At 42.3% G+C, this 288,358-nt stretch overlaps 2 long non-coding RNA genes across 2 annotated transcripts; both read right to left on the minus strand.

Annotated features, from left to right (window-relative positions):
- Window positions 1-29,831: 29,831 nt before the first annotated feature.
- On the minus strand, window positions 29,832-166,262 carry LOC140685668 (uncharacterized). The gene is made up of 4 exons (XR_012058933.1): window positions 166,081-166,262; window positions 72,644-72,744; window positions 52,076-52,177; window positions 29,832-29,966 (listed from the first exon to the last, which is right to left on the minus strand). It is a non-coding gene; the product is annotated as an uncharacterized lncRNA (long non-coding RNA).
- A 58-nt stretch (window positions 166,263-166,320) lies between these two features.
- LOC140685666 (uncharacterized) lies at window positions 166,321-204,447 on the minus strand. The gene is made up of 4 exons (XR_012058931.1): window positions 204,371-204,447; window positions 193,021-193,163; window positions 190,620-190,813; window positions 166,321-166,462 (listed from the first exon to the last, which is right to left on the minus strand). It is a non-coding gene; the product is annotated as an uncharacterized lncRNA (long non-coding RNA).
- Between the last annotated feature and the right edge of the window lie 83,911 nt (window positions 204,448-288,358).

The raw sequence follows: 288,358 nt of genomic DNA on the forward strand, positions 1-288,358 counted from the left end.
AAAGAAATGTTGACTAAAAAGGGAGGAAGAAAAGAAAGTCCTCTGCAACAAAGGAAAACATTTCGTAATAGACAACAATGCACCTTCCTCTCCAGGGTGGCAAGGACTTGTTCACTTTTATTTCTAAATGGGTTGTTTGGAAACTAGACAAAGAAATGTCAAGCCAACCTCAAGTGGCGAGCTTCCACAGAGATCAAAATGTCCCAACAATTCTTGAATAGCAGAGAGAATGAAAGAAATCTCCCTAAACATTTTCATTTATCCCCTTTCTGCCAAAAATACTCACACAGGAGCTCTCTGAGCAGCATTCCTCTGAAAATTGGGTTCTTAGTCTTCATATCTCATACAATTTAGAGGTGGAAAATGTTAAGTCTAGACTATATTTAGGCAAACGACTCATTATTTCTTTACTAAGCAATTACAAACTGAGTTCATCCAGTTTTTCATTCAGGTTTTGAAAATACCTAGTTATTTAACTGAGTGCAATTTTTCATGCTTCTTTCAACATTTAGAAACCCAAAGGATTAAGAAGAATTATCTGAATAATTTTTGCAAAACAACAATTTACTTCGAGGATTGTTGTACTTAGATATTGCTGGGAAAAGTTATATTGATATGTAGCTTGTTTGATCTCAAAGATAAACCCAAGGAAGTTTCTAGTGAAAAAGAAAGCAATTTCTAAGACGTATATCTATCATTACAAACATCTGGTTTCAGAGCTTAATGAGATTTGAGCAAAAACTCGGTACCCACACAGCCAATGTGCATTTTCTACTAGTAGTTAGGCTAATTCATTCTGCATATTTTCTAAAAATAACAATGAAGAGCGGTGAAGGGTATGTGCCCAGTCATGGGCATACTATGTGAATCTCCTTTCCCACCTCTCATCTCAAAACTCTCCCAGGTTTCAGGCTTCCATTATGGTTTTAAGTGTGTTTAGGTAGGAAAAAATAATCAAAGAGAAGCTAGGAGAATTCAGAATTAGCATAGGGATTCAAGGATGGATCAATTACCAGTCTGGTTTATGTCCCACACATGAGTCACAATCACAATCAACCACAAAATATGCTTATCAAAGTCACTGTCTTCCCCAAGAATTCACTTTCTCTTCCAACTTTCCTATTTGGGCCAGTGTAATCATCTCTCTTCCACTTTCACAAACTAGAACCTTGAAGTCATCCCTGAAACTCCCGTCTCCTCTGCATTTTGACCTGTTCCCAAGTCTTATCATCACCTACCAAATTACTCCTCAGGTTCAGCCCTTTCTCACCATTTTCATGGCCACCTGCTGGTCATAACTGAGCAACTAAGATAACCTCCCAACTGGTGTCCAACTTTACTCCAGCCTCTGCCACACTAATGCAGAGGCTACCTTGCTGTTTGATCAAATCCTAAAACCCTGTTGTCTTCAAGTCTGTCTGTAGAATCAATAAAGGACCCTGATCTAAATTCCCTTCTCCTACTCTAATGTTACTCCAGTCTTCCCATCTGTGGGAGACACGACTAGATGTACCCTGAAATCCACTGTCATCTTCTTCCTTTAAAAATATAACCCTAAATTACAGCTGGGAACATTACCACCTGAATAAAGGCTAATTTTTGTACATTCCTTTGCAACCACCTATGCCCCTGCAATCAAGCTCTGGCCAATATGATGTGAACAGAAGTATTACGTGCAACCTCTAGGTCATACCCTCAAAATGACATAGTGTGCATTGACATTCCTCTTTTGTTCTTGACTGGGATGCAGATGTGATGGCAGGATCAGGAGCAGCCACTTTAGAGAAAGAAATAGAAGCCATATATGGGGGAAAGCAGAGACACTCTATCAGCCCTACCAGTTCTCTGCTTTAAGATGGTTAAGTAAAAAGAAATAAATTTACATCATCTAATCCACTGTTAAGTTGTGCCTTTGTGAAAGTACTCTAACCCATGCCCTAACTTATACCCCAATATATATATTATATCCTCAACTGTTTGATAAGATGAAACAATACATATTTTCTCAATTTATTTTTAGGCATATAAAGCCATGGATTTTTCATTCAAAATCACAATCACTTTTGGCACATAGCCCAACACATGCCAGCAATATGGAAATAGCTTCATCATTCCAATCTATTTTTTAAAATCTCCAGTTGAAATGAAAATATTTCTTTCTATATATTAGTTAAACTTTTCTGGTAGCAATTGTCAGGAACTTAACTTGAAGAAACTTAAAAAAAAAAAAGAAAATATTACAAAAAAATACACAACACACAAACACAGTGGTATATAATGGCTCTCAAGAAACTTCTGCCTCTCCATTTCTCAAGTTCTTTTCTCTGTATGTCTGTTTTATTCTCCTTTCTCACTATAAACCAGCTTCCTATGCTCTTCTGTTTGAAGGTGGGATACAGCTGCCTACTATTCCCAAGTTTTACATATTATAATCCAGGCATCCAAAGAGAGAAACCCTTATTGCCCCTTATGAGTTTTATTGTGTGTTAACCTAGGCAGACCCTATATAAAATAAAGAAGAGCTATATAAGATAAAATTGGCTAACCATTGTTTATATGTTTGCTTACAAAAAAAAAAACTGCTGACCCTCTGGTACATGGGGAAAGTTGCTAATAAGTGCATTCTATCTTAATGGTTAAGGGGCATGCACCTGGACCTGCAGTAAAGCTGAAATGTTCATCAAAGAGTTCTATGAGCACAAATTTGTTCAGAGTGCAAGTTATAGTGAGATTCACTCCCTTCTTCCACTGGCTCCAAGAACCACAAACTCAGTGTAGAAATGTAAGGAAGCAGTCAGCCAGGAGACATCAATAAAAGGCATAAAAATATACTCAGCATCCTAACATCCTATTTGCTAACACATATTGCATGTTCCATTCTCACAACCTCAAGGGACAAGGCATTTCTTTATCACTGGAAGCCACAGAGAAACTAGTGTGGACCAGAATGGTCCATTTCATTCAGATTCTTATCTGAAGTGGTTTTACAGAAATGGCCAGTTGCAACAAGCTAGTTATTTATAGGTTGGTTAGGTGTTTTTTTTTTTTTTGAAGTTCCTCCAGGAAAACCTAGATACAACTCAAAGTCTTCTTTTTCTGGCCCTAAGTTTATTCTTTAGGTTTTACTTGATTTTTCTTAAGCCATAAATATTGCGGGGAGTGTATAGCTCAATGGTAGAGTGCATGCTTAGTACTGACAATGTCCTAGGTTCAATTCCCAGTACCTCCATTTAAAAAAAATACACACACACACACACACACACAAAACACGTTAGAAACTAAGAGATCAGCAATTTAAAACAATCACATAAATACAGACCACTATATATAAACCTCATGGTAACCACAAACCAAAAAAACTGTAACAGATATACATATAAGAAAGAGAAAGGAATCCAAATATTATACTAGAAAGAATCAAAATCACAAGGGAAGAGAACAAAAGAATAAGGAAGGAACAAAAAAAAACTACAATAACAGCCCTAGAACAATTAACAAAGTGGCAATAAAAACATACATATAATTACTTTAAATATAAATGGAATAAATGCTAACAACAAATGACATAGAATGGCTGAATTGGTATAAAACCAAGTCCCACCTATGTGCTGCCTACATAAGACTCACTTCAGATCTAAAGACACAAACAGATGGAAAGTGAGGCAATGGAAGACAGTATCCCATTTAAATGAAAATAAAAAGGCATCTGGGATACCAATACTTATATCAGACAAAATAGGCTTTAAAACAAAGACTGTAACAAGAGACAAAGAAGGACATTACATAATGATCTAGCCGAGAAGAAAATTTAACAATTGTAAATATATATGGACCCAACATGGGACCACCTAAATATATAAAGCAAATACTAACAGACATAAAGGGAAAAATTGACTGTAACAAAATAATAGTTGGGGACTTTAACATCCCACTTACATCAACGAATGGACAGATCATCCAGACAAAAATATCAATAAGGAAATACTTGCCTTAAACGACACATTAGACCAGATGAAATTAATACATAGAGACAATATTTCATACAGAAGAAACAGAATACACCTTCTTTCAAGTGTGCATGGAACATTCTCCAGGAGAGGTGACACAGTAGTAGGCCACAAAACAAGCCTCAATAAATTTAAGAATATTGAAATCATATCAAGCATCTTTTTTACCACAATGCTGTGACACTAGAAACCAACTATAAGAAAAAAAAAACTACCCAAAACACAAACAATTGCTTCTTTCTTGGGTATAATTAAAAAAGATACATACACCCCAATGTTCACAGCAACATTATTTACAACAGCCAAGATACAGAAGCAGCCTAAGTGCCCATCAACAGACAAACGGATAAAGAAGATGTGGCATCTATATACATACCATGGAATATGGCTCAGCCATAAAAAAAAATGAAATTTTGCCATTTGCAACAACATGGATTGACTGGGAGGATATTACGCTATGAGTTACAAGTGAGATAGAGAAAGACAAATCCTGTAGGTTATCACTTATATGTAGAATCCGAAAAATAAAACATACTAGTGAATATTAAAAAAGAAGCAGACTCACAGATACAGAGAACAAACTAGTGGTTACCAATTGGGAGAGAGAAGGGGGAGGGGCAAGATAGAGGCAGTGAATTAAGAGGTACCAATTATTAAGTATAAGTAAGGTTCGAGGATATATTGTACAGCACAGGAAATACAGCCAATATTTTATAATAACTATAAATGGAGTACAACCTTTAAAAATTGTGAACTATGTGGTACAGTGGAAACTTATACAATATTGTAAATCAACTATACCTCAATTTTAAAAAATTTGAACTCTATTTATTATGAAAAATAAAAATAATTTTGATGAAATCCACATTTTTCTCTATTGTTCATATTTTTCTCCTCTATATAAGAAATATTCGCCTAATCCAAGATGAAAAAGATTTTCTCTTATTTCCTTCTAGAAGTTTCATGATTTAGCTTTTTAAAATTTCCTTAATTCATGTAGGGTTAATTTTTACACATGATATGAGGCAATGATCAATATTCATCTTTCCATTTGGAAATACATTTATACCATCACAATTTTTTTAAAAAATTCTACTTTCCCCAATTAAATTTTCTTCCACCTTTATCAAAAATCAATTGACCACATATGTAGTAATCTATTTTTAGAACTGCTGTTGTGTTTCACTGTCTGAACACGTCCATATGTCTGTCCTTATGCCAATATCAGACTGTCTTGTCTACTGTATTCTTACAGTCAGTCTTAAAATCAGGTAGTTATAGCTATGTTTCAAAATTACTTATGATTCAGTAGGTATTTTCCATTTCCATGGAAAAATTGTAGAATCAGTTTGCTATTTTCTATTTTTTTCAGAAAAGCATACTGAGATTTGATTGAGATTATGTTGAATCCATAGATTAATGCAGAGAAAATTGACATTTTAACAATATTGAGAGTCTGATATATGAACAAGATAGATCTATTTATTTTGGTTTCCTTTAATGTCCCTCAGCATTTCTTTAAGTATTCTATAGTGTTTAGGGTATAGCTCTTATTCATATTTTGTTAAAACCTTTCCTGGTTATTTCATGGGTTTTGATGTTATTCCAAATGATATCTTTAAAATTTTAATCTCTAATTGTCTGTTGCAAAAATATAGAATTTTTATCATGCAACTTTGCTAAACTAACTTACTAGTTCTAGTAATATTCTTGTAGATTCCTTTGGATTTTCAATAGATATGATCATGACAGTTTTATTTTTTCCTTTCCAATTATATGTGTTTTATTTCTTCTTGTTTTATTATACTGGTTAGGATGTCCAGCACAATGATGAACAGAAGTGAAGAAAGCAGATATCCTTCCTTATTCCTGACCTTAGAGAAAATGTCTTCAATCTCTTATCATTAAATATAACACTAGTTGTAGGTTTTTCTCAAATGCTCTTCATCAGGTTTAGGAAGAGTCCTTTTATTACTAGTATTCTGAGGACTACAACTAATTTTCCAATATTAAACCACTGTGCATTCCTTGGGATAAATCCTACATTTATCATACATTTTGTTACACATTTTACTTCTATTTTATAAGCTTCACAATTCAATATTATTGTTTTTGCTTTAAACGAGTCAAATATTTTGAAGGAATTTAAATATTAGGAAAATATGTTTTATATTCCCCACATACTCATCATTTGAGGGCTTTTATTTCTTTGTGTAGATATAAGTTTCCATCCAGCATTCTCCTTCCACCTGAAGTAGTTCCTCTTACATTTCTAATCATGCAAGTCTGCTGGCAACATATTTCCTTGGCTTTTGTTAGTCTCAAAACATCTTTATTTTGCCTTCAATGTTGAAGGATATTTTTTCTGGGTAAAGAATTCTAGGTTTTCAAGTTTTCCATCTTTTTTCTTTTAGAACATTAAATATAGTTATATTGTCTTTTGTATATGTGTATTATCTATTTTTTCTCTGTGATCTATTTCTGTGGATGCTTATAAGATTTACTCATTATTACTTCTTTTCTCCAGTTTAATTAAAATGTGCCTTGGTGTGGTTTTCTTCATTTTAATTAGAGTTGGAATTTAATACATGTCTTGGAACTCTGACTTTATAGCTTTCCTCAAGTTTGAACATTTGTGAGCACTGTTTCTTCAAATAATTTTTATGCACCCTCCCCACTTTCTGGGAGTCCAGTTATATCTATGATAGAACACTTGGTATTATGCCATAAGTCACTGAAGTTCTCTTCATATCTTTTTGATTCTATCCTGTGTTTCCTTTTGGCTCATTTCTACTACTATGTCTTCAAATTCACTCATCATTTGTCTTTTTTAAGTAAATAATCTGCTACTGTCATTTCTATTTTTATCTCTGAAAGTTCTACCTGCTTCTTTTAAATATCTTCCATTTCTCTCCTCATCATGTTCATGTTTTCCTTTAAATATTTGAACACAGTAATAATAGTAATACTTCAGTATTCTCATCTGCTGTTTCCATAATTTCAGTTTCACTGACTGACTTTCCTTCTAGTTATAAGTCACAATGTCCTTTTTTCCCATGATCAAGAAATCTTTTAATGAATGCTAACAGACATCGTACATTTTACATTTTTGAGAATCTGGTTGTCTTGCTTCAGAGATCTTTGGGATTTATTCTAGAAGGCACTTAAATTACTTGCTAGGTTTGATGATTGTTTTTAAGATGTTAAAATGTGTCTAAAGAAGCCTTTCTTCTAGGGTATATTTTAACTCCACTACAATGGTCTGACCTTTCTGGAGCTTCCCTGAATGCCCTGCATGATCAACAAAGACTTTTCACTCTCCCTGGTCAGAACCTGAATACTTCCTAGTCCTAAGTTATCTCCAGGGAACATTCAGCTCACAGCTCACCAGTAGCTCTTTGTGGTATTACACCCTATGCATGCAGATCATAATTTTCAGCCAAGAGTCAAGACCTCTACCCATATTCCTGGAGATATTTTTCTAGGGTGCACTTTCCTCTCCGTAACCCTGCCTTGTATGTTACAGACACTTCAGCTTCCCTGAACTGAGATCTCTGTCTCCTCAACTCCATAGAACCGACATGCTTTGCTTATATCCTTCTATCCTTCTATCCCTGTCCCATGGTTCAGAGTGTGCTTCCAGGAAGAAAGCTGAGGCAATCACAGGGGTCACCTCACCTGTTTACTTCGTTCAGCAATCACAGCCCTTCACTGCCCGTTGTCCAAAATATAAAAGCAGCTGTTTCATATGTTTTGTTGTCTTTAGATGCTTACAGCAAAGGGATAAACTTTGTCCCTCTTGTTTCATCACAGCCAGAAGTGGAAGTCTACTATACACTTTTATTCTAATTACTATTTTGCTCTTAGATTCTAGTTTGGGACAAATATAGAGACAATAATGATTGATGTGTTGGTTTTTTGGGGTTTTTTTTTGAGTTTTTACTGTGTTCTAGGCATTAGGCTAAAAAGTTGTACTTTAATTGCCTCATTTAATCCTTATAATAACCTGTGTACCATATAATACTTCCATTTTATAGATAAGGAAAATGAGACTTACAAAACTTTCCTTCACATAATCAGTAAGTGGTGGGATCGGATTTTCAGCCCAGCTCTGTTGGACTCTGCAGCTGGACCCTAAACCAATACATTTGGAAAACCCTCTGCTATACCCAATATACTCACCACATATGACAATATCTCAAGCATGCACACTATTATACATGCACACTAACACCAAATGGCATTATATGCTGCCAAAGTACTTACACCAATGCCTGTAAATTAACCGCACAAACTTTTTTTTTTGCAAAAATGAATACAACTCACAGTATCCTCCCGCAGACAGCTGAAGTATTCAAAACTGAGGCTGTTTATCGGTCCTTAAGTCCCTGAAGATGCTAAGATGAACCAGTTCATAGTAGGTTAGAGTCATCAAGAGAAGGATTTTTTTTTAATTTAAAATATAAAATTTATCATCTTAATCATTTTTAAGTGTACTGTTCAGGGGCATTAAGTATCTTCACACTGTTGTGCAACCCTCACCACCAACCATAGGAGAAGGAATGTTTATTCCTTCAGTCGCAGTGTCTTAGCTTTGGTGCTTCAGTTTTATAGTCACCCAATATAAAGTGGTTGGAGTCATGCCTTTTCACTTAGCCACATAGATGAGAAGGATGAACACAAGCAAGTGGCAGCCTAGATTAAGAATCTGTTCAGATGCTGATATAAAAATAGTTGGACAACAAAGCCCTGTTTTAGCACTTTCTCTACAGTGATACACAAGAGGCACCTGTGGGTCCACAACAATTTTGAAGGCCTAGTTCCAGGGAATAGTGCTATGTAACCATAAAATTACACTTGAGATAAGATTTAATTATCATTTTTCACCTTTCCAACACCTTTCCCAGAGTAATGCTTAAAAGCTTTGCAAGAAAGAATGTTACCGTTAAAGTGGTGACATGTAACAAGAATAACAACAAAAAAAGCACAAGAAAGAACAACCAACAGGCCAGGCTTTTATGAGAGCTTAGGTTCAGGGTGTTATTCAAAGTTATTACAAGTGACTGCCATGTAAGGGAGCTTTTGGATTGGCTTCAAAGGGGACGCCACTGGGAAAAATAAATGGACTCTGTTTCCTACAAGAGATATTTTCATTTCTCCAGACAGAGAGCTAATAAAAGCTGCTGGCTACCATGATAAGCAGGCACAGATCACAAGGTAAGACTCATATCCTCAAAATCATTCTGTTTCACTGTGAATCACAACACACTCGACATTATCACTGATAGAGATGTGCAAGGCAGAGGGTGGACGCAGGTGGAGGCCTTGACCTGATCTCTAAGGGGGGACCCATAGGCTGACAGCAGCTTGAAAGTAATTCTTATCTATCCTGGATAGGGATGTAAGACTGTATTTGGTGTCCTAACTGTATTCATGAATTTCCAGCTAACTTTAAAAGTGATGAGCGAACTGTCAAGGTGATGAAAAATAAGGAAAATCTAAGAAACTATCCCAGATTAGAGGAGACTAAGGAGTTATGATGACTAAATGGAGCATGGTATCCTAGATTGAATCCAACAACAGAAAAAGGATATTAGTGGGAAAACTGGTAAAATCTAAATGATGTCTAGAGTTTAGCTAACAGGAGGATGTCAATGTTCATGTCTTAGTTTTGACAAATTAGCACTGTTACGTAAGATATTAACATTAGGGGAAGCTGAGTGAAGGGTATGTGGGAATTCTCTGAACTCTATTTGCAACTTTTCTGTAAGTCTAAAATCATCCTAAAATAAAAAGTTTCTTTTATGAAGAAGTGATAAGCAAAGTCCACTGGCTATTCTGGTGGTTTTATCTCTTGGATAATGACAAACCGAATCCTTCTTCCTAATTTCCAACTTTCCAAAGAGGAAGAAGCAAATCCATCTGTCAACATGGACTATGGAAGGAGCATGGCAGGCATTAGCTCCTGAATGACCCTGCAAGTCAAAAGGAAAATCTGCCACCATTAAATTTTGAGTGATGGCTTCCGCTGCTGGGACTCCCAGAGGGATCTAGCTAGCCCGAGGTTCTCTATGGACTTCCTCCTTTTGCTGATCAATCAAACCACAGTCATCATGGCATCACTTAGAAATGAGACCAAAATATTCCTTAATTCATTTGCATATATGTATATATGCTTTTTCAATGTAAACAATTTACAAGTGTGTGTGCTCACTTTCTTTTCCCAGAAAACTGAAAACAAACTGCTAAGAGGTATGTCCCCAAGATTTGAGAGACTGTTCTACCTTTACGCTTAAAGGGGAAACCCAAAACTGAATTTCAGAGGCATACAGGGCCTGGTAGGAAACAAATGGCGTCATCAATTTGAGGAGAATTGAATACAGGGACTGATCTCAAGGTATGGACAAAATTTGGAGAAATCAGCAAGGTGCAGTGCAGCTATTGTGAAGACCCGCTATGACGGCTCTTATGAAGACGCCTTTACATCAGAGGGACAAGGGGAAGAAGGTACTAGAAACTGAGAGGTGAATATATGTAGGGCCACCTGTAGCTCATCCAGTGGACGCAAGACAGAGGAGTTAAGACCCTGACCTTACTCTTCTCTTGCTCTCTGATTCTCTGCTGATGCCTCCCACTGGCCAAATCCAACCAGAAACCAAAGCCCAGAAGCCCTCAGCTACACCCCACACAGGGCAGCCTTCTGGAGGCTCAGAACAGAATGGAGAAAGGGGTGGTGAGTGGACCTGGAGGGACAATCACGTTCCCCCTGCTCACTCTGTTGCTGGCCGCATCTTGAATTTTCATTGCTAGAGCACCTAGTTAATGTTATTCTATTTGTTGCTCAGCTGCAGAATTTTTCTGAATCCAGCATGGCCAAATAATTTTGCATTTTGTAAACTCTTTGATAGAAGTCAAGCCACACTGATAAGATGCAATCACTTTTTAAGAAAGGGCATTATTTGCCAAATAGCTCAGGGTAGCAAGGTACAAAGACAGCTGGATGCTTTCGGCAATGGGATGCGTTTGGAAAGGACCGTACCCAGATTCCCTAAGTGGCCCCATCTGGCTTCAGATAATAGTTTTCCCTCTTTCAAGTCTGCCCCTTATATTCCCTTCATTTGTGAAACCCTTTAAAAATGCCAGTAGCAAATACTTCTCCCTAGAGACAAAAGGGAGCGATGTGGAAGAGGAACAGTGAAAATACCATTGGTACACAAAAGGAAAAATGCCAATAACTACAGACTTCTGGCACGCAGAGATTCTTTGGGGTTCGTACTATTTGTCTTTTCTTCATCACTTTTCAAGTTCTCATTATGTGTAAGAAAAACTCTAAAATGGAAAAATATGTAAGGCAGTTAAAAGAGAGAGAAGGGCCCATGAGCTGAATTTAGCAACTGAGCTAAGGGAAAAATGGCCAAGGAAGGAAAAATGGGTAGGATCTAGAGCAAGGAGACAGAGACAAAAGATGAAGCCTCATGCTGGATGTAGGGTAATTGAATTCTCACCTCCAGGGTCAGTGAGGCACAGGAAGATGTGTGCCAATGAGCTGGCCAAGTGATAGGACTGACGTGCCCAGAAAACACATGTAAAAGGTATGCCCTGCTTTAATAATTCAGATACTAAGAAAGTCACATTTCTTTGATATTCAAATTATAAAGACTCCAAGCCTTACCTGCCTAAGTTAGCAGTGCTTCTCTGTCCCAGACCATCCCAAGAACACACGAGTGGCTCAGTCCACGATGTTAATGTTGGTTTTTTCATTTCACAGAAGAATCTGTGTTCATTTCACCACTCATTCACCCACCCAACAAGTATTTGGAATTGTTAAATATCATACTGTTCTTAAATTGTTATCGTGTTTTGTATTTTTTAAACATTTTTATTGAGTTATAGTCATTTTACAATGTTGTGTCAAATTCCAGTGTACAGCACAATTTTTCAGTTATACATGAACATACATATATTGATTGTCACTTTTTTTCCCCACTGTGAGCTACCACAAGATCTTGTATATATTTCCCTGTGTATCATGTTTTTGTATTTTCACACAATACTGAATGACTTAGGCACAACAAACTACTAAGACATCAAATCTGCCTCAAGGCGAGAAGGGGTGAATATAAAAAAAAATTCACCCCAGAGTAAAGATGTTGACCCCCAGGGCAGAGAATTTCAGTACCTGTAATTCAAGTTTGTTAGTCTGGTGGCAGACAGAATCCTGCCATCTTGATTATCTGATCCCTCCATGTGCCAATATCTCTCTGAAGGTTAAAAAGTTTAGAGAATGCAAACAAGCAGTATTATTTTGGAACCAAGGGATGTTATGCTCAAGCTTAAACTTCTTTACCCTCATCACATCTGCTTCCCAAAATATCAAAAATATTGAAAATCAGGAACTGTCAAAGGCAAATCAACTCAGATGTGCCTATTCCGAGACTAGCATGTCAATAGTGTTTATACCCCTTCTTACACCACATAGTCTAATTACCTCTGATTATATATTTAAGGAAACTTTCAGGCACTGTAAACACTGCAAAAAAATATATCCCTTTAGGTTTCTATTTCCTTCACCTGGCAGAGACTGGGAGTCCCCCAGTCAGCTAAAGTCCTTGACTAGGACACTTCAACCCATGGCTTAAGGGACAGGGAATAAAAAACAACAACAATCTGTTATGCGCAATGTCATATTTCTCTTTTACTGCCCATCTTGTCCATCTCACCATCCTCTAAAAATCTCAAGCCTAGGTGGGGGTGTTCTTATGGCAAAATGAAAATCCAGATGGCACCTGCACTACCAAATGCAACCTCCCCCCCAAAATGACCTGGGCACCAACGTTGCCAAGATTTGGGGGCAACTGCTAGGAGTGGGAAAACTACAGCAAAGAAGTAAGTGAGCAGACTTTGTCCCCAGCGTGGCCCTTTGCAGAAGACTGTTTGGTTGGTTTCCTCCTCTTCAGGTGGCTTTCCAGGGAGTCCCGGCAATTCTTGCAATCCAGGTTCCCATTTATTTTCCTCTGTGTTCCTGTCACCACAGTCACAGAGTCAAGTGGTTTAAATTCCCAGTGGGCAAACTCCAACCATTTCAGTTTGGGTTTTTATTTCCAAAATAGACTAGGCTTCAAAATCACCCAGTAAACAAAGGCAGAATTTTTAGAGGGCTTCTCTCATGGGAGAGTTCATGACGGAAGATTGGAGCCACTGGGGAGAGCTGGGGGCCCCAGGGAGTGCAAGGAGAAGGCACATATCTTCAGACGGGTGTTATGTTTTCATACAGAGAGAGACTTTCTTTAGAGTCCTCTCAAGCAGAACAGTCAGGAAAAAATGATTGTCATTTTTCTCATATTTAAATGATGCCAGTGATAAGCCCAGCAGTGAACTCAGCATTTCAAGAAAGCAATAAAAAACAGACGACTGACACTGGGTCCCCAAGATGCTTTGAACTTCAACTCCATAAAAATGGATTATCAAATTATATACCCATGTGTCTGTACATTTATTCACTTACTGGGCACCTTTTACATGCCAGGCACTGTGCTAGGTGTTGAGTGGCCATTGTTGAGCATAGAAAAAGACATGACCACTGTACTCCGGAAGTTTATGGTCTAGAGGGGGAGAGAGAAACTTAAATGGACATGGGGAAGGATGGAGAAAGAGAGATAGAGAAATAAAAAGACAGAAGTAAATAACTGATAGCTTAGAGACATTTGTTTTCAAATGGTGTAAATAACTCAGTCAGGGAGGCCAGAGAAGGCATCTATGAAGGAAGGTTGATTGAACCAAATTCCAAAGAAAGAATCTGTGGGTTACCTGGGGGCTGGGGAGTGGGGATAACACACCAGAGAAAGGGAAAGCCTATATACAAAGGACTGTGGCTGAAAAGGAGAACAGCACGTTTAAAATACTGAAAGATGACCATTAGCGCTGCACGGAGAAGATCAAGAAGCCTGGTGTAAGAGAAAGCTCTAAAGAGGAACAGGGGGCAGACCACACAGGGCCTTCCAGACCACGCATGCAAAGGAGCGGGTCCATACCCTAATGTCAATGGGAATCCATCAGACGGTTTTAGGGAAGAAGCAACACAATTAGATTTTGTTTTAAAGGCACCTCTTTGGCTATAGCCTAGAGCAGATGGCAGGAAGGTTAGAAGGGACTTAAGTGAGAGATGGACGCCTGTGCCGGTGTGGTCTGTGGGCACAGAGGCCAATCACTGGCCTGCTGTCACCCAGTCTCACACCTGCCTTTACATCCTCTGCTCTTTTCTGCTAGGCTGTGAACCCCGTCTCCCATGTTCTCTTGTCCACCACCTTCCTGGTAGGTTGCATCAACAGAAGCCAAAGGCCGGGGGGCCAAAAAGTGGAAGAAAGGGAAGGTTCCCACTTTCGGCTTTGCCGTTGTGGCCACTGCCATCGGCTGCAGGCGGTTGCTGCAGTGGCAGCAGGGAGGGGGTGATTCTGACGCCTCTTCCAGGCCCCCTCCACCTCCCTTTTGCTCTTGCAGCTTTCTCTACAGACTTACAACCAGTTGCCTGCATGTAATCTAGAATGCCTTCCTTTTCCCTGGTTAAACCTAGGCTAAAACAGCTCAGAAATTAAAGGCTAGAAGAAAATTCATTGAAGTCAACCTGTTATCATTAAGTCACCCTTCCTAACAGAAGACTATCTCCTTGACCCTGTCTGGAGAATTTCAGTGGCAGAGAACACGCTCCTTCAGAGGGAGCCCTGCCCACCGATAATAATCTTACCATTAAAGTCTCCCCGAGAATGACCCCAAATCTACCCCTACTCACAAGGGTCAATCACTGGGAGCTATTCAGCAGGAGTTCTCTGTGTACCCGACACTCTTCCAGTCAACTGAAGACAGGGACCCAGCCTTCTCACGTGTAACATCTTCTCAGACACACCTGAATCCTCCTCGCGCCTCCAACACCTCCTTAGATTTCTGAATTCCTCACTGCCTTTGTCATGCTCCTTCTAATTTTGTTTCACTCACTGAACTATCCAAATGAAACTGCACAGATTTCCCTGATAAGGTGGCAGAGCTGGGAATCCATGTTACATCCTCCCCTGTCATCCTCCTCTCCACCCACTGCACAGGACCCGGAGGTACGGCCTCCGAACCCATCACTCCATGATTTCTCATTTCTCCATGATATGTCATTGTCCTGGAACAGAGCACAATGCTCACGACATGGCTGGCGTGGTTGAGTGGGATCTCTCTGGAACTGAATGGACCGCAAACATAACACAACCTACATTTGCATTGGATTTTGTCATTGTTGTTTGTTTGTTTTGGAAGTTGTTGTTTTGTTCTTGGCTCGTAATAAGCAACAAAGAGATTCTGAACATACGCTGCATACCATAGGTCCTAAGGAGAATTAAAGAAGGAGAAGGAAGAGGAGGATAAGAAAGGAAAAGAGAATAGGGTATGGTCCTGTCCCAAAGGACCTTAAGGTCTAACTAGAGAAATTATTTATAAGCCCACAGAGTGATGACAAACCATTGCAACTGGTAAATACTGAAGGCTGTACAAGTAGTATAAACAATGCACTATATTGGCACTCAAGGTAGGAAGGGATTGCTTAATTTGGGGGTAAGTGGAGAAAGCTCCGGCAAGCAGCAGCATTTGAACTGAGTCTTTTAGGTAGAACAGAATCTGGATAAAAATGTAGGAAAGGCATGCCTATCTAGGGGAATGGTGTCATTCACTTACTCATCGATTTATTTTTCACATATTTATTTATTAAGCAACTCTATATTCTTAGCACCGTGCTAAGCCCTGAGAAAACATGGCTGAAAGAATTACTCAAGGATCTTACAATGTAATAGGCAAAGATGTGCAGAATGGAAAGTATAAGTTTAGTAAAGAAGCTGGACTTTCAGCAGTGAGTTCATACCGGAATAGTGGAAAAGAAAGGAAGGTAGTTTGGGACCATAGTGCAGAGGGCCCTTTTAACGTCAGGTTCATAACCTGGAGTTTCACGCTTTTGGTCCAATTTCCATGGCTGTGTTACAAAGTACTCCAGAATATATTGCTGTAAAACAACCATTTATCATGTCCGTACTTAGTGTGGGCCAAGAACTCAGACAAAGCACAGTGGAGACAGCTTGTCTCTGCTCCACAGTGTCTGGGGCTCATCTGGAAGATTCAAAAGCTGGAATATGGAAACACTGAAAGTCTTACTCCCTCACGTTCTAGAAGCTGATGCTGACTGCTGGCTGCAGGATGGTGGTGGTGGGGTAGGGGTAGGGGGTCCCGGTTCCTCTTCACAAGGGCCTCTCCACGTGGGCTGGCTCAGACTTCCTCCCAGTACAGTGGCTGAGCTCCAAGCAGCAGTGTTGAAAGAGACGAAGACAGAGCGAAAGGGAGAGGTAGAAGTCATATCCTTTACATGACCTAACACTGGAGGTCCCATGAATCACTCTCATGTACTCCTGATGGAAGAAGTCACCAGCCCCTTCCTATTTTCCAAGGGAGGCCTCACTTCTCGGTTGGAGAAGTGTTGTCATATTCTAAGAAGTGCACATGAAAGGAGTTATCTGTCACTTGTAAGAAAAGAATAGATGAACGGACAGACAGATGGGTGATAAGTAGCTAGACAGGTGGACAGATGGATGATAGGTAGGGAGATGTGTAGATAGGTAGGTAGGTAGGTAGGTAGATAGATAGATAGGTAAACAGATATGGGATTAATGTTGGAAAACACCATCTGCCTCACGTTTAGATAACACAAAGTCATGTGGACAGAAGAGCAATCCGACAAAACCAGATTTTAGAATAATTACTCTGATAGCAAGCACAGCATGCAGATGGAGCACAGAAATGATGTAACGATTACCAAAGGAGAACTAAAGGAGAATTTGGCATCTTGGCTTTCAGTGTATAAAGTCCATTATTTGGAGTTTCATTCCTTTCCTGCCTCACTATTCTCTACTGGAAATTTTAATACCATACGTTCCAAAATATGTTCTATAGAATATCAGTCCCAGAAGATTCTCTAACAAAAGAAGACTCTGTTCAAAAGGAGGTAGACATACTGTCCACTTTGTCTCCCTCTTGGAAATTCTCAGTCCTTCTTAGCATGGAAAAACCTCTCAGGCAGCAGTAAAGGAAAAAAAATCTGCTTAACACTGTTTTATCCAGTGTGTTTCCAACTTTTTTGACCACTGAACCTTTTTAACTTTTCGCTAATTAACGTCCTATGGAACTAGCCTAAAGGCCACAGTCCTGGCTGCCCCTGGGCAGAGCAGTGAAAGGCCAGGCAACTAATCAATCAACAAGTACTTATCAAATGCCTAATTAGGCATAAGACGCTGAAAGTAAAGGGAACATGTATTACATTGATAAGTTTTTAGTCCAATAAAGTAAAGCAAAAATAAATAAATAAATAAATAAATAAATAAATAAATAAATAAATAAATAATCAATGGAAATGTTGAGTTGTTTCAAGAGAATCTAAGATCTCAATGAAAGACACTCGCATGAATTCCTTGAGAATTTAGATTTCACCAAGTGAAGCTAGTTCTTGGATATCGACACACCTCTCAAACCTCAGGCAGGGCTACACTATTGGGAAGCTCTTTTACTTTTACATGAAAGACTGAAAAGTGTTCCTTTCCAAAGGCTGCTTTGCATTAAGATGTGACCACTGCCTGCACAAAAAGAGAATGGCAAAGAAAGTGTGCCAGCGAAGAACCCCATGTGCAGTGAACTGCCAAAGAGACCAAGAACTGTCCTATAAATCACCACTGTTGTGTCCTGATGGGGTGTCAGCTAGTAGGACGGCAATGCTCTGGGGGAAAGGCTGTGTCACAGGCCTCTCTGTCAGTGTGACTGATCACACACAGTATCGGCAGCTTTCCTTTGTGAAAGCCTCCTTTCTTCTGGCCTACTTCCTTTCACCTTTTCCTTACTTCTCTCTTTCCTCCCAGATCCTTGATTCTGGCTTTTCCCAACCAATACTCTTGTCTGAAGAAGGTAAACCCACTCAAACAGACCTCCTTAATATCTCCTGGCACCTGGCAGGTGCCAAGCTAACATCTGGAACTCAGGCTGCTGTTTCAGGATTTTAAAAAAAGTTAAAAATGAAAACTCTATTGAACAGTAATTCTACAGGTGCCGTGAATCTCACAGTGGAGTCCTGAGCTCTCCCAGGCCCCTCGCAGGTGCACCTCCAATAGCCTCAGTCCTTAGCTTGATCTCCACACTACGTACTCACCTGCAGTCTCTTTTCTTTTGCATCTTTACCTTTTCTTCTGAACCCATTTGGAAAAACATCATCCTCAGATCAATGCAAGGATCAACCTCTTCTGGTCCCACCTACAGCACAGCTGGCATGATGAGGGCTCCTGCAAGCTCCGATCCCAGCTGCACAGCGGCCAGAGCTCCACCCTCCAGTCCTTACCCTTGTCGGTGGTCGGCCCCACAGCTCCCTCTCCCTGCTCACCTCAGTGACTGTCCCAAAATGTCCCCCTCTCCTTACCACCTATACAACCCCCACCACACACACCCCAAGTCTAAGAAAGATCGAGCTCTCCTTCAGCACAGAAATCACAGCCATGGGGTGAGACTTCCTACCAGCCCCACATCTGCAAAGCTGCACCGACATGGGGCTACTCTAATTTCATACTACTCTCTTCTGTGCCCTACAGTCTGGCCACACTGGCCTTTATGATCCTTGCACAAAACAAGCCCACGCCCATCTCAATTCCCTCTGCTTGGAATGCCCCGCCCTCTGATCTTCACCTGCCAGCTCCTCCTTCATATTCAAGTATCTGCTTAAATGTCTCCTCAAACTAATCTGCATAAACAGTTAGCCAAGCCCTCTATCGATTCCCCCAAATTCCCTGCATATTTCTTAGTGAGTATTATTTGATCTTTACTTGTGGATCATCTGTTTGCTACCTTAAGTGGAAACTCCAGAAGAAAAGGTATCTTCCAGTTGTGTTCATTGTGGTGTCCCCAGGACCTGTAATTGTGCCACACATAAAGTAAATGCTCCCCAAATGGATGTTGAATGAATTACTGAAATAATCCCTCAGAGAGTGTGAGCATGCACAGGCTGCTAGGGGAGTATGGCAGAGGGAAGGGCACTACTGAGTGCCCACTTGGGACGTGTTCTCATGAGCCTAAGGTGTGGCCATGCATTGTTCTCCTGCTTGTACAGTTGTGTGGATGCATGTACGGAGGAGACAGGTAGATGGTACTAAGCACAGCTGGGGTTTTGCCAAACGAGTGTCATGGAGTGAGAAAGGGACCAGAGAGTCAAGGTCTTTGCAAAGCAGAGCTTTTAATGTTGCATCATGGAATCTGTGCCGGGAAAGAAACTAGTTAGGATAAGGGGAGGGGATGGAAAGTAAATAAGCGGTGTAGGAACAAATCAGGGGCCTAGATGAAAATGAAGAGCTGAGAGGTTAGGAGGTGCCACTCGCACAATTATTGGGAAGGAAGGGAGGGAGGGAGGAAGGAAGGAAGAGAGGGAGGGAGGGAGGGAGGGAGGAAGGAAGGAAGGAAGAGAGGGAGGGAGGGAGGAAGGAAGGAAGGAAGAGAGGGAGGGAGGGAGGGAGGGAGGGAGGGAGGAAGGAAGAGAGGGAGGGAGGGAGGGAGGAAGGAAGGAAGAGAGGGAGGGAGGGAGGAAGGAAGGAAGGAAGAGAGGGAGGGAGGGAGGGAGGAAGGAAGGGAGGGAGGGAGGGAGGGAGGGAGGAAGGAAGGGAGGGAGGGAGGGAGGGAGGAAGGAAGGAAGAGAGGGAGGGAGGGAGGAGGGAGGAAGGAAGGAAGAGAGGGAGGGAGGGAGGAGGGAGGAAGGAAGGAAGGAAGAGAGGGAGGGAGGGAGGAAGGAAGGAAGAGAGGGAGGGAGGGAGGAAGGAAGGAAGGAAGAGAGGGAGGGAGGGAGGGAGGGAGGGAGGAAGGAAGGGAGGGAGAGACAACCATGTCCCGGCCTAAGCTCTTCCTCTGGCCATCACTGACCACCTCTTGGCACAACTCCTGTGCATTTTTAGGTGCAAAGAATCTTTGTTCCGTGTTCTACCTTGTGTTATATCTCCATCTTCTATTTCTCTAACTTTGAAACATGTCGGGCCCTACCTAGAAAGGGCGGTAACAGGAAGAAAAGTAAACAGCACCCTATTAGGTATCCATTAGGATGCAGATTGCCTGTCACTCTCTCAAGGAAGCTTCCCCCATCACCTCTCTCCACTGCCTTATCAGAATTAGAGGACTCTGGTTATGTATCAGAAAGCTTGGGGTATTTATCTTTGGTGCCCTGCTGCACTGCTTCACAGCATTTCTGAAGTTCTCATTACAAGAAAAAAATTTTTCCCTGTTCCTTTAATTTTGTACCTAAATGAGATGATGGATGTTCATTAAACTTACTGTGATCATCACTTCATGATGTATGTAAATCAAATCATTATGCTGTGCACCTTAAACTTACACAGTGCTGTGTGTCAATTATATCTCAATAAAACTGGAAGGAAAAATGCTTAATAAATAAATAAATAAAAATAAAGGGCAATGGGGAAAAAATCAGCGAATGGGTCTAGTTTCCCCAGACACTGGAGTCGTAGGAGGGCAGGACAACATTTCACTTATCCTTGTTTCCAATCACAAAGCCTAGGGCTCGGCATCCATTCAGCAATCATTAACTTTCACTGAATAACTGGATCAGTAAACCAGTGAATGAATTATACCAGAGAACAGCAGACTGACTTGAATGCCATAGCAACACACGCCAGGCAGCCTCCCAGGGCACTGGGTCTCCCCTAAGGACCAGGAGTGACAATGTTCCCTACTCACCGCTGCACCATAGCACCCTCCACAGCAGGTGCCACTGAGTGTCAGACAGAGATGAAAGGCCCTCTGAGATGATGTGGCCAAACATGGACACACGGGCCACCTCTGAAACACTCGGAGTCGTCTGGCATAGACCATATACAAACACGGGTATTACTGATGAACTGATATTTGCTCAGTTCCCAAAGGTCTTTGGGGAAAGTAAAGTCTAGGTAGCTTCAAAGTATAGGTCAGCTCAATGGGACGCAGCTCTGTTTGTTTCTCCAGAGACAGGTCTCCGGCTCCTACTTGAAGCTTGACTTCCAGTTGCTAAATCATTACTTTCAGTTATGAGCATTTATTGTTAGAACTAATGAGGTGCCTCCAAAAAAAAATTTTCACAACTTGCTTTTGAACATTCTGAGAAGCTCTTTCGTGGAAGCTACAAACAGGGTCTTTGTGAGAGAAGTCACCTCCTGCCCTGACCAGGTGTGCCCGCCCAGCTCCGTGCTGACAGGAGCACCGGCCCTTCCACCAAGGGGGACCATCTTCTGCAGTGAGAACTTGGAAAGGCAAAGCCAGCAGGAAAGCCGTTTTCTTCGACAGGGGCAGACCTGCCTCACTGTTCTCAGGAAACTCAGCTACTGCTAAGGTTCCCTGGGATGGAGACAGTGGCCATGTCAAGGCAGTTGGCCCTCTTAGAGCTTCTCCCCACCTCAAGATGTTTTCTAGATTCTTCCCCACAGGGTGCCCACTCCACTGTGATGGCATGTGAACACCCGGGGCCAGAAACCAGAAATGTGTGCTCTAATATTTCTCAAACTGGAGGTGGAAATGTTAGTAAAACCTAGGGAACTTTTTTAAAATGTACAAGTCTAGACTCCCTCCCAAAGACTCCAATACACCCTCTTCTTATGCGGAAAACCATAGCTATTTTGTTATGTGTCTGTTATATTTGTCATGCTAATACTAAGAGTGAAGTTTACAGCAAAGGCAGCTGTCAGCAGGAAATTACTCTGATTACTGGAGGCAACAAGCATGTTGCATCCAGGAGTCAGCTCTACTGGTCAGCAGTGGCCGCTACTCATGTCTGCCAGGGGGTAGGGATAGGACAGTGACGGTAAGTGGGCCGCACGTCTGCCTCTGCAGCCCAGGTCCTCTACAGAGCCGGAAACGAGGCTCAGGGCTCCAGCTTCTTTTACTACAAGTAAAACCCCTTCTGTGAAGCCAGTGAAACAAGCCCTGGGGATGCATCCGCTAAACAGTGCTTATTTAAAGATGCAGTGGGTGGGGCTGGGATGAAATTTAAAAAGGAAGTCAAACCATGTGCTTCCTGGAAACAGACCCCAAACACAAAGCAGAAAACACCCTTACAGGGAGGAGAAAGGAGGTTTCCTAGGAGAAGCATAGCTAGGATGTAGCAAAGCGCTGTCTGCCAGTTCACAGGGTTGTCTTTGCATTGCTCAAAGGTAAAGGGGAAGCTAACAACAGTGTTTTGAACATGTTTAGATGTTTTGTTACCAAAGGCAGCCCAGAAAGCCTGAATTCTCTGAAATGGAAAAGAAAGAACAAAAAGGCACATTGTGCATTTTCCTTACTGTCAGTTACTTCACAGCATTTCTTGAGAACCTGAAGCATGATTTGATAAAGAGGGGTTGGCTGGCAAATATTTTAAATGAAGGCAGTTTTCAGATTTTTTTAAAAAATGCCTTCAAATAAAGGTTATTGGGAAACCCCAAGGTCAATGTCAGGTCTGATCTTGGTCCTTTGAGGTCTCCGCTCAGTCTGAATTGGCTGGACCAGAGCGGGCAATGGTGCCCAACTGTATTCACCTTTTCCCCATCGGACAACTCTGAGGACCCATCCTTTCCAGCCTCCCCCTCAGCATTTAGCAGCCATGCTGTGTGAATCCAGATCCACACCCTCCTCTCTCTTAGGTGTGTGGGTGCATATTTACTGGCAAGGGTGACCTGTGCTGGGGGAGTGACAGACTCCTCTCGGACTCCAAGGCAGCCTGAGTTCAGACCCGGCTCCGTGAGAACTTCCCAGTCATTTCCCCGCCTGCGCTCAGCTTCTTCTTCTGCAGGTGAGGATAATAACGTCTTCCCAGGACTGCTGTGTGAGAACTAAGTGACTGTTAAAGCCCTTTGTGCATTAAAAAGCAAATGCAAGGCATCCAAAGCCAGATGTCCCCAGCCTAAATGCCACCTCCTCAGAGGGGTCTTCCCTGACCACACTATGATAATGGCCACTCTTCTCCCCCTCTGCTGCCTTTCCCCGCCTTCCTTTACACGGCTCACCACTCCCTGACATTATAGTTTATTTAGTTAGTTGGTAATTTATTTATGAAATAGAAATCCATGGACAGGAACCTCCATCTGTCTTGCCGCCTACTGATTCCAGACCCCAGAACTACACCTGATCTAAAATAGGCACTCAATAAGTATTCTTTTACTAGATGAATGACTCTTTGCACCCCATACCACCTAGCTGATGAGGACAAGGGCAAATGACTCTTCTTGGTAGACCATATATCTCCCAGCTAGCCACCAGAAAAAAAAAACAGTAGACACCTACTCAAAGATATGAACCATCTTTTTGCTTAATGTAACTGGGACATTTCACGTAACAAGGAAACAAGATGAAAAACTCACTTGAATAAATCCTCAAATGAAAAGATTTTAATGTCTTGGGAAGTTCTAAGTTCAGCAACTATAAAAATCAAAAGAATTTCTCCCTAGAAGGAAAACGGAAAACAAATTTAAGTATACCCCATTCTGTTTATAAGTCTGCTGCATAAGGGAAAAAAATTCACTACGAATGAAAGAGGCCTAACTGAGGTCCAGCTCTATTTGAACAATAGCTGAGCACTTTTTCATAATATTTGACTGAAACTGGCCTCAACTAGTCCCTATGGATCTCAGTCTCACAGATACAGTTCTCTGGAAACCAGAAAACATGACATCAAGAAGCCTGCTAATCACTTGCTGATGTCAACTCTTTCTTATTCATGCATAGGAAATAATTCCATTCATAGTGCCAAGGCCCATTAAAGGTCTTCATAGTGTCCCATCAGCCATTTTTTCAAAGTTCATAATTAAATATGCCCAGCTTAAAGGGCACATGAATTTTAGTTCAAGAATCTGGAAATCAAAACAGTACAAATTAAAATGAAGGACAATTATCTTCAAAAACCACTGTGCCAATGATTGATTATGTTCTAACTGGTCTACCACAGTGAAAAAGAGGATGAAAACTTATTTTGTTTTCTACAAAACTCAAAACCTATCCCCTCCGCTAAGAGAAGCAAGAGCTAACACTTCACGTTTCTCATTTTAAATAAATGTTGATTCAGGATGTAAAAGAATCATTTGAACTGCTCCTGAAATACTTACCAAGCTCAATCCCAGTTCTTCGAGAAAGTGAACATCCCCCAGTATTGATCCCAGCAGACATGAGAAAGCAGTGGAGAGGCTGAAAACTGTCATATTTGTATTGACTTGAAGGCAATGAGGAGGGAAAGCTCCGCCTGGGATAAGCCTGAACCATTCCCGAATATCCACTGTCCTTTAATTGGATCCTCATTTCCCCTGGCAACCCCTCAAAGCCCACCCCTTCCCACACCCCCAGGATCACCACGGGAGACGTCAATACGGCACTGGCTCTGCACTTCCATTTCCAGGCCTCTCTCCCAACACATCCACTAAACAACCCAATGTCTCCTCAAGTCCACACTTCCTATTATACCAAACTATCCTCATTCTGTTCATCCGTGGCTACTACCTCCAGGAGACCCTGCTTTGATGACATCAACTTTTGGCTTCTGGTTCTTCTCACCAACGCGCCCAGGCTTTGGTGCTAAGACCTGCATTCGCAGCCTTTCTCTAGCACATCTACCTGGAAGACTTGGGCCACACTGAGAGGCTTCCTTTCTCATCTGCAGAGTAGGTGCACTACCACCTACCATGATGGGGCTGTTGTGAGGCTTAAATACTAGAAGAGATGTGGGAAACAGGTGCATACTGGCACGTAGTAGGCCCTCAATAAATAGTAGCTTCCTTCACTCCTTTTCTGCCCCTGGCCTTTAACCCTGGTGGGTTCAGAACCCATACTGATGATCCTTTCAGTACTGACCTAACCTGTTGGACTCCATAACGTCAACCCCATTGTGCTGCAACACATTCTCCATCATACCCTGGGATGCTGCATCACTGGAAACTATCCCAGCTGAAAAGTCCAAAGCCCTGAACTTCCCTTCTCCAAGTAGCCTCTGCTTCCCCACCTGTTCATTCCTACTGCATTTGTTCTGGGCCCTTATCATGGCAGCCAGCCATTCAGCCTCTCCCTACTCCCCTAGAGCAGGGTCTCAGTCCCTACCCAGTTCCATTCACCCTACTGCCCAAGCCAGGCTGCCTCCAGACACTTCAGCCTCCTACCCTGCAAGCACCCTTGGGCCCTTCAACTTCTTGACCCCCTGCTGAGACTGCCTTGTCACATTCTAATCCCGCGAATACTCACCATCTACTTTCATCTAACAAAATCCTCCAACCATGCTGACTGGGTCCATTCTCAATGCTGGTTCACTCCAGCTGGCCCCTCACTACTGATGAATTTTCTCCCTCAGCTCTTCTGAACTTCCACAGACAGCCCCGTTCTCGTCCACAACCCTCTGACTCCCAGCACTGGCCCAGGCTCCTGTGCTGCAGAGATGTTCAAGTTAATGTGACAGGAGCTACCACAGCATCTCTCTAAATGGACCTGCTCGTTTAAGAGTCTCTGGTGGCCTCTAATAGCCACATCCTCAACCACTTCCCAGCACTCGATGCTACTGCTCACTTCTTCCTTCTCGAAGTTCTGTCTCTCCTTGTCATCCTTTACACTGCACTTAATTCTCCTGTCTCTCTCCTCATGGGTTCAGCTTCCTCCTCTAAGCCCTAAAAGCATAAATTCCTTCAATTCTGAACCACGGGTCTTGACCCTCTGCCCTCAATACTCTCATTGGAAATCTCATTTATCCCTATTATTTTTGCCATCTCTTCCAAGAAATTACTTCAAAATTCCATCCTTCAAATCTACTAAACACTCCAGAAGATTCCATCAGGAGATTCCATGGGCACCTTGTTTCTTTCTCCTATTTCTATTATAATACTATCAACCTTCCATTCCCTCAATCATTCTTGGCTCCTTCTCTCATCCTTGACAATCTAATTATGCCAGATCACACCTATTCTAACTCTTGAATCCATCACTGCCTCCAGTTCCCATGTGCACCTACCTGCCTGCTTCAGGGCCTCAGAACTCTTACCTGAAATATTACAAGAGCTTCATAACTGTTTTTCCTTCCTCCTAAGTCCCTGGGTCCCCACCACCAGATTAAGTGGCTAACAAATTAAATCTAAACCACAATTTAGCTTGGAATTCCAGAACCTCTTGGGCCTGGCCACAACGGAGCCTTCCAGCTTAATCATTCTCTGCTTTTCTCAATGAACCTTAAACCAACTATAATTGTCCTATAGTTCACTGTTCCCCAAACATGTGCTTCTGTTTCCCACCTCAGCACTTTGTTCTCATCACTCATCCCAACCCATTTCATTCCCATCATATCATTTTCCCAAAATTCTAGCTGGGGGGAAAAAATCTATTCATTCTTCTAGGCTCAGCTCAAATGTCATACATACCTTGAAGCCTTCCCCAATCCACCATCAAATGTAATCTCATCTCTTCCTGAGCAGGCAGAGCACTCTGTCCGTCCATTGCTTGTGGGATTGAAAGCATTCTGTATGCCTTCCTGATAAGTCCTGCTTATAGAAGCATCTCCCTCAGCGGGAGGCTTACCTTCCCCTTCCTGCCAAGCTCCCAAGCCCTCTAGGACTGTCCCCTCTACACCACTGCTGCTGCTGACGTGGGCCACTTCTTCCTCTTCTCCTCCTGCTTCGTTCTGCTACTTCTCTGCAGCCCAAGGCTCCAGCCATCACTATCACCATCCACCTCTCTCAATTAAAGAGTTAAGTCCCTTCCACCCCATGCAGTCCCAGTGCCTCCTAATTCCACCTGAAATGTCCGAAGGTCAAAGGTATGCAAGCCAAGCCATAAACTTGCATGGAGGTTCTGTTCTCAGAGAGCTAAAAATAATCTTATAGTGAAATAAGTAAGAGAGAGAAAGACAAATCCTGTATGATATCACTTATATGTGGAATCTAAAACAATACAACAAACTAGTGAATACAGCTAAAAAGAAGCAGATTCCCAGATGTGGAGAACAAACTAGTGCTCACCAGTGGGGAGAAGGAAGGAGGGACAGGAAAGAGGGGTAGGGGATTAAGAGGTACAAGCTACTATGTATAAAATAAGCTACAAGGATATATTGCACAACATGGGGAATATAGTCAATATTTTATAATAACTATAAATGGAGTATAACCTTTAAAAATTTGTGAATCACAATACTGCACACCTGTAATTTATATAATATTGTACATCAACTATACTTCAATTAAAAATAATAATCTTACAGAATTCCTAACTATACCTTGTCTTTCATACACAATTTTAATAATCTATTTCTATCATACTGTGTGTCCTGTCGCTTTCTCCTTTCCTCCTCCTTTGCCTGATTTAACAGGCTGAAAAAGGCTAGAGATCCCATATACTATGTGCTGAAAATGATTCAACCTCCCCCACGTACATTCAGTTGATGAAACCTACACTTTAAGTCACACCAAGTTGACATTTTCATTCTCCTGTTTCGGATTCTTTTTTTTTTTCAATCATCAGGGAAAAATAGATAAAATATTTAAATAACTGCATACACATTGTACAACTAAGATCGAATCATTGAAAAACTGTTAAAGGCTGGTAGGCAAACATCGAAATTTTGAAAATCCTATTGGCTGTTGTACGAAAGCCTAAATCTGGCCCACAAAAGACAGTCTGAAGTATTGAAGACAATATGCAAAAGTAAGGGGTGTACAAAAGCTGGGGCCACTATGGTATTCCTCACAACACTCAGGATCATTCCTGACACTTTGGTAATCCCATGTCACAGCAAAGTGGGCAAAAGAACGCTCACAACCCCAATGGTGAGAATTCTGGGTTTTAGCAGAACTAGAAGGGAATGCTTCAAATGGTTTCCCACTGCATTGTTTCAATTACATAAAGAGTTAAAGGGGCTTTTTTTTTTGTCTTGCCCAAGATTATAACAGTATTTTATAAATGACAGAGTGTTATATAATTGCAATGTGTTAGAACCTTGTTTATATGGAATTCATTCCATAATGACTTCAAATTGCATTTTAAAATGTGTCTCAGTGTAAGCTTCTAGAAGGCAGGGCCCATTTCTTACCTCTCTTTGTATCTTATATTTCATAATATTTTTAATATAAATGGTCAAAAGTTCTTACCATAAGCATGACAAGATGAATTGATATAAAAAGAAGAAAAGCCAAAATTAGCCAAAAGGCTTTTAAAGATGTAATCACTGGGCATCACTGTAAGTTACTTCAAATGGGCATATTTAAGTCAGACTCTTTCCAAATAAGAAACAGAAAGCCTGCAGATAAGAAAACAATCGTGTCCATCTACATCGCCATCAGATTATATTTCCTTTCATGCAAATCAGTGGAATCAACCTGCATGGAATTTGACAGCAAGTCTCTCGCAAAGGCAAAGGAAAATTATTCAGCTTCCTTGGCTCAAAAGCCAGCTTAAGCTGTGGCTAGAATGGAAAGGAAATAAAAAGCGAGAGGCATCCGTAGAATGTGGGATCCTTTCACTGGAGGTTTTCATTCGCTCCCTCACACTGGCCAACACGAGAGCAGGAAAATGTTTAACTTCCGCCTCAAATGGTGTTGCCCATGGTTGCTATTCAGGAAATCAGCTAGCCTGAGACCCAGCCTCCTCACCACACAGTGACTGTTAACACACACACCACACACACCACTCACACTGCCACTGCTTCCTCTGAATCCAGAGTTGGCTCCTCTACTGAGAATCTCTTCCCTGGGAGAGGCATCAATGGAGCAAGGAAATTGTCTCTACCTCTGGGTGGGTTACCAGGGCTCCCTCTTTTCAAGCCTCGCCACAGCCGTGCTCTGAGGGACATTGATCTGCGCTCCCCTCATTGTCCCGCTGCACCAGAAACAAGGAACAGCAAAAGAACAGTCATTATTTGTACTTGGCAAAAAAGGCGGCAGTAAAAACTGAGAGGCAGTGGGCATGAAAATGTCAGACTGAGGATATGAATGAAGCAGAGGCAGCAAGCACGGAGGAACAGTCTCTGTGGAGAGGAGCCTCAACTACAGACAGAGAGGTAACTGATAGAGAAGAAATGAGAGAGAGAAATGGGGGTGGGCAGGCCCACGACACCTAAGCGCAAACACACTCAGGTTCAATGCTGCTGCCGCCTCCCGAGGTGGCTAGTCTAATGGCTGAGGAGCACCCAGACTCCAGAGTGAACGTCCACAGTTCTAATTCTGGCCCTGCCTGCCATTTACATGATTTGTAAAGGTCAATTATTTAATCTCTTTGTGCCTCAGTTTCCTTATCTGTAAAACAGTGATGATGATGATGATGACGATGGTGATTACCTATTAGAACTGTCATGGGGTTTAAATGAGCTAACATTCAGAATGGTAAGGTTAGAACAGTGTCTGGCAGGTAGTTTGTGTGAGTTATTGCTGTTCTGATGATGATCTGGTAAAAGTCATTTCAACACCCCTGACTTCCCTTCCTTATGCAGAAAAAGAAAAGAAGCTAAACTAGTTACTTTCACCTTTAATATTCTATCATTCTACCCATGTTATTTGCCACATGCCTTGAGGGAAACTGCATAACCCTGCAGGTGAGCATCCTGTAAACCAGGATACCCAGTGTCACTTGACACAAAATCAGCCTCCTCCTGCCGTGGGGGCGCTGTCCCGACACAGCAGGCATTGTCTCCTGGACCACATTCCCAACTGGGGCTGAACTCCAGTCTCTGGCAGACAAGGTTCTAGGAGGTGGTATCACTCCCAAACTAGAACTCACCTTCAGTAAATCCAAATGCTACTGCACAGAACTCAATGCGAAATTTATTGGGTGTTTTCTTTTTCCTTCAAATTTGGATTCAAGATGGGTCTTCAGCCAAATCAAGCAGGTAAAATGTCTTCAATGAACTTTCTTCGGTTCCCCACCTCAAGTCCATCCCATGCAGAGCTGCATTAAACAGCAGGATGGGGTGAGTGGGAAGTTCTGCAGGAACCAATTCGTAAGGGGCACTGAAACATCACTAGGACACAGAATGTTACTAACATGCCAAGCTCTTGCTCCTAGAACAGAGGTGTGAACCAGGATCAGTGTGCTCTAACTGTCCCCTCCACGTGGTTTCACATTTACTCCTCACAGCAACTCCTTGATGATGAGACAGTCACTTCACAGAATCTCCAGGAGGCCTGGAGAAGGAGAAGGGGTGGCCACACGTCTAAAACAGCAGCCACGATCTCCCTGCAGTCCTACCCTCTGCGCCAGATCCCGCCCTGGGCTCTGGGTCCCACGGCACTACCGCCACCCTTGCTGCTCCTGGAAACTGCAGCCAGCTCTGCAGAGACCCCACTTCTTCACCTCACTAGCCCCCAAGCCAAGTCCCTGTGGGTGTGTCTGGTGGGCAAATCAGGGTCACAGGTGCCAAGGGGTCTGAGAAAATACAGGGTGAGAGACAGTCTCTGACTCCTAACAAGACTGAGGACCCGAACTCCTCAACACGAAAGGGAAGCTCCAGCGCAGGTGGTGGCAAGGAAGGGCAAACCTGCAAACTCGGGCTCAGAGAGAAGACTTCATCTTTGGGACTTCACTGCGGTCTTCAACTAAGACGACAGTGACAACTTATCCTGCCTGCTGGGACCATCTCACTTACGCCTGCTATCCTGGCTCCACTATGAATAACATCTTTTTCATTCTTAGAAGTGTTGCAGTTTGGATAACAAATGATATTGTCACCCTCCCTGAGACTCACACCCTGCTCTGAGACTCACACAAGACCTGCAGAGATTCGCATGCATGTACGTGCACATGTGTGCGCGGTCCCAAACTGCCGGGAACCGTGCTGCAGAGACCAGGCTCCGATAAAACGGACTCTACCTCCACTTTCAGGAACTGCTTCGGGCAATTTAAGACTCTAACTTAAGAATGATTCACAGGAACCACTTCCCCAATAACAGAATTGCCTTGAAAGTTGGTATATGATTTGTAGCTTTGCAGTTGGAAAACCGGGAAGTGATCATTCCTGGAAAAGATTCTTTTTACTGTGTCTGTTAAGTGCCTTTCTCAGACTCCGTTATTTTATCTCACATCCCTCAGGACCCTGCCCTTTGCTGCCTTCCAAGTAGCAATAAAATTCACCTTTTTGCTTCAACTTTAAAATGCCAGCATATTTTCAGTATTCTAGCCCTTTGGGGATGAGTGGCTGGGGGAGGAACAAGAAAAGAAACAGAGAAATCCGAAAAAGGAAGGTTGAAGAATAAAGTAGAGAAAGGATGGAGAACAGACAGAGAAAACTAGAAGAGAGAAAGGAAGTAAAAAGGAGGAAGAAAATTAAATGAGAGGGAAGAAAGAAAAAGAGAAATTCATCTTATGAGATGCATTACTCAGATGCTTATTTCCCTTGTACTGTAACATCTGTTGGTAAAAGCTAGCAGTTCATCAAGCTTGGTGGTCTCAGCCTGATTCCAATGGGTTTCTCCAGCTAAACTCACTCCCAGTGTCTGAGCCAGCAAGCACTTCTGCCACACATCGCAGGACCACAGCATCCTCCGGGAAGGGCCAGGCTCCATGCAGCAGACTGCTGTAGAGTGGGTTGGTTGGATATCTGGGTTTATCCAAGCTAACGCTCAAAATAAACCCTGAACACAGTCCCTCATGTTAATCCCGAGGGAAAACAACCCCAAATGTTATCCAACCCTGATTTCGAGTCCCAGCAAAAATAAAATTGAGAAACCCTTCCCAAGCTACAGATCAACTTTACCCGGAAATATTAGCTTCTTGAGGAAAGCCTTCCTCGTCCTGAAAAATCCTTAGGTCGATTCCATTTAAGTCATCTGTCCTTCCCAGTGATGTTTTAAAACAGTGGTATCCAAATGCATATTCCTAAACCGATAGAGGAGAAATCACACCTCACAAATTAAGACAACGACACTTCTCAAAATAAAACATACCCTACCATCCTGCTATGTTACCAAGTGGCAGAGCCAGCACCTTCTCTCCCTGTTTACGGGTAATTTAGACCCTCTGGCATGTTGTGATCCCTAAATATTGAAAGATTTTTAAAGCTTCTGTTTTAACTCACAACCTTATTCTGATTTGTACATGTCTACAAGGATGGAACAGGGGAAAATATCACTTCTTCTGAATGATCCAGCCTCACAATTAATAATTGAGAATCTCTTTCTCTTTCTCCCTTGCCTTTTTTCTCTCCGAACTAGAGTGCACTCTTCAGCTTGTTAAGCTCAGCGCACTCCCACTGATAATTCACTAGAGATCATAATTTATGGACAATTGAAGCTGCAGAAACATCTCTTAGAAGGAATAGAGCAGATCCATAGCAACAATTCTTCAGGGGAATATTAATCCCCGGCTTTATGTAGTGCTAAGTGTACAATAGTAATCAGAACTTGAGTAGAAGCTGCTAATCATTGAGGGAAAAGGCTGTATAAAGAATTCATAATGGAATTAGCCTGCGGCAAACAAAGAAAGACAAAATTAAATCAGCCATCAAATTGCACCAAGGAATTTTAATTTACAGGTTAATGTAGGATTATGTAACTAATCACAGCTAACATTTTCAATGAACAACCAATAAAATTCTGCTCTTTCTTCCCCCTCTCTAATCTTACTAATGGTATTCCAATAACTTGCTTTTATTACCTTATAATATGTTAGAAATGATTCTCAAAAATTCTAAAAGTCTTTCCAATTGTCAGTATCAGTGTAAAATGGTAGATTTGAAATAGTCAGTTAAAAGCGTGGTTCTAGGAAAATCTACTCCCCAGTTCAGTCCAGACCCAGTAATATCTGGGTAAGTCTGCATAAAATAGATTTACATAACCATATAGCTTTAAAGTATATGCATGTTTTTCATGCAGTGCAGGGAGCTAAAATGGGACAAAAGAGACTAAATTAAGTATGTGAAACTAATTTGGAGCACAAAGTGTATCAGCTAATTCTAAATAAAACCACTGCCGTAGATTTATATGTCAATATTGCAGACATATCCAATGACATACACACCAAGGACTGCTCTAACGGAGTTTTCATGGTTTATAAATGTGAACATCATAAAAAGAAATAAGGTTTCTAGGATAAAAAGTTGATTAGCATTTCCCACGGGAGGGGGGTAGAATCTTGTATCCTCCCCAGTTATATTTTGATATCAAGCAATGCATGACAAAGATGGGAAAAAAAACCCTCTACACAATTTGAAAAATTATATGAAACCCACTGCTTCATAAATACAAATATATAAAAAAAAATAAAGACAGCATAACTCTTTGCACATTGGCAAGGGGAAACTCCAAAATTATACTGTATGCTTAAAAAGACATCAGTTTAATCAAAAAGATCTTTTTCCAACATATGGCAGAAGGGAAATTATTATAAATGGAGTAAAAAGTATGTTCATAAGCTTTACTTCATGAGGGAAGAATGCTGGGGAGAAAAGGCGACGGCATTCTTCTTGCATATGTTTTTCTTGTGGAGAACAATGTGGGAAAGTCTCATTTTCCTTTAATCTAAATGTTCATTTTATGGAAGCAGCAACATTCAGCCCAGTTATTAGCAAAGGAGTTGTGTTGCTTTATAAAGTCTAATTTTAAGATGCTCACTTCCAAAAAAACATTATGGTGTCAACTGCACTACCCTTCAGCAATCCTGTAATAACTTTATTCAACCATTTCTAATTATAATTATATTTTCAATTCCTTTTAGCTATAGAAACTCTTTATCAATCAGAGCACAAGACAGAAAATTACTTTATTACAGCTACAGCTCGTTAGGCTGAGTGCTCTTAATGAAGCAGCCTCATAATCAGATGAAAATCATGCTGGAGAAAACTTGCATCATTAGTCTGGGCCTTAATTACCAAGAAATATAGTCACTAACAATGATATTCCATTTCATGATATGGTGCATGCACCTTCTACACTAGTTGCAATTAATAATTCCACCGACTGCTACAGAACCGTCTCTATTTATTCATAACAATGGAGGGGGGGGAAATTCTAAATTTAATTGAGCGCTTCAGATTGAGCTCTTTCTCCCTCTCTGGCACGTTCAGATTAAAATGTCACAAGGCTAATATTCTATCTTACAATAATTCATCATTTTAATTACATATTTTATGTATGTGAAATGTCTTTTTCAGCTTTATAGTTGAGGCTGACATTTTTGGGGACGCATCTAGGAAAATGGGTGGCCTCTCATGAAGGTGGTTCCTACCACCCGGGACCACATCCAGGAAACCTGGGGGGGAAAATATCATTGCCCTCAGTCCGTCAACTCCAGCCATGTTGGGGAAAAGCTGCCAACAAGAACAGGGACATTCATTTAAATCAAAGTCCGAGTCTTCTGATAGGCTTGGGATGCGAGGCTGGCGATGTTCTGGGAGGAACAAGGCCCTGTGTCATGGGCCTCTTTGTTAAGCGTGATTGATCACAGACAGAATCAGCAACTTTCCTTTGTGAAAGCCTCCTTTCTTCTGCCCTGTTTCCTTGCACCCTTTCCTGCCTTCCTCTCTCGCCAAGATCCTTGTTCCTGGCCTCTCAGAAACACCTTCAGCCAGGCGAGATCCCCTGACCCGCCTGCTGGGTTCTGCACCCTGCCGGATCCCTGCTGGCCCACCCGACTTCTCATCCTCTCTCCAGGCAGGCTTAACGCTGGACTCTGGGTGCTGATGCAACCCCTGCTCTTTTTCAAATGCAAATTAGGCGACTGGGTGAGGTCAAAGAGCACTTCGGGAAGGGCAGAGGGCAGTAGGGTTGGCACAGATAAATGACATCCCCATTTGACCTCCAAACCCAAGTGTGCCTAGAGCTGAACTTCCTGCCTGACATCCCCTTTCATGGGAATCGGTGCCCAACAGCTGATTTGATTAATCTGGCCTGTGCTTTCCCCAATCATCTGCCTTATGAGCACCAAGCAATTTGATAAATGTTATTGATAGAAGAAGAGAATGACTTGGAAAAATCCACAAGGCACAAGATGAAGAGTTGGCTATAATAAAAGACAAAGCTAATTTCTTTTAAGACCTTAGCATCTAGTTTCTATGTCATGAATGTAAAGATCCCAACTTAAAGATCCTCAGCGTCTCCCTAATTAATGTTGAGCAAGCAGGCACACAGTTCCTGAGGCAGAATCAGGAGACAGACGTTCTTTCCACCCAAGTTCAGATCCGCAGTCAACAAATGACTGAATGAATTAAAATATGAAAAACCACTACCTGAAAAAAAAAAAAGAGACCCATTGACAATTAGCTTGAAGATGGTAAGGAACTGACTATATCATGGGTGAGTCTTTGTTCCTTCCGGCATGGCTAAGGTCTGCAGGGAAGCAGTGGCAAGCAGCATCGTATTTCACATGGACTGTATACGAAAAGTGGGCTCAAAGGAGGGATTTGGAAGATGAGAGCCAGGAGGACCAGGAAAGTCATGGAGCAGAGCAGGAAGACACGGCTGCCGGGAGAGGAGTGGTAGGTGGACCAGAGGAGGTGGATCTGGACCAAGATAAAAAGCGACAGGAAGCAGCAGGAAATGAAAGCTGTCCAGAAAGACAGCAGGAGAAGGAGGGCATTAATCAGAACCACACAGAGCACATTTCCATGAGAAAAATGTTTGGCATTTTGAACAGCCCAGTGGCTTGCAGAACAGCTTGAGATGCACAAGGATCCCCAAAGACAACTGATTTGCAAGGCCCAGCCTGATACCCTTAGAAGTAGCCTCTAGGCAGCCTTAGAGGAACCAAGTAAGAGTTAAAGGGAACTGGCTGCATTTCCATGTTCTCCCATCGATGCAACATCAGGAGAAGACCTCAGCATCATTGTTCTTGCCTTCAACTACTCCTTAATGTTTCCTCCTAATAGCACTTCACTTACGTACGCAAGGCACTGCGGGTATTTCCATCTGACAGTGGCTGCCCTCAGGGACATGGGAGAGGCCCTGGTGGACTCTAGACCTTCGTCAGGGGCTGCGTCCCACATTCTGATGTTCCCACTCTCCGTGCCTGGCAATGTTCACATCCATTTCCACAATAAGACAACAGCACAACAGCTGTATGTGAGGAGACAGGGGACGCCTCTACTATGGAGGCACTCGAGGGGAGGCACTCGAGGAGAGGCACCCAGCCTAGCAGCCCAGTCACCCTGCATCACTACAGTGGCCACAGCATGAGATCTTCCCGGGCTCTGCTGCATACTAGCTGGGGGATCTTAGGAGGGAGACTTAACTCCTCTGCACCTCAACTTTCACATCCCCAAATAATAGCTTCTACTTCATAGGGTTAGTACAAAGGAAGTCTGAGATGAGGCATGTAAAAGTGCTCCTAGCACCATCTGGCACCTAGTAAGTTTAATAAATGTTAGCTCTGATCAACATCGTCATTGTCATCATTATCATCTTCACCACAGACAAGAGGCAGGCACGGCTTGCTCTGAAAGTAGTTCAAGGATTTCAAACAGTGGTTTTCAAACCTGGCTGTATGTGGAAATCACATTCCTTGAATTCCCGCACCCCAGACCAATTAAGTCAGAAGCTTCCAGGTGGTATTCTTTAAAGCTCTTTGCATGAGTCCAGTGTGCAACCAGGACTGCAACCCAGTGATAGGGAGTCTCAAGGCCTCTGTGTAATATTTAGAATATGATGTTGCCAGCTAAAAGGCCTGCATCTTGCAAAGTGGCAAAGCCCTCATCTCAGTCTTCCAGAGAGCAGTGGGAATCTTGCAGCTCCACTTTGAGATGTGATGGTTTGGAGTGTTTATGGCCCATGAAGGAACAACCACAGCCTTGGCTGAAGGAATGTGCCTGGTGGCTTTTCCAGCTGGCAGAGTGGTCCATTTCCAATATACAGAGTATAATGCATGCGGCCAAGTGTTCCCACAAGACAGCCACCTGTGACTTGCAAACTCTTCTGTCTGGGGCCAGGACACACATGTGCCACAAGACCAAAGGGTGCCCGTGCACACCAGGGAAAGGACTGTCTTCCCCTGTGGTTCGGTAAGAGCAGCCCACGCAGAACCTGCCCAGAGACGTCATATTAAGGCCCCAGGGGAGGAAGTGACTGCCAACCAGATCCCTGAGAGTGAAGCCGAACCTGTCAGAATGTATGGAGTTAGACTCAGGCTAATCCGGAACGACTGTGACAAACCGAACTCAGCTATCTTGATGACTTTGGCAGCTATCTGACACTTGCATTTATGGAATCTGGGAAAACTAAAACTTTCAACTACTTAGACTCTTCAAACCTAAGTAAACCTGCCAGATGCCCAAAAGACAATCCTCTATTTACTTATTTGCTTTTAGTATTTAAGACGCTTCCGCCACAGAAAGACCTCCAAGACCATGTATGAAATGATAGAAAAACCACAATTAAAAAAAAAAGGAAATTAAGAACACTAAGCAGCATCTAAACTCATCATTCATTTCAACTGTTGTTTTTCTTCCGGCAGGAAGGGATTTCCTTAGACTGTGGTGGTTACTGGAAGCTTGCAAGGGGATCAGTTCATCCCAAAGAGTACAGGTTAGCACAGCCCTCCTATCCTTGCAGGGAGCCGGAAGGAGCAGAGGGTTCAATCTCCCTCCCAATTACAGACATCAAACCCCCTACTTTGCTGAACTCTGGCTGTTTTTTCACCCCACAAAAGGATCATGAGAGAGACACGGGCACTGCAAAGAAGTGAAAATAACCAACAGCGGGTGAGAAATACAAGAAGACTCACTTATAACCACGAGGTTTAGAATGGAACCTTAAAACAGAAACGGCACACCAAAAGAACTTAAAATCGAAACAAGAAGGAAAAACAGTGTATGATCCACTTATATGCAGCACCTAGAAGAGCCAAAATCAGAGAGAGAGAAAGCAGAACAGCAGTTATTAGGGACCGGAAGCAGAGGGAAATGGGAAACTATTATTCAGTGGGGACAGAGTTTGAGTAGGAGATGATGAAAAGTCCTAGAGATGGAGAGTGGTCATGGCTGCAGGACAATATAAATACATTTAATAGCACCAAACTCTACAAGTGAAAACGGTTAAAATGGTGATTTTATGTTATGTATATTTTGCCACAATAAAAAAAAATCAAACACAAAAGAACATTTATCTTGAGGTCATAATTATTTAACATTTCATGAGTTTTTCTTCAGTGATTTAAAAAAAAAGCAAAACCAAAAAAATAAAATAAAATAAAATAAAAATTAAGAAGCAGATCTGAAAAGGAAGCTTTGAGGCATAAGAGACCGACTGAGTCAGGAGTCCTAGGTTGAAGACTTCTCTCTGGCCCTAATGAGCTAGGTGACCTTGGGCAAGTTACTGCACCTCCTGGGGCCTTGGTTTCCTGGTCATTAAAACCAGGGCATTAAGGAGAATCACCAAGTTCATGCAACTCTGAAGACCACAATTCTACATTTCCTTTACTTTGCCTCATTCTCCAACTCTACCTTGGTATTCACAGAAATAAGTTTCATAGGAAAACCAGACCAATCACAATGGGCAGCATTCTCCTCCCTGCTAGTTATATAAAGAGAAGAGGGAATAACACAACATTGTAAATCAAATATACTTCAATAAAAATTTTTAAAAAGTTTTAAGCAGTAAAAGAAAAAAAAAAAGAAAAAGGGAAGAAAGAAAAGAGGGACAACTTGGGAATGATTAAATAAAAATAACTTTGTGGTCAAATTTATAGGTAAAGAACCCACAAAAATATGCAAACCCCAACAGTGAATACTGTTTCTGAATGTTTTACTCCTTTGTCAGGAAATGTTTTTGTCTGATGAAAGTGGTCTTTTCTCCATGATTGTAGATCATCTAGTTAGAAGCTGTTGGGTCCATGCCTGCCCTTGAATGAGGGGCTGAGCCTGCCCTTGAGACATGGGAGCCTGGTAGTGTTTCAAGTTCACCAGCAGCCAGGTCATCACCACAGCAGAACGTGAATCATCCCTCCATCACTGGGCTGTTTCTAAACTTTCACTCCTCCCTCTGCCCAGCAATCTTGGCAATCAGTGCCATGATTTCAAGGGACTGATATCCCAGCCAACCATTGCTAAGTATCTTTTCGTCCAGCTTTGTCCCTTCTTTCCACTCTGATACTAAACTTTCTGGAGAGCAGGAATCTTGCTATGCATCTTCTTGCTAAGCCCCATGGCATCAGGGGAAAGTAAGAGTTCACTTCAACCAGTCTCTTTCTAAGTGCCACAAACTATGCAATCTGCATTCCAGTCTTTAGGTCAGCAATTCTCAACAAGGGACAATTCGTCCTCTTCCCCACTCCAGGGACATTGTGGAAACATCTTTGATTGTCACAAGTGAGGACAGGGGAGCTACTGGCATCTAGCTGGCAGAGGGCTGGGGTGCTGCTAAGCATACGACAATGCCCCGGACAGCCCCCACAACAAGGAATTATCCCACCCAATAAATCAATAGTGCTGAGAAACCCTGCTCTACACCACTGAAAATTCCACAGAAATTGTAACATAGGTTTTCTCATCCTCATTTTACAGATAAAGCTCAAACAAGGTAAGTAACTTCCCAAAGTCACCTAACAAGGAAATAGAAAGGCCAGGAATGGATCTCAAGTCTCTGGGTCCAAAGCGCCACTGCTTCTTCCTGAATAAATGAATGAATGAATGAATGAGCAAAGCACAAATAAAGTCAGCCTGGTGCCCTTTGCTGGGGAAGCTGCAGAAGGGCAGACTGCACTGCGACAGATGCGGGCTGACCTGAGACCACCTCTGGTATCACAGCTGATGCCCCAAGACAGATGCTCAGTTAAGACATACTCATGGCCTCTCCATCCCTGCTCATCGGCGCTGCCTGCCCCAGTGGAGCAGAGACAGTGAGGTCATCCAACAGGACCTCACACCTTCGTGATGCTGCCCAGCTGCAAGGGCCTTCTGGGGAAAGCACAGCTACTACTCCCAGAGTGGCTCATGAGGAAGCTGAGAATCGGGGCTGCAGAGGTGCACACCCAGAAATGTTGGCCAAGACCGTCCTCCTGGGGAGGTGGTCCCTACCAGCTCAATGGACCCCTTAGGTCCTTTATTTCAGGAAATGGAGTTGGATGGGACAACAGTGATTGGGACTGGTCCCTGAGTTTCCCCTGTGGAAAGGCCACCTCTGTACCAGCTAACTGCATTCAGTTTCTTTGAAAATTAAGCCATTCACTCAGCAGAACCGCACGTCAGACGGTGGTGGTGGTTTTAAATGATAACACCTCCCCAGTCCAGCGCCTGCCCTTCAAAAGCCTGCTTCACACTAACTGAGGTTTCCACAGGTTGACGACAAGCGCCGGCTTTCAGGGTGAAGTGCGGTGGGGAAGGTCGGCTTCCAAAACCTGGTCACTGGAGCCCAGTGCCTCCTGGCCCCTCACATCCCCACCAGCCCCCTCAGAAACAAGGGCCCACTGTCTGAGGCACTGCAGACCAGGGAGCTGGATGGAGTAATTAAGGGCTGCTTCTGTCAACCATTTATGCTAAAAAGTCTTAAGAATATTTAACTCTCTCAGGCCCCATGCATTAATTAAATCCTTTTTACCTGCTGTCCCAGACTTTTCTGGAAGCAGAAGACTGCTGGGGGAGAAGAGAAGTCCTATAGGATGTCACACTACAAACATTAAAATCCATCCGCCAGGGGTTTGGGAAGTGACTTCGAGGTGCTGAGTGCCTCGCCCACTCACAAGGGCCACTCTCCCAGGGACCAGACCACAGAGAAAGAGATGGATGTGAGTCTAACGTTCCTGTGGTTCTAGGGTCATCCCCAAAGCACCCATGGCTGGGGGAGCTCTCCTCTTACTGTCAATCAGAAGAATCAAAATGTATTAAATAACACATGATGAGTTCTTTTTAACTATTAATTGAAATTCAGACTTTATTTGGATTTTACTAGTTTTTCTATGAACGTCCTACTTCTGTTCCAAGATCTAATCCAGAGTAATTCTCTGCATTTAGTCAACTTAGTCTCGTCTCACCTATGTCAGTTTCTTCTCAGTCCTTCTAGGCTTTTCATGACCTTGACACTTTTGAGTACTGGTCTTTTGTAGAATGTCCCTCAATTTAGGTGTGTGTGATGCGTTTCTCATGATTAGACAGTGGTCATAGGTTTGGAAGAAGAATGTTGCAGAGGCGAAGCACCTTCTTATCATAAATTTTATAAATATACAGCCACACATCAGCAGAGATGTTCACCTTGATCACCTGGTTAAGGTGGTATCGACCAGGTTCCTCCACCGCAGACTATTTTTCCCCTTTCTGTATTCTATTTTCTTTTGAAGCAAGACATTAAGTCCACCCCACATTCAAGGGGGAATTAAGCATTTTCATCACATTCTGCCTTAGGACAGACTTCTCAATAAGAAATAGAAATCAATGTTAAAAAAAAAAGTATAACCTGGAAGCCAGGACCTCGGGCTCTCGTCTCAGCTGTGTGACCTGGGATGCGTCACTGCTACTTGCTCAGCCTCCCCTCTGTAAGACAGGCAGGGTGGCCCTGCCTTTGCCAGAGGGATGCTGAGGGATGGGAGGGGCAAGACACGGAAAAGGAGTTTCAGCTGCCATGCTGCACCCCACGGTGTAGCACGGAAGTTAAATCCTTGCCATCTTCCTGGCTTTTCCCCTGTACCTGCACACACCCAGCACTTGCCCACTTCTGGCCTCTGCTGCCTTGGCCAGAAATGCCCTCCACTCCCTCTCCGCTCCACCATCACCCTCCAAGGGAGGCCTTTTTTGACCTTCCTGCTTAAAATAACATCCCCGTATACTCTCTATCCCTACACCCTGCTGAGGGGTCTTGTGTGGCTGTCAGCACCACCTGCCTTATTTTCTGTTTCTGCCTCTATTGTTTGCCCCCTACACTAGGTTGTTTGCTCCTTGAAGAGCAAAGACTTGGCATGTTTTATTTCCCCAATGAATCCCCAATGCCTAGGACAGAGCCTGGCCCAAAGTAGGCCCAAAGCATCAAGACATAGTTACTGCATAAAGGAACATGTGGGAAGGATTTTTTTTTTCTGTATCTTTACAACACTTGGTGTCCTTGTAGATTCATGAACCCTTGGGATAACTCTACAACATCACACAACCTTCCACCAGGCTTAGAACCACTGTCTAACATATTATTTATTATATTATAATTATATTATATTATAATGTTGGATGGAGAGACATCAGACAAGAGAAAGACTACACTATAGGTATGGGAAAATGGTTTCAGCGGCCACAATATGTGTGGTCCATGGGCAGTGGCTGCCTAGAAATTGTTTTAAGAAAGATTCTGAGACCAGATCTGGGATCACTAGGAGAATATGCCATGACTGATTTGTAATTTTGTAATGTATACAGTGGATAAAAGAATGGGAACAGTGATGCACATGAGATTATATATATATAAATATGTGTATTTTTATATATGTGTATATATAATACATACATATATAACATGTATGTGTATATGTATATATATATAAAATTCCTGATCCTCAAATCATTCCACTGAGTAGGCCTGGTTTTCTAATACAAAATGATTGCCATTTAACCAAATTCCTGTAAAATGATTACTTATATCAAGGGTTGGCAAATTTTATATGTAATTCAGAATAGATTTGTTGGACCATAGTTAACCAACTTCTGACCTCCATGTATTTTCCTTCAAAGAACACCTTTTACCACTCTACCCTCCCCATCACCCCCACAAAGCAATAAGATCTTTAGAAAACCCAAAAATTATTATTCAGCATTTTCTAGAGCTTCTGACTTCCACCTAGGGTCCATGGAGATTATTTACATGTCAACATCTTCTGGCACTTTAAGAGTTATCAAAAATGTCACCAGTCACCAAATGTTTCATTAATTATTGCAAACATCTTTAGAAAAATACCACAGTGGGTTTCTTTCACTGAGTGATGTGTTTCAGATATAATTTCAGTTTAATTAATAGGGGATTTTGCTGTGACCCAGAGGGTGTGAGAACCAGCAGAGAGTCTGTGGTTTGGTTAGGAGAAAACTAGAAACCTGTCTGTGCCTGTAGAAGGAAATTTTTACAAAAAAGAAAGAAAGAAAGCTGGCATTTTTTCAGCTGTGAACATCCAGCCGATACCCTCTTTAAAGGCACCAGCGGAACATCTTGGAAAAGCAAACTAAAAGGAGGTTAAGGAGGAGCCAAGAGGTACAAATTAAGGAGTGGGGGTGGGGGTGGGCGTGGGATTTGGCTTAGGTATTCCCTGAAAATAATTCTGTTTTTTAGTTGAATTGCAATCTGAATCTGTACCACACATCCTTAAAAAATCCTAAATCAGCAAAAGCAACAAATCAACAGTACGATTTATTAGGCTCTCCCTGGCACCATACAGCAAAAGTCAAGAGACATGGTCCCTGCACTTGAAAAGCCGTCTTCCTTAAAGTGGCTTCATTTGAACTTCCTGGCATTCTCAAAACGTATAATCACTTACCTAAGCAATGAAGCTTATTTTTTGAGGGGTACATTTGGAGGGGACAGGGTTGTTGTTTTCAATTAGCAATAAGCAAAATGCCTCGTCCACATTTCCCAAAACACCAGGTTACATTAGTTTCAGTTTTAATATCCTGCCAAAGAGAGAGAAAAAAAGGCCCCAAATATGAAACAAATACAGCTGTCTAATATTGCTGTTCAAATGCCACTGCATTAAGTAAAATTCCATGCTGTAAAATTTTGCAAGGTGATAAAACAAAAATGATATAATAAATATAAAACATCTGCTTTTTTTTTTAATAAGACATTTGGAAACTGATTTCAGTTATATTTAAACTTGTTTTGAAGTGTTCCTCATTTTGAAAAACATCCTAGCTACAGTATATTAGATTTTTTTCCCCCAGGCAAAAGATTAAAGGGCTGATGCCCAAGTGAAGGAGGACAAGGGGAGGAGAATCCACCATTTTCCAGAATGAAGCCTGTGTTTGAATCTTCAGCCGGCTTTCGGTCATAAAAAGGGGAGATGAGTGCCTTCCATCAGCAGTGCTGGAAAATGGATTCTCACATGTGCACAAAAATGCCTTAAGACAACATTAAGGTTCTGGCAACAGCTCAGGCACATATACCCCAGGAAGCAGAAAGTTTCACAGAGTCTGCCTCCCTACATGTGCCTAGGCAGGGCAGTTCCTAAAACACTGGGAGAACACCAGTGTGGGTGACCACCCACCACTGTGGGTTCAGGCAGGCTTTGGTCTGGAGGGGTAGAGTTCAAACATGGGGAATTCTGCCTCCTACCATCAGGCTGGGAAACCCAAGGACTGAGCATCTGAGCACTGGACCTATAACAGCTCAAAAGGTCTCAGATTTCCTTTGGTTTTCCAAAGAAGCACAAATGACACTTGAGGAAGAGGGGACAAAATATGCATCTGTTTGCTACAATTTTAAGCACCCTTGCTCTCCACTGCTAGAGAGAAGAATCCAGGGATAATGGACATGTGAATTCGGGAACGCCACCATCACTCTACCCAAACACCATTTTATCTACAACACCCATCTTTTGACCCAAAATCCAGCTATAGAGCTGCAAAATTAGGAGCGAGTTCTTTGTTCATTTCATGGCATATTGTAGCAGAATGGATAAATTGTGCTTGGAACAATCAAAGGGGGAAAGTCTGGCCTGAGGACTACTCATAAATGAGCTTTCAATATTAATATTAGCTCACTTTCGTTGAGCACCTCTTTGTGCCAGGAACTTTACAAACACTGCCACATTTCATCCTTACAACCACTGCTATTGCATGTGATCTTTCTTGTCACCTTCCAAACGAGGATGATGAGCTTCAGCAGAGCCGATTAAATCGCCCCGGGTCACAGAGCTGGCCACTGGCAGAGCAGGAAATTGAACCAAAGTCCAGACAAAATCATTACAGGTCACTCCCCAGCATCTGGTAAATGGGGAGTGGACTATAGCCCACGTTTTACAGTAGGAAGTATACTGATTTCAGTCACTAAGAAGAGGACCTTTGAACCGATCAAAATTCTGTTTAGCAAAGTATATGAAGAGAAATGCAGTTAACATTTTCAGCTAAGACCATTTGGAACTAGGTTAACCACATATCATCGAACTAGAAGACCATGCCTTGATGCACAGTTAATGGTGGTCTGGGAACAACACGTCACTTACACATAAATGATCTTTCAACGCCCTTCGCAAATAATCTGCTCTCGCAAACTCCATCTTTCCTACAATCTTATTTATTAATTTGTTTGGGAAATTTTTTCTTCATAGCTAATTTAAAAACTATCTTCATCCCAATCTCTGTTCAATTCACACAAATGCTTAATGAACATGTTCCCTCAACACCATTCCACATACACAACTGTTGATCACAATTCTAACTTGCCCTCCTTACATAATATGTTTTCCCCAATCACATAAATAATTCCAAGTTCTGGGGTTTTGTTGTTTTAGGGTTTTTTTATGTGACTGTGATTATCTCCAGAGCATCTATTCTCCGCTCCCAATGAGGCGTGAGTGGACTGCCCAGACCCCAACTCCAGGACTCTGTTTCAGGCTGTCATGCTAATCTCACCTCTCCTGGCATTGTCAACCCAGGCCTAAACCAGACAGCTCAGGGCTCAGAGATGATCCAGCCAGGGTGACGTTCAGAGTTCTTGTTTGATACTCGTGGGAGAGGACTTTCCCTCTTCCCGGGAGACAAATTAGGAAGCAGGTAGCTCCAGTCATGGCTGTCTGCTCTCTTGCAGTCAACAAAGGAACCAGCCTGAGAATGAACTAAGAGTGAAATCCAACCCACACACAAAGGGGAGAGCTGAGGAACCCCAGTAGGAGAGCCAGAGCCCTGGGTGAGCTACATCCTGAAGTTCGACCTCACGCTAGACTTCTAAGTTACATGCAGCAATTTATCCCCTTCATCGTTCAGGCCAATTTGAGCTGAGTTTTATTTTGCTGGTGAGTAAAAACTTTTTAACTGGTACACTGAGTTTTCTACAGCACTCTGAGAATGTACTAGGCAACCTTGTATCACATAGCATCCACTCAACACAATGAAGTTGCATCTTAATTAAGTCAAGAGAGTTTAGAATCTAGTATTGTGATGTAAGAACATCATACACAGTAAAATTCACCATGGAAAATTCCCTAAAGATGCAATACAGTAATTCTTACATACATTAAAGTTGGAAATTCAACTACAGGAAGAAGCTCTTAAACGTATTCTGTTTGACATATTTGTACCCATGCATTAATGTACTGTAGATTCAATCTTCTCACCTTGAAACCCACTCTATAAGGAGGCATTCAAGGTCCTTCCCAGTCAGACCCCACCTACCCTAATTGCCTCACCCCATTTCATACCTTCATGCTTTAGCACATGTTGTTTCCATTAGAGTGCCTTTTACATTTTCCCTCACCAAGCAAACTTCTACTTATACTTCAAGGCCCAACTCAAATACTACCACCTGCCTTCAGTCTCCTGACTCTTCCTGGGAAACTTAATCACGCTTTGCTCTGGACTCTCATAGCACTTTGTTCAACTCTCTTTTAAAGCACTCACCTTGTGGTTTGAGACTGAGCTGTTTACACATCTCTATCATAGATCATGAATAGTTCTAGGGTAGAAGCACATCTTATAAGGTAGATAAGAAGTAAGAGATAAGAGATAAGAAGCAGTATCTCTTGTTCAGCACAGAGGGCTGGCTCAGAGCATACAGTCATTGCATTTGCCAAATAGATGTTCTTAATTCAGTTGACATATCCTAAATCCATCCATTTCTCTCCACCTCCACTACCCACAGTCTGACTCTATCTTAGCTGGGTGACAGCAGGAGCCTCCTACATGAGTTGACTGCTTCCATTCTTATCCTTTTCAATCTCTTCAGAGCAGGGATGCCTTCAGAAGAACTAGAAAAAGGCGCCTTCTGAGAGAATACATTAGGAAAAAAATGCCCCTTCTATGCTGATACAACTTACTAGGGAACTATTGAAAAAGAGGCCATCTCTTTTCAACAGAGTTACTAAATTGATTGAATGAAAGTCTGGAGCTGCTGGTGGTCTCTGCCACCACATTAGGGGGTGCATTCTTGAGACTGAAGTCAACTAGGAGGAAGAAAGATGGAAAAGGACAGACTCTTGTGTTGTGGAGCACCTAGGTCCAGCCATTCCTGAAAGAGTTATCCCTGGACTTTCCAGTTACCTGAGCCAATTAAGTCACCTTTGTGGTCAAACTACTTTGAGATACATTATAGACATCTACCACTTACACAGTTCAGAATATGTACATTGCTACATGCTAAAGCATGACAGTAAAATGTAACTCAGGGAGTGTTTCTGCAAAGCCTAAAGTACACAGGACTAGAGACCAGACTTATCGGTACCAGTACAGGCCTAGTATCTCCAAGGTCTCTAATTCAAACCCATTTGCAGAATCTGTTTAAATTAGGCTCTACTATGTTAATTCTGCGCTTTGAGTTCAGTGAGTGAGCTCCAAATTGGAATACACTGATTCACCTTATATTTTCAAAATACTTTTGTCATACATATCAGAACAAAGAGGAGACGCTCATGAGAGGTCATCCTAGGTATCTCTCTATCTCCACATAGTTCTGCCCTTAAGTCACCCCCAAAACAGAGCTGCTTAACACTTTTTTCAGAAAGGAAACTGCTTGACCTTCTGAAAAGAGTCTGAGTGTTCAGATGGTTTCATATCATTTTTTTTTTAATGCTCAAAGATACCAGTGCAATCCTATGAAATATTGAACAGAAAGCCTCGAGGGCAAGTCAAAAAGCACCCAACATCATCAGATAGCTTGCCCTATTCTAACCAAGGTTATAACTGTTGCTAAAAAAGTGAGAAATTGTACCAACTATTTATTTATTTATTTACTCACTTACTTACTTACTTACTTACTGTTACAGGCGCACCCATTGCCCCCTCCCCACTTACCATCCTCATCACACACAAGGTTGAGTGATTTGATTTAAGAAGCCTGTGGCATGGTGGATGGGATTTGAGTTCCTTTGGTTCCGACACTTACTTTCCAGGTGACCCAGGCCAGCCAATTACCTTCTCTGGGACACAGTTTCCCCTTCTGAACAGATGGAAACAGTAACAACACAGAGGCTCCTGTGAGGAGTCTCCCAATTCAGAGAGCACCTAGCACAGTATCAGAAACGCAGCAGCTGCACCAGACACATGTGTTTGCCTGCTTTTTACTGAATTAACTGTCTTTCTCAAAACCAGCCAGCTATTTTGGTATTAAATAGGGTAATTCCACTACTTCTTCCTCAAAGTGTTCCCCGGCTGGTAAATTCCAGCAACCTTGAGCGACTGCTCAGGCTAAAAGTTAAGCAGTATCTCAAATCTTTGTTTCTCTTGCATCCCACATCCTACCTACCAGCAAGACTGGCTGGTTATATCCCAATAAATATCTCAAATCTAACCAACTCTCCCCTCCTCCTACTTTCCCATCCATTCCATCCCCATCTCTCCGCTGGATATCACAGCAGCCTCCAACCTCCTGCCCAGGTCTCCTGCCTCCTCTCGTCTCTCTACAGCCTCCATGAGGCACACAGGGTGACATTTTCTGAAGTGCAATCAGACCACATCACTCTCCCACTAAAATCCTCCCATATCTGCCAATAATATTAATAACAACAATAATATCTACAATTTATCGAGCACTTATTATACAAAAAAGGGCACAGGTCTAAGCACTTTGGACATATTATATCATTTATCCTAAAACAACTGTCCAGCATCTGTTGACAGATGAACAGATAAAGCAAATGTGGTATGTTAAGCCAGACACAGAAAGACAAATACTGTATGACGGCACTTCTATGTGGAATCTAAAAAAGCTGAATTCGTAGAACCAGAATGCAGAATTGCCAAGGGCTGGGAGGTGGGGGGAAATGGGAAGAGCTTGGTCAAAGGGTACAAACTTCCAGTTAGAAGATGAGTAAGCTCTGGGGACCTAGTGTACACATGGTGATTATAGTAACAATGCTGTACTGTAGCCTTGAAATCAGCTAAAAGAGTAGATCTTAAGTGTTCTCACCACACACGCAAAAAAATGGCAACTACATGAGGTGATGGATGTGTTAATTAGTTTGACTATGGTAATCATTTCACAATGTGTATATTAAATCATCATGTTGTATACCTTAAAAAAATCATGTTGTACAATCTAGACATATACAATTTTTATTTGTCAATCATATCTCAATAAAGCTGGGAGAAAAATTAAACTGTACAAGGTTGGACTGTTACATCCCCCTTTTCTTTATTTCCTATTTATTTTTTACCAGAGGTACAGGGAATTGAACCCGGACCTTGTGCGTGCTAAGCATGCGCTCTAACACTGAGCTATATTTCTCCCCCCACGTCCCCGCTTCCTTACAGATAAAGGTCATACAGTTAGTGGCACAGGAGCCAGGACACGGCACACACCCTTACCCTCCCTCAGAGGCTCTGTAAGACTAAGCCCTGCTCTGTCCACTTCCTCACTTCACCCCCTATCACTCCCACTCCCTCTTTATTCCCTAAGCTCCAGCCACTCTGGCCTTTTTTACCCCCAAACATACCACCACTCATTTCTTTCTCAGGTTCAAAGACTCTTCATGCAGGCTCTGCTCGAAGGTCACCTTCCTGGAGAAGCCACCCTTGACCACACTGACGGGTGAAGCAGAAATGAGCACTGGTCTGTCACTGCCACTATACTCCCCAGCATCTCATGAGTCCAGAAGGGTGTCCCTTGAGGACCTCTTACTGTTTTTGCTGGAGGTTTAAAAACACAGGGCGGATAATGACTTCGAGGGCCATGGCTTATCACTTACACCAGGTGGTTCATAAGAAGTCCCCTTGAGTCTAAATTTGATTCTAAACAGAAAAATGCCTATGAAGAGAGTGGAAAGTCTATGGCCCGTTTTTGGAAATTGCTTCTCAGAACCCTGAAAGTTAAAGCCCCCTCAGTGAATGAACTACTCCCTGAAAAACTCTGAAGGCTGAAAACTGGTGGTACTGAAAACACTCTCTCTCACAAAAAAGGGCTTATTTTAACTTTTTAAAAAATATTTGTGTTTCTTCAAATAGTCCTACAGTTCTTTTTTTTTTTTTTAAGGCAATTCAATTTTGGGGAAACATTATGACAATATGTGTCTTCGTGCCAAAGAAAGCTTTTCATTGGCCTCTCTCGTGTTTCTGGCTTTCTTTTTCCAGCTGTTACACCAGATATAATCAGCCTAAGCTGCAATTTGTCATCTATATCAAATTGGGTTTATAATTCCAACACCGCAGTGTATATGAAAACATTTACGGATTAAAACTCAGGGAAAAATGAAGATTTCACAAATTAGAGACAAAGTTAATAGTCCTCAAAAGCCTGGATTACAAGCAGACCTGAAAAAACACTCAAGTTTAACCCAGATGTGCAGTACTGTTCCACTGCAATGGGGTGGAGCAGAGACCATCCCCACTGGCAAGCCAGCCTGGGGATTTCTTCAAGTAACTGGATGGTCTAAAGGAGGGTGGTGAATAAAAATGAGTTCCTAGATCACCTGACCTGTCAATTCAGACAGAAGAAGCATCACTTTTAGGCACTGGATTAAAGTTGACTGAATGGTTACTATACACTTCCAACCTATAATCACTGCCCTTGGTGGCAACATATTTTCAAAATAGTTACCATTTATTGAGCAATTACTATATGCCAGGTAGTGTGTTGGGGAATTTGAACCACTTTATTTTGTTGAATAAATGTTTGCTGCACAAGTGGAGGTTCTTTTAATTAGGGTGAATAATACAAAATTGACACCCTTGTAGATGAAAATGGTCCAAGAGTAGCAATTTCATGTAGTTCATTCTAATACTTGTTCTGCATCTCCCACCTGACCCAGCACAATGCTTATCACACACAATCGAGCTCAGTAAGCTCTCATTCCATTTACTCTTAGTTTTACACAGAAACAACCTCCAGGATGGGGGAAATAGCAGTATTTCAAGCAAGATCCAATCTAGCTGCCTCCTCTATGTTACTCTCAGCCACACAGGTTTCATCTGAAATGTCTCAGGCCTCCCACCTGCCTCCACCCCTAAAGCTCACTCAATAAAACAGTGAACCCTGCCCGTGTGCCCAGCCAGTGGAATCGCAGGGAGCTATCGGACACTGTGGGGAGCTACTCTGCTACAGCTCTCCCCTCCTATCTCCAGGCATCCTGCTTTGCCTCTCCTGAAAATCACCATGAAAGGCAATGGATGGTTAAAAAGCTGCAGAGGAGCTCCCAGGAGGACTGAACTCAGTGTAGAGATTAACCTTGAAAGTTGAATTCTAGAATCAACGTGTGTCTCAATTAGGAATACTTATCATTCTTTACGAGGTAAATGTGATCATGAGAAATGAGTGGCAAGAAAAAGATTCCACTCCTGAAGTGGGGCTGGAAAGGAGTGGGAGACGCTCAAAAGCCCCAATCCAAACCCTAGAAATTTAAACTAAATGTGAAAAGAATAGCAGATGAAGCCAATCAGACAAGGGGGTATGGAAGTTGTTCCATCTGAAAAAAACACTGCCTGAAGGACTGTCTTTGCCAAGCCCCTTCTCCCTCGACCAAGAAACAAAACTAAACAAAACATGCCAGAATCGAGAGGTTCCATTCTCACCAGAAGTTAAACTGAAACCAAAGACCAATGGTTGAACAGCAGAGCACATTCCCATGGCTCCCACCATCCTCCTGAACAGTTACAGCTCAGAATCCTAGAAGATGAAGATGACAGTCGAGATTTGGTGCGTTCCGAACGAGGGATAATTTGCCATTTGGGACGGGGGGATGTTGAGAATGTCCCAGGCCAATCTCTCTAGCCCAGTTTGTTTTGAAACTAAGACAGGGAAACATCTGCCTGCCAGCTGTAAACATGAACCAGCTGATTCATCGGCAGCCATCAGACACCCGACCTCCCCAGCTTGGTGTGCAGGACCACTGGAGCAGGGAGGAGAGGAGAGGGCTGCGAGGGGAGCACTTCTCAGAACCGGGAGCCAAGGAGAAAGTTCACATAAGGACTCACTGTGGCCCACATATGTTTCCACCGCTTTTCTCCTCTGCCCTGTCCTACCTCTTACCTTCACAGGTTCACCAGTGAAACTGGTTATCTTCCAGGAGACCAAATAAGAGATGTGTGTTCAGCCCCAGTGGCAGCAATAGGCATGACCAAATGATGTTACCTGAATTTTGTGAAAGAAGAAAAAAAAACAGCAGTTGTGGCATAAATCAAACGTGGAAATGCGATGTAGACTGAAAGCTGCTTCGTGTGCACTAAGTGGTACCCAGAGCGCCCACTGTTCTGTAAGGAGAGGGGCCACTCCCAGCCCAGATGGGATTCGAGATGGTACAGATTAGGATATATGCTCCACCAGCCCAGATACAGAGCTGATTCCGGGGGGCAGGGGCCAGGCTGGGAAAGGCTACGTCCTCTTTGGCAAAGCCTTCTGCCTTGCAAGCTAGGGAGTGGCCCAGCGGGAACCAGGATGCAGCCTTCCTGCACGGGGGCTCACACTGCAGCAGCTCTGGGGCGAAAGCCCACTCCCACCTCCCGATTTAAAGCCTCTGAAATGCCTGAGCCATCGCCTCTGAGCTGTAAGTCAGTCAGGTGAGGGCTGCACTGGAAGAAATCTTAGAAAAGACCCTTGGGCCTTGCTCTTTTCTGCCAGCTCACTTCATCCTGTACTGTATCCCATCCCTCAAAAGGACAAGAAATAAAAGGACTTCATTTTAGTCTTCTCCGTGTTCAAGCAAGAAATCCACGGCCCAGTCTAACAAGCATGAAAGAGACTGAGACTGCCATTAAGAGCATAGACTTCTGAGATCGATAACCTGGCTTGGAATGCCAGTCTACCCCATATGTTAGCATGCTGCTTCTCTGTGCCTAATTTCCTACATAAGATAGGGAAGATAACTGCATCGAGCTGCTGGGGTTGTTGTAAGGATTAAACGAGTTACTCTGTCTAATGGACTCAGAAAAGTCCCTGGTACATAGTGAGCAAGAATAAATGTTAGCTGCAATGATCGTCATCACCTTTCCAGCTCCCATTTTTAAAGAAGTGAAAAACTCTATCTTTGGTCTCCTTGTATGCAATCTAGTATAGAGATAAAGTTGACATCCAAAACAGGAAAGTAAAACCAACCCTGAGTTAAGTCAAGCACTGATGAGGTTGACACAGGACATATACTCTGTGGGGGTCTGGATGAGGATGGAGAAGCAGAGCAGGAAGAGCCAGGAATGAACAGTTCACGAAGGAGGGAGGTTGCCATAGGGCACCTGGACCAATGCAGCATTTTGATGGATGGATGGAAAGAAAGACAAGAGGGCAACTATAGAATTAATTTTCTTTTAAAGATTCTCTGGGAGGGGGTCCTTCTGTTATTTATAAGGGATGAGAACTGTTTAAAAAGCTCTTCTCTCAAGTACCTCTCGAAAATTTTGACTGTGGTAAAACTGCCCATTTAACACAAGCCCAACTGCAAACAACCAGGGTAAATTCCCACAAAAGCAGCCCCCTCCCCTGCCCCAGTCAACACTGCAAACAGAACTGCCACGTTATTATTGAGAAGGGTGGCAGCTCCCATGCAAACTACATATTTGATTAGGATCTGAACTCTTTGCCGCACCATGAACTCGAAATAATTTAGGTGATACATATAAATTTAATTTCTTTGTTCAAAAACTCCACATCTGAAATGATTCCCTGCAAAATGTGGAGCTCTCACTGAGGTCTACAAAATGAGTCTCCTTCTAACTTGTCTATACTGTGTGGAAATAATCTTCAAGGAAAGGAATAAACCTATTTTAAAAACAGCTGAGTCCTTTAGATCATATACCCTAACCAATTTATGGAGATAAATAGAATTCAGTATTAAAGAAATATATTTTTCCACTGCTCCAGAAAATGTAAATTCCAGCTACAAAATAGAAAGAAAAGAAAAAGACAAAGAAATTAGGAATAAAGCAGCACAGAAAGAAAGCCAGAAAAACCAATTCAAGGACAACTGAAGAACCCCTGACTTATTATCCTTTCCGGCCTCATCTCTCACCCCCAGCTCCCAAATTGACCCGAAGGAATTGTATATAAGACTATCACAGAGGAGAGGAACCCAGGGAAAAACAACTGCCAAAGAAAACAGAATTCATTTCTACCACCAGGAACCAAAGAAGGCAGAGTTCTCTATGGAAACAAACCCCCTCTTTCTACAGTGGGGCGGTGTCCGCTGCTGGCCATCCTTCCTGCATGGCACACCATTTCGGTCACTCTCATGTTAACCCTGAGCTAATTACCAGGATGGACAGATGGAAAAATAACAAAGGAGAAAGAGCAGGAAACGGAAAACAAAGTAACACTGAGTGATTGCTCGTGTCCTCTTAATATAATGAATACAAAATACTTTTAAAAAAATGCATTAGGCAGATATTGGCTTATGATGGGGTCAATATCACGATTTATTTAACTCTGGGGACAATAAATCTTGATATTGACTGAAAACATAAGTCAATATGTGTACTGTTGTGTGCATTCTATTACAAAAATTAGGTTTTTAACTTTAATAGCTCCTTTTGCAAAGAGGAAAAATAAAAGAACTCCCTTCAAAGGCCCTCAAATCACAGTCACACCAACATGCTGGAAAGGGACGCCCTGTCCAGCTCAGCCACTCAGCATCATCAAGTGATGACTGGTCAGTCAGTCAATTAATGTCGTAGACTGAACTGCTGATCCCGATTTTTCACCCCTCCTGTATCCACCATCTTTGGTGTTCATCCTACACAAAGCAAAGGCCATTCCCTGACCTGGGCCTTAGCTTGTGACATTTTTGCCAATGAAATACGGACAAAATTGAGATTTTGCCAGGTTCCAGTCTAATCGTTAACATGCATCTTATGTTCTGCTTGTCTTTTTGTGACTCTGCCATCACAATTAAAAGAGATTCCCTTCAAGTAGAAGCTATCTCTTCAGCCTGAATTCCAAACTAAATCCACATGAACAGACAAGAGCCCATGCCAGTGTGAAGCCAAGCCCAGCTGGACCTACAAATGGAAGCAGAGTTACCCATTCAAGCTCAGCCTAGATCAGTGATCTAGCTCACTGCAGATATGTGAGAGATATATGCTTACTGTAAATGCCACAAAGATTTGGTGATTGGTTGTTATGTAGCAGTAGCTGACTGATGCAGTTAGCACTGACTTAGTGATAATTATTCACAGACTACTATACTTATTTTCTTGTGAAATCTTCAAAGAAAGTTGGCCCTGACTCTAAGAAATTCACAGTATGATAGGGGAAGGAGGATACACACATGATGGACTGTCTCCCTTTACAGTAAGCTCCCTGTAGCCCAGACAACTGTTAGATGTCTCTCCTTCCCTTAGCCAGGGGTAGTAACTTCCTTGAATTCACACATATCCAGAAGTTGGACTCAGCCCACTTACTAGTCTCCAATAAAAATACAGTAATTCCTCACATCAGGGATATTTGTAATTTTGAGTTTTTTTGGTTTTGTCTTTTTATTTGTTTGTCTTCTGAAGATCACAGAGACATCATGAGAATGCTATGTAAGGTTGCACATGGTATTCTAAATGTTTTATTTTCCCCAAATTCCTCCTCAGTCATATCATAATAGGGCTTCTCTCTTTCCCCTCTTTGGTGACTCAGTGGCAGCCTCCCCAGTTAATCCTTTATCCTTCCAGATCACTCTCAAGAGCTCCAAGCTTCTTAGCTGCAGAAAAATTCAACTATGCCCCAGCTTATACTCCTGGACTTGTATTACCCAACTCATTCTGTTATCAGCAAATATTGAGCCTTAACAACAGAACTGCCCTCTTTATAAGGCAGTTCAACTATATAAGAAGATTCTTTGGTGTTTCATGTCCCATTCCAAGTGGCTGATCAAAGTCTTTTTTCTTAATGCACATATAAAACCACCCAAAGTAATTCTGATTAGTAAAATTATCCTTCTATCATTATAATCATTCATTCATTTTTTCAGTAAGTATTTATTGAACCAGTCGCTGTTCTAAATAAAGGCTGAGAATTCAGCTGTGAACAAAAAAGAGACCTCATGGAGTGCTGTCTCAGGAGCAAAGACAAACATTAACAATTAAACTCACAGAAGAAAGTCATGCTGGGCAGCGGTAAGTACCATGAAGGAAATCAGCCCAGTGTAAGGGCTTACACACACTATTTTAGACAGGCTGGTCAGGGAAGACATCTCTGAGGAGGTGACTGTTGAGCAGTGGCCTGAATTGAGCCTAAATCTTGCGAGTGCTTACTTTATCCATCCATCCAATAAGTATTTATTGTGTACCCGCTGTTCTGAAGGGTTAGTGTTTGGTTGCTGGGGGGCCCAGAGAAGAATTGTAAGTGGGTACTGTCCTCGAGGAGATTTAGTCAATAAAAGAGATACGCATACATTAAAAAAAAAAAAGACAAACTATAGGTTTCCCTTGCTACCTGAAAGTAGTGTGTTCCTATGAAATCTTTCGTAAGCTGACATGGGTAAAGAGAAGACGCATTACCTTAGGGCACATCTTGCTAACGAATGCACAAAATAAATCAAGATAAAGCACAGATGCTCACAGACACAGTTCAAAGCTAAGGTGGCTGGAGGCTGTGATGCTGAGTGTGGTTCCCGGGAAGGAGCTGGGTGGGGCCTCTCTCACTGCTCGGGGTGCCCTGCCTGTGTAACGACTTACTGCAAAACACACGCTGAACACTACTTCCCCTTTAAGCCTGTCTTTGTAAAAGCAAAATTCCTCATCGGATTTCTTTTGGTTAACAAAAACAGATACTAATGCAGATCTTTTGTAAAAGCCAAGTGGTATAAAGCAAACTTTTCAAAAGCAGGGGTTACCTGTATACTTTAAGAAAGAGAATAACACATGCTGTGTAGACAGGATACCAGGGAGATTTGGAGAAACGAGAAACCACACCACGAGAAATCAACATGTCCTTTTAAAATTATAAATTTTAAATAAAAAATATTTTTCTGAAGAATCTAAGGTAATTTTACTGGAAGTGGAAGGACTGTTCCAGCCCAAACTTCCAGGAATTTTTAGATCCTTCACATCCAGTATATATGCCTTATATGGTAATTTCATGTGTAAACCAACCATCTATATTTTATGCCCAAATCTTATGATATATAAAGAAAAGTAAAATTTTTTAATTTTCTTGTGTTCTTGCTCACTTATTTATTGAGTGCCATGAGCGTGGCAGATAATTTAGTAAAATAGGATTTTTCTACCCTGTTTTCAAAATTATTCTTACAGTGTAAATCCTTATACTTGGAAGCACAGAATAAACCCTTAGACTGCAGATTCAAGCAGAGGTGGGGTGACTGCATCCAAGACATTAGAGGATGCTCACATAGTAACTGGTGGGAGCCTTAGATGCCCACCAGGGTCTGTGACTGGTAGGCTGATAACACAAAGAAGGTAGAGAGACCACTCACAACCAATACTCTGAATTGTCTTTTTTTATACAGATTTCTATAGATTTCTACTGATTTGCCATATCTCCAGCTCAGTTCCCCGTGTCCTCCTGGGAAAGGGTTTACATTTCCCTGCTGAATTTGGAATATGTGGGCTATGGGGGAGGACTGGGTTTAAGGAATGTGATGGATACTGCTAGTTAACTGTCAGTATCCTTTTTTATTTAATAATAAAACTCTGGAGTTTTAGCTGGGTCCATGGCTACCTAGCAAAACAGCACATTTCCCAGACATTCTTGCAACTGAGGATGGCCACGTTACTACCATCTGCTAATGACAGGTGTGCAGATGCAAGACATCCTAAGGCCGGGGTGCACCCTTGAGAAAAAAGGGCATGCGCTCTCCTCGTTGTTCCCCCTCCCCGCTTCCCCCTAACGGGAAATGGACCGAGACAGAAACCATGGATCAAGGATGGCAAAGGCACCCTACCAAACCCTGGTGCACTGACTGTTATATCAGAGAGAAGTAAATTTCTACCACGGTTAATCCTCTATCGTTGAGTCTCTTTGGTACAGCAGCTTAGTCTGTACTCTAAGCCACACAGGAGAGAGAGCTATATGGGGGCCATTAAACTCACAAAATCAACCAGCCCAAGTGAACGCGCTCTTGGCCAGGTTTATGAAAGTAGTGCTAACCAATAGAAAAACGAGTTTGTCCAAGTCAGGGCTTTGCATTAATCACCTGGCTATATTCTCCCCTGGACGTGGCCATGTACTCAGTTTCCACCCATGGCTTAATGTCTGCTCATGCTATGTGGTCCCTGACAACAATACTTTCCAGACCAGAGGAACCAAGTCATTCTGCAACACTGAACGAGAAGAGCGACCATTCCAAGAGCCAGGACAAGGGCTTTTAGAGACCAAAAAAGCGGGAGCCTCTCTGTTGCTTCCCAGATCTAAAAACATAACGCTTCTTGAGTTTCCTAGCTGACCTGCCCCTCCCATCTTATTTCCTAATACAGAAGAGAAGTTATTTTCTAAGCTGCAGCTTCACAAAAACCATTCCCTTTAGATGATGAGGGAAGTAGCAGAGAGTAAATCCGGGGAACAGGGGTTTCTTTCCCTTGAGTAGAGCCTCTCTGTGGGGGGACCTAAGAAACAGAGGATTTTCGTATTTGATTGTTGAGACCACCCAGATGCTTGATTTGGAAACCTGAACAAAGTTAGATTTCAAGAAATATTTAAGTTAGTTCAGTTAAAGGTACAGGGCTGGGAGCGGGGAGGAGGGCACAACCCCGATTAGAAATACAGATATCTCCTGAAATCTGAGTTCAGGAAACAGAGTAGAAGTGGAAGGCAGGGAAGTGTGAGCTGAACACAATGAGTGGTTCCAGGCTTGGGGTGGTTCCTGGGACCCCATCAGCAGAGGCCTCTGGACCTTCATTCTACTGTTCACCATTAAGCTGATGCAGCTACAGCCACAGGAACTCATTGTGTTTTGTCCTGCTATCCACCAGCTTGGGCTCTGAATATGCCAATTCCTAGTTCCTTTCAACAAAGACCTAGAGCACAGGCAGTTTCCAGAGAAAGCGGACGAAGGGTGAACCAGGAATCCCCAAACAATCCCACCGCTCCAGTGGTTGGGAGGACAAATTTTCAGAAGTTGGAGGCAGAAGGCTGAATTCCTGATCTCCTTCCTAGCTCTGTGATAAATACCTTTGGCCAAGGTCAGCTAAGCAAAGAGATCTTAATTCATCTATTTATTTATTCATTCAAACATTCATTCAATAAACATTTATGAGCACTTGCTCTGTGCTATGGACTAGGAAAACAAAGCTGAATTTAAAAAAAAGGATCTCTTTCCTCCAGAAGCTCACAGGCAAACACATAAACAGCTACTTCCCAGAGAGCTGCAGTATCTGAGGAAGGTCATATATAACTCAAAACATGCATTTCAAAATAACTGGTTAATATATGGTTTAAAGTGGTTTTAATGTAAACTGATGTTTAAACTAAATGTGAATTCATTTACATAAGTAAACGTATTTGCACAAAAACCATCCACGTTTCTTAAAGAGGTCAGCCGGGAGTAGATCAGAACGTACCAGGAGGATCTCACTTGTGCCAGCAAGTCCCTCCCTCCTGGAGAAGGTATCTGCCATCCACCTGCTGTGTCACTGTTGCTAAGGGTCCCAAGTGCCAGTCTTAAATCCCCTACCTCTGTTTAATATTGTTTAACCAGTAAAAGATGAATCACAGATACCTTCTATTCTGAGAGCTTCAAAGAAACGTTTTCCTTGTCTGACAGATAGATTCTTTTCTGCCCATTGCCAATGGATCTAAGCCAGCATTGCCTTATCAGGGTTGTTATAGTAAGATCTTTTCCATGGTTTTCCCATTTTTTAAAAACAGTGTCATGGATTCACTGAGGATGCAAAAAAAAAAAACTTAATTCATCTTTTTTCTTAAACCTTAAAGCATTTACATTTCCCTGATATGTGTAATTTAATTTGTTAGGTTTTTGTTTTATATTCTAGCCTTTTATACATCGTTTCATATTTTAAAGTTTTTGTGGTATGTTAAGTATGATGTAGAATTTTTTCCATTCCAATGCCTTCAATTATTGGGTAACTTCATTATATTTAAACATTCAACTGTTCACTAACACTGCATTCTTACATGTTGCACAACTGGCTGCCAGTGATGTGCATTGTCCATTTAACTGGATGTTGTTATGTTACAGTACACAACTGTACCTATATAGTTTCAAACAAGAGAAATCTACAGATTCATGGTAATTTCAATATTTTTACAAGTGTGTTCAAAATAAACACAATCTAGGGAGGATATAGCTCAAGTGGTAGAGCACATGCTTAGCATGCATGAGGTCCTGGGTTCAATCCCCAGTACCTCCTCTAAGAATAAATCAATGAATAAACCTAAATACCTCCCCCTACTAAACAAACAAAATAAACACAATCTACAAACTGGTCGGGGCAAATCTGGATAACTGGAAGCAGACACTATGTGTATGACAAAACATGAACGTAGCACATTTCCAGAACAAAAGAGGGAATGGCTACTGTCACAGTGTCATAGTGGGACTAGGTGGGACACTCTAGGGGAAGGTATGCACACCGGTGTTGAAGAGAAGCTTCACAGAAGAAATAGCTCTTGTGACATAACTATTAATGGAAATAAAAGGGAAACCACGTTTCCTTAAAGCTAATGCATGGAGAATACAGGATTGCCTAATTGCCTTAAAAACTGAGGCCCTCTTACAAGAGAAGAGATGGTATCCATACCATCAGTGTAAGGTCAGCCAGTCTCCGTGCCAACCCTCTGATAAGCAATAGGGTAAGTCTTGCTGTTGAGGAGTATTCAAAACAAGAGCATTACTATTATTTTCATAAACCCCTCCAACCAGTCATCTCTCAAAACGATCTAAAGGCAGTATAATAACAAATTGGCCTTTAAGAAAACAGATCCAAAGATCTATGTGGCCAACTTTTACTGTCTTCCTGTATAAAAGAACAGTGTGTGGCCCATATAAGAAGCAACTTTCAGCCTCCAATTCAAGTTAGCTACACATCTTTCAAAAAAAAGTTACAAGTCAAAATATTGTTGCTTTCCTTTAAAGAAAACAAAAATACAGAGAATAGCCCATTAGGATTTTTCCCTGAAACAACTGAGGAGAAATAACAAAGCAAAAGAAAATAACCATGAACAACCTACCATTCTTTGCAATACTTTTTCTCATGTTTAGGCCACCATCACTGATTCTAAGTCATCACTCACTCAAATCGCCTGGCAGAGCATTTCCCTTGGTATACCTGTGAACAGATGCGCAAAGAAACAACCTAACAGCTTACTTCTCCCCCACCTCTTTCCCAAGATGCCGAGATGACCTGAGGACGAGAGGTAGTGAAGAAAAGCTCCTTTTCTATTACCTTTTCTTTTTTCTCTTTCCCTTTTCTTCCCTGATACCTTTAAAGACTTCCCTTAGAACGAACATGGAAGTCATCATTCGATGATGAATTTGCATGTCGATCGGCAGCCAGGGTAGCAGCCTCAGATTAGGGACATGCCGCTGCACACTAATAGGCACAAAGAACAAGAAGTGCATTTCCATCTGCCCTTCCTTTCCAGTCAGTGCATTCCCAGCCGTGTCTATTGATGAGCACTTGGAACAATACCAAAATGCAGTGTAAGATCAATCCTGCTGTTTACTTCGCTGAGCTAAAGGAACAAAGAACAGAAGAAAGGCCTTAAACTCAGACATCGTAAAGAAGCGGGATGAAGGATGAAAAATGGGTCTGATGGGCAGTTGCACAGAGTAAACGTATTTGGAGGAGCAGCAGCTCCAGCTGAGATAAAACCAATGATGATTTGTATTTTGCACTGTATCTTCAGGGGATAAAAGCATTTCTATCAGATAGCATTGGAGGCAAACTTGAAACACTGCAGTCAAGGGCGATGTTCCCTGCCAGGGAGAGAATAAAACCTCCCATAATTGCTGAGGAGTGTTAAATATATGATTGTGCATGCCTCTCTCCTCCCATGGTGAGGCAACTCAACCAGCTCCTCTTTTTAACTCCACCAGCCCCTGGTAACCCAACAGTTGGCTGGGCCCTGCTGTCAACAAAGCAACAGGATACTGGGTTTTACTTGGGTAAATACCAGTAATTGTAATTTGTGGGATTATTTGTCTTTAAGCCTTTTTAAAGTTATTTCAAATAGGAAGCCCAGCAACTTCATTGCTGCCAAAATAAGAGTTGGGGGGTGGATGGGAGGATGAGTGTGGAGAGGCAGAGTTAGTATTCAAATGCAAATATTTGGAGAAAGAGAAGGCAGGGTCACAAAGCCACTATAGCCAAGGTGGGAATTTTCTTTCTGAATCAAGAGGAGATGCAACACGTTGCTTCCCCATTTGGCAAAACCCCAAGAACATCGGCCAACCACGATGGGGGCGGGGGGGGGACCAGGTAAAGGGTATGAGAAAGGCAAAGGCCAGAAATACACGGGCCAAACTGGGCACATCCTCCTTGGGTGCCCTGCTCTCCCCTCCTCCCAGAACTAGGTCCAGCTCATCCCTTAGCCTCCCAACTCCAGTGTGGCCCACAAGACCAGCTGCAGCAGCTTTACCTGCGAGCTTGTCAGAAATGCTGAATCTCAGGTCCCACCCCAGAGCTGCTGAATCCAAATCTCAAGAGTAAGAATTCCGAACCACATATCCAAAAAACAAAAAACAAAAAACAAACAAACAAAAAAACCCTTTCCTGACTCCCTCAGCACTCAGCAAACCCTCTCTTCCCTGAGTCCTGTATCCCTTACTGCTCTGCCAATCACAAGCCATTAACATATGCCTTTGCACACAGAGGGGATCCAACAAGCACATGGTGATTGTTTTGGCCTTGATGCTGCCCTGTGTATTTATGTGCCCTGACTCACCCATTAGATGTCAAATGCTTTGAGGACAGGGACCGCCTAAGGTCTTTGAACCCTTCTCCATGCCTGGTACACACTGGTGCTTATTGATTCTTGAAGGGATGATCTGGGCACTGGGCCTCCTGTTTCGACTGGGGGATAGTGTAGTAAATAGCATGAGTAGACAGCATTCTCCTAGTTTAGTTACCCTGACAAGAATACAAGGCAGCCTCGACAGAGAGCAACTGGGCTCTGATCATCTTCAAGTGACCATCTGGAAAACAGGCCTGGAAATCAAATATGCATAAGTAAGTATTTTACAGAGGTATTAAACATTAACTGAAAAATATTTATCCTTGGGGGGAACAAGTCCTGAGTAGTTGCAATCTAGCATAATCTATGAATTTGCAAAACATTAAATGCACCCTTTTAACTTAGCTTTTTATGATAAAGTCTATCACTAAGTTCTAAGCACTGTATGGAGGTGATCTAATTTAATCCCCCAACAACTAAGTGAAATGGATATAATTTATTCTAAAGTAGGGTAAGGAAACTGAGGCCCAAAGAGATGAAATAATTTCCCCAAAGCCACCAAGTTACACACAGATTCTAATACTGGTAGACCCCAGGGCCCAAGCCTGTTCTTACACATCCCACTGGAAGAAAGAAACAATGGGAAACAAACAATGGCTCGAAATGTAACCTGAAGGTCTTTCTGTGCACTCACAGGAATGGAAATGCCTGCCAACTGGCAGGACCTATGTTTTATCTACCAGAAGACAGAAATGCTCAGTGTGGAAATTTTGTAATTATATAGTATAGGTAGGTTAAAAAATAGCATAGCATAAAACCATGTCTACACAATGTCACATAGCTTAATTTTTTAAATGAAAATATTCTATCATCCACCAATCATCAAGATGCTTATAAATAGTGAGTCCCTGAAGTTTTCACTTTTTCCTAAAATGTCTGGGAGACATACAGACTTAAATTAAAAGTTCAAAACTCCTTAAGGAGATTTGCCTCCAAAGAATTTTGACATTAACAAAAAACACATCAAGAATCTAAGATGTTTCTTATTGTTTGCATTATCTGAGCACAGAAAACACACTAGACACCATACAGAACATTAAGGGAGACTCAATTTCAGTTGAGAGGGTTCATAATATAAATTAGAAAGACACAATCTAAATTAAATAGACATAGTCTAAATTAGATAAACACCGTAAGAGTTCTGATTCCTTCCCAGCAGGGACTACAGGAGAGGAAGTTTCCCAGGGTTTCAGACACACAGAGAGCTCTGAGTTTCCCTGGTCAACAGATCATTCTGTTATATTTTACTGTGCACCCACTGGATCCAAATACTGACGTTGGTAATTTTCTGACTGAGTCTAGCATGGCTGGAAATAACACTGACTTCATAAGGTGGGGTGGAGGCATTAAGGATGAGAATTCTACAGTCTGTCTGTCTGTTTCATAAGAATTGTATTCTTTTTAGGAAATTTCAGTTTGACTAGAAAGTCTTAATTATCATCCACTTTGCCACAATGTGCAGAACTTTCGCCCTGCCTGTTCCACATTCTTCCATCAAAGAGTGAGCCTGGTGCAGACAGAAGGTGCCCTCAGCGTATTCTCCCAAGAATCAGGAGGGAGTGGCTGCCTGCACCCCTCGACATCCCCAAAGTGGCTTTATGAATGAAAATAAGACAATTAGCATCTTGTGACTGTGTAATTCTCTAACACTTTCTTTCTTACCTACCAAAGCCTCTGAGCAGTCTCTTCAACAAAGATCTAAGGTGCAGAATGGTTGGATGGCTTGTTCAAGGTGACATACTGCACATTAGTGCAGAAGCAAGACTGAAATCAGCTCTTGGGATACCTGGTCCACTGTTATTTCCTCTGCCTGGCCCTGACAGCATATCACCTTCTAGCCGAACTGGTCCAGGGAAATATAACACAAGCACAAATGCGAGCCACACGTGTCTTTTTAAATGTTTTAGTGGCCACATTTTAAAAAGTAAAAAGAAAAGGTAACACCAGTTTTATCAATAGATATTACTTAACCCGATATAAACATCATTTCAACAAGTAATCGGTGTTAAAAATTGTTAATGAAATATTTTACATTTTTTTTCATATGAAGTCTTCAAAATCTGGGGTATATTCCACACTTCCAGCACATCCCAATTTAGATGAGCCCCATTGCAAGTAGTCAATGGCCACACGTGGCCACCTTATTGGATAAGACAGCATTATGGCGTCTGTCTGAAACATTTGAAAAGCACGGCCCTGCCAAGTCCAGCCCTGGCTCAGACAGCTCCTTTGCAGTCAGGACTATCGAAGTGAGAGCCACACAACAGCTTCACTGGGAAGTGGGAGAGAGGTTTCCAGGCAGCCTCGAACCCTAAGGAGACTCTTACCCCTGATATAAAGCCCCAGAAGTCTATTAACCCCTCCTCTCCCTACACTGCCAAGCAGGCAGCATTCTCACCCAGAGAACCTCGCAGGACCCAGGAACAAATCCATGGACACTAAACTGCCAAGAGAGTAGATTTAGCTCAGACCCTCCTGGGGAACATCTTACCAAAACTCCGGTGAGGTGGGCTTTGTAGTTGACAACCAAGTTACACTCCAGTTGTAACTCATTTGTAAATTGCCAATGATTTATTTATTAATTTACTTATGGGTAAAATGTTAAATCTACATCAAAGTGTACATTTAGTCCCTTTTCACCTATCATTTTGCTGTATTTTAAAAGCCTCAGATTAAAGGTATTCCTTTCAGGCTACGTAAGTACACATACCTAAGCACACAGAACCAGTGGGTGTTTCCAACCCAACGCTGAGGCCCCCGGTGGGTAGACACGACTTGAGGTGAGCAGTGTCCACGCGGGACGCTGAACTGGGGACAAGCTAGGTTACCCGTGCCATCTCTCTCCCGAAGGACTGGTTTACTGAGGCAGAGGAGGATTTCCGAAGACCAGAGGCATCACACACAACATGACAGCACCCCCTACACAGCTGGTCTTCCTCCTCCAGCCTCTCTAATCCCGGAAAATGGCTATATTGCCTTCCAGTGGCGAAGAGACCACCTCAAAATCTTCCGCAACTCCTACCTTGCCAACCTAAACCCTGATATTACACTGTTTTCCACAACAGTCGGTCACGGGGAATGTGAAAATCTCTCTCCCTTCCGATTATGGCACAGTCACAGGAGAACATAATCTTTGGATGAGCACGCTTCCTCCTCAAACAAAGGAACATTTCTCCCTGTGCGGCGGGAGACATTTAGCCCTTCTAATATCCCCTGTTGTGGAAGGTGAGCCTTCCAGGCTTCGGTGTTGGGGATAATTACAAGGGGATTTGCAGTCAGGGCCTGCAGGTGGGAGGGAGGGAGGGCACGAGGGAGGGAGGGATGGAGGCAGAAAAGCAAGGATCCCAACAGCTTTTTCACGTCAGGGAAACATCTTCATGCTCAAAATGAGCACAGCTTCTCGATCACTGACCTCCCTCTAACGTAAAAAGTCTTCTTATTTGTGAAAAGGTGCTTATAAACATGGTTCCCACAGTCCAAAACGTTGACGTGTCTGAGAGATCGTAGCACTTCTCAGCCAGGCCCACTGCCGGGCAGACATTCCCACAGCCTCTGCCATCCTTACTTCACGTTGTCTTGCAAACTACCAGGGGACACGGCGACAGTCATTCTACAGCTAAAGCTGTTCACACACACACACACACACACACACACACACACACACACACAGGGCAGAAAGCCTACTGCTCGGAGAGTCCAGGCACCCACCAGTCCATCTGCTTCAAAGACCAGGCTACTCAGAAGCCTCATTTCAAGGGCAGAACATTAGAAAGGAGGAGAGATGTGAATGGCGAAAAGACAGCTGACTGCCGTCTAAGGTGAACATCTCTGTGGACAGGTGTGTTTCTGGTTCAGTGATCTGAGCTGGAAATCAGGCCATGGGCTGTCCTAGAGAGCTTGTACAGAGCCATCTGCTCCAGTGAACAAAGGGACATCCCGCCCTTGTCTAAGTGTGCAGAGAGATCCCATCAGCCTCTCTACCACCTGGAACTTCTGCAGTGTCTGGGTAGGGGGCAGGGCACCCCTCCCCTCCTGGACGAGAGTCAGAATGTATTTGTGGAACACCTCACGTTCACACAACACTAGATGCATTTCAAAACACACACAACATCTCCATATTCCTTTATTTTGGTTGGTTGGTTGGTTGGTTGGTGAGTTGGTTAAATTTAACCCACCCTCCTTTACGCCCCTTGTGACCAGACATCCTGCCCCTCAGTGGGAAGAAACAAGAAGAGATGGTTCTTCAAAGGATGGTATGGTTTGGGGTATATTATTTCTGAAGTAGAGCAGTGTGGAGTAATAACCTGTAATGTTCTTATATTACTCAGAATAAAAACCCACTTGGCCTCTTTTTTCAGAAGGTAGAAGATCCTCCCTGAGCCCTGCACCCCAGAGAAAGGATCAGAACTCACACCTTTCCCTGCTCTGCCTCCAAAACACCAGGTGACAATGAAGTGATCAGGAAGGAAGGAGAACTATCACCTTCTGCTGTTTTATAACACATTTCGAAATACATTTAATTTCATCTAGTTCTGTTTTTCAAAGAATAACTCTCTCACAAATACACACACACAGTGTTTAACAACACAAAGAATGCGTCCTTGCCGTTCCCTTCCCCTGGTGTGCCCTTGCTGGAGGATGGAGTATTGCAGGGCTCACGTGACTCGCGCCCACCGCGCAGGTGAAGGATGGCCGGGGCTGGGCACTGAGAGACTTGCCCAAAGTCAGAAAGGCACTTTCGGCACTGGGGCTAAACTCCACTGAAACTTGTGAATACAGAGGTAAAGGAAGGAAGAAAAGACAAAGGAAGTAAAAAGGAAAGAAAGGAGCGGCTGACCAGAAGGAGAGAATGATCCCAGGGCCTTCCAGTCTTCGCTGCTCCCGTCCGCCCTTCTCCGGCGCCAGTCCCCGCGGAAATGAGAGGGGGCAGGGTGGGGGCGCGCAGGACCCGCAGAACCCCCTCCTCCTCCTACCCTGTCACCCTCTCTGCCACAAATATCCTCCCCAAGCCTTTCTTTCTCCACTTCTCTCTCCCTCTTCCTCTCACTGTCTCAAAAAAGCGTCTCCTATCCTCTTGCTTCCCTCCACGTTTACTCTCACCCAGTTCTCCTTCATATTCCAATTCAAAACTAGTTGCTTTTGACCTGGACACAGAATAATCGTAAGAATTATCCACTCCTCTGCAGACTTTTCCTCCTTTACACCCAACATTCCCCCCCCCCCACGCCACCGCCCCCCCCCCCCCCGTCTCCTAGCCCCCGTGACAAGTGCTTCCCAAGTCTCCAGGCTGAGAGCCCACCTGCTTCCCTCCCAATATCTCCCTGTGTGCCTCAGCGGGGCCCCACCACCAACCAGAACAGATGTCCCCCCTCCTACAGGTGTAACAAACGCAAGCTGGGATCAGAGACGCTATTAATAATAATACCATTAAACAGGCCCTGGCAGGCTGGGGTTAATCTGGAAACACGTATGCTCATCACACATGAAACCCATAATACACGATGAGGGAGAAACTTAATTCTCCAACTCACTAGCTTTCATTTATATTCCAAAGTCTCCACCTCTCCCCCAGTGGAATCATTCAGCACAGTAGGATTTTCTCTGCTCAAACCCACCTTCACTTTAAAAGAACTGAAAAGGCTGGGCTTAGTTCCTGTCGCTAGCATCAAGGCTTTTTCTCTTTGACAACGGGCCCAGGGATCTGCAATTTCATCGCTTCATCTTTTTTTTTTTTCCTGTACACACATATGTAAAACCCACAGCAGCTTTACTGAAAGTGGTATGTAAGCAATATACATAAAGGTTCACACTGACCTAGCATTGGATGATCTTGCAAGCTAGGAGAATGTGGATATTAATTTTGGACCAATATGGGTTGAAATGAGCAGGCACCCCCTGAGAAGGAACCCAGAGGCTGTCTTGTCTCACCTCTGGTTTGACTGTTTAATAGAATCTGCCCCATGTAGAAGTCAGGGTAGTGACAAGAGCTTGGCTCCATAGCTGCCACCCCAGGAAGCTGCTGCCCTTAGCATTCCTTCCAGCTGGGAGCAAGCAGGAAAGGTCTGTGCGTGTGATGTCAACGGGAGGCACTGGCACATGCCCGTCTCCCAAGCAGCCTAGAGCTGAACCCACGGAGCCTGCTGACGCCTGCAGTTACCAAGTCCCACCTGGAATCTCCCTGAACCCAGGCAGGAACCATCTGGGTCAGCCAAAGGATCCATCTGTTTTCTTCAAAAAGCCATCACCTCTTAAAAAAAAAAATCTGCCTGGGAGCTCCTGGCACCACCCCTCGATAACCCAGAAACACTCCCCTCCTTATTCCATTGCTTTTCAATCCTGATTTTGCAGAACTGCAGGTGGCTCCCCTCATCTCAAAGTATACTGAGAAATACTTAGATACAATACTCAAGACAAAACTCATTCCATTCCCTTTCATTTGAAAATGTCTAGCACCACATTTCAGATGAAAAGGAGAGTAAATTAATCAAAGGACTACTAATACTCTTTTATGTCACAAAATAGTGATTTCCTTAAATGTACTACATGCAGGACAAAATTATTCAGGTCACCTGATTCACTGGGGACCTTTTAACTTCAGAAAAGTGCTGGACCCAGGGGGTTTTAAGCAGCACCTCTGATTTGTGCACAGAGATGAACTCTGGTTCAAACCACATTTTCCCACCCAGCCCAGTCCAGCCATTCCATCACAGGTAGGACTTAGACTGGTGAGGAGCTGCACCATTGCCTTCTGTGTCCGTTCACCAAACTGGCTTCCTATGAAATGTAGTCAGAAATAGATCTACTCCCAGTTGTGGCCACTGCCTATATGAAACAGTGGCCGCTTCACAGATGAAATATAATTTTGGCTACTGTGTTCACAGGCACACCAATCTTTATATTCATTCATGCGTGCATGAAACAAGTAAGAAAGGAGCCTCTATTCTCTACCAGGTCCAATGCTAGGTGACTGAGATACAGAAGTGAACAAGAGTGACCTATCACTCCTCCTATAAAGCTGATATTAATTAGTAATACATGACTAAAATCATTGCAAATTAGAATAAGTGACATGAAAAGAGAAACAAGGATCCAAAATAAAGACTAACTAGTAGGACCAACTTTGAACTACCTCTGAGGAGGTAGCATATAAGCATAGAAGGAACACAACAATGCTACAATCCAGGCATTTCCTTCCAGTTACATTCAAGGAGAGGAAGAGCAAGTGCAAAAGCCCTGAGGTTGGGAAGAACTTGGTGAGCTCAGAGATTAAAAGCTGGATTTGCCTGGTGCGTAGTAACCAAGCAGAGAACAGTGCAGAATGAGATGATGGCCACCACCCTGTTATGGGTATACCCAACTCCCTGCCTGCTCCCCCTTTTGAAGGAAGTATGTTGGAATGCAGTCAGGAAGAGTAAGGTGGCCTTGAATCTGTTCTAATTTGTAAAAAGAAGTAACCACAAACGTTGAGACTCTAAAAAACATGGGTAATATATTGTTGGTGGTATACATCAGTCCTGAGCATACCACACCATCATTTTGGAATACCACGTTGGAAAGTCTGGGGTCCCACAATCCTGGCTCCTAATCCTGATCCACACTTCTTAACCCCTGTGAGATTCAGTCTCCAGCTGACACTTGGTGAGTGTCACTAATAGGACTGACTAAAGAAGACACATCTTCACTAATGCTACACTTCATAGTCCTTTGGATATTTACTTAAAGCTCATTAACTGATTGAAACTTGGTCAAATAAATAACTTCAGTTTAATCCAGTCTTAGAGCCCACAAAAATGAATGCTCTATAGTACTGGCATCCAACAGAAATGTAATGCAAAACACAAATGTGAGCAATATGTAAATTTTAAATTTTCTAGAAAAAAAATTATTTTAATTTCAAAATCAATTTTATTGTAGCCAAAACAGTGGAATTAACTGTACATAATAAACTATTTTATATATATACACACACATACACATCTTATAGGGAATTAAGGTTTCTTTGACAGAGAATCTTAAACAAAATTAAAGTTATATACATTAGTGACATAACTCAACATCTTTAATTTGGTATAAATGTGACACATTTGCTTGCTTTCCTGTGCTCTGCTGAATCACCATAACCTAAACTGCTTTATAAAACCAATATGCTGAAATTTAATTTTACTGTTTTCACTTACACTCTGATTCCAAACAAAACTTTTCGTAAGCTTCTTTTATGTGGGCCCATCTCATCATCAATATCATCCAAGTATGGATCACCAGCCCCATTGGAAAAAGTTTTTTAAATATAGAAGGTAGATTAATTTATGTCATTATAATTGTAATATGTTATCAATATTTTTAAAATTATTAATGAGACATTTTACATCCCTTTTTTTGTACTGTTGAAAACTGGGTATGTATTCCACACTTAAAGCACATCTCAATTCAAACTAGCCACATGTCAAGTGCTTAACAGCCCCATGTGGCTACTGGCAACTATACTGGATAGCATGCAGTTATATAGAGATTATCAGATTTTTAGATACTTGTGCTCTATGAGCTGTCTCAAATATAACTGCAAAACTCATGAAGGTTAAGAAAAAGTAAACAAGACAGCAAAGATAGAGCCAATCTCATACTTCGAAGTCCATTCTGGTTTCTGAGCGTTGATGAAACTTTCAACTTTCCTGACTCCCTGAACTATTATTTGTGGAACAATCACTTAATGATCTATGTATTCATTCATTCAACAAACATTAATTGAGCACCTTCTATTGTCCAGGTACCAGGGGCTAGGGATGCAGACATGAACAAGCATAATCCTTGAACACAAGATGCTCGATATTCGGGTAGGAATCTTCCAACCCAATGCGTGGTCAGCACTCCTCAGGATTTCTCCCTCCCAAGCTAGAATTTGGGAGAAATGGGTTCTAGTTTTGACTCCTCTACAAAAAAGTTGTGAATCCCAGAGAAAGCATTTCCCTATCAAGCTTTTGCTTTTGATCTGAATAACTGATAAGCGTCCTTTCAGTCGGAGATTGCAGCTTCAGCGCGAACCGCATTACCCTGTGTCTTGTCCTAATGATGTGTGGGAACGTGGGAACGTGGGAACGCAAGCTGAGAAAAGCCTCCTCCCCTGACCTGCACCCCCAGGGGAAGCAGCAGCTTTGTTTGCTTCTGAATCCTCTCCCTCCTAGGCCTTTTGTAGTTGCAGGAGTGGGCTAGCTTTGTTTTACTTTGCTTTGTTTTAATTACATTCAAAATTAGCAAAACAATCCCCATGATTCCCCTAGAAGAATAATTGGCCCATTTGGTACATCTGACTGTGTGGCGAGACCCCCTTGTCATTACACCAGAGCCCCACACGTAGTCTGCTCCCAGGTAGACGATGGCTGAGAAACCCAGAGAGCCCATCGAGCCCATCATTAACCTCATTTTGAGACAGCCCCAGAGGCAGTCCTTTCGCCACCGGCACAGCCGGCTGTCAATTGTGTCAAGCCAGTAACATATTAGTTAGCAGGGGAGCAATCCAAAGAGGTAGCCATAGATCCAAATGCCTAAAAGATATTCTGGAATGTGGTAATTATGTCCTGCAGCTGCCAAGGGTGTCCTCTGTGAGTTCACAGATAGTCATTGTACCAGGGAGAGAAGAGGACGGGTAACAGCAGCCAAGATGTTAACAACAAACAACAGGTCTTGGTTCGAACTTACCCAACAGTCCTCAACGCTTTGGTTCCGACTCATCTTCAGGTTTACAGGACTGTTCCCAGGAGACTCTGGTCCCCTTAATACAAGTGCTGCATATTATGTCCCTGAACACAAGAGATAAGGGGTGGGGGGAAAAAGGGGCAGAGTTATAATTAAATAATAGGAGGATTAAAAGGAGAATATTCTCGCTGTTACTATGGATTCTGCAGCTCTATTCTTACAAGTGAAATTTCCTAATTTCCATGTTTCTAAAAAATGGGCAATTTTCATACTTTTTACAGTTCATTTGTTCATATTACTAAGTAGTATTCCATTGTATGAATATACTGCAGTTTTTTAATGCATTCACTTGTTGATGAACATTTGAGCTGTTCATAGGTTTGTGCTGTTACCAACAAAGCTACTGCTAACATCTGCATACTAGAGAGAACGTGGCAGATGCCTGTTAATATTTGGGTGAATTTGGGTGATGTGTATGTGAGTTTGTGGTACTGTTCTTACAACTTTTTTCTATGTTTGAAATTGTTTCAAAATAAAAACACACAAAATGAAGTACAATTTTTACTGAACCTGATTTTAAAACACTTCAAATTTTTAAAATAATTATCATACAGTAAAATTTACTTTTAGTGTACAGTTCTGTGAATTTTAAGACATGTGCATATATGTTAACCCCTACCACAATTGAACATTTCCATTGCTCCATTAAAACAAACAAACAAACAAAAACCTCTGCTATGCTTTTATACTCACACTGTCTCCCTAATCCTAACCCCTGGCAGCCACTGATCTCCACACCGTGGTTTCTCTTTTCAAGAATGTAATATAAATGGAATCACACAGCCTGTAACCTGTGAGACTGGCTTCAGCATGACGTCTTTGAGATGCTGCATGTGTCAACAGCTCACTCCTTTGGGTTGCTGAGCCGCATCCACCTGTTGGACCCTTGGGTTATTTCGAGTTTGGGGCCATTATGGCCAGAGTTTAGATGAACATTTGCATACAGATTGCTGTGTGAGCACAAGTCTCATTTCTCTAGGACAAATACACAGGAGCAAGATTACTGGTCTTCAACAAGTGTATCTTTTACATTATAAGAAGGCCAGTTTTCTGGTGAGGCCAGTTTTGAAATCTGCCAGCAATGAATGAGAGTTCCCAGCTGCCTCTCTTTTTTTTTTTTTTGCTGAATAAATACTTATTAAGTGAATGTTGACACACTAACATTGGCAGACACTGCTATGGCTGTTCCTGTGTTCCAGGAAGTATTCTCAGCAGTTGGCATATACGAATTCATTATTCTCCATGACCACCCTAGAAGGTAGGTATTGTTATCAACACTTTACAAACAAAACAAGTGAGAAAGGTTAGGTAACTTGCCTAAGGTCAAAGACAAGATTTGAACCCAGGCAGGCTGGCTCCGGAGTCCTTAACCTTAACCATTATTTATTAAGTTCCTACTATGTGCCAGGCCCTATGGCAGTGAATAAGAGCTACAGGGCCCTAGGTTCCAATAATCCTGCTCAGATACAGAAAGATAGCTCTGTTTCCAGGTGCAGATGTTCAGGCACAGAGACGCTCAGATGTTGAGCAAGGCCACACAGCCAGCTGGCAACAGGGCCATTTTTTAGTTGCCTGTCATCTTAATCAGCACTTGGTGTTACCAGGTTTTGATGTGTACTGGTATTGGATTGCGGTTTTTTTTTATTGAGGTATTGTTGATTTACAATAATATATTAGTTTCAGGTGTACAATATAGTAATTTAAAATTTTTATAGCTAATACTCCATTTATAATTATAAAATACTGGCTATATTCCCTGTGCTGTACAATATATCCTTGTAGCTTATTTATTTTATACATAGTCGTTTGTACCTTTTAATCACCTACCCCTATCTTGCCCCAAGCCCCTTCCCCCTCCCCACTGGCAACCACTAGTTTGTTCTATCTGTAAGTCTTTCTTTTTTATTACATTCACTAGTATGTTTTATTTGTTTAGATTCCACATATAAATGATATCATACAGTATTTGTCTTTCTCTGCCTCACATATTTCACTTAGCATAATACCCTCCAAAGCCACCCATGTTATTGCAATTGGCAAAATTTCATTCTTTTTTATAGCTGAGTAGTGTTCCAGTATATATATCTTTTTTATCCATTCAGCCACTGATGGACACTTGGGTTGCTTCCGTATCTTGACTATTCCATAATGCAGTTATGAAGGGGTGCATGTATCTTTTCAAATTAGTGTTTTCATTTCCTTTGGATATATATCCAGGAGTGGAATTGCTGGATTATATGGTAGTTCTACTTTTAGTTTTTTGAAGAACCTCCATACTGTTTTCCACAGTGGCTGTACCAATTTACATTCCCACCAACAGTGTACAACGGTTCCCTTTCCTCCATATCCTCACCAACATTTGTTATTTGTGGTTTCTTTGATGACAGCCATTCTGACAGGTGTGAGGTGACATCTCATTATGGTTTTGATTTGCATTTCCCTGATGATTAGCGATGGCTGAGCAACTCTTCATGTGCCTATTGGTCATCTGTATGTATTCTTTAGAAAAATGTCCATTCAGATCTTCCACTCATTTTTTAATCAGGTTGTTTGGACGTTTTTTACTATGTGCTGTTTACATAGTTTGGATATTAACCCCTTCTTGGTCATATCATTTACAAATATTTTCTCTCTATCAGTAGGTATTTTTTGTCTTGTCGATGATGCCCTTTGCTGTACAAAAGCTTTTCAGTGTAAATAGGTTCCATTTGTTTATTTTTGTTTTTATTTCCTTTGCCTCAGGAGACAGATTTTTAAAATATTGCTATGATCTATGTCAAACAGTGTTCTGCCTATGTTTTCTCCTACGAGTTTTATGGTTTCCAGTCTTACAGTTAGGACTTTAATCCATTTTTACTTTCTTTTTGTATATGATGTCAGAGAATGTTCTAATTTCACTCTTTTATATGTAGAGTACAGTTTTTCCAGCACGACTTACTGAAGAGACTATCTTTTCCCTATTGTGTATTCTTGCCTCCTTTGTTGTCAATTAACTGACCATAAGTGTGTGGGTTTTTATCTGGGCTCTCTATCCTGTTCCATTGATTTATGTGTCTGTATTGTGCCAGTATCATACTGCTGTGATTACTGTAGCTTTGTAGTATAATCTGAAGTCAGGGAGTGTGATACCTCCAGCTCTGTTCTTCTTCCTCAAGATTGTTTTGGCTATTCAGGGTCTTCTATAGTTCCATACAAATATTTAAAGTATTTGTTCTGGTTCTATAAAAAATGCCATTGGTATTTTGATAAGGGTTGCACTATATGTGTAGATTGCCTTGGGTAGTATAGTCATTTTAACCATATTAATTCTTCCAGTCTATGAATACAGTGTATCTTTCCATCCATTTGTATTGTCTTCGATTACCTTCATCAGTGTCCTATCGTTTTCTGAGTATAGGTTTTTTACCTCGGTAAGTAGACATTTTATTCTTTTTGATGTGACTGTAAATGAGACTGTTTCTTTAATTTCTCTTTCTGATAGTTCATTGTTAGTGTATAGAAATGCTACAGATTTCTGTATATTAATTTTGTATCCTGCAACTTTACTGAATTTACTGATGAGCTCTAGCAGTCTTTGGTGGCATCTTTAGGATTTTGTATGTATAGTATAATGTCATCTTCAAACAGTGACAGCTTTAGTCTTCCTTTCCAGTTTGGATTCCTTTTATTTCTTTTTCTCGTCTGCACTGTGGCTAGGACTTCCAATAATATGTTGAATGAAAGTGGTGAGAGTGGGCATCCTTGTCTTGTTCCTGATCTTAGAGGAAACACACCTGCAAAGTCCGTCTTGCCATGTAAGGTAACATATTCACAGATTCCAAGGATTAGAAATGTGAACATCACTGGGGCCATTATTCAGCCTACCATACCATGTCTTACAGAAAATTCCCTTTGAAACCACAGAAGAGCTCTTTTGGTAAGACTTCTCTGTGGGGTCTGAGTATATAGCAGTATGAGCTGAGAAGCTTATTTCACCCCAACTTCCAATTATTAATGAACAACAGTGATCCTTCAACCAAATTCATAGTCAAAATATGTCTTTGGACCAACCATCCCATACAGTCCACTAAGATAAACAATTAAAAAGCCAAAATATTTTTCTACCTGCAGGGCATTAGCTGGATTTGCCCTTTTTCTGGTCCTCTGGTCTTGCAGCACACACACACACACACACACACACACACACACACATTAGTTATATATTCATAAACATAATAATTAGTTATAAGTGTTCCTTTAATGTACAAAATTTGAAAAAGAAATTGTAACTGAGCCACAGCTCAATGCCTTGTCTTTTGGGGCTGCAGTAACTACATGACAATTTGCCATGACCCAAGGCAAGTTGGATACAGCTCTTACTGTGCCCCTTTCTTGTTTAACTTTTTATTAAGATTCCTACTTTTATTATATGTAATGGAGGTTGCTTTCATTGCTGCCAATCTGCAAGCTGCCACAGACAGTCTGGGAGACATTAGCCTGTCACCAATGAACCAGCTGGGTCACAGAATTCTGCAATAGGTCTCACTTCTTAGCTTTAAAAACAAACAAAAAAAATTAACCACAGAAAGAACAGCATTACCTGACTTTCAACACCACCCCCAGGACAACGGCAGTGATAAATTGACATCATCCAGTGCCTGCAGAGATGCAATACCATGACCAAAGGACATGTCCACTTGGCAGACCCAGAGCAATTTTCCAAAGGAACAGCCACCACCGAACTTGAAACTGGGCTGAAGTGCCCTCTAAGAAGATGCTTGCCGAACAAGACTACTATGACATGGAAAGATATGGCCAATTTTCCACTGTGGGAAACAATGCTACTTTTGCTTAATATGTGTGTAAATAATCAGAAAGAAAAACACCAAAATATCAATGATGAGTAGCTCAGGGATGCTGTATTACAGTCCCATTTTAATTATCTATGTTTGCTTGTTAGTGTTTTCCAAATTTTCTGCAATGAAAACATTAAAGCTTTACTTTTATAAAATTTTTAAAAATTTTAATAATGATAATAATCAATGGTATTAATGCTGGCAACAAGCTAACCTTGAGCCACGTATGAGGCTTGAATAAATCAGAGGCAAGACGGTGTTTGAATTTGTGTAAGCTTAGGTAAAAATTTGTTCATTTTTTGAGCCACATATTAGGCATGTACTAAATGGTAGATACTGCCTCTAGTGATGAGAATACAGTGTTAAACAAGGTAAGCTAGGTCCCTCGTGGGGACAGAGGGAAGACAATGAAATACACTATCTAAAAGTCAAGTCGTTCTAAGCGCAATGATAAAGACAGAACAGGTGCTGAGAGCGAGGGAGGAGGGGCCTCTTTACGTTGGATGGCTGAAGGAGGCCTCTCTGAAGAGGGAACATTTGAGCCGAGACCTGATTGGGAAAAAGCAGCTGGCCATAAGGAAAGCAGGGAAGAGCATTTCAGGCAGAGGGAACAGCCAGAGGAAAAGCCCTGCAGTGGAAACAAGCCAGAGGTGTTCATGGACAGGAAAAGGGCAATGCGGCCAGAGCTTCCTGAGCCAGTCAGAGAGGGAAGTAGCGGCCAGGACACAGAGGGCCCTGCAGACCTGCATTAGGATGGGAACCTTATTCCATGTGTAAAGGGAAACCGCTGTGGGGCTTTGACAAGGAGAGTGTGATCTGATTTACATATTCCAAAGCTCAGTCTAGCTGCTATGACAGGATTGGGTTGGAGGGTGAAATAACATAGCAGAGTCCAGATAGGAGGCTACTGCAATAATGCCATTGAGAGCTGGCAGACGTTGGAACCAAGGTCTTATAGCAGAAGTGGAGAGAAGTAGATAGACTACCGTGAAATGGAGCTTAGACGGCTTACTGATGGATTAGATGAGAGAGAAAAAAATGATTCAGAGATAACACCTATTTATTCAAAAAGTATCTATGAGCTCTTAGTATATGTTAGGCACTCATCTAGTGCTGAGCAGTGATGGACGGTGGCCCCATTTACTGGGATGGGTGAGACTGGGGCTGGAGCAGGTTTGGGATAAAGGGAACCAAAAGTTCTGCTTGGGGCAGGTTAAGGTTAAGACGCTCTATTCATTAAGGTAAGTCTAGCTGCTCTTACAAACACCAAAATCCAAATGCTTAATACAATAAGATTTAGTTTCTTCCTCAGTTAAAACCCCCATCAGTTATTCTTCACTGGCAGGCAGCTCTCCTGCAAGTTGTGATTCAGAGTCTCATGTTCCTTCCACGTTATGGCCCATCTATCTTCAACATTTGGCTTTAGAAGTCACCGTGCTCATTCGTATCCATTTGAAAGATAGAGTACAGACAATCACATGTGGAAGGTTTTTATGGGCAAAACCTAGAAGTGATGTACATCACTTCTGCCCAATGCCAGGATAGAAATCTGTCACATGGCCACACCCATCTGTAAAGGAGGCTGGAATGTGCAGTCCAGGTGCACGTTCAGGAAGAGTAAATGAGGTGGGAGACCTCCCAGCAATGTTTTCTACAGATGCCTACTAACTCATCCTACAGAGAGCTTAAGGAGCAGTTGAATATACAGCTGACACTTGAATAACGTGGGGTTAGGGGTGTGGATCTCTGTGCAACTGAAAATCCACATAAAACTTGTAAGTCGGCCCTCCATACCACAGGTCCTCAGTATCTGCGGTTCTACATCTATGGGTTCAACCCACTACAGATCACATAGTATTATAGCATTTACTGCTGAAAAAAACCTGCATGTAAGTGAACCCGTGCAGTTCAAACTCACGTGGTTCAAGGGTCAACCATACAAGTTCAGGGGAGTGATCTGAGAGAGAAATAAAACTTTGAGCGCCATCACTTTATAAATGATATTATCAAGCTAGAATGTATAGCAAGAGAAGTGAAAGGCCTTGGTCATGCGATCTTTTGGTGGTCAGCCAGAGGAGAAGGAGTCAGCAAAGGAGGCTAAGACTGAGCTGCCGGTGAGGTGGGAGCAGAACCAGAAAGCAGCTGTCATGGAAAAGATGAGAAAAACTGTTTTCAAGAAGGAGTGTGGAAGGTTGTATCAAAAGCTGCTGAGAAGACAAGTAATCTGAAGACAAGATATTGACCACAGAATTTTAAAACATAAAAGGTCATAGGTGACCTTGATAGAACAGTTTCAGGGGAAAAACAGAACTGGTAGTCAACAGGGGAGAAGTGAGGAAGTGGAGAGAAAGACTACAGATGACAAGATCAAGGTGTTTTGCTGCGAAGAGGAACAGAGAAATGAATGTGGTACCAGCCAGTTTAGGCGTGTGTTTTAAGACAGAAAATACTAGAGCACGTGTAGCCACTCACAAGGATGACCCAGTTGAGAGGAATGGTGATACAGAGAGCAAAGGAGAAAACTGTGACACAAAGACCTGAGAACGGTTGGGGATAGGATCCAGAACACAAGTGGATGGCTTGGATGTAAATAAGGGCAGAACACTTCACTGCAACAAGACAGAAGATGGAAGGTATGAGTATACGTACAGATTCAGGTGATGGGAAGTAGGGAGATTTCTTAGCTGACTTACTTTATTCTCTAAATAAAGTACAAAGGAAGCTCCTCAGCTGGGAAATGAACCAAAAGAAAGTACAGTTTTGAGGAAGGGAGGTGTTAAGTAACTTGGTGAGAAAGAAAGTACTTCCCTATGGGGTAAGTGCAGTGGAAAGGCAATGCGGATAAGAGCTCATTTGAGATTTGTGGCCTGATTTTAATATGTGATCAGCTGGCCCAGTTGTATGTTTTCTCTAAGAAGTTTCAGCTACTCAAGTACAGACATGGAGGAGATGGCTGGATGGTGTAAACCAGAGCTAGGTCTTATCAGGAGGACCCTAGAGTCAGAGAGGGGCAAAGGAGTCAGGAGTGATCCTAACCAGCTGGGGACTCCTAGCTGGGACAGGTAGGAAGTGTGGACATGAGGACAAGAAAGGATAGTGAACCAGGGGGAGTACCCCTGGCCTGGAGGTCTCAAGGTAGCGATAAGATTATGAGTATGAGTATGAGCATGACAGAGAGAGTAAGCAAAGAAGCTGGGAGGAGGAAACAATCTGGGGGATGACGAGGTAAAACAACTGAGAGGCCACAATGTTCATGGACCAAACACCTGCATGTTGGAGTCCCCATTACCAGTCATGGAGACAGGACTAGGGGAGGAGAGGTCAGCAGGGAGCTGAATACTAAATGCATCAAGGAGTTTGGCAGATGTACTAGACAGTTTACATGTGCACCCTCATCACCCTTCTCCACCCTGCACCATATAGAAACAAGAACAAGCTCCCTGGCTTCCAAACGGAAGGTTGGAGAGAGAGAGAAGTGTGACATGGGGATATTTACCTCCTTTGCTCCACTGCTTCAGGATTGCTGTGGACCAAGCCTATCCTTTAAGAGAAAGACTCAACCCCTGTTGACGGCATCCTCAAACAGCCTCCCCATCCCCACACACACTCCCTCGTTCCTCCTTCAGTCTTAAGACTTGTAACAAAGGAACTCTACTGTTACTAGCCCCAGGCACACCATGCGTGGGATTTCTCTCACTCTAACCACACTTTTGTAAATAGTCCCTTTATTAAACTCTGCGAATTATTCTAATTTGAGTAGACCACCTGTTTCCTGCTGGGAGCCCCCACCCTGCCACACGTTAGATGACAGCAATATGAATACCGACCTTGCAGGGTCCTTGTAAAGAAGAGAAAAAATATAAGCAAGGCATCAAGCAGTGTCTGGCACATTAAAGACACTCAACTAACAGTGGGGGGTCGGGGGGAGGTAGCCACTGTTCTAGTTACTGTTGGTAGAAATGTATATGCTCAGATCCAATCAGGTCTTCTACTTCGTAACTAGTCTCTACTCAAGTCACAGTTAAGCACCTGGCTTCGGCTAGAACTCTCGGGTCTAGCAGCAGCCAGACAAGTCACCGAAAGCAGTAACATGAACAAATGCCTCCAAAAAAAGAAAGGAGGAGGATTTTAGGAAAAAGATTTCAACGAAAACAGTTGGCTTCTACTAGAGCATTCCCCGCAGACAGGCCGGCTGGCATGATGGTAGGTATGACTCTATCCTGTGCGAGTGAGGGCAGTCCCTGGAGAATCAGAGCGAGGAGACGGCCCACCCTTGCACCTCCCGCACACTTCCCTGCTGCTGCCCTCTGCAGAGGCAATCTCCTTCCAGGGCTCAGCAGTACAACGGCCATCTTAACATGGCTTAGTAATGGATTTTATTTTTTAATCACAATGCATTGTAAATGAAACTACTTACAAACTAACAAAATCTACCTAAATTGTGTTAGAATGGCAGACCCAGGCCCCAGAACAGAGCTGGGTGTTTCAAAAAAATTCACAGTCTGGACTAGATGGTGCTACAGACGTTGTCCAGAGGCTGATTTTACAGAAGGACAGCGTCCCTCTTCAAAACCGGACCCCCATTTCTAGAATGGGGAATGTGGAAACCACCAGCTCAGGACGTCCAGGGGCAAAGCCCAGATTTGTGCCTCCTTATACTGGTGACAAATCTGGACAAGTCTGAGGGGAAGAAAAATCAAAATGCAAAAAGCTCAGAGAGGATTCAGCTCATTGGTCCATTTTGCAATACAAAGGGAATCCCATGGGTGTTGCCTCCACCAACACTCAGTATAAACCAAATCAGACAAGACTGCTTCCTTTCCTGTGGCTCATGTGATCAGGCCACACTGCCCTGCTTATAACCCTCAGTGCTTCTCATTGCCCTTCCGGTAGAAACCAAAGCCCCTCATGTTGCTTCGCTCTGTATCCCTCTTTGTAACCCACCTGCACTCAACTTGACCTGGCTTTCCACACTTGCAGCCCTCTCTCTCGGGCATCAGAGCGCAGCTCGTGCTCTGCCCTCTTACCACCCCCCTTACTGACCACACCACCTACTGCTCGGTAACTCTTATTCATACCTTAGGACTCAGTACATTTTATTTCCTCCAGAAATGACTTGCAGAATAGTTATATGTCAGCCTGTAATAGACTTCTTTAGCCCTCTGTATTTACAAAAATTCAGCATTTTTAATTACTCTTTGGTGTCTGTTTTCCCCACTAGACAATGTACTACATGAGGGCAAAGAATGTGTGTCTTGCTCTAAACTAACACCCAAGTATCTGGTACATAATAGTCCCTCAGTAAACACCTACTGAATAAATGTATAATGGGTATAGAAAAGATTGTGCAGAACTGCTAAAAACCTGCAAATTGTATAGTTACGTTCTTAAAAAAGGCCATGCTGCTATCTAGAGTATAAAAATTAGAAGAAATTGCTTTTTTGTTTCCAATTTTGGTAAGTTTTGTTTGCTTGTAAAAAGATAATTTCATTTATAACGTGTTGCAACTAAAAAATAAAACCTATTACCTGAACAATGGTATAAGGGTCCTTAACAAAGAAAGTGGTGAATACTGGGGGATCTAAAGGATTCACCAACAATGAATCACTACTAATCAGTCCTTTATTTTTTAACGGGGTTAATGAATGGTATGTCAAAAAAAATGTTACGGAATTTGGAAGGCATTTTATTCATTCAACGCATATTTATAGAGACTTCATTATGCATTAGAGACTTCATTATGCATTAGAGACTTCATTATGCATTAGAAACTGCAAGACTCATGATATGGTGGTGGGCAAGATCCTTGTCTCCATATAGCCCACAAATGCTCTCCTATGTGGAGATGAGGGCAGAATGACATTACACTGAGTTGAATCGGTAATGGCTGATTCAATAACCAATAACTAGTCTTGGCTCTGCAGTCACAAATGAAGGTGAAGACCTAGTTTGTCACATTTCTGGTACAAGTGGCATTGGATTTTAGAGAGCACTGCGTTTCAACAACCATTAAAACTTTGCTTATCTTTGACCTAGTAATCTGACCAGGTGAAAATAATTCAAAAGAAAAAAATTTAAGTATGCAAAAAAATCATTGTTGCAGTATTTTTATAACAATATAAATATAGAAAACAACCCATTGTTCAATGATAGAATAATGTACAGTATATTGTGATATAACCACAAGATAGAATATTATGCAACAGTGTTAGGTTTTTATTTTGAAGATTGTGGCAATCTGAAAAATACTTAAGAAGTGTTATTTTAAAACCAGACTACGAAATTTTACTTGTTTTATGATTATGAAGCCATATAGGTTTTTTCTGCATAGGAACTCAGACAAAATAATAACACTATGATTTGTTAGGACAATTGTGTTGGTTATTTTTTTACCTTCTACATTTTTACTTCCAATCTTGTTAAAAATAAAAATATTTTAATTATAAAACTCCATTAAATGCTATATGGCTTATATTTTGGGTAGATACATCAGGATTCAATAAGAAAAAAATTAATCACTTTCAAGATTCATTAAGGGTTAAGCTCTTAACTGGGGTACAAAACCTCAGTTGTATAAAAAGACATAGTTGGCTTCCTTCCTATCATTGAAATGAAAAGGACCTGGAAGTTTTCACCCTGAAAGCTTAAGATCAGCAAACAGTGCGATGAGGCTGTTAACATGGGTAATCCAGAGCGTGCCGGCAGAGCAAGTTGGGACAAATCCGTTCCCTACACCCCCTGACAACAGACCACACTATGGGAGTGCTCTAGCTTTCTGTGTCATGCCTTGAGCAGAACTCTGATAAACCAGGTCATCTCCACAGGGGCTAGACCAAGACAGCGAGAGGTCTGAAACACCTCCATTTCAATACGAAGAACTATTGAGGGAAGTGGGGATATCAACCTGCAGAAGATGTCATATTTTTATGATTCTCATCTTGCAGATGGAAATTTTATTAAAAGGTACTTTTTTTTTATCCAGTTAAAAACGATGAGAGGTGGATGCCTTCTCTTCTAGTCAAAAAGCTTCATTTCGCCAAAGTAATTTTGACACATTTCCACCTCTACCAAAGTTCCAAATGTCCAAAACTGGCCTCTGCCCTCCCCTGCTGCAGGCCTCACCCCGCCTCTATATGCCACCCCTCATCAACGTGCACCCACAGCCCGATCTAGCCAAGCTGCTCACAGATCCTCAAGTGCACACTACCTTTGCAGGCCCCCTGCTCCTTCCAGTCTCCAGAACTTCCCCACTGCCCTGGGGATTCTGTCTGCAAGACTCACTCCCCCTGACCACTTGGGAGAGCTTAGCCCTTCCCTCTCTGGGACCCCATGGCAGCTGGTATGTGGCTTCACTGGAAAATAACCACCTTATAATGGAGTGGTCTGGTTACTCATCCACCTTCACCAGTGACTGTGAGTTTCCTGCAGGCAGGACCTGCCATTTCATTGTTTCATCCCAAGCACTTGGCATACTGTCTTACACTGAATAGATGCTCTGTTCCTACTAGTCAGTGAATTAACCTCCTCTTCCTTTGTGAAATCCATTTTAATCATTTTCCCAGTGAACAGATGTCTCTAGTTGCAGAATGCCTTGGGCAAGTGTTGGGAAAGCACTGTCTTTGTTAAACAGGTACAAGACTCTTTCTCCATCTTCGTACTTCGTGAACAAGTGTCCCTCTGATGGCACAGCCCCTGAAACCACTACAAATGTGTGTAAATCCCATCAGCTTAAAACACAAAACACAGGCAAGCACTTTAACTCACACTATGAACTCTGCCATTGTTAGGTTGTTGGTTTAAAAAAAAATCCCATCTGCCATAAATCTACATTCCCCCCCAAATGAAATATAATACCCACGCTTTCCTCTAGCAGTCAGATAATCATCTCCTTGTTTTATGGGAAATGATTTAGAAGAGAAAAGAATTGGTCTGACAGTCTCATAAGTTTCAGAAAGCGCTTACCCTGACAGTCCCTTTCTTGCTTGTCCTATTTCTTCTCATGCCTATATATATATATACACGCATGCACACACAGGTCCACATGTGCACACCCTTGCACACATGCATGCACACACCTGCACCCGCTCACATTGAAATCTGGGTCTCTGCTTTATTAAGCCAAGGCTGGGATCACATCATTAATAGCCTGTGTTAGATTTGAGCATATTCTTCTATCTCTAAATTGCTTCCTGCATATTCTTTGTCTGCTGACTATTTTTCCAGCTCTCCATCGCTGACTCAAGTCCAAGAAGAAAAAGAGAACTCACAATATTATGCAGCCCTTCAACCCTGACAGGAAAAAACACTCACCTGGTACTTCCAGCATGTTTGGGGAACAAGGAAACCTACCATCTTACTTTTGCCCCTTCCCTCCACGTTTCCCCCTGAGGCCACAGACACAGTTGTCCATCTGCCTTCCAGCCAGCACAGCACATCTCTAACAAGAGGCAGTCATATTCCTAAATGCTCCCTCCAAATCCTCCTTCAGCTGATGCTTAACAGTGTTCACCTTGAGCAGGCAGGAGATGATACCGTGCAGGGGAAGGGAACATGACAGAGGCCACCACTACTCATCACTTCCTGAAATGGAAAAGCCCTTGGGGTACTCAAGAGAATGAGAAACTTTTTTCTTTACCACTGATGTTTATTGATTTGTCCAGTTCATAGGGAGCATCCCTTAATGTTCGGCTTTCATGTTTCTGCTTTGTTGCATGGGTGCAGAAAAGAATATTGCAAATTGATCCGTCTTCTCAGCCTTTGTTGGAATTGAACTCCTATTAACTTTAGTTTCCCAGGCCTGCCACCGCGTGCTCACTTTCCAGGGCTTATATAATCAGCCTAGCTAAACACTGAGAGTCGGGCTGATTAATTTCTAAGGTTCTCACCTGAGTCCATTGATAGCATGCCTGTTTGATGATCTTCACAATAGATGGCCACTTCTGATTGTTTGCCCTTTGCCCTCTACCTTGGAGCTGTCTGTTCTAGTACCTGTTTAAGCTGACAGCACATACACTGCATCTACATCATGCCTGAAGAAAACCGTAATGTCTTGGTGCTATGAAAGCCAGAAGAAGGGCTTTTAAGGGAAACCCGTTTCCATTACCAGGTGAACAGCCTTTGAGAACCAATCATATATCCATTAAACAAAAAGGAAAGACATTATCCATAACCTACAATATTATGCCTGTACTTTAGAATCCACCCATTCATTCTGATTTAGCTTATGTGCTAATTATGATCAATGGATTTCCATAAGAACGTAAAACTGTATCACAGCTTTTAATTTTTCATTCCACCATTTCCCAGAATTCTGTTATTTTAATTACTTTACATTTTGCTCACTTCTAATAGCTCAGAACAAAAGGGTCATCATCACCATCACCAATATATCTCTCTCATAAATGTATAATTTTAGGCTTGTCCCATTTCTAATGTAACCCTAATATTAGGTTAGACAGGTTTTATTTCTAGTTTTTATCATAGAAGGGGAGGCTCTTTAACAATTTCAGAGACGTATTTCATTTATCCTAAAATACCTTTGGTTGTAAGATAGGTTGGGGGTCTATTTATAGAACTAAGTTCTCAAAAATGCACATAATTTGCATCCTCGCTCACTAAGAACCTAGTTAGAGAGCTAATGCAGGTGCACTTGGCAGCCATTTTCTTAAGGTCACACCAATGCTCAACCACTCCACAGGAAAATGGAGGGTTATGAGAACACCAAGGTCACCCAAGGACAAGTCATATATGCATTAGCTGAACAAATCAAATACATGTCCTGGATTGAGCACACACTGAATAGTGGACTGAAGTGAGAAAAGTCGAGCAGAAACGTAGATATATTGAATATTCAACATACTACTAGAGGTCAGCTTACAGAGGTGGGCATAAAATTGCAGCAAATTATGTCCCCTTTTTAAAAACAGCATGGAAAAAGAACACGTGTGCCGGTGAAACCATAGAATTGCAAAGCTTCAAGGGACTACAAAGACCATGGTCCATCCTGCTATTTATAAATGAGAAAGCATTCCTGTCACTGCCCGGGGCCATTATCCTTTCCTCCCCAGGTTCCCTGAGCACCTTCTCCCTCACCCCAGCTCTCTTCATAATTCTTTTCCCATATTTCAACTTGCAAATACTAAATACTGCATGCGAGTTTGCCATCCTTTGCTCAAGTTATCTCCTTGAGAAACAGCAAAGGGGCATACGGCTCAGTTCCTGAGGTCTCGGCATCACTGAAACATAAACACACTGTGATCAATCTGAGGAGTAAGATTCACTCATTGTGCTTAAAGGATTAATGACTAAAGCAAGGGAAAACACCTTAAAACAGCCTAGTTCTTTGCTTGATTCTGTGTCCTGGAGTCACGTACGAGCTGAACATAACGTTGCTGTAAAGGACCAAACTCTTAACACATTTGTTATGTCCTTTAGATTTTAGTTAATATGCTATAAATTTTAAAAGAGATGGATCTTTAAAAATAAATGTGCATGTGAATATATATGTATATATACATATATGTATTTGTATGAATGTCAATTTTTTTATTTCACAATATATTTCAAACACACAGGAAAACTCAGAGAACAATGGCACAGCTCTCAGCCCCCAACCTGAACAAATGTTTACATTTTGCCATATTTGTTTCAGACTTTTTCACTTTATTTCAAAGAAATAAAAAATTATAGATACACTTCAAACTGCCTGTGTACTCATATCCCAGTCTTTCCTTTCCTGCCCTCCTCAGAGAAAACCAGTATCTTAAATTTGATGTTTATCATTCCCATAAGTTTTTCTTTCTTTCACAACTTACAAATATATCCATAAATAATATATATTAGTTCTGTATGTTTAAAATTCTTATACAGATAGTATCCAAACTGCATCTTTAGCTTGCTATTTTAAATCATCTTTAAGTTTTGAGATTTATCATGAGATAAATGTAGCAATACTTCATTTTAGTGATGAATTCTGTATTTTATTTTTTATATGAATACACAACAATTTATTTATCCATTCCCCTCTTAGCGGCTATTTTTTTCTGGTTCTTCACTGTTACATACACGACTTCAGGAAATGTTCTTACACATGTCCTTGCACACATTTGCAAGAGCTTCCCTACAGCACATTCAATGGAAACTCTGAGTTGTTAAGTATGTGCATTTTCAGACTTACCAAGTATCACCAAATTCTTGTCTTAATTGTTGATAACCAGTTTTGAAAACTATACTCACATCACCAGTACATGAGAGTTCATACGGTTCCACATGCTTGCAATTTCAGACTTCTGGATTTCTGTAACCTGATCAGTATAAACTTACACCTCACTATTGTTTTAGTTTGCATTTTCCAAATTACCAGGGACATTGAGCATCTTTTCATGTACTTATTTGCCATACAGAATTCCTCTAGTATTAATTCTTATCCATTGCTCATTTTTCTACTGGCTTGTTCGCTTCATTGATTTAGATTAATTTTACATACTATGAACAATATTAGTAATAATAACTAACGTTTGGGACGGTACTTATTACATGTAAGACATTACTCTTAGAGCTTTATACATATTAACTAATTTAATCTTCACAACAACCCTACAACCTGTCAGGTAGGTAAGACCATTATTTTTAAAATGAAAAAACGGAAGTCAAAAGAGGTTAAATAACTTGCATAAGGCCACACACAGTTATTAAGTGTTGGAGCTAAGATTCAGACCCAGGAATCTGATGCAAGATGTCATGGTCTTCTGCCTCTCTTTGTTTCAAAGGATGCAAATCGCTCATCAGCTTTATGCATTGCAAATATCTTCTTCCAGTCTGCAGCTTATCTTCTCAATTCATTCACTGTGTATGTTGTTCAGAAGCATACACACATGCACAGCTATGTATGTACATGTATGCCTGTGTGTGTGTAAATATGTGTGTCAAATTATCAATATTTATGATTTGTGCTTTTTGTGTACAGTTTAAGAGACACTTTCAAACCTCAAAGCCACAAAGATATTCTCAAATATTTTCTTTAAAAATTTTGAGAATTTTTCACTTGTTGGAGGATTTTTCATTTTTGAATAAAAGATTTAATTTTACTTTTTACAATATGGATAACCACTTGCCCTAGCATCATTATCTGAATATTTTTCCTCAATGATTTGAAATATGACTTCTGTCAAATGTCAAGTAGCTATTTATGTGTCAATCTGTTCTGAATTCTCTATTCTATTCCATTGATCTGTGTGTCCCCATGCCAATACCATACTGTCTTATTACTACAGCTTATAATAATTCTTGATATTTGATAGGCCATGTCTCCCTACTTTATTCTTCTTTTTAAATCACCTTTGACAAATGCAGGATCACATTGTCAAGTTCCATCAAAAAGCCCGACAGAATTTTTATTACAATAGTTTTGAATTTATAGATTCGGAATAAATTAAGATCTCTGTGACACTAAACCCTCCCACCCTGGAACATGGTATAATTCTACATTTACTCAAGTCTTCTATGTCCTTAAATAATGTTTGGTAAAATTCTTCATAAAAGTCATTTTTAATTTATTCCTATATATTTATATTTATTCCTAACTCACTGATATTGTTGCTTTTATAACTAGGAGATTTTTTCCAATTATATTTTGTAATTGGTACTACTGTTTCATGACCTCTACAATAGATGATCTCTTCTGACAGTTTGACTTTCGCCCTTTCCTCCAGAACCATCTCTTCTAGTACTTTTTTAAGTTTACAGCACTTACATTGCTTCTACAATACTTTTAAAAGAAACCATAGTATCTTGGCTCTATGAAGGCTCATGAAAGAATGAAATTTAGAAATACTTTTGATTTTGTGTATAGGTGCATGATTCTACAACTTTAACTCTCTTTAATATTTCTAAAAATTCTTTACATATTGTCTTAAGTTTTCAATGTAGGCAATCACATTGCCTTGAAATAACAGTTTCATTTCTTTCTTTTCAGCTGTTATTTAATTTCTTTTTCTTGTTTTATTGCATTGGCTATGACTGTAGCACAATGTTAACAGAACCCAGAAAGTAGACATCATTGCTTTGTTCCTTACTTTGATGGAGACATTTCTAAAGTTATACCATTAGATATTAAGTTTACTGTGAGTTTTTAAAGACAGCCTTTATGATGGAAAGGAAGATTCCCCTCTTTTCCTAGTTTTCTTAGAATTCTTATCATAAATAAGTATTGAATTAACTGAATAATTCTGTATCAATGGAACAGACTAAATGGCTTTTCTCTTTTTATCTGATAATAGAGTATGTTACATTAATAGATTTTTCAATGATTTTTTTCATACCAAAGACAAACCTTACTTAGTTATGATGTATAATCATTTTTAAAGATTCTGTTAAGTTCAATTTAAAAAAGGCTTCTATATTCTTATTTTTAAAATGGTCTACAATTCTACAATTTTTTCTTGTTATGCCCTTGCCATTTTTTGCTAACAATGAATTGTAAATGCATTCAGTAGCATTCTGTCTTTTATTATACTCTGAAATATTAACATAAGGTAAAGATCATCCAGTCCTTAGAGGTATGCTAAAATTCACCTCTAAAACTATCTGGCCCTTGTACCAGTTAAGAAGAGATACTTGTTATAGTTATTGATCTCTATGGTTTATATATATATATATATATATATATAAACTTCATTTACATTTTTCTAAAAAGTTATCTATTTTTCTAAGTCTACAATTCACCACCATAAGTTGTTCACAGAACCCTCTTATTTTAAATCTCTACTACATCTATAGTAACAATTCTTTTTATTATCTTTTTACACTTTTTATTTTATTTTATTTTTTTTGCAGAGGCTTGACAAAGGTTTCTGGTGCAACTGAGCTTGAGCCTTCCTTCTAAATAATGACCTCTTTTATTTCCAATTATCTTTCTTGTATCAGCCACCCTACTTTAAGTTTACTCTATTGTTCTTTTATCGAGCTTTTAGAGTTAATCACTTATCTCACGTATTTTCAGTACTCCTTGGTGGCTAACGTTTTGAAAGCTCTAAATTTATCTCTATATACAAATATTGCTGTTGCCCACAAATGTCACATGTAGCACTTTCCTTGTCCTTCATATTATGACTGCCATTATAATTACTTCTGAGACATGAGTTACTAAAAGGGAGTTTAATTGTTGCTATATTTACTATATTTATTTAATTTCTAATTTAATTTCATTGAGATCAGAGAACATGATCTGCATCATATTAATTCCTTGAAATCTGTTGAGCATTTCCTTAGAAATCTAGAATGCAGTCAATTTTTGTAAATGCTTGATGTGTAGTATATGATAAAATGTGTACACATCTCCTACCAAAATGGCAGATTTATCAAATTTCTCTCATATTTGTTAACTTTTGCTTCATATATTCTGAGACTATATTGTTAGGTAACACAAAGTCATAATTATTACAACTTGTTGGTAGACTGTTCCTTTTATTATTAAGCAATGTTCATGATTACACCTATTTGTGCTTCTTTCTTAAATTCTACTTTGCTATTAATATTTTTAGACAAGATTTTTTTTTGTTAGTATTTGCCTATTTACTTTTTCCCATCTATTTTCAACATTTCTGTATGGCTTTACCTTAGATTTCTTACAACTGAATATTGGTTCTGTTTCATTTGGTTTTTAATCCAGGCTCATGTATAACTATAAATTTTTTAACAGATTTCTCTTTCCCAAACATACAGACCTTAGCCTGATGAATTGCCTATTGAAACAACCCCCATATTTAATTGTTGTCCAGTGCTCTACTTTGACCTGTTTTAAACAGAGACACACAAAATGAAGATTTTGTTTTAGTCAACAGTTAAGTAAATTTACCAACATATTTTATCAATTTCTATATTAACCAGTATTTCTTCCATCCTATGTCTTTCCTCTGGTGCACTTTTTGTCTTACTAAAGCACAACCCTTACAAGTTCTGTGGGTATCAAACTTTCTTAGCCTTGGTATGTCTGAAAATGTCCTTGTTTTATTTTCACTTTGAATGATATTATAGCTTATATAAATGATAGATGGATAGATATTTTCTCTGAGCACTTTTGAATATAGTAAGTGTCCTCTGGCACCTAATTTTCCTGATAAGAAACGTTCCTTTAGTCTAATTATCCTTCCTTCAAATTTAATATTTCTTTTCTTCCCTGTAGTTCCTAAAATTTTAATTAAATCCATGATGTTCTGCAGACTGAACAGGATGTTTCTAGATGTGAGTTTATATTTACTTATGTAGCTCTGTTCTTGGAGTATATTTTGATCTGAGTACTCTTGTCTTAATTCAGTACTGAAAATTACCAGCTATTATCTATTGAAACATTGCTTGTCCACCTTTCCTTCCTTTCTTGTCTTTCAGAAATCTGATTAGATGTATATTAAGCTTCTCAAGTCATCCTTCATGTCTCTTTTCTATCTTGTTTTAATATTCTTAACTTTTTATTTCTCTTTCCTACATTCTGGGTGACCACCTCTGTATTGAATTCCAATATGCTAATTCTCTCATCATCTGTTTTATCTAAACTTTATCTCATCTACTGAGTGTTTTATTCTGATGGTAATAGTTTTACTTCTAATTTTGGCATTGATTCTTTTTCACATTCAACCTTTCTTTCTTTCTTTCTGCCTATTCTTCTTATGTAATATCTTATTCTTTTAATGGCTATCATTTCATCCCTAATTAGTATAAGCTCTCTAAAATTATTAACTTAAAGAGTTATTCTGGCCATAACATAAAATTAATTTTATTTGAATAAATTAATCTGATTGTTGGTTTGTTGGCTATCTTCCTTAGCTTTTAGTTTCATGGTGTGATTTGAAATTTAGCTTTTGAGGTTTTTAAGTGAGAGGATTTTCATAACTGCTTTGTCTTCATTCCTTCTCTATGTTATCTGCATCTGCTCTACTCCTATGGCCAGAGTTCAGAATCTGGCTTGACAAAAGCAGCTTGAGGTCCCTACCCCTTGGTGACCTAAGGGCATGAAAGACAAAAATATCAGCCAAAAAGGAGTTTGATCTAGTTCAGGATCTCAAGACTCTAAGTGCCCTACCTTTCCTGGGTTTGTAGATTCTTTGAAGCTACAGTCCAGCAGCAGCTGACAGCACTGCTTTTAGCCATAGAGGGAACTACACCCTTGCCTCTGGCTTCCAGCAGTAAGCCTGAATCTAACCTCCATCCTTCCACTGGGCACTCTAAGTCCTGGTAAGAGTTAACCTCCTAGCCACCGCTCCTTGCTTCTCAGCCTGGAACCCAACAGACCTGAGTTTCATTCAGCCTTATCCACCCCTTTAGAAAGATGTTATATCTCTGATCTACAGATTGTTTGTCTTGTTCTGAGATCAGTTATGTTTTTCTGGTTTTGTCTTTTATAGTTTACATATAATGGTTATGTGCATACACATCACTGTTACAATGAGACAAAGCATGAACTTACTATGCCATCTTGGCCTGTGGGCCCAGCTTCATGCTTCTAACCCATTACAACATATGCAACATGAGGGCAGGGCCCCAAACTGGCTCATCGACTACTGTATTCTTCATAGTAGGTGTCAATAAAGGTACATTGAATAAATGAACAAATATAAATCATTTTCTTAGAAAGACAGCAAGGCCTTCAGACACCAGGTTTCAGCTTTCTCAGTAGACTAAAAGCTCTTGAGGGCAGAACCCATGTCTGATCTATCACACTGCCTAGTTTAGTAGCCTGTATGGTAAATGGTCTGTATTTCAAAGAGCCAACATATTTCTCCTGCTGATTTTCCATACAGCAAAAAGAAGTGACGTCCAGGTACATGTTGTTTTAAAGGATTAAAATCATCTTCTGAGCTGTTTTATAAGATGCTGTTCTTCACTTTAAGCTATACTTTTAAAAACAATAAATGCTTCCTAATGAAAAACATTTCACCCCAGAGTAGAGAGGGTCACATGGAAGTGGAATATTTTCACTAGAATAATATAAAAATGTGACATGTCTGACTTTAATTAATCAAGAAATCAAATGAAAAACCTTTTCCTGCTATCTTACAACACTATCAGGGACCAAGTGCAGAGAGAATGCTAAGTGAACATAATTCCTCTAGCTGAAATAACATTTTTCACACCACAGACCAAAGGACAAGGGGACAAAGAATATGTCCTTGTTGATTAATTACCTTTGGAACCAGGCCCAGCATGAGGAAAGAATACAGACTAGGTAAAGCTACAGGTCTGCTCTCTGTTCCCTCTGCCCTCCCAAGAAACGATTCTCTGGTTTTCTGAGAGACAAATGCACTTACATGCTTTAAACCACGATGTCCATAAAGAGAAGACATTTACTTATACTTTCAAAATGAATTCACATCCTCCCAATCGACCACCTCTTCATTTCTATACATACTGAGTACCTATTGTATGCCAGACACCCTGGTAGTTCCAGAAGAATTAGAAAACAGCCCACTGAGGGGAACAAGCTACATTCAAACCCTTCCACCTAGGTAGTAACTTGACAAGTGCTGCAGGTAATAGAGGGGCAGGTCCAGGGGCAGAACAGATGCCCAGTTCTTCATGAGGAGGCTTGAAATTCAAAGGCCTTGAAGGTTGGGTGGAATTCCTGTGGGAGACACAACATCTCTAGGCCTTGGTTTCCTTATCTGTTAAGTGGAGGATTTGGGTTAAATCATTTTATTAAGGTTCTTTCCAGTTGAAACCTTAACTAGTCCTCTTCTGTACTCTCCATAAAAACTGATACCCCTCAGGGGGGCATTTGTAACCTGGTAAACAGCCTCTACTGTCTAGAAACTCCTTTAGAACAGAGTGAAAAACCTAGAGACATCTGCCTCCTAGCAAAGAGAAGCTTCTCTCCTCCTTCAGAAGGTCTCCCTCCTTGAAGTAAAATCTTTTCTAAGAGAAAAGCAGGATTATCCAGAGCTCCCTGAAGGACAAAAAAATGGTACCCCAGGGAACCAGTGAGGGAAAGAGAGTCAGCCCAAAGCAGAGCACACTTTCAAATAGGTAGGTTGAACCCTTGCTTCAAATCTCTGGCTCTGATATGGCTGGATGGAAGGTGCCATCTGAAGAAAAATGGCATTTGAGATTGACAACTGATTAATACACAAGCTTGATTATATGCAAATCATCACTTTCTGTTGACTTAATTGTGATCTGATGTAACATGTATAATTAACACATGTATTTAAAATAAATGTATATTTAATTGATATGCATATTTATAAAATGAATATTTACATGTATATGTTGTCTTTTTTTTTTTAATTGGGGGTGAATTTCTTTCCCACTAAAGTGAGATGTTTGGGGGCCCCACCGTGAACTAAGACAGAAAACAGAAAGGAATGAGAAGTTGCCTTGGATATGCGTAGTAGAGAAAGCAGTGAGCTAGCAGTCAGAAAGCCTGATTCCAGACCGGGCCCTGCCTCATGCCGTGTGACTTTCATCTCCGGGCCTCAGTTTCTACATCTGTGAAAAGGCAGGTTGGGCAGACAACTTCTAAGTCACCATCCAGATCTATGATTCAGTTATTAGCTCCCAGAACCACCTTCCACTTAGTCTTGTCAAGATGACTGGACTCCAATCACTGATAGCCCAGAGTCTCTCCAATGGAAATTAATGTGCCTAAAAATTGTACTCAGAAGATTCCAGCGATATTCTGGAGCCTGAGCCTGAGATGCCCCATCCAAGCCCACAACACTCAGAGAGCAGAAGTCCCGAGAACTGCCTACATATAAACACACCTGTGGAAGAGGAAGGGCACGGAGAGTTCACCAGCAGGGGCAGGAGGTCGGGGAGTGGGACCCAGGCCTGGTCCGCTTCTAAAGGGAAGAGGAAAGGAGGAACTGGATACGGTGTAGGCATTGTCCTAGAGACACTGTCTAAGTAGATGGGGTTTCTGACAAGTGGTTCTGTGAAGAACAGCTTAAAAAAAAATACAATGGACAAATGTATAACATCCATGCCCTCTAGCAGACAAAACTACACAGAAAAAAAAAATGAACTCCACTTTCATCATTAATGTAAGTTAAGTCTTTCTCAGTCTTTCACAAGTGAAGTAACTTGTCATATTCCATGGGCCAACTGATTAGGAAGATTGTTCTCCCAAAAAAGCTCTCTGTATGCTATGGTTCTGGATATTTCTTGGCAGCATGGTGGAGTAAAAAGAGCCAAAAGACCTGGGTGTGCCTCTGTTTCACTCCCAGCTAGGCAGCAATCTTGAATACGTTACCTTTTTCCTTCCTGATCTGTCTTCCTTCCCTCAACTACTTTCCTTTTTTTTGGAAAATATAATTTAGACGTCATCAAAAAAAATGAATCCAAAAACTATCCTAGATTCAATGTTAGAAATTGCAAACATGAATAAAACAGGACATCCAAGGAGACTATGATCCAGTGAAGAGACAGTAGTATATACAACGAACTACAATGCAAAGAAAAAACGTCTGCCTTAGCAGTGATGGTGTTTACAGGGAGAGCAAAAGAAAAAGTTAGCTTACTAAGAGAGGGACTGTTTAGAAAGTTGAGTCTCTAAGAATGAGCAACTTTTCAAAGAAGCAACTGTCAATATAGTAAGAGTAGTAGTTATTTTTGTTCATCTCTAGACCTCATTGTTCTGCCCATGATGCTTCTACTACTGACTGGGCAGTGGGCAACTTCCCTCTGCTCCGGGTGTATCAGCTCCTCTCTGCATACCACACTGTCGTCTAAATGGATGTGATCCTTGGCCCAGCCCTTTCTTTGCCTGCTGAAATGCATCAGACTCACTAGGTATGCAGAGACGTTTTTTCATGACAATTGCCTACACAAAATGAAATCTGTGTTTTAGCCACAAAGCCAGGCAATCCTTAGGCCACTGCCCATGTTGTGGAAACCAGGCTTACAGATCAAAAGAACCTTAATAACAAATGCCATTGATCAGTTGAAACCTACACATTACTAACTGGCATGGCCTCCAGGAAAGCGCTACACCCGAGCTCAGGCACACACACGTGCACACAAGGCAGCATTTTACTGTCTGTCTCCACACATGCATTTCAACTGAGTAATAGTGCCTTTTGCAAGCAGATGGGGGAGAAAGAGACTTTAAAAGATGGACTTCTATTGTTCCACCAAACAACTTAAAACTGATCGAAGCCTCAGAGGAGAGAAAAACAAAGCCAGCTCTCTAAGGCTTTCTGTCTACCCCTTCAGAAAATCATTGGCGTCCCGGGCAATACTTAGGAAAGTATTAAAATTTGAGCAACACTGGTATACTTGTTTATATGCATCCCCATAGAATCCCCCACCATGTCTACAGAAGCTTCAAAGTCTCCACAACGAGACCCGTCAGGATGTGGGGAGAGGGGGAGAGAGAGACGCGCTCAAGCGTTTGGAGACCCAGCCTGGGCATGCGGGCTCTCAGGCATCTGGTTATCCCTGCCTGACACCACGCCTGTGATTTCAGACTGTTTAATTAATTCTGATAATACCATATCGCAGGTGCTGCAGGAAGTATGTTAATTTAAGATCACATCTTACCAATTCCCACAGGTTTCATTCAAACCTAATAAATGAAATAATCTCCACTGTGAGCGCCTTGCTTACCTAATTAGGCGTGGGGCGACGAGGCAGTCACACGTGGGGTACATCAGTGCCACTGGTCACCTTCAAAAGCGTAACTGTGACCTGCCTACGAGCTCTGTCCCCCAGGCTTCTACCAGATACAGATCAAAGCCAAGCAAATAAGGGACCACACTGCCCTTTCTCTACCAGCAACTCTGTTTTTCCTTCTCTCACTTAATTTCTCTTCTCATCTTTTTAAAGTTCCTCTAAGAGTGCTGGATTCTATGAGATCTCATCATGTTAACTAAACTTTTAACTCTAATTTCGTATTAATTCAGTTAACAAATACTGTAAGGGTCAGATTATTTTTAACCAATGGGTAATTTCTCACTGGGGTGTTTTTTCTCATTGATGTGGCATTAAAAGGAACTGTCTAATTCTATCTGAACCAGTAGCAACACGAATGCCATTATGCCTCCCCACATCTCTCTCTCCCCTAGAAACTAGCTTTTTGTTGTGGGGTACAGAGCAGCCTGGAATGATCTCACTCCCACCCCTTGCCTGGCTCACCCCTCATTTCCTTCATGTCCATGCTCAAGCATTACCCCATCATCAAGGCCTTTCCTGAGCAGCCAAGTAAGAGAGTGACTCCAACCCTAAAAGCTGCATCCTGGCCTCCCTACACAAAATGAAGCCTTGGTCACTGCCGTGCCTGGCTGATGTGAACAGCACAGACCAGCGCTTATTAACCCTGCTCATGAGATTCACCTGGGGAACTCTGCAGTCAATGTCCAGCCCCTACCTTTTCAACCAAGATCCTAATTCACTTGGTCCAGTGTGAGCTCCAGACAACAGGATGTGTTAAATCTCCCCCAGACAAGAGTGGAGAACCTCCGATGCCCAAAGTTAAATGGACTTAGTCTGGCCTGAGGAGTCACTTAATGGAGATGGTCTATTTTGAGTATTTATATGATCAAATAGATTAGTTATTTCTAATCCTCAGTGGACTGAGGCAAATGTCCTCTTTTTTCACTTTGTTCTACATAGACCGCAGCATTCGAGCCCCCAGGTGGGAAGAATTTATCCTAATTCCTGGGTCCTACCCGGCTTTCCAGTGGCCAGTGAATAGTAGTGACATCTGGCCAATGGGTATTTTCCTTTGCCCCAATGTCAAAACTCACTCAGACTGACTAAACTGAGACAAGATACAAAAACATGGCCTCTGGCCTTGCTGTGGAGGTAAAATACAGAAACGGACAAGTTGCACTCAAGACTTTCTGGGTAACTTCAGGCTTCTGAAGTGCCCCTTCCTCTCAAGTGCTAAGATCTGGCTCTTCCCCACCCTTGGCTCCAACCCCGATTCTCCCCGCTCCTTCGCCGAGCACACCTGAAGTGGGACCTGACTGGGAAAGACAGCCTTTCCTAGGTGCAGGGCCCCAGACACGGGTTTTCCAGCAGGGACAAGACTGTCAGAGCGACGGCGTTCAGCAGCATCCCTGTCCAGAGATCTGTGTCCTGCCAGAGGGTGCTGAGCTGGGCCCAGCAGGGCCCCCCTTCCATGTTTCCATGCCGTTTACAGGAGCATTGCCCGGCAATGGCCCAGCTATCAAGTTTCTATGTTCAGTTGGCTTCCTCTATTTTCCATTTTCTGAGCTTGGCTTTGAACAAAAGTTGAACAAATCTCCAAACCTCAGAGGGGAAACCCAGAAAACACTGCCAGGTTTCTCTAACCCCTGCTTGAAATCATCAAACCCCCAGCGGATGCCCGAACTCAGCCAATGCTGGCTCAGCCGCCAGCCCCAGCCTCGGTAAAAAATTCATAAACCACAGAACAGCTGGGCCACAGTCTGCTTTCAGAGCAAAGTGTCCTCTACCAGGTTTTCATCTAGGCTCTACTGAAGAACTAAGTATTTATTCCTGACAGAGACTTGAAAGGGGAAATCTTACTGGCTGTCTGCTAAGAGTCACATGAGGACAGATTTGATGGGAATCCCATGCATATTCCACCTAGATAAAAGATATTATTCATTCCTAAAACGTCTCCAGAGACTCCATTAATGGAGAAATTCCAAGTGACAGAAGTAACCAAAAAAATCCCCCTAATATCTACATACAACTGCATTAGGATGGATCAGGGAAAGGAATGCTTAATATTTAGGCCCTCCCTAAAATCAATTTCTTTCCTTTTCATCACAAAAGATAAGAACTGGCTGAGGGAAGTGACAGGGCAAGAGGTGCCCCCTGGAAAATATATGGGACCAGTTAAACACTCCTTTTTCCGAAGAGGAGAAATATCATTAGGGGGTTGCCAGATTTTGACAATTTCTATAGAGACTTGTCCTCCCATGAATTTCCTTGGTAAATGGAAAAGATATCTTGTTATTGTGCCATCAATATTCTACGCATGGGTGAGATGCAGCTTAAACAGGCACTTAAAAAAATTTTTTTAACTTTATCCTTTCTCCAAAGACTATGTCTAAGGAAGACTATGGAGAAGCCAAACCCCTGAAATCTTGTCCCCAACCCAATGGGGAGCCCAAATTAAGATTCTCAGATTCAAGGAAACTTTTTTTTCTGTTATAAGCCTTTTTTTTTAACAATAAAAGCAAATTTTCTTGTACTCAGACCTATTGCATCTCTCTGTTAACCAGCACATCTGTACATCTGTAACAGTGATAATTACTGCTCACAGTGGTGCTCTGTACATCCTTCAAGACTCTTCATAGTCATAACAATGAGATAATGTTCTGTGTTTTTGTGATCTCAGTCTTCGGGAAAAAAATTATCTAACAATAATATACAATGTGGTCCTAAGTTAATTGACTTTCATTTCATTTTCCTTATATGCTAAATGATATACCCAACTCAACAAATACTGGATGGATGGATGGATGGATGGACGGACGGACATATGGATAGATGGGAGGAGGGGGGAGGGAGGGAGGGAGGAAGTTTTCTACAATCTAGAAATACATTCCCTGCCATAGATAAACTGGTTCAGGGGAAAGCTCGTTAATTCATAGAGCAGAGGTTCCATTCCCCATTTTCTTATTTCTAGTAACCCACATAAATTCACTGTTTATTTTCACAATCTACAGAACAGCCCTAATAGAAATAAAAGATGAAGCAAGCAGGGCATAGGATTTAAATTAGACCCAGCCCCAGAGTGAATGCCATAGATAACGCTTTGCATTTGTATCGAACTTTCGTGTCTGATTCAAAACAGCTTCACAAACACTCCTCTGGACCTCGCCACAATCCTGTGAGGCAGCTCTGGCAGGTGTATCATTGCCACGTTCAGATGAGGCAGCAGAGGCCAACAGAGGTTAAATACCTCATCAAGTCACATGGCTGGTTTGATGGAAGCAGAATTAGACACAAGAACCCTTTCAGCCCACTAGCCTTCTCCATCCTGAGGACATTCTCATGTTAATTAGAGAATACGCCCTCTGGCCAGGAATGAAAACAGTGGTTGAGCATCAGCTGAGAAGTCTACAGAATCCAAGGTACACAGAAAGGCAACCAATTTTCCAGAATTAGGATAACATCACATCCTCCCTGATTCTTCCCCAAGCATTGTTCTCGCTCTTTCCCTTCTGCTTCCGTCTTCCTTGGTCTTTCATCACCTTCCCAAATTCTTCTATGAGGTGTTCCCAGTTCCTCCGATCCAGTCACTTCTTCCTCCTTCAAGCTTACAGTTTGTACCTCTCCTGGCACTTGTCACGTGTACCTTTGTCCCATCACTCACCTAGCCATCTTGAATTTTACTCTACACCTTGAATTGTCATTTCTTTAACTGTAAGGATGCCCACAGACTGCACCACCTACCAGCACAGGGAGAATGTGGAGAGGACACCTGTTGTCTCCAGTACACAACTGATCATTCCACCTTGACTAGCACTGGAGCCCCCTTGTCCTGGTTACAGCATTGTTGAGAATCATCCCTTTCCTTTCTCAGTCCCCATGGCTCAGGAGTAGCCAAAACCTTTGTCCTGCCCAGGGATGGATACACGATCCAACCAACCTACGAGGCTCAATTCTGAGATCTGTGAGGACAGTGGAAAGAAGCTCGGTTTCTGCTGAGACCGCCAACAGGGAAGATGACGTAAGCCTGGACGTGCTGGGAGCCCCACAGGGAGCCTGAGTCTGAACTCAGCATGGAGAAGGAGAACCAAGGGATGAGCAATTCTAGGTCCTGATGAGAACATCTGAGATCCAGCTACCTAACCCCTGGACTTCTGGGAGGACAAGAACTATGTGTTTTCTTTGTTTCGTTTAAGTCAGTTGGAACTGGGTTCAGGCAGGGTCCCCTCACTTCTTTAAGGGAGATTCTTTGGAGGCCAATTTGATTATGAAAGAGACTATGGAATTTTCTGAGAACTGAGTATGCACAGCAATCTTGTTTATTACAGATCAATAAAAATGGGAAGATTTTTAAGACGCTTTTATTTACACATTACAAAAGACTGAGAAACATTCCACTGTCCACAGCAAAGGCAAAGGATATTATATAAAAGTATATCAATACACTCATCATAAAAATCATTATTATTTTTCACCAATTCTTAGATGTATATTATTCCCATATTGTAGCAACCCTGAAATCAGAACGTGTCATATAATCAATGGGCTTATATAACCCGCCGGCTTGAAATGAAGTTGAATTCTTCCAGAGACGACTGGCATTTGTTTCTGCCAATCAGAGCTGGCTGAGCCTGCTGGGGATTATTTTCTCTGCCTTAGTGTTTGGACAATATCACCAGCACTCCTCAGACCTGTGTGACCACCAACTTGCGTCTCAAGTTCTTGAACCGGTTCAGGTTTTCTTCTCTCTGCAGAGGCCCAAACCTGGGACGTGCGGCCTTCCTTGCTGGCCCTCACAGGAAATTTTCCTTTACTCTCTCTCTCTGAGTGAGTAGCTCTTTGGTATCCTGCCTTTATGTAGGGGTCTCTTATTAAACTTCTTATCTTGGATATTTTTCCTTTATGCAAGTTGTACATAAAATAACGGTGCTTGTTACAATAGGTGGCATCTTGAATTTCATGAATTATAGTTTTATTATTAATACTAAACTTGACTTGGGAAAGCAATGGTGATTATAAAGTCCCTTGAATTCCCCTCCTGATGCTTTCAAGGGATGTCTTTCTCTCACTGGGAATCACAATCAGGACTAATAGAGACCAGGTTGTGAACATCTTCCTAAATCTCACTGAGTCTAGAATAAAGCCAGGAACATAGTAATTGCTCAATAAATAAACATTTAGTTTCTGAACTAATGAAATTAATGACTGATTAAGATTTTATGAACCTAAACCTCTTCAGCAGCAACTGAAGAGGCAGAGAAAACTGTACCAGGGCAGCTCTCGGGCTGAACGCCTTCTAAACATGAGCTCAAGATGTGGTCCTATAAATAAAGGGATCTCCTTTCAGAAGAGCCCAATTATATGTCCCTCCACATTATGTCACACCACTGGGAGCACCAGTACCCACATGTCTGGAGGCACTAGATGTTGCAATTAAAATGGTTTTCTGCCATTTCATGTGAACGTCACTGGATACTTGAGTAGTCTTCTAAGCACCCACTTTGGTAACAGTGGTTTAAGTACCAAATGAGATTTCTTTTCATTCAGTTGAGCTTCCAGAAATGCCACAAAATTACTCTCCAGCATTACAGAAAACGATTCCTGAGAAGGTTGAACAAGATGTAACCTTTCACCCTCTAACTTTATTACCACTGGGGTGAAACCTTTGTTAAATCCAGATTTATAACCCTTCTCGGTTCATACTGCCAATGGTTCTGCGAGCACGGAGCCTGCATTTGTTGCCAGAGAGAAAACATTTGCTCAGTGAATTCTCTTGGTCTTTATCTCCTTTCTCTTGAGGATTGTTAGAAAATACAGCATTGACTCTCGCTCTCTTTCTTTCTCTCTCTTTCCCCTCAGAGCCTCTTGCCATATAACAAGATTGTTAAAGACAAATTGCTAACCATCCCTCTTACACACACACCTCATTAAACTGGTTGCACAATTTTCTTTCATTCTTTCTCCAGGGTTGTTGTAGGAATATAGCCATTTATAATAACCGCCACTGTTGAGTGCAACTGCTGGGTTCAGGTGAGCGTATGTATACATTCTTTGTTTTGCAAAAGGCTTTCTTTCAGGTACAAGTAATTTAGTTCTGTTTCCTTAGATGAATGACTGGCATATTAGAAGACCTCGGGTCACCTGGGTTTCAGGTTGGTGTTTAATGAGTTCTGCTGAAATTCTGAGAACTACATGAGAGACTTCTGAATGGGCACCTTATAGGTGATTTCTCATCATCCTCCTCATCTTCAGCATTATTGAAAAGCTAATGTACAAAGACATGAGCAGGCCTCCGTCACCACCTCAGCTCACCCAACTGAGAATCCAAAAGGAGAGCACATATGTCAGGCAGGACACATGCCCACGAGTCAGGAGGTCTCGAGAGAGACTTACCTCTGCTGCCCTCCTGTTTTATGACCTTTGAGCCTCAGTTTCCCCATGTATGAAATGAAAATTAAAATACCCTCCAATCTACCTAACAGGGATTCTAAGATCATTCCAAATAATTGATGTGGAAGTGCTTTGAAAGTATAAAGCAGCAAACATGTGGAAAGTATTACTATGGACATATTAATGGGCTCTCACACAATCAGGCCAACAGCACTTTCTACGTGACGGGGTTTACTCAGGGATCAGATACAAAACGAACAGGAAGGGAAGAAAGCCAGTAGCAACGTGCTTGCAGAACTCTTGGAGGCTCCAGAACCGACTTCTGAACATCACAGCCCATAACGCTCGGTACCCTCTATAGAACCTAGTAAAAATATCAAGTCATCAGCTAAGCTGCTTATCAGGATGGTCATGGAAACAAAAAGAGTAACTGCCGTTTATGAGAGGGAATAATCTCAAAACCCAAGGTTGCTAAATGCAGGGACCCTGATGAACACTGCAGGAACAAAACAAGGAGGGAAGCAAAGCTCTCGGCTCAGCCCAGTAACCAGGGCTCTTGACCTTCCCTGGTGCTGCCCACTTGCACTGAAGCCCTGCATTCACCCTCTCAGCTCTGCCCTGTGCCTGAGCCAGGGTCTTCATGTCTGACAGCAATTTGGGAGCCCTGCCTGACTAGTTGGTGAGGCTGGAGTCAGCCTTGCTGCCCTGGATTCTCAGACAACAACACACTCACCCAACAGCAACCCTCCCCAAATCTCATCACAATTGTCTTCCATGTGATTGTTGCTGAAGCCATACACCGGGCTAACCCAACCAAGACCAAGTTGGCTACGTTCTCTGGACACTCCTATTAAGGCCACTCTAGAGCTTGTTAGTCCCCCTGGCAAAGCCCGCCTTTTCCATGCCCACTGCCCTCATCCTCCTCAACTCACCAGTAAGATGGCCTTGGCCCACTGCCAGCACAGTCTAGGCTTAGAAGAGCCCATGGCCACTCTTCTTGGACAATGTAATTTTGTAAGCAGCTGTCTAAGTGTGGAGAACCACCGCTCTCAGAGTCAGAAAGCCCAAGCTCAATTCTCAAACCCCACCATTTATTAACTGGTGGGAATCTGGGTGAGTGCCTCTCCAAACTTCATTATCTTCCCTTGAAAAAGTGGAGTCATAGTACCTTTCAACACAGTTATCCTCAGGTTGAGTGAACACTGTGTAAACTACAAGATGCTTTAAAACTTAAGGGTTTTTTTTTCATTTGTCCAGACATAAAAGATGTAGAAGCTATGTTATTGGAATCTAGGCTCTCGATAAAAGATTTGTTAAATGACTACATGAATGTATAAAACCTATATTTCACATTCTTAAAATAAAAGCTATATCTTGGATTAAAATATACATTAATCTCAAAAGAGAGCTCTAGATATCGAAGATCCTACAAAAGCCTTCAATTTTTTTAAATAAAAACCTTTTTACACACTATGCTAACTGTCTCTTCCTCTAAAGCCCAAGTGTCAGCACCTATTGCTGGCCACTGCCACTTTGTCATCTATTTTCATGGCAATTACCTCTTAACTGGTCTCCCTGGCTCTGGCTGAGGCAGGGGAGGGCAGGGGAGGCCACCAGGATTGCAATAGACCAGAGTAACAGATAGGTGGGAGCCAGCTGAAGAAGTGGTCAGAAGAGGAATGCCATGTCGTGAGGCTAACATCAGTCTGGGCGAGGAGATAACCAGGAACACCAGCGCAGAGGGAGCAGTCAGAGCAGGAGGGGACGTAACTGTCCACATGGAGAACATGGGACTGGGTGGACGTGGGGGGCTGAGGTGGAACATGGAGTTCCGGTGTCCTACGCCCTAGGCATAAGCCGCTGTCACAGCAGCCTCAGCTGGATGCTTCTGCAGCCCTTCACTCCACCTCTCCCCAGGGTGAAAACGTCTGCCTTTCACAGTGGGTCAGCAAGCACCCTCTGACTTCACTTGTTCTCTGATCTTCAGTTTATTAATTTTCTCTGTTTATACCTTATTAGTGAAAATCTTATCATTATTTTTTGTATTTTCAAGTGCCTAAGAATGATGCTTCAATTATAGAAAGCCCTTAATAAATATGTATTAATTTCTCAACTGAAACTGTTGGCTTTATACTTACTCTAAAGGCTTCCTTCTATCAGTCCTCAGAAAGCTAATTCTAAGGCAAGACCCCTCACTGTAGAACCACGGGAGGTCTTTCATCAAAGCAAAGTGTCCTAAAGCAAACTTTCAAAAAGGCAGGACACCTATAGTGGTAATGGGCATACTTTAGAGTCAGATCATCAGCATTCGAATCCTGGTGGCCCCGCTTACCAACCCGTGTGACTTCAGGGTATTAAGTAACCTCTCTATGCCTAAACCCCACCCACAGAGCTGCTATGATGCCTAAATTAACTAACCCACAAAAACCTCTTAGGTTCTTACCTACATGTACCTACTTAATAAAAAGTAACTAGCAATCGCTTTGGGCAGCACATATACTAAAGAAAGAAGAAGAAAACTATTATTAAAGTAGATGTCAAAAATACATTTGGGGAAGGTGTAGCTCAGTGGTAGAGTGCGTGCTTAGCATGCAGGAGGTCCTGGATTCGATCCCCAGTACTGTTAAATAAATAAATAAATATAAACTTAATTGCCTCCCCCACCAAAAGAAAAATTACATTTGATGAGTGTGAGTTTATATCTTCTATTGGACTAATACTATGAGCTGAGAGAACCTATGAAGTGTGAATAATTAATGTGTATCTTTGAACGCCTAAATTAACTCAAAATGTTTTCCCTGCATAGGGACTAATGTTCTATAATTTCGTGGGGGTCATTAAACATATTTTGGTTGACTCTTCTGGATTTGAATTTATGTTTTACAGTCTTGGAAATCTTTTAAAGGAACTGAAGTCCTTTGGTTGAACAAAAAAAGCTAGAAAGAGAAAGAGAAAAGGAGGAGAAACAGTCTGCACTCATACTATCCTCCAATTATTCTCATTCCTCAAAATGGGGTTTGATTATTTTTAACAGAGAAAATGTTGCCATAGACCAACTCAAAATCGATTTATTAAAATTGACAGATTATCCAATTCCTTACCATAAAAGGATGCACCCACACTCTCTGCATGCTTTTCTCCAAGAAACCTGGGGCTGCAAATGCCTTCCTAGAATGCTATCAATTTAAATGACTGAAAACAATAACACATAATAAGTGACAGATTTTTCAAATCAGATAAAGATGGGAACCAGATTATCTGTCTGGGGGTGATAGATTGCAGCAATAATAAATTCACTTGAAGACACTGGATCAATTTTTAATCAAGCCAAGAATTATTATTGCAGAAAGATAAAATGACCCATGAGAAGATGCCTTAATTTTCCACCAATCAAATTATAGCCTTTCTAAATAAGATGTAATGAGATCCATGGAATATCCAGGTTACACATCCCACCTAATTACCCATGTTCCCTGTCATGTAGTGATATACTAGTGGTAAACTGACCTCTGAATTTGCCCAGATGAAAAGGTAATTAGTTTTTCCACCAAGCTGTAGTGAAAATAACAGCGGTGACACATGTCATCTTCTTCCACCAAGTCACAGTCTCTGAGGTGTTTGTTCTTAAAATATACAGGATATGACCTACTGGGTAATAAACTACACAGTCATTAAGTGAAGCTTGTGTCTGACAGAAAAACAGCCGCCATCTCTAAATTGAGAAAAAAGGGCCTGGAGGTAAAGCAAATCAGTCTACACTTGACATTAAACTTTATCAGCAGGGAACAATGCCCTCTCCTCCAGGAACAACCAATCAGGAAATGGAACTTATAATTACTGACGATTGTGAAGACCCTGTAGAGAGACCCGTATGCTCTGTCTGCCTGACTTGTTCCCAGCTCTCCTTTCAAGACTTGGGATCTCTCCCAACTCAGCTTTCCTCATTCAAAGGCTTATGCTAAGAAAGAGCATCAGCATAAATCTAGGCATCCCCCCAAACTAACCCCAAGTGGCTTCCCTCCATTGTCACTCATTCCACAAACCCGCCCCCCTTCTTTCCCCTTCCTCTCTCCAATTCTCAAAACAGACAACCCCGCTTGGCTGGATCAACCTTCTTCATCAAGTCTACTTGTTCTTCATCCCTATCTTTGGACACAAAACTGAGCTCTTCCAGCATCAGAATTTCCTATATTTATTGGAAATTCATTCAATTTATCACTATTTCAATCCCCTCTTAATCTCCTACTAATGCTTATAATGTGCCTATAAAGAGACAATTAATAAATTAGTGATCCAGGGTCATGTTTAGGTTTCCAATGTTAATGATTATCAGTTGTTGATTTGAAATTAAGTCTCTTGAATTTATCCCTGTCATTAAACCCTTTCAAGTAGTTTACATTTCGCAAAGAGTATGAGAATTGCAAAGATCTTGCATTTTCAAACAGTGCAAGGCCAAGCCAGTTTCCCATCTGATAGCTCTCAGAAAGACAGACTCTTTTAAGTTAATGAACAGTAATCCTTCATGATGAGACTTACCTCTCAGTGAATGCATTTACTACTAGATTTTTTCCCAATTGATGATGTTTGTACAGTTTGTCTTTTTAATCATTGCATATACATTTAACCCTTTTTCATAACGTATGATCATTCAAATCATCAGTCAAGGCATACTCACAGTAAGAGCAAAATTATGATTAAAAAATGCCAATTATTCTAATGTACCACCAGATAGTATTTCATGCAATTGCAGATCTCAACAACAATAATCCCAAAATTTATTTAATAATAACTAACAAATTTTAGTTGTTTTGTTATTTTTATTATTTAGTATATTATACATGTTGATATCTGAATGTTTATATGCCCCTGGAAGTGTTGAAGCCCTCACCTCCAGTGTGATGGTATTTGGAAGTGGGACCTTTGGGACGTAACTAGGTTTAGAGGCAGTCATGAGGGTAGAGCACCCATGATGAAATTAGTGCCCTTATAAGAGGAAGAGACACAGAGCCTCCTCTTTCTACCACATGAGGGAACAGCAAGATGGCGACTATCTGCAAGCCAGGAAGAGCGTCTTCACCAAGAATTGAATCTGGGACACTTTGACCTTGGACATCTCAGATTCCAGAACTGTGAGAAATAAATGTCTGTTGGTTAAGCCACCCAAAGTGTGGTGGCTAGGCTAAGACAATATATAAATATATAATAACTGTTATAGTAAATATTATATTAAGATTAATTTATAATTATATATAATACATAAAATAATATCAACTGACACTCTTTCAGGCATTCTGTAAACAGTTTTACACTGACTGTATCAACCCCCCAGCTCAAGAGATAACTGCTTCATTCTAGTTTTACAGATGGAAAAAAATCAAGGCTTGAAGAGGGTAGCAAACTTGCACAAGGCCCCCACAAGGGGTGAAACCCACGACATCTGTCTCCATGCTTACCCACTAAAATACTAAGTAAACTTTCTCAGAAATTGGTCAAGTTCACTCTCATTTACTCTTTTACCAGGATTATAATTCCTGGGCAACGGTCAATGCTATGATGTCCCACAAGTGATTTTTCCCCATTTTTATGATGTCTTGGCTTTGGGTGGTACAGTCTCCTCTGAGCACTCTGTCTTAGAAATAATTGGCTCAAGCACAAAGAGAGTTATCCCCAGTTTAATGAATTCCAGTAATTCATCGTTTTGCTACCCCAATTTATTAATAACAATTACAACAAAATTGGCATGCTGTATAAATTCTTACATATTCTCTTTACTTTAAAATACTGTCCCTGGTAGTCTTAAAGGGTGATGTGTTAAGATTTATGGCTTATTATAAGTAACATAGCTATAGCCAATTGACCATAAAAGCCAACTATTCTTAAGTAATTAAAAATGCCCATTGTAGTAAATGGAATATTTGCTTGAATATGTCTTTGGAATATTAATATTTCAAATATCCCTTTGCATTTGGTCAAACCAATGCTTACATATTAGCTGAATATATGCTGCTCCCTCTATAGTAGGTTTTTATGGATGAAATCAGATCATTATCTAAACACAAATAATTATCCATAGATTTATAATACTCGTCTATATTAAATGTCTGAACACTAGCAAGTAGCTCATGGATTCAACAGTAAATACGTCCACAAATCTGTATCAATGAAAACCACTGCATTACAAATCCATTGATTCTCACAGTCTAAATAAGTTAATGTACAAAGACAGTATTGTCACTCTAATGTGTTGATATGGCCAAAAAGATTTGATGTCAGCCAACAGATTTTCTATATATCACTTTCATCGACTTGCTTCCTATTATTACACAGTATCGAAAACATCCCCTTACAGGGTGACCAACTGTCCCAGTTTACCTGCAACTATCCTAGTTTTAGCACTGAAAGTTCTGTACCCTGGGAAACTCCACAGTCTCAGGCTCTCCCTAAATCATCCTGCAGCACCCCCTGCCCAGAAGTAATCCATTCTGACTCCATGAAGCCTGCTCTTAAAATGTGTTGAAAGCATCACTGATACACACTGTAAACTGCTTTTTCCAAAACTGTATGATTCCCAATATGCACAGCTCTTAAGAAATTGCTTCCAGCACACAGAAGGACCAACACAATGGGACCTACTAGTCAAGACTCAGAGTGCTAAATTCCTTGCACCCGAAAACTAAGACAGGCTGGTAGCAGTGAAAGAATTCAAATTTGTTCAGAAATACTCTTCCCTCTCTCTTGCTTAAGAAAGCCCAATGAATGAAGAAGGTTTTAGCCTCTCAACAAGAAAGTAAAAACAGATATTAAAATTTGGGGTAAGAAAGGATAATTCACTTAGTTTTAAATAAGTGAATTTCAGGTGACTTTGGGACAGTCAAACAGATATATCCAGTAGATATTCAGATATAAGTACCTGGGACTGAGATAAGAGACTGAGTTGCAAAGACAGGCTGAGGAGGCATTGGGTTATAAGTGGAAGTAGAAACGAGATGAAGTAGAGTGGACAAGAGGACTTGGGGAGACTGAGTGAGAAAAGAGGAGGCAGATGACGAATATCTTGCCTGATCCCTTGAATCATATTGATTCTTAAAATGCCAGCTCTAGATTCCACTCATCTGACATTCTATGTCTTCATCTTGCTGAATTTGAACTGGCCAGTTATTCTTTTGCTCGATGGACTGTTCTGAACTATTCCTGGGAGCCCAGTTTTCCTGAACTCCTCAAGGCATCTTCTCTGTAAGCAACCCTAAGGTTTGGCCTAGGAGCCCTGTGTGAGCAATTCAGTTTTCTTTCTTTCTTTCTCTCTCTTGCTTTCTTTCTTTTGCACAAATATTTACTGAGCACTAATCATGTGCCAGGCACTGCTCCAGAACTAGAAGCAATGAACCAAAAAAGCAGAGTATTACTATAGCATATACTCAAAGGCTATATTTAAGAGAAATGAGCTAAAGTTATTTTTACTAATTTTTAAAATTTTGCTTTGTTAAGAAAATAGCGGTAGAGCTTTGAAGTCTCTTTGAACTTGACTTTCTAAATAGAATCAAAAGAGCACCATGTAGTTACTGAAGGTATAAATGTTCTTTCTAAGTCACTAAGCACTAAAGCACTGGATAAACATGGGATATGTTATTAGAGGGAGACACAGTACCGTTTACAGTGAGCTCAAGGCTCAGAACTACACTGACACAGCACTCAGCCCTTACCTCTCCAACGTAACCACCTACCATTCAGCACTCCATAGAACAAACCTGTATCACCCTTTATAATATCCATTCTCCTTTCAGTGGTTGGAAACATTCTGTCTAGTGGCAATAAGTGCTCCCATGGGCTATTGTGTCCAGGCCACTGGGATGCCTTCCGAAATGCCTCTACTTACTAATGGCAAGTTTCAGTGAGATCGTAGAAAGCACACAGTTGGCTCTTTTTGAGGAAACTGCGCCTTTTAAATCATATATTAAAATATCCTCCTAACTTCCAAAAGGCAAGAAAAATTATTCTTAATTAAATGTGTAATGTTTATTATAGTTAGAGTATTAGTTTTAGGTCAAATTTATGATGCACTAGATTTGTACTTTTTATATTATTATAAGGACTTTATAGTTCATTGAGATTTCTTATATAATCAATGTGTATAGTATATTTGAGCCCATTTATATGACAGAGTATAATTTTATTCTTTAGAATTATTACAGAGGTTTATAGCTGTCGCATCTTTGCTTTTATGACATATTTTTGTCACATCTATGGTTTATTTAATGGCAAGTCCTTGTTCAGGAATGCAATGCCCAATTATGACATTGTTCTTATGGGAAAATGTGACTGCTTTATGATAGAGTTTCCAGGAATGGATTGTGCTCAAAGGCAGAGACTAATTGTGCTTTGAAAGGAACAACTCTTAAGAGAGAGTGAGGGTGTGTGTGCTGTCACGTATAAGACTCCTTCTCTAACCAAGACACATCGCTAGGCACTCTCTTCCACCACTCAGGCTTGGAAAAACACACCAACTCTTTTGACATATTTCCTATCTATCATTCATACATGTTTAGTGACGGAGAGGAAAAGGCTGTATGTGATTATCCACACATCCATCACACACCTCAAGAATAAAAGCCATCATCTGGCCTCTCAGATACCAATTTCCCATTACAGGTGGCAGGAAATTTCAGTAACTTCAAGCAGTGCCTGGCTTCTGACAACTTTAGTGGGCTGCTTCCTCCAAGATGCACTTAGGGAAGACCAACAATACAGCGGCACAGAACCCACGTGAAAAAAATCCCCAAATCCAAAGTTCAGATCAAGGACTTCAGTGTGGCTCTGGTTGTCCCTTGATATTCCAGATTCCTAAAATGTCTGCCTTTTTTCACAAAGGTTTCTTAGCTTCAACACATATGTTCAATTCTTCTAAAAGGATTCCCTATTTGGTAACACCTAAAAAGTTGCATAAATAGTCATTTTTGAAATAAAAAGTTCCCTTCTCATTCACTTTTTAAAAAGTAAGTTTCTTAAATATGGCAAATGAATGAATGAAGAATTCCAGATGTCTGGGAAGGTTGGGATACCCAACAGGACAGAAGATGTGGAAAATTTCTGATCTGCCTCCAACTAGCCAAAGCATCTGAAACATCAGAATAAGATTAGGCCATGAGGCTATGTAAGCTCATATGTAACTCGTCCTTCTACATGCAGAGCTTAAGCAGTTTCAGTTTAGTGGCAGTTTTTGACTGCTCAAGCTACTTGCCTGGCTGTGGTCACAGCAAGAGTTCACACCAAGGAATGTGGCAGGAGTAAGTGGAGGGGGAAGAACCCTGTCACACTAGGGTAACAGCCGCTGTAGTGGCAAGACAGTCAGGCTGGCGAAGAACAAGATCTGAAAGCTGGGGAGTCACATCAGGAAGAATGGCAGGTGCCCAGTCAGTGTGTCAGTTAGGATTCAGCTGCAGCCAACAGAAACCACTCTGAGCAGTTACAGCATAAGGCGATTCATTGCTAGGCATTAGGTGGCTTAAAACACCTATGCAGAGCTTGCAGGAATACATCCCAGGGCCCAGCCACAGTGGGGAAAGCCATCGCAGCAAGCTGGCGAATGTGGAACTCAGCAGTCTCCGGCCTGAGGTGCAGCAGCAAAGTGGACGCTTCATGCCCTGCTTCTTACTCCATTCCACTCAGCTCTGAAAGCTAGCCCTGCACACAGGCAGAGCCAGTATAGCACCCAGAGACCGAGCTCTAGGGAAGTCTTCTCAAGCAGTTTTTCATTTTCCAGCATCTACAGCACAGGGAGTTGGAATAGATGTTAAGGTCACAGATGGAAAGGTTGGAGTTTACACTGAGGAATTAAATCAGCGATGGATGGAGCAGGGGTGTGTTGGCAACTTGATAGGATGCAAGAAAGAAGAAAAGCTGGTCCTATCCAAAAAAGTAGACTAGGACAGGGGAACAAATTCAAGAATGGGAACTTACCAGGCGTCAAGCCTAGGACCACATTCTTTACAGTCAACAGCTTTAATTTCTCCCTAGGAGGAAAAAATTTACTAGTGGGATCTGCCGTCAAATGTTTTTTGTTTGTTTGTTTACCTATCTATCTAAACAGGCATCTAAGGTCTTCCGGGTAAGGTCCTTAACGGAGCCAAGGCTGTAGGAGAGACTGGATGAAAAGAGGGTGGTCTTCCCTGAGATCCTGGCCTTAGACTTGCTAAGTGCAAGTCATGTCATCTTCTTTAGCCCGTCACAACCTTCCCTCCCTCTGGGACAACCTCTAGGACACTCAGGATGCAGCCAGGGCTTGGTATGTAGCAGAAGTTCTGACACAAGGGAGATGAGCACACAGTCACTTGTTCATCCAGTGAAGCAGTCAGCTTCCTCTGCTCACTACAAGGTCAACCACAGCTGCCACTGCCTCGGGCTTCTCCCAGCATCATTTCACCTGCTGGACACTGAAAGGAGGTTGCCAGCCCCCAAATTGCACATGTTAGAGCCCAGGGCTTCCTTGTGTGTGCACATGCTTGGTCATTATGGGCCAATGTCTTTAATGGCCACTTTTAATAAAACCTCACCAAACAGGGGGGAGGGAAATAGCTGGGGGGTGGTTATAGCTCAGCGGTAGAGTACATGCTTAGCATGTCCTGGGTTCAATCCCCACGTATCTCCATTTGAAAAAAAAGGAAAAATTACTCATCAATCTGAGTCTGGGGAGCAGACCTCTGACACCAGGGCACCCCAATGTTTCTGAGGACAGCTCTACTCTTGAACTCCAGGGATCTGCCCAAGTTAACAATGATAAAACAATGTCGTTGTTAATTAAGGTATCTTAATTTGCTCCTCACTACAACCTATGGATATAGGCTGGAAAAATATAAGGATTTCCATTTAAAGATGAGGAAACTGGGATTTAGTATATAGATGAGGAATCTGCCCAAGGTACGTAATGCCAGCCCCAAGCCAGACACCAGGCCCACCAGTTACAGATCCAGGGGCGACCCTCATACTCCAAACTGCCCAGAGCTTCCGCTGTTTATAGGCAGATCCAAGGAGCAAAGAGGGTGAGGGCGACTCCAAGGCCCACCCCAGAGCTGGGGCAGGTCCTCAGGAACCGGGAAATACTGACGTGCTTCATTACATTCTTAATGTAATGAACCAACCTTTTCTGGGCCACACTGGGGCAAAATAATTTCACATAATTCTAAAAACAAATACAGAATTGAATTGGAAGGAATGGGATAAAGAAAGGCAGGAGGAGGAATGGGGAAAGGTCTAATGCCAATTTCTGACTTTTTCAGTGTCCACTCCCTACCCAAGTCTGACCAGCTTTTAAGTGCTTCTTCCACAGCCCTTTAAAAAGTGCCAGATATACGTATCTTTCCATTTAACCCTAATAGTGCTTTCAGAATTTCCCCCACAGCCCCTTAAGGTACCTGACAATACCTTAGTCAAGGCAGACATGATGGGAACGATGGAAATAGGAAACCCACTTGTCCTCAAACTGACTATTGTCACTTAATGTTTGTACTTCCAAGAAAAGGAGAAACACACAAAATGGAAAAAAAAAAGTAGAAACATACAATTTTGACCTTTAAAAAACAAGTTTCTGTAAGGAAAGAAACTACTTGCTTTTTTATCCCATATTGGCTTAATATTTAAAACTGGTAACATCTGCTAAGGACATACTTTGTGTCAGGCACTACAGCTAAGCCCACGACATACATTTCACTTCACAACACCCTGGGAAATAAGTATTATTCCCATTTTACAGATGAGGAAAAGAAGGAGCAGTAAGATTAAATAAGTGCTTCTTGAATTTAGTGTGCCAACACATGACATGAGGATCTTGTTAAAATGCAAATTGATTCAGGAGGTCCTGAGACAAAGACCCAGGACTTGGGAATGGTGGTCTCCAGGTTCAAAGTCATTAGGTCCACTCCTACTTCCAATGCACTGGTTCCCAAAGTGTGACCCAGAACCAGCAGCAGCAGCCCCTGGAAATGTGTTAGAAATGCAAAATCTCGAGCCTTACCCCAGAGAGACTGACTCTGGGGGTGGGGTCCAGTGATCTGTGTCTTAACAAGCCCTCTAGGGTACTCTAATGACACTCACGTCCGAAGCCACCAAACATGGTGCCACACCTTGGTTTCTCCGTTTCGGGAAGTCTTTCCTACCACTCTGCTTTCCGGTCTTGCAATGTCTTTGAGGTTTTGAGATATTACAATCCCTCTGTGTTAATTATTATCATACAAAAGGTAGTTTCTTCAGGGAAGGCTGAAAACACATTACCTGTCATGACTAAGACTACACTGCTTTCATCTTCCCCACACCAGAGAAGAAGAGCAAAACCACTCACTCAGCCCATAAGATGGCAGGCAAAGGAGGAACTTAGCTGGCTTTCCAAATCAAATTGTTTATATGCTCCAGGGTTATAAAGTATAACTGAGCTGCTGCAGGCGTGTGCTTTATACCTAGGAAATGATCATTCTCCTAGGCCTAAGCACAGAACAGATTTCAGTGAAGGAATGGAAATGTTTCCCCGGAAAATTCCCCAGCACGGCAACAGCAATGATGCGATCATTTATTTTTCACATTCAGAAGCGCAGAATTTCAGTGCTTCCCCAAAGCAGGCCTCTGCGGGTCCCAGAAATAAAGAATATATATAACCCTAAAATGGAGACTAAATGCAGCTCAAAAAAATGGAAGAAGAGAGGAGCAGAGTAACATTTTTCTACTTACCGAGCCAAAAATAACACTATCCCATTCTGTTCAATTTACAGTCTAGTTAAGGTTTGCTTTGGTCCTTACTCTATCTGACCCAATACATTCGTCCTCACTATAGCGCCCACCTCAGACTCGCTCTGGCCAGAGTCCAGTCAAGATATTTCATAAGTTAAAAGTGTGATAGGCTCTTGATGACAGCACATATTTTCCCCCATCTGCACTAAATTCAAACCATTCTTCACAGCCCTATCAGACACGAGCAGAGTCACTTGTAGCCAGTAGGTGTCCTTTGATTGTATTTTTAGAATAGCCTATGAATAAAATAGAGTTGGATTACCCAAAGAAAGCTGGTAACCAAATATGACAGTCTGAAATAACAAGGAGAATTCTAACATTTTATCTGGAGAGTAGCCTCCCCCAATGCCGTTGGAAGTTATGGGTTATATTCAGATTCCTGATTTCAGATAACCCAAGAGAGTTGCCATAGGTGTCAAAAGCTACTGGAAAGCAACACAAAAGTACAGTGACGCTCACAGTGAAGGAGCAAGCATGTGTGTGCGTGACTGTGCATGTACAAAGACAGACAGACACACACACACACACATACACACACACAAAAGACCAGGAGAGGAGGCTTCAGTGTAAGGAAAACTTTGTGTAAGTCTCCTGCCATGCAATCCTCTTTCCCTAAATTTCAGCCTTTTCTCTAAAGCCCAAACTTCCTCCACTGTTATCTTTAGATATTTAATTAATTTGCACCCAGGTCCCCAGAACTCTGATTCCATAACTTGCATCTGAGCCTGGCCCCAGAGAATCAAATACATATTCACACTCTCAGAAGCTGGAGATCTTACCATATTTAACAAGAAGCAACTCTGACAGTAATTGGAGTTTCATATCAAGGTAAATAAATGGTAAGATCATAAGAACATACTCCAGTGGCCCTGTGCATCCTGGAAATGCTAACATCAGAGAGCAAATTTAACATAAGGCCTCGGTGGAGATGAATTTTCTATAAACAAACAATGTGAAGAAAGCCTCACTTTTGTCATGTGTTATTCCCATTGAAGAAAAGATGAATATTCTGTTTCATATGTTTGTTACCAGAAGCTGCCGCTTCATTTATTTAATAGGAAGATTTTCACTTCCTCACCAGGCGGACCAAGTTATCATCATATGTTGGTCAGCAGTGGACAAGCAATCTTACCCAGCAGTGTCTTTTATGCAAATTGTGCAAATTGTTAAATGTACTGTGATGTTAACGCTTCAAGTGAGTCGGTTTAAAGGTAGCTCATCTTTTTCTTTTACCCACATGGAATGAAGCAGCTTCTTCCAGGACTAGGATGCTTTCTCTAAGACGGACTTTCCAATCTCAGCACTATCAATGTGTGGGGTTAAATAATATTTGCTGTAGGAGCTGTGGCAGGCAGAGTAATGGTCTCACAAAGATGTTCACATCCTCGTCCCTGTAAATCATTATGTGACACAGCAAATGAGAATGAAAGTCTACAGATAAAATTAAGCCTGCTGATCAGTCGACCTTAAAATGGGGACATTACCTTGGATTATCTGCGTGGGTCCAATGTAACCACGGGAGCCCTTAAAAGTGAAAGAGGGAAGCAAAACATCTGGTCCAGAGAGATGTGATGATGGAAGAGGTATGAGAGATTTGAAACTCAAAAGAGGCTTGACTGGCTATTGCTGACTTTGAATCCAGGGGAGGGGACCAAAAGCCAAAAGATGCAGACAATATCTAGAAGCTGGGAAAGGCAAAGGAGTGATTTCCCCCTAGAGCATCCAGGGAGGAACGGAGCCCTGCTGCCACCGTGATGTGAGCCCTGGGAGCCACACGGAAGACCTCGGACCCACGGAGCTGTAAGATAAAAAAATTGTGCTGTGGTAATAATAGAGTTAGCCGTCAAATTTGTTAACATGTTATGGCAGCCCTTGTATTAAAAATAATAATAATAATAATAATAATAATAATACAGAGGTAGTCTTGTGCATTGCAGGATGTTTAGCCGCATCTGTGGCCTCCACCTGCTACCTGCCAGTGAGGCCCTCCCCCAAGTTATTACAATCAAAAATGTCTCTAGACATTGCCAAATATCTCCCAGGGGTCAAAATCATCCCTGCCCTGGAACTGCCAGATCGATTTATTTCTAGAATAACACTGTCTTCTCACTATTGGGGCATAAATACATATTCAGCCTCTAACTTTGGGTCCAAGTCGTTTCAATATTCCAGTATAAGGAAAAAAAGGTATTTTTTTTAATTTTAAAACAAAATAAAAAGTATCCCATGACTCATGATTGCACTAGGAAAAAAAAAAAAAGCAACCCCACTCTATAGGAAGCAAATAAGAAGGTGTGAAAGATACAGGTCAATGCCAGACCCATGTAGGGAGTTGGCCCGTTACCAATAATGATTTAAAAAAAAAAAGCAACAGTGATGAAAATAACCATGGGCCTTATAGCTATTGCTGCATTTACTCTTCAGAACCATCAGTATCCCCACTGTGAGCCACAACTTGGGCGTGCTGGGACACTGCTGCTGTCGTCTGTGAGTGACCACGGCTGACACTTCAGCAGTGGAAATGCTGTGAACTTTCATTCAGGGACAGATATAGAGAGCAGAGGTTCTTCTGAGGAAGGAGGCCTAGCCCAGTGCCTGTGTGTACCGGGTGTTCTAGAAATGTTTGGAGGGTTGACTGGCAAGCCATGAGGCCCCCAGAAAAAAAGCACCAGAAAGCAGCACTCTGTCTCAGTCTGTTCAAATCCTAAGACCCTCCCCATTTCACTGGCTGTTCACAGCCACTGCTGATGGAAACAAACACACACAGATCTTAGGGAAAATTTTAAATAATTAAGTATCCAAACTCATGGTGATTCCTTAAATAAAGCCAGGGCCATTCTCTACCTCTCCCACCAGAAACCTACAGTTCTTGGTTACTGTCTTCTCTGAATGCAACACCAGCAACTTTTAAATGCTCTGTGTCACGGGGAAGTGCAAGCAGGACATCTGGAGGAAGTCTCCATCCCCACCTGTTCCCTGACACTGAACAGCCCGTAACTTCCTAGGCTACCTATTCCTTTGGTTTTCCGTTATCACTCTCTCGATGTTGAACAAGTGATTTAGTGAAGACTTAGTCTGGAACTTGGATGCAATCCCACTTGCTCTGGGAGCTTCCTAGAATATAGAGCAGCCATCAGCATTGCTAGGCACCACCCTCTTGCATGGCCAAGCAGCTGTGCTCATGTTAGGACCAGTTCTGTTCTGGGTTCTCTTAGCACATGACCCATCTCCCTGGAGCCACCTCATTAAAGCGTTAGCCACTAGACGAATTGCAAATTCTGAGTCTGGCTAATGTTGCCTTGTAGAAATGGCTGTTAAGATCCTATGTGTCTTGTATTTGTGGGAGATTCAGACAGGGACTGCACAGGTGCACTGGGGGAGGCAGGGAGACAAAGCAACATCAAGGGCCGCCAGCAACCCTTCCCGCAATGGACAATAACTCTGTCACATCCGCGTTATCCATGAAGTCCCGTTCTGCTAACATGGATTTTTCTTCTTTTCCAGCTCTGCAATATCTGGCTCACTTAACTATCATATTAAACGTAAGAAATCAATGCTAGACCCTTTGCCTTTACAGAGTCCGATGTCAGGAATATTTCTTGCTGCTTTACCTGAATTTCTCTTTCCTCTGCTTTTTAATTTTTTTTTTAATCTTACTCCAGGCGATAATCAGCCTCAGGGTAAGGAGACAGAAATGCAAGACTGCATCAGAAAACACCATTTGGATTATATTTTATTGATGTCGTGCTAACAGCACCCCCCAAGATGGAAGGTAGTTATTTAAATTGGTCGTATGATGAAGCTGTTTATCACCTTACACTGAGCTAGAGATGCAGGGCAAAAATTCTAACATCCAGTCAGTGATTAGGGAGAATAAAATGCAACGTGTCACACCTGAACAACACCACCTACACTGCTCCTGGGATGACAGGCTCCACCAGACACCCCTTTCAGTGGCTGGGAAGCCAGTCTGCCACATCGTCTCAGTGCTGTTTCAGCGAGACCAGGAGTGGCTGGTCAGCAGGAGTTCTGCTTCGGGCATCAAAATGGCAGGAAGGAAATGCACGGGAGGTGGAGCATAAAACCACGCTAAGCAGAACATCGTCAAATTGGGCTGTTAGGTAGTTCTCACCATGGGATCTTTTCAAGCCGGGCTAACTAGCCCCTGAGTGGATCCCACAGAGGTCCTTGCTGTAGTTCATCTGGGGTAGAGAGAAGAGACGAGAAAAAGAAAGAGCCTGAGGCAAGTTTTTTGTCCCCATTTTAAAGGAAGAAATCCAAACCAATGCCAAGGACAGAGTGTTTATTATTTTCATTCCCTAAAAATGTCTGGTCAGTTCTTCAGGGGAAATTTATTCAACAAACATTTATTTAGTACTTCCCACGTGAAAATAAAGGCTCTGGCAAAAAAAATAAATAAATAAAACTTAAAAATGTGTAATATGTAAGGCATGAGTCCTTTTTTGATGTAGGTAGATGTTTACATAATTAACTACAATACAGTTCGGAATTAACCGCTTGCCACATGCAGGTAAGGTATAACCAAATGCTCCCATGCCACCCACCATGATGGAAGGATCAGGGAAGGTTGCACATTATTTGAGCTGAGCCTTTTAGTCTGACAGTGGCTGTAACAGATGAAGAGGACATGGGAGGGCACTCCAAGCTGGGAGCGCAGACGAAAGCAAAGGCTCAGCTGCATGGGTGTGCGAAGCACATCTGGGAAGCAGGCAGTGCTCCCTGCAGACTGGAAGCAAAAAGCTGAAGTGGAAAATGAAGCCCCCTGATGTATATTTCAAACAACTAGCTTAAACTGTGCCCGCACATAGTGGTGGGTGTGGCCAACACACCCATAAGTGACCCCCAATGAGTCACACCCTTGTAGAGTCCTCTCTCCTCAAGTTTGATGGAACCTGTCACTTGCTTCTAACCAACAGAATATGTCACAAGGGACAGGATGCAACTCCCTTGATTAGGTCACAAGGTGTTACTCCCATGATCATGTGCTTCTAACTATAAGACTGTATCTTAGCAGACAGGAGAGAGAGGCTCCCTTGCTGGCTTAGAAGAAGTAAACTGCCTTATTATGAGATGGTCATATAATCAGCAGTCTGTAGCAGATGAACAGTACCTCCAGCCAACAGCCAGCAAGAAAAAGGCAGGATGACTTTCACCAAGAGAGGGAACATGCAAGTAGATCTTTCCCCAGTCAAGCCCGGAGCAGACCACAGCCCTAGCTGATACCTGTATTACCCGTATTATAGCCTAGGAAGCCTTGAGAATCTAGATAAGCCTTGCCTGGAATCCTGGCCGATGGAAACTGTGAAGTACGTGGGCATCTTTTTAAAGCCACTATGTTTGTGGTAGTTTGTGATCCAGCCAAGAAAACTAATACACTGAGTTAAATAAATACTGAAAAGGACTGACACTCAAGACCAGAGCCAGGGGAGCCCTTGAATATTGTACTAGAGAACTGAATCCCTTTGGAAGAGCAATCATTCGTATTTGCCCAATGCCCTGTTCTGTTTTTGACAATTACAGACATCTGATTAGATGAACTAACACATGTAGAGTGTGCAGCACGGTGCCTGGAATGTAATGAATGCCATGAGTGTTAACCATTATCATCGCTGCTATTATCGTTATTATTTCTTGATACAAGGAAATTTCCTCAAGAGAAATAAGGTGCTGTTCAAGACAAAAGCTCACGTAAGGAACACTATTCCCCTTAGGTCTTAAGCTTCAGGACCTTTGAGAATCTGAACATACTAACCACCACTGGGGAAACTGCACATACTCACACATAGACGACATTCTGCCTAGAACCAACGTTCTAAAAGTACGTGGAGCATGTGGCGCTCCAAGGCAAGTGTGTGAGTCTCCTGAAGGCCCCAGAAAATGGTACCGGTAGGACCTCTGACTCTACCCCCAGCTCAGACACACAGACTTTGCTACTGTCTTCTTTGGCCAGTGCCAGTTTAAAGTGCCACTCAGAACTGCCCCGAAGGGGTGTTGTTTCCAAGGTGGAGAGCATTCTCACCTCCAGCTCTTTTGAGTGGTGGGCGATACCCCATACCTTCAGATCGCTTAGTGAGAAGACCCTCAGCACACTCGCACTCCGAAGCCAGCCACAGAAAGTTCTCCCGGGGCTTCCCACACACCTTATGCGCAGTACACGGAATCCCGGGAAGCGGCATCGGCGTCCCCCTGGCTCCACCCTTCTCACAAAGCACTGCTGTCTCTCGACTCTCGACTCTCGATGTGGGCGGCGCATGAGAAACGAAGGGATTGGTCCAATCTCATGAGCGTCCACCATCCACAGCACAGACAGCTGTGGTCAAATTGCCCACCCTACACTGAACTGTTCCATATAACTAGTCCAGACATAAACGCAGGCTTCAGAGACTGACTGATTCAGTTTCTCTGCTTTAAAATAACAACTGTGTTTTCTTAGGTTTGCGAGGCATTCCAAAATTAAGCTGATATTTTAGCTTCCTGCCTGGGAAAAAATTTTTAAATGGACATGGAAATGTAATGAATAATATGTGGACCAATGAATAAAACATAATGTGCGTGGAATTGGTGAAAAGTGAATCTCATGCTTACATCAACACATTCCACTGAGTTGTTCTGAAATATATATTTATGTGTGTGTGTATGTGTAGCATGTATGTGTATAGATTACATTCACACAGTGGGTTTAAATTAATCAAATTTGCAATCATTTTTAATTAAATCCACATCTTTCCTGTTCCCCCAGCTGTTGGCCCGGTGTTTATGTGGAATACATCTGGCAGCCCTCAGCATTCTTCACAGTCACCCGTCCTCTCAGTCCCCAGATACACCTGCTTTCTGCAGCTGGCCCCCCAACAGGTGCAACGGAAAGCCTGGTTGATGGGCATTATAAACACCCCTGCTGCTGAGCATCTGGGAGGTAACAAAGGGCCCAATTCCAACTTCAATGTTCCTTCCTCCAGCAGAAGTGAAAAACACCCTGTGTGATCTCAACACACTGGAGTCCCCATCAGTCACTTTCCCACTCCAAGAAGAAACGCTTCAGGTCAACAGGGCGTTAACAGCTGTGCCACCTTCTGGGTTATTAACGAAGATCTCCACAGGGAGCTTAGCCTTGGTCATTCTTGGTTTGTCTGAGCCTCCCAGCCCGCAGCCAGTGGCCTGGATGCTCTATCTCCATTTGTCCTAATGAGCGAGGCACGGATTTCCTCATGGTCCTCCAGTTTGTAACCATTAACCACCTGGTTTTGATTGGGGAGCCCACAGACCAATGCTTCCCACAGTACTTCCAAATGAAAAACACGTGGCAGCAACACATACTGTGAGAATTACCATTCTGCAATTCCTTGTTGATAGAGCAGTAGGTATTTCAAAGCAAGAAAAATTCAGAATAATGTGCAGGGTCTTTTTGTTTTGTTCTGTTGTGTGTTGGTTCTTATTATCCCAAACCCTGAAGTTTGGAAAGGGGTTCAGATTATTTTTCCTGTGGTGATCTGAAAAATACCTCGTCCTATACTGAAAGCATCCATGCAATTAGGCCAGATATAAATACAGGCTCTAAAACTGTGCTCCGTGGCACCCAGGTTAATGGACTAATGCAATAAAGCAATACGTTACAATAAGGAATTTCAATACAATTAAAACCATAAAGCTAATGATGATCTGTTTCAAATGAAGCTCTAGATGAAAATAAAGCACTAAAAGTCACTTGTTCATTAAACAGTTTTGGTTCCACTTGCAGAAGTTCACAGAGGGCATTAGTCATCTAAAGTGTAAGATGCACTGGAAATAAAATACATAAAAATCGCCTCCATCCTGCTATTTATTTTGACACTCTTGCCTCCATGCGGACAGACTACTCCCCACATGCCTGTAAGGCACAGTTCAACGACCACTCCATTTGAATCTTCTTGTAGCTTTTTTATGCACATTTCAAGCTAGTCTGTACAGCCCAGGAATTAAGCTGGTCACCTGAGACACAGGTAAGACTGGGCCAGGATCCCAGACTACCATTAGCTGCAGTGATGCCTTCCACTTGCTTGGAAGAGTTATTGCATCACACTGAGATCCGCAGAGGACCCTACTTATCCCCAGGTAGTTCTTGCTGCCCTGGGGGAGTCTAGTCCTTGCAGGAAATGACTATTCTGTTTCAGCTTCTTGATTCTTTATTGTGTAGATAAAGACCCTCCTGGCCTTCTCCTGGCTTTCTTCCTCTCAAAACTTCTAATATTGCTGAAAACAGGAGACAGACTCTGGGCATGACTATACTATCCAACAAAACACATGAGGGTGTTGTCCAAAAAGCAGGAGCTAGAAGCTCCCGGATCTGTGTGCTGTATGTCTAAAGGCAGTGCTCCCAGGGTAGAGGAAAATGGTGCCCTGCACTCTCAGTGCCGGCCGCCTGTGCGGTGTGTGCCCAGAGGACGGGTCTCTGGGCACTGAAGGCCAAAAGAGACAACCACATCCAATTGGAACTTTCAGCAGAACACATCCACTGGCAGGTGAAAGCTCTCTGTGTGGTTTTCCTTACATGAAATGGTTCATAACTCCTGCCTCTTGTAGATATTATCCACCTAAAACCTTAATGCTTTGGCAAGCAAGTTGTGCTGGGTGGAAAATGCTGCTTGTCTCTTTTCCTTGGTGTGTTGTGATTCTAAGACTAAGACAAAGAAGCCACCAGAATCTGATTCATCCACCTTGCCAGCGCGGTTGAGGGTAAGAAGTCTAGAATGCAAGAACAGCTTCCACGCTACCTCAGTCTCCCAGGTCTACCCCTGTGCCAGGTATCCTCCCCTGTGACTCCAGCTGCCTTTTCCACCCTTCCCCCCTCACCTCTGTGCACCAAGAGGCTGACATATGTGGGCTACCCCAGGGGGTCCCTGGCTGTCTGGCTTTTAGCTGATTTGGGCCCACGGGAAACACCAGGAGGAGGTGGAGAATGAAAGTCAAGGAGTTCCTGCCACTCCTTCCCGCAGGCGACCTCAGGTTGGCTGTGTTCCTCTGCTGGGCCTCAGCTCCCATCAGCCAGCCCTCCACGAGCTGCCGTTCCGTCCTTCCATACTGCTCCCCTGTTGCCCCTCAGACCGCCGGGTGGAAACCACTCCACACTGCGACTTCCCCAGAGGCTGCACTCCCTCCAGTTGGCTGGCTCCCTGTAACTCTACTTTCACCTTTGTGACCCACTTTGTGAACTCCTAGTTTGAAGTCATTTATTTCTTGCCAGGATCCTGACTGTCACAATCAAATTCATACCTAAAAACAAATGGCTAACCCAGTACAACCTAGATTTGGAGAACCTAAAAATTTTCTTACCTAACAGTAAGTAGTATAGAAACAGAATGTTACAGGACAGACATGCAAGCCATAGGAGCCACGGCCCACTTCCTCACCCCTTCAACAAGACCTGCTGGCTTCATGTGCCAGGCCCTGATTTCAGAGGACATGACGCTACCCCAGCTCTTAGGGATACCCTAGAAGGCATCCTCAGGGACCTCCCTGCTACAAATGTTATGTGGGTGTTTCTTAGTACAATTGCTCAATGCAAGGCAAAACTCAGTAAATTAACATGTGCTGCAGAAGATGGTAGAGCAGCTGGCAGGTTTAACAGTAGCATCACATTTATATATCTATTGTTCTCAGAGTTGGTTATAAATCAGAATCGCGTGCGAGCTTTCTAAAACCACAGATGACTCACCTCCACCCTCAGACAGTGCTGAGGCACTTTGATGGTTCTCACGCATTATGTCTGGGGTGGCGCAATGCTGCTGGTCTCTGCACCACGCTTTGATTAGGAAGGTATAGGTGCCATAGTGTATTTAACCAATTCCTATTGTTGAATATTTAAATTCTTTTTAATATTTTACTATTATAAACAACAATGCAATAGACATCTTTGGACATAAATGTTAGCACAAATTTCTGAATAATTTATATTTGTAAAAGGGAAATCACTGAGTCAAAAAGGATGTGAATGCTAAGTTCTTAATATGTATTGCTAAACTGATTTCTACAATGTTTATGTCAATTTACATTTCAAACAGTGATGTCTACAAATGTATTTCGCTGTCTCCTTATCAATAATGAAGAATATATTCTTGCCAATTTGATAATCAGAAATGGTATCTCATTTCAAGTTGCATTTCTTTATTAATGAAGTTGAATTTTTGTATGTTATTAATCATTTACATTTATTCTCCTGTAAACAGCCTATGGACCAGTCTTAAATGACTCCCTTGTCAAATGTTTCAACCTAGGTCTATCACTGATTTTTTCCCCCTTTATATGAGGCTGCCATTCCATCCAATTTTATAATTGAAGTAGTAGGGGAAAATAAAAGCTTCTTAAAAGAAATTCAGTTTATTGCTAAGTTGTGAAAACATAGCCTGTACTGACTTCAAGGAAGCGCCTTCTCTGAGGCTGCAGAGATTCTACCATAAAATTGGAGCTGCATACTTTTTCTTTGCCATAACATTTGAGTGTTCCAACTTGTAGCAGGGAAAGTTAACTTTATATTCCACTCCTTGAGCAATGGCCATTTGCTAGGCAGTTTTTAAATTTAAAAAGGAAGAAAGGAAAGGAAAAGAAATAAAGATAAAACTTTCATCCATGTTTCTCTAAACCAGAGTACAACAGCTACATAATCCACAGTGACGTCACAAACACTGACACTACCGTCCATATCTATGAAAGGCTGCAGTCGTGGAAATGCTTCAAAACACAGTAAGAATTTCATACTGTTAAGGCAAAAGAGTGTATTTGCAACATGATATAACTGAGACTTAAATCATCCATAACAAATGTGAACTGTGAACCCAATACTGCCCACTATTGCAAGTTAAATCAAGAATTTAAGCTCTTCCTATGTTATATACATTTATATATATATATGTATATATATCTCCCACCATATACTCCAAGAAAAATATGACTTGATCTATGCCATTGACTAGCTTAGAATCATTCTACACAAACCCATGATTTTTAAGATTAACTTTTGAGGGTAATGTCATATATAGTCAGTAACAACATAATTGAAATAATCTCTTTGGAAAGCTATTTTTAATACATATCAAATCCTTTAAATTGCTTATATTTTTGCCTTTTTTAAAAATAATTTTTTTCTTTTTTTTTTGGAGGGAGTGGCAATTAGGTTTATTTATTTTTATTTATTTTTTTTTTTAATGGAGGTACTGGAGATTGAACACAGGACCTTGTGTATACTAAGCACTCACTCTACCACTGAGCTATACCCCCAACCAATTGCTTATGCTTTTACATTAGTAACTACACTTCTGAGAATTTATCTAGAAAATCCCTAAATATAGGAAGAGCTTTATGCACAAATATGTCCACAGAGGTAACAGGTATATAATGAAAGAATGTCAATTTAAATGCAGTCTACAAGTTTGTTCATTCAGAATGATCACCACTATGCAAAGTAAAAAGCCAAGCATGGTGGGGGGAGGGAAGCAAAATGTTAACAGGGTTATTTATGCCTTTTACTTTTATATATTTTTCCAAATTTCCTATAATAAATATTAATCATTATAATAATAAGGATGAAGGCTTTGCTTTTAAAATGAATAAAGGCATATGTTGCCGGTATTGTCGCTGTTTGTTTTGGTTTTGCTCACTTGGGGCATTGCCTGAATTGAAAAGGGGAGACATTACTGAGGGACCCTGAGAAGCCAGAAGTCTCCTCCAGCTTGAGCCCTCAGGGAAGGGATATATAATGTATCTTCATTTGCCTCTGTGGTGCCCCCACCTTTAATCTAATAATTACCCTGCCCATGTGGTTTCTCTGTGAGTGTCATCTGAAGGAAAGCATTTAGGGCCTCAAAAATCCATTTATCTGCATATCCTCTACATCTGGGTTTCTCAATCTCAGCACTGGAGGCCAAATAATTCATTATTTTAAGAAGCTGTTCTGTTCATTGTAGGATGGTTAGCAGCATCCTTGGCCTCTGTCCTCTAGATGCCAGTTGTGACAAATAAAAATGTCACCAGATGCTACTGCCAAATGTCCCTGGGGGGCAAAATCCTCGTCCAGTTGAAACCACTGCTCTATGTCTACCTGGCTCCAGGAATATAGCAGATGCTCAATAAACACTTGCTGAACTGAGTGAAAATAAGAGTGGAGAGGAGACTGGAGGAGAAGTTGGCCAGGAAATGAATGGGCAAACAAGAGCCTGAACCACATGTCTTCAGGACAGAAGAAAACTAAGCCCAGTGCCCTGCAACGGGATCACCCTGTGGGACCTCAGTCTCCTCAGCTGTCAACACAGAGGGTTACACTAGAATCGCAAGGTTCACTTACAGTTTGACAACCCTAAGAACTATGCACAAAGCCTGCAGCTTAGTAGATACTCAATAAATATCTAATGAAAGCATTTACTGGGCACCTATCATGTGCCAGGCAGGCTTGGGGCTAAGTCTTTTACATGCATTGTGTCGTTTAATAGTCACAGCATCTCTCTGAGGTAGAAACTAAAATGTTTAAACCAACTTCACAGATGAGAATAACAAAGCCTAGAGAAGTTACATAATGACTGTGTCTGGTGATGAGATCAGAACCGAGATACATCTAATTTTGGACCCTGCACTCGTAACCATCATACATGCCGCAGCACAAATTATCCCCAGAACAGGCTGGTGGAAGAAATACCTTAGAATAAATGAGAACGTAAACCCCTGAAATACTCATCAAGGAAGTCAAGAATCTCAATGTTGGCAATGAGCAGCCTGAGACATCTTGTCTGATCTTTAACCACAGTGTGGTAGTCACTGAGCAAAGTGGAGCCTTCACACTTCTCTGCAAATGCTGAGTTCTAACCAGAGCAGCTGCAGATCACACTGACTGTTAGGGCTGGGCGGCTTTTGTTTCTGGCCATGACATCACACTCTGATAAATGCTAAGTTTGCAGCTGATTCCTTGATTCCCCACACCACACATCACTCCATCAATGAGGCTTAGCAGACCTACCTCTCAAGTCAGGGGCTTTTTTCCAACTTCACCATCGTCATCCTCTTCCAAGTCACCATCACCCTGGCCCCCATTACCAGCATCCCTGTGCTCGCTCACACTCCCCTTCTAAACAGAGTGACACTTATCAGAACTTACATTCAGTCATGTCACTCACCTGCTCTATACCCTCAGTGACTTCACCTTGTCCTTAAAATAAAAGCCAAAGTCCTTGCTGCAGCCTGCAAGGCCCCATGCTATTTGGCTCTTCAGCTCTCGTTCTCTGCTCCTCCCACACAGGACTTACCTGCTGCTTCCCAAACGCACCGTACATATGCCCACCTGAGGGCCTTTGTACTTGGTGTCTCCTATGACTGTAAGGCTCTGACAGCTTTCCTGTATTTAGCTCCTTCTTGGTAACTCAGGTCTCAGCTAAAATGGCACCCCTACAGTAAGACCTTCCCCGACCTCACAACAGAAATTCCTACCTCCTCCCAAAACCAGTATCACATCCCTCTGTTGTGTTTTCATCACAGCACTTCAGTCTACATGAAAGTGCCTTGTTTACTTATTTGGTTGCTTTTTATGATTCATCTTCCTCACACTGGAATATAAGCCGTAAAAGAATGATGCCTGGCACAAAATACAGGCTCAATTAATTTGCTGAATGAGTAAAAGTAGACAGAGACCTTATGTGTTTTAGTCAAGGATGTCTGTCCAGTAACTAGAGCCACATACATAATTTTAAATTTTCTAGTAGCCACATTAAAAAAAAAAAAGTAAAGAGAAACAGATTAAACTTATTTCAATTATTACTTTATTTTACCAAATATACTCAAAATATTATCATTTCAACATGTAACTAATATAAAAATTATTAATGAGATATTTTACATTCTTTTCTTCACATCAAGCCTTTGAAATGCTGCATGCATTTCATGTTTACAGAACATCTCAATTCAGAGCACATGTGGCTTATGGCTGCCTTACTGGAGAGCACACATCTAGAACAGCGTCTGGCTCACAGAAAGTGCATGTCAGTCAGTAATGGCTGAACGGGGGAGTGAACTGAAGCCTGAGTCCAGAGCTCTGGGTAAGCCACTCCTCCACACTCCGTACTCACGTCACTTGTTGGTTAGTTGATAAGTTGGTTGGTTGGTTCTGATAATCTAAATACCAGACCTCTGCTTTACTGCTATCAAGCATGATTATTTTTTTTAACATTCAGCTCTGTATCCAGCCTTCCAACACCACTGGTGTTTCAGATTCTGCCATCTTACATACTTGTTAGTCCTCCCAGTTTCGCGTCAGGCTCAGACATGGTGACCACACCACCTACACGGAGAAAAGCCTGGCCAGGCCTGGTCTAAGGCAGGTTTCTGCAGGACGCCTTGCATTGATCCATTTGCCATCCCTCGTTCAAGTTCTTCTACCCTCTCTACATCTGACTGGACAATCCCATACTCTAATTTCTCTGATTTTCTCACAAGAGCATCACTTGCAGATCGGGAATCAAGCAATGCCCCAAGAAGTCCTTGGCTCAGTTTGGTATCTAACATTATTCTCATGTACTTCCTCTACGTATTTCCTTTCTGCAAATACACTGTCATCTCTATGTATGTAACTCAACAGATTCTTTTTTAAAAAAGAAAAAATAGCACTGTTTATAACTAAATGATGATACGGATCTCTGTCATTTATGGATTTAACAGTCATAATTTCAACTATTCCCTATCAAAGTAGTCCCTTTACTTGTGGGCACTAAAAGACCAGGGGATGAAAGGGGAGCATCTAGCTGATGAGAAAAACCTAGATGATGCCTTAGCTTCTCCACTTCAATTTATGTTTTGTTTCTCTAATTTTCAGCTACACAGGAACTCTATAAACAATAAACCTGTGTATAGTGAGAAATTATCTCAGAAAGGAACCTAGAACACTGCTGCTGATGAAGAGAAAAAGTAAAAAGGAATATGAATTGAATGATATTTACCAGAAACAAGCAAGCAAGCAAAGAATGCTAATAAAAAGTAGAAGTGTAGGGTTCAGCATAACTCAGGGTTATTTTACATTGCTTCACTTAATCCTCTAAAATTCTTTTGGTAGAAACCCTATTTGTCATCCTCATTTTAATCCTAACTGAGTTATCCTAAATAAAATGTGAACCTCCATATTGCTCTTTTTTCTGAGAGTACACAAACCTGAATCCTGATTTATCACTTTCCACTACTAATGTGTTTCCTAAACTGTGGTCTGCAAACCACCTCCATCAGGGTCACTGGGCTGTATCTCTAAAGAGGAGTCTCTCAGGCCCTACAGTATTCCTAGTGAATCAGACCCTCTGGGGATGAGATCTGTGAACCCTCACACTGAACAAGCTCCCCAAGTGACTCCAGTGCACATGAAAGTCTGTGAACTCCTGACCTAGCATCCACCTTTCAAGACACTGTAAATAAAGACGAGCTATTCTAAAGTGTTGGCTGTTCCCACTTAACACACACCAGAATCACATAAAGAACATCTTCAAAATAAAAACTTCTAGGTCACACCCCAGACAGTACAAATTAGGATCTCTTGGGGTTATATCTGCAAATATGTATTTTTAATACAAAATCCCTTGGCTTTTTAGAAGCAGCAGGCCAAGCCCCGATCAGTTGATGCACATTTGTAAATCACCGTGTAAGTCCCTATCTAGTTCATGTGGTCAAACTTGTGTAGATTTTATGCTATCAGTAAATCATAATTTGTGGTTGCATCATTTTAAAGAAAAGGAAGAAAGAAAATGTAAGATGTGATAACTTGATCTTGAAGTGTTTATTTTCCAATATATAAAAAATATATATTTACCCAGCCTAAAAATTTGAAAAAGAAGTAACAGGCAGTTCCAGGAAGACAAGTAGTTATAAGCAATACAACTCTAAATACTCAGCAACCCTGAAGTTATTCAGTTGATTCCCTGGACTCCAATGGGAGAAGGACTTTCATAATTCAATCTCCAAATATTATGCAGGTAACAATATTTCTGGAATTTGTATTCATGATTTCCATTCATCAAATGCAAGACATTTTCTCTCATGCAAAATCCACTCCTCCTAGAATTCCTAGTACAATCTGCTTATGAGATCCTGTGTAATCCAACTCAACAGGACACCCAGGTGATAACAAAGAAAATGTGTGAATCTTGGCAGTGAGAAAACAGTACTGATCAGCTGCCAGTTGACTCGCAAACTAGCCCACAAAATGTAAGCACAGTGCTATTTTTGAAGAGGTCAGCAACCCAGCTGGCAGAAAGAAATAAAGTGCCAAGGAGTCTGGATTAATACGAAAATAATGCCTAAACAAGTGAATAAAACATTCAGAAAGGGATTCTGCTCCACAGCCTATCAGTGGAACTACAGGTCCCTCCAGAAATATCCCAGAAATACCATATTCTCTCAGTATTTACTGAAGGCCTTTTATGTAGCATCCTGTGGAGAAAACCCAGACCCAAAGGAATAACAGACAAAATAAAGCTGCACGTGGCCATGAGATAACAGCAGGAGCTGGTTATGGATGGCTACATCCAGCCCCCAAACACACGGTCCCATACATTGGAGGCTGGGAGAAAGTCAGTAAAGAGTCATAGGCCCTAAGAACTGGAAGTCTGAGCCCGTCAGAACAAGCTCATCTTTTGTGCTTCAGCAAGGAGCACAACAAGGGAAGCCCAGCTACAGGAGGAAAGACAGAGTGGCTGATGTGAAGTCCTCTATACACTGGGACAGGAAGACTGTGTGCTTTCAAAGTAAGTATGAGAGTGTCAGTTCTCCAAATAGCAGAATCAGGTCAGCTGGGGAGAGAGGAAGATGCGAGCAGAAGCGTAGATGTGATGAAAGCGAAATGTATACAAAGTAGAAGCCCTTTCAACTGAACCTCACTCAACCAACTCTCCACATTAACCAGTACTCCTTATTCCCTCTCTAAAACCTACAGGCAAGTGCCAGGTCATACTGAATGCCTGTCGTCAACAGGCTACTCCCCAACATTCCTGGACACCTTCACCTCCACCAGTTAGGATAACAAGAGGCCCAAACTGTCTCTGCCAAGTGCACCTACTGTTACAAGGAAGTACTTTGTTTAAAGGTATAAAAACAATGAAATAGAACGAAAACAGAGCTGTTTCCATGAAAACTAAATTGCATTGAAAGAATACAATAAAATGAGTTTTTGTTGTTGTTGTTTTTTAAAAAGGTCACTGTGGAATTTGGAGTAGGTTTAACAGCTTTTAAAGACTTGAGAATATTGTAAAAATCTAGAAGGACCCAAACAAGGAAAATGGAGAAGATTTGGTTTACATAAGAAAGATGACTCAGAACTCTAATTAGCAGAGCCATACTCAAAGGAAAGGCCCAATGCTCACAGTGAAAGAGAATGTGACAATGAATGTATGTATGCTCATGTATAACTGAAAACTTGTGCTCTACACTGGAATTTGACACAACATTGTAGAATGACTATAACTCAATTAAAACAAATGTTTAAAAAAAAAAGAAAGAAAGGCCCAATGCTACATGAAAAAGAAAAGAACTTGGTGTGCAAGAAGAAAATAAAATTTGACCATGATCCCACTACCCAGAGTGAAACACCCTTAGCAGTTTTGTGTTAAAAGTATACATATGTATATATCTATATATATATGTACATATACGTATGTGTGTATGCATATATACACATGGGCCAGTTTTTTATTGCTAAAAATACTGCCATGTAATGTATTTTTCTTCGTGAATAAATCATGACTATCTTCTGGTGTAAGTATTTATCCACAATACCTTTTTAACAGCCTTGTAGCATTCCATTTTATGGACACACCATAACTGATTCAGTGAATCCCCTTTTGCTGGACTTTTAAGTTGATTCCCATTTATATCTATTGTAAGCAATGCTGCCACCATTGTTCACAGCCTCCACAATTTCCCTAGGACATATCCTGATGGCTGTAACTTGCTGAACCAGAAGGGAGTTTCCAGCTCTGCTCCTTCTTGTTCTTATTAAAAGGGCCACTATGGCTGCAAGATGGATGCTGGGATGGAGCACAGCAAACTCTGTGCCAGTTTTGTGCTAAAGGCAGAGGCAGATCTGTAAATCTTTCTCTAATTACCTACAAAATGGAACATGAGCCTTATTATCTAAATACTTTGAGTCCCTGACATAGATCTTTCCTAGGTATGCATCTATGAAATTTTTTAATACAATCTCAGCAAACTCAGTACTGTCCCTATTCTGATCACTAACATTTCTTAAATTCCCTCCATTAGGTGCTAGTGGCATTTCCACTGTATGAGTGTTCTGTGGCTTTGTCCTCAAGAAACTTAGGAGGGGCCTGCACATGTGTAATTTAGGGGGATGTTTGTCATTTTATTGGCTGCATAGCATCTCAGCCCCTTTCCAATGCCTGAGGCCCTCATCTTTAGCCTCTCCAACACTCATTCTGCCAGTGATCCAGATGGCAGCACTTGGGCATGGCCAGGAAAGCGGACTTGCCTGGATCTGCATCTGTTGCCAGCACAGAATTCCTCTTGGTGGCAGCCAGTGGTGATGTCAGTGGTGTTCTCAACAGCTGATTCTGCAGTATACTCATACTGTGATTCTGAACATAGAACCTCCCTGCTTTCCTGCTCATCCCCTGAGCCTCATGGCAACTCTGTTAGCTACCGATATTCTTACAATGAATTCCTTGTTGTAAAAGTACACCTTTGCTGCTTGCAAACCTGACTTAAATGCCTAAAACAATAGACACTTGTGCCATAATTATGCAACACAAAGGGCTCAGAGCAGGGTGGGCCACTCCCAAACTCATGCTTCCCAATATCTTGATATTTTGTATGACTGGTGAAAGAGAACCAAAGTGAGGGTTTAAACTACTAAAAACACGGTTAATCAAAGTGTACTTCCTCTTAGTGTACTTATCAGCACATTTATTAAATATAGAAGAGTTATTTCCTCCCTGTGAGAGTTTGGTCTTGATAGACACACAAATAAAGAAAAACCTAGATGCTCATTGTGTGAATCGACCTACATATTACACATTAAAGGAACAGTGGAGATCATCCAGTCCAGGGTCAGCAAGCTTTCTCTGTAAAGAGCCAGGCAGTAAATATTTTAGATTTTGTGGGCCACAACCTCTGTCACATATTCTTCTTCTTTTTTAAAAAACAATCCTTTAAAAACATAAAACTCACTGGAGGTCTCACATTTCCTGGCTTCAAAGCTTATTACAGAGCTACAGTAATCAAAAAAGTATGATACTAACCGGACAGCTAGATGTAAAACAATGAGATTAGAATACTTCCTCAGACCACATACAAAAATAAACTCAAGATAGATTAAAGACCTAAACATAATACCTGAAACCATAAAACTCCTAGAAGAGAACATATGCAGAACAGTGTTTGACATAAACAGCAATTTTTTTTGGATCTGTCTCCTAAGGCAAAAGAAATAAAAATAAACAAATGGGACCTAATTAAACTTAAAAGGTTTTGCACAGCAAAGGAAACCAATGACAAAACAAAAAGACAACCTACAGAATGGGAGAAAATACCTGTAAACGATACAACCTAGAGGGGGTTAATAGCCAAAACTGATAAACAGGTCATACAACTCAATATCAAAAAACAAACAATTTAATCAAAAAATGGGCAGAACACCGAAATAGACACTTTTCCAAAGAAGACATACAGATGGCTAACATGCATGTGAAAAGATGCTCAACATCACTAATTATCAGATAAATGTAAATCAAAATCACAGTGAGATATCACCTCACATCTGTCAGAATGGCTATCATCAAAGAGTCTACAAATAGTAAATGCTGGTGAGGATGTGAAGAAAAGGGAACCCCTGTACACTTGATAGGAACATAAAATTGGTGCAGCCTCTACAGAAAACAGTATGGAAGTTTCTCAAAAAAACTAAAAATAGAACTACCATATAATCTAGCAATTCCATTCTGAAGTATGTATCTGGAAAAATGAAAACACTCATTCCAAAAGATACATGCACCCCAGTGTTCATAGTAGTACTATTTACAAGAGTCAAAATATGGAAACAACCCAAATTTCCATCAATGACGAATTGATTTATATATACACACACATATATATACACACACATTATAATGTACATATATTAAAATGGAATATTATTCAGCCATAAAAAATAATGAAATTCTGCCATTTGTAGCAAAATAGATGGACCTACAGAATATTATGCTTAGTGAAATGTTAGACAAAGACAAATACTGTGTGATATCACTTATATGTGGAATCTAAAAAACAACAGAAATGAATGTATATAACAAATCAGAAACAGATTCACAGATATAGAAAACAAACTAGTGGTTACCAGCTGGGGGACAGGAGGAGAGAGGGACAAGTTAGGGGTATGAGATTAAGAGGTACAAACTATCATGTATAAAACAGATAAGCAACAAAGATATATTGTATAGCACAGGGAGTTATAATCTTGTAACAACTTTCAATGACATAATCTGTAAAAACATTGCATCACTATGCTGCATACCTGAAATTAATATTACACTGTAAATCAACTATACTTCAATTTAAAAAAACAAACTGTGGTATTGGCATAAAGACAGACAAACAGGTCAAACCAATGGAACAGAACAGAAAGTCCAGAAATAAAACCTCCTCTTTATGGACAAATGATTTTAGACAGGCATGCTAAGTTAATTCAATGGGGAAAGAACAGTCTTTTCAACAAACGGTGATAGGAAACTAAACATCCACATGCAAAAGAATGAAATTGGACCCTTACCTTATACCATATGTAAAAAGTAACTCAAAATGGATCAAAGACCTAAACATAAGAGCTAAAATTACAACATTCTTAAAAGGAAATATAGAAGAAGAGCTTCATGACATTGGATTTGGCGATGATTCCATGGATGTGATGCCAAAAGCACAAGCAACAAAAGGAAAAAATAATAAATTGGGCTACATCAAAATTAAAAACTTGTGTTCATCAAAAGGTACAATCAACAAAGTGAAAAGGCAACTCATGGAATAGGAGAAAACAAATCATATACCTGATAAAGGTTAATATGCAGACTATATAAAGAACTACAACTCAACAACGAAAAGCTACAACCCTATTAAAAACTGGGCAAAGGACTTAAATAGACTTTAGCTAGACTAAGAAAAAAAAGAGAAAAGACAAATAAATAAAATCAGAAATTAAAGAGGAGACATCACAACTGATACCACAGAAATACAAAGGATCATGAGAATTCTATGAAAAATTATACACCAACAAACTGGAAAACCTAGAAGAAATGGATAAATTCCTAGACATGTATAACCACCAAGACTGACTCATGAAGATTGAATATATAATCAGATCAGTAATGAACAAGGAAACTAATCAGGAATCAAAAATCTCACAACACAGAAAAACCTAGGACCAAATGATTTTACTGATGAATTCTACCAAACACTTGAAGAAGAATTAATGCCAATCTTTCTCAAACTCTCCCAAATAACTGAAGAGGATAGAACACTCCTGAATTCATTTTACAAGGCCAGCATTACCCTGATACCAAAGCCAGAAAAGGACACCACATAAAAAGAAAACCACATGAGATATCACCTCACACCCATTAAAATGGATGTCATCAAAAAGACAAGGGGTAAGTGTTGGTGAAAATGTGGAGAAAAGAGAGCCCCTGTACACTGCTGGAGGGAATGTAAACTGATACAGCCACTATGGAAAACAGCATGGAGGTTCCTCAAAAAATTAAAAATAGAACTACCAGATGATCCAGCAATCCCTCTTCTGGGTATATATCCAAAGGAAATGACAATGGCACTATTCACAATAGCCAAGACATGGAAATAACCTAAGTGTCTGTCAGTGAACGAATAAATGAAGAAATGTTATACACACCACACACACACACACACACACACACACAAGGGAATATTATTTAGCCATGAGAAAAAAGGAAACCCTGCCATTTGCCACATGGATGAATCTTGAGGGCATTATGCTAAGTGAAATAAATCAAATAAATATAAGTACTGTATGATATCATTTACACATGAAATCTAAAAAAAGCCACATTCATAGAAACAGTGACTAGAATGGCAGTTACCAAGTACTGGTGGTTGAGAGAAATGGGAGATATTGGTCAAAGGGTACTAACTTCCAGGTAAAAGATGAATAAGTCCTGGTGCTCAAATGTACAGCATGGTGACTAGAGTTAAATATACTATATTACATACTTGAAAGTTGCTAAGACAGTAGACCTTACGTGTTCTCACCACAAAAAAGAAACGGTAATTATGTGATGTAATGGAGTTGTTATCTAAAGCTATGGTAGTAATCATACTGCAACATTTAAGTATATCAAATCAAAACATTGTACATCTTAAACTTATACACTATCATTATGTTAATTATATCTCAATAAAATTTGAAACAATTATAAAAAAGAAAGTTCTCAGAGAAATATTTGCACCCACATGTTTCTAGCAGCACTATTCACAATAGTAAAAAAGTAGAAGCAACCTAAGTTGCCATCAACAGATAAATGGATAAACAAAATATGGTAAATATATATAATGGATTGCTTTTCAGCCTTAAAAAGAAAGGAAATTTTTAAATGATACAATAGGACAGTTATACTTAATTGACATTTTCAGGAAATTACACCCAGAAAAACCAGAATATACATTCTTTTCAAGGGCACATGGAACACCATCTAAGATAGACCACATACTAGGACACATACACAGAGTAAGGAAATTCTGACACGAGCTATAACATGAATGAAGCTTAAAGACATTATACTGAGTGAAATAAGCCAGTCATAAAAAGGTAAGTTCAGTATGATTCCACTTACATAAGATACACAGAGCAGTCAAATTCAGAGACAAAGAAAGTAGAACGGGGGTGGCCAAGGGCTGGGAGAAGAGGGACTGGGAAGTTTCACTAAAAAGAGTTCTGGAGATAAGTGGTGGTAGATGTACCTATGACACTGAACTGTACACTTACAAATGGTTAAGACAGTAAATTTTGTGTATTTTACTACAATAAAAATTGTATAGATATATAGATATATCTATACACACACACACACACACACACATATAATTCTTGGTTCACAGACCAAACAAAAACAGTCCTCAGACCTGATGCAGCCCACATATTAGCTGACCCCCAATCCAGTCCAGTGATCTCCAAATATTTTTCCAAGGTGCCCCGGAAAGAAGCTGGACCTCTGCAGCTGCCAGGCAGATCCTATGAAAGTTCTATGGGGAGGATTCTAGGTTCCCTACCCTTGCTTCCACCAGCTCCTCCCTTCCCTGGAGTTCTGTGGGCTTGACTTGAGGAAGGTCTCTAATGGTTGGAAAGGTTTAGAAAACCACTGCCTAATCCATCTTCCTTGTGCACAGAGATGGCAAGTGAGATGTCCAGCAGAGTTGGGACCAGAACTGAAGTCCTCAGACTGTGCCTGTCCCTTATACCACCCAGCCTCCCCCCAAGGAAGGCCACTCCCCACTAACACAGCAGACTCCGGCTTCCACTCAGCAGATCCCCTCAGACTGGTGACTCAAATCCCAGTAAATTTAAGTGACTTTTTCAGCACTCTGTGTGCCCAGAAAGCATGAGGAAAGTCCAAGGTCGGATCCTGCTCTGTGGTAGTTAGAATAACAGCTCCCCCTAGAGATCTCCTATCCCTAGTCCCTGGAACCTACAAGTATGTTACATTACGTGACAAAAGGTTAAAGACCTTGACATAGAGAGGTTATCCTGGATTTTACAGGTGGGCTCAAGCTACTCAGGTGGCTTCACAACCCTCAAAAACAAAGAAATTTTCCAGGCTATAGTTAGCCAGAGGGCAATGTGACTGTTGAAGTGTGATCAGAGACAGAACGTTGCTGGCTTTGAAGACAGAGGAAGGGGATTGCAAACCAAGAAACGTGAAAAGTCTCTAGAAGTCAAAAAAGGCAAGGAAACAGGTTCCTCCTTGGAGCTTCTAGAAAGAATCACAGCATCACCAATACCTTAATTTTAACCCCTCAGACTGCTAAGCTACAGCATTGTAAGATAACAAATTTATGTTGTTTTAAGCCACAAAGTGTGTGGTAATTTACTAGAGCAGCCATAGGAAACTGATACGTGCTCTCAGACACACACAGGACAGCTTACACACCTGCAGCTTGCAGTCAGGGAGGAGCATCTGCTCACCTGGCCCTCCCACCTTCTCCACTAATAAGCACAGTGGCCCCCTGAACACCCAGCTCTTTCCAGAAGACCATGAAATCAAACATGAGCCAATCTGGAGATTTCCCAGGGCAGAAAGTCATAACAACAGAATTAAAAAATTCAAACTATCTCTGTAAATAACAGTCATTGAACTTGACAAGTATTTCAACAGCTGAAAGAAAAAAAAATCATCAATTCAGGATTTCTGTCCCCACATTCTGGACACTTGATGGGCAAGGACAAAGTCAGTGTTATAATAATGCTAAAAACACAGTCTGGCCTATATACATGGAATGTGTGGTGGGGTGGATGTGTCTGTGTGTCAGACACAGGACAGAGGGATCAGTTCAGCCACTTATTTTACTACATTGACTTTGCACTTCTCTCCAGGTCAGAGGTCAACAAACTACCACCTTCAGGCCAAATTTGGCCCACTGCCTGGTTTTGTAAATAAAGTTTTATTGGAACACGGGCCCACTCATTCATTTATGTATTTTTTTTATATATGGCTACTTTCCCATTACAATGGCAGAGCTGAGTCCTTGTAACAGACATTGCAAGGCCCAAAAAGCAAAAAATATTTATTTAGCTCTTCAGAGAAAATGCTTTCTGATCCCTGAAGATTGGCTGGGGCAGCTTTAAATAAACTAGAGAAAAAGGATCTCTGAGGAAGAAGAGTTCACAAGCTCATGAGAGCCTCCAGCCCCCTGTGCAGCTGTGACATGAGGGGCCGTGTTTGTCTTTCCTCCTGCAGTTGGTTTTGTGACTCACGTCTGCTGATCCTGTTCAGTAAGGCTGAGAAAGGCAACTATACACCCCAAGGAAATCCAGCTGTGGCAACCCAGCTACATTTTCCTTTGACTCAGCCACCCCAGCATGTAAGCAGCCTCACTTGATCTGCTTCTTCTAATCCAGAAGTCCCCAATCCTTTCTACCATATTTTTAAAAAATATTACAGTAATACATTTTTCACTATCCATAAATCATGTTGCCCCACAGTACTCCACCCACTGAATCAATGGCCTTTGTTGTCTCAGGGTAAGAAGAGGCAAAACCTTGAAACAAGAAATCTTTTTCTTTTTTTTTTTTAAACTGTGTTTTATATTAGATTTCTCCAGTTAGAGAGAAACTACTATCTTAGAAGTCAGTTTTGTTAAGGGAAAGAAATATTATTTCTATTCAAAAGTCAGGGGACTGAGCATAGAGTGTTAGCATGAACCACAGTGCAGAGCACAGATGACGTAAGGCAATCCCTGCACACACAAGGAGAAGGAGGCAGACTTTCCACACATCTCCTCACCTACTGGGAGCTTGGACCTGGACGAGCAGGGAGAATGAGGTGGCAAAAATTCCAGGTGGGTAGACAGGTGAATCCAAAACTATTCAGGCCAGTGATTGAATCAATCATACCTACATAATGAATCCTCCGTAAGAATCCTAAATGGTGGGCTTCTGAGAGTCTCCAGATTGGCAAACACATGGGGGCGCTTGAAGGATGGCGCACTTGAAGAGGGCGCAGAAGCTCTCCCCTTTCCCACCTACCCTGCTCTACACACTTCTGCCATCTAGCTGTCATCTGTATCCTTTACTATATCCTTCATAACAAACTGGTAAATGCAAAAAAATATTTAGGCTGGTGCTTTCATTTCTCCCTCCCTCCACTGCTCCCCTAGCACATATATTACATACATGTGCCTGTACACATGTGTGCACACACATGCACACACACACTCAGTCCACGCAGTTCAGGAACAGTAGACTATCATCGGCAGAGGGAAATGCCTAAGGAGATGGGCTGGAGTTAACATTCTCTTGTCTCCCCATGGGCTGTATCTGACGTGGGGACGTCTAGAAGTTCCCAGAAGCCCTGTGGGGGACAACAGGAGCCAAGAATTACGAGTATCTGCTAAAGGTACTCTGGTATGCAGCAAGAGGATCCTAGAGCAGAAGCTGAAGAGTAGGCCACCTACAGCCAGTTCTGATGGAAGCCCCTGGCTAAGCCTCAGAGGGTCCACAGCAGTGAGAGGCGAAGTGAAGGATGCTAAACCCAGGGGGTACCACCATCCACTGCTTGGGCCCCGCCAGAGCAGCATGAGACACACCAGCCAAAGACACCTACCACTGGCAATCTGCTGCTAAGCAGAAACTAATTCCCAAGGAGACATAAGATCAGCAGCACCTGGAAAAGAAGCGAACAGAAGCCAGCAGAGAAGGACTGCAGGTGTATGGCACACCCTACCCGTACCCTCGGTGGTGACGATGTTATGGAAGCTTTTTCCTATGCCCAGATGTCACTCAGGGAGCAGGAGAAGAGGGGCTGAGAGAAGGAAAAGGCCTGAAAGAAAATGCTGGAGCCCATAAGAGTCGGAGCTTATCTGGAAAATACTGCTTCAAGCCAGAAGAACAAGCTCTTACTTAGGTAGGCAAATTTAACTTCTTTTTGTTGACTCTACAAATAAGGGCTTCAGAACAAGATAATATCAATTAAATAAAATAGCCTCCATGACTACAGATGTTAACTAGACGTATAGCAATCATTTCACAATATAAACAGTATCGAATCACTATGTTGTACACCTGAAACTAATGTTAATATGTCAATTCTATTGCAATAAAATTATATTAAAAAAAATAAAGTCTTCATATTTTGAGTACTATGTGAGCACGGTGGGTAGGTTTCTAGATAACCCAGCCTCACTTCTTCCTTGATCCTCTGCCCCACACACACGCCTCAGTCCACTTGAACACCAGGGAGCAAATACGCTGCCCCACCCCAACCCCCTAGGCAGAGATGAGGAAGGGAGTGCTGCTGAATTAACACACGAGTGGAGAGCATGCCATCCTCACCCCAGTGCTTGGATCTGACCGCCCTGAAAGCAGGGAAGTGGGTCAGAGGCTCTGGGCAACATTCCTGCTGCAAAGCCAGAAGCAAAGCAACGGGGAGAGGGGGGCAGTCCTAGTTCCTCTCAATGAGCTCACTGCTAATGTGAGTTTTCTCAGCCCAGTGGCCAAATCTATGGGTTCCATGATTCCAGATGAAACCAGCACTCACCATTTCCACGGGGCTCCCCTCAGGCCTCACCATCATGTCAGTGCCCCCTCAGAAACCAGTGACTGCATTTCTCCCCTCCCCAAGAGGGCACGCAGAGCAGGGTGCAGGACGGAGGTGTTTGGCTGCATAGTTACAGTATTTCCCCAAAACTGGAATTAATTATCGCTACTTGCTCCCATGTCCCTCTTAGATCTGCAAAGCATGGGTCACAGTGACTTTGTTTTTATTGGCCTACCACATATTGAAACCATTCCTGCATATTGATACTGAATATCTCAGCCAAAACCTTGTGAAAATCACTTACTGTGCAGCACAAAAGAACGACATTCTAAAGTTAAACGTCCTGGGATATTTTATCTTTTCAAGTACATACCAAAAGCAATTAAATTCAAACTACGGGATACAGTCTTTGCCAGTTTCCATTCTTGACACATATGCGTCTGTGTTTGTAAGTTCAGAGACCTCTTAGAGGATCAAATCTCTAGCTTTAATTTTCTCTTTGCAAGTGAAAACCAGTCTTGCGTCCTTCCTTAAATCATCTGCGAGAAAGCCCAAGGCTTGAGGCCTCTACCCCAGACACCCCTAATATGCCCTGAATGGGTGGAGCAGGACCCCACTGCTGTCCTCCCTTCTCCAGCAGCACAACTGGGTGAAAAGTAACCAGGGCTCCAAGCAGGAGATGGGAGAGCAGCCCTCTGCTGGAGCTTTTCCTGCACCACCCCCTGCACCATCCAAATCACAGGGCGGCTCTACCCTTCACGGGGGCCTCATTCTCCCTGCTCCTTCACCTTGTCCCTGTCCTAGGTCTGATTCCAGAGAATTCTCACATCACTCTCATGCCCCTACTTCTGGATTCTTGCGGCCTGACACGCCTTCATTTCCTCCTTCCTTCTCTGGGGCCACATTTCCTCTCCTCCTCCTCCTTCCCCTCCGACACGCCTTTACCAATGGGATCTGCACACGCAGCTGAATGATATGTACTGTGTGTGTTGGAAAGATCCAGAAAACCTGCTGTAATTTTACACCCCAGCCCCCACCCCAGGTTCGTCTCTTAACACTGGTTGTGAAATGACAGTCAAGCCTAGTAACAGATTCTATACTTGCAAACTCACCTACTCCCAGAAGTTTATTTGTAACCCTCAACTCAATACTCACAGGCACCTATGTGGTCATTTATAGACATGTGCCAAACAACAAACAATGTGAGTTGTCCGACACATGCGTTTCCAGCTGAGCTGAATCAAGCCAACACTCTACCCCCTTGTTTCAGCTCTCATACTGCAAACAGCTGCCTTCTTGTAGTTTAAGTGCCATGTTTTTATTTTTTTATTTTTTGCTTTTATTGGTGATTTTGCTGTTTCAAACGGCCCCCAAGCATAGCACTGAAGTGCCGTCTAGTGTTCCTGAGCACAAGAAGGCTGTGATGTGTCTTTTGGAGAAAATATGTGTGTTAGGCATAAGTTATGGTACTGGCCACGAGTCCAATGTTAATGCAGCAACAGTATGTATTAAACAAGGGGTCTTTAAACAGAGACACAAATGAAACAAGGTGATGCGTCGATCGGTCGTGACACAGGCTCACAGGAACCTCACCCTGTATTTCCCTTAAGAGCACTGGTTCAGGATTTGCTAATTCAGTGTTCCCAGTGACTTTATAAAACACAACTACCACAAATAACAAGAGTGGACTGTAACTCTTGTTAAATTTATAATGCACAGAAATACTGAATTACTATGTTGTGCACCAGGAACTAACACAGTGTTGTGGGTCAATTATACTTCAACAACAAACAAACAAACTCATAGAGAAAGAGATCAGATTTGTGATTACAAGAGGTGAGGGGTGAGGGCAGGGGGAACTGGATGATCGTGGTCAAAAGGTACAAAGTTCCAGTTATAAGATACATAAGTACTAAGGATGTAAGGTACAACACAATCAACACAATTAATGCTGCTGTATGTTATACATAATAATTGCTAAGAGAATAAATCCTAAGAGTTCTCATCACAAGAATATTTTTTCTTTAATTTTGTATCGATATGAGATGATGGATGCTAACTTCCTGTGATAATCATTTCATGATGTATGAGTCAAATCATCACACTGCATACCTGAAACTTACTCAGTGCTGTATGTCAATTATATCTCAATAAAACTGGAAGGAAAAAAAGAGACCTTATCTTTGAAAAAAAAAGAGTAGACTATAATATAACAGAGAAGTCAAACAGATTTTCAACATTATGCATTCTGGGCAAAAACACCCTCTTTCTCAGAAGTATGTTTTCAGAAATATAATTCAAAAATCTGTTTCAATCTAGTGGTGGGGCAGATGCTTCTCCACTCTCTGACCTCAGACACTCCAGACTCAGTCCCGAGTGTCCCCGTCCTCCCTCACCTGCTCCAGGTTCTCCTCTCTGGGGAGCCTTCCACACTTGCCTCACCTCCTTCAGTCCCCAACCTATTACTCTTACGAAAGCCGTGCTCTAGCCACAATGCACAGTAGAAGTGGAATGTGTTATATACCCATTTATGTTTCTGCCACTTTCGTCTTGTGTGTATTTCACTGGCCCTCACCTCTTCCTTGGTTTGTGAGTTTCCTATTTCCTTCAAAAGGTTCACAATGCCTGCTAGAGTGCTTTGTGTTGTTGTGTTGATTACATGGAAATGCTCGCAAGCTCCAAATGTCCCTGTTCCTTGTGTGGATACCGTCTATTATTTCATCACACTCCAGACAGGGTAAACCATTGTCATTTGTGCCCCCTCTGCCCCACAATATGACTGGCAGATTTAAAGGGAAAGACGTTCTTCAAGCACAGCACGTGAAAATGTCAAAAATCATCATATGTTTCAGGGTCCTGCCATGATGTAATCAGTGGGATTGATGAAGGATACTCAACAGTTTTAACCAGGTCATACATTTGCAACTAGCTAACTTGTGCATATCAACAAGCCAGACAACCTCTTCTCCAGGGTTTCTGTAGTGTCTCAAGTGCTCTGAAGTTGTCCTTTCTCCCCCTGAGCTCCTCCCCTACATAACTTTGTCTCTCTGCTAACAATGGCACCTGCTCAAGTCAAACAGACTTTTAAACCTCAGCTCTTCCAGCAAATACTTGTAAGAAGGACGCACCTTAGGTCCGTTCAAGCCACTATAATGGAATAACAGACTGGGTGGTTTATAAACAGAAATGTATTTCTCACAGTTCTAGAGGCTGGAAGTCTGAGATCAGAGCGCCAGCGTGGTCAGATTCTGGTGAGAGCTTGCTTCCTTGTTCACAGACGGCTGTCTTTCCACTGTGTCCTCACATGGCAGAAGGAAAAAAGGCGAGAGAGCTCTCTGGGGTATCTCTTATAAGGGCACTAATCTCACTTACAAGGGCTCCACTCTCATGACTTGATCACATTCCCAAAGCTCCACCTTCTAATGCTATCACACACCCTGGCAGGTTAAGATATCAACCTATCAACTTTGAGGGGACACAAACATTCAGTCCCTAACAGTGTTATAAAGTGTCCAGGCATTGAGCATCAGTGCCTCTTACATCACAGAGAAAGAGAACCTCATTGCAGAACAGCACACCACCACTTACAGCACCAAAAACTGTCGTATCTGAATGGGACCAAACCTGTCAATCAACTCCAACTACAGGAAATACACAGGACAGACGACCATGCCAAACTACATCATGGAGATGCATCCAGCTGGGAGACTCCACAGGTCAAATAACTTGATTTCTTCCAAAGATTAATAGGAAAGAGGAGAAAAGCGATGAAGGGAGACATGAGATTTAAACCAGAATTAAAACATAATCAACTGCAAGGTGCGAACCTTATTTGAATCTTCATTCAAATAAACTGCAAAAAAAAATTATATTTATTAGACAATTGGAAAATTAATATCACCTGAATATTTAATGATACTAAAGAAGTATTGTTAAATATTTTGGGTACAATATTTTACCTTTAAATATTTAAGGCATTGTAATTAATTTTAGAAGAAAACAGAACTTCATACTGAAATATTTTAGAAATATTGTAGAAATTCATACTGAAATATTTATGGGTGAAGTAATATGAATAGTGAGGAATTTACTTCAAAATAGTTGATGGAGAAGTGGATAGGAGTGAGTGGAAGATTAGCAACAGGCTGTTGTTGGTTGGAGCTAAATGCAGGTACAGGGGGCATTCATTATGCCATTCTGTCCACTTTAGTGTTATGTTCAAAATTCCCCATAGTGAAAAAGATAAAAATGGGCACAGACAATGCCAGCTCTACCACTTACTAGCTGTGCCATACTGCCTAGTTCCTCAACCTCTCTGAGCCTGTTTCCTCAGCAAAATGGCCTGCCTGTTATTACATTGGACAGAGTTCTGTGAATTAAGACGGGTGGAGCACAAGACATATATCAGGTTAATAAAAAAATCTCTATCCTTCATCCAGTATCTTTCAAATGTATATCTCCAGTCCTAATTGCTTATCTGCAACAGCAGGCTCTATTCCAAAAACTAAGAGATTCTTTCCCGAAGCCAGCAATTTTAAGCAGAAGGACTGTCTGCCTACTCAAAAGCCACTTGCACTTTCTTCTCTGCTGTCAGCTACAATTTTGTTTCCAATGTTTCCTGCTCCCCTATTATCTTCGCCAGTGATCGTGGTTGGTTCAAGGGTAGCCCTGCAACCCACTTCTGGCCACTGACACATGAGAAGTCTGCCGAGGGTTTCTGGCATGGGACCCTTCTTCCTTTAAAAAAAGATGTACAAGGAAGAAAGAGCCCTCTTTTTTTCTGCTATAGTTACCTCTGCATGTGATAGACACGTGGCAACCCTAAGTGGAGACAGCCTGGGAGGAACTGGCTAAGGATGGTGGAGCAGAGAGGAGGAAGGACTCTGGGTTCTCAGTGACACTGCTAAGCCACTGAACTGGCCAGTCCTAGATTTCCTGATGCATCATAAAAAGCACCATTACTGTTTAAGCCATTTCGAGTAGGGTATTCTGTTACTTGAAACTGAAGTCTCCTAGATGAAACAGGCTCAGTAGAATCACCTGCAGAAGGAGGGGTACTACACACTTCCCCCTCACCTCCCACATTCTGCTTTTTCACCACTGAGAGCATCCTTCCTCTTCGACACCCCTACTCCTTTCCCACATCTACCATCCCCACTCCATAGGTGTATGTCACATTGCTTATGAGTACTGGAACCAAAAGGTGAGAACCACTGCAGACAAGCTGAAGGAGGCCACAGACATGTTCTGTTTATCTTCTTACTGTCCATTCCCTGTACAGTGCCTGGCAAAGTTAATACACTTGAGTGTGAGGGGAAAAAATGAATCCATAAATGAATGCCCTGCCATCTCTTAAAACTGAAGTTGCAAAGTTTGACTCAACCCCCACCCTCCACCCCCAAAAAACTTTACAAATAACCCGTTTATGCATCACCTCTTGCCTGAACTACAGTGGCCTCCTATTGGCCTCCCTGTCCTCAGCCTCTTCCCACTGCAGTCCACCTTCTCCAGGGTAACCATAGTTACCTCCCCAAACATGGATCAGCCACTCTCTTCCTTAAAGACCTCAAGCAACTTAAAATTAACAACAGGATCAAGTCCAAATTCCTTTCATGGAATAAGGTTCTTCTTCATCTGACCACAACCTAACTTAGCTGCTAGATCACCTGCTTCCCTCCTCTCTCTTCCTCCTCCAATCCACTCTAAGTTCCAGCACACAAGTCCCTAGGATAGTCCTGAATCAGCCTCCTTATTCTCTTGTGTGTTTTCTTTCCACCCCACCTATCTAGCCTGACGAACTCCTGATCATCCTTCATGACCTCATTCAGATGTCAACTTGTCTCCACTTTCCCAGACAGGGTTGGTCACCCTTCCTTGGTTTTCTCATCGTCCTCTGACCATACTTCCACGATAGCACCTGTCACATCAAATTATAGTATTTGCTTAAATGTACATCCCCCTACTAACAACCTAAATAGTATTTCAGAAATGGAGATGCATTCTTACTCCATACAAAATCTGTCATTGGATAAAAGATTTTGAATTATGGAAAAGATGAAGAAAAGTATTGGCATTTTTCCAGTGGCTAAGTCCAGAAAGCTGGAAGTCATGAGTTCCCAGAACAAAAAGGAATGTTACAGATCATCGTGGAAAAACCTTTAGAGACAAGTAAACTGACTCTTCTTTCATCCCCTTTACACAATTTGTCACCAAATCCGTTTGTCATATTCTCCTTCAAAATGCCTACCAGATTTTTCCCCCTGCCGCTCCATCCCCACTGAATCCTAGCCAGTCTATCTCCCTTATTCATGCCGAGATTGTGGAAAGAGCCCTCAGAGAGGGTCTCTTTTTCCCCTCTCCCTTCTGAGGTATCTTGTACACAACCGACAAAAGAAACTTTCTAAACTAGTACTTTTAACATGTCACCCCAACTACCCCAAAGAAGTCTTTTTCATTTCCCAGTGGCCTTATATTTTAAGCCAAGTTCCAACCCATCCCCACCAACCTGGCCTTCTAGAGCTCAGTCATCTGGGCCAGCCCGTTAGTCCGACTCTCCCCAACACTCCCAGACACACATGCCACACCCTAGGTGTCCGGCAGCGTCAGAAAACACAGCAGCACTTACTTCTGCCTCTGGCTTTCTGCTTAGGTCCTCAGATCCTACCTGGATGTCCTCCTGCTCTCCTAAGCTCATGAAATACCCGATCCTCCTTCATGACACCCTCCCTCTCTCCCTGCCACAGATTAAGCTAATTCTTCCCTTTCCTCGAACTCCCATTGCCATAACGTTTACTGTTCTGTCTCAACTTGAAACATGAGAGACCTGAGGGTAGGGAACGTGTCTTAAACAACCTGCATCCCGCATGACTCCACCTCCCCCACCTTTGCCTATTGCCACTCTACTCTTCCTTTAAGACTCAATACAAATACCACCTGCCTGTTAATTAGAGAAACTAAAAATCCGATGCCTCTGAACTGCTATAGAACTTTGTTGATATCTTTCTTAAGGCATTTATCACATTTTATTACTGGAACTGTCTGCTGATGTGTTTCATTCTTCTGCATATAGGACAAACTCCTGGAGGGAAGGATTCGGTCTCCTCATCACTGTATCACATCATCCCAGGTGTCCTCAGCACCCACTGCACTGCTTTGCACAGAGTAAGTCCTTACTGTAAGATTATTTCTTCGAGCTTCTCTATTTCTCTGTGGTTCTTAACATGGATGCTGAAGGCAGAGCCTGAGACAAACATAATTTGTGTGTGTGTGTGTGTGTGTTGGGGCAAGGGGAGAAGAAGAAATACAAGCATGTCTTTGTGTCCAGGCACATGTGCACCTGTCCCCCATGTTGATACCCAGGTGAAATCTTGTTTAAATGGTTCTCAGGAGTAACCCTGAAGGGGGAAAAGGTTGTAAAAGATAAGGCAGAGAGGTGGGTCCATTCCCACAAGGTCAGTCTTGGTGAACCCCAGGGAGATTGCCGGTTTTAGCACTGAAAGCCCTGTATCCTAGGAAACTCCTAGATCCCAGGCAAATCTGGATAGTTGATTACCCTAGCCCCCAGCTCCCTCCTCATCCTTCTTTCCATGATTTCTTATGTCACTGTTCATTCACCAGCATAAGCATGGGCCACACTAAACCTTGACAATTCTTTAAACTTCCCAAAGCTGAACTAAGCCCTGCTTTGCAAAGTGGGTGTTATAGATCTCAATAGAAATTATTTCGACAGATTAGAAATACTTTCGGAATGTGAGGCACCTTAAGAAAACATAAGGCAGGTGGGAAATACACTGAGATTCTGTGAATACCTTGAAAATGTCATTGAATGGCAACCTATTTTCTCAATTCATCCTCAAAGCACATATAAACCTTCCAAAATAAAATTAATATGCCGTATTTGGCTTTGAGAGCCTTTTTTATTCACAAAATATTTAAATTCCTTCCATCTTTTGGATACCGCCTTACTTTGATGGTTTAGAAACCGTATTCTGAACTGTGGCATTTTCAAGTCGCATTTTGATGCGGACAAAGCAATCTAAAAATGTTCAGAAACAACTGAGCTGTATGTGGGGCTTCAAGCCTCCATGACGCTTCTCTGGGTGTCCTTGGCATTGGCCCAGTATTTACAACAATCTTCAGTGTGGGAATATGTTCTCCTGAGTTTCCATTAGTTCCCACAAGGGAATGACGAAGCCCTTTCAACACTTCTTTAAGCCCTGCTTTCAACTCTCTACCATGTCTAATGCCGCAGAGCCAACATCTGAAATGGTCATGTGTGTGCTGGTGTGATACCTGAGGATCTATAAAATGTACTTAATTTGGTAAAACATTCAGTTAATATTCCGGGAGTTTCTACAAGCTTCAGCATGCAAATTGTTCTAAGTGGATTCAAGTGACTGAATTTTTTGCTGGATTAACTGGAGGTTCAGACACCTTCTAAATCCACCATTGCAAGACTCAAAATATGTGACTAACATTATCCATAACGTTGGCAGAATCAATTATTTTTTAACAGGAAGAAAACCTTAAATTGTCCCTTCACATTGGCTGCACCATCAGTCGAACATGGTACATAACTTCTCAGAGAAATATGATTTGATATGAAAACATCTGTAACCGTCTGGAACATATTTTTCCCAGGACTTTACTTCAAGCTCTCTACAGATATCAGATGTTCTCCACAGAATCTGTGACACGTCTTAGGATTCTTGAATAAACATCAGTTATGCTTCTGTCTTGAATAGTGTCAATCTGAATTGAAAATCTGCCAGCCTTCTTTACATCACCACCAGCAGACTTCTTAATGAATCTGCTGATACTGTGGCTAGGTTTGTATTAAAATCAGTTGTATAAGCTGATCTTTCACTTTTTTTAGAAACTTGCTTCTCTTTCCAAAGATCCAAGATGTATTTGAGTGAGCAAAAACCTGAGAAATACACACTAGGGTCCTATCTCTCTGCTTAAGGTTTGCTAGTGATAACTGACAGGGTCCTTTACCTTAAGTCCATTAATCAGGCAAAATAAAAATACTTCAGCACAATTTTTCCTATCTTCATGTACTTTTGATTATCAAATGGAAGTCTGGAGGTGTGATTAATAGTACTTATTAAATGGGAAGGCTTCATCTCTTAGACCAGTCTCTCTGGCATAAATGTTCTGCAAATTACATCTGAAGAACACAGTACAAAAAAGAACCTACTTAAGTTTAGTAAAATTATCTCAAATATGCACAGAGATGTATGTACAAGGATATTCTTCTCAAAGTTGTCTAGCCATTCCAGAAATTTGTAAAGACTTGAACTACAGGGAATAGTTAAATGATTTATAGTGTATCTCTACAAAGAGGTGCTCTACTGTTATTAAAATTAATGTGGTGAAAGTACTTTTACTTAAATGGAAAGATAGTCCACCATTATGGTTAAGTGGGGAAAAAGAAATTTAAAAGCTAATATTACAGTAAAATAGATTGTTTATATGTATTTTTTTATGACTACATTGCATGAAAATAAGTCTGGAAAGACATACACAAACCAGTCAGAGTGGTTTCTCTGGGTGATGGGATTATGGGTAAATATTATGTTCGAGTCCCTCTTCATGCCACTACCCTGAGCTATGTGCTATCAGTGCCCCAGACGGAAGGAGGCGGAGCTTGAGCTATAAGCAAAGGTCAGAGGGTGCTCACAGACTGACTCCCGGAGGCAGAAGACTCTGGAGTGGGACCTGAGGATTTGCATTTCTAACTAGCTTCCAGGTGATACTGAGGCTGCTGGCCCAGGAACCACACTTTGAGTAGCACTGCCCTAGGGTTTTCCTTGACCAGTTCCCTCATACCTATACTGACTTCTATCAGTAATTATCAGTGAGTGAGTGAGCGTGTGTCTCCAGATTCTTCCACAGGCTCAGGGATGCCATGGCTCCTGGCCCCAGGCTTACTGCAAAACTCAGTGCATGTTCATTGCAGAAATTAAAGAGGAGATTTTCAGGTATTGTGGGGAGGGTACTGAGACAGATTTGTGACATTTACTACTCTGCATGTGGTACCATGGCATCATAAAAAGCTTCGCCTCCATGTGGGCCAGAATCTCTGGGGGCAGGCCTAGGAATATTCACATTACCAGCTCTCCAGGGGGTTCTTCGGCTCACTAAAGCTGGAGACCTGCCCAGGGAATCAGAGGGAAAAGAGGACTCCATGGCATTGGTCAGGAAAGGTTTTACACTGAGATAATGAAAGCCCCTGGAAAAAATGTAAGAATGTTTTCAAGAAACTTTAATCTATTAACACTTGAGTATGAATTAGTGCCTCCAATTAGCACAGAAAAGAGAAAATAGACACAGGTTGGTATGATTTGATAAAAGAAACTTTTCAAGGGTCCAGAGTGGAGAATCAACTCGAGGACTGGGTGCCCATTTCCAAAAGATTTGGGGAAGACGCACACCACCACATTCTGCCCAGAATCCTTCTTCCAGGCAGTACAACCCCCAAATAAAGAGATTTTTTAAAGCCAGAAAGAAAAGAGGAAGAAAAATGTGTTCCTACTCCCCAGCAGTCTTTAAGCAAGCTCCCCAGTAAGAGGCCAAGAGGGAGCTGGACCCAGAACATTTGGTGAACCGGCCCTTCCCACGTGCTACTGTTCCCAGCTGTATCTGCTGAGAACCAAAGTGTCAGGATCTTACAAAAGGCATTTTGAGAGGCCACAACATTTCCTCTTCTTACTTCAACATGAGGCCCTCAATTAAGCTGGAACTAATTCTTATGACAAGTTACAAACCACAAGCCAAAATAATGAGAACACTGACACCACTCACATGAGGGGAAGACTTCAGGGAGCTCCTATGACAAAGCCCCCGTTATTCACCCAACTCTCCTGATGGTTCCCAGTGCCGGGCAAGGCAGCCTCCCTAAGCCCTGAAGAATGAGGCAGAAAGCAGTATTTCCACTGTGGCACTGGTTCAAGCTTCTACCAGATGGTTCCACCGATTTGACCAACTTTTACATAGAATTTTTCCTTTAAATCAGGGATGAGACAGAGGGAAGAACATTAGACTCAGAGACAAAAGTCCTGAGTTCTAAATCCCAGTTTGACAAAAATGGAACAGCCTGGAGGAGGTTGGTTCATTATCTGAGTCCCACAATGTGAACATGTTTGTGTACATGTACATGCATGTATAACAGTAAACTGGCAGCTTCAAAACTGAGACCTGAACACATCTAGTGCAGGGGTGATACCCTCCCTCCAGTTATCTATTTGCAGGCCTTTTAGGTGTTTCTTTGCCAGAAAAGCTTTCTTTGCCGTAACAAATGCCAGAATCTCAGGGACTTGGTATCATTTTACTTTGTGTGCACTAGAGACTCCAATACGGATGTTCCTGACTGGCAGACAGCCTTTCGCATGCTCATCTGGGACCCAGGATAATTCCATTTTGTAGCTCTGCCCTCCTCTAGGGTCTTGAAGTCTCTGCATTCAGCACACAGATGGCGGGGTGTGTGTGTGTGTGTGTGTGAGAGAGAGAGAGAGAGAGAGGTTAATAGATTGGAAAAGTCTCATTTTTATCTATATCACTGACATAACTATTAACAACATGTCTTTTCACTCTAAAAGGTATCCAAGTTTAAAGGATAAATTATGTTGTTACTCTACTTATAAACCACCTTACAGCTAATCTATGAGCTCACCATAAAGCTTCTCAAGGCTTACATTTTTCACCACGGGCAACTAAAAACCAATCTGAGGGTAGACACTGTAACACAAAGAAGAAAAGGTCAAAAGTGGCATATTCCATTTTACCTGACCACCATCTACTTTCCTTCATAGTCAGATACATTCTTCGAACCTTAAAGTTCCCTTCAGAGAAATCACGGCCTCCCAGACTACGCCTCCTCTGTGCCGTGTCTTGGCAGTGCCCTCAACATGAAGATCCAATGTCTGACACAGAGAAGCCAAGTCCTCCATTCCAGCCATCACTGAATCTGCTTTCCAGCGAAGGACTGACGTCTTCAGAAGGGCCTGTTTTCCCATCCAGAAAACAAGCAAACAAACAAAAAAGACCTACAATCCAATCACAAATCCTTTAGTTGTAGTTTTGAAAACATGCCCAATTAGAAAAGTAAGAAACTTCTTCCCAGTGATGAACTGCCATCCAACTTGGAAAGAAAAGCTTTTATTTCTGAAATTCTAATTTTACAGATAGGGACCAGCCTGACATTCACTTCTGCTTAAAGTCCTACATCGTAATACACTAAACAAAGGTGCAAAGAGAATGTTTAGGACCTAAGGGCAAAGAGTTTTCAAGAACCCAAGAGAAATTCACAAGACAGACACAGAAATACATACCGAGCACCAGAAAGCTAAGATGAAGTAAATAACCTAAAAGTCTTTGTTAGCCTACACTTGCGTACATTTAGTTGGAACAATGTGAAATTATATTGCAATCTCTTTGAGAAATAGTCTGCAATTCAGTTTCACCAATTCCGACCAATTTGCCATGTCAATTAATCAGGATGAGTGAGGCTTTGCCAAATGTAGAGGATTTCCCCATTTAATGCCTTCTCCAGTTGAGACTTGTGAAGATGCTACTAAGAGGAATATCTTATCAAATGCTTAAGCATTAACCATGTGCAAGGAAAGCCATTAAATGAATGCACCTTCTGTGAATTAAATTAATTTTTCTAGAAAATGTAAACAAAATTGCATCCAAGAACAAACTATCTTAAAATCACATTAGACAAGTAAAAACATAAAATATTTTTCACCAGAGTTGTAGAAATTAAATTAGCTAAAAGAGGAAATAAATGCTTTTGTGTTCCAAGCAGTTCCATTTATTAGGACAACAGGTACCTATGAAGGAACCAAAACTCTAAAAAGAATGGTAATTGTTTCTAAGGATGATGCTCTGTGTAGTGAAAGGAAAGTCAGCTGTTCCTCTAAGTAACTCAATGGGAAAAGGAGAATCATATACTCAGTGGCTACTCACAATTGGAGAAAGGAAGGATAGGTAACCAGAAGTTCAGGGAAATCCACATCTGCCCCCCAAAATGGCTTGCTGCTTAGAAGAGGATGGGCAGGCTGGCTGTTCCATGCTCCCCTGCCGTTCCATCCCTCCCCAGGTGTCATCAGTCTTTCCTTGGGCTCCGTTGCATCTGTGCATTTCTGCTTCTCAAATATGGGCTCAGCAGCCTTGGTCAGAGGACTGAGTTACATCATGCCATGACAGCTACAGGAAAATTATCTGTTCTGCCCAGATCCTTGTTTTACTAGCCAGGTAAGTATACCAGCTGCTCTAACAAACAGGCTCAGATTTCAGAAGCCTGACACCATTTCAAAAGTCCAGGTCCCTCTTCTCCAGGTGATGACTCCTAAATCTGGGCTCTTTCTATCCTCAGATTCTACCATCTTCCAGCCAACTGGACAGGAGCAGAGAGCGGGCTCATGGAAGATTATGTAGAACTCAGTTCCATGAATCCTCCAGATGCACAGGGAGCTGGGAAACATAGCTTTCTTTGAACTCAAGGAGAGGAGAATTGGACACTGGTAAATTCCAGCAATTTCCACCACCCTGGATCTGCCCATCTATTCCAAAAACACTTGTTGATCTATTTTGCACATCAGACACTCTGTCAAGGACTAGGGTAAATGCTGAGCCGTACACTGCACTTGTGTAATCACAGACTAGCAGGAGAGGAAAATGGACACATTAATAATTACAGTAAACATGATAAAAGTTATAACAGGCAGCAGCAGAGGGCTGAAGGAACCTCGCAAAGAAGCAAGTTCAGGAAAGCTTCAGGGATATTTGAACTGAGTCTTGAAGGAGGGGGCCAGTAACTAATATTCTTTAATCATTTTCTCCTCACCCAGCACCATTCAAAGTGCTTTTCATGGATTAACTCACTTAATCGTCACCACTCTACAAGCTAGGTATTATTATTATACCCACAAGATGAGAACCTGAAGCACAGAGCGTTTGAGTCACTTGCTCAGGGCCTCACTGTTTACTAGTGATAGAGGCAAGATTTAGACCCAGGTAGCTATCTCCCGGAACGACTCGCAAACAGCGCCCTGTGTGGAGAAGCAGTAGGGGTTCACCAGGGAAGAAGGATAAGGCCCTCTCTGCCAACAAGGGCCCTGAATCAGCCTTCTGTAAAGGACAGCAGGAGGGCCCCGGGGGGCCTGGAGAAACACGTGCTCATAAGGTCTCACTATACTCTCATCACCTGAGCCAGGAAGCTGTAGGTGAGAGCCCAGAATCAGAAGTACCACTGCAAGGCCTGGGATGTCAGAACATCAGGGAGATGGGCCAGACTGGAGTAAGGAACCCAGACCTGAAACTGCAGACTATCCCTCTAAGGCAGGGCCAGTAGCCAAGGAAGGTATCAGAAGAGGGTGAGTCATTCAATAAAAAGTTATTAAGATCTTATTAGGTTCAACACATATCAATCCAACTGAAAGTTGACCCAAAGCCAGAAGCTGGCGGTAGGGGACAGCACCATCTCCCTGTGTGCAGGTGATCCCAGGGTTGTACAGGCCGTCATGGCTGCAGAGAAAGAAAGTGGTAGCGCATACTCGATTCCCTGGGAATTCCGCATCCCCTGATGATTATCTGTAACATCAGACCCCGCCCATTGCCTGGATTCCACTCTGGCCACACTCACAAGCCTCCTGTGTGTAGTAGAGGCAGACAGTGCTCACCCACACCCAGTTTTCCTCTCCTTCCTGGACACACAGGTCTGCCCTCCCCAGTTCCCTCGCAGTTAGGTGGGGCCATGTGACTAGGCACAGCCAGTGAATGTGTGCAGAAGTGATCAGTTTCTTCTGGGCCACGATGTGGAGAACTGGTCTCAAGCCCTTTTCCTTAGAAGGCTGGAAGTCACCTGTGGAGATGGCAGCTACCAAGACAGGGGGAGTGCTGTCCTGAGCTTCACCGAACCCACACTGGACTCGATGAAAGCACAGAATAAGCCTTTTTTGTCATAATTCCCTGAGATTTCTGGGTTTCTTTATGAATGTAGCATAGTGTGGCTAGTGCATATAATACATCATGTTTCAAGCCTGCGTCTACCACTGCTTTTGTTTCTTTTTCTGTTTCTACCCTAAATCTCATGCCAACCTCACTTCATTTCTCAACCGAGATTAAATCTGCTAAATCTAATCCAGCAGTACGCACATACGGTTACTTCTGATATCAGTTAGTAACTTTCACATTTTAAAATGAAATTATAAATAAAACTTCTCGATCAACACTTAGAATGCCATTGTCTATGTCAGAATGGCCACAGAGTCTGAGCTATTTCCCAGCACATCTTCCTGCTCTAAGTGGGACTCTAACAGGATGAATTTTCCAGTAATGAGGCTTGACAACCTGGCCACCACCAGGAGCAGCAGCAGTCAGGCCAGGAGAAAGGCTGCTAACTTCCTTGCTGAAGTGTTGATGAGCCTCCCTGTGACCAGCCTACCAATAAAGGAGTTCTTATCTGTCCTCAACTGAACATCTGATTTGTGAATCCTTCCTGGCCCTCCCTGTACACACACACACACAGAGGATATTAGCAAACTGCAACCCCCACATTCCCAAAAGAAACTGTGCCCAGTGTTGGTGCACCCCAAGTTATGAGAAAGCAATATGCAAGAAGTATTAAGTGTAAATTCAATCAGAATTAGAGAATAACATTGGGTAAATTTCAATTTCTTCATTTCCTTGAAGGGAGATGTACACACATCTAGAATTCTAGCTTCAACTTGATGTCTATGATTTTCAGGGGAAAAAAATAGGGAAATAGACTGTGCTTTAATCTCCAGCACCAGCCGGGCAGTCAGACCCCAGACATCAGCAGACAGGACGATACGCTCCTCTTCATCAAGGTTACTTTGAGAAACACACAGTGAACTGGGTTTAGCAGCAGAACAAGTTCAGGGAGAACTGGGCTTAAACACAAACAAAATGAACTTGCCTAAAAAGCCATGAAGTTACTTGGCTAAAATGTTAAAGGACTAAAATATTACTTAAAATAATAATAGTCCTCACTTGACTGAATAGTTTTCCCAATACTTGTAAAATATTGTATTTCTCAGGGTATAAACAAACCCCAAGTACAAATGATTCACATTGTCCAAGTCAAAGGCCCTGAATCCCTCCCATTTCTCCTCACCCTGTTAGCTCTCACTCCTTCTCCCCGACTCATTCCCTGAATTTCCTTCTCAGACTCTGATGATACAATCTGAAGGTGTAGGTACAGATTATCACATAATTACTGTTAAGTCTCTTCTAAGAATGATTTTTTACATTTGCTTTCAGTTTATAAACAGAAATACAATTACAGATTTTACATGTAATCCCTAATTATTATTTGTAACTATCTAGGCTTACAAACAGATGTACATTGACTGGTTTAAGTGTTTGCCCCTGGCCTTGTTCATACTCTGGCTTTTCTATTTTGATCACTCATTGCACCATCACCTATCTCTTGGTCACCTGGAATTTATCTTTACGCACTTTTTTCAAAAGAGATTAAATAAAACCTTGCCCAAGAGAACCACTATCATAGAAATTTTTGAAACTCTGTCTATCAGAAAATATAATTGTTGCTTCCACACATCAAAGACATATAAAATTCTGGAATCACAGCCTTTTATGAGCAAAACTCTATAGACATTGCTTTGGTATAGCTATCACAGAGCGGTAACAATTTGGAATAGTTGTAGCCTTCCTCTGGCACAGTGGTAACATTTATTTGTTCCTCACTGAACCAGTGTTATTGTAATAAGAAAACAAATTAATAAAAACAAAGTCAATAGATGTGTGATGAGTGCTGATTATTACATTCCCACATTCTACTGGACACTGAAAGGCACACCAACAATTGCTGTTGCCAAGGAAAGAACTCAGCTGTAGGTCACAAAGAGATACTGATGATGCAAATGAGTGATACTACTGCATGGTAATTTTGCAGGTCACAAAAATAACACTGGGATTTAATATCATATTTAGAAGGGAAAACAGTAGTGCCCCTGGAATACATAACAAGAGGAAAATATGAGAAGTCCTCAAAACTATCCAAACTTCCGTAGGCAGGATTCTGAAATCTGAAAGCTACAGGGTCTCGCCAATGAAGCCCTGGTTCTGGCCCTGCTGAGACTGCACACAAACACCACCTCTTCATTCAGAAAGAGAAGAACCACGCTGTGCCCCCCAAAAAGGGACATGTCAAAACTGATTATGCTTCAGAGGAGGGCAGATGGAGAAGGACCGTAGTTGTTAAAAACACTATCCAGGTTCAGACGACCTGGGGTCAAGCCTGACTGCCATGGACCCTAAACTTGCGGGTGACTCTCAGCAAATCAGCTGTGTGCTCCTGTTTCCTCATCTGCAAAATCAAGACAAGAACAGCATCTCCCTCACGGGACTGTTGTAAGAACTGAGCTAAAATAAAACAGTACTTGGCATACAAAAAGTGTGAACCAAGTGTTTACAATGAACAAATGAGCCACACAAAATAAGAGTGATAGGTTGACCTCTGTCATGTGAATGTCCTCCGGGAACATCCAAGACCATCGAGGTGAGCACGGCAGGCAGTCTCGCTGCCACCCCAAACCAGTTAGGCAAGCTGAGGGAAGATGCTGGGGGCTGGTTCAAGTCCTGGGACTCATGCTGCCAGACCCAGAGCCATTCTTCTGGTCCATCGTGCTGTTCCCTACATTCAGGCTCCAGGCTGCCCCGCTACTGAGCCTGGTCATCCAGAGATCACACCACTGCAGGTCGTGTTACCCAAACACCAGGTAAAGCTGCCCTTTGTTTGCAAAGTAAACAGAGAAACACTCCTCAAAACGTCCCCCTACAAAACGAAGAAATCCTACTTCAGCTTTGTTGTTGTTGTTTTTATGACTCTCAGGGCACATGGGATGTTCTGTTTGTTCTTCTACCCAGGAATTGTACATTTCTCAACTTCCTTTCTTTCAAAACAAAGTTGGTCCAAACCTACCACAAGCAACCCCATATAAAGATTTGACACTGCTATTTAAAGCAGTTAGAATGAAGGCAAGAAACAGTTTTTCATTTCACTGAGCACCTTGTTGGAGAGCTTGTCTCAGCCTTATGGTCTCACAATTAATTTGTTGGCACAATTAATCTAAATGAAAAGGAGGATTTTATTCTCACACCGACTAACCGGTATTAGGAAAATCCACGAGGGTCAACATCCTGGAGTATCCCCCAAAGGACCTCTAAAGGGAGAGGGGGTATAAGAACACAAGGTACAGAGGCTCCTCCACCTGCTATCCAGGGAGGCTGCACACATGACTTAAACTCTCCAAGAAAAGTATTCTCATCTGCACAATAGAGAGGTAACAGTACCCACCTCATGAGGTTGTTGTGAGGATTAAATGAGAAAATATATCTAATGCACTTAGCAGGGTGCCCTAATGGTCTCCATTATCATAGCCAGGCAAAAACAAAGACCCCTGTGCTCAAGTACGGGGTGCTGCCATGTCCAGCAATGTACAAAGTAATTACACCAATCCTGGTGGCTTACATCTGTTTACCTGAAGATCTCTCCATGTCATAGTATATAACAGGCTGGCTGTTATCAGCTCATTTCCCTGGTTTTGGATAGCCTCTAAAACCTCATCATAGCAGCCCTGAATCTTGCTCCTACGATGAAACACTTTCTTACAGGTCTGGTGTCTAGTTGACTTTTGACTTTATTAGTCAAAGTCATGAAGTCTAAGTTTGCTTCCATGGTTTACTGGGGATATAATTGGAAAAACAGCTGTGGTGATGGCTTGCTGACTTTTAGGCTGAATTCAGATAAAGGATTGCTAGAGATGCTAGAATCCCCAAGAATTCCACAAACAAGAGAGATGCCAGATCACCACCAGAGTCAAGGGGAACCTCTTCTAGCCTGGGGTATGGGAAGCTCCCAAAGCTGTCAAGAAGGAAATATCTCACATGGCCCAACTAGAACTGGCTAGTTTTGACCTTCAGAGGGAGGAACAGCAGGGGAAGCGGGCAGGCTCAAGTGCTTGGTACTGGCTGGCCGTCAGCACCAAATCTCCAGGATCTGGGCGCCTCCTCTTCTAAGTGCATCTCACAGCCCCTGTACATGTGCACAATAGTAGAGCTGGCAGTCAGGTGGTCCTTACCTCCTCGTGCTTTAGGGAGAGGCTAAAGCTGCCAGAGGGATCTGTTTGTTCTCCCATCTGACAACTCCTCCTCCTGCTCTCCTCCCAGACTTGAGTTTATTCCCAGCTACAACTTCACTGGGACTGAGCAAAGGCTGTGGTTGAGTAATACCTGGAAAATGGTATTACCTAAGAGATAGCTCAAAACCAGCCAACAAACCAAGTTAAGAGATTCACACTTCAATTCTCATTGCCCTGACACCTTGGCAATTTGGAGGAGAACCCTCTAGTCATCCCCCTTCTCTTTCCTGCACCTCTGCCCATATGCTCCCTAGGCTTCCACCCCCAGGTCCCTGTATATCCTTCCTTCTCTTCATTCTTAAATGGATCCTGGAAGCATGACAACATAGAAAGAGCCAAAAAATGGAAATACAATGCTAATTACAGACACTTTATCATAATTTTGCAAAATAATACTTTAAATGTGATCTCCTTGGTGGTGAGAGCACATTCAGTGTGAAGAATCTAATTCAAAGACCCAGAACAAACATATAAGACTGAAAAGTTCATAGTGTTTTTTATGAAAGCAAGCTTGAAAGGCCCCGAGTCATATGTTCCTCTGTCTGACTTCTGTCAGAAGAGCTTACAGCCTGGAAGCGGTCACAGAATAGAGTACACAGCTTCTCTCTCTGTTCTCTTTTTTCAGTGACTCTCTGTTCTCTTTTTTCAGTGACATAATGAAAGGCACCTGTTCAGGAGCCCATTCTGGCTGGTGGACCCACCGTAAGCAGAGAATCTTCTTTCCCACAAACTCTGTACTATCAAATCACAACAAAGGTCAGGGGCTCCCATCCTTTACTTTCATTCACTGGGGCAAGGATTCTGCCCACTCCCTACCCACTGTCTGATTTCTCACCAAAGGAGCATTTGCAAGTTGAAAGATTTATCCTCTGTGAAATATTTTACTTGTCACCAGCTGCAGGCTCCAGGCTCTGGGGCTGTGCTGGTCAGTTCCGGGAAGGTTCCCTGAGCTTCCTCATAGGCAAGGCCATACTGCTCCCAAGTGGCTTCTATGGAGAAGCAGGAAGCCAGAAACGGCGGTGGCTGGACTGCTCCTCAGAGCCAGCGGGGCCTGACTGGCTGCTACGAGCCTCCCCTCTGTAACTCCAGCCCCAGACCCTTCCTGGCGCCCATCACACTGGAGAACTCAGCAGCTCAGGGCTCCAGGAGGGAGTTGTGGCAAATGCACAGCCCTTCCAGACTTTTAACACACCTAGAAAGCTACATGGCTGGTCTAACAAAAGAAACCCAGAATTCAACCTGGGCAGCATCATGGAAGAGTCTGGTAAGATACACGTGTAAGGAGGCCCTCCTATCCTGGGGGGGAAAAATCGCAGGGGCCGGGGCGGCGAAGGAGAAGGCACAAGTAATTAGAGACTAAAAACATTTATCAGTACCTATTGTGTAGGACTGTTTAAACCCCAGAGGTAGCTCCTTACTCCTTATGAATCTACTTAGTGGTTTATGAAGGTAAAGCAGCCTTAATAAGTAAAATCTCCTTCAAGCTCATGGTTTTTTCAACAATTAAAAATACAATCTAGCTTTATAATTAGTGTCCCTGTAACTTTGCTACTGCATCCCTAAGGGGATGATGGACCCTTGTTTTTAGTCCAATGATCAGCTCTGCTCGAAGTTTAGAGCAACCACACCTCATTAACTCCCAACTGACCGAAGTTCGGTAAGAGAGCAAAAACAAGACGCCTCCCCGCCAAAACCCCTCAAATACCTTATGATTCCTGAATCACCTGGGGCCCTCGCAGTACTGCCACAGCCCAGGCCGAACCCTAAACCAGGACCCCTGCAGGTGGGCCCGGGCATCAGGGCCCTCTGCCGCTGCCCCGCGGTGACAACCTGCAGACGAGTTTGAGACCCGCTCTCCTGGACCGGGGGGGGGGGGGGTCGGGGGGGGGGTCGGTCCTGCCCTCCAGCCGCGGGCCCGACGGGGGCGACTCGGAAGGACGGCGGCGCCCGGAGCCCACCCACACCGCCCGGCCGCAGGCTCTGCGGACGCCGCCCGAGCACTCTGCTTGGAAGCTTCCAGATGATTTCTGACGGGATGTTATCTGATTAAAAGCTTTCATTTTTATTATAAAAACGTGTTCACAGGAAAAGAAAGAAAAGGTAGAGAGAATCAAGAAGTAAAAAAGAAATATATTTCCACATGCATAATCCCAAATCCTACCTTCCAGAAATAACCACAATTAATAACTTCAGCTGAGGTGAAGACTGAGGCGGGAGGGGAAATACTGAGGGAATCTGTAAATAAAGGAAGGTGTACTCACAGGTCCTGAATTCTACGTCTCCAACACCCTTCTAAACTCTCGCCAAGCAGCCTCGCCCTGAGAGCCGGCGCTCCCGCCGCGCACGGCCAGCACGCGCATGCGCATACGCGCGGCAAGTGCACACGCACAGCGCACGCGCACCTGCACTGAAGGCGGATTGGAGAGACCGTCCTCCTCCTCAACACCCAGAGGACGTTTCATAATTTCATTTTGTGGGTGCCTAAGTTAGGAACACTCTGCTCACCAAGCCAGATTTATTAAGTAACAATTACCTCATTTGGCCATTTTTTTAAAGTAATCATAGATTTATGTAACTCCCAATCTGAGCTGCTCTTCAGAGCGAAGCAACCCAGGGCCAGGACCAAGCTGCTACAACGTCTCCCTAGAGGAAAAAAAAACAAAAGATGCTTATGAGCGTAAGCAATTTATCTTAGGTGGTTTGGTTTTTTACTTATTTATTTATTTAAGAAATTTGAAATACTAAAATGCAGGAAACATTTCATCACCATTGAGAGCCTGGGGATATTTGCGAGAGGATAACAAACTTTCCTAGGGCAGCAGGTTAAAAGGGAGGGGGAGCTAAAGGGCAGGATTCCATTATAGCACTACAATTGTTAGGAATTTTATTCTGTCAATAAGTATGCATGAACCCTTAGGCAAATCAAGCTATCATCTCTTACATTCCCATTTGTAAAATGAGAGAGACTAAGTTTAAGGCAGGGTTTCTCAGCATTGACACTATCAACATCTCCGGCAGGACACCTCTCTTTTAGGAGCCATCCTGGGCACTGTAGGATGTGTAGCAGCTTCCCTGGCCTCCACCCACTAGATACCAATAGCACACACTCCCTCCTGCCCCTGTTGTGAGAGTCATAAATGTCTCCAGACATTGCCAGATGTCCCCTGAGGGACAAAATCAGCCATGATTTAGAACCACTGGTCTAGGGTTACTCTGAAGGTCTCTTTATTTTCAAAAATTCACAAAGTATGTGGGAGAAGCTGGGAGGATGAACTCGACACATCAGGGAGCATGCATATAAAAAGCCAAAGATGAGAAGGTGTAGAATTATCCTGTAAAGCAGAGGTTCCCAAGCTTGACCAAACATGAGAATCACCTGAGAGGCTTTTCAAATGCCCAGTCTCAAGGTCAAACCCCTGACCAATTAAATTAGAACTCTAGGGGCTGAACAGAGTTCGGGTGATTCCTGTGTGGAGAAGTTTGAAGACCAGTGGAAGAGAGACAGAAATAGCAGTAAATCTGTTCATCATTTTTCATGATGCTGATAAAACTTTATTTTGATCAGCAAGAAAACCAAAAATCCAGTCTAAGCTGGCATTTTTGCAAAACACTGGGAAACAAACCATCTTAAATAAGGACAATCTCTAGCCTTTCACTTTCAATGAAATCTATATCCACTTCCTGAAGAAATACATGGGCATCCAGAGACCTAAACAAAATCAAAAAACCCAGTGTCTCTGAAGGAGTTTCAGCCATTCATCCCTTTAATCCTCTGCTCCCTGCAGTTAGGAACCTGAGACCATGTCAGCCATTCTCTCCAAACCATAAGTGTCAGTTGCATTAATCCTGTTCAACAGAAATTATCTGTTAAAGTTTATCAAGTAAATGACAATCACATCAAAAGAAAATGTGTGCACTCTCTGGAAAAAGAAGATACATCCTGTACTCATTTCTGTGTGAAATCAGTCTGTGTGGCAGGAGGTGGAAGAGACCTAGAGACCCAACCAATGAGGCAAAGCCACTACTAACCGGGTTTAACATGAATGTGACAGAAGCAATTCGAAGGGACCACTGTAAAGTGATTAAAGAATCCTCAACCATTTCCTGGGGATTCTGTGCTGATTAACTTGGTACTCTGCAAAGTGCTCCCAGTTACCTAAGGAGAACAGGAAGGATTCAATCCTATTTACTGTAATTTTTGTTACACTATTACAAAAATATAGCAGTGGCAGCCAAAATGTATTGAATACTTGCTCTGTGCCAGGCACTGTGCTAAGCGTTTCATATGAGTTATTTCATTTAATCCTCACAACAACCTAAATGGATTGGTACTATTACTAATAATTATTATTATCCCTATTTTATAATTGAGGAAACTGAGGCTTAGAGAGGCTAAGTGACTTGCCCAAGTACATGCTTCCAGCAGCCACGGGAATGGGAATCAAAACCCAGGCAGTCTGACTACAGAGCCTAAATTCTTGAGCATCACGTAACATGGCCTCATGAGTCTTCTATTCATTTGTCAGACCATGAAACTAATGCCTTTGCACAGCAGTCTTTCAATCACAGATTTCAAAACACTTTTAGAGCATAGAGTATATGGGCTAATGCCTAAATAGGATCCAAGTGGAGATATTCTATGCCCGTGTTCTTCAGCATGGTTTCAGACCACCTGAACAGAATCACCTGAGGGAGCTTGTTTAAATGCAGAGTATTGGGCCTCATCTCACACCTACTATATCGGAATTTGAGGTGTGAAGAAACCAGGGTGGGAATCTGCATTGTGAACCAGCTCCCCAGGTGAAGTTTTGCTCATCGAAACCTAAAAACCATTCCCCTAGGACTCACACACCTCTGCATTTGAAAAGCACAGCCACGTGCCTGTAAAACTTGAAGAAAGAGTATTTATCTCTTCAGAATAAAACAAGAAGCTGCAAAGATCAATTTTAAGATCCAGAAGACTCCCACTAAGGCAGCACCCTTAAAGACCCCTGGATGTATTTAAACATATTCAATTTAAGATGTAAACTCACTTATCCAAATACATCACATTTTGCACTGAAAATCTGCCTTCCTCTGGAGACCAGAAATCTGCTTTATTAATATCACTTAAGCTGTTAGTCAAAGCCTTCAAAACACACGAGCACACGTACACACACACACACACATTCCTACACGAATATGAGTAAACACCATGTAACCAGAAAATGAAATTGCTCTCAAATAACCATTATGACTTTTCTTATATGCTCACATTACAATAAAATTCAGAGTGAGAGCTATCAGTGGAGATGGAAATTACAGACCATGCGTTCCTCTGCAAGATATGAGCCCTTAAGGGCTGTGATGGCATCTTATTCCTCCCCATATCTCCAGTTTCAAGCACATAGTAGGCAATTAATCCAGTTTTATGTTAAGAAAAAAGAAAGGAAGAAAAGAAACTTCAAAGGAATCAGTGAGCAAATCAATTCCCCAATGAGAAGAAGCCTCACAGGTCATCCCCTCCCCAGTGCAGCCTTTGGACAGGACTGCTCTCTGAATACAAGTGAACATGGAAGACTTTTCTTTAACCAGCTAACTTCTCCTAGTAACACTTCTTCAAATCTTGAAGTCATGCCTCTTTGCAACAGAAGATAATCCCTCCCAACTTCTTTAGCATACACAGACAACCCGAAGTAAATCTCCAAATGAAAAATGAAAACCAGAATAAAACATGTTGAAGAAGGAAGAGAGAGAGAAGACAGATTACAGTTTAAAAAAAAAAACAAAAAAACAATAACAGTATACAACACACCAGGGGTTGGGAAATATCAAATTTTCATTTTACAGCAAAGACTGTGTTTGCGTTGGTTCATTCTGCTATTCATGAGTTTCATATTCTTCCTCATATTAAAACATATTTATGCTGCTGCTTCATTCCCTCCAGTCCCTGTGCAACATGAATATTCACATAGCCCCTATAGGCTGCAAATGTGTACACACACACACACACAGACACACACACACACCCCTACGTCACACGAAAATGTCAGCCTCTCGATCCCCTGGAACTCACATGGTTAAATAATTTCCAAGCAGCTCCAAAACAAATGCCAGGGATGATACTACTCAAACAGCATCAGGAGAACCTATGTGTGGGGTTGGTTTCCAGCCACTGGAATAATTCTGAATTAATGTATTCAGAACATCTTTTTCAGACTTCCACACAGTCACATCAAATCACGAACATTCCGACCTTAAAGAAACCCTAGAATCATCTGTTTCCAAATTCCTCATTTTACACACAAGGAGATCAAGCTCAAAGTGAACCTGCTTGCCCATAATCAGATGATAAGTTGGTGCCTGAACATCCAATCTCAGTATCTCTCTGCTATGCCATATTGGGACCAATATTTTGCACTTAATAGATAGCTAGCTGGCAGTTTAACAAGAAAATTCATCCAGAGTCCTCATGGTAATGACTGCAAGATCTGAATTCAATTTCTATAAATAATTGCCAATTTTTGTTACAGTTCCTGAAGAATGCTAGACTCCAATAATCAATATTATAATAAATGAGTTCTAGCTCTTCTTTTTTGTTAACCTCTTTTTTTAAGTGCTAGTGGCTAATGGGAATAAAATATTAAAAAGGTAAGAGACTTCAAGGCTCAGAAAATCAACAAATTAGATATTCCCATTGGCCATATGCTTTCACTTCATAACCCCAACCCTGCCAGTATTTGAAGAGGCGATGCCGTCTAAAAACACAGTGCTTCTCAAACTTTCATGGCGCATGAATCAGACAAAATGCAGATTATGATTCAATAGATCGGGGGAACCGAGATTCTGCATTTCCAACAAGCTCCCAGGTGAGGCTAATGCTCCTGGTCACAGGATCGCACCCTGTTGTAGCATCCACAGTGATCCAGGTGTCAACGCCATGCGAAGCAAACCAGATGGCAAAGCATAAAAGACCAGTGAGCAGGCCCTGAAAGCAATGCTTATAATGACAGTGGAAGAGCTGGCCAACAAAATTAGTTACCAGCTACTAATATAATGTCCTCTGGACCTTAATTAAGTCTACCTTATCTAGATGTCCACGTCAGAAAAGCCCACTATGCCATCATTCATTCACTCGACGGCAATAAGTTATACTTATTCTGGAGATTCATCTCCCAGAGATCAGTCTGGAAGCGTAAAAGGCAGCAAAGATTCTAAATCTCAGCATTAATACTCAGGAGCAGGGAATAAATGAAACCAAAGCACTTTCAGTTGCTTATAAATAACTTCAATGCCAAGAACAGGGAAACGGAAAGCTCTTTAACCACTCAGACGGGGGAGCGCATCGCTGAGTCCAGCCCTATTCCTAGTTTACTGAACAAGCCAAACCATCATGTCTAACAACTTTGCTTAGAAAATAGGTTTTGTGCCAGATGGACATTTATTTCAGAAAATCAAATGGGCAACTTAATTTCAACCTTTCTGATTAAGTAGATCCTCGTTGTTCTATGAACATGCTTCCAACCTTTCCCCCAGGGAACTGAGTGGTAACATGGAGAGCATGACCATTTATTTGGCTTAAGGAACACATTAATTTATCTGGTTTATAGAATTTAAACATCTGACGAATGACAGTGGGGTTGATTTTATTCATCAGCTAATTGCTTTGCCACCTGGAGCTGAAGCTTTATATATGCAGCTTATAAAAGATCTGAAAAGGATCTCAATTATTCTTTAATTTGTTCCTTGAATATAAAGTAGGAAAATCTGGCTTAATCAAACATTGTCTCAATTCTGCTGGGATATGTCTAGTTACCTTATAACAAGGTAAGCTTTCATTTAATCATATGATATGATAATTCCCCACTTTCAAGCCAAGTATCCTCTTAGTTACAATCAATTTTCCACTGAAAAAATAAACATTGTCTCTTTACTGAAATCCCAGTAGAGAAAAATAGCCCTTTTTAATGAAACTTGCTGCTAATACAACCACACTAGGAATTTCTGTGTGAGAATCCATTAAACCTCCTAATTTGACATTGCTGGTAAATTGCAGCATAAAGCGAGTTCCATGAACAATTCTCTATGCACATGGCCATTCTTGGCACACATGGAAGGGATGGATAATGAGCGTGCACACACGCACACACACATGCAGCATTACTGGAATCTATTAAATCTCACTTAATAAATGTTTTAATCAAGTTGAATTCTACAATTTATCTGAGGGAGAAAAAAAAGAAGAGAAACTAGCAGTCATGCAATTTCTTTAATTGCACCAAGTGAATCTGAAATGCCAGCGTGTGCTAGAAGGCTGCTAGAAATCCCAAGACATAAAAGCGGTAACTGGCAGGCAACTGGGACACCTCTTGAAATGTAGCCTTGCAACAAGCTGAAAGTTAAAACTGTAATGCCATTATTTTAATGATCTAGAATACCATGGATTTAAAGCCAAGTATTCTGTCCCTATTATACCAAGTTTACCTTCCTCATCTCTTAAATGCCACACAGCTGCCAAGATGGGCTAAGTCACAGAGAACTTAGGGACATGGCATTACACAGGCTTCCTGGAGGAAAGCAGGTCATCGACTAGCACCCCATCTAAGAAGAAAAGGGGGCATCTGGGGCCTAAGGCAGGTGATTGGCAAGGGTACAGGCAGACAGGTGGCAACAGACACACTGTCACTGGGAGCAGGGACTTGAGTTCAAAGGCAGGGCAGGTCCCCTGTTCCCTGAAAGCAAAGGAGAACTCAAATCGCCCTGGAACCCTTATGTGTGATGAGACAAGGAACCAAAACAAAACTCAGGCAAGGGGGAGATGCCAGAAATAGACCAGGACCCATACAAGGGATCTGACCACAAACAATAATGCAAGAGACTAGGGACTGGCACAGGGATAAAAGTTAAGACTAAAACCAGCCCCCTTTCATCATCTTCCAAAGCACCTAGAACTGGGCCTTCCTTGGAAGTAGTTTACTGCAAAAATAACAAAGTGTAGTCCAATAAAACCTTGAATCTTAGGACTGGAAGAGATCCTAAGCAATAACTAATCTACTGTACACATGGATAACATGAGTCCTCCAGATGTCTGGAGGTTAGTCTAACTTAGGAGTATGAGCTTGGACTCTCAAGTCAAAACCTTAACCCTATAACTCACTAGGTGTGTTGCTTTAGGAAGCCTTTGTGCCTCTGTAAAAAGAGGGAATAATAAACTTGTTTCACAGGTTGTTGTGAAAATTAAATAAGCCATAGACAGCAATTAAAATAGTGTCTGGGATCTGTAGCAACTCAATAAATGATGCCTCTATTTTATTATTATTATCATCCTTATCACTGTTATGAACTGAATGTTGTCCCATTCATCCCAAATTTGCATGCTGAAACCCTAACTTTCAATGGGACTGTAACTGGTGATAGGGCCTTTAAAGAGGTCATTAAGGGTAAATGATGAAAACAATATGGAAGTTCCTCAAAAAATTAAAAATAGAGCTACCATATGATCCTGCAATCCCTCTTCTGGTCATATATCTGAAGGAAATAAAACCAGCGTCTTGAAGAGATATATACTCCCCCATGTTCATGGCGGCACTACTCACAATAGTCATGGACATGGAAACAGCCTATCTGTCCATGAGTGGATGAATAGGTGAAGAAAATGTGGTATGAATATGCAACAGGATATTAATCAGCCATGAAAAAGAAGGAATTTCTGACTTTTGTGGCCATAACATGGTAGGACCCTGTGGGCATCATACTAAGTGAAATAACTTAGACAGAGAAAGACAAATATTGCACATTCTCACTCATATATGGGATCTAAAAAAGCCAAACTCAAAAAAATGGAGAGTAGAATGGTGGGACTCTCCAGAGGCTGGGGGGTGGGACAAATAGGGAGATGTGCGGTGCTTCAGGTGGGGCAGAAAGGCAAGACAACTGTGGTGACCACTGAGGTGAGCTGAAGTCTGGTTATGGATCAAGGTCCACTCAGGCTCCTTGGCATGTTCCTGTCCTGGGGAGGAGATGCCATCTGTGTGTAGGATCCAGCCCGTGACCTGGGGCCCTCGGCTTCAGGATTCCCCCATACAGCTGCAGGGCATGTTTGTTCCACAAGCAGTTCTGCCTCATTTGCAAAATGGATGGACTCAGTCTTCAAGGTTTCCAACAACATTCATTGAAAAGTGGGAGGTACAAGCCATTAAAAATCCACCAGAGATCAACAAATGATGTTGGTACAACTACATAGCCGGAGCTGGACTCTTCCCTCACACCGTCTACAAAAACTGACTCTAAATGAATCAAAGACCAAAATGTAAGCACTAAAACTATAAAAGTCTTAGAAGAAAACACAGGATAAATCTTCATAACCTCAGATTTGCCAATAAATCTTAGATGTGACATTGAAAGTATGAGTAACAAAAGGAAAAATAGATAAATTAAACTTCATAAAAATTAAAAGTTTTTTTGTGCATCAAAGGATACTATCAAGAAAGTGAAAAGATAGGAGGGTATAGCTCAGTGGTAGAGTGCATGCCTAGCATGTACAAGGTCCTAGGTTCAATCTCCAGTGTCTCCAATAAAAAATAAATAAACCTAATTACCCTTCAAAAAATTAAAAACAATAAATAAATGTTTTTTAGAAAATAAAGTCAAAAGATAATTCTCAGAATGGAAGAAAATATTTGCAAATCACATATCTATAGAGGATTAAATCTAGAACATATAAAGAACACTTACAACTCAATAACCAAAGAAAAACCCAATTTAAAAATTGTCAAAGTATCTGAACAGCCATTTTGCCAAAGAAGCTATGCAAATGGCCAATAAGCACATGGAAAGATGATCAACATCATTAATCACCAAAAAAATGCAAATCACTATCACAGTGAGATATCACTTCACACCTACTAATATGGTTACATCGAAAAGTATCGACAATAATAAGTATTGACAAGGATGTGGAAACTTCGGAAGCCTCATACACTGCTGGAGGGAGTATACAATATGCACTTTCTAAAACAGTCTGTCAGTTCTTCAAATGATTAAGCATATAGTTGCCATACGACTTAGCAACTCCACTCGTAGGTATCCACCCAAGAAAAATGAAAATATATGTCCATACAAAAACTTGTACATGAATGTTTATACAGTAATATTTAAAATAACCAAAAGGTGGAAACAATTCAAATGTACATTAACTGATGACTAGGTAAACACAGTGTGGGATACCCATACAGTGCAATATTAAATAAAGCTAAATATTTAATGAAATATAAAAAGGACTGAAATACTGACATATGATACAAGACGGATGAGCCTTAAAAACATTGTGGGAATTAAAGAAGCTGATGACAACAAGACCAGATACTACATGATTCCATCTGTATGAGATATCCAGAATAAGCAAATCTACAGGGACAAAAAATTGATTAGTGGTTGCCTAGAGCTGAGGGCGTGAGGAGTAAGGTATGGGGTTTCTTTGAGGGGGGAGGTAAAATGTTCTCAAATTGACTGTGATGATTGCTGCATAACTGTGAATAAAGTGGATTGTACACTATAAATGGGAGAATTGCATGGTATGTGAATTTTATCTCAAGCTGTGCCAAAAAATTCATCAGTCCTTCGCTGTTCGGATCCCTTTTCCCAGTCTTAAACATTCCATACTTTGTACTTATTCCCCCAGGAGGTCCATTTGTGACGCATACGTGTGCCTCTGTATGGGCTTCCAGGTCAAGTTCACATTTGCAGTCTTGGGCCTTTGGTCTTTCAAATTCCCTGTAGAGCCAACAGTTCATTCCTCACTAAGGAACAGTTTCTTATTCAGAATTCTATCATCTTTTCCAAGATAGCTATTTGATATCTTAATTATAGATAACAAGTCTGTTTCTAATAATGCCAGGATTAAAAGGTTTGAAGAGATCAAACTTCTATCCTCAAATCTTTTACTCCAGCAGACAATGTCTCAGCTGCAGGTGAAATGCACATTGCACAAAGAACATACAATATTTTCTGTTTCCCTATTTTCAGATACTAACCGTTCTGATACCTGCTAATAGATTCACTTTATTAGGATTAAAAAGTAAATTGCTGGAGTAGAGGACATCTAAATAGCCAGTAAGAAAACAGAAAATTAGCTTCCAGCCTATGCTTATAATGAACGATTTCCACACTCTCTAGTGGTCAACCGTTTCTAAATACTACCCCTGTTCAAAATTAGCTGTTTTTACTGAGCTTCCAAACTCAGTTACTGACTGAATTTTTGTGCCAAGGGCATCTGCTCCTTAGCAGTAAACCAGATCGTTGTGGTACCATAAAATATCCCCTTGAATACTTAGTGCAGTTAAGTAATTCGGCCTCCCTTTGTCAGGCAGAAAAAGGGGATCAAACTAAAGCAAAAAACTGAGACGATTTAACAAGGATCTTGGCTTTTGCTATCTCTTTCTTTCCTCCCATCTCTCCCAAACATCTCCTTGCTTCACCCCAAAAATATAGCTTCCCTGGAAAAACAATAGAGTGATTTTTCTTTAAAATGAAAAAAAAAAAAGAAGACTAGAAACAAACGTGCCATCTGTTAACAATGGGTAATTCTGGATACTGAGAATGTGCATAGACTTTGATTTTCTTCTTTCTCCTTTTTGGTATTTTTTAATTATTCAAAAAATAATTTTTTTGATAAATAAAATTTAAAACATATCCCATGTCTTTCAAAGCCCTTTTTCCATAACCCCAACCCAGAAACTATTTCAATATAATATCCTGACAGGCTCTGATCCCAAAAATAAATGGAAAATACTGAAATTTTTCTTTGGAAACTTTTTTTGCCCCCTTTTCAGTGTTCTCTCTCCACCATTCCAGTTCTGCCCTCCAGCCAAAAATCTACACTCTTCTGTCTGAGACTTAGAAGTCGCCCCTTTGAGAATTACTGGCATTGTTTTTAACTTTTTATTTTGAGGTAACTATAGATTCAAAAGAAGTCATAAAGAAATACACAAGCAGGTCCTGCACACCCTTCACCCAGCCTCCCTGTAGGTTAACATCTTACATAACCACTGTACTACAGTGCAATGTCAAAACCAGGAAACTGATGATACAAATTATAGAGCTTATTCAGATTTTGCCAGTTATATATTTGTGTGTGTGTATGTTGCTTTATGCAATTCTATCACAGTGCAGCTTCATATAACCAGCACCACAGTCAAGAAACAGAACTGATCCATCATCACAAGACTCCCTTGTGCTACCTCTTCTTAGCCATGTTTACTCCCCTTTTCCCAACCCCAACATCCCCAACCCTTGGCAACCACTTCATTTCTATAATCATTATTTCACAGGTGCTTTATAAATGGAAATATGTAGTATGTATCCTTTTGGAAATGGCTTTTAATTCAGCATAATTTCCTTGAGGTTTATTCAAGTTGCTGTATATATCAGTAGTTCACTTCTTTTCATTGCTGAGTAGTATTCCATGGAATGAATATACTTGTTTAATCGTTCACCCACTGAAGAACATTTGTGTAGTTTCCAGTTTGAGACTATTAACAAATCTTCTGTGAATATTTCTGTCTAAGTTTCTGAGCACACACAGTTTTCATTTCTCTGAGACAAATGCCCAAGAGCACAATTAGTGTATGGGTTGTATGTAAGTGTGGTAACCACATGTTTAGTTTTTAGGAAACTGCCACCCTATTTTCTACAGTGGTTGTATAATCTTAACTCCCACCAACCATGTATAAGGATCCAGTTTCTCCACAATCTTGCCAGCATTTGGTGTTATTACTATTTTTTATTTTAGCCATTCTGAGAGATATTATATAGTTTTTTATTTGCATCTCTAATGCCTAATGGTGTTGAACATTTTTTGTGTGCTTGACATCTACATATCCTATTCAGAAATGTCCGTTCATATTGTTTTCCCATTTTCTAATTGGATTGTTTGGTTTTTTAACATTGAATTTTGAGACTTCTTTATATATTCTACATACAATTCCTTTGTCAGATAAGTGACTTGCAAATGTTTTCTCCCAGTCTGTAATTTATCATTTTCGTTCTTCTTAATAGGATGTTTCACAAAGGGGAATTTTTTTATTTTGAAAAGGTCAAATGTATCCATTTTTCCTTTTACAGATTATGCTTTTGATGTCAAGTCTAGGAACTCTTTGCTGAGCTTAAAGTCAAAAAGATTTCCTCCTATTTTTTTCTAGAAGTTTTCTAGTTTAATGTTTCACATCTAAGTCCATTCCACTTCCAGGTAAATTTTTGTATAAGATGTGAGATTAAGGTCAGCATCCAGTTTTTTGCCTATGGATATCCAATTGCCCCAGCACCATTTATTGAAAAGGTCATCCCTCCTCCATTTAACTGTTTTGGCTCCTTTGTCAATAATTAATTGGGCATACCTGTGTGGATTTATTTCTAGGTTCTCTATTCTGTTCCACTGATCTGTGTGTCTATCCCTATGCAAATACCACACTATCCTGACTATTTTAGCTATGTAATAATTCTTAGTATCAAGAAGAATAATTTTTCCCACTTTATTCATTTTTCTCAAACTTTTTTTCTGGCTATTACAGAGCTTTTCTCTTTCCAAATTCCAAGTTTGTAAATTTTAGCACAAACTTCTCTAATCTACAAATGACTTCGCTGAGATTTTGATAAGAATTACATTAAACCTACAGATCAATTTAGAGAGAATTGGTATCTTTATTGTGTTGAGTCTTCCAATCTACATTATGTCTCTGCAAATATTTAGATCTTCTTTCATCAGCATTTTGTAATTTTCAACATACAGATTCTGCACATTTTGTTAAATTTATACCTAAGTTCTTCATTTTTGCAGCAATTGTACATAGTACTTTATTTTTATTGTTTTCCATCGTCAGCATAAAGAAATGCAGTTGATTTTGTATGTTGATTTTATTGAACTCACTTAGTTCCTGAAGGTTCTTTGTAGATTCCTTGGGATCTTCTATGTAAACAATCATGCTGTCTTTAGGTACAGTCTTCTCTCTTCTTTTTCAGTCTGTCTGCCTTTTTATTTCTTGTTGTTGCCTTACTGCAGTGGCTAGAACTTCCAGTACTGTGCTGAAAAAGAGCAGTGAGGGCAGACATTCTTGCCTTGTTTCCAATCTTAGAGGGAAAGTATTCAGTCCTTCACCATTAAGTATGATGTTAGTTGTAGGGTTTTTATGAGTTTGAAGAAGTTCCTATATACTCTGAATTGCCAAGGGTTTTTATCAGGAATAGGTATGAAATTTTGTCAGATGTTTTTTGTGCCTCAATTGATATTATCATATGATGTTGGGCTAGTGGATTACATTGATTCATTTTCAAATATTCAATCAGCCTTGCACACCTTGCATAAATACCAATTGGTCATGGTCTATAATTCTTTTGATACAGTGTTGGATTTGATTTGCTAAAATTTTGTTGAAGATTTTTGCATATAAGTTTATAAGAGATTTTGCATACAGCTTTCTTATACTTTTTTTTTTTTTGAGCTCTCTTTGCCTGGTTTTGGAACCAGGATGATACTCATATCATAAAATGAGTTGGAGAGTATTCCCTCCTCTTCTATTCTGTGTGAGAGATTGTGTAAAATTGGTGTGACTTCTTCTTTGACTGTTTGAAAGAACTCTCTCAGTAAAACCATCTCAGCCTGGAGACTTCTTTTTCAGTAGCTATTTAATAACAAATTCAATTTTAAAATTAATTATAGGACTATTTAGGTTACCCATTTAATCTTGGCTGAGTTTTGGTAGCTTATGCTTTTTTTGAGAAATTGGTCGATTTCTTCTAAGTTTGGAACATCTGAGCATAAAGTTGTTTGTAATATTGCCCTATTATCCTTTTAATAACCTCAAGGTCTATTGTGATATCCTTGATTTTATTCTTGTTACTGGGGATTCATGTATTTTCTTTTTTTTATCTTTTTCAACCTTGCTAGAGTTATCAATTTTACTAATTTCTTTTGAATAACTTTTGTTTCATTAATTTTCTCTATTGTTTTCTTATTTTTAATTTCATTTATTTATGCTCTTTGTTGTTTCCTTCCTTCTGTTTGCTTTGGGTTTGTCTTAACCTTCTTTTTCTCGTTTCTTGAGGTAGACACTTTGATTATTGATTTGAGATCTTTCCTCTTTTCTAGCATAAACATTCAGAGGCATAAATTTCCCTGCCAGCATTGCATCCCACAATGTTGATGTGCTGTGTTTTCATTTTTATCCAATTCTATGTGGTTTTTAAATTTCTTTTGAGGTTTCTTCTTTGACCTATGGGTTGTTTAGAACTTTGTTGTTTAATTTCCAAGTATTTGAGATTTTTCTGTTGTCTTTTTATTATTGGTTTCAAGTTTGATTTCATTATGGTCCAAGAAAATAATCTATATAATTTCAATTCTTTTAAATTTTGTGAAGTTTGATTAATGATTCAACATATGGTCTATCTTCTCACAGATATAGAGGACAAACTAGAGGTTACCCGTGGGGAGAGGGGAGGAGGGGCAGTATACAGGTGAGGGAGTATGAGGTCCAAACTATCGGGTGTAAAACAGGCTCAAGGATGTGTTGTACAACACAGGGAATATAGCCAATATTTTGTAATAACTGTAAATGGAAAGTAACCTTTAAAATTGTATTACAAAATTTTTTAAAAAGAAAGAAAAAAATGATACAGCCTATCATGGTGAATGTTGCATGAGTGCTTGAAAAGAATGTATATTCCACTATTGTTGGGTGAAATGTTCTATAAATGTCAGTTAGATCCTATTGTCTGATAGCTTGCTCAGCTCTTCTGTAGCCTTGCTGATCTCTTTCTACTAGTTCTACTAGTTTCGTCAGTTGCTGACAGTGAGGTGTTAAAATCTTTAATCACTGAATATTTCTCTCCATCTCCAGCCATCCTAGTCCCACCATCTACCGAAGGATCCAATACTTCCTCTTCTGGAATATAATCCCTTGGAGGGTTTAAGGCAGAGCAGAAGATCTGAGGATTATTGGCATTTTAAACCAAGACACTGAACACTGGTGAAATGTGATAAAACCCAAACTTGGGACTTGCTGGAGGTAGACACCAGAAGAGACACAGCTACATTGCAGAGCTGGGCCAGGAGCAGAGGAGTCAATCAGACAAAGCCAAAGTTAGAGCCAACCAGTAAGCTGAGAGTTGTGACCAACCAAATCTAGCAACCAACAGCCACGGTCTTAACCAATAACCAAAGTCAAGAACCAGCCAAGAAGCTTGTGGGTTCCCATCTAATTTCATCTGAGCCTTGATGGCCTAAGGCTATTCTGAAAGAGTCAAGGAACCCCTTCCTGGCCATGCTTTTGTTCATTTTAAAGGCAGCCACAACTTCTAAAGTAACCCAAAGGAATGAATTGCTACTCGGACAGACAATTGCTGGCATCAGCAACAGGATGGTAGGGAAGATATTTTGAGGTGTATCTCCTGGATACCCTAAAATCATACTCCATGAGTCTCATCTTATTTGATCTATACATCTCACTTCATCATTCTGGTCAGGGACAGAAATGTCCATTGAAGAATCATTGGGCAAGCTAACATCAAAGCAAGAGTCAGAAAAAAAGAGTCTCTTTAGGAAAAAGGATAAAACTGTCTACAACTTCAACTGGTGAACAGAACATCTAATAACCCACAAACTACTTATCCCAGACTCCAAAGAGGCAGAAGACTGGCATTTTCTAAAATTGTGGTGAAATACACACAACATAAAATGTACCACCGTGACCATTTTTAAGTGTACAGCTCAGTGGCATGAGTACATCACTCACACTGTTGTGCAGCCATCACCACTATCCAACTCCAGAACTTTTTCATCTTTCTAAATGGAAACCTTGTACCCATTACACAGTAATGCACCAGTTCCCCCTCCCCCAAGCCACTAGCAACCACTGTTCTACGTTCTTAGAGGACCCCTGTTCTGATGGACCTTTATGCTTATTAATCAACCAATATTATGTCATTCAATTAGAGATAACTAATAATGCTGACAATATTCTTAAACACACTGGCAAACTGTTAGTGACTCTTTTCCTTTGATAGCACCATTCCAACCTATATGACAAGAACCCCAGTTCAAGACCCTGCCCTTTTCCTGCAGATCTTGGGACGGGTTGGTCCCTAAACACTCAAAGGCACTCTGCCTGTGATCGGCCTGGAGCAGTGGCCTCAAAGCAATATAGCAGCATCCTGGAGAGACCTGGAGACAGAGGCCCTCAGGAGGTGCTGAGAGCACTACTTCCTTGGTCAGAAATGGGAAACAACAGTTTTCCACATCTCACAACCACCGGGAAGTCAGGCTCTTCCAGGCTCTTCCCACTGTACCATCCATGGCTCCATCCCAGCCAAAGTGAAGGTTGCTGGCCTCGTAACACCTCGCTGTCCAAAGCCTCAGAATTCCCCATCAGAAGGCTCCTGGATGTGCTCCCATAAGAGAAGTCCCAGGACACCTTCACAATCCTTCACAGACCACGTGTCCAAAGAAAGGTGGAACAGAATGCCCCCGCAGGAGGTGACCGATGTACTTCAGCACATATTTTTTAACGAGGCACACAACCTACACTACAATAAAGTGGAACCAGGGCGTCCACAAAAAGCCCCAGCCCCATAGTAAATGAAAGTCTCCGTACACTGAATGGGATCACCGCCTCATCAAACCAAGACACTACGTCGTGATAATGTGCTGCTACAACTCAGCACTGGGCCCCAACAATAAAGCCGGGACTGTAATTACTATAATGACCTCCCACTGCTACTGTGTCTTTAATTAAGTCTCTATCAGTAGGCATTTGCCACTTCAGCCTAACTCACTGTAACTACGGCAGTGCATCATCTACATTTTCACAAAGAATTACTGAATCATACTTCTGTCACCAAGATGAAAGGGAATCTTTTCGTTCAAGTGCCATTTGCAGACAAGCGGCATGAGGAAAAATCAAGCTGTCCTCAGCAGCACTTTCTGACAAGTGAAGCTCGGCGGAGAGAGGCCGGGGGTTTGTATGTGTGTGTGTTTTGGCTTCACCGAGTTTCTTGCGAGCACAACTCCACTTCCTGTCTACATAAACTACAGGGAAAGAATGACACCAAACTAATAACACATTTCTTGGTTACAGAAAATGCCTTGAGGTAGAAAGGGCTGAGACCCTCCTGCAGGGCCTGGAGATGCTGAGGGCATTGTCCCGAGTCGCACGGTGGGTGACTGACCGAGGCGGGTCCACAGCTCACACCGTCTGGCTAGACGCCCTTCCTGCTCGCCGAGAGGCTGCCCACAGGGCTGGAAAAACCCATCTTACCCAGCAAGGCGCCCGAGCAGTACCCTAGGCCTGAAAGAGACCACAGTCCAAATTCAAGTTTGCAGGCATAATCACTTCCTGACGTCAGCATCAAAGCCAGTGCTCACACGGCTTTTTGGCAGAGCACATCCCAGCGGGCCAGACAACCCCAGCAGAAAAAAGCCTCCCCAGTTCAAGGCCTCGCCATGGGTTTTAGCCAGGGCCTTGCCCTGCAGAGCTCGCCTCTTGGAGAGGGAAACGTGAGCAGACACTCCGGTCCTCACTCCTCTCAGGTTACTTGATTCACTTGGGACCCAGGGAAAGCCCCACCCGCTCACCCCATCAGCCAACAAGTATGACTACACGGGCCTCCGCCAAGGGGCCAGGCCGCCATGGTGATGCGATTTGTGCTCCTGCACACCATGAAAAACCTTCTGGCTTTAAAACCTGCTCTTCCAAAAGGGCCTAAATCTTTCCAGAATTGGGGAAAGGCGTGGGTGCTGAGGGGCACCCCCACAACAAAGAGGGTGAGAAGGAAGCGAGGTGGCTGGACAGTCCCTGGGGTCTGGGGGCACCACTGTGGCAAGAGTTCAAGGGCCCTGCCACACTGCTTTACTCCACAGATCTGTGGGTACCCGAGACACCAGTGACTTCTGCTTATTTACTTGAGGGATTCTGACCAGCTGGGGAAACCTGGGCTGCCACCAACTGCCACCTTTTCCAGTGTCATCTTTGGCTATAACAGCTCCCCCTTCTCCCTTTGGTTCTAATTTCATTTTCTTTCTTTCTTTCTTTTTTTTAGAATGGAGGTACTGGGGATTGAACCCGGGACCTTATGCATGCACTCTATCACTGACCTATTACCCTCTCCCAAATTCCATTTTTAACAACAGAAAGGCTTTCCCTGGACACAGAGGAACTGACAATGAGAACAAAACAAAGTGAGGGAGAAAGCATCCTGAAGGAACTGGGGCAGGGGGTAGGAGGGATGGATTCTATTCAGTTTTCTCTCACATGTTTGCAACCGCTGGGAGCGTCACGTTTTCTCGCCTTGGGGCAGCCAGGACCACAAACTCAGCAGAGCCCACCTTCAGATAAGAAATCCACACTGGCCTCTTGTCCCAGTTGTCACCGGGGGCCTGTGGGAGACTCTTTGCTCTGCTTGTCCTTCCTCAGCTCACCACTGAAGGGCCCACTGCTGTTGGAGGATCTGCCCCGGTGTCTACATGCAGCCAGGAGGCATCCTGGCTGGAGCCAAAGGGGCTCTGAGCACGGTGGGTCTGTGTGGGCGAGGATCACCGCCGCTGTCGTCAGCCCACACCCAGCCCTCCTCAGCCGCGTCTGCTGCTCTCACGGGGAGCTTAGGCCGACGACTGTTTCCACTAATGCTCTCAGCTGCTACCTTTTCATCTGACAAAGGACCCGGCCAAGTGATGAAAGACATAAGCCAAAATCCACTCTATGCCTCATCATACAAATGCTTGGCTTTCCCGGGGCCAAGGCGCCTTCTAGTGACTGACATGTTTCTAGGTTCTTTACCACTCCCTGCTGAGGACACGTTAGGATGCTTCTCTGGGTAAATGACAAGATCCTCCCTGGAGGGCAAAAGAAATGTCAGTAGCACAGCTCCTATCAGACAACCTGAAATTATCATATGTCTAAAAAACATATTCACTGGGAAGAATCTCTCTGAGATATTATTTTCACCAAACATGGAGGTAATTCCCATTCCCAAAACATGGAGCTGAGCCCAAAGCACTTCATAAATATTTGCTGAATATAAATGAATGATGCATGCATAGATGAATACATGAATTTTTCTCTAGAGAGAGGCCCAATTTCCCTCTCTGTTCCACTACCTCCTTATTGCCAAGCATCATGTTGTTGATGACTCATAAGAAGCCATCTATTACTTTCCACATAGAAGGTGAAGATATAACTGGAGAGGATAAGAGAAATAATACTTCTTACCATGAAAGAAAAATAAGGATGGGAAAAACTGAGATAAAGCTAGGGGTGAGGTTAGTTTAGTTCCTTGTTCTCAATCTTGTCTGTGCATTAGAATTCCCTGAGGAGATTTAAGATGTACTAATGCCTGAGTCCCACCCCCAGAAATCCTGATTTAATTGGAATGGGATGCAACCTAGCTATCGATTTTTTTTAAGTGCCCCTGGTAATTCTACTATATAGCCAAGTTTGAGAAATACTGCCCTAATGGTCTGCATAGTAGTTAGAGAATAATAGCAAATATAGCTCTGAGCCTCCTGGCAGCCAACGTGAAAAGAGGGAACCACTATCCATCAAATTATCCAGTGTCCACAGAAGAAAATCAACCTGCTTGTCTAGAAGTACAGTGAATCCTGAGACAGACCAGAAACAGATTCATCTTCATGAAGAGACAAGGAATGAAGCAAGTAATAATCTCAATGGTGTCCCTGCAGTAGTCAATCAAAAAATACTTACTGAGCACATACTAGGAGGCCAACTCTGTTCCAGGCACTGGAGACAAAAGAATTGACAGACTTGAAACTTTTTGTTTAATGACAACTAAACAGCTATTATTGAGTGCTGTTTTGTGCTAAACACTTTACATCCATTGCCTCATTTAATCCTCACAACCACCTGAGAAGGTGGGCATTTTACACTTGGTAGAAACTGAGATTCAGAGAGGGTAACCAACTGGCCTAACATGTAACAGTAAATGGCAAAGCTAGGACCAAAACAAAGGACTGTCTGACTCCAGAGTCCACACTCTCAACCACTTTGCTATATACCTCAAGGTAAATACGGTAATAAACTTCATACAACTCTACCTTAAAACACACTTTAATGTGAGATGACAGCATCATTCTGACCAAATTCTTTAAAAAGTTAGAACCATGTGGTTCAAGCACTACTAAAATTACATATGCATTTATCTTTTGCCCCAGTCAGGGTATTTCTGCAGGCATACCAGCATACAGAGGACGTATATACCAGGATGTCCCCTGTGGCATTATTTCTAATAGCAAAAGTCTAGAAACCATGCAATAGTGTACCAGTTGAATAAAGGATGGTACATCCATGCAGTGAAACACTGGTAGTGATATCATACAGTATTTGTCTTTCTCTGCCTGAGGAAAAAAATTTCACTTAGCATAACATCCTCCAAGTCCATCCAGGTTGCTGCAAATGGCAACATTTCATCATTTTTATGGCTAAGTAATATTCCATTGTATATATGTATCACAACTTCTTTATCCATTCATTCATCAATGGACACTTAAGTTGCTTCCATATTTTAGCAATTGTAAATAACACTGCTATGAACTTTGGGGTATCTTTCTGAACTCGTGTTTTTGGTTTTTTAAATACATAGTTTTTAAATGTTCAAACTTGTAAAAGTATTACCCATTCAAGAAGAGAAAATAATGAAAAAGAGAACTGTGTGAGGGCTGGAGTCCCTCAACTAGGAAGTGGTAGAGCTAAAATCTGAACCCAAAGCTGCACTCTTGGCACCATGACATTCTGCCTTCCCTAAGACTCAGAGGGCAGAGCTGGTTGGTGCACAGGATCCGGCTCCCACTCTCGGATTTCTCTCCCTTGTAGTGGTGCAGCATCTGGGGGTTTCAAAGTAGTTCATTTAGGCTTTTTCAAAAAAAAAAAAAAACTCCATCAAAGAATCCTGTAGTAGCAGGAGTTAGAGTGGGAAGTCATCTTCGAAAAGAGTTAAGCCCCAACAAAGAGAAGTTGAGTGAGTTTAAATTTACAACCCTTTGTAGTCCAAGCGTATAGAGCTCACTTGTTTAGGGTAATTCATGTGCTATAAGCCCTCCTGGTAACAAATAACAACACATTCTAAACACATTCCCTTCAGCCTGGTTCATGGCCAAGCCTCGGCCTGGATTAAGGAAAGGGCTGCATCTGCCAACACAGGGCAAGGATGCTGTTCTACACAGAAGGGAAATTTCAAACAAAATCTAGAACTTTACAGCCTATGGACACTGATTTGGAATGGAATGTCTTAAAAAAAAAAAAGGAAAAGGAGAAGACAACGAAGGAGGTAGTTTTCTACCTTAAACTGCTTTTCTCAAGTTTCAAATCATCTCAGAGCCACCTGAGAGGATATTTAGAAGAATCACTTTCAGCATCTCAGGTACAGATGGTAGAGCTGTCCCAGGCGATGTAGCTGATCTAAAAGCATTTGCGTAAAATTCCCGTGACTGCCCACCATGTGGGAGGAGCACGTCAAGGAGACGATGGGTGGTGCCACTGGCCTTGGCAGAATACATTCTCTTCCGAGAGTGATGTTCCCTTGCCTCACAGCAGACCTTTCCTAAGCTTAACTAGTCTCCCTCTTATTTTCCTGGAGGGTACGAAAGATGGTTCACTCAGTGTCCCTTCTCTCTCCTGAACCCAGGTCAGCCACATTTGCTTTGCTTCCAAGAAAGTAAAGCATACTGCCAAAGATTTGTGGTTTTCCCAGATATGGATGGAGGAAAAAGAGTTATTCCAGGTAGAATTAATGTTATAAAAGGGGCCCAGATTGACAGTACATTGGACTTTAAATTCAAATACGTAGAGCCAAGGGTCTGTTTGATACAAGATTATGGAATGAGAGGCGAATATTGTTAGCATTTTCCAAGTCCCCTCATTCTGGACCCATTTCCCTTCTTTTTGTTGACCTAGTAATACCTACTTCCATTCAGTTATGACTTGGGTACCTACTATGTGCTGCTGCTGTGGTGTTACACATATGATGGGGGTCAGAGTAAGAGAGCAAACCCCACAAGAGATAATTCCAGCAAAGACTGTTGAGTACTACACTAGAGGTGCTCAGAATGTGTGAGGAGAGCTCAGAGGAGGGGCTCTGGGGGGATCAGAGAAGCCTTCCTAGAGGAGGTGATAGTTGAGCCTATGTTTGAAGGCTCCACTGGAGTTAGCAAAGCATGAGATTCAAGTTCAAGCTTCTGTGCTTCAAAACGCCACCAGTACCAGGTAGTTTTAGACCATTCCCAGTTCTCATCAATTTACTTGTTCTATAAGTTTATCTGCCATTTTCTCAGAAGTCAGCTTTCTGCTAGTACTCATGTGTTCAAATGATTTGAGGTAGAGTAGTCCCAACTATTGGAAGTTACTGTTCTACCACTCCCAAAGAATACTTTTTTTTGGTACTTCAGAGTGATTCAGCTATATATATGTATTCCTTTTCATATTCTTTTCCATTATGGTTTATTACAGGATATTAATATAGTTCTCTGTGCTATTCGGCCCACGTGTCAGCTACATCTCAAACACCTGTAGTGATGAAAAGTGGAGACTTTAAGGCCCCAGACCTGGGTTTGAATCTCAGCTTCACCACTTATTTAGGTGGATAACACCTGGCAAGTTAGCCTCTCCAGGACTCAGTTTTGTCATCTGCAAAATGGGACCAGTAACAGAACCTACTTCATAGGAGTGTGAGAGTAAATGATGCTGTCCTGGATAGAGGATTTGGCATTGGGCCTGGCATTTTGTGGATGTTCAGAAATGTTAGCTGTTGCTATAATTACATATTTACAAGCCTGTGTATCCCTTCCCCCAGTGTCACTGATGGCAAGGATAGAGACCATTGGCTTCTTTCTCCCTATGTTGCCTGATAAAGTGTCTACCATGTAGCAGCCACTTGGAAAATGTTTGTTGAATAGATGGTTCAACAACACTATTTTTCTCTGCTATTTCAAATGATTGAGTAAGGGCCTCCTCTATTTTGACACACAATAGCCACTTCTTGCTAAATTCTATCCCTTAACATTCAGAAATAAATTATCAAGTGTCTAAAGAGATCGTCTCAAATTCTTAAATTAGCAGAGTTGTATGACTTTTCCCCCTATAGAAAATAAAAGTCGGCCTCCCTTCACTCTCCCAGACCTTCCTGGGCTCTCGCTCGCATTTCAGGAAGCCCTCACCTTCACAAGAATAAGGATGGAAACTTACAAAATAAAAACCCCCAGGTCAGGGAGGGGAGTGGATTTTCCACTTTGTAAAAACATTCATAGTTTCTTGAAATGTCAAGGATCCCTCCAGACTTCACATCCTCCTAAAGAAATTCAAGAACAATTTAGCTAACATGGAATATTTTAAAAGTGCATTCCTTTTGTAAAGTGAACTCAGGCAGTTACTTACTCAGCATCACTCCTCCTTCCACACAGCCGACAAGCGCCCCTCCTCCAGCTGAAGAGCACACGCTTCATGCTCTACCCTCCAAGCACTGCTCAAAGCCAACCTCACATGCCTGACGCCACAAGCTCCCGCAACCCCTCCTACTGCTGGGCACACGGGGCTAATCCCCAACATTCAGCAAACATCCTGCTTAGTCAGAGTACTCATTTCCGGGGGCCACTATAATGAAGTACCACAGGCTAGGTGCCTTAAAACAACAGAAACTTACTCTCTCAACGTTCTGGAGGCTAGAAATCTCGTCAAGGTGTTGGCAGAGCCATATTCCTTCTGAAGGCTCTAAGAAAAAATCTTTCTTTGCCTCTTCCATCTTCAGATGGTTGCCAGCCATCCCTGTTGCTCCTTGACTTCCAGACACATCATTCCAAACTTCACCTCTGTCTTCACATAGCCTAATTCCCTGTGTGTCTGTATCTCTGTGTCCAAATTTCCTTCTTCTTATTAAGACACCGGGCAGACTGGATAGAGGGCTCACCCTAATGAAATATGACCTCATCTTAACTTGAGTATATCTGCAAGGACCCTATTTCCATGTAAGGTCACATTCACAGATTCCAGGTAGACATGAATTTGGGGGGCAGCACTCTTCAACCCAGCACAGGAAGAGAGCTAATGAGTAGAGAGACAGCAGCTACCTGGTAGGATATGACTTGAAAGGTTTCAAGACGAGAAGCCTCTCTCCCAGCCATAAAAAGTATGCTGCAGTGCCTAAATTCCACCATTAGAAAGAGTTTCCTTTTGTTCTCAATGCCTCTCTAGTGCCAAATAAAATAAAAGCAAAGGTGATAGTGTTGCAAACATTGTCTGGAGGAACAGCACTCGTAAATCATTATCACCTCACACGGGTGGAACGATGCGTCTAGAAGTCAAAGAGCAACAGGGATGGCTGGCAACCATCAGAAGATGCAACCATCATCTCACACTCGGCTGCTTTTTAAGCATGACAGCCAGCAGAGGCAAGGTTCTGTCGGAGTGGAGCCTGGGATCTGTGACTGGAAGGGAGCAGGTGGCACCAGAACCCAAGCAGCAAGGCACCAAGGACGTACATGGCTTTAGCACCCACTTGGGGAAACGGCCATGTCTCAGGGAGCCCAGAGCACCAGAGCCCAGCCCCGCATTGAAGGGACAAGAAGGGAGCAGAGGTCACATTCATGCCAGTTCACATTCACTGAGCATCTACTATACACCAGAAGGTGTGCTTGGCGCTTCTAGACGCATCTCATGCGGCCCTCAGAGTGAATAACCTTTCATCTTCCAATGCATGGATGAGAAAACTACAACTCCAGGGAGTTAGGCCGCCTGGATAAGGTTGGGAAATAAGCAATAATGACCACATTCACCCAGGTGCTGATGTCTTCTGCCACTTCACAGAGGAGAGAAGAGGCAACAGAATCCAAGATTTCTGGGCTCACTTCCGCTGGGAGCTGGTCCAGCTTCAAGCTCCCTCACCGTACACTTAGGTTGTTCTTCTTAACTTCTGCTTTTAAATTGGCAGCCGTTTTCTATTGTGTTTCCAATGTGCCTCTGTGTGGATCTTGGAGAGAGGGAGACAGAGAATATATGGGTCAATATAAGCAGACTCTTAAAAGCTTATACTTTATCATTGTAATAATCATAATATATTTTATTTTACAGCCACTCATAACTGAAGCCTCTAGGCACCCTAACAAAAATAGCTAAAAGAAAAAAGGAAATTATATTAAACAAAGGAAATATGACTATAAAACCCCAATAGCCAGGGAACTAAATGAACAACATAAAACCTCCACACAACAAAACTACAGTGAAACCAAGGGGGGAAAGAAACCTTTTCACAAGCTTTACCCTGAAGGATTCCATGCTGTGAGATCACATCTGTTTAAAGCACCATAATTTATCGATACGACATCAAACCAGGAGCCAGCCCTTGTAAACCTTTCCCGCAGAAACTCTCAGAAAACTAACCAGGTGGTCGATGGGGGGGCCTTGGGGGGAGGGTCTGTAGCATGTAGATGGGGCAACAATGGCTTTAAAATTTTATGTTCAGATACATCTATGTGAAGTTCCAAATCTTGGTACTGAGATGCAAAAACTAGTTCATTCTACAGGTAAGCAGAATTTACCAAAAGGACTTTTTTTAAACAAGAATTTTTTTTTTTCCTGAGATAGTTCATCCATTAGAACTCACCGATGGCTTCTCAAACTGCTGCATTAAATGGACCGTTTTCAAGCATGGATCCTTTAGGATGAGCCGCGGAGTCCCAAGCACTATGAGAGTCTTCCGGGGAGGATAAAGGCCTTTTCATTTATAAAACAACTGAGTTACTGAGCCTATCTCCCATTCTGATGCTGGAGGCATTTAAAAAACTGAAGCTCCTGCTGACACGTGATCCTGCCAGACACATTTCAACCACTGCGATTGCCATATTTGTGAGGGCAATATTTCCCCAAACAATGGCTTCCCACATCTCTCCTATACATTTTCCTATTTAACATGGGAAGTAGAACCCACGGGGAAATGTCTCTAAAAGATCTGTAGGATTAGGCTAGCCCAAGGGTTGACAAACTCTTTGGTTGGCTAAATGAAATAAAATATTAAAATGGTGAAAGACACCTTGGTACCTAGGGAAAATGTTTTCCAAAATATTTGTCCATCCTGGAGTAGCTTCTAGGTTGGAATAGATCTGGCCCCATGAATGAGAACACTCACAGCAGAAAAGTGAACCGAGAGCCCAGTGAAACTTCAAGAGTAAAGCAGGGGAGAGAGAAGGGCAGACAGGGCAGCAGAACGTGGCATCACTGGGAAAACTAATGATACAGCAGGATCCACACGTGTTGGCGAATCAGCCCAATCTGGGTTCTCACCCAGGCCCCAGTGCTTAGTAGCTGGGTGACCTTGGAGAAGGCACTTAACTTCTCTGGGCTTTCACTTTCTCATCTATAAAACGAAGAGAAATTGCTAAGCAAATGCTGCTCTTTTTATGATGGAAGCCCTTGAAGTTCTTCAAAGGAATAACCCAGGTCTCCTGGCTAGCTCTCAGATACATTATTCAATTCAAAGAGCAAGCTGTGAATTGGTACACATAGAATAATAATATTAATGTTTGGAAAAAGAAGCCACTGAAAGAACCCTGATGAGGCCCACGGACACATATGGGAGACTATGGAAGAGTACAGAGCAAAGCACACAGGCCAAGACGTGAGGGGCTCTCCTCTGGGAGCAGCCTTGGATTGAGACAGGGTGAGTGAGTGGGAGCCTTATTACCTAAATATTTCATAAGAGACTTTCGTTATGTATTGCTGATGCATGAGAAAAGAACACTTTTATTTATGTAGCCAATAAAAACTACCTTCTACTTATTTCAGGGACTACAGTCATTCTAGAAGAGTCCCTGCCAGTCAATAAACGGGAGCAGGTGTGAAGATGAGGCCAAAACATAGAGGACCCAGAGTTCTATGCAGGGTGACGCTGAGTGGGATTGCCCTTAGTGAGCTGCAAATTGAAAACACTGGCCCCAAACCTATTTGGAAATAGACCCTGTGAGGCAGTGATCTGCAACGTGGATTTGCAGCTGGGACTGAGGAAGTTCTGTGATGGCTTGAAAACCTGGATGGGTTCCCTGTGCCCCAACATGTCAACCAGTGGGCCACCAGCCCTGCCTTCCCTCATGTACCTGCCAGGTACGGGGCATGCATAGCATGGCTGACATCCCCGCCCCCACCAATATGAATCAGCACCCATGGCCTTTGGTACTTTCTCACTTGGAAATGTGGATTCTAAGTAAGACTGATGCTGATCTGGGAGATCTTGCTCTTCAGCGCTGCTCAGCTTAAGCACAAAGAGCCTCTGTGGGTCTTCCTGGAAAGACGTGTTCTCCTTGTACGCGCCAGAGGTGAAGGTATCTCTAGTACACAAAGAGAAGAGAAAATGAAACCACCTCTCACAGCCTGCAATTAACTGGTGACCAGAATGTACTTCTTAATTTTAGATGTAGAGTAGGAATCAAAACAGAATTTTATTTCCAAGTAGGTTACCCATGGTTTCAACAGACTCCTATTTAGATTGGCCAGTCAAAGCAGGAAGGCTGTAGGTAGATGAGTGATCGTTTGGAATTTGCACCAAAATGACTGTGATGCTTTCTTCCATGAACAACTTTAAGAAATACACTCCACATAAATAACAGGATAATTCCTCCATGTTGAGCGAAGGGAAGGAGAAAGACTACCAAGCTCTAAAATGCAAGAATATCAGGAGGAAGGGAAGATTTTCCTTCTTTGTTCAGCACATTTTGCACAAGTCAGATCCCAGATAAAGCCTCCGGTTGGGAGGAGGAGCTAATGGGTGGGCAGACGGCCTGGTGGCCTGCGTGAGTGGCTGGCTGTTCACTTGCTCCAGGAGTCAGGCTCCACACACAAAGCTTATTTTAAAAGAGGGATAAAAAAGGAGGAATTTGAACCAAATTAAATATCAACTCACTTGGGAAAAAAATTTTATGCTGCCTTTTTTTATTTGGACTGTATAATCAAAAAAAATAGAGTCAGTGTCTATTCAATCTAGTAGGCATCATTCAGAAAAAGTTTGAGATCAATTTATGGGTATGTGTGTCTGTGTTTTAAATCAACATTTGGGTTTAGCAAATGAATGCAGGTTTGCCTGTTTCCTGGTGTATGGATCAGTTGCAGATCTGTTTTTAAGCACCAAGCTATTGCAGGATTATTATTTTTAGAATTCATATTCCTTCTTAATCCCCTAATCCGTTTGGAGGAAATGTCCAGGATGTCAACCCGAACACACAAGAAAACCTCAATGAAGCAGCAAGAGAAAAATACAAAACAATAGACAAACAACCATGGGATATATTGTTCAGCTTTTGTTGAGCTTGAAATGTGCCAAGTTGGAAATAGGGGAGCGAGGTTTGTGATATTCCACTGGAACATATTGTCACTGTTATAACCAGCCCACGTTCACCGGAGCTGCCAATTATTCCCCAGCCACCATTTTTTTCCTTTAGATTGATCTCCTGCTTGAGGCTGTTTCACACCCATGACTCTGAAGCTTCCCTAGTGGCATGTTGGCTAATTAAGAGCAAAATCCATCTCTTGATGAAATAATGCTGCCACTGAAAAGGAATTCTACATTTTTTTTTAATTCTTAATCAGGCTGGAAGGAGCGGTATTCTAACACTTGTATTAAGCATAGGGAAAGGTCTATAGCTAGCAATTAGCAATCATGAAAAGGACAGCGATTTAAAGCATGTTGCAGTGACATTTTTATCAAATTAAATGAGTTTGCTAGGGCCACCAGCTGCATATGCTTATTGTCATTTACTGTTTGGACAGCAACACATCAGCTACTGAGTATCAGGAGGTGCTGAATTTAATAAGTCATTCTGACACTGGTGTGAAACGAGCAGATCAGCATTCTGGGGAATGTGTTCACACTCCAAACAGACAGGCAGACATCCTGAGCATCCAAGGTGACACCAATCAACAGGAAGAAATGATGAAAGCCAGGCCAGGAAGCAGGCAGCCCTGGTGGCAGCGGCAGGAGCCACAAAGACACACCCCTGTGAGAAGAGAAACAGATACACACGCACACGCACACGCCAAACCTACTGTTCTGGGGTTTAGCTAAACAGAGCATCTAAAAAAGCAAAAATGTTTTCAGAAACCCTGGGATGTGTACCCATGCTAGGCTGTGAATTTTCATTTATAATTTAAAAACCTACCCGGTTCCCCTATACCAATCACTAGAAGAAGCTGATAGATATTCAGTTTTTTTTTTTTTTGGTCCCTCATGTTTGAAATCCCATTCAAAAAAAATTTTTTTTCTCTGTGTGCTGGGAAAATAAAAGTTTTGGTTTTTCCTTTCTACCTAATACGTTTGCTCTAAACTGACTGTCTAGCTAGAGTAGGAGGAGGCAGTGTTACTTGGTTTTGATTTATGGTCGGTTGAAGGCATATGCTGCGTTCAAAACTGCTTGGAATATGAGATGTGGAAGGACATTCTGACAATCCCAGGGGCTATTTATGTCGAGGGAGAGATCTGATACCAATGTCTTAACCATGTACCTGGCATGAGAGTTAAAACACACTAGAAAGTCGCTTGCCAATTATCCCTTAAAACATGCAGGTGTAATTGACAGCCTAACAAAGGTGACTTGTAATTAGTTCACGGCTTCAGAAGTTTCTAATGCCATCTAGTGGAAATGCTCAAGTGTAAATTTGATCACTTACACATCAAAAGGGAGCCTAAAAGCCCATATAATACGTCATGTATGCTGTCACATACTCAGAAAAACTCAACACCACAGTCCAATCTCAAATATATCTCAAAAAAAATTGCTACAGTGCTTTCACATGACTAGAACACACCTTGAAAAATGTGACTTGCCAAGAATACCCTTGGACGCTTGTCTACCACAGTGAAATGATTATTAGCACCATCCTACACCATGTCCACGCCTATAAAGTCATTTTCCTCATCACTGTTTTCTCTCTCTTATCTTGCAAACTCTAGAATCTAGAGCTGGACTATGACAGATTTTTTTTTACTATTATTTTGCAAGCATAGTGAATTCAGTAAAACCTGACCTACCTTTCACTGATTTTAATCTAAAAAATAGTACAAAAGAAACTATATTTTGCTAGTTTAATCCTAGAAGCTGTTCGATTTTCAGTGACCTCTTCATAGAATTTCCTCCAGTGGAATTCTATAATGAAATTCTGAACAGGAAGAATGGCATTGGGGATTTTGTGCTTCCTTCCAAGATGGTCACCAAACCATGGTCACCATAGCCATGGGGCTGTGACACAGGAATCAAAAGGTGCTTCACATAATTGAGAAGAAAGGAAAGAAAGGAAGGGAAGGAAGGAAAGAAGGAAGGAAGAGAAAAGGAAGAAAGGAAAGGAAAGGAAAGGAAAGGAAAGGAAAGGAAAGGAGGAAGGAAGGAAGGAAGGAAGGAAAGAAAGAAAGAAAGAAAGAAGGAAGGAAGGAAGGAAGGAAAGAAAGAAAGAAAGAAAGAAAGAAAGAAAGAAAGAAAGAAAGAAGAAAGAAAGAAGGAAAGAAAGAAAAAGAAAGGGAGAGAGAAAGAAAAGGAAGGAAGGAAAGAAGGAAGGAAGGAAGGGAAGGGAGAGGAAGGGAGGGGAAGGCAAGGGAAGGAGAAAGAAAGAAATAAAACCATATTTCACCTTGTATATGAAGACACATAGGTAAATAGTCTACATATGTCACTTTCCTCTGTATCACTTCTCAAAAACAGTCCCCTCCAGGAGCATGGTTATGATAAAAGAAATCACTGGAACCCTGAATTCTAGTACAAATTAACGTGAAACTCAGAGCTACTTAATTTCTCTTCTCCCCACTTCAATTTCCTTATCTATCAAAAGAAGAAGTTGGACTTGAATTCAACTGAAAAGCCCTTTATTCTTTAAAACTGTAGCTTAGAATTTCAAGTCCAAAACTCAGGTCTTCTGTCTCATTGTAATAATTTTATTTAAAGGTATCAATTTCATCACAGCTATTTTACTTAAAATAACTATTTTTATTAAAATCACTTCATTAGTTTGAGTCTTACAGTGAATTTCAGTGTTTGGACCACCAGCAATTTTAAAAGCAATTTATTTGTAAGAAGAGAGAGCTACAGTTTAAACAAATGCTATGTTTAAAGAATTAAAAATAGGAAGTATGTATTTTCTACATAAACCTATCTTAGCATTATTATGCTGAGTAAAATATATTTTATTTTAGTTTACTTGTAAAATAAAGTATATTTTTTAAGTAGGAAAGAAATACATAGTCATCTTACATGTAAAACCTGAAAAGCAAGAAAGCAAGAAGGAAGGAAGGAAGGAAGGAAGAAAGGAAGAAAGAAAAGAAAAGAAAAAAGGAAAGGAAAGGAAGGAAAGAGAAAGGAAAGGAAAGGGAAGGGAAGGGAGGAAAGAAAGGAAAGAAAGGAAAGAAAGAAAGAAAGAAAGAAAGAAAGAAAGAAAGAAAGAAAGAAAGAAAGAAAGAAAGAAAGAAAGAAAGAAAGGAAGAAAGGAAGGAAGAAAGGAAGAAAGGAAGAAAAGAAAGAGAGAGAGAGAGAGAAAGAAAGAAGAAAGAAAGAAAGAAAGAAAGAAAGAAAGAAAGAAAGAAAGAAAGAAAGAAAGGAAGGAAGGAAGAAAGAAAGAAAGGAAGAAAGGAAGAAAGAAAGAAAAGAATTTGTAGTTCTAACATCCAAAGACAGCAGATCGTCCATTTAACACCATGGTATTCCCCTCTCAGTCTTTTCTTTGTGCATGGTATTTACCTAATTTGTATAAGATGGTATATATAAAACATATATACACTGATTTTCATAATGGTACCTATTTTTCTGACTATAAAAATATAATTTTTCATTTTAGGAAATTGTTTAAATATACAAATACATAAAGAAAATTAAAATCCCCAGAATCTCCCCACCCAGACATATCCTCATTTACTATTTTATTTCTTTAAAGTTCTTTTTCCATGCATAATTTAACACAGTTAAGATTATATTACATATTCTGATTTTAAGTACAATTAACCCAAGAAGAGTCATTCACAAATCCTAGTTGGAAGATGTTACAAAGAGGGTCTTAATCACAGATTATATCTGCCACTAGTAGTTTATTCATTTTTCATAATTACAGAAAAAAAAACCCTATACACTCAGGTCATTCAAAATGAATTCTAAGAAGCAGAAAATTATTACTCAAGTTACTTGTCAGTGCATGGCGTTATACTGCTGAATAGAAATCAGTTTCAGGAGAGGGAGAAAAAACGGCTTTCTGGGCTTAGTAATTCTGCAAATACAATGTCACTGTCATTTAATTATTGCAGTCTTTATTTTGGACTAGAAAAGAAGTGAGTTTTGTTGTGTTTTAAGTAGCAGGAGATTCCATCTGAACTGTGAGGGAAAGAATAATGCCCCCAAAACACATTTCCTGATATTGAAAAAATAGCAAAAACAGTAACAGCGATTAATGGAAACTTTATAGACCCTAGCATCTTTCAGGTTATAAATCCATTTGGCAATATCTAATATAATTAGATCCCTAAAAAAAATTAGATTCCTGATCGTGGAATCTATGCAGAATAAGAAGGTATTTATAAATCTTTTTATATCATGGCTTCCTCATTCCCTTATCCTTCATTCTTTGACTGGCTGGAGTAAAACTTTAAGTCATTCTTCAAGTTGTTTACAACTGGGCATCCTACAGAATTGTTAATACCATTGTCACAAATTTAAATTCTTGGGTTGCAATGTTCCCTCATTCTCACCTTGAGAGGTGTGGGCTGCCACGGTCCTGTGGCCTCCATTCCATTCCACAGGGAGAACTCGGAAACCAACCTGATTTCTGTTTCTTGGTAGACTGTTTTTGAACCTGGATGCTTAAGGACCTTTTCCTTAGCCTTCTAACTCAGAAGGCCTGGGAGACGCCTAGGAGTCAGCCTCTGCAGGGGTCTTACCAAGACCACTGTGAGTTCTTTCAAGTCTTCTTTGCCTCAGGATGCTTCTTCTTCCTGTGGTATCTCTGATTACCACTTTCGTACGGTTCAGAGGGTGGTCTCTTCCTCAAGAACAGCTGTCACTTCGCTGCCTTCTTTCCTCCCGACCCCGTATCTATCCATTCCCTGATTTAAATCTTTGTCTTTTCTTCTCCGTTTTCAGAGAAAAGTTTCACTTTCCCCAGGATGTGTTCTACACCGCATACATACTCTATTACAATTCTCATCTCCAACTCACGTCTAATTTCATTATTTTATTCATTTTTTTCATTCTTCCCTGTTGCCTTTTTGGGGTAGTGCCAATGAAAATATCTTTAACTTTAAAAATGTTCTATTATCCAAAATTTTCCCTTTATAAAAAAAATTGTATGTAGAAAGATGCAAATAATAGCAAATACTTATGATTATCACCTGTAGTAAATGTTAATAGTTTATCATATATGCTTCAGATTTTTTCCACAAATATCCCAAATGAAGTGCAAACCTCTGCAGCCCCCTAGATATAATCACTGTTTTGAATTCACTGTGAATCTAGTTCACATTTCCATACTTTCACTACTTACAGATGTATCCATAAGTAAACTGCAGTGGACTGTGTTTATTAAATGCCTATATACTGCATCACACTAAAAATGGTATACGTTACAACTTTGTTTTTTCTAAATATTGTGGTCTATGCAGAGGCCACACGCGGGTGTTCCAGCTGAGACAGCATCCCACAGCCAGAATCCACTGCCACACATGGGAGTACGTGAGCCTTCACGTGGTCCCACCCCCGGTCTTTAAGCCACTCCAGCTGACACCACAGCGAGCAGAGATGTCCACACTGAGCCCTACCCAAATGGCAGATTTGTGAGCAAAATAAATGGGGCCATGGTCTTAAGCCACTAAGTTCTGGGGGTAATTTGTTATGCAGCCAGAGTAACCTGACTAGCTTCTTTCTGTTCCCTGTTCTGGTTCCCCGACTTCCTTACCTGTTGTTTTAGGAGGACCGCATTAATAAATGATCGGCATATAAGTCCAAGAGACTGGGACAGAGTTATGAATAATCTACACCAAAGAAGAAATGTGCAACCCCCCTTAAAGGGAAAGCCCTGCTGTCGTTAAAACTCAATGAGATGCTATTTCTGTGGAACCAGCCATTGTGTAAAGAAAGCAATTTAACTAAAAACTAAACGGCAGGAGAAAGGAATTAAATTTGCTCTCTGAACTCTTTTCTGAGTAACCACATTAATGGGGGAGATGGAGAACTGAGATGTATCTAGATTCAGTGCTATAGCAAAGAGGGGTGTTTTGTAAAGTCCTATCTTACAAAGGCAGTGTTTTGAACTTTCCCCTTAAACAATCCCCAGGAAACATTCTCCCTCTCAGATGGGAAAAGGGGGAGGGGGGCAAATTCCATGGCTCTCCTAATCTTGGCTCTGTAGGGAAACTGCCAGAGTCCCTGTGAACAGGTGTCCTGCCAAACAGCTGGATAGCAAGAGCTGGGAGTAGGGTGAACAGCAGTCCTGAAACCACCCGCTGGAGGAAGAGCTGTTGCCAGCAAGTTACCTGTACGTCCAAAATCATGGAACCTTCTATAGAGAGTCTGCGGGGCAACAGAATGCCATCAGCTGATGAGAGTCTGCTCCTGATAATGGATCTTAAATTTCTCAGAAGTTTAGCCTCACAGACACACTACCTGCTGCTCCCACGTTAGAGTAGCTGATCCAGCCCATCTACATACACTTCTCTTTTACTGCCAGTGCTTGACTCCAGCCCAGTAACCTCGGCATAGTGACAAAGAACCGGGGCACTTCATGGCAGGATTTCACATACTAGTTCTTCTGAATGGATGCCTCCTGCTCCGGTCTATTCCACAGCTGCTCCAGCATGGTTCATCTTCCCAAGTGATTTCAAGCTTGGCTAGTCCCAATTTCAGAGTTCCTCCCAATGTCATCCCTGTCAAAGACGCAGACTGCAAGTTCATAGACTGAATGTCATATCCTGTAGCAACAGCCACACAGCCACGGGCCTCTCTTGGCTCCCAGGTCCCTTGGGGATATTTCGAGATAATGAGCACCCTTGGAGCACTCTGAAATGAGCCCTAAAGAATATTCTAGGGTGGGATGGATTTAAATTACTCTTCACCTTGGATCTTTATTTTCCTTGCAAGATTCCCCCCGTCTCCCAACACACTGGACAATTTGTCCTTTCCCAGACTTAAGTTACCCAAACCAGCTGAAAAATAAAGCTAACCTAGAGACACCAGAGGCCTCACAAAGGACTGATCTATTTCCCCCCTGAACTCGATCTGGCCACCATCTCACGCCCAGGGAGAGAGCCTTACACTGACAGTCTGTTAAGAGGCTGAGCAAATTCTGGTGTACTGCCAACGACAATGTAACAGGACCTCTGGAAAACAAGGTCTCGGGTCATTACCAGGATTGCCAAATCCTGTGAATCAAGAAAGCCCATCTCATCCCTGCTTTCAGTGGCCAAGAAAGAGAAGAGAATGTACCATGTGCAGCTGTAAGGTGCTGTGAGGAAGATGCCAGAAGGCTCCCGCAAGGGCAACCACCTCCCATGGACCAGCCCTTAAGTCTTTAAGTTCTAGCAAACCTGAAGATGTTTTCAGAGATTTGGCATTTGGTTTTTATTTCTTTTCTTTTATTTTAACCTTTTTTTTTCTTTTTCTTTTTAGCCTTGGTCTAAATATACATATTTCAAAGAGGCTACATTTAATTTAATATGCAATAAACTGAATTACCATAGAACTTGGAGTTCATGGGAGAGTTCAGACTTGGGGTCAAGCAGCCTAGGTTTCAAATCACAGTTCCATACCTTACTTACCAGTTTTGTGACCTTGGAGAAGTTAATGTAAACTCTCCAAGCTTCCATTTTCTCATATCAGAAAAAAAGGTATAATGATTGTGTCTTTCCACAGAATAATTATGAGGATTTCATAGTACACTGCCTGTAAAATATTTAGTTAAGCTCCTGACAAAGCATGCAGATTCAACTAATATTAACTATGTGAAGAGAAATCCTACCAAACTTCATTAACTTCCTCTAATCTATTCACTCTTTGTCTGCAATATTCAGGATCACAAGTGGTCTCTAAAAAGTTGGGGCAGTCTAACGGCATGAGATGGAATTCCATTTCAAAGGCACTAACGTGAGTATTAGGCACATACACAAAGAACTACCTGGATGATCCCTTGCAAGCACTCAGCCTCAAAGAGAGCAGGCTTCAGGCCAGTATGCATTTATGTGAAATTGAAAATCCACCCCACAATATGTGCCATGTTTTTCAGACCCAGAAGCTTCCTTATGTTAGACAGTCTCAGTGTGGTGACATTATGCAAAATGGAATGGATAGGGTGAATTTTATTAATTGTAAGTTGCTTGGAATTCTTTCTACAGAGTTGCCCAAAGATACAGAGAACTTTTTTCTTTTTATGGAAAAATTCAAACATGTACAAAAGTAGACCAAAAATATAAGAAATCCCCGTGTTCTTTTCACCCAGATTTTACAACTATCAACTCACAATCTTATATGATCTAGATTTCTACCCATTATCCCTATTGTATTATTTCAGAGCTCATCCCAAACAGTATATCATTTCATCCACAAATATTTCACTGCATTTCTAAAAGGACTCTTTTTTTAAACACAGCTATAATATCACTACCACACCTACAATCTTAATAATTTTTAATATCAAATACCTAGCTAGTGTTCAAATTTCTAATTGTCTTATAAATGTCATACTTCTTTAATAGTATATTTCCTTTAATAAGGATCCAAATAATGTCTACACATTTCAATTAATTGTTTCAAGTTTTTTTTCAATCTAGAGATTTCCCTTCAATCTTTTCCTTAAAACTTATTTGTTAAAAGAATTATTTGAGAGTTTCCCAAAATCTAGGTTTTGCCAAAAAGCTTGTCAAAGGATACTCAACTTTTCAAATAATTATTCTCTAAGTGAGAGCAGGAGCAGAGAAGCTGAAGAAGGTATTGATCTTCTGGTGAGAACATTTTTATATTTTGCGTAAAGGCTGCTGATGCAATTCACAGAATCACTGGCACGTCGGTTGCTGTCTAGAGTAAAAGAGCCCCAGACTTGTTGCTCTCCCAGGTCTTCCTTGCTCCTGCTAATGGAAACATTCCAGGAACCACCACCCTGTGTACCCCATTATCGCTCACAGTGTCATTGCTGAGAACCTGCTCTCTGTCTGCCCTGACAAGCATGGGTTTATGCAACAGGAACTCGTGAAGATGCAAGTTTAAAGGTAAAAGAGAAACAAAAAGTAGGAGAATGAAAGGGTGAGGAAGGTAAATGCAGCCAAAAGCAGGAGACTTGGGGATTATGGGTGAATAGGAGGGCAGGCAACCGACGACAGAGGTGTTACAGTCAAGGTGGACAGAAAAGGTTGTGGTCACTGGGTCTCACGCCCTCGGTTTGGGATGAGACATTTGGGCTGGGAAGAGGAATCTCTTACCCTTTGCTCTGCCGTTAACACAACTCTGCTCCCGCAGACCAACACCATTTAAACAACTCAGCGGTTGTAGGAGATTCATTCTGACCCGAGTCATCATGACGGCTCCGATATGGCTCTGCAGTCACGGCCGTCAGCACTGGGCAAACTGTGGGCCTAACAGCTACGTGGTTCCGCACACAAGAGCCCGAGGTGAGGATTGTCCCCTTTATACACAACAGTAAGCTTCTAGAGCACTCCATACTACAGCGGATTACATGGAAATAACCATAGCTAGTTGTCAGAGGAACAACAGAAAGCAGCTGAACACCCTGGTAAAATAAAAGTGGACCCTATTTGTGGACATTTAAAATATACTGTATCTTCTTTTGATTCTCTTTGACTGTCACCATCAGCTTTGAAATTTAACAAAATGTTTCTCATGGGAAAAAGCGCTCCAAGTTGCTACTACACCGTGAGGTACTCTGAGCCCCTGATGAGAAAAACAGGAGAATTTTCGGTTCTGGCAATGGGGGTGATGCTCGTTGAAGACTTACCTTCCCACTGAGAACGGCTGGAGCACCGGGACAAAAACTGTCTTAACCTGTCTGAAGGCTTCAGTGAGGACTCGAGCAGCCAAACAGTACTGGAAGGGCTAATGACTGAGAAGTCTCCAGAACTGATAAGAGGAAACAAGCCACAAACTCAGGAAGCACTATAAATCCCGAACAGATTTACTGTCAAAAGAGACGGGGGTGGGGAATCCCACATCTTCACAAACATAGTAAAACTTCTGAAGAGAAAGAGAAAGTCCTTCGTGCCAGGGGATTACATCTTCTGTAGAACAGTAAGACCGACAGCTAAATTCCCAACAGAAGCAATAGGAGCCAGGAGACAATGAAATGATATTTTCAAAGTGCTGAGAGAAAACGACTGAGCTTCCACCTCCAATCCTGTGAAGTAACTCCTGCCAGACCCAAATTTCCCACAGATCACAACTACACATTCTGGACAAAATTCAAAAAAAAATAAATAAACAACATTTCAAAGGCACAACAGAGTGAGAAAGGCACATTGATTGTGAAGGAGAGTAGACGCTCGGGGCAAAGGAGCAGCATACGAGGATTTACTCACTTTTATGGCGTGTGGTCTGAGTGCAGGCCAAGGTCATTGCTGCACAGGATGCATCCAATAGAACTCCACTCGAAAACCCACATCATTATTGGCTTGAAAGGAAACAGAAAATAGAGTTCTGGGTAACCATGAGCACAGAAAGTGAGAGGGAAATTCCGGAAAGGGGAAAACCACAATGCCTGGGTTTAAACTCTGCCCAAATCTCTGGCTGACACCCGAACCACATGCACAGGGTGGATTCCAGCTAAGAGCATAAGCCGCAAACACCTGTGGGGCAAAAATCAAAAGGCCTAACATATATGTAACCAGAATTCCAGAAGAAGAAAGAGAGATGGAGGCATAAACAATTTTTAAAGAAATAATTGCTGAAATGTCCCTGAGTTTAGTGGAAGTCGTAACTTACAGACTCGGGAAACTCAGCAATGAACAAGGAGGGCATACACAAAGAAAACCACCCCAGTTACAACAGACTCAATCTGCTGAGCACCAAAGATGAAGAGAAAATCTGGAAAGCACTCAGAGAAAAATACACATAATGTACAGCAGAAAAATAATTAGAAATACCACTGAGCTCCCATCAGAAACTAGGAGGCCGGGGACAGTGAGTGACAAGTCATTTAAAGGACTGAAACAAAAGGCTGTCAACCAAGAGTTCTATACCCAGTGGAAATGTACTTCAAGAACTGAGGCCAAGAAACAACATTTTCAGATGAAACTTTTAAAAAAGCTGCCAATTTGCAAGGAAATAACAGTTAAAATATTCCTCAAATATTCCTCATGAGAGTTAAACTTGAATGTTTTATTTTTTTTAAGTGAAAGTAGGTTTACTCAGGGAGATACACACGCCATAGACAGAGCGTGGGCCGTCTCGGATGGCAAGAGAAGCGGCCAAATAAAGAGGTGTTAGAACACAGGTGACTTACTACCAGCAGCCCTGTAATAAAGGAAATTCTAAGAGAATTCTTCAAGCAGAGGAAAAGGATCCCAAATGGAAGCCACAGATGCAGAAAGGAATAAAGAGCCACAAAAATGTGAAGAATGTGGATGAACCTAAATGAATATATAATGTGAGAAGAAGAAGAGTACCATGGGATTTAAAATATACAGAGAATAAACATAAATGACAGAAGTAACACAAAATCAGGAGTCAAGTGGATACGGCTAAAGTATTCTAAGGTCCTTTCATTGTCTGGGAAAGAATAAAAGTACAATTCAGAGACAGTATAATCTAATATGTACCACCCAGACATCTTCACTTCAAGACTTAAGGACCTATTCCTTCAGCTCTCTCTGAGCTTAAGAAGGCCACCAGGGCAGCCGGTATCTAAGGACTTGTCAACGTGTGGATATAAAAGCCTGACCTCCTCACCCAACTCTGAAGAGCCATCCAGCTTCAGAGGTCCCCTGGGGGTGGCTATCAGCATTTGTTGTAATTGCATTGCAACCTAACCTGTCCTCCTGCCAAACTTGCTTCCTTTACTTCCCTTGCACAGGTGACAAGCCCAGGAGCATCTGCGCACTAGTCTTCCTGAACATCTGAGTCTGTCTCCTGGGGAACCTATCTCACCGGCAACATTATATTAGATTTGCGTAAGTCAAGGGGGTATGTTTAAATTCTAGGGTATCTCTAAAAAGGTAGTAAAGCAAAAAATAAAATTAATAAACTAATAGAAGAGAGAACTGGAATAATAAAAAGTAATTTGTCCAAAATAAGGCAAGAAAAGAGACTGAAAGGTGGGACAAACAGAAAATAAATAGTAAAAAATTTAAAGACTGAAACAAATTGGCCTGATGACGGTTACACTTACGAAAAAATACTCAACCGTGACTATTCAGGGAATTGCAAATTAAAGCAATACCATTATTCATCCATCAGATTTGGAAAAAGTAAAAGAATGATATACCATTTAGGACTGGCAACGTTTAGGATTATGGGCACTCTCAGATATTGCTAGCGGGAATGTGAACTTTTACCACCATCTGCAAAAGTAATCTGGTAGTGCATATTTAAATTAGAAACATATTTGTATTTACCCTTTGTGGCAGAAACTGGTTCACTGTTCACAAAACCTGTCTCCTCTTCCTCCTGGGCACACCTAGACTCCATCTGCCAGACTCCTTTGCAGCAAGTGACTGAGTCCCAGCTCAGGTATGACACTTGACCCACTTGTTGAAGGTAGCAGAATCCCCACAAGCTGGTCCCCTGAATGGCTAAGTAGAGCAGAGACACCTGAGTACCTGGGACAAACTAAGACTTTGATTTTGTCTGAAAAATACATTCAAGCGTCTATTTATTAGAGCAGTTAGCATATAATCTAGACGTCATTTTACTCAACAGTGTCACTTCTAGGTATCTGTCTTTAGTGTAACAACAGTACATAAGACTCTATATATGAGGAGACATCTAACTGGAAAAACTAGAAACAACTTAAGTAACCATCAGTAAGGAAAGAGCTGAATAAACTGTAATGCTGATATAAATGCTTAGTACAATCTTGTTTTCATGGAAGGAAAAAAACACAACATATACACACCTGTGTATATTTGGAGGTAAGGGTACAAAGACACAAATCAGGTTGTAACATCAGTTACCTCAGAGGGGCAAGGATGGGAGACTACAGGTTACAGGAAAGGGAAAAAAAAAAGATTACAGCAGAAAAGAAGCATACTTCAGTATAAAACTGAATGAAAATACAGAATATAAAATTGAATCATAAAATATTGAAGCAAATATGTAAAAACTGAATATGTATGTAGATAAGGATGAGAAGATAATGTCAACTTACATAAAATTCATTTTTGTCTTAAATGTTAATATTTTAATATTACTTTTATAATAAAAGAATACTGGAAAATGAAAGGAACTGGCTTAGGCCCTCCCTGGATTGGGCAGTTGATGGCCCATAGTTGACATTATAAAACTGAACAACCTGGATTTTGGGGATATGCACGGGTGTTGGGTTGTGTGGCTGCACTGTTGAGCCCAAAGGGCCAGAGGGTGGTGTCTTTCCTGAAAAAAAAAGTGGATACTATTGTCAGTCATCCCAGTAGAGTTCAGACCCGAAATAAGAAATGAGGACTGAAAAGTTCAGATCACCAACTTCAATGCGGGAGGTGGAGGCAGTGTCCCCTCACACCACCAAGCAATTCTCTCACACCAGCTGGGCGTCCTGCAATTTAATTCAATTTAACACTCCTTACACAGGAATAAAGAATTTAAAAATAAATAAATAAAGCAAGATGTTGAACCCCCTATGACAGAATTGTAAAGAAAAGTTCTTATCATCAGCTTTGTGACTCTTGCTCTCAATGATATAAAATGCTGAAGTTGAAGAAGCTGAGAATCAGAGAGGCTTTCATTCCCTACCAGTGTGTGCTCCATCTCACCATCCTCTATAGGTTTGGATTCAACTGCAAGGGAGAGCAAAACCAAGACAGCAGTGACTTCTGAACTCTACTTCTCGCCCACGTAAATATCTAAGTTAATGATTCAGGGCTGCAATGGTGACTCCATCCACACTCCCACCAGTAGGAAGGCTAAAAGGAAAGGAGAAAGTGTCCTTCTTCTAAGGACATTTCCTAGAGGTTACACACACACACACTCTTTCTCTCACGTTGGCCAGGACGTGGTGACACAGCCAAACAATTCTGGTTACAAGGGGATGGGAGGAGATGGAGATATGCAGTCTTGATGCTGGGAAGCCAGGTCCTCAGTTAAAAGTCTAAGGCTGCATCACCATGGAGGAAGGGCAGTACAGATCCAGCAAGGAACCTAGCTGTTTCTTCCACAACCCACCCCTTTAGCCCTAAAACGACAGCACCCTTTTTAGAAGACACAGAACACACCCATAGGCTCCATAAAAGAAGACGAAGACTTGAGCAGTAACTGCATTCGCTTAAATCCAGGACATGTGAGTAACGCTCAGTCTTGTCCACCAGGCCTGGCTATAGCTCTTAACGCTCAAGCAGTCTGTATACTAAATGTAAGTTATCTTACCATCACACACCTGAAATGAAACTGGGAGGGAAAAGGCAAGATAATAGCAATAAAAAAAAAATCCCATTTGGAAATGGGGAAAATGGGAAATGTCCAGAAGTCACTGGTCTGTAACTACAGTCGCAGCCCACTGGTCAGGAGCAGCAGACGTCCCCTGCCTTAATAGTGGAGTAAGTTCCCTACTTAGACCCCCTGACAGCCTCTCGTTCTCCTTCCTGAGAAGAATTCCCTTGTCCACCAGCCCTGGCTTTGCCCTCTGGAAGGTTCTTCCTTATCCATCACCCTCTTGACCTCATCTGAAATGGGCCTTGGAGAGCACACAGCACCCTCTTTCACCCTCCTCTTTCTGCTAATGCCGGTTCAGGAACCCAGGCATTACTATAGAGGTTGATGGGTCACGGACTTCTTTTTTCCAATAGAATTCCTTCAGATTCTTAGTTTGACCTCCAGTCTGCTTGTTTCTATGTGAAAAACCATGGTGAAAGATCTCATCTAGACAGAGTTTTTAAGCCTAACATATCAGGCCTTTTACCTGCTGGCCACACTCCTCTCTCAGCAGAGCAGCAACAGAAACAAAAGGCTCGGAGGACTTCTGATTTTTACAGCCTGCTAAGCTGGTTCCCACCAAAGGGCAGAGAACTCTTCAAGGAAGGTGCTTGAAGAGGGCTTGGGGCTACGGTGCTACATCTTAACAGGGCTGCCATTTGTAGCCACTTCTTGAAACTGCTTCAATTTGGGCTTTTTCAACATTTCAAAGACCCTAATTACTAGACTCTCAGTCAAATTAGAATGCAGGCAGCAGCCAAAGTGTCTCCCTTAGCAAAGTAATCTTTCCATCCCTGCTTGCAGCCATACCAACTCTCGACTGAATTCAACTCTCTTGCAGGACTTGGCTAAAATCGGCAAGAAGCAGACACCACCACCAACATTCTGACCTTTCTTTTACCATTTCCATTAATATGGGGCCTGCCTTCCAAGGTACAGCAGATGACAATTTGACCAAATGTTTTGCCACCACATAACAGGGTCACCATCTTTCTAGCCAGCAATCTCTGTGCCCCTGTGGCCCACCACCTGCCCAAGGTCAGACTCAGCACTCCATTTCAGGATAAAATTCTGAGTGAGTTAGCATTAAGGACAGTTATGTCAGGAGACCCATGATACCAGTGGGTTTTAAACATGGAAGCTTACTTCTCTCTCGGGTGGGAGTTTCAGTAGACTATCCATGTATGCTGGCTCCACACACCAGGGACCCAGACTCCTTCTAGCCTGTTGCTCCATCTCCACTTCTAGGACCAACAGGGCTCTTCCAGCCCAGCCAACTGCATCCCATCCATTAGGGAAGAGAGATGAGGAGAAGAGAATGCCTTCTTCCTTTAAACACATTTCCTGAAAATCGCCTACACTACTTCTATTCAATATGCCATTGATCAGAATCTAGTCACAAGGCCATGTCTAGCTGCAAGGGAAACTGAGGAATGTAGTCTTTGATCTGGGAAGTCATGTATGCACTGTGGAGAGAAGTGGAACAAATATTGGGGTGTAACTAGTGTTTTCTGCTAAAGTGGTTCTTCCCCGTACCTCAAGCCTAGTGGAAGGAACTTCAGGGAGGCCAGCTAGAGCTTGTCCAGTCTCCTGAGGTCTGTGGAGCTGGTGTCAGACCCCTTCATGGACAAGCCTCAGAGATTGTCTAGGGTAATTACTTGGTCTGAAAGCAGAGAGAGGAGGGTGTGGCCCACATGACTGAGACAGAGCCAGCCTGGCACCACCTTAAAGGGACTTTGTCTAGGATAACCTTCTGGGGAGGCACTGTATCTATGTGAATCAGCTTGCTGGACAATCAAAGGAACTGCAGAGAAGAGATTCCCAGAGATGAAGGCAGTCTCTGAAGAACACACAAATGCTCACCCCTGCCCGCCAAATGAATCTGTCTGAACACCTGCCACAGCCAGAGGAAGCCATGTCACACACACCAACACCCAGTACACTAGACCCCTCCTCCCTCCATCAGCACTGCAACCGCAGAGCAGTCAGCAACTCTGATGAGCGAGCTGGCAGACAGGAGAGGGCTGTAAGGTGAGGAGCAGAAGCCTCCCTGGCCTTCCCCTCCGGCCAGAAGGAGAGAAGGGGAGAAGCTGTCATCTGGAATAAACTTTGAAGTTTCCATTATTTCTCTAGAACTTCAGGTCTCATTTCAGTGGTTCTCCATTCCAGCTGCCCACTGGAATCACCTGGGGAGCTTTTAAAATTCCTGATACCTGAACCCTGTCTCCAGAGGTGCTGATTTCATTGGTTTGGGGAGCAGCCTGGACATGGACATTTTTTCAAAACCACCCAGACAATGCTGATGGGCAGCCTGGGTTGAAAACCAAGATGGTAATACTGAATTAAGAACATTTTTTGCAATGAATAAAGAACATGTGGTATATATATACAATGGAATACTACTCAGCCATAAGAAAGAATGAAATAATGCCATTTGCAGCAACATGGATGGACCTGGAGATGCTATTATTACTAAGTGAAGCAAGTAAGAAAGAGAACGGCAAATGCCATATGGTATCACTTATATGTGGAATCTAAAATATGACATAAGTGAACTTATTTACAAAACAGAAACAGACTCACAGACTTAGAAAACAAACTTACAGTTACCAAAGGGGAAAGGGGATGGGGAAGGGATAAATTAGGAGTATGGAATCAGCAGATACAAACTGCTATATATACAACAGATAAACAACGAGGTCCTACTGTACAGCACAGGGAACTATACTCAATATCCTGTAATAAACCATAATAGAAAAGACTATAAAAAAGAATACATATACATATATAACTGAATCACTTTGCTGTACACTAGAAATGAACACAATATTGTAAATCAACTATATCGCAAGAAAGAAAGAAAGACTATTTTCACCAACAAAAGACTGTGGAGTGACCAGAAAAGTGACAGACCTTGCCCTAGATCTCACCCCAGGAGGGAGAACCAGCCCCACAGCCCAGGCACGGAAGGAAAGAGCAGTGACATTTTGTGATCACACCCGGAGCAAGCCTCACTTTCAAACCGGCAGTTACATAAATTCTACCTCCTTCTTGGAGATTAGAAGCCTCTTCAGGGCAAGGGCCATGACTTAGGATTCTCTGGGTCTCCCACACTGCCCTGCACTTGCTAAATCCATTAGAGAGAGCTTAACGTAATGCTTGCTGCCCTGTGGTTAACCTCTGACCTCCACGCAGGGAAAAAGTGAAAGGCCCTTTGTTATGCCCAGGGCAAACTAAGATGACTCGAAGACAGCCTTGAACTATAGCTTGGAGTCAACAAAAAGATAGAAAGTACATGAAATACAGTCATTACGAAGTGGTTGGAAATTTTTGTCTCCCCATGACCAGTTTCTATGGTCCAGATTGTGACCTCTTTATTGAAACTGTCCTGCATTTGAGGAAGTTTTTGTCTTCCAAATGCAAGAGAAGGGCTGGCTTCTCCACCGCTCCTAACTAGATCCTGGCAGAGCACCCTGGCTCCTCACACGCCATCACCACGACCACCACCCTCAGTCATGGGGAGCCCTGACCCATGAATAAAGACAGTTGCACTGACAGGAGGCGGGAAAAGAGCCAAGAACTTGCAAAACCATCAGCTAAATCCAAGAGCAGCTTTAGTCTGTCAACACAGAGATGTCATGTCCCAAAATAGCCAGAGCACCAGGATCCCACAGGAGATGGTTCTCAAAGTGTTCTGCATTCCCCCAAGACCACGTTTATTGTATGAATCCATCAAACAGATGGGGGCTGACTGCCAGATGCATCATGCCCCAAGGCGGGACACTTCCATGTGAATGGGTCCTGAAGCTTGTTATCCAAAGAGCACCCTTCTCACAATCTAAAAAGGAAAAGCAAATCATCTTAAGCCCACCCTAGTACCAAAACTAGCCTTCTCTACCACCAGCCGCTGTCTTTCATCCCGTTCAAAGACATTTTTTAACTAAAAATTGAGCGTACTCTGTCATGAGCCCAAGCTCAGACAGACGGCTACTTAAACTGCATTTGACAAAAAGCGCCTTCCAATTCTGATGTACTTTTCTAGACTTTTCCCAGCAGAGGGAATCCCACACATGGAAGGTACGTTCACCCAAAGATGAGGTCCCTTGTTCAGTCAGACATGAAAAGCTTTACCCCACTGTCCCCCATAGTATGTCATCACCAGGAAAGTTGGCTCCCTTCTAGAGGAATCAATAAAAAGGTCCCCTGATACTTGCAATGCTGCTTACAGCACCCACATTATCGTCAAGAAGCACACACCGTGCCCACCATCCTGGGTAGCTCCAATAGCACCACGCCAGGAGCCCCAGTCTTTGGTTTTAATCACGTATTAACCCCTGGAACGTTGGACAAGCAAAGCGTTTGATGATGACGATAATGAGTGGCCCATTAAAGGTAAGTTTTTTTTTAAGTTAACGAGCTCTCCCTGAAGAACGGCCACGTACTGTACTGAAAAATGTCCGGAGGACGCACTGCACTCTCGCGCTATTTATTTAACTTTATGTGGAGGCCATAAAACTTCTTTATTTGCTTTCAGTTAGCCCACAGGTTTTGACAAGATAAATTTTTATTTAGGTCTCTGCCCAGCTACAATCAGAAACAGGAGGCTTGCTTTCCAAAGCCAGGCTGATAGATGGACTAATCAAAGTGCCCCCCACCCTGCTCGCCTTCCAGCAACCACAGGGATCAACGGACGGAGTTTTTCCTTAATTAAAGAAACTCAGCAACAAGGTGATTTATCGATGATGAATCTTGCAGGCCTTTTCATTGTGCGGTCACTGTTGGCCACTGTTTGAAATTTACCAACATAAATAAAGGCTCTCCATGACTAAACAAAGTTAAAGTAGCAATAAATTGAGCCTGCCATGTACACTGGGCTAGATCTGAAGCCAACATAAATACCAGAATGCCTTGGCCGTGACACGCTTGACACAGTGACATCATGCACTCCCAGAGAGAGCGGCCCGGCCCAGGCCACAGCCTAACGCTTCATACAGTTCTCCCAGATGAATCAAACTGCACTGGTCTAGACTCGGTTGCACCCCGTGCTCAACTTCTGGCTCCCCTGCCCTCTGCTGTCGAGCGATCACATTAAAAAATAATCTATACCCTGATCTAAATTTCGCTTTTTCTGCATGATTAAATTTTGGCAGGAGTAAACCTCTGTTATTCTCACTCCCCGGGAATGTTTGGAGAGTTACTAAAAACTGGGGATTTATCAGCTTAAGGGCCAGCGGCCAGGGTGAGACGCCGAGGCCTGCCTGCAGCCACCCTCAGCGGGAGACGAGCCCACGGGCTGCAGGGGACCCCGGGTGTTAATAAGGGGGCAAAACTCTGCTCACTTGAAAACACCTCCACGCTGGCCTCTCTCACTGGCCGAGGACTCAGCTTGGCCCCATCTGGCAAGAGGCTATCGTGAAACACCTTGGCAAAACTGGGAAGTCAGCTCAATGGGGGCTCAAGGCCCCCCAGTTCTATTACTGCCGGGAGATGAAAAGGGGGGAGGAAACCTTTCAGAATGTGCACACAGGACATCAAATTAAAAATGGAGAAAATCTAATAACTAATTGGTGAAACCATAAAAGATGCCATAAAAGACATTTTCCTTAAACTACTTTACACAGGGCTGTATAATTTTATGTCACTTTTTATTTATGTTGCTGTAATGAAAGCTGGGCTGGGAGCAGAGGCGCTTAGGAAGAAAGGAATTGAACTATTTTTAAAGGCGGGGAGGGGAAGTCCATCTATAGGGCTTCAAACAAGATTAGTTTTGAAATAGAGAGAGGTTGAGGAGGAGGAGGTTCACTCCTAAAAGCCCCTGAGCAAAAATGTTTGCAGTGAGCATCTTTCTTACACCTCTGTCCTCTCCACCCCCAAGGCCATAATCGCTTAACATTTATAAAGTGGGTTCAATGGCGTTTCACAAAGTGAAGGTATGAATTAGATAGATAAACCTATGCTGTTTAAAGACTCATCTTGTGAAACTGGGTTTTTCGTGTGTGTGAAATATGTGAAAGAGCACGATTTGAGCTTCTATAGGGATCTGTGTAGAAACAAACTCCATTTTAAAAAGGTACTGATGAATCTGCAAAGCTCCATAGGGCATCACAAGGCCAGATTCAAAGATTCTAGAAAGGCACTGTTTGTTATTACCTAGAAGATCAGACAGGCTCCTTTCCGCTCCCGATGTGTTTTGTGACAATTCAGAGAACGTTGTACCATCGGGAAAAGGGGAATACGTTGCAAGATAAAAAAAACTCTGGGCAAATTATAAACAAGAGAAATTTAAAACTGCCTGCACTCCAAAGGGAGGGCCAAGATGGGGGCCCTTGGAGGAAAGATGCTGTTTCTGGGTCTGGGGGCCACTTGCTTGAGTGTGCTGGGTTTGTGAGGATTCACTGTACTTTGAGTGTGTATGTTTTCTCTACCTATGTTAAACTTCAATAAAAAGTTTGAAAAATAGCGTATGTTCAAATGAGTTTTAAAAGAGAGGCAGAGAGTGGCTAATGAACACACAGAGACACAGAAGTGTTGTGCCGTTTTCCCAGGGAAAGTGTAGATCACCCCTTAAATCGCAGGGGCCCTCTGAACTCTGGCTAATTTTCAAAGTGAGATGAGGTTGTTTTTAGAAACAATTTGCCTTCTATTAACAATGAAATCCAATGCGGTTTCAAATATTAGAAAGTAAAACATATACAACTTAGAGGGACTGGTGGGGCAGCCAACAGATCAGGCATTATTTAGGTAGGCCTGACAGTCAAGGCCACTTTACACCATTACGGACCAGACTAAACAAACCTGACCCCCAGGGTGACCCTCCAAGGATCCCAAAAGATTGGAAACTCCGAAAAGGCAGCCCTGACCAGACTTTACAGCCTGGTAATGGCATGCAAACGACACATTGTCTCTGTCACGCAGCCAAAGGTTGGTGTTGTATATGAGAGCAATTTCCTCAAGAATTCAGAGGAAAATGTGATACTTGGCCTTTTTGGGATGGAGTTCACAACAGCAAGTGTATTTACTAGTGGGGGACGCCCAGGCCTCCTGATGAGTGCCCCATCCAGGAACCTGCCCCAGCAGGGCGAGTTTCCCGACTCCAGCCTCCCCAGGTGGCAGCAGCAGGGATGTCAGATGTGGGAGGAGGGGAGGGCCCACTCACCCAGAACGGGAAAGGCCTCGTTGGCAGGAGATTTGAAAAGCTGAAACTGCGTCTAGGAAAACATCACTGAGGTTCAGAATCACCCTTCACCGGAAAGCCGGTTTCACTCCTCCCCTGCAAGTTTTGTCTGGTTGCCCCGTCACCCAGGTCAGGCTCACCTAGAAAACGTCCATAGTGGGTGGCCCTGAGTCCAGCCTGTTCAAGGACCTGTTTTCACATGTTCCTCTTACACAACTGGACACCCCACACGGGATGATTCAGATCTGTCCTGTGGGGGACTGGTTACTCCAAACAGCCCTCAACCAGGAGTTGGCTGGGAAAGATGTGTTTGCTGGTGGCGTGGGGAGAGGAGGGAATGGCAGGGGAGGGGAGTGGAGGGGAGGGGAGAGGAGGGGAGAGGGGAGGGGAGAGGAGGGGAGGTGGGAGGAGAAAGGGAAATATAAAGGGAACAGCAGCTACGACTATGAATATGCTCTGATGAGAACATAAGCTTCTGGGAGGACTTCAGATTTGAATACCAGCATGATGCATCTGGAATCTTTTACTTTTCCTACTTTTTTTTCTCACAAAACAGGCCAGGGACCTGATTCTTTATTATATGCCTGTGGCTGCTACCCAGAGTCCTCCTGGACCCTGAGGAAGGGAGTTGTGCCTCTGCCCCCAGACTTCCAGACCCTCTTCTCTCTGACCCTCCAAACATCAGGTCCTGTCAGGACCATCAATACGTAACCAGTCCTCTTTAAGAGTGATCTGTACTTGTGGACTTTAAGAAAAGAACGTAAAACCCATACTGGGGATTTAAAGGCTGCTTACCACCTCTCTAAAAATCCCTCTTTATTACCTCTATTTGGAAACCAGAATTTAGCTCTGACCCATCATCTTTTTCAGATAATCCCCGGTCCCACGTAAGTTCAAACAAGACGTCCTTTCAGCCTGTAATACAGCATCCAATTCAAGGGGCCCTTATCTGTAGGTGGATCATGAGTTTTGTGCTGGAGGGAGGTGGCAAATGTGGAGCATTTGTGTTTGGAAGCATGTGCATCCTAATTTTTTTCTTCCTTGAAACAACGATCCTGCTTTAGACAGATTAAGGGGGGATAAAAGCAATGTGGCTCCCAGGTGAAGCGCAAGCCCAGCCTTTTTGATAAAGAGAAAGCAGTCAGCAGAGTCTCCACAGAAACAAAGCACCTTCGCCGCCCTGGAGAGAGGACGGCGCTAGTTCAGTTCAGCCCAGGACTGAACAAATCGCCTAGCCTCCAGGTGGCCAGGCCTTCCACTGGGAGAGGCCACCAGGGGTCTGGGAGACTCACTCACCTCCCAAAAGGGGAGGAAATTACTTCTTCCTCATCACGAAGAGGCCTGAGCAGTGGCCTGCTCCCGTGTCTGCGTAGGTTCTCCAGAAACCAGACCCGCAGCAGAGAGGCCCGGCCACCAGCCCAGCGGCCCCGCATCCTGCAGCAGCTGCGTGCCCTCCAGCCCCGAGGGTCACCTCCCAAATGACCCCCGCCCCGCAGAAGTTTAAACGAGGCATTGCTTTCAGCCTGTGCTCACAGTGAGGTTCTGTCCCTGGATTCAAGGGGCCTTCATGCCACCCTCCCCTCCTCCTCTGCCCTTTAACCCCCTCTGGGAGGGATTCATTATGCATATTGCATGAAATGAGGACCACAGGCCGGGCCTCGACAAGCAGCTAATTGAAAACCTTGTCAGAAGTGGGAGGAAGAGGCAGAGGGGGGAAAACAACCACCCCTGACAGGGCCCTCTCTTGTTGTGAACAGTGACACACCCTCCCCGAAGGGTGGGCCTCGCTCCATCTCGGCCATGCAGGAGTCCGTCCTCCCTGCTGAGAGGACTTGGGGACTAAGTCCTTAGAGGACTCAGAGACAGTGCCTGACAAATCAAAAAACCCTGCCCAGACTCCAGACTCTGGGGCTCACTCACTCTATGAGCACAGGGTGCCTGCTGCTCTCAGCTGTGAGATGCTATGCAAATGACTCAACTTCTCTGGGCCTCAGTTTCTTCCTCTGTAAAATGGGGATAAGAACTGCATCTGCTTGACAGGGTCCCTGCAAGGATTAAATGTGACAATGCATGTAAGCATGTCACACAATGCCTGATACAGTAAGTAACAACTATTAATATTTTGTTCTCGTTTATAACAATGAGTAAGTATTCTCCCCTTACCAGACTGGAGAGAACAGAGGAGGGAAAAATAGAGTAGAAAGAGCTGAGACCGCTGTTCTTCCTGCATTTCGTAACTAAATCCAGTATCAGTTCCACGGACGTCTTTAAATGGTAAAGGGAGCACAGATGTATGTCTGTGTCACGGTAGGAACAGGAAGGTGGGAAGACTTCAGTGCAGGGTAACAGGGAAGGAAGACCAAGAAGATATCATCTTTCAATCACCTATTAAATAGCAGGCACATTCAAGGTACTTTCACGTGATGCTTGAACAAAGCTGCAAGGTAGTTATGATCATCCCCTATTTCCCACGGAGTCTGAGGCTCAGAACAGTTGATAAGCTCCCCAAAGTCATAAGGCTCCTACATGTGGCATCAAGAGTTCAAAATCCCCACTCCTGCCACCATCTCCCACATGCTCTGCACTGGGGATTCCTTCCTGCTGAGGATCACGAAACCCCTGGATGATGGGACAGATCCAATCCTCAGGAGTTAGACACGTTTTTCTAATGCATTTAGAGAAGGTTCAGATTCAGATATTGGCAACTTTAGTGGGAAAGGTCTTGGATCCCCTCCTCTGTTCAGAACAGAAGTTTCCAGCCCATGTTTCGTTGACAAAGATTAGCGGGAATGTGTCTGAAGCAATAAATAGGAGCCTTTTAATGCTTCCCTGTGAAGCACTCTGGCTGAGATGTTAGCATCCAGGTTAAGAATATAAAAAGTGTGTAAATGAAAACACAGTGATTACAATGGTGGTGACTTTATCAGAGGACCTCCAAAATCACTAGCAATTATGTGGTATGAAACGCCTCCAACATGAAAACTGCGATGATTTTGTGTCTACTGATGAGGATAATGACTAATATATTCTGTCAGCAGACATGACAGCTGTCTGTACATATTTGGAGGCATATATTTTTAGATGCCGTTACTGTACCTCCAGCTATTTTAACTACTAAATTTTGTTGACACGATGCAATCCAGTAACAAGGAGGCTTACGGGAAAAGGTTAAAATTCCTATTTCCAGCTGTTTCTCTTCCTTACATCATTTTTGTCTCATTATTCACCAGGATCCATAAATCTGCCACTCAGCTCCCAGGCTAAGTGATGTGCTACAGGGAAATTGCTAATGTCACTAGGAAATAAAATAAAATTGAACACCGGGTTCAGAGCATTCAGCATTCAGAAGTATCATGCCCTGCCCGATCGTCATTCTGGCACATTCTCTGCACGCTGGCCAGAGAGTTTCTGTCTGCAAAGGGATGTGGGCTTCACTTCCTCTGTCCCAGCTCCCCATTTTCCAAATTGGGGGTGGGAAAGCAAAGAAGGTAGAAAGATTTGCAAGATAGGCTCTAATTTTAAGACAAAAGCCATCCCATTAAATCTTAACAGATGTTTCTCAAGTTTAGAAGATTAAGAAAGATTTCAGCATCAAGAATCAAAGAAAATACTCCGTGACCTTAAAAAAAGGATAAAACACAAAGCTCTAACAAGCCCAAAGTCCACTTTGACAGCTGTCTCCGACAGACTTGACGAGGTGCTATTGATGTTTGGATTAAACCATGCCTCTGTGATCAAGTACTCAAACATGGGATAAAAGACGAATATATTCTTTAATCCTACCCACTAATTTTGTCTGGGCCCTGAAAAGCAATGGGTACCGAACAAATGTGGAAAGTGGCTTCTCTTCTGTTTATTGACAAAGCTATTTTTATTTCACTAATTTGTCACGTATCTTATCAGCATTTAAACTAACACAAGGAAATCCATATAAGGTACTGAACTCTCCAGAAACAGATCGCTGCCACTTCCAAGGCCACGACAGGTAAAACTCAATAGACGATGATTCTAGAAAGTGAGGAAGACGTTACAGGAAAACATAAGAGAAAAATTAGGTTCCGGTTTCTTTTTCTTTTCTTTTTTTTTTTTTTTTTTTCGCTAAGCTGTAAAACAGCATTGGGAATGCCAATTTTCAGCCTGGTGAGTTTTGAAAGAAAAGAAGAAAAAACTTTCTTTTCTTAAAAAGGAAAAGGGTGAAGAGGCAATTAAGTCATTAATTACTCTCTTTGTCTAATGCTGTCCAACCCATCAAACTTGGCCTCTTCTGTCTTCATCAAAGGTGGAGCTCACTCTACTTTACAATAAGTAGCTCTTAATAAGACAGTCTCATGTTTCAAAAGCTGCTATATGAGGAATTTAGATGAAGAGAAATTAAAATAACACTTAGCAGCAGACGCCAGAGTTTGACAGCGGCACAGTGCCCACTATCACCAAGGCCTTCAAATGAGCAGGGAGAGGTTCCAGGGACAGGCACACTGTTGAGAAACAGTAGGCTGTGTGCCAAGTGCAAGGAGTCTTGGGATTTAGTAGAGAAGGAAAGACGACATTATTACTAAAAACTGGGGACTGATCCACACTTCCTTTAAAGGAGTCCACAAAGGAAATGGGTTCTTCTCAGGACTCATCACAAACATGAGAACGTCCTGAATTAATAACTGGGGAGACAGGTCTGCAGAGAACAGATCACTCCAGGACCTCTCTAGTGGGTGGGAACAACTTCAGGGAGATTTGCTGGGCAGGGGTCTCCATCTCCAGCCCTCCAGCAAGCCTTCAGCCCCTTGCAGACCCCTTCTCCTAAATATACCTTCCAGGGAGTCCACTGCACCCCATGGAAAGACCCCTCGGGGGATATGTGATTAAGGACAGTTGATCCATGAACAACACGGTCTGAACTGCATTGGGTCCACTTACACTGAATTTTTTTTCAATACTTGTACTACTACGTTTACGATCCATGGTTGGCTGAACCCCAGAGGCAGAATCCGTGGATACACAGAGCTGATTATAGGGCCTGAGCATAGGCAGATGTTGGTATCTGGATGGATCGTAGAACCAATAACCAGTGGATACCAAGGGCCAACTGTATACTCCTTTAGGGAACCTAAAGAGCTTCTCTGGGGAAAAAAAAAACTTAAAAAAAAGTGTCCATTTGCTGCCTCATGTCAAGTTTCCTTGCTGATCTGCATGGAAGTCTTCATTTCACAAGATCTTGAAACAATTCTCCCCAGTGGCAAGGAGAGAAAGCCACAATACCCAAGACAGTTGCACGTGCAAGCAAGGACAGAGCCAAAATGCTGAAATTGCTTTAAAATGAGCAATTTTGGAAGATTGGACCATGCTTATAAAGGATTCTGTCTCTTCCTGCCAATTTCTGAAGATCCAACCAGGTTCCATTCTGTAAACTAAGAGGAGAAGACTCAGCTAAGAGTTCGTTGACTTCATCCTCGGGTGCTCTGCCGACAAGATGCTGGAATTACGTAAGTACTAGTGTAATAGCAACCGCTTTATTTTTGTGTGTTGCTATGGGATTTCGAAAACAAAACAAAGAAAACCACTGATCAGGAGTTGTGACAAAACTTCTTAGCCACAGCACTGAGAATAGGGCTTAATTATTCCATAAACACACTTTGATTTGTTTACTTCAACGTCAAATTAACTTCAAATATGGAACAGCCGATGCTGATTTGAGGCGGCACACGACGCTGCTGCAGTGTGTGCTCGGTGTACCTTGCGTAAATCTATCTCTGTGTTAAACGACTCATTTGTAAAAATCTCTCCATGGTACGCCCCTCCTACAAAAGGAGGAATGACACATGTATTTTATTGAAACGGAAATTGTTTCCAAAATGGAGTGTGTGTGTTTGCCATCCCACGTTTTGGCTCAGTCCCATTCGTCCTTTTACACAAATAGAAACAGGAACATTTTTAAGGAAAATTAGCAGCTTATGACTACGGAGACACTTATTATTATAGTGTGAGCCTAGAAAAATTAAGAACTACAAAGAAAAGAAACTTTTCAGATTGCTGGGGGAAATGACTGTGTGCCGAATGAAACAGGAGAAAGACAAGAGAAGGAGAAAGGACCAAATCCATAGTGAGGCTTGCCCTGGTCTTTTAGTCAACAAGTATTTCATTCCTGTTCCTTTATTTAACTCTTATATAGAGCTTCCTTCTCTAAGCAATCTACTATTAACCCATGTATTCTTCCTAATAACTCTATGTGGTAGGTACATTCATATCCTCATTTTATAGAAGAGGAAATTGAGGCACAGAGAGGTTAGTAATTTGCCCAAGAGCACACAGCAATAAGTAGTAGTTTGGGATTCAGATCCAAGCACTTTGTCTCTCTAGTACACACTGTACTAAGCTGCTTCTGCCAACCATACTCCCAACCCTGGCCCTAGAGTAACAAAACATGCTCCTTGCCCTCAAGAAGCTTCTAGCTTAGAGGTCAATACAATACGGTGTAGTAAGTCTGTGGACATGGTAAGCACAGGGTGGTGTCCTGGGAGACCTCAAGAGGGATACCAAGCCAGTCTTAGAGTGGGAAGGGCGTGGGTGGGAAGATTGGTAAAGACTTTTTAGGTCTCAAACAGGGTTTCTCAACCTCAGAAGTACTAACATTTCAGGCCAGATAACTCCTTGTTGTGGGGAGCTGTCCTGTGCATTGCAGAAAGTTTAGCGGCTTCCCTGGCCTCCACCCACTGGATGTCATTAACATACCTCTCCCCCAGTATAATGACCTAAAACATCTCCAGACATTGCCAAATGTCTCCTGAGGACAGAATCACCCCTGGTTGAGAATCACTGATCTAAAGGAAGTGGTGTGGAAGGCAGACCTGAACGATGAGTTCGTGGTTATCAAAAAAAGACCTGGAAGAGAGGACCAGGCAGAGGCTACAGCACAAAGGCCCCAGAAGAGTGAGAGAGGCTGGCATTTCCTGGGGGCTGAAGGTAATTCGGTATGGATGGCTCTAGAACTGGAGATAGGGGATTAGGAAAGGTGAACCTGGAGGGGCAAGCAAGATCACCATAAAAGCCCTCCCACTCTACATCTGCGAGCCGGGCTGTATCCTAACACAGTCAGCAGCTATTAAAGGGGGAATGACAGGGTCCGACCTGCACTCTAGAGCCCTCACTGTGATCACCACAGAGACAACGAATTAGAGAGGAACAAGCCTGGGGACTAGCTAGGACAGTGTTACGTTTGTGCTTTCTCTATGTATTAATCACTCTTCCTTTTAACTAGAATCTTAACACTGAAATTTAAGTGTGTGTTCTTCATAAGTAAAAAGCTCTTCTGTACCAATATGAAAAAGATGATCGAACCAATAGCAGAAAGAGTGAACAAGCAATTCACAAGGACGTTCGAATGATCAATAAATGTGAAAAATGTTCTACTTTCCCCAGTGATCAAAGAAATGCAAATTAAATCATGAAATGCGTATTTTCCATCTATCATACTGGCAGACAATTTTTAAAATTCTTATTGCATCTCTTATTGACGTGCAGAGAAACTGCATTGCCCTACACTGCAGTGGGAGTTCTTGGTGCTGCTTCACTAGAAAGCAATTGAGAAAGAAATAATAATAAAACTGAGTTTTGTGAAGAATTAAATAACAAACTATTGAAATGATCTAAACAGCCAATAAGAAGAAGGTTGACCAAACTGTAGTGATTCTGGGTGATAGAATACCATGGTTCCATTAAGATGACTTTATGGATGTCTGTTTGTTGAGATGGAAAAATATTTGACACAAGGCAAAAATCAAGAACACTCATAACACTCAGTGTTAGTGAAAGATGTGGACATGGGGTGCCAGCTCCAGTGTCAGAAGGCAGGCTACAGCCCTGGGCTCACACTGTAGCTGGACCCAGGTCTTGAAGCTGAGTGGGCTTTTCCAAAATTTGGGGGTGGAGAGAAGTGCCCAAGTTTAGTCATCAATCCCTGGAGTACTAATCACTAGTACCCCAGTACTGGGCTGGCAGCACTCACCTCGGGGGTAGACCTCACTAGCGGCTCTCAGAGCGACACTGCAGGAGGAGACCCCAAGCACGACCCCCTAAAGGCCAGGCCATGAAGGAGCTTCCTGTGGGCACCGTGTGCTGCCCAGTGACATTTCCACTGGGAGCTTGCAAGTAATCAGACTGTGCACATCGTTCATCTTTTTTTAAAAATTGTTTGGAATATAGGCAGGCCCTCAATTGTTTGACGAGAAAATCATTTCATCCGGGACTTGGCGTAATTTCTGATAAGGCTGATACACGTTAAAAATGACAGAAAAAGTTCCAATATCCCTAGTCCCTGACACGTGGTTAAGCGCCAGTAAACTCCAGCTGCAGGAAGGAGTGAGGTGAAGTAACTGGACAGACTGTGCCACGTTCTAACCTTGACTTCCACGGAATTCAGGGAGGGTGTAAACTTAACACTTGGTACGATTTAGGGACTCTAAAATGGCCCAATAAAATATTATCTTCCCCTAAAATTCACAGCTACCTAAAAGTGTCTCACATTCTGGCACACATTTACTGAATTTAAATCTAAAACGAGACATCTCTTTTCCCAAAAAAAAAAAACAAACTATCTTTCAGAAAAGAGGGTCAGAAGTTAAGAAACTTATCCAAAAATCACACAGCAAGTAACTGTCAGTACCTGTATTTGAACTCAGCTCTATCTCAAACCAGAGACCAGGTGAGTTTAGTAGACTTCTATGAGTAATACTTGGATTTCTACTTCACCAAAATTTATGGCATTAATTGTACAACTTATCTGTCACCCATTATTATAGAGTTTCATCCTGTGTCACTATATTATTTCACTCGTGTCCCTGATCCTACTTGCCAACTAGATTAGAAGTTCTTGAAGGGTGAGTAGGCTTTCCCTGCCTTTCTCCCATCCCTGCAGACACACACACTCTGGTACTCCAGTACCTAACACAGTGCTTAACACAAAGTGGGCATTACATTGGTGCTTAGAGAATAAACAGAATAGATAGATGCTAATAAAGATTTCTGTGATGAGCTTAAGAATCAGATCAAGTCCTAGTTATCACTCAATAAATAAATTTATCCTTGGACAATAGTCAGATGGGGGAAATCATTTCAGATCTTTAAAAATTCTACAGAAATCAGAAGACATAACAACAGAAAAAAAACTGCTGCAGTGTAACAAAGGGTTAAAATCTTTACTATGTAAACAGCTTGTACAAATGAATAAGGAACACACCAAGATCCCAATAGGTAAATAAACCAAAGGGCATAGCATAAAATTCAGAGAAGAGGAATTACAGCTAATTTGTAAATGTGAGGAATTGTATACCTTTTCCAGTAACCAAATAAATGCAAATGAAAGTTAAAAGATGCTATTTCTGCATGTCGAATTTGCCCAATTTTAATTATTATTTTAATAAAAACACCCAATGTTCATGAGGATGAGCTAAAACATGCTGATAGGTGTTAAGAGCTTTATAAATTAACATGCGACATTTGGCTTAGTAATTCTGCTCCTATAAACCAATGCTAAGGAAATAACCTCAAACACAGAGAAGAAAGCATAGCTAGTTACCAGGAGCATAAACTCAGCAGGTCATGTGCACCTGGATTCAAATCCTGGGTAGCATTTCTTAGTTGGGTGACTTGAGATAATACATTAGCTCCGTGAGTCTTAATTTTCTCATCTGTAAAATGGGTATAATGGCAGCATCTAATCATAGCGTGTTTGTAAGGTGCTTAGCACAAAGTCAAGCACATAGAAAAGGCTCCATTAATACTAATTAGTTTTATTATTATCAGAAACAAACCAATAAAAAGCTTTATGCACAATCATATTCATCATAATATATGATGAAAAATAAAAGGATCTAAATTTCCAAGCGTAGAGTTATTGTTAATTGAACAATAATCTAGCCATTCAAGGACACAGCACGTAAGCTTTAATTTAGTGAGTATGCTTGGATGGCGAGACTCTAAAATATATAAATTTATATAAAGTACGTAGTAACATGGAAAAATACTTCTATAACCAACATGACCGTTTTAGAGACTTGGGATATAAAATAAGGTCACATCTCTTCCAATATTGAAAATAAGATGAGCCAAGCCTCCATCTCTCCACTGAGAGAATCTCTTTCTTCCCTCTCTGAGTTCTCTCCTCCTATAATAAGCCTGGCAATCCCCAAGGGGTCAGCCTGGGTGGCTCTCACCCTGTGGCCAGGTCAGAGCTTGGGCACTGCATCCTCAGTTCACTCAAAGCTTGAGGACTCCATCCTGGGTGCCTCAAAACCGTATCACCAAAATGTTTTTGGGGAAAAAAAAAATTGAACGAAAAGTACTATGAGTGTTTCCACCATCCAAAGGCAACCACAATTAACAGTGTGTTTCACTCCAGGATTCTCTTCTACATACAGACTCTTTTTTGCCGAGCTACCATTGTAGTGTATTTTTTAAAAACCAGTAGAGCCTTCAGTCCTAGAAATGAGAGACGACTCAATCCTGGCCAGGCAGTATGTGCCTGACCATCTGTACCATGCTGAGCTTCCAAAGGGCCCCAAAGAATCTGCAGCCATTTTCTCCTCTCCATCCTAACAGGCCCCACGTTGCAAACGTGCCAGAGAAACTGAAGAGTCTCCCCGGCAGCCCTGGGCTAACAGCAGTGCCGCCAACGCTTCCGCCCTTATGCACACTGTCAAGCAATCCTGCCTCTCAGGACAGGATGATAGCTGTCACGCAGGCATCCATTCATCCTTGGTCCAAGCGTATTTTTAAAACTAAATTTCGGAGATATGATGAGATGAACTTAAAGACATCATTGACAGTGTCGTGTTCCTGTTGTTTGTCTGAGGGATACTTTATTAGCCTTCCTTGCAAAATTGAGAAGGTAGATGACTGAATATACTAAGAATGGAAATAAAGTAATTCAACGGGGCAAAGACCACTCTAAGAGATGAACTCAGTTTCTCCATCATCTACTGGTGTGATTTCACCTAAGCCACCTTGCTCATTCACAATTATTAGGTTCTTCCTAGTAAACACGGGCAGCACCCAAGACAGACGTGGGTGGAGTCTATGGATCTATCCCCTCGTCATTTGATTACAATAAAATTAAGTCTCAGACCAAATTCTGCCACATATACAGTCATTCAGTTAGCAAGCAGACCCTCAAAACACTCGTACAACCAACTCTGTAAGCCTAAAGAAGTGCCAGCTCTCTGTCCCTGTAGAAAGTTTGAGGTTCACTAAAGGCAAACATGGAAAAATCAGCAGGTTTCAGCTGATTATATAATTAAGTTCGAGAAACTAGAATTCTCTGATCAGTGGCTGGTACAGGACAATTTCTGAGTGAAACGTCTGGCACCATCTGGAAAGGTGCAGACCACTGGACTCAGCTCCTGTGCCCCGTTATGCACAGGGAGAGGGCCGCCGCGATATTTCTAACCAATCCAGAGACCTCGAGCTCCATTTTTCTCACCTGCAAAGAAGAACAAAGCTTCCAGTGCTCGTTAGATATGAAGAGAGTGGAAGTCCAACTCTGCAGTATAGGCTTCTGATTAGAAGCTTTCAAAACACTACCTACCTACCCAGAAGTGCTCCCTTTTAGGGTAACAGACAGTCCCTAGGATATAGATCAAAATAAATTTACACACAAATACACACATATCACATATACATTAACGTGAGGGTGTATCTGTGCACGTGCACACACAGAAGTAGACAGATAAATAGGTAGAGAGCTACATGCATGTGTGTGAAGTGTGTATGTATGTACACATATATATGTATGAATATGTATATATATTTATTTATACATATATAAAATCAAGCTGTCTGCATCAAAGCATTTTAAAGTAAATTACAGGCAATGCAATATCACCCTCATATCAAAAACAAAAAGGCTTTAAAAATCCATATTAAAAAAGAAAGTAGGTAGAAAAAACTTAAAGACTTCATTTCATTTTTAAGGATGAGTTTTCAACTCATTTCATTTGAAAGAAGCCTGAATACATTAGACACACAGGGAAATAATCCCACTATTAGGATAATCACTTGCATCTGTCAAATGTGCCCTGATGTAGAAGACGCTTTCTTTTACTCCAGGGGACCCCAAAGAAACAAAACTTTAGGTGAAATTGCAAAGGAAGGAGGAAGGATATTACTTCCCAGGGTTGAATCCTATCAAAAAAACAATGATACCCACAAACAAATCATAGGCCACATGATTACTATCCCACAGAGAGACCAACAAGCTCAAGAGAAGAGTGAAGGAGGAGAACCCACGGCTGGTGGAGCATCAGGGAAGAATTCTAGGCATCACATTGCAGCTGGGTCTTGCAGGAGACGTTTGCCTACAAAGACAGATGTCCACCGGGACTCCCTAGTCTGTCAGAAGAGGAAGATAGAGTTCCTATTAACCAGAGGAGTGAGAATTAAAAGAGATTGTGTATTTAAATCCTGGCACGTGGTATCCATATGCAGGGATCCACCTTATAAAATCAGGAAGCAGACTGCAAGGATCTCTGCACTGAGAGTCAGGGGGCCTAGATCCCAACCTCGGCTTGGCGCAGCTGGCCACATCACCTGGGGCTGGTCTCTTCCTCTCTCTGCACCTGAGTCCCACAGGTCCGTGAAACTGTTCTGCTGCCACCCATGAGGACCAATGAGATCCAAGATTGGAAAGGGCATTGAAGAGTTTAGTACTTTGTAAACACAAGGTATTCTTTTCATCACAAATAGAAGACACATTCTTGAGTCCAACTATGTTAGAAGGGGAAATTCAGGGTGGGAAGGAGAGGAATCAAAACTCTGTTTTGTGGGATGAATGGATAAAGAAGATGCGGGTGTGGGTGTGTGTATATATATATATATATAATGGGATATTACTCAGCCATAAAAAAGAATGAAATAATGCCATTTGCAGCAACATGAATGGACCTCAAGATTATCATACTAAGTGAAGTAAGTCAGACAGACAAAGACAAATATATATTAGCACTCATATGTGGAATCTTAAAGACTGAAACAAATTAATTTATTTGCAAAACAGAAAAAGACTCACAGACACAGAAAACAAACTGGTTACCAAAGGGGAAAGGAGGAGGATAAAATAGGAATTTGGGATTAATAGATACACACCACTATACACATAATAGATAAACAACAAGGACTTACTGTATAGCACAGGGAACCATATTCATTATCTTGCAATAGCCTATAATGGAAAAGAATCTGAAAAAGAATATATATATATATACACACACACACACACATATATACAAACACACACACACACATACACACACACATATATCTGAATCACTTTGCTGTACACCTGAAGCACTGTAAATCAACTATACTTCAATTAAAAAAAAAAAAAAACTCAGTTCCGTGGCAGAGTGAGGAAGCTTTCCAAGGCGTAGCCTTGACCTTCAATTTCCCCTACCCTCTCTGGCATGATGCTCTAGGCTTTATAACAGGCCATGAAAGACTGAGGCAGGTCTCACCACGTCACTTGGAATCCAACATAGACTGGAGGGTCTTTCATCACTGAAGTTCTGGCATGAGGCAAACCATCTCCTTCTCCCAGATAAAAGAGAGAAAAGCCCGTTCCAGGGCTAGGGTAACCTCCTCATTCTTTACACAGGGCCAAGAGTCCTGATGAGGGCTCCTCACTGAGGGTAAGTCACTCAGTCGCTTAATCCTAACTTTAAGCCCAATTTAAAAGCTTTCAGAGTGGATCTTTGATTAGAAGGAAAATGTTGTTTAATTGAAAAGGCTGCTTTTCAGGAACAGTTGGTGTTTCCCCAAGGGGCAGTCATTTTAAAGCAGTCCTACTAATGGGAGTCTCTTGGGCTTAAATGTCAGCAGCACAAGTGCTGGCTCTGGGCTTTGGCAGGTACCAGGGGCCTGGCTGGCCTCGCAGCTCATTTAAAGTAAGTAGACGCTTGAAAAGAGGAAGCTAAACCAAGTCCGAGCAAAGCGTCTGACACGGGGCCCGCCCCTAAGCTGGTCACTGACGGTGCATGAGTGTAAGACCACCATTTATCACAATATGAGGCTGTTACTGACTGTTCACTCACAGAACCGCATTTACTGAGCACCTACTGTGTGCTGGCACTAGAGCAGTCACTGAGCCAGTCACCAGAAATGAATAAGATGTGGTCCTGGCCCTCAGAGAGATCAGATGGCATCTTTAGAAGATCTCTCAGCCAAAAAGGTACAGGAAATGGACCAGCAAGGGTTAAGATAAGAGGGAGGGAGGCAAATAAGGAGGCTGTTGCTGCATCACAAACCAGAGAGGTAGACAGATGGAATCAGGAGGTATCGGCAGGTAAAGTCAACAGGTACCATTCCTCCACAGCTTCAAATTTAGCCTTCCTCAAATTTGCTTTGGTCAGTGGCTCTTCAGTGCCCTCAACATAATTTTGAAACTCTTTTGTCTGGCTTTCAAAACATGCTACAACCAGTTTCACCCCATCTCTCCACTGGACCCCCACTATAACTCAGCATGAACGCCTCTGCTACCCTCTCACCAACCTGTCAGGCTGATGCTCACCAGCGTCCAGAGAGCCCCACCACCATGCTTAGCTCTCACTGTTTAACTCCCCTGGAGCGTCCCTGCAGCTCCTCGCCACCTGCCCACATTCCACTGCGCTCCCGGGTCCAGCAGTACACGACTCATGGGCGATGCTTCCCCAGAGTCCTCCAGCCCCACTGGTCTCAGTAACGTATTGACTACTTCATTCTATTTGCACTCCATCCCGGAGGGCCCCGTGATTTTCAACGTGTTCTCTTATTTCTTTTTGCTTTTAATAAAATGGTTCACCTTTCAGAAGTATCCCTATAGCATATATGTACAGATTAAATAATAATAATAAAAGGAAACATGTACATCCTCCTTTGGGGTTCAGGAACAGACATTACCAAGATACCTGAAGCTCCTATTTGCTCCTCCCTGGTGGTCGTGTGTGTGTGTGTGTGTGTGTGTGTGTGTGTGTTTATCCTGTGGCTGTTCCTAACACAACAGAACCGAAAATAAGACCCAAGGAACACAAGCAATCTTCCCCATCTTTTGCGTCTTCCACAGCAACTGTCACAATACTTTCTATACTAAAAATCTGGGCATGCAACCAGCCAGTGTGACTGTACTTGTGGGAAAAGGAAAGTGAGGATTTTACATCAGGTCTGTCTGGAATAATCCCGGTCACAGAGTCACTAACCCCTTAGCGCTTGGCAGACTCTCCACCACGAGACAAGGCCCTCAGTGAATATTTATTTAATTTAATTCTGGTTTTACTTCATCGAGTGGATTTACCATAGATTCCGGTCAATGTCAGACATAGAACTATTGTACTAAGCAAGTGGTCCTCAACCCCTCGCCCCACAAAGTGTGCGCTGACATCCACTGGGGTATAGGAAGAAACATGAGAAATTCTGTTTATAATGAGGTTTTTCTGAGCCTTGTAAAGGTTTTAAACTGGGGTATATATCTTATGTATCTAACATACGTAGTACGTGTGTGTAAGTGCAGCACGCACCACGTGGCACCACATCACACAGGAGCATGGGAGTGCCCGGCACTGAGGCACGCGCTCACACCTAGCCACGATGGGCCACAGGGGAACAAAGTGAGAGACCCAAAGTGGGGTCTCCCCATGAGCTCCTAGGGCTCATCCATTCATCCATTCAATCATCAAAAAAAAAATTTATTGCTCCCTCATGTGTACCATGCCCTGTTGCCCAAATTGCATCAGAGACAACAGAGCAGCCCTCTCTCAGAGGCTGGTCATGCCCAGTCCTGTCCTGCTGCCCGTGGGACTCGGCTGCTTCGTGGCTCAGATGACTGGTGTATGACGACACTGAGCTGCCCAGAGGAGAAAATGCACATCCCACTATGCACCCCCTCGTAAGAGGAAGAAGATGAAAGAGGTCAGCCAGGCCTGGGCTCCTAATCCTGCTCACGAGTGCTTCCCGCTCACTGCGAGCTCACAGCAACCATTTAACGTGGCTCTTTCACTCACTCCTGGCCTTTTCCACCAGCAAAGACGGGTGTTACCTTCCTGACAGATGCATGAGACGCTCCTGCCCCTCAAAGATGCCTCCCCGCTGCCCCTAGATGTCTGAAAACACTCTCAGAATGAGACATTTTTACAGATAAGATAAGGAATGTGATTTTTAAATATCCCTGCCATGGGGTAAGGTAACCTATTAAGCTTGCACTAAGTTGTAAATGACGTGTATCCGATACGCTCTAGGGAGCCAGTTTTGCTAGAGAGAGAGATGGGAAAGAAGATAACAGCGGAGAACGCGTCTATGGTACCTACAGGGGAAGTGAGAGGGTCTCATGGATGCAAAAGCAGCCTTGGAAAGGAGACACCACTGGCCACTGGGCCAGGGAAGGAATGCTGAACTTGTCCACTTTGCCAAGGGCTGTTTCAGGCCAGCACTTGCCCACTGGCCTCAAAACCTTACTTACTACAGAGGATGTCAGTGCTGCAGGGAGAGGTACCTGGGCTAGGCTAGACCCCAGTGTCCTAACCACTGGTCCAAATCCTCATCCAAAGAGACTTCAGCAAACCTGGTGATGGAGGCGAGTAAACAAAACGAGATTAAAAACTCTCAACCCCATTATCCATTTTGAAAATCTAGCTGGATTCCGTGCTCTAAATGTTTGGAACCACGAGCTCCTCTCTCCCCTCTGGGGTTCTGATATAACATCCTTGGCACTCAGAGTGTTGCCAGAGGTGAGGAGGCAGCAGGAACAACTCTCATCCACAGCCCATCCCAGAGGCGAACCTGGGGACAATGCACTGCTGTTTTGCTGGACAAAATGAGACAAAGAGTCTGCAAGTCTTGCGGTTAAATGGCCTGTGACAATTTGGGGGAAAGACAGAAAAGAGCAGTATCCAAATGCACCTTCCTGCTTGCTGAGGCTGAGGGACTGAAACAGCCAGGTAGTTACAGAGAATTCAGGCACAAGCCCAGCTGACCGCGTTCATCTGCAACTTCAGAAGGGTGATCAGCTCAGTAAGAGGAGTTTCCACACGGACTTTACTTCATTTTAAACCATTTCTCTTCAGAATTAACTGATATTAGGACTGTTTACTCAAATCATGAGCTCTATTTTAAAGATGAAGAGATACCATTTTAATATATTGACTTTTGAAAACCATATATATAGTTATAAATAAACTAGAATAAATACAGTTAGTTAGCTACTTAGCTAGGAAATGCCACAGACTAACTGGCTCAAATGGCAGAAATGTATTTTCCCACAGTTCTGGAAGCTAAAGGCCTGAGATCAGAGTGCCCACAGGCACTTTTTTCTCCTCTGAAGCCTCCCCCCTTGGCTTGTGGGTGCCACTTTCTCCCTGTCTTCGCACGGTCTTCCCTCTGTGTACATCCGAGTCCACATTTTCTCTTCTTATAAGGACTCTGGATTAGGGCCCACCCTAATGACCTCATTCACCTCTTGAATGACCCCAACTCCAAATACAGTCACATTCGGAGGCACCGGGGTTAGGACTTCAACATGTGAACTTTAGGAGGACATAATTCAGCCTGTATACAGTGTACTGTGCACAGGTAACTAATTATCTGGGCCCTGATTGTCACAAGTTTCCTTAAAGTTTCCTACAAAATCTGAGTACAAGGCATGCGGCAGTGTTTCTAGTCAAATTCTTGTACATTCTTAATAGAAATGAAGATGGTCTGTAGATTACAATCTAGAATTCACACAGAGGATAACACACACGGCATTAGGATAATTCTCCTCAAAGGAACAGCTACTCTTTAATTCTGAACATTTTAAGACATCCAGAATCACTTTCCCTAAGCAATTATGATTTTATAAAATGCTGTCAAGACCACTGCAAAGTTTTACTGCCCAGACAGAGCTAAATGCCTGGAGCTTTGAGCGGTGATTTATTATTTACTCTGGAGGTAAGTTGCTAAGCAAGATTTATTCGGTGAGAACAGAGCCATCCGTAACAGTACAATACGTGTGTGACTGCAAGGGGGATTCTTTTTCAAGAAGAAGGGTGTTCTCCGTAAGAAGAAAAATTTATCTTTCTGTAAGCATTCACCCTTTTGTGGAATCGAGGGTACCACTATGCATTTGACAAACCATTTTGCCTTCAAATGTTCTCATTTGAATTTTAGCTTTGAGAAATTTTCAAAACAAAAATAGTGGGAGAACAAAACGCAGTTTCATTGATGGAATCTGTTGAGTACCTGCTTTACCTACACGGGGCTTTTATTTCCTGGAGAGTTGCTTCATTGCACTACACTGGCCTAACCCACGCATTCATCCCCATCTTGAAGCAACTCCGGATTCCTAAGAAAAAAGAGAACGCTGATAATGCATATTTGCCAACTTGGGTTTTCAGAATCGGTAACAAGAACTAGAGACCAAATGCTGGCCTGCTTCCGTCCCCTAGTGGTCATAAGACACCACTGCTTTTTGCTAAAGGGAGCTGGGAGAGCTGGGACCAGTGAAAGTGGCTGCCCCTACATCACCCCTCCTTTAGCAACCTATTCCCCAGGATACCCACGGCCCTCTAGCTGCCCTCTCCCAGGCACAGAAGAGGAAAATGATAAACTCATTCACATTAAGATGCCAGGACTAAAACCTTTCCTTCTCCCCAAACTGTCGGCATTTTAACGAAAGCACTGAAGCGAAAAGGCAATGCTGCTTAACCCAAAAGAATAAATCACCAACAGCGGAAATTTAAGCTTAAAGAGAGACTTTCTTCCCTAGGCCTTTTTGTATTGGTCTTTTTGTTTTGTTTTGCTTTGTTCTGTATTTTGGAGGAATGCCTTTGAAAAGTCATCCAGTGCCTCAGTTTCTCTGATGCATCACCGCCCCTTCTATAATCTGGTGGACGGTGGTGGGAGGGGCGGGGGAGGGATCAGCAGAGGACCCAGGAAAGTGTTCCACTTCCCAGACTTCTCCCCTCTGGAGTCAGCTGCTCCCACTCCTGTGCCCGGCTGGAAGGTACGGCTCTGGGTGGCCACCGTGTCCAACAGGGCAGCTCACCCCGCAGACACGAAGTGGGTGGAAACATGAGTAAGGAATGTGTTGGTAGGACTCCAACCACCCTCCCACAGCTGCTCCCAGGACTCCCGGCCCGCAGTTTCTCGGCAGGTCAGGGAGTTCTTCAGGCAGGTAGCCAATCCCCACGATGGCTCTACATCAGGGAGGTGGGGTTGAGCAAAGGGAGTTAGGCTAGGAGGCGGCTCTGGGAAGCTTGAGAAGCCCCAGGCAGTGTTACTGAACTTTGGCTTGGGTGGGTCATTAATCAGTCACCTCCCAAGTATTGGAAACCAGCCTCTCCCCTACCAGGAGCAATGCCAGACGGTCGCCCCCGCCACCAGTGCCCAAGTTCAACCTAGACAGAACCATGGAGAAAACGGAAAGAATGCAGAGAGGGAGGGCCGCTTTGTGTGCCCGTGTAGCTTGCTGAGAGGCCACAGGGGCCCACTGCTGCCTCCAGTCCATCGTCACCAGCTCCCAGAGACATGGAGTCCACGGGGGCAGAAGCTGGCGGACAGTGGCTGGCAGCTGGAGTCAAAGGGCTGATTTCAACTGCGTGGAATAGCAAGCTGTGGGCAGAATCTGGTGTCAGGCAGTCCTGAGTTTGGCAACTCTGACGACTTCTACTCCATCCTTCAGTCGTCAGCTCAAAGGTTACACCCCTAGGAATACCCTCTCTGACCCCACAAATTAGATTAGATCCCCTTTTTATGAACCTTTTAATCCCTAATAATTTTTATCATAACATGTATCACCGTTTGTAATTTTATCATTTATGTGTGGGATGATTTGTCTCGTTTTTCTCCCCTACTGCATTCTAAGCTCAGCGAGGGCAGAGATCACATCCCTTTTGTTTACCATCTATTCCCAGGGACTAGAACAGAGAATACTCTCAATTAGGATTTGAGAAATGAATGAATTATACTGAGCCTTTATCATTTACAAAATGGGATGTTAGTACCTTCCTTATAGATTTCACGTGAGGATTTAATGAATCAATATATTTGTGAAAATTCTACCCTGAGTCTGACACAGAGAAGGGCTCAGAAGAGGGGCGTTCCTTGGCCACTATCTCTTCATAGACCCACAAAAGGTGGGCAGGTGTCCCTGACCACCAGATGTGCCACTCAACAACGAACTTCGCCAAAATGGAAAACCAGAAAGCTGAAGAATCCAGAGATTCCCGTCACAAATGCCTGAATAATCAAAACTAGTTGGCACATTACAATTCATCACCTCTTCTCTCTAGGTGTCCCCTGATGGCAGGAAAAGTTATCTTCAGCTTCCCTCTCCTTTCCATCCCAGATAGAAAGTAGCCAGAGGGGCTGTAAATCCATTCCTAACATTTTCAGTTGTTTGAGTTATGTTCTACCAGAATTAAGAAGGTGACTTTAAAAACATGAAGGAGAAATAAAGGTTGCACTTCCCAGAGCAGAGTACAGGTGTAAAATGAAACTGAACTTTTAATATGAAACCGCTCTGGAAGAAAAAGGACTAGAGATATTTTTATAGAATACTTGCATTCTGGGTGACTTTTTAAAATCCAGGGTTCAACTTGCATGACACTGAGGCATAAGTCTACCACTTAATGACATTTACAACTCTGTAACAATACGCTTTTTATAAATTACTGCTGAGGCTTAACATTTCTGATTATGATATATAGAATAAAGTGATGTCATAAAGGCGAAGTTTTTAAGTTACGATCTGTCCTGTTGCTTTAAATAAGAAGATTTCTGGAGACAATTGCCTTGATGAATATAAACTCAAATGAACCTTGAATCTCTTCAATTATTCTTATTTAGAATTCATTTTCCTTTGAACTTTCATTTAACTCCAAGCACAATCGTTCCACTGTAAATCAAATGCGAGCTTGTCTTCCCTGCAATAACAAGTATGCTTTAAATAATGAAGCAACACCTATGATCATAAAAGATAATGTTTCAATGCACCAAAATACAAAAGATAAAGAGATTTATTATCTTCATGCAGTAATGATGAGTTTAGTATTTTTGTAGCAACACACACCTCTGTTCCCAACAACACTCTGACTTTTTGGTGTTTTTCCTTTCCCAGAAGACTAAGGTGCCTTATTATCAATGAGATAAACCCACGATTCAACACACAGTGCTGCTGGTGCCTGAGAAGGTCAGCTTTCTCCCTGCTCTGCTTCCCGAGTAGGCCAATGGGTATTAATTTCTCTCAACCTCCCTGGCTCTCTGTCCCACCATGAAACGGCTGGGCTGAATCACCCTGAATTCATCCCAAGCTCTGAAGATTAGGGCACTATATGCCTTTCCTTTTGTGCAGAATTATGGCGAGGAACAACTGAGTTAATGGAGATGAATATACAGATGGTTTTCCCTCTGTATTTTGTAAATATCTCTCTACATGTCCATTATGCGAACTATGCTATCCAAGATAATACAGAAAACCCTGGAGCATCTGCAGGCAGGGACAGGTAAGACAGTGTGATAAAGAGGATCTTCCGGAGTTCCCATAATAAATTCTCTCGGGTGGGATGGGAACCCCACATTACAACAGGTCAAGTGGTCAAACTACCCCCAAACAAGAGCCTTCCTCCGCACTGAAAATCTCACCAGCAGGCAGGCAGGGCATGGAACTAAGCAGGTAGGCTGGGCGGCTGGAACGCGCTCTTCTTGTTATCTCTTCACGCACTCCATCTTCAAAGCGCTGTGACCTGTCTCCCATACACCCTCGGGTGTGGGATTTACATTTTCAATACTGGCCTTTATGACGTGGTGCTTTCTCCTGGTTAATTGGTATCAGAGCAAAATGTTTGCCTCTCTCCTGAAATAAATCTCTCCAAGAGCTTCAATCACACATTCTTTTGTTCTATCCCTCATTTGAAATGGGCTCTATAAAGCTGCCAGACCACGCTACATAATCTTTTGCCTCTCACATTTTTAAATCTGGGGGTTTATGCTTTAATAGCTTTGATGTGCTTACTATTCAGCCTGTTACTTAAACCACGTTCCTCCCCGTCCAACACCCAGTGCTCCCTCAGCCTTACAAGCCTGTACCCTCTGATGCTGAAAGGATTTATTTATCATCCAGAACGTTTCCATAGTTTTGGAAACATATGTTTCGAAATTACATTCCAATATCTCATACTATGTTCTTTGTCTTGCATCTGTTCTGTAAAAGCAAACAAAATGCACATAATTATATTCCAGTGGCTGCAAAGTCTACATCTTCCGCAAGAGTCGGTTCTTCCACAAAAAGTGAGTCACAGAACAAAGGTGCTTATGCCCCCCTTCCATGTCATCTGAATCACATTCTTGTGTTAATTAGAGCTAACCAGTGATAATAGCAAACTTCTGCCACAGAACTGTGAGACTCTGACTCCTTTCCAAAGTTATTTCAATTGTACAGGATACCTGTGTACTGAAAATCAGCAGTTGTTGAGAAACCAAGGCCTTGACAGAATACTCAACCTTGCATGGACAACATCTCAGTAATCTTTCATCCTCCTGGGGTATGATCTGCATTAAATATAGTTTTAAAGCTGTGCTTCCCTCCGTGTAATATGCTGGTGGAAAGACAAGTCAATGCTCAACACAAAGACACTCACCAAAAAAATAAATCTGAACAAAACATGGAGAAATAATACATTCCTTTTTCCTGTAACTGCTCCACCACACACCAGCTCCCTCCTGCCCAAGTCTTTCCCACCACGTGCACAACACACATACCACCTAAACATAAGTAACCCACGGTGAAAAAGAATATGAAAACGAATGTGAGTATGTACATGGATGGCTGAACTACATGCTTTTCACCAGAAATTGACGCAACATTGTAAACTGACTATACTTCAGTTTAAAAAAAATCATTTTACATCCACTGTGTTTTACTAGAATGTTAGGTCAAAATTAAATCAATTACAATTAAAACACTGAAAAAGCCCCTCAGAACTGAGAACTGCTATTCAGCCTATTAAAAATAAAATTTCACTACTGAAACGTTTTCTCTCCTCGGGGTTCTGCCCTTGTTGCCATGATCCTCATACGCTTAGGTAATAAAAAAGATTTTGGAACTGAGAAGAGAGAGAAACCTGATGCCTGCAGTGGTATGCTGGTAGGTATTTAAAACCAGCTTGAGTGAGAAAAAAAAAGACTTTCTGATTTGTAGCATTTGCTAATTTCCATGACATAAATTCCTCCATCATGGCCAATTTCAAGCCACCAGTGTGATGTCGCTGAAGGACAGAGCTGGGAATATCCATGCTCGGCTGGCTCTGGCAAGGTGGTACGAGCTGGTTCCACTGCTGGGCACCTGTGATTCCTCTTGGAGACTTAAAGATATTTCCAGCACCTCTGACATCTGGCAGAAGTTCTGGAGGAACTCTTGTGGTGTGCTCTCAACCAGGCTGTTTCTAGAACGGTTTTCAGACATTCCTGCCAATGTCTTGGACTAAAAATGCGCTTTATACCTATAAGGGATCATGGGTGGAGGAGAGGCCAGTACTAGTTACTGAGTCCAGCTGGTACGTAACAGAACCCACCTAAATCCTGGCCCCAATGTGACCAGTCCCCACATAAAGACACATTCAAAGAAAACGCCAAGATGATTCCAGAAGCCTTGAAAAACAGCATCAGTCTAGGGGTTTTCTTACAAAGTTTCATGCAAGCGCTTTACACAAAAATCTTCCCAATCAACCCTCCTTAGACAACTCATTCTGTCTCCCAAGTTGTACAGTTAACGCTGAAGGCTGAAAGCACTCACACTCTTTCTCTCCTCCACATCCTCCCCCTCTCCCCATTCATACGCACCTGTGTGCACGCACACACACGCATGGGTCCCTCTTACCCCTTCACTACCCACCACCCTCACTGTCCACGGCTCCCCCCACAGGCACAGCTCCCCAAAGGGCACCATTCTTCTCCCTGGCTGCTTTCCCTGAATTCTAGTGAATCACATTCTCTGTTCCATTACAGTCACACGAGATACTTGTCAGTGTGACTTCTGCGGCGTCACAACAGTAAGAGGGAGCATTAATCTAGCTCCTATGCTATACGGCACTGAGCTGAGCACGTTACACCTGGAGACCCATGTAAGCCATGGAGCGGGGAGTCAAGCCAGGCTGGAGGGAACGTGGTCCTCACCACCGTCCTCTGCCAATTCTCCAGCCCATCTAAAGAAAAGTCACTGAGGGAACTTGGGCAAGTCAAACTTTCTGAGCCTCAGTTTCCTCATCTGTAAATGGGGCTTATAACAGTACCTACCTCACAGGCTTTAGAGGAGAATGAAATGAGTTGATATATGTAAAGAGCTTAGTCCAGTGCCTGGCACATGATAAGAGTGATTATATGAGCTAAGTGTTGACTAGTCAGTGTTAACTGGTACTGTCGGCTCCTCACAGCCAATAAAATCCCATGACCCCTTCACAGCGCCTTCTGATAGAGTCCTGGGGGTTGCAAAAGGGCCAGGTGGTAAATATTACAGTGAGGCCACATACAGTCTCTGTCGCATAATCTTAGGAATTGTAAGTCTTGACAAATGTAAGAGACACAGGTGAATCAATCACACAGTCCCTCAGCAGGTGTTCACATTTCCCTGATGACAGGTGCCAGGTGCCTTTCTGGGTGTGAAGCTGCAAAGACGGAAGTGGGCGCTCGACCTCTGGGATACTCGTAGCCCGATTCCAAGACATCACAGCCCATGTGCGGTGGGTGCTTTAAAAAGGGAGGAAGGGAGCTGCTCTGGTTAGGGGAAGGTGATTGATGGGGAGGGGGTCCAAAGAGAAAAAGACACTTGAGCTTTACCTTGAAAGATGCAAGGAATTCACCGAGCAGACAGAGGCGTAGAGCAAGGAGGTCTTCGGAGAACAGCAGTGTCGGGATCAGGGGAGGCCGCAGAGTCCATGGGAGCCAGGCCTGGGAGGCACAGCCCAGCACACCCACCGTGGCCCTGAGACTCTATCCTGCAGGCCTCTAGCTTTTAGACTTTTCAACACAGAAAATTGTCTTCAGGCAAAACTTTATAATCTAGAGCCCTCAGTTCGTGTAAAACAAATCTGGCTGAAGCTGGGTGGTAAATCCAGAGCACCTGTCTCCTGCTGGCCTCCTTCCCCAAGGGCAGGTCGGGGCAGCCTCTGGGCCTCCCGGCAGCGCAGCTGGAAAGTCACAGGTCCTGGCAACGGGTAGCAAGCTCAGGGGCCATAGAAATGCTGCTGCAGAGGCTCCACTTAAACCCCTCTGAAGGCAATAAAATGCCACACATCTACTTCTACCTTGAACAGACATCCCGTTCTTTCCCAGCACTTCCGCCGCCTTTGCCAGTTGCAGGCTGGCCCCATGCAACTTAACACTTCACTGCATACTGGCTTGGCTCATTTCCTGATTGTTTCTGGGGCATGTTTTCTCCCATCTAGGCGAGCTGGCCTGACGACGGGAAGCTCCCTCATCTTGCTTCACTTGTATCCCGCTCAACCAACAACACGGGGCCCGGAGGCGCTACTGAAGGGAGAGCTCTTCCAGCCCTAAGATTTCCATAGGAGGAACGTATTTTCAAACAGAATGAGAGCATTAACACTGTCACCGAGTCCAAACTCGTTCTGCTCACCACACAACAGGCCAGGAAATCGGGAGACAAGGCACTGGGGCAAGGAATAGTGATTTTATTTGGAAAGCCAGCAGAACTAAGAAGATAGCAGGCTAATGTCCTAGAGAACCATTTTCCTCAAGCCTGAATTTAGGCTCCTTTTAGACTAAAAAGGGAAGAGGGTGTGGTTGGCTGTTGCAAACTTCCTGCTGTCGGAATCCTTTGTTCTAGGTCAGGTCATGATGTTCCTGTAAACCTCCAACAAGACAAATGCTATTCTCTGTTCTCTGCAATTCTTTCTCTCTATATGAATGGAACAGTGTTATACCCTTAAAGGTCAGAGCCTTGAGAACGGGCTATCCTGTCTGTTTCAGGCTGTAGGCAACATTCTTTTACAAAAGCTGGAGAACCAGCGTGACTAAGCACAGACAACAGAGCACAGGGTTAGAGCCAAAGGAACTATGGTGTCGGGTTTGTCTTCCCTATTACACCATGAGGAAACATCTCCCAAGGCACCGGAGTATTTAGTGGGGAGCTGTCTGTGTGTTTCAGGACTGAAGGCTGAGTTGATCAGACTCCTCGGTTCACAGGACATTATTGCTTTGGGTCCGTACACAACTCCTCTCCCCTCATGTTTGTATAACTCTCACCTCCATTTCCACAGCCCAACTTCCCTCCCTGCAATAGACCATTTTACTGTGTCTATATGTATGTATTCTTTGACCATTGTTTTCTGTGCATATATTTTAATACACAGAAATGGTATGTTCTCATGTTTTAGGTATTATCCTAGCTCTTTCTGATGTTTTTAAGATTTATCCATATGGCCAAGCATGCATCTTGTCCACTTCTCCACATTGCATAGTGTTCTATAATCCGTAGCCACTATATTTTATATACCCAGGCCCCCAAGGATGGACAGCTAGGATGCTCCCAGCTCCCGACTCCCTCCACACTGCTGCGATGAACATCCTCACACGGATTCCTCAGGCACACATGCCCAGGAGCAGGAAAGTCGAGTTCCATGGTGTGAAGTGTGAGTACTGCCATGGTGCTCCCCAGAGAAGCTGCCCCTGTCCCCTCTCCCACTAGCCGTGCCTGAGGTTTCTGGGACTCACATCTCCACCAACACTGAGCAATACTCAGTGTTACTGACTGAAATGTGTCCCCCAAAAAGATACGTTGAAATCCTAACCCAAAGTAGCTCAGAATGTAACCATATTTGGAAATAAGATCTTGCAGATGCAGTCAAGTTAAGATAAGGTCATTTGAGGGGAGGGTGGCAATCCTACATAACTGGTGTCCTTGTAAAAAAGGAGAGATTTGCACTCAGTGACAGACACACACAGAGTGAAGGCGATACAAAGAGAAAGATGGGGAGAACGTCATGCAGAGATGAAGGCAGGGATTGCACTGATGCATCTATACACCAAGTAACGCCAGAGATGGCCAGCGAAGCACCAGAAGCTAGGAGAAACGGGTGGAACAATTCTCCCCACCCAAGCCCTTAGAAGGAACGAACCATGCCCACACCTTAATTCTAAACTTCTAGCTTCCAAACTAGGAGACAATAAATGTACGTTTGAGCCGCCTGGTTTTTGGTAGTGCAATCCAGCAGCCTTGGGACACTAATACGCTTAGCTTTCCAAGTGCTGCCAGCCTGATGGGTGTAACATAATATGTTATTACTTTTATTTTTATTTTTCTAATCACTAGTGAGTTTTACCATCTTCCTCATACACTTTTTAGTCAAATAGGTTTCCTTGTGAACTGCCCAATTTTATCCCTTTGCCCACTTTTTCATAGAGGTTCCTGTTTTTTTTTCTCATTGATTTGCAACAGCTCCTTGTAAATTTCAAATATTAGCTCCTTAGAATTTGATACTGTACAAACATCTTCCAAATTATCATGTCTGTTAATTTTATCCGTTCCTCACTGGGCAGAATTATTTCATTTCTATTTGATCAAATTCATCAATTTTTCAATTATGATTTGCCCAGCTGGGGTTTTGCTTAAGAACTCTTTCACCAATCCTCTGTTTCAAAGTGATTCTCCCACATAACATTCTACAAACCACATTGTTTTTTTTACCTTTAACGATGCGGAGTCAATATCTGTACATGGTGTGAGCCACAGAGCTGTTTAGAAAAACTGTATAGAAAAACACTCCAAAACGTTGTGGCTTAAAACAAAAACAAACATTCGTTTTGCTCACATACCTGCACTGTAGGTAGGGCTCAGCAAAGACCTCTGTGCTGTGGGGTGGCAGCTGAGATGACTCCCCTAGGGCTGAAGGATGTTTGCAAGGCGACTCACTTACAGCTGGCAAGTTCACACGGCTGGCTGTCAGCTGGAAGCTCAGCCAAGGCTGAGGGCTGGGGGCCACAGTTCCTTGCCATTTGCACCCCGACTGTCACAGGCTGTTTGGGCTTCCTCACATTATGGTGGCTGTGTTCCAAGGTGGGTGGGGGGAACAGAGGCTGTACCACTTTCTATTAGCTTCAGAAATCACTTTGCATCACTTCCACTGCAGTCAAAACCTGTCCAGAATCAAGGGGAGGTAACAAACAAGTCACTCCTCGAGGGGGAAAGTATCAAAGTCACACTGTAAAAAAGCGCATGTGGGAGGGGACAGAATGTTGCAATCATCTTTGGGAGTAGAATCGGCCACAGGATCCAATTTTATTAGCAGTTAGTTCATCTTTATCATTTCTCATGTTCCTTTATACACATGGTCTGTCACCGAGCCCCTTACTCCATCACCCGGCTCTATTTGTCTGGATTTTGCCACAAGAGGGCTAGTAGTATGTCCGTATCTCAACAGGGTAAGTTCCCTCACTTCATTCTTCTTTTGCAAATTTGTAATTCACAAACCTTTATTTTTCCATACAAGTTTTTAAATACATCTATCAAACTCCTAAAAATAATCCTTCTGAAGTTTTCCTGGGATTGCCTTGATTTTATAAGTTAATTTGGGGAAAATAAACATATCTGGTCATCCCACTCAAATACACAGAAATTATTCTGACCATATTTTCCAGCTTTCTATTGTAGCTTTTAAGCATTTTAATATTTCTTCTATAGAGGTCTTGTCTATTTTCTGTTAATCCCTAAGTATTTCTGTTTTGGTTGCTTCCATGAACACTATTCCTTGTTAACCTATATTTTCTAATCTGTTTTTGCTGGTATTTGAAATTCTATTGATATCTGTAGGCCGATCTTGCATCTGGCAGCCTTGCTTAATTCTAATATTTGAATTTGTTGCTTTTGCTACATAATGATCCCATCCTCTGCAAATAATGATAGTTTCGTTCCTTCCTCTCTAATTCACACCTCTTATTTCTTAACAATCTTGACTAAGAGTCCAGTATTGTGCTAGTGGGTGATAATGAAGATCCTTGCCTTGTCTCTGATCTTAAATGAAATGCATCTTTCTCCACTGAGTATAATTTATGCCTTCAGTTTTTCATTACAAATAGACAGTGAGCTTTATTAAATGCCTTTCTGAATCTCCTGAGACAATTATATGATTTTTTTTCTCCTTTAATCTTTTTATGTGTTGAATTATATTTCTGTGTTGGATCATTCTTTTTTCCCTGAATAAATCTCCCAAATGACAATATATATTAATATTTTTAACTACTAACATTTGATAAGCTACTATAATATTTTATTTAGAATTTTTATGTCCATGATCATAAGCAAAAGAGGTCAGTAATTTTCTTTTCTTATATTGTCTTTACCCAATTTTAGAATAAAGATTATATTCAACTCAAGAATGAGTGGGGCGGCTTTGGTTGTTTCCTCCTCTCTATTTTGAGGTTGCTAGAAGTGAACTGTAAAACCGTCTGAGCCAGGTGCCTTTTGGAGAGGAGGTCTTTGACTGCTGTTTCAATTTTTTGGTGCTTACTTGTTTATTCAAGTTTTCTGTGTCTTCTTTCACCAATATATGCACTCAATAGTGTTTCCTAAATATTCTCATTTCAGATAGAGTTCCCAAATTTATCATTATAAAGTTATTTATAACTTAGTTCTCTTATTTTTATCTCTATCTATAGCTGTTTCTCTTGAAAAGATCTGTATTTTTTATTAAATCTTTTTTCCTGATTAGCTTTTATAAACTCGTATCTTCATTAATTACTAAACAGTAATAGGATGGTTTCTGTTATTTATATTTCCAAGAAGGAAAACAAGCTTTTGCTGTTGAGTCTTCTCTGGACCTCATCCACCTCTCCATCCTTGAGACCACCTCTCAAGCCTATACTCTCTGCTGCAAAAAAGAGGTCAGGAGCCTGAGCCCATGTCCCTTTGGGCCACTGCCTGAGCTTACCCTCCAGGGGCTACTGGTTCACAGGCTACAGAGATACTCATCCTATTTTTCTCATCCACCCCCAGCAAGCAGCACCACTGGAGGAAACTGCCAACTGCCTACCATGTGCCTGCCTTTATACAAAGCAATACAGACCATAATCTTTGCCCCAAATAAACATACACTCTAGCTGGGAGAGGAAAGTAACACCCAGGAATACACGAGAGGAGAAAGAACTCTGAGCAAAGACTCAGAGCATCCCAGCTTCAGCACTGAGTGGTCCGAAAGGTGTGAGGGAAATGTCCCAAGGAGAGCAGCGCAGAGGTCCCAGCCAGAAGTCCGGAGCTCTGCTCCCCCTGCTGCCTCCTTCCAGACTAAAGATCTGCCCCCGCAACGGAAGAGGCAGAAGGAGAGAGGGGCAAATAAAGACTAGGGGAAGAATGCGGCGGGAGGGCAAAGGAAAAGGGATTAGCTAAGCTGCACTAATGCAGTCAGGACACGTCCAACTACGACAGCACTATTTGTGTCATTTTTCACACAGCACATACACAGGGACCACCTCACTGGAGAAGTGCGGTGTCACAGCCTTACAGATGTGGAGACTTCAGCCCCCAAAGAGTGTGAATTTCCCAGTCTTACAAGTGACAGAACTGGGACCCAAAACCCTGCCCTTCTGACTCTAACATTGTCTTCTTTCCCCTAAACCATGTGGCCTCCAAAAACAGCAAGTTACAGGACAGACAAAGAGGAACTGGCTTCTCCTTGTTCACCCCACCTCTGCGAGCCCTCATCCCTCTGCCACACTCACATTCTCCCCCTAACACACACACACACACACACACACACACACACACACACACACACACACAGAGGAAACTGCAGGTCGATACAATGTCACTGTATATGCTTCCTAAAGAACACGCTATTGTTTATTCACCAAGAACCTCAGCGGGGCCTCTGGGCTGCCAAACACCTTGTTCTAGAAACCGAAGGGTCAGCCCTGGGAGGAAATGAGGCTTGTGCTGCCATCCTCAACCTCCCCTGAGGATCATTACCTATAGGCACAGGTCTAGGTGCTCTCAGGGACCTTACGACGATGTCAGGACACGATGTGTCTACTGCTCTACTGGAATAGCAAGAGCAGCAGCGATGGCGACTAACACGTCGTGAGTGCTTACTCTCCGCTGCCACCTGATAAGAGTTCTTCACGGCTCTGAATCGTATTTAATCCTCATGATTAATGAGATGGGTTCAAGTCTCCCATGAGAAACAGGCTCAGAGGTGTGAACTGTCACATCCAGGGCTACACATCCAGCAGGACTCAAATGAGGTCTGACTCCAGGTGACAAACATCTTAACACTATACACGTCGCCTCTTTGCTTTATAAGTACCTGGGGGGGTAGAAACCCCAAACAACTGAGGTAATTAATGTCTGCAACGCCCAGAGGGGTGAGAGGAAGCTTCAAAGAAGAGACAGCCTGCAAGGAGGGGAAGGACAGACTGGGGACCCGGGGTCACATGTAGGAGAAATGCTGGGAGCAAATGCGGGAACGGGGCTGTGGGGGTTTACGGAGGGATACGGGAGACTGAAGCAGTCTGAGCAGGGCTGTAGACACCACACTGGCGACTGGTCCTTCAGACTAACAAATTCAGCACGAGAAAGAGGACAGGCAGCCAGGGAAAACAGAGGAAGACGGAATGAGTCCACAGGCACCAAAGTTGGTTTTTTAAGTGCAGAGTAAGACCATGAGAGGTGTGTCCCAGCCTCTGATTACCAGTCCTTGGGTATCTAGGACAAAGTTTCCATCCCCAGGGTAGCTTCCTCGGGATATTCCCCATCACCTCCCTCAACATGGAGTGGGTGTGTGCAGGTGTGCGCTCCCAAAAGGCAGGAACAGCCCTCTCACTGTAAGTAAAGGGAAAAACGATTAGGAAAAAGTAAGTCAGTGGCAGAGGCAGACATGGGTGTCTACCTTCGGTGGGGGCTCCCCCCACTGCACCAGACCCCCTCTGTCGGGGAAGTGACCCACGCCCCACCCCCAACACACAGTTTTCCATCTTACCCGATTCCAGCCACACCTACACATTACAACCAGCATGGCCAGCTGCCCACAATCCATTCAGTTTGCTTACTGAGAACCACCAAACAGGGTAGCCAGGCTCCCAAGAAGCCCCGGGGACCTCCTGTTGGGCCAACCAGGCACCCTGTCTGCCTCAAGCCTGGGGTACACAAAACCTTGTCAAGTCACACCAGTGTGTTCAATCCACCAACACCACCACAGAGCCCGTGTCCTCCACACCACCGTCCGTCACTAGGCTGCAGTCTTCTGGGGGACCCAAACCTTTGAGAAACAACATTACAAACCCAAAGAGAATGTGTCTTGCAAAAGTTCAAAATTATTACTGGTCATAGGAAAGGATGTACATTTGGCCAAATTCGAATAAGATTCTGTAATTCTCCATTATTAAGAGTCCTGCTTCAGGAGCACAATTTTAACTGTTTGGCTCTAAGCTTTTTAAATATATATATATATATTTAAATATATTTTTGTTTACATTTCTACACACACATATATAGTGATTTTACCATTTAAACTATATAAGGCAGCGACCACAAAATTGAAATTCTGTCTTTCAAAGGGTTTTATGTACTCCTCTAACTGAAAGCAGCTTCACAATAGAAAGATCCAGTTTTACAAGTGGGCCCAACCCAAAATAGTAACTATGGCCTTAAGGACTATTATCCCGTTGCTGTATGCAGGATTTAGGGCATATAAATGCCCATTAACACGACTAAGCTTAATAATCTGATTTATAAAGTATCCTCACCAGGGCCCACGCAGCACCCTACAATTACGCTGCCCCAATTAAAACATCCTACGAGCCTGATAGACTTGCCCTGAAAGGCACCACCCTGTAAAAGCAGGACCCACCCCACCAAAGAATCCTGACAGAGGGGCTTACATGGCAAGGGGGTGGCCACAAAAGGGGTTTTCAGATGGAAGGAGAGCATTTTAAGTGTTTAATTCCCACGCTCAGTGCCTGCCAAAGTACACAGGAGTGAATAATAATCCCCAAGTAAAGAAGCAGTAACAAGGAGGGTTGTCTGGGTGTCCACCCCGGGCTTCCCTAGTAAAGGTGGCACTTGCTTGTTATAATGAACACATCTGGGTTCTAAGCTTGGAGAACCTGAATGAAATTTTCTATTGGAAAACAGGAGGAATCCTTTTGTTCCAGAGACTCGTCTGGGGTTTGGAATTTGGAAACCTCCTCTCAACCCTGGCCCACCTCGAACCCAAGCTACTCAGCACTATTTGCAGCCGTTTGTGTGTGTGTTTCTGGGTGCGCGGGGGGTGGGGTGCTCATCTGCCTTGTCTGCTATTAGACAATTTTATCATAGCAAAATGGAAAGACACCTCTCAAAATGTACCCTCCATTCCTAGATGTCAGCAGGCAATTGAAATTCCCAAAAGATCTAAGAATGTATTAAACTAAATGTCTCCAAAGGCTTAGCAAAGAGTGAACACTGTCCCTTGACTCTACTGAGAGGAAAGCACGCAGCAAAGGAGAAAAGAAGAAAAGATCGATTCACAGACAGACAGAGGTGGCCACACACTGCTGGATTCTTCCACAGACCTCATTCCCATTAAAGCAAAGTTTCTATTAATGTTAACTTTTGAAATGCTGGTGAAGGTTCAGCCAGACAGGTATTCTTACACATCCAGTAGGAGAGTAGATGGTTTGAACCTCTCTAAAAATCTGCAATCTCCCAATAGCTACCAAGAGCTTTTAAAATGCCCAGATCCCCTGATCCACTTCTGGAAATGAATTCTAAGGAAATCAGCAAAATGTGGTCAAAGAGCAAAGCACACCGATGCTCGTTGCGGCATTTCCGAACCCAGAAAGAGATGGGAAATGATCTGATGGTTCAGCAATAAGGGAAGAGTCACATAAATTCTGGTTGATCTGTAGACAAATTATTATAATTCTTTTAAGAATGATGTTTACTTCTGTTGAAAAACACAAAATAAGATTTGAATAAAAGGAAGTAAAAACTGTGTTCTTGGATAAGAAGTATCAGTAAAGATGTCAATTCTCTCAGTCCTATTCTATAAATTAAACATCATCCCAATCCAAGTCACAAAAAGGATTTTGTTTGTCCATTGTATTGGGAGGGTAGAAATTTGACAAAAAGACTCCACAGTCATCCGGAAAAATAATCCATGCGAAACAGCCAAGAAATAAGGAACAGTCGTCAGGGTATTGTAGAATTCCTCATTACAAAATACTATTGATAAGGGTGAGAGAAACCAGAAAGCTCATTTGTAACTGGTGAGAATGTAGTGGACAAACATTTTTGTAGGGCAATCTTCCCTTATCCTTCAATATCTTCAATGTGAACCCTCCCCTTAGCCCAGAATTTCCACTCCAGGAATTTCCTACATAAACACACTTGTACACATAAATATATGCGTGAAGATGTTCAATGCAGTGGTGTTTATCACAGCAAAAAAATGGAAGCCATCAAACACCCATCAACAAGAGTTGGGTGAAGGATGAGATTTCTGTGGAGTGGAATACCTTCCAGCAGTTTTTAAAAATGAGATGAATTTGAATGCAGCAGCATAGAAGATGTCCATGATATAAGTGCAAAAGTCATGTTGAAAAACTGTATAAATAATATGAATCATATTTTATGTATCCACAATGTAAAACTAATGTCTGGGAAGAAATATAAGAAATTGTTTTAAAAAAGAGAAAGAGAGAGAAAGAGAAGTGGTTACAGGAAGTGAGGGAATGAGGTAACGAGGGGAAGAAGGTTGTTTAGTTTTTATGCCATATCTTTCTGTAGTTTTCAATTTTTTTTGGACAATGAATGGGTGTTACTGTTTAAGACACAAAGTAATAAACAGTTGAAGTTTTTTAAATTAAAATTTATGTATTTTATTACGTATCAAGACTCATTTAAAGACCCAGAGAAGTTAAGTATAACGTAGCATAAAAGGAAAAGCCAGATTACACAATTATATAGAGAGAATGCTGTCACCTATTTTAAAAGTTATATCTTAAATATGCACATAGGAAAAAATGCTGGCAGGAAACACACCAAATGGTAATGGTAATTACCTCTGATTATAATGTTATAACTGACTTTAATTTGATTCACTTTTTTATTTTTCAAATTTTTAAAAATTAATGTTATACATCTAATAAGAAAAAAATGTAGCGATCAATACAGAATTTGCTAAGCTAATAATTACATACCCTATACTAGACCAGAAATCAAGAGGAGAGAAAATGTGGGACATAATCCCTTCCTTCAAACAATATACAGTTTTATAAAATATGTACATAAAGTTAAAAACCATTAGTCTTTATACATAAAGTAATTACATGTAATGTATGGCATGGTGATAGTTAATAATACTGTTTTGTATTCTGGAAAATTGCTAAGAGAGTAGATCTTAAAAGTTCTCATCACATGAAAAAAAATTTGTAACTATGTATGAAGACAAACGTCAAGTAGACTTACTGCGGTGATCATTTTGCAAGATATATAAATATCAAATCATTATATTAAACTAGTAAAACCAAAACTAATATAATGCTGTATATCAATTATACCTCAATAAAAAATGATAAAATAAAATAAATAAACCATTAGAGATCAAGACAACAGAGAACCAAGCGCTAACCTGAATCTTATCAAATGTCAAAATGTACAGAAGAAACAATCTGAACAGGACAACAGAAAGAGAAGATGCAATGCTAGTCCCAATTATTAACATCTTCTTAACCAGGCAACCAGGAGAACAGCCTTGCAAAATAACAAGAGGATCCTTTTCCAAAGACAGAGTCAGAACTATACAAATGCTTGATTCTGGGCATTGCGAGGTCCACGTCCTCAAAATAATGCCATCTCCATACACTGGTATCTGAAATTGTACCGTTAAAGGTTTATCCCCTTATTTCATATTCTCTATCCCTCTTGAAAAGCAAGTGGATCAAGGAATGCCAACACTGTACTGAAGGGCACCCTTCCAGCCTCCCTGTGCCAATGACAGACATCACCAATCAATCTCAGCACTCTTCCACCATGAGATCATCTCAGAATCTGTCCCAGCACAACACTCCCAGCAGCTACCACCAACTGAACAACGTTGGGATATGGGTGGAGAGCTACTTGCCATTCTTTATTAAAGTGATAGTAGTAAACTTGCTTTTGAATAAGAGTTGAGAATTTTACACAGCTCTGTCACAATTATCTCGTTCAGGCAGGCGCTGTTTTCTTTTCCTTTACGCCAACGGAGGATTTCAGAGTTTCTGCAAAAGGTTCATGGACACGCCACTATTAAGAAGCAGGTCTCAGATTCCAATGTGGTGCCCAGTCGTCGTTCCAAGTCCGCTGTTCTTTTCAAAAGCACTCCTCCCTTACACAGCAACGTGAGAGAGCTGAGCTTATCCTCTTCTGAAGTCAGGGAGGGGAGAGTTTGAGGATTCTGGGAAGCATGGTGGATGGGAAAGGGCATCACTAAAAAGAAGCAGGTTCTCAGAACCCAGGGGCATAGGGACACCATAATTTTGCCAAGAGCCAGCTCTTTATACTAGGGAAAGTGTAAAGATACTCAAGTTCTCAGCTACAATTGGTATCTAATGGGAATTCCATCAAGAAACCCATTAAGGGCAAGAACTCCAAACACCACACAAAAGCCCGACAGGGATGGAACTGAACAGGTGAGTCTCTGTGCCTTAGAGTGACGAAAAGATTTGGGCTATTCTGCCTCACCCGTGCCGGAGCCCACGCGGCTCTCTTCTGCTCTCCAGGCTCTGAAGGACCAGAGCCAGCCTAACGGGTACTCCCCAAGGTCTTCCCAAGCTCTAAATGCCGGTGGAAAAATCACAGCCAACAACCTTTTCCCTTTTGGTGCTTCCAACTGGACTCTCAGATCTGCTGGGCTGCTCTGAGGGCTGAAGTTCCTCTCATCTGGCTCCATCTGGAGGCACGTTAAGGTTAAACTTCTAAAAGCAAGGGCTTCCCATTTCAGTGTGAGAGAGAGAGAGGGAGAGGGAGAGAGAGAGAGTGTGTGCACGCGCACGTGTGTGTATTTTCCAAGGACACCCATCAACTCACCCTCCAATCCAATACTGAATGTGCAACAGTCCTAAAAGTGTTTTAAAACACCAGAATTAGACAGCGTGTTGAATTTGAAGCTAACATACAAATTCTTGACTTTAAAAGGCGAAATTTTCACAACAAACAGCCGTTGCTATAGAGACAGCATAAGCCTATGTAAACTTCAGGCATTCATATTCATAGAAACTCCTGAAGCAAGACCAAATGTTGGCCCTAACATTCCTGTTCTTGCCAACTTCAAAATAGTGCACAAATTATGCCAAAAATAAATGGGTGTGACTAATACAAGCTTTGAATGCTTTTTTTTTTATTTTACCTTGAGGGCAACATTTGTTGATATAGAAGCTGGGTGTGTAAAGCATACTTTCCCCTCCATAAATCCATCTGTTTTATTTACACTTCCTAAAAGACCTGCGTGCACATTTTTTCCATGAATTGTACAACCACTAGCAATCACGTATCATTCCAATCTGTGCCCCAGTTCTATTTCAACGCTATGTCTCTTCTTTTCTGTTTGTGATCCATTAAGCACATACTAGAGGCAAAAGCAGTCAAGACTTAACTCTTCTGGTCCCAAATACACACTCCAGGGCTGCAGAACCGTCAACCAGCTTCTGCACGGGCGACACCTCCAAGGTCTGTGAGCCCAGAGTAAATCCTATTACAAGCTCAGGGATGTCAAATTGGTTTCTGCCAGTGACCTTCTTTCCCGTGACCCCTTCTCCAACCCTCCAGGCCCCAATCCCAAATCCCCCATTTCTCCAGCATAGAGGTCAGCCTGTGTGACAACTGGGCTCTGCCCTGAATCTACTCTATCCTGTGTTGAAAACTCACTGCTAATTACTGTAGTCACACTTCTTAATTCAGCAAGCGCCAGGCGGCTGCCTGCCATCTCCCCAGTGGGATGGGTCACCAGCTATCTCATGCAGGTCACCCAGTCGGTATTTATTTCTGATAGGGGAAGGTGTTACAAGGTAGCTGTTCCAACATGAATGGTAATCAACAATAATTAAAAGTGATACACCCATTCTGACTCATATGATAGTGTTAAAAAAAAAAATCCAAGAAGGTTGGTGGGAGGAGGAGAAAAAGAAAAAAAAACTGATTCGCCAAGCCAGGTAAGTTCTCTATCTCAACTTCAAATTTCCAGAAAGTAAGGCCCACCAACATTTGTTGACCTTGATTCACACAGAAAGGCATCCACATTGTGACCACAGTGAAAAGTAGCAAATTTGAATTTAAAATGAAATAAACTGGATTTAAAATAAAGGAAAAAAACGTTTACTCTCAAAGGCTGGATCCCTTCACCTTGGCACCAGACAGCCGTATATCAAGAATCAGGCTGCACAAAATCTCCCCTCTGTCCGTGGAGCACAGCGTGACTGTCCCATGGCTGATGCCAACTTCCAACTTCAGATACAGAAAATCAACCACAACCAGCCCTCCAGCTTCCAGAAGTGGTCTCACCTGAGCTACACAAATTGACTGTTGCCCACCCAGATTCTCAGCTCTGATCTGGAATCGTCCTCTCTAGACCACTGGCAGTCCCAGAGGACACAATAAACGACCAGGCCTTGCTGGGCAAACAGATGCACCAGGCATCATCCCCCTCCCCAACCTCTGTGCTTCAGGCAAAGGTCATGTGCCCCCAGATCCAGGCTCGGGGGAGCTTTATTTCAACCACGACTTGGATGACCCACAATATTCACCCTTCTCATCACCACCAGCAGCCTTCCTCTGCTGCCCTTGACTTAAGTTGGGTTCCCAGAATCAGACCTCGTTCTGTGATTCACTTGCCAGTAATACAGCAATGAAGTGTTCCCAGGAGAAATCAAGAAGGGAGTAGGGGAAGCAGGACAAGAACTGGGAAAGAGCCAAGTGCGGGTGCGTTTCCCAGTCTCAGCCTCCCCCTGGATGCGCCACGCACTCTGGAGCATACGCCATCTCACACGGCTGCGTGGGAGCTGGCCCTTCTTACTTCCACACGGTCACTTGCTGCCGGCCACCTCAGAGCAGATGGGACACCGCCCAGGCACATATGGTTCTCCGAGCTGTGATCCAAGCTACTCCAGTGGCCCAAGGGCATCTTGTGAGGCCACTGGTACCAGCCAGGAGGGAAGCTAAGTGCAGTGAGGCAGGGCGATGGGCTCTCATAACTGGTACAGGATCTCGGGAGGCACCGGCAGTGCCCATTATGCCCCCAGAGAGGTGAACACTGGAAGCATTTTAACATCAATTTCTTAAAACAATTCTTAGAATGAAAATCTTAGAGAACCAGGTATGAACTGGGGGAGAGAAAAGCAATCATATCCCTGGCTGTACCTAATACAGAGGAAACACAACGATGTAAAGTCTACTTACATGACGTCACACCTGGACCAGGACTAAGCACACAGGACCTGGATACGCTGAGTTTAAAACACTATGTTCTGAAGCAGCTGTGGAAACTTAAAATGACATTTTATTTACCTTCCTGCATGACTGCCATCCAAGCATAATTATCCAACTCCCCCAGTGTGGCAAAATTTTAAGAGGTTGCCTCCCGTGCCCAAGACAGCCTCCTGCCTTCTGACTACCCTGCCTGCCACAACACAGCTCACCAGCTTTGGCCGCTCCAGGGAAGACAGAGAAATGGAGGGTAGGCTTTGCAAAGAAACCCACATGCTCCCCATAAACGCTTCAGAGTACTGACCCAGCTCTGACTGATTTATCAAGGCTGAAAATTCAGGTAATCAGACTGAGAGGAGTGTGATGGGCTACAAGTGATGCCTAACACTGGTGCAGGATGAGGAAGTAAGGGCGCCTCTGTGCGGGGCAGCCTGTGCCAGAATCTTGCCTGCTCCTGAGAGCACGTCTGCCTGTCCGTGACCTGTCCTCCTCCTGCCACAAAACTGTCATCACAAGAGAAAAAAGGAACACAATGGGTTTTAGAATTTTAGAATGCTTACCATGTTCGGTATAAAATCTGGCATCTACGGGGAGGGACTAAGTGGTAGAGCACATGCTTAGCAGACACAAGGTCCTGGGTTCAATCCCTGGTACTTCCTCTAAAAATAAGTAAGTAAACCTAAACTATCTCCCCCTACAAAAGTAAATAAAGTTTGGAACCAAGAAGTCTATAAAAGGAGCGAGGCGTACCATTCGTCCTAAGGAAGCGAACCGTTTCAAGAAGGACATTACACATACAGAGAAATTCTTAAGACATGCATAATAAACGGTAAGATAAAAATAAAGTCACGAGTGCTAATGTGTATGGAATTTCAGGTGATCAAGAGCTCACTCGTGTGATACGTATAAACAAGGTTCTGGGTGTTTAGGAAGGAAAGAGAAGACTGTTTCCTAAAAGTACAGGAGGAGGTGGGATATGAGCAGAGCCCTCAGGGCTGAGCTGAATTTGGATGGAAGCAGCAAGGGAGGAAGGGGTTTCCACTGAGTGGGAAGAACGAGAGGAAAGAAGCCATGTTCTGGGAATGCTCAGCCAAGCCCCTGAGAGTTCTAGAGTACGGAAGAGAGTTTCTCCTAAACCCCATCCAGGCACAAAGCCACACATCCTGGCCTACCCACACCCCAAGCGGCTGCCGCGGAGACCCTTCACCCTCAGAGATGCTCTCAAGGAACAGTGGGGATCAATGCACATCCCATCAGTGAGGGCAGAGGACGGCCTCTCAACCCCCAGCTCAGGGGTCTTCCTGTGCTGCCCAACCTGGTCCCAGGACTCAGGCCAGCACGTGGCCTCTCGCCAGAACTCCAGCACATACAAGCCTTTCCCAAGAAAAGGATGAAAACAGCCAGAGACAGAGCAAGGCAGCAGGGCCTTCCCATCCCCACCTGAGAAGAGTAGTGGAAAGAGCTACCTCCCCACGAGACAACAAATCACCACCGTAAAGACCCGCCAGCCGTCTCCCTCCCACTTCATGATTTATTTTCCAGCCATTGGCCCCATGTTGAGTAAAATCTGACCAACAGTCAGAATCCTAATCTCCCAGAACCTGACTGCCTCAAACCCTCCCTCCTGCCCCCCCCCACAGGCCCCCACCCTCTCCCAGCCCCAGCCCCAGCCCCAGGCCTGGCTGATGACCCGTGAGCAGAAGACAGAAGTGCAGGCGGTGGGGAGCGAGTGTGCAAACTTGGACTAAAGCCCCTGTCCCTCCAGTTCCCCAGCCTTTCCCCTGCTCGCACCCCTCTCCTCTTCCTGCAGAAGCAAGCCCTTCTCCCCTGGCCCAGCCAAGCCAAATACTTAGGCACCAACTCAGCTTTCCAGAAGCTGACAATCAGCTCCAAGCTGAGACTTGTTCTAAAATAACTGAGGAGGGACGAGAGGGTAGAAAAGAGAGATGTGGGAACAGAGAGGAAAAAGTAAGGCTATTGGCTCCCTGTCACTTGGCAATGAACCTGCCAAAACAAAGTTTACAACTTTTAGAGCCTTTGGAGGGAAAGGGGGAAGCCCCTTATCCAGCCTGATTTTAAGAGCAACTTTCCATCCTATTCATTTAGTGTCACTGGGGGTGACTTTGTTGCTTCTAAGAACAAGAAACCAGTAAGTGATACCTCCTTCCAAACTGTCCCTCGTCTCCTCGGGGATGGGAGTGTTTTCAAGAGGAGAGTCTCTCTGATGCTGGGGATTAATGACAGTAACAACTCACAGTTCTGAGGAGCTTTTAACTTTTCTAAGTACTCCTCCATCCATCACCCCACTTTATCCCCCTGACAGCCTGGTGATGCGGGTGAGGCAGGGATTATCAGGACCAGCCTTCAGTGTAAGCCGAGCAGATCATGCACTCAGCGGATCTGGGGGCCCAGGAAGGGACCGACTGCCTCAGAGAGTCCCTCCCAGCAAAGTGCACCTGAAAATCCTTCTCACAAAGACAGCTCTTCTACTTCACAGCGCAGACAAGGCTTAAGAAGCAAACAGACTCTGGAAAGATAGCCCATCGACCAGCGTGTAATGTGGCGCAAAACCACAGGTGTGCCTTTCCTGAGAGAAACTTTTAACAGGGGAAGGGAATGGGTCACCCAAAGGGAATGGGTCACCAATGGCAATGAAGGAAAACAGCTTAGGTCACCCTTAAGACTGTTAACCCTGTTTTATAGGTCAAATTACCCCCTCATGCATTCATTCCTTGATTCAAACACACTCTAAGTAGCTCCTATTGTGCCAACGAAGCCCAGTGGCACACGATGAAGACACAGACCTGCCCTCAAGCTCGCAGTAGGGCAAAGAAGGCAACACAAGCCCCAAGTGCGGGGATGGTGTCTGGAGATACTGCACCCATCCCACCTCCCTCTCCCCTCACTTCGGGCAACAGGCATGGTCTTCTAAACTCACTGTCTACAGCCCAGAATGAAAAATGTAACTGACTTCAGAATAGGTGTTTAAAACATATAGCAGAGATTTTTTTTTAAGAGAGAGAAATAAACTTCAGAATTCTAAAATCTTGGTTTTCATATCAAAAACCAACTTCCGGAAGTCTCAGAGCGCAGAGCTAGTGTCATTCACCACAGAGTGGGGACGAAGGCACACGGTGACAGTTTTTGTTTCCGTCGGAAAGGAGCCCACATCCCACCAGCTTTGCAGAGCAGGACACTCCGTGGTGACCTGACCACACTAACTGGCCTGCACACTGGGCCCTGAGGGGTCTGGGAGGACAGAAGGCCTCATGCACAACCTTTACCACCCTGACCACCTGTCTGGATGTCTCTTTCCTCTAATGCAGACAAAAATGTGACTTGGGTCTCTACAAATAAATTTTTTTGTTGTTTTTTGTTTTTCAGAAGGGCCTTGACATAATCGATTTCAAATACGACGAGATTAGGATTTACTGGTGGACTATTTTCAGCTCAGTCACTTTTTTAAATTTTATTTTTTTAACTTTAGGGGGTAATTAGGTTTTTATTTATTTTAATGGAGGTTTTGAATTCAGGACTTTGTGCATGCTAGGCATGCACTCTACCACTGAGCTATATCTCAGTCAACTTTTTTTTTATTGTGGCAAAAAACATATAAAATTTGCCATCTTAACCACTTTTCAGGCGTCCAGTTCAGCAGTGTTAAGTATATTTAGATCACTGTAAAAAAAGACCTCCAGAACTTTTTCATGTTGCAAAACTGAAACTCTACACCCATTAAACATGCCATGCCCCTTTGCCCCCTCCCCACCTCCATCCCCTGGTAATCACCATTCTACTTCCTTTATCTATGAATTTGACTACTTTAGGCACTTTAGCACCAGTGGAATCACACAGTATTTGTCCTTCTGTCACTGGTTTATTTTACTTGGAGTAACGTCCTCAAGATTCATCTTGCATTGACAGAATTTCCTTGTTTTTAAGGTTCACAGTATCCCACTGTGGGTATAAACCACATTTTCTGTATCCGTTCATCCATCAGTGGACACTTGGGTTGCTTCCACTTCTTAGCTATTGTGAATAATGCTGCCATGAACATAGATGTGCAAATATCTCCTCAGGAGATCTAAAATTCTCTGGGATATATTCCTAAAAGTAGAATTGCTGGATCACATGATAGTTGTATTTTTCATTTTTTGAGGCACTGCCATCGTATTTTCCACAGCAGTGGCACTATTTCATATCAACATCAACAGCACATAAGAATGCCAACTTCTCCACACACCTGCAACCTGATATTCTCTGGATTTTTTTTATAGCAGCCATACTAATGGATATGAGGAGATACCTATTATGGTTTTGATTTGGATTTATCTGATTAGTGATGGTGAGCATTTTTTTTAACATGCTTTTTGGCCATTTGCAGGTCAGTAAGCATTTTACAAGGCATTGATTTTTTTCTGAAGACCCGAAATTTTACTTCCTTGTTCTTGGGCAGGTCCCAGCTGCCATCTTTCAAGCAGGATGTCCCAGGGAGAAAGAGGCAGTTCCTGTTGTTTTACTTTACCACATGACTCAAGTGGAGTTTCTCAGCCTCAGCACTGTTCGTATTTTGGAGCAGACAATCCTTTCCTGTGGGGAATGCCCTCACTTTGCAGGATGCTGAGCAGCCTTCCTGGCCTCTGGATGCCAGTGGCATTTCTTACTCCACTGTGACAACCCAAACTGAATCCAGACATTGCCAAATATCTCCGGGCAGGGGAAGTGTGCAAAACTGTCCCCGGCAGAGACCACTGGATTTGAATTTGAAACTAGCGTGTTCAAAGCTCGCCAACACCGTAATTTTCAATTTTTGAATCAACATTAGAAATTTTGGAGATACCACCTAAAAAGCCAGATTTCCAGCTTCTCTTGAGAAAGCAGGCCACCTTGGCAATAACCGGCTGCGTTTAGTAGCTACTGCCCCACCCATGTCTGAGCTTGCGACCTTAATGCAGCCCATAAAACAAAACCTATCTGAGTGCCAGATAAAGCTGCTTCCAGTTTTTCAAATGAAGTCATTCAAGCCATTCTGATTTGCCTGACTTCTACAAGTACACACGATAACGTAAAATCCCAGACTGCCCGATTAAAACATTTTGAACTCTGTCTCTGTCTCTCCTCTCAGCCACCCCTCATCTATACACACACACACACACAGACACACACACACACACACACACAAGGAAGCATGCATTCACAGAGAAGAAAACCTGGGACTAGAAGTAGGGAGAACAAGATTCTAATCCTCAGTCAGAGATCTGGAGTAATTCCGTTTGACAAATACTCACTGAACGCCTAGACGTGCAAGTTTTCAAGCTCAGTCCCAGAACTCATTTGCACCTCAGCTTCCGTATGTAACCCAATTTACTAGCTTCTTAAATTGAATAGGTGCTCTCTAAGAGGTATCTAAGCTCTAAACCCTATGGCCCACACGCAGTGACCACATACAGTAAAACCCTGCAGCTCCCGAGTCACTGAGGCTGGGAACAGAGCAAGAGGAACAATGTTGATTAGTGGCCAGAAGAAATGTGGTTATATTTTCTTCATGTTTATGCAGTTATGCACACTGTGGGGTGTGGTTCACATGGGGATGCACCACCCACATCCCCTTGAAGGGAAGAACCTTCTGCCCAGAGCTGAGGGGACACTCTTCCAGCCACAGAGCTGCCTCGCCCAGCAGCCCATATCTGGGGAGTGAGCACATGGGTGCAAAAGCCTGGCCATGTCAACCCAGTGCAGGACACTCCTGGTCAATATTTGCTCCAAAACTCTCCACTCACTTGGCCAAAGCTTCATCAGGCCTGCATCACAGGTCAGCTTCACCCTCTGCCCAGTCCTGCATCCTCTGCTTCCCTTCATAGGAGCTGAACCCTAATAACATGTTACACCCCAAACTCTGCCTCTGCACCTGCTTCTGGAGAGCACACCCTTCAGCAGCTGGCTATGACTGGCTGGCCACGCACATACACACACGTGTCTGAGATTTCTGTTCAGACGGCCACCTCTCCCCAGCTTGACCTGGAAGTAAATCCTGCTGAGTCTGCAGCTCTAAGTGATCAGCTCATGAGCCCGTCTACCTCACTAGTGACTGACTTAGGAAGGGAGGATGATCCACTCCTGGCCAATGAGTTGGGACAGGAATTCTGCTGAGAGGTCTCTGGAGCAGATTCTTCAGTAATAATTTTCTCGTACTGGATGGAGCTGGATGCAAACTATGGTTGTGTCCACTTTGATGCCACAACTCTGGCAGCTGTCTTGGTACTGCAAGAAGGTACCAAGGGCACTTCACTGAGAAGGGCAAAGTGGAAAGAACGTGAGAGCCTGGTGATGCTTTTGAGGTGCTAATTTTGGAACCCTGGGTCAGGTCTTCTTGCTGTGTGAGATGACAAATTATCCACATTGTTTAAACCATTCTGCCTGGGCTCTCTGTAACCTGCGGTCAAAAGCACTCTAGCCCAGGTACAGGCAATCAACCACAGCCCAGAAGAGATTCCTGTAGGGTCTTTTTTATTGGATACCTAAAGAATTGCAAATACAGTGCCAATAATTTAATACGTGAGGTAATTGAGAATTTGCCATCAAAAGTAGTATAAACATGCCTTTGAAATCCCATTTTGCTTGTAGCATCTTAGAAGAATGAGCCAATTTCATCCGAGTTCCTGCTAATTACTGTGGACTGTCAAAGTATTTCAAGTCCAAGGCAATAGCCTGGTAATTAAGGCTGCCTAGTGCAATATTACTGAGTCTCTGAATAGAACTTACGCCCTGGAAATCCACTAGGACCCTGTGGTAGCTCTCATCCCTTTCAGGCCTCCAGGATGCCATTTCATGCACATAAAGTCCGAATTCACTGTACAATTCCGTAGCTACTCCATGGGAAGAGCCTCCTCTCCCAACAGGCAACAGCTCACTCCTCAGAGAGATTTTGTCTCTGCTGTTTTCCAAAGGTGCAACTTGTTCATGACAAGCCATTAAACTTCTCGTGGGCTAACAGAAAGCAGGCTTCTTAATGGAAAGAAACACAAAATTTCTGCACGAGGCCAGGTGTGCAGGTCAGAGAGGCAGTCACCTGTGATCTGGCTGGGCCAACAGAGCCCCAGCGCCCTGGGCCGGACGTGGACAATCTGTCTTCTGTCTACACCAGCTTGTGATTTTCAGGATCTGGGCTCAGAGACTGATCCCCATGCCAATTCCCTTTGGCAGGAAAGACACCTTCTGGCTGCATCATTGCTATTCCCAGCCCTTTACCCCTGCCAACCTCCTCATGTTTTATCTATTTTTATTTGAATTGGTGATCAAGGGATTAATCCAGCTTATACAAATGCCGTCTTCCAAAAGCCATTGTAGTGTAGTTGCAGTTGTGATATTTCACTCTCCAAATGAATCGAATTGGATTTTAATGACAGTAGACTCCATTAAGCAACACCTGATTGGGTTATTTTCTGGAAATTTCATCTTCATTGTTTTCTCCATTTGTGTTGCCCAAAAAAACTCAGCAGGAGAGCTATCAAGGGCTGCTGCCAAGCTATACCGGATCATTCTTGAAATCATGGTCACATTTTCTTCCGTTTCTAACAAAGTCAGATGTCCCTGTTGCACTCATTCATTCCACAGGACACCCTCAACATGGTGTCAATTCCTACTGAAAAGGGGAAGGAAAATGCAGGGGTTTTGTAGGTTACTTAGTAGTTGTAGGAGGTTATAATTCTTCACAAGAAACTCTCCTGTGGGGTTACAATTCAAATGTAATTTTCTACATGTATTAGAATTTATTTTTAATAGCATTAAAGCATTTTTCTCCTGAGAACGGAAATGCCAACTTTGTTTTATCTTCCTTGGTATAACCTAAATTAAGTCTGTGTAAGTCAAGTGAAGCCCAAAACAGTTACTCTGTGACTCGGTCTGCAGCTGTCTAATTCCTCCTCTGATACCACCAGGCTTTAAGCACCGCACACCCTCCCTACAGAGGAGTTTAAGATCTAGACAGAGTCCAACAGTACAAGCCTCTGAGGGCCAGGGTATGTCTGCCTTTTGTCCCCACTGTAATTCTAGGCCTGCACAACTCCTGCCACATAATAGGTGACCAATACAGACTGTTGGAAGAATGAATAGATGAATGACTGAGAACAACTGAGGAGAGTCCAGGCTATGAATAAACTACCCTGAAGGTGTATTCAGCCAGTTGGGCGTCCATTTTACCCTCGTCATTAGTACCAATCGTCAGAAGGTGGGGAAAATGGTGAAACCATCCTGCATAAACGGCCGTATGCAGATAAGGGAGAATGGGAGAGGTGAGAGACGTAGGCAAGAAATAACAACTTCACCTTTCATATCTTTATTCAAATCTAAATACCCTGATTTACTTTCTCCAAATAAAATCTTTGTAAAATGAGGTCTTGAGTTGAAAATGCAAATTGACACTTTCAATTAACGAGAATGTTTTAGTTCTTTCTGAAGAAATTACAAAACCACAAGTGAACCAGGAGACAGCAAAGACTTCTACCACCACCATCTCTCCTCAAAAGCAGTATTTGGGGCCATGTCCCGACATAGCATGTTTGACCTAATCTAATGCTAACCTGCACTTCTAATTTTTAAAGTATTTATTGAGCACCTACTGTGTATAATACCCCTCAAGTAATACAGAACACAAAAAAATACAAGATGCAGACTTACACTACTCAAGAAACTTACAATTTAGCTGAGAAGATAAGACACATGTGGAAATAGCAATAAAGCACCACAATGATTGATTCAACAAGGCAAAGCATAAAAACAGACAATGCAACAGGCAGAATATAAGTGTTACATTTTAGAAGACTGCATTATAAATCTCCCTCTTACCAAAGAGAGCAAACCAAAATATAAAGTATTTGAAGGAGAATCCTGAAAAATAAATTATATATTTTAATGGACAGCTGCAAAATTACTTAAGTGTTAAATAAATGCTAAATTAAGGGTACTAGCCATGAAAAGATAAATTCCAAAATTTCTTACAGTAGAGGGATTTTTGACCCAAACCTATTAAATATTAAAGAACGTATTGTTTCCTTTTTCACATTAAGTATCTATTCATGTCATTACTTTTATAATTTAAATATTTTTCAAATATTTAGGAACAAAGCCTAATTTAGTTTTCTAATCTCCTAAAGTCTATTTGGGACCCTCTCTGGACATTTTTCTTCTTAACAGGGCATATTAAAGTGCATTTGGATAAATGTTCAGAATAGAATATTTGAATAACTCCCTTCTTATGTTTTGATAAGTGCTCATTCACATACTTAAGACAAAGCATTACAAGTTGGAATATAAATGAATTCTGACACATCAAGAGCATTTTCTTTCCTCTGATATTTTATCTTTTTGTGGTCTAGATTTTGAAATACAGGAGAATGTTATCATGACTTCCAAATATAATTATGTGTTTCTAGAAAAGAGACGTCATTATTTGATAGCACAAATGGCTTTGGTATGATATCCAATGCCATTTCCCCTACTTTGTTCTCGTAAGTCATCCTAATTGAACACTTGGAGGAGACTCAGGCCCTGCCCATAGAGGCAAAATCAGAAATGGCATTAAAGCTATGATAGAACATCCTACTAAAAGATTACTTCTACAGGATAATTAAATCAAAAGCCAGACTTAAAGGTGAGGGGCAAATACTAATCTCATACTCTTCTCCCAAAAAGAAAATGACATCACCCCAAAATACAAGGGTTTTTACTTTTACAAGATACAAACTAAAAAGAAAAAAAAGGGGGGGGTCAGGACTCATGTCCTAATCTTCTTGAGCTCACTCAAAATGAAAAACAGGCCTGGGGAACTCAGAGTAAGGCACATAGCAGGTTAATACCAGTTTACTCTTTCAACTACAAGATTAATACATGCACATTGGGCAAAATGTGACATATATAAAAATATCCCCGGGTACTGACTTTGTTTAAACAAGTATTCTACTTGGCTACTTACTAACATCCTAAGCAGAGTTTGTGGAATGTTTTATGTCTACTCACATCCATTCTGGCCTCCACAGGGGGTTCAAACAGCTGGAAAACAGGTGCCTCAGAAAGTTGCCATCTGCCTGGGCCTGTGACCAGCATACAAATGCTCCCCTCTTTGAGCGAGAGGCTCAGGAACAAAAAAAAGGAAATTCTTCCATACCTGTTTCCTCCTTCCTGAACAGAAACTTCCCCTTCTTGGGGAAGAGCCAATGGCAGAGGTGCCAGCAAAGGCCAGTCAGAAAGGGAGTTGAAATGGTTCCCCTCTGAGCTTGTAACTGTCTCCACACTTCTCTCTCCACCCCAATGCATGGGGACTCCTGGACTGAAGGAAAATGCTCATGGAAATCCAGTCACTTCTTGTCACTTTCACAGCGAGATACACTCAGAGAACCCCCACCCATATGGATTCTAAAACATCAGTATAATAAAAATCCCATATCCTCTTAGAGGATTATGACCCACACAAACAGAGATAAGCAAACCAAGCCAAACAGGACCATTTACAAGCAATGACAGTGGGAAAATGGAAGATAAAACTCTGTATGATGCAATCCATTTAACGACATATCACAATGTCATAGGCCACTTGCGCATTCCCTCCTCAGGAACTAAAGGGATATCCTATTTATATAAAAGCCTTATACTTGGTTGATTTGAAGGTTTATTATTAGAAGCTGGACACTGAAATCAAGACACTACATGCACACACACATACACACTCATACACATACACACACATGGTGATAATGGCTACCTTAGAAAGGCCTGGAATTTGCCCCAAGGAGAAGAGAAGCTAGCATCTATGTCCAGTTTTGAGTCACAGATTCTGTGGAAGAAACACAGCAGAGAATTGAGTGCAGCACACAATTTGCTGCCCAGATGCAGGAAGATTCAAACAAAGCCTCTCAATAAAGGAAGCCATAGTGAGAGGAAGAGGGCAACAATGAAAAGCCAGACCATCTCAGATAAACTGAAATGGCCGTCACTAGATTTAACAAAAGACTCAACTAAATGCTGCCCACAAGAGACTCACTTCAACCTTCAGGACACATACAGACTCAATGAGATGGAAAAAGATATTCCATGCAAGTGGAGACTAAAGAGAGCAGGAGAAGATGATATTCTATCAGACAAAATAGACCTTGAGCAAAAAAACTGTCACACGAGACAAAGAAGGTCATTATGTAATGATAAAGGAGTCAAGTCATCAAAAAGATATAGCAATCATGTATGCGCATGTGTGTACACATCTCTAACATGAGAGCACCTAAATATATTAAGCAAATGCTAACAGAACTAAAGGAAGAAATAGACAACAATACAATAATAATGGGAGACTTCAATACCCAATTTTCAACAATAGATAGATCATGCAGACAGAAAATCAATAAGGAAACATTGGACTTGCACTATTCTTTAGACCAAATGGACCTAACAGACATATAAAGAACATTCCATCCAACAGCTGCAGAATGCACATTCTTCTCAAGCACACCCAAAACATTCTTCATGGATAAATCATATGATACAAAACAAATCTTAGCATTTTAAGAAGATTGAAATCATACCAAATATCTTTTCCAACCACAATGGTATAAAACTAGAAATCAATAATGGAAGTAAAACTAGAAAATTCACAAGTATGTGGAAATTAAACAACACACTCCTAAACAACAAATGGGTCAAAGAAGAAATCAGAAGAGAAATCAAAAAATATGTTGAAACAATCAAAACTGGAAACACAATCTACCAAAACTATGGGACACAGCAGAAGCAATTCTAAAAGGGAAGTTCATAGAGATAAATGCCTACATTAAGAAAAAATAAAGATCTCAAATAAAAAACATAACTTTATACCTCAAGGAACTAGAAGAAGGATGAATGAACTAAGCCCAAGTTTAGCAGAAGAAAGGAAATAACAAAGATTAGAACAGAAGTAAGTGGTGGGAAGGGTATATATAGCTCAATGGTAGAGTGCATGCTTAGCATGCATAAGGTCCTGGGTTCAATCCCCAGCACCTCCACTAAAAAATAAAATAAAATAAAAAATTAATTAAAAAAATACATGAAGAAACTTAATTACCATCCCCTCCCCCCCAAAAAAGAAGTAAATGAAATAGAGACCATAAAAATAATAGAAAAGTTCAACAAATCAAGAGCTGTTTTTTTGAAAAAATAAACACAACTGGCAAACTTTTAGCTCAACTAAGGGAAAAAGACAGAAGATTTAAATAAACAAAATCAGAAACAAAAGAGGAGACATTACAATTGGTACCACAGAAATACAAACTATCAGAAGAGACTATTTTGAACAATTATATGCCATCAAATTGGATCATCTAGAAGAAATGGATAAATTCCTGAAAACATACAATCTAATAACACCAAATCATGATGAAATAGAAAATCTTAACAGACCAATAACAAGGAAGGAGGCTGAATCAGAATAAAAATCTCCCAACAAATAAAATCCTCAGGCCAGAGGATTTCTTCAGTGACTTCTAGCAAATATTTAAAGAATTAATGCCAATCCTTTTCAAACTCTTCCCAAAAAAAAAATCAAAGAGGAAGGAACACTCTCAAACTCATTTCACAAGGCCAGCATTACTCTGATACCAAACCCAGATAAGACACTATAAGAAAACTATAAACCAATATCCCTGATGTATACAGATGCAAAAACTTTCAACTCTCAGTTTGATTTAGCAAACTGAATTCAATAGCACATTAAATAAATCACACACTATGATCAAGTGGGATTTATCCCTGGGACGCAAAGATGGTTCAACATATGCAAATCAATGTGATACACCACATGAATAGAATGAAAGTTTAAAATCATATGATCATTGCCATAGATGCAGAAAAAGCATTTGACAAAACATAGCATCCTTCTGTGGCACATACTCTCAAGAAATTGAGTACAAAAGGGACATACCTCAATATAATAAAGATCATATATGACAAGCCCACAGCTAACAACATACTCAATGGTGAAAGACTGAAAGCTTTTGCTCCAAGATCAGAGACAAGAGAAGGATGCCCACTCTCACTACTCCTATTCATTATAGTATTAGAAATCGTAGCCAGAGTAATTAGGCAAGAAAGGAAGGAAGGAAAGGAAGGAAAGGAAGGAAAGGGAGAAAGGGAGAAAGAGAGAAAGAAAGAAAGAGAGAAAGAGAGAGAGAGAGAAAGAAAGAAAGAGAAAGAAAGAAAGAAAGAAAGAAAGAAAAAGTAAAAGGCATCCAAATTGGAAAGGCAGAAGTAAAACTGTCTTTGTTTGCAGATGATGTGATCTTATAGAAAATCCTAAAGGCTCCACCAAAAAGCTGTTAAAACTAATCAAGAAATTCAGTAAAGCTGCAGGATACAAAATCATTATACAGAAATCAGTTGCATTTCTATACACTAACAACAAAATATCTGAAAAAAATAAAAAAAACAATCCCATTCACAGTAGCACCAAAAACAAAAAATACTTAGGAATAAACTTAACCAAGTAGGTGAAAGATCTGTATGCTGAAAACTGTAAGACTTTAATAAGAAAGAAATTGAAGAAAACAAAAATAAATGGAAAGATATCCTGTGTTCATGGGCCACAAGAATTAATATTGTTAAAATGTCCACATTACCCAAAGCCACCTATAGATTCATTGCAATCCCTATCAAAATTTCAGTGGTATTTTTCACAGCAGTATAAAAAACAATCTTAAAATTTGTATGGAACCACAGAAGACCTCAAATAGGTAAAGCAATCCTGAGAAAGAAGAAAAGAGCTAGAAGCATTAGACGCTCTAATTTCAAACTATATTACAAAGCTATAGTAAACAAAATAGTATGCTGGCATAAAAACTGACACATAGACCAATGAAGTGGAACAGAGAGCCCAGAAATAAACCCTCACACGTGTGATCAACTAACATTTGACAAGGGAGCTAAGAATACTCAATGGTGAGAGGATAGTTCCTTCATTACATGGTGGTGGGGAAACTGGACAATCACATGCAAAAGAATGAAACGGGGACTCTGTCTTACACCACTCACAAAATTTAACTTAAAATGGATTAAAGAATTAAACCTGAAACTATAAAACTCCTAGAAGAAAATATAGGGAAAAGCTCCTTGACAGTGGTCTTGGCAACAATTTTTAAATGACACTGAAAGCACAAGTAACAAAAGTAAAATAAGTAAGTGGGATAACATCAAACTAAAAAGCTTCTGCACAGCAAAAGCAACAATCAACAAAATAAAAAGGCAATCTACTGAATGGGAGAAAATATTTGCAAGTCCTGCATCTGATAAAGGGTTAATATCTAAAACATATAAGAAATTCATCTAATTCCTCAACAGCAAAAATATAAACAATCTCAATTTTTTTAATGGGCAGAGGAATTGAATAGACATTTACACCAAAGAAGACATACAGATGGCCAGTATGAAAAGATGCTGAACATCATTAATTATTAAGGAAATGCAAATCAAACCCACAATGAGATGTCACCTCACAACTACTAGAATAGCTATTACCAAACGGGTAGGATGTAAGTGTTGGCCAGGATGTGGAGAAAAGGCAACTCTGGTGCACTGCTGATGGGAATGTAAATTGGTGCAGCCACTATGGAAAACAGTACAAAGGTTCCTCAAAAAATTAAAAATAGAACTACCAGATGACCCAGTAATCTCACTTCTGGATATACATCCAAAGGAAATGAAATTAGGATCTCAAAGAGATATCTGCACTCTCATGTCCATTGCAGTACTAGTCACAGTAGCCAAGATATGGAAACAACCTACATGTCCATCACTGGATGAGTGGATAAAGACTAGATGGTACATATATACAATGAAATATTAATCAGTCATGAGAAAGAAGGAAATCTTGCCATTTGTGACAACATGGATGGACCTGGAGGGCATTATGCTAAGTGAAATAAGGCAGACAGAGAAAGACAAATACTGTATGATGTCACTCATATGTGGAATTTTAAAACGCTAAACTCTCAGAAACAGAGAACAGAATGGTGGTTGCCAGGGGCTGGGAGGTGGGGGAAATCGGGAGATACCAGTCAAAGGGAACAAACGTCCATTTAATTAGACGAACATGTTCCAAGGATCTAATGCACAGCATGGTGAGTCTAGTTAACAATACTATATTATATACCTAAAAATTGTTAAGAAAGTAGATCTTCAATGTTCTCACCACAAAAAAAAGGAATGGTAATTATGTAAGGAGAGGAGGTATTAACTAACCCTACTATGGTAATCATTTCACAAAATATAACCATATCAAATCACCACATTAAACTTACACAATGATATATGTCCATTAGATCTCAATAAATTGGGGGGTGGGGGTGGGGAATAGCCATCACCTTTGAAGAAGCTCCTTTCTACTTGAATTAAAGAGGGAAAAAAAACAGAGTAAGTATTGGATCAAAAAAGTGTGGTGACTTCCAGTGCCAGTCAAGATGATGTAAACCCATCATGGCCTATTTCTCCTACGAATTACAATGTAAAATTCTGCATATAACACAGTAGCACCTACCTGAAGAATCTGAAAAGTAGACAGATCAGAGAAGGGAGTCAAAACTTTAAGAAGATCTGGTATGGCACTGAATTTCCGGGGAGGGTGGGTCCTTCTCTATCTTCCAGCTTTGATCTAATAAGATCCTAGTTGTGGAACTGTGAAGCAGGCATGAACAGCAAAATGCCAAGAGGAACCTTCATTTTCTAGCCATAGGAATAGGAAAAAAGACCCCCGTGAGCCTGAGACTGTGAGATAAATCACCTTTTTGTTTTCTCTTCCAGGCCTGACCTAAGGCCAGCCTCAGTTTTTGAGCTGCACTGCACAGACACCTAAAACCCCAAGAGGAAACCTATCTCTCTGGCCAGAGAAAAAGAGATCCCTGTGGTCCAAAGAGTGTGGAGGGAACTCCTGTTACATTTCTCTCTCTCTTTTCTCTCACAGCTTTGAACCTGAGGGCAGCCCCAGTTGTGCAGAACTGCATGAGAGAACAGGGGGATGGCTTAACTGTGACAGAGATCCATTTTTCTGATCAGAAGAACAGGGAAGAGGAGGCCTAGGTGCTGAAAAGTGTGCAGGAAATCAGAGAACAGAGAGTTGGAGAAATGGATCTTCTAATCCTATGTCTGAAATAATAAAAGTCTGAGCTGCTTCTGTGTGGAACAGACCCAAAAAAGCACATCAAAGGCTTTGAGTCCTGGCCAAGCCCCAGACTGATACCTAAGTGGCGCACATGGAGGGAAGACCCAAACAGCATAGCAAAAGTGTGGAAAGTGGGACTGATACTGGATTCACTACCCATAGACCATGGGCCAGAACTCTCAGTCTGAGCATAATGGGGTTGACTATCTGCTGAAACAAACAAAAGTAATCAACATTCTCCAGAGGATTTCTACAGGACTCGGAGTTCTGCAACATAACATTCAAAATATCCAGGATACAACCCAAACTTGCTCAACATGACAAAAATAGGAAGAGCTGACCAGTTCTCAAGGGAAAAGGCAATCAATAGATGCCAGCTCCAAGATGACTTAGATGTTGCAATTATCAGATAATGACTGTAAAATAGCTACTTTAATCATGCTCAGTAACCATACTATAAGGATAAATGTCACTGAAATGGATTTTAAAAAAATAAATATTCTTAGCAGAGAAAGAGCCATTTTTATTCAAAGGAACCAAATGGACATTTCAGATCTGGAAAACACAATATATGAAGTGAAAAATTCACTGGATGGGTTTATAATAGCAGAATGAAGAGGACATAGGAAAGAGTCCACGAGCCATCAGATACATCAGTACAAATTATCTAGTTTGAAGAATAGAGAGGAAACAAGATTGGGAAAATAATGAAGTCTCACGAACCTGCCTAGCAATATCAAAAAGTCTAACATTCACTACAGTGGAGAAAGTACAGTACAGAAAAAAGGGAAAAAAATTGATAGAGAAAAAAAAAGTTTTAATAAATAATGGCTGAAATGTTTCCAAATTTGGTGAAACACATACATTTATAAATTCAAGAAGCTCAAATGAACCCCTAACTTAGTAAGTTCAAAGAAAAAAAATAACCAACAACATAATCAAACTGCTGAGGAAAATCAAAACAAAGAAAATATCTTCACAGCCAGAGGAAAATGTGAAAGCAAAAAGAGTTGTGTTTTTGCTTACCCAGTCAGTTTCCGAGCGACTCAAAAAGACAAAGGGGAGATTAATAAATGGTTAAGTTACCTATTAGTTTGGTAAAATGTATTTAGATCATTGGGTGATATATATTGCACTGATACTAAGTTAAAACCATATCTGAGGTATTCTAATACAAAACTTATAATACATAAACACACCCCAACATCAAAAGAAAGTTTAATTATCATGACACAAAAACTTTGACACGGATGTTCACAGCAGCATTTCATAATAGCCAAAAGGTGGAAATACCCAAATGTCCACTGATGAATAATGTAGTATACCCACATAACGGAGTAGTATTTGGCACTAAAAAGGAATGAAATCCATAGGGGGAAAAAAGAGAAAATATCTTTGCATTCAGAGGAAAATCAACAGATTACATTTAGGGAACAAATGACTACAGATTTCTCCCCAGAAACAGTGGAGGCTAGAAAACAGTGGACAACACCTTTAAAGTGTTAAAAAAAAAAAAAAAGAATTGTAATCAGGAACATGAAAGGCTAAGAAGTAACATTATCATATGTGGAATCTAAAAAAAGAAAAAAAAGACCCTAATGAACTCATCTACAAAACAGAAACAGACTCACAGATAAGGTGAAACAATCTTATGGTTACCAAGGGGAAAAAGGGTGGGAAAGGATAAATTGGGAGTTTGAGATATGCAAATATTAATTACTATATATAAAAATAGATAAAAAAACAAATTTCTTCTGTATAGGACAGGAAACTATATTCAATATCTTGTAGGGGGGGTATAGCTCAGCAGTAGAGTGCATGCCTGGCATGCACAAGATCCTGGGTTCAATCCCCAGTACGTCCATTTTAAAAAATGTAAATAAATAAAAATAAACCTAATTCCCTCCCTCCACAAAAAAGGCAATGTAAAATAAATAAATATTTTTTAAGAAGACTCAAAGAGTCTAAGATTATTTTTTAAAAAAGAATATCAATTTGCCCAGAATTTAGCTGATTTTTCCCATTAATCACAACATTCCCTCAATTTACAGACAGGAACATTGAACCTCAAGAGTTTAAATAAGTTGCCTGAAGGTCGTATAGATGTTAAGTGATAAAATCAAAGCTTTTGATTCAAAGTCCCAGTGGTTTTTCAACTATGCTTTAGCGAAACTGAAATAAGTCATAATTGTTTTGTAAATGGTACATCACCGTCTAATGGAAGGGTGTTTTAAAACATCATTATCATCATCATCTTCATTTCTCTCTGAGGATCTCTGCAGTAAAGCAAAAGGTGGGGCAAATCTGTCACACTGAATGTGGAAGACAGTACACTGGTCTCCAAAGATGTCCACATCCTGGTCCCTGCAATTATGTAAAAACCTGTAATTATGTAACCTTACATAGCAAAAGACACTTTGCAGATGGGATTAAGGTAAGGCTCTGGATTATCCCCATAGGCTCACTATAGCCACAGGACCTGTGCATGAGGAAAGCAGGAGTATCAGAGTCGAAGAAGATGTGACGACAGAAGTAGAGTGCAGAGAATCAGAGAGATTTGAAGATGCTAATCTGTTAGCTTTGAAGATGCTACAAAGCCAATTCATGCAGGCAGCTTCTAGAAGCTTGAAAAGGCCAGGAAACAGCTTCTCCCCTAGATCCTCCAGAAGGAGCACAGCCCAGCTGACACCGTGATTTTAAACTTCTGATCTCCAGAACTATGAACACCTTGATTTTAGGACTTCGGACCTCCATAACTGTAAAAGAATAAATGTGTGCTGTTCTAAGCCACTAAGTTTGTAGCAATTTGTTACAGCAGCAATAGGAACCTAACACACTGAATATTCTAGACCCTTGCCTCTTTAACACTCCACATACACACACACACACACACACACGCATACATGCAACCACGCAACCATTATATATTGTACATAGCATCACTTCCCCAGGTCTTATTCCAGCTTCTACCTGAACTGAGAGCCACATGGTCTTTGCAGTTGTCCACTCCAACCCCTCCCCCGCAGGGCTGCCCAAAGGATCCCTGAAGACCCCCTTCCAGTCCTCAGTTCTGTGGCTGTGATTCACTTATCAGTGGAGCTTTGCTTTTTATTAAGCAATTAGGAGAAAAAGCTTAGGTTTCCCGGAGCCAAGCCTGGAAGTTCCACAGAGGACTCTTTTATGCAAGACGTAAAGTACACTTTATCACGACCTGGAATTAGCACAACTTCCTTAAAAATAAATACACAAATAAATGTGAACTTCCTGGTAGGAAGCTTGCAAGGAAGGTTTATACAAAAGTAGACCACCCACAGGATCTCTCTGAGTTGGCTATTTGGAGACTCTCAAAAAAGAAATAATGTACCCTTGGCCTCTTCTGAAACCACAGCCCAGCCTTTGGGAAACTTGGGGACCTCAGGTACATCAGGACTTGTGTCTGGTGGCTTCTCTGGGACTTGATGAGGAGGGCAGAAACATCCCCACAGGATATCCCGGATACAGTAACCATCTTTGAAAACTGGAGACATAATAGAAACTGAAGGACAGTTGACAAAATCCCAAGGGTATTTCACAGGATCCAGTTCAAAGGCCTCAATGACAATATAGTAACAAATTGACAGGATCATTGGAGTTAATCACAATAGTCCTGTGAAACTATTAGCCTCAGCAAAATGTCCACTGCCCTCCTTCCACTGCCTGGTTCCCACCGATCTCTGTGTGGGTGGTGCTAATAATTGTTAGGAAAAGGAGAAAAGAGTTTCATGACGTCCCTGGCAATTTCTAGCTTGGGATCTGACCATGTAAGTCTTCGCTGAGCAGGGATCAGAGAATCTACTGCTTTATGCGGTTGAACCAATGAATTTACCAACTGCCTGAGTGTAGGATGCTAGACTTCATATCTTATTGGAAAATTAATGTTTAAAGTCCTTATCACATCCTCAGTTGATGATCAACTTTAAATCAGAAATGTAGAAATTGAGGAGAATTGTACAAACCATTTTAATACAGTCAGTGCTAACTGGATCTCAAGGTTGCTTTTCCATAGCCAAAGGAAACAGAAATGTTTGTGAAAGCTCTAGAAAAGAAACTATTTGGTGGGCAGAGGTACAAAGTATTTAGACAAAGCATATTGTCCCATATGTAGAGCTTCATAGAGATCTGATATTTCCGTCTAAAAAAAACTACAGATCCTGTAGACACGATTTCCAAGATGAGAACCATAAAGGATAAAGCTGACAGGCCATATGCAAGTTCTTTCATTTTTTAGGTCAAAGATATTAAATAAAATTAAAATAAACACCACAAATGGGGGAGATACTTGCAACATATTTGACAAGCAAGAGGTCGATGTCCTTAACATACAAAGAACTGTTTACAAAGTCAAGATATCGAAGAAATCTAAATGTCCATCAACAGATGAATGGATGAGGCTGGTAGGGGATAGCTCAGTGGTAGAGCGCATGCTCAGCACGCACAATGTCCTGAGCTCAATCCCCAGTACCTCCATTAAAAAAAATGAATAAATAAACCTTATTAGCACCCTCCCCAAAAAACAAAACAAACAGATTAATGGATAAGGAGGAAATGTTTTATATACACAATGAAATACTACTCCACCATTAAAAAGAATGAAATATTGCCATTTGCAACAACATGGATGGACCTAGAGATTATCATATTAAGTAAAGTAAATCACACAGAGAAAGACAAACATCATATATGGTATCACCTACGTGTGGAATCTAAAAAAAAAGATACAAACAGACTTATTAACAAGCCAGAAGTAGGTTCACAGACATAGAAAACAAACTATGGTTACCAAAAGGAAAGTGGGGAGGGATAAATTAGGAGTTTGGGATTAGCAGACACACTACTATATACAAAACAGATAAACAACAAGGACCTACTGTATAGCACAGGGAACTATATTTAATATCTCGTAATAACCTATAATGGAAAAGAATCTGAAATATGTGTGTGTGTATATATATAACTGAGTCACTTTGCTGTACACTTGAAACTAATACAACACTGTAAATCAACTATACTTCAAATAAAAACATACAAAGACCTGTTAACTCAATAAGAAAAAGAACCACCAGAAAAGTAAGTAAAAGAGACAAAAGCAGGAAGTGAACAATACGTATATGAATAAATAAGTACTAGTCAACTTTATTAATCAAGAAGTACAAATTAAAGCAATTAGTTTTTCCCATCAGATAAGATTTTTTTAAATGGGCAGAAATTTTCTCACATGCTACTGGTAAAAATATAATTTAACACAATGTTTCTGCAAAGAAATTCAGGAAATACATTAAAACCCTTAAAATACGCATTTCCTTTGACTTGATAATCACTTTTAATATTAATAATCTCATAATTATATACTAACTAATAATACATGAATATATTCTAAGGAAGTCATCAGGGATGTAGTCAAAGGCATGGACAGCATTTTTAATGCTGAAAATTTGGAAAGTACCTAAATATTCAAAGTAGCAAATTATTTAATAAATTATGATAACTCAAACAATGAAATACCAGGAAGCTATTTAAAGAAATGTGGTAATGGTATATTTATTGATATAGAGTAATATTCATGACACGTTGTCAGAAGAGGACTGGAAGTAAAATAGGATTTATAGTATGAGTCCATTTTTGTGCAAGAGAGAGAGACAGACACACAGACAGACAGACAGATGGACAGATGAATGAATGAATGAGAGGATGGATGGATGGATAAGTGGGTGGGTGGGTGGATGGATGGATGGATAAGTGGATGGATGGATAAGTGGGTGAGTGGGTGGGTGGATGGATGGATGGATGGATAAGTGGATGGATGGATGGATGGATGGACAGGCAGAAATAACTCAGAGATGCTACATCTCTGTTAGGATAGAATACTTCTTCTCCACCCCAGGTTTCCTTGAGGAGGAATTATCAATCAACTCTACTGGTTTCTCTCCATCCCCTTAACTCATTCCATCTCCGGGGAAGGGTAATGACTTATCTGGTTGGTAAGTCTGAGTTAAATAACAGAGATCTACTTGGCTTGCTTCTCCATTCTTACTTATAGGAGTGACCTGGCTGCAGTGAACACACAGCCTCCCCTGCCCCCTGGACCAGGAGTCTTACCCAGTCCAGTGTCATCTGTGCCTGGTTGGCTACATCTGTCTGATTCTGGGGTTCAGTCTGCAGCTCCATGTGGCTCTCACACTAAATTACGTCTCCAACTTTTCCATTATCAGCAACAGAGAAGACACCCTGGCCTCTATCTGCACTCTTGGCCATACTTCTGATTGCCTGGGCCCAGGTGGGGAAGTAGGGTGGAATTTATTGGCTCTCCTCAGAAATCCTAGCATCACTCAGTCAGGGGTCTGGGTGAAAAACAGTAAAATCTTACCTGATGAACTGAGGCAAAGAGAACTTTATTAAAAGAAGTAGCACGGAGGGATGCAAGGATTGTTTTCAGATTAAACAGAAGACCCAGAGAATCAGACTGGAGGCGGTCAGAAAGTAGGATGTTCAACGAGGGAGTCCCAGGAGGGAGTGTGGGCCAGCACACCACCTCTTCAATGTTCCTTCCATTTATGCGCACTTTGCTCGAAATACAAAGTCTTAAGGAAGAATGGCCAAATGGCCAAAGGACGCCTACCCAGCACCTACTTCCCACCTTCCCTTCCCAACCAAGCCGAGATTTCAAGGCTCCATTGCTCCTCTGCTCATTATTTAAGGAAAGTGGATCCCAAACCCCCAGCCCTTGACTCATCCCACTCCCCCAGCTTCACTATTCATGAGCACACAGGCCATCTGGGCTGGGCCAGTAAGTTGATGACTTGGAACTCCAGGCAGGAACCCCTCTATCTCTGTCCCCAGAGATGGGCAGGAAAGCATATTGCTTTGGGGGCTGTTGGCTGACTTAACATGCAGCAGACACCACAGACGACCAAACAGAGAGATTAACAGAGAATCACTCAATCAGGCCAACCTGAAGCCAGAACAGATGCTAGACAAGCCCAAATGGTCAACGTGCACTGATTATAAAGGCAGGGAAAGAGTGAGACCAGATTCAGACAACTTGGACTTGGAACCTGGATCTGTCACTTTTTAACTGGGTCATCTGGGCAAACAGCCTCTCTGAACCTCAGTTTTCTAATCTCTAAAAATGAGGATAATAACAGTACTTCCTCCTAGAGTTACTGGAGGATGAAATGAGACAATCTGTGAAAAACACTCTGCACTGCACCTGGCTCAGGGTAACCGCTGGGTACGCTGCTATTTGGGGATATCTAAACGAAACCGTAGATGCACCAGCCGCTTCTTGCACGTCACCTCAGATTCCCTCGGCCTCACCTGTCTCTTCGTCCACTCAGACCACTTCCCACAGCACCACACTCAGGCCCACACGGGTCCTCCTTCTCTTCTCTCACAGGGATGCACCCACTCTGTTCATGCATGCATGACTCAGAAATGCAGGCAAGGTGACCTCCCACAGAGCAAATGTCCCAACAGCGGGAGATGAGAGCCAGTGAATAAGTACCCCTCCCTTTTCCCAAAAGTCGCAATCTGGACTTCATATGCCCCAGGCCTCTTGAGCAGTCGGAGAGGATCAAGCTCCCCAGTGCCCAGAGCAGTGGTCAGATCCAACACACATCCTTCTTTTGGCTCTCCTTTCCCTGCTTCGGTCTCCAGTCCCCGGTTCCCTGGCCCCTGCTGCCTCTCAGGCCCTTATTTTAGGCAGACCGGGCTGACCTCTGAATATCTCTGAGTGGCACAGTTTTATGGTTGGTGTTAATTTTTCTCTGTTTCCCTTATCTCTGTTTCCTAACCATTCTTTCAATGAACACATCCTACTGTTGGGATTTTTAAGTTCTTCCCCCCACCCCTGTCAAGCTTATGGTCGCAACTTCAAGACCAATTTCCCTGGGTTATGAAAGTAATATGAAACTAGAGTTAGGAGGCAAGTGTAGGAATGTGACATTAAACACTGCCAGAAAAAGAACACACCTAACACAGGGTCCTCCCGGGAAGGAGGGGGGCGTGGCTACTCTTCCTGGGTGCTCCACAGCTGCTCTGAGGTGGGTTTCTCAGAAAAGGGAGAAGCCTGTGCAGAGAGGGGAAGGGATACTGGCAAGGGAGGGTACCTGCCTCCTCTATTCCCCAGTGGGAATGAGGAGCTGGGCCCCCCACCCCCTAACACCCCACCTCTGTCCCCGGGCTGCAGGCCTTCTGTTCAGCCAAGGTGCTACGTGGCTGGCAGGCCCAGTGGAAAGGCAAGGGGGAGCAGGTGAAGCAAGAGGGGGGGGTGCCACACTAGGTGTGAAGGCCCCTCGCAGAGCCGGAGAGAGCCATTTGCCTGTGGCTCAGACGAACGACTGAAAAGGCTCTGCACAGCACAGCTCTGTTTGAGGGACAGGAACACGCCTCAGGAGTCTCGTAATTACAAAGCGGGAGGCTCTGCGGCAGGACGTGGAAAACCCACCTCGACTGCTTACATCACTGAGTGGATCCTTGGCCCCCACTGTTTCCGGGTCTGCCTGCTGCCAAAGGACAAAAGCCCGGGGCCCCAAGCTATGACCCAGGCTCTGGGCATCCACCCTTCTCCCCACGTCAGCCAGGGAGAAGCGGGACAGGGCCGGCTAAGTGCCATGCTGGGCTGGAGGTTCAGACTGTGTGGGGGACCCAATGGGGAGCCCCAGAGTTTTAATAACAAGCTCCCCTTCTGAGACAGGTCGGTAAGATCTCATGAATCAGCCCAAAACAATCAGAGAAAGATGCCACCTGAGCCCTGCCTCCTAAATCCAGCTAAGTCTCTCAAGGTGAAACCCACATGGACAATTTTTTTTAATTCCTACTAATTACCTCTTTCTTTATTGTGTTCAAAAATACAGAACATAAAATTTACCACCTTACCCATGCTTACACGTCCAGTACATTAGTGCTGACTGTGTACACCTTGTTGTGCAACAGATCTCTATAACTTTCATCTTGCAAAACTGAAACTCTACACGCACGAGTGACATCTCCCTTCCTCCCTCTGCCCCAGCCCCTAGTAACCATCATTCTACTTTCTGTTTCTAAGAGTTTGGCTACTTTAGGTACCTCCTGTAAGTGGAATCATACAACACTTGTCTTTTCATGACTGATTTATTTCATCTAACATAATGTCCTCAAGATCCATCCATGGTGTGGCATGCGACAGGATTTCCTTCCTTCTAAGGCTGTGGATATATACTGAGCGAATTTGCTGCACCATTTTACTGGTGAATGGTGAAAAGGAATGGACTTGTGAAAATAAACCTGCATTGATGCAACTCCTGCCCTGGCAGAAAGAGACACTGCCTCTGGCTGGCTCAAATATCTAAGGTTGGGTCTTTCATTTGTTCATTGATTCATTTACATATCATGTATGTTCCAAGACCTACCACATCCCAGGACACTGGATATGTGAGAGAAGACAGGCTGAGCCCCCGCCTTCATGGTGCTTCCAGCCCAGTAGATATGTATGAATGTCATCAATATTTGATAATAACTTTGTATGATGTATAATCTATAAAAATATCAAATCACTGTGTTGTATACCTGAAACTAATAGTGTAGGTCAAATATTCTTCTGTATATTTTCTTCCAAAAGAAGCAACAATGTACCTGAAAATTGTAAAGGTACTGAGGGCTTCAGGAGTGGTTTGATCAGGACTCTGACTTTGTTTCTCTGCATTTGTTTTATCAGTTGCCCCCACCCTTGGGTCTGCAACATCTCCAGTCTGGCTTTGTTCAAGGTGTCACAGCAGCTCCATACCTCACAGCCATGTACACTGAACAGAAAAAGTTTCTCTTCCCCCAGCCACTGAAATAAGGCCTGACTTCACTCTAACTGGGCAAACTTAAATTTTGTCTCCTTTCCTATCCCAAACACTGTTGTCAGGGGAAAGCCTGACTGGTCTGAGCTCACAGTATGTATCTATCCCTAAATCAATTCATTCATTTATTTTAAAAATATTGGATGCCTATTACTAGAGCCACCTGATACATCCTTACAGTAAACTCTCATTTCTGTTTAACCTGGTTTGAGGAGGGCTCTGTCATTTGTAACCAACAAAAAGACCCTAATTAAGACACAGACCACATGTGGAGCATTTTGAGAAGGAGCCCTAACAATCAGATAACCCTCCAATCAGTCCTGTTGCAATCAGTAAACTGAATAAGCAAGATACTTGGATTACAGTGATCAAAACAAGATCACTGTTGTCTCCCACCACTTCTTTAAGTTATACTCAGAAAGGTATCACCCCCTTTCTCAGATGAAAACGCCACAGTATTTCTGCCCACTCATACATCAAAGACAAGCCTGAGTCACTTATGAATCCCAAATAAAGTCTTAACTCCAAAACAAGGATGCTCAGTCATTGTAATATTTGGGACACACTTATATTAAAAAAGGATTCACTGTTTCTCTGAAATTCAAACTAAACTGGGCATCCTGTATTTTATCTGACAGCCTGCTTCACTGTCTTCACAACATGGCAGCTGGTTTCCCCCAGAACAAGTGACCCAGAGAGAGAGCCAGGAGGAAGCCACAACTCCTCTTATGACCTAGTCTTGGAGGTCTCACCCTTTCACTTCCACCATATTCTATATTCATTAGAAGCAAGTCACTAAGTCCAGCCCACACTCAAGCACAGGGGAGTCAACCATCATCTGTTGAAGGAAGAAGTATTAGAGAATCTGCTAATGTATTTTAAACCACAACAATCCCACATCTTCTTTCTTTCCCGGGCAGCTCCCTACCTGGTCCTCAAGACACACTCGCACATCCTGTCCCCTATACAACTTGGGGTCTGGGGACAAAGAGCCTTCTCTGGCCACTTAGGTTTCCAGGTGGGCGTCCACACTCCGCCTTGAGTCGACACTAATGCTCCATGTCTCCTCCATGGAAAGCACTTTCCAAAGTTCTGGTGTCTCAAGCCAGGGGTTAGAGGAAGCACCTCCACCCTTCCCCAAAGAGGGAAGCTGGGGGCTCAAGACACAGTAACAGCTCTCTTCAAAGAAATCTCTTCACAGACTCTTGTTCTTTTCTTTCTCTCCTCATCGCTTTTTAAGGACGTCCAAAGGTCAGCCAGCAGGTTCCCAGGGATTTTCTTTGCTAAGAAAATCTCAATCTAACATCTTTCACATCAGTATATAAAAGGACTTGATTCAAGATAAAGGAAGCATCGCAAACCAGGAAAGGGGATGGTATATTCACAAATCATGTGGGCAAGACTGGCTCTTGGATTTGAGAAAAATCTTAAATTGTACACTCACTAGGAATCATATGCAAAAAAAAAATAATTTGAGATATCTGGAGCCAATTTAAAAAAAGAAACAATTCTGAAACTGGGAAACTTTTAAGTAAATGTTTAACCAATTTTGAAATAACAGAGAACCTTCTAAGCCATGATGCAGTGAGGGGGTGGGGGTGGGGTGCAGAGGTAAAGATAATAGGTCTAGCAGCTCTCTGTAACTAAGACACACTGAGAACCTGCCACGAAACTGAGCCTCCGAAAATCCTCTCCTAGTATCAGAGGTGGGAAAGACTCCACGAATTCAATCTACGTGTTATATGACAGACCAAGAGATGTCTTCCTGTAATATTCCACAAGCCACTTTGAACTGAACCCAACAGAACATGTTCTAAACTCTGAAGTGAAATTGCTGCTTTCCATCAGATGAATATCATATTTACAACAGACACAGCCAGAGATCGGGCTCTATCCTCTGCCCATTCATTTTACAAAAACTATTATGAGCCCAGACTCTGCCCAGCACTGCTGCAGGCTCACGGGACCCCAGGGTCAACCAGACCATGCTTCCCTCTGTCCCTCGTGCAGTTTACCTTCTTTGGAGGCAGAGGAACAATACCTAAGTAAATAAATTAACACACTTTTTTCATAGAACAAGAAAGTGCATCATAATATAGATCATATTTACTACCCAGAATTATTTTCATTGAACTGTGTTCTCACCACTTAGCAGGGGAACCCACTGAAAGCTGCGGTTCTCAACCAAACTGGGCTGCACTTTGGACTAACGTGGGAAGTTTTATAAAACACTGACGTCTGAGTCCCACTCGCAGAGATTCCGGCATAACTTGCCTGGGGCGCCACCTGAGCATCAGGATTTTCTCATCTCCTTGGGTGATTCTTACATGCCTCCAGACTGAGAACCATGGAAAGGGGCACATAAAAGAAAGGACCGCTAGATGTCGCTGTTCCCAAAGGTTTGACGAGAAACAGCCCTCACGTAGTCAATGACTTAAATTCCCACCTGGATGACATTTTTTGCCAGATTTGGGGCCCAAGGAAAAGTGCAGCAAAAATTATTCCTCAATTTTTCTTTGGTCTAAATGAAGCAAGTCACACAAAACCCAAGCATTATTAGTTTCCTAGGGCTGTCATAACGAAATACCACAGGCAGGGTGGCTGAAATTAGAAAAATTAATTTTCTTATAATTCTGGAAGCTAGAAGTTCAAGAACAAGGTACCAGCAGGGCTGGTTTCTTTTGAGGTCTCCGCCCTCGACTGGCAGGTGACCACCGTCTTGCTGTTTCCTCCCAGGGTCATCCTTCTGCCCGTGCTGCCTGGGTCCCAATCTCTCTGCTTATGAGGACACCAGTCATACTCAAGTGGGGCGCGCCCATATAAACTCATGGTACTTTAATTACCCCTTTAAAGTCCCTGTCTCCACATACAGTCACATTCCGAGGTACTAGGGCATGGGGCTTCAACATACAGATTTTGAGAGGCATAATTCAACTAGTAACAGCAAGAAATCAGAACCAAAACCAACCTACTTGAATAACTGAAAAAAAAATCATAAGTTTCCCAGCCATGTACAGTTCACAGATCTGCCACAGCGTTGCTATGGAGAGAAAACTGCATTTTCTTAAAGTCTCCTTTCCAAAGGCCACATCTGTTATTTAATTTTAATTTAAAGTTTCCTAAATAGCCCATACAGACTTAGAATTCAAGTATTCAATCACTTCTTTAACCTTCTTTCCTGAACCAGGATACTTAAGCACTGAGGGGAAAAAAAAAGCAACAGCCTAAGAGAAAAGGAACAGAGTTCTGCTGTGACTGTGCTGGTAGTAAATTATGTTCTCATCACTATTTCTACAACACAAGAGATGCATATTCATTGAAGAAATGTTAGGAAGTACAATACAAAAAATTACTTAAAAATCATCCAAAACCCCAGTAACCAAAGTCACACTCAGAATACACCCATCAAGGCTTTTCCTCCTTGGGTACGTGTGTGTCCCCCAAAAAGGAGCCATCTGGTTTCTGTGACTTGCTTTTCTTCACACAGCAAAACATCCTGAGCACTTTTCCATGCCAATATTTACGCAGTGGAAACTTGAACAGAGGGATCTATCATCATTTTGTGTATGTGTTTATCTGGATAAAAGTTATGCATGTATACAGTGGAAATTTGGTGGCGGATATAATGAAAATGCCCTTTCTCCCTTCCAGTCCCACTTCACCCCCACCCCCAACTCTTCATTCTAAGACAAGACAGGAGACAAGGACTGTTCTGGAACAGTGTGATCCACAGCCTGTGCATGTGTGGCTGTGGGGGAGCCGTGTGCAGAACAGCCGTGATGTCAAGGGGGCCAAAAGCTGCCCACCCCACACACACACAGAAGGTAAAGACATGCTGTCACTGCCTGTCAGGGTGTCTGAAAACCCCCACCACCAAAGTCACCCTTTAAAAGCCTTCCGGAGACTTCTCTGTGGGGCTGTTGTGACGGTCGCCTCGGAGGCATGATTCATTTGACAGTTAACGCGCCCTCACACACTCTCCTGTCTGGTGAAATCATTCCAGTCCACTGAACAGCCCCCCAGGAGGAAGCTGGGGAGCCGAGCCCTCCAACACAACAGCCGCGAGATGCGTGTGGCTGTTTGCAGTGGAATTAGTTAAAATGAGAAATTCCACAAAACCGGAAGCCGGGCAACCCCCTTTCCTGCCCGCTCGCTGTCCCTGCGGGCACCCGACCTCACGCCCAGAGGAGGGGCCCCGCCGTCCGGGGGCCCCGGGGAAAGAGCTGCAGGAGCAGAGGGTCCCATCACAGTGCTGCGGTCAGCTAGGCCCGGGATCTGCCACATCTGCGTTTGCATTTTTGCGGCAGAGGAACCACTGGGAGCAGTGTGAGCGAGGCTAGCAAGGAGGGACACCTGGGGCAAGGGCTTCCAAATCCCAAACCCGCGTCCCCTCTGCGCCCAGGCCTCACACAGCTTTCAAGAACCTGGTCCCCGACCCCCACAAGCTCAGGACCCTCTTCCCCTCTGTCCCAAACCCTAGCCGGAGTCACACGTCCAAACAAGAACTGAACACGCCCACCGTCAGTAGAACCTCCATGGGCGCCAAAATCCCTCACACAAGCAGCCCCAGAGGCACGCTGGCTGCTTCAGGAAAGTCACACTGAACCCGTGGGTGAGGGATTTACTCAGAAGAGAGGGAGTCACAGCAAAAGCAAACTAAAATAGTTTCAGAACAACCCTATCCCCTACCCCATGCCCCCAACAAAAGAGAAATTTCCCAAGTTTCTCCCGGCAGGAATGTGTCCAAATTGCTGTCCAAAAAATGCCGAGACAGCCATCCTCCCCCCACCCCAGCTGGTTCAGAAGCACCAACAAAAAGGCAGCAAGCGCACTTGAACTTCAAGCTGCCACATGCTGTAATGAGCACGTGAAGAAACCAAATATCTTCCACGAAACCTAAAACAAGCCAGCACCTCCTCCCAGCAGCTCACATACACGCACATTCACACACGCAACGGAGAGTTTTCATGGCAAATGAACACCCTGGGGAGAGTTCCACAGAGAAATTTTCTTCTGAGTTTCTGCACAAGCCAAGCCAGTTTCAGAGAAGCTGAGGAATCACAGAAGCACATTTTTACCCTTTTCTGCTCTTTTCCCCCATTTTTTTCCCTCTTTCCTGCCCTACTTACCAACCTCCCAGCTCCTAGGCAAACGACCTGTGCCAAACGCAGCTTGGACACCTTTGAGAAAGCTCCAGATTCATACTAACTGCATGATCCCATGGCCACACGGACCCAGGAGGGAGGGGAATGAGATTCACAGCGCTACAAAGTAACCCAGGGGTCGAGGGAGGTGCAGAAGAAAGCATTAATAAAGCAGATCTGGGAGAGGCCCCTGCTGCTCCCGACCCCCCTCATCAAGCTGGCAGCTGGTGAGGCGGGTCTCTGGAGATGGAGAAGGATGTGGGAGGGGGCCTAAAAGGGTCAGGATGTTCGCTGGACGTCAGGGAAGTATGCAGTGATTAGGGAAGCAGCCCCTTTCCATACAGAAAACTGCACCCTGAGCCCTCAAGTTCTTTAATGATTTCTGGTCTGAAAGGGCCCTCGAGTATAAAGCCAAGAAAGGGAAAACTCTTCCGGTGTATCAGCTGCCATCATCCGGTTGTTACCAGGAAATAGGAAACAGGCTGGAGGTCTGAGGACGGGCAGGAACTCGAAGGAAAGCCTGAGAAAATAAGAGGAAGCTGGAGCAGCCAGAGGTGTCATTTTCTGATATTTTTGTGATGATGGACACGATGACCAAAGGTTACCAAATTCAGATCAAGTTCAAGTTCAGGGCCCCAACAGCCCAGTCCTCGCGCTGGTTCTCAAGGATTTAAGTCAGAGCACTGGCTTGGGTCATGCTGGGAAAATCAGCCTTCTGTTGGGCAATCAGGAGAAACAAGGCCCAAAGGGTTCATCTATCTGCCTGTCCATCTGTCTGTCTGAAGATGCCAGATCTTGGCCTGAGCAGTCCTTGCCAAGGAGGCTGGGTACACAGGCCACTGGGTGACCGTGACCCACAGATGCATTCGGTTTGTCTGATACAGTACTGGCTGACCCAGGGCTTTTAAAATTTGAAAGAGTTGCCAACTGTCAAGTCCCCGCCTGAGAAGCTAATTTCAAGAGGAGGATGAATAAGAAAGAACTCACTGGTTTCACTGTTTGCTAGGCTGCCAACCAAGCAAGGGGGAATGCGAATGGGGATGGAGGTGATGATGACAATTTGTATCAAACGTATAAAATACGCCAGACACTGTTCCTGTTTCATCCTCATAAGCCAGTACAGCAGCAAGTCGGTACCACTGCGGTCACCAGTTACCAGAGCAAACGAGGCTGAGGGTGGCTGTGCGCCCTGCCCAAGGATACTGTTAGCAGTTGAACTGTGCACCCCTCCCCCCAAAAAATTCCTATGTTGAAGTCTCAATTTCCAGTAGCTCAGAATGTGCTCTTATTTGAAGATACGGTCTTTATACAGGTAATCGAGTTGAATCGAGGTCACTGGGGTGGGCCTTAATTCAACATGACTGGTGTCTTATAAAAAGGGGAGACTTGGAGACAGACACTTGTGAAGAGACCCTGGGAGAATACGGTCATCTATAAGCCAAGGAGAAAGGCCTGGAACAGATCCTTCCCTAACCGTCCTCAGAGGGAACCAGCCCTGCCAACACTTGGATTTCAGACTTCCAGCCCCCAGAACTGGGAGACAACACATTTCCATCGCTTGAGCCTCCCAGTCTACGGGACTTTGTTACTGTCCCTAGAAAACTAATACAACGCCCAGTCGGTCTGCAAACCCAGGTGTGACTGACTCCCACCGCAGGCCCTGGGGCTGACGAGCACACTGGGCATGCCCCCTGGCTGGGAGTGAGCAGCTGCTCTGTGCAGGCCCTGCCTAGAGCATCAAAGACGGGAACACTGACACCTGCCGCTTCATCCACACCCCCGCAACCTGTCCAGCCCCCCTGTGTCTCTCCTTTCTTCATGGTGCCTCCACCAGCTGGTTCTTTGGGCTACTGACCATCGCCCCGTTACCCCCAGTCCCTTCCCCTACCAGGAACACTCAGGAACCCTTGTTCCTAGGGAGACACCCTCCTCTGCTTCGCAGCCTTTCCTGCTGAAAGCTTTGTCCACCTCCTGCTTCTCCCACACGCCCCAGACCCAAGGCAAGACGACAGAGCAGTTGGCAGCTGCTGTTCCCAAGACACCAGTTTCCACCCTCAGCCAAGCTCCTCCTCCAACTCTCCAACATCGACCACGTCCAGTTCCTGTTTCCAGGCCACACCTGCCTCCATGGAGAACCGTGGCATCGGCCATCAACCTCCTAACGACCTCATTC

Source organism: Vicugna pacos, chromosome 15, assembly GCF_048564905.1.
Source record: "Vicugna pacos chromosome 15, VicPac4, whole genome shotgun sequence".
Lineage (NCBI taxonomy): Eukaryota > Metazoa > Chordata > Mammalia > Artiodactyla > Camelidae > Vicugna > Vicugna pacos.